We start from the raw sequence: 241,876 nt of genomic DNA on the forward strand, positions 1-241,876 counted from the left end.
GCTCAGAATCGCCGAAAAGTGCTTCTGAAGGCCAGAAAAGGCCAAAATAGAAAATGATCCCAAATTGAGCTCAGAATCGCCTAAAAGTGCTTCTAAAGGCCAGAAAAGGCTAAAATAGAAAATGTTCCCAAATCAAAAAATTACTGTCAGTTGTGCAAACCACTGAGCTTTCAGGGTTTGAAAGGCAGATGTCGCTATTGTGAAATATCAAGCCGAACAGCAGCATAGTGAATAGCAACGGAACAGCTGTCGCGCGTCACCGAACGACAAGAGGAATGTAAAAACATTTTTTTACGGCTTGAACAACTTTAGGTTTGTTTTAGGCAGCTACACTTCAGCTCTGCTATCTTTAAAATAGTTTTATTTAAAACAGTTCTTTAAAATAATTATCTCTGCCCTCTGCTCTTACTCTGTCTGCGACTGTTTGTCAAGCAGAAACACCCGTCTTCTCTTCCCCGCCAGAGGAGTGGGAAGCGGGATCAAATCTGCTTGCGCGTATGTTCTCGGTATATTTATATGTTTCTACTCACCACACCCGGTGTGAAAACACTTTTTCCTTTTCATTTCCACCGACTTAAATTTTGTTTTCTTATTAGTTTACACAGCAGCAAGCAAGGTTCTAACAAACGAACGCAAATCTGTTGCAATTTTTTCAAAGCTTTCGCTTCGCACTTTTCCACCTAGTTTACTACGCTTGCTACGTTTTTTTTCGCTCGCGTGTGGGTGTGCGTGCTGATTGCTTTTAGTTAAATTAGGAAATCACTTTCAGTTACGATTGTTTTCTCTTTCGTTTTTTTGGCCTCAGAACTGAGCACAAACGTGTAAAATAATACTTCTTTTAGCAGTCAACTGTCAACAAGTGAGTAATACTTTTTTTTTTCTCCATCGGTTCTGGTGTTTTGTGTCAATACTAGTTTTAGTTCCGTCTTTTTTTTTGTTTAAAAGAATTTACCACATATACTGGAATGTTTACTTCATTTTGGACGGATTTACCTTCACTACTTCAGACTGGTATTGGGTAGGTATGCAAAGTGTGTGTATAGTTCTGGTTTTGTGAGCAGATTGCTGTTAATAGTAGGATAGTTTTTTTTTATATTCATATGAAAATATCACCTTTCTGATAAATATACGTTCTCTCCTATTAGAAGTGTTTCACATTTGTTCGTTCGAACTCCCTCTTCCGCTTGTTTTTTCTCTCTATTAGGAGTGGAGCTCGCAATTAGGTAAATAACAGTTCAAACAATATCATCATTTTCGCTCGCTCTCTCTCGATTGCACAATCAGTCATCAAATATTACCCTTTTTTTTGTATAAAAGCAATTATGTACTGCATAACAAGTATTAAAATTTCGATATCTTGGACCATGAAGTTTGTGTTAACATTTTTTTTTTTAAATAGTTCGATTAAAAGTAGGTTTCATTTCTTCTCTAGGTGTGCGTGTGTCTTGCTTGAAATTGTTTTTTTTTCTTCCGAATATAAATAGTATTCTTTAAAAAAATTAACGATACTACATTTAGAGTCTATGTACAAACGCTTTTCAAAACTGTTTTTTTTTTTTTCATTTACAAACTTACCCCATTACTAATGTGTTGCTTATCAGTTTATTTCTTCATCGTACCACACTTTTTCGTGTACATAAATATATGAAAGAAAACTCTCAACCCAGGAATGTTTCAGTGGATTAACTTGGGTGCTGGTAGATGTCGCACCCGTCACATAAATCGCTTCGCTTGAGCTTGGCTCCAATAAAAAATATTACTCTTCTTGTTTGTGTTGTTTGTGTCGTGTACGGTTTGTTCAGCTTCTGCTTGTGTGTTGGTATGTACGTCTCGTATGTGTATGTTTGGGCTTACGTCCTCTCTAGCACTCTGACTTGTCCTCTTCCTCTTCCACCAGCAGCTGTGTGTCCTTGCCAGTATCGTGGGACGACGGACTGAGTTCCTTCGGCCGCAGATGCAGCTGCGGGGACGTACGATGCGTTATGCTGCTGGGCGCCAGGATGGCCGAAACCGGTTCCGTGAAGGGACCACTGTTCGGGGCAAGCTTGGTGCCCTTTGCTGTCACATCTGAAGGAACCTCGTAGATTCCTGTGAATCGCTGAAAAGTGCTTCAAAAGGCCAGAATGAGCCACAATAGAAAATGATCCCAAATTGAGCTCAGAATCGCTGAAAAGTGCTTCAAAAGGCCAGAATAAGCCAAGATAGAAAATGATCCCAAATTGAGCTTAGAAAATGATATCAAATTGAGCTCAGAATCGCCGAAAAGTGCTTCTAAAGGCCAGATAAGTCCAAAATAGAAAATGATCTCAAATTGAGCTCAGAAATGCCGAAAAGTGCTTCTAAAGGCCAGAAACGGCCAAAATAGAAAATGATCCCAAATTGAGCTCAGAATCGCTGAAAAGTGCTTCTAAAGGCCAGAAAAGTCCAAAATAGAAAATGATCCCAAATTGAGCTTAGAAAATGATATCAAAAGAAAAGCTTAGAAAATGATCCCAAATTGAGCTCAGAATCGCCGAAAAGTGCTTCTAGAGGCCAGAAAAGGTCAAAATAGAAAATGATCCCAAATTGAGCTTAGAATCGCCGAAAAGTGCATCTAAAGGCCAGAAAAGGTCAAAACAGAAAATGATCCCAAATTGAGCTCAGAATTGCTGAAAAGTGCATCTAAAGAAAATGATCCCAAATTGAGCTCAGAATCGCCGAAAAGCGCTTCTAAAGGCCAGAAAAGGTCAAAATAGAAAATGATCCCAAATTGAGCTTAGAATCGCCGAAAAGCGCTTCTAAAGGCCAGAAAAGGTCAAAACAGAAAATGATCCCAAATTGAGCTCAGAATTGCCGAAAAGTGCTTCTAAAGGCCAGAAAAGGTCAAAATAGAAAATGATCCCAAATTGAGCTCAGAATCGCCGAAAAGTGCTTCTAAAGGCCAGAAACGGTCAAAATAGAAAATGATCCCAAATTGAGCTCAGAATCGCCGAAAAGCGCTTCTAAAGGCCAGAAAAGGTCAAAATAGAAAATGATCCCAAATTGAGCTCAGAATCGCCGAAAAGTGCTTTTAAAGGCCAGAAAAGGTCAAAATAGAAAATGATCCCAAATTGAGCTTAGAATCGCCGAAAAGTGCATCTAAAGGCCAGAAAAGGTCAAAACAGAAAATGATCCCAAAATGAGCTCAGAATTGCCGAAAAGTGCTTCTAAAGGCCAGAAAAGGTCAAAACAGAAAATGATCCGAAATTGAGCTTAGAATCGCCGAAAAGTGCATCTTAAGGCCAGAAAAGGTCAAAACAGAAAATGATCCCAAATTGAGCTCAGAATTGCCGAAAAGTGCATCTAAAGGCCAGAAAAGGTCAAAACAGAAAATGATCCCAAATTGAGCTCAGAAAAGCCGAAAAGTGCTTCTAAAGGCCAGATAAGTCCAAAATAGAAAATGATCCCAAATTGAGCTCAGAATCGCTGAAAAGTGCTTCAAAAGGCCAGAATGAGCCAAAATAGAAAATGATCCCAAATTGAGCTCAGAATTGCCGAAAAGTGCTTCTAAAGGCCAGGAAAGGCCAAAATAGAAAATGATCCCAAATTGAGCTCAGAATCGCCGAAAAGCGCTTCTAAAGGCCAGAAAAGGTCAAAATAGAAAATGATCCCAAATTGAGCTCAGAATTGCCGAAAAGTGCTTCTAAAGGCCAGAAAAGGTCAAAATAGAAAATGATCCCAAATTGAGCTCAGAATCGCCGAAAAGTGCTTTTAAAGGCCAGAGAAGGTCAAAATGGAAAATGATCCCGAATTGAGCTCAGAATCGCCGAAAAGTGCTTTTAAAGGCCAAAATAGAAAATGATCCCAAATTGAGCTCAGAATCGCCGAAAACGCCTTCTAAAGGCCAGAAAAGGCTAAAAGATAAAATGATCCAAAATTGAGCTCAGAATCGCCAAAAATAGAAAATGATCCCAAATTGAGCTCAGAAACGCCGAAAGTGATTCTAAAGGCCAGAAAAGGCCAAAATAGAAAATGATCCCAAATTAAGGTCAGAATCGCCGAAAACGCCTTCTAAAGGCCAGAAAAGGCCAAAATAGAAATTGATCCCGAATTGAGCTCAGAATCGCCGAAAAATGCATCTAAAGGCCAAAATAGAAAATGATCCCAAATTTAGCTTAGAATCGCCGAAAACGCCTTCTAAAGGCCAGAAAAGGCCAAAATAGAAATTGATCCCGAATTGAGCTCAGAATCGCCGGAAAGTGCTTTTAAAGGCCAAAATAGAAAATGATCCCAAATTGAGCTCAGAATCGCCGAAAACGCCTTCTAAAGGCCAGAAAAGGCTAAAAGATAAAATGATCCAAAATTGAGCTCAGAATCGCCAAAAATAGAAAATGATCCCAAATTGAGCTCAGAAACGCCGAAAAGTGATTCTAAAGGCCAGAAAAGGCCAAATTAGAAAATGATCTCAAATTAAGCTCAGAATCGCCGAAAACGCCTTCTAAAGGCCAGAAAAGGCCAAAAAAGAAAATGATCCCAAATTAAGCTCAGATTCACCGAAAAGTGCATCTAAAGACCAGGAAAGGCCAAAATAGAAAATGATCCCAAATTGAACTTAGAATAGCCGAAAAGTGCTTCTAAAGGCCAAAATAGAAAATGTTCCCAAATTAAGCTCAGAATCGCCGAAAACGCCTTTTAACGGCCAGGAAAGGCCAAGAGATAAAATGATTCCGAATTGAGCTCAGAATTGCCGAAAACGCCTATTAAAGGCCAGAAAAGGCCAAAATAGAAAATGATCCCAAATTGAGCTCAGAATCGCCGAAAAGTGCTTCTGAAGGCCAGAAAAGGCCAAAATAGAAAATGATCCCAAATTGAGCTCAGAATCGCCTAAAAGTGCTTCTAAAGGCCAGAAAAGGCTAAAATAGAAAATGTTCCCAAATCAAAAAATTACTGTCAGTTGTGCAAACCACTGAGCTTTCAGGGTTTGAAAGGCAGATGTCGCTATTGTGAAATATCAAGCCGAACAGCAGCATAGTGAATAGCAACGGAACAGCTGTCGCGCGTCACCGAACGACAAGAGGAATGTAAAAACATTTTTTTACGGCTTGAACAACTTTAGGTTTGTTTTAGGCAGCTACACTTCAGCTCTGCTATCTTTAAAATAGTTTTATTTAAAACAGTTCTTTAAAATAATTATCTCTGCCCTCTGCTCTTACTCTGTCTGCGACTGTTTGTCAAGCAGAAACACCCGTCTTCTCTTCCCCGCCAGAGGAGTGGGAAGCGGGATCAAATCTGCTTGCGCGTATGTTCTCGGTATATTTATATGTTTCTACTCACCACACCCGGTGTGAAAACACTTTTTCCTTTTCATTTCCACCGACTTAAATTTTGTTTTCTTATTAGTTTACACAGCAGCAAGCAAGGTTCTAACAAACGAACGCAAATCTGTTGCAATTTTTTCAAAGCTTTCGCTTCGCACTTTTCCACCTAGTTTACTACGCTTGCTACGTTTTTTTTCGCTCGCGTGTGGGTGTGCGTGCTGATTGCTTTTAGTTAAATTAGGAAATCACTTTCAGTTACGATTGTTTTCTCTTTCGTTTTTTTGGCCTCAGAACTGAGCACAAACGTGTAAAATAATACTCCTTTTAGCAGTCAACTGTCAACAAGTGAGTAATACTTTTTTTTTCTCCATCGGTTCTGGTGTTTTGTGTCAATACTAGTTTTAGTTCCGTCTTTTTTTTTGTTTAAAAGAATTTACCACATATACTGGAATGTTTACTTCATTTTGGACGGATTTACCTTCACTACTTCAGACTGGTATTGGGTAGGTATGCAAAGTGTGTGTATAGTTCTGGTTTTGTGAGCAGATCGCTGTTAATAGTAGGATAGTTTTTTTTTATATTCATATGAAAATATCACCTTTCTGATAAATATACGTTCTCTCCTATTAGAAGTGTTTCACATTTGTTCGTTCGAACTCCCTCTTCCGCTTGTTTTTTCTCTCTATTAGGAGTGGAGCTCGCAATTAGGTAAATAACAGTTCAAACAATATCATCATTTTCGCTCGCTCTCTCTCGATTGCACAATCAGTCATCAAATATTACCCTTTTTTTTGTATAAAAGCAATTATGTACTGCATAACAAGTATTAAAATTTCGATATCTTGGACCATGAAGTTTGTGTTAACATTTTTTTTTTTAAATAGTTCGATTAAAAGTAGGTTTCATTTCTTCTCTAGGTGTGCGTGTGTCTTGCTTGAAATTGTTTTTTTTTCTTCCGAATATAAATAGTATTCTTTAAAAAAATTAACGATACTACATTTAGAGTCTATGTACAAACGCTTTTCAAAACTGTTTTTTTTTTTTTCATTTACAAACTTACCCCATTACTAATGTGTTGCTTATCAGTTTATTTCTTCATCGTACCACACTTTTTCGTGTACATAAATATATGAAAGAAAACTCTCAACCCAGGAATGTTTCAGTGGATTAACTTGGGTGCTGGTAGATGTCGCACCCGTCACATAAATCGCTTCGCTTGAGCTTGGCTCCAATAAAAAATATTACTCTTCTTGTTTGTGTTGTTTGTGTCGTGTACGGTTTGTTCAGCTTCTGCTTGTGTGTTGGTATGTACGTCTCGTATGTGTATGTTTGGGCTTACGTCCTCTCTAGCACTCTGACTTGTCCTCTTCCTCTTCCACCAGCAGCTGTGTGTCCTTGCCAGTATCGTGGGACGACGGACTGAGTTCCTTCGGCCGCAGATGCAGCTGCGGGGACGTACGATGCGTTATGCTGCTGGGCGCCAGGATGGCCGAAACCGGTTCCGTGAAGGGACCACTGTTCGGGGCAAGCTTGGTGCCCTTTGCCGTCACATCTGAAGGAACCTCGTAGATTCCTGTGAAGTAAGAGTAAATTTTAGCTCGGTTGTTCCTTGCGCGAGTTGGTGTTGTTCCTACCTGAACCGTTGCCGATGCTCGGATCCGTCGTGCCCGACTGAACCGCATCGTACATTGGATTGCTAAAATCGGTAGTTTTGTTGCCCAGAGTGTCCAAGCTGTAGCCGTCCAGAGGAGCTACTCCTCCGCCCGCCGGTAGCACACCGGTAGGCGGTCGACCCGATGGGAACTCGGGCGAGTTAAACTCCACATTCGTGCCCGGCCGGAAGGAGACACTTTGCGATGATGTTAGGCTAGGTTTGCCGCTACAAAAACGAACGATTAATTTAATGACACTAGAAACTTCGGCAGAAGGCTTACAATGGCCTCTTCTTTATGATGAAGTACGCCCCGATGGTTCCTGCAATGAGGATTGCCACCAGTATCGGGATGTAGATGGCAGTGGCACTTCCTGGACTGGAGCCCAGCATCCACTCGCTGTACAGTTCACAGTGCGGTCCGCTGAATTCTGGCAGACAGGCGCAGATCAGATCGTTGCCGGTGTCATCCTCCTTGCAGAGGCCACCATTCTGGCAGGGGCACACCCGTGGGGCTGGACGTGGCCGTTCAGCGGCTGCAAAAGATTAGAGTAATGTCAAATTAGAAACACAATTTTGTGCAGGAACTACAACTCTACTCACGTGCATCACAAATGACCTCCGCTGTACTGCGGTGGGACACCTGTTGGACTGTATTGTCCGGACACGAGCACCGTCTGCCGCCGGGAACCAGCAGGCACAGGTGGGAGCAAGGATTTTTGAAGCAGGGGTTGTTTAGCGAGGTGTTGTAGCGAAGCTCGTGATAAACTGCAAGGAAAGGGAGAAAAAATTAGCATTTCTCACTTGTTGTCAAGTAAAATATACTCACTCTTTAAGCTGGACGGATTAGCGAGGCTCCTCTGTACGGCAAATTGCACTCCCCGGCCGAATTTGTCCTGCCTCAGCAGCTCGCCGGTGTCCCTCGTGATCCAGTACAGGTAGGATTCGAAAACATCCAGCGAAACCGGATGTTTCAGTATCTCTCCCTTCAGAATCGCCTTCCGCATCGAACCGTCCGGTTTCATGACCTCGATCGTGTTTAGTTTGGTGTCGACCCAGTAAACCATATGATCCTGGGAGTAGTCGATCGTCAGCCCAGCGGGATGACGAATAGCTTCCGTAATCAAGGGACGCCGTTTCGAGCCATCCATCCAGGATACCTCGATCTTCGGCGCGGAACCCGCGTCGGCCCAGAACATACGGCCCAGTTGGGGATCCACAGCGATCGAAGTAGGAACCTCCAGTCCAGCGTTAGCCAGCGCTCTTCTATACCGTCCATCGGTTTTGGCAACCATAATTCTACCTCGGGGCTTCGAACCTGTGCGATCCGTTTCCGCCCAGTACAAATTATCCGCCACCCAATCGACTGCCAACGCTGTTGGCTTGGAGTTACCCTTCATGTTCAAATCCTGTGCAAAGCCGATCTTGGCCTCCCCATTGACGGCATTTACCATGTAGCTTCGTTTGATCGTTTTGTCGTAACTATCAGCCCAGAAGATCATCTGCGTTTCTGGATTATAATCCAGAGCCTCAATTCGTTTCTCCCCACCAATAACATTGAACTGATCGTTGACCTTCAAATCATAAGCTCGAATCTCAGAACCACTACTGAAGACCACCAAAACGTCGTCCTTCAATGCTTTACAATCACCAGAAATCGCGTCCACCAGCCGGAATCCATCTCGGCACGAGCACGCGTACGTTCCATTCATATTCATACACATCTGCGAGCACTTGTGCGTTCCCGTGGCGCACTCATCTATGTCCAAACAGTGCTTCTTGTTCTCCGCATCGATAATAAACCCAGGATAGCACGCACAAATGTACCCACCATCGGTCAAATTCATGCAGTGATGTTCACAACCTCCTTTAGTCATCGCGGAGCAAGTGCTCGTGTGATGACATCCCAACTCATCCGAATTATCCCCGCAGTCATCAGCATAATCGCAAATCTGCGTCCGATCGATGCACTTCTTGTTCGCACACTGATACTGCGTGTAAAGATCACACGGCTTCACCCTCGCCGCACACAGCGTCATATTGTTCTCATCCGAACCATCACCGCAGTTGTCAACGCCGTCACAAGTCTGGTAACGCGCCACGCACCGGTGGTTCGCACACTGGAACCTCCGCAGCGTATCACAGGTAAAGTTCGTACACACCGAAGCCGCCTCGTCGGAATTATCACCGCAATCATCCGTTCCATCGCACAGATCCGACGGCGAAACGCAAAGATTGTTAGCACACTGGAAGCGCGACTCCGGACAGTACCGTCCACCCGGATACCGCGGTGGACAGCCAATCTCATCCGACATATCGCGACAATCGCGATCACCATCGCACCGGAAGTACGAAGCAATACAGTGCCCGGAGGTACACTGGAACGTTCCGTTCTTACACTGGAAGCCTTCGCAGTTGAACTCGTCACTATTGTCGCCACAGTCGTCCTCATGATCGCACCGCCAGCGAGAAGAAATGCACTTTCCATTGCCACAGCGGAACTCCGACTCCGAGCACTCGCGGAACTTGCCCTTACATTGCGCTTCCGTTTCGTCGCTGCCGTCACCGCAATCGTCGGCGAAATCGCACATCCACTGTCTGCAATTATAACAAAACAATTAGAAACTCATTACCTTTAATTTTAGTCAAACTTACTTTGGAATGCACCGGTTGTTGTTGCACTTGAAGTCCGTTTCCGTGTTACACTTCGGACAGTTCTCCGGCAGTTCATCGCTGTTGTCTCGGCAGTCGTCCTTACCGTCGCAGAACAACCACTTCGGAATGCACCGATAGTTGGACTGTCCCGGACAGCGCGACCAGCCGGTAGTGCAGTTCCTCTGCCGACACATGTAAGCCGGTTCGTCCGAATCATCACCACAGTCGTTGTCGAAGTCACACATCCACAGCTTCGGAATGCAACGTCCATTCTTGCAGCTGAATTCGGTTTCCGGATCGCAGGCGCGTTTGTCTAAAATTGAGGTTGAAATTACCATCAAACCGTTCCTCTAGAACCACAACTGAACTTACGACATATTTCCGGATCCTCATCACTGCCGTCCTTACAGTCCGCATCACCATCACACTTCCAGCTGTCCAGAATACAGCGTCCGCTCGAGCGACACTTAAAGTCCGAAACCGGACAAGGCAGATCGCAGTTCTGCTCGTCACTACCATCACCGCAGTCGTCCGTCCCATCGCAGATCGTCGTCGACGGTGTACAATTTCCATTTCCACACTGGAACGTTCCCGCCCGACAATGCCGTGCCGGACACGATTCCGGTTCGTCCGATTTGTCCTTACAATCCGGCTCGCCATCACATTTCCAGAACCACGGAATACACTTCTCGTCCATGCCACCGCAGCGGTGCTGCCCGGTAGTACAGTTTGCGATACACGTCTTCATATCCCGAGCAAGATAAAACTGATTCGGACAGGCGCACTTGTAGCTTGGAGCTCCCTCCTCAATGTAACCCTCAACGTTCAAATAAGTCGACTCCAGAGGAGGCGCCAGCAAGCAAAGATGCGTACATCCACCATTGGTAGTTCCACAGGGATTCGAGTACGGCAGCTGACGCAGTGGATGACTAATATGCACATCATACGGCCGATGGGTCGTATTTCGAATCACGGTAAAGTTTTGACCGGTGAACTTGTTCGCCCGAATGATCGCCTTCAAATTCCAATCCGTCCAGTAGAGCATGTCATCGAATATCGACAAAGCAAAAATGTGGGGAACCTTGTTCCCGGACAGCACCACATGCCGATGACGTCCCTCCAGATCCGCGAATGCTATATAGTCCAAATGAGCATCCGCCCAGTAGATGCGATCGGTGAAATAGTCGATCGTCAACGCGTTCGGCCATGCAATATCATCTTCCCATGTTAGAATTCGAGTAAAGTTGGAACCATCCATACCCATTTTAGCGATGTAGGACTGCAGATGCCACGATGTAAAGTACAGATACCCAATGCCAGGATGCACAACAATCGCTCGCGGATCGACAACGCCACTCTTCAGCGTTTTCCGCTTCGTTCCATCCAGCTCCGCCACATCCAAATTCTTCGAGTGCCTATCCAACCAATACAACTTCCTGCCAACCCAATCGATAGCGATACCCTCCAGCCCGTGCGAGTCGTGCTTGACCACCGGAATCTTCTCGATCTTCACATCCTTACGCACCGAACTGAACTGCGACTTGAAGATCGTCTTGGCCGTCACATCGCAGAAGTACATCTCCTGCTCCTGGTAGTCGAAATCGATCGCCACCACGTTCATCAGGTCCTGATGAATCAGATTGTACTGCCGCCCGTCGACCGACATGTTCCGCACGTAGTACTTATTGCTGAAGATCAACCACGGTTCGATCGCGTCCTTGCGCTTGCACGTGTGCTCATCATTCTGCCGCTCGTAGTACCGTTCGTCACACTTGCAGTAGAACCCGCCGGGAGTGTTGGAACAATGCTGCGAGCAGACGCCCGGCGTCTCGATGCACTCATCGATGTCGGCGCATGCTTTGCCGTCCTCCAGTAGTCTGGAAAGGAAGAGAATACGATAGTTAGGACAAAGTTTCACACAATGTTTAACTGTCTTGCCCCTCATTCGTTAATAATGCTATAGACCATTTAACGAACTAACAGTTGTCACGGATCCTGCTGATATTGATGCTGCTTTTACCATCGCAATTGAAAAACATTCTCTTGTGTATAGGCTTTGTCTCTGTGTATTTGGTTTGTCTAAAAATTGAATTCATCATCTTTTTCCTAGTTCCAACGTCCAAATGAAGGAGTCGCATAGTCTTCATTAGTTTTGCGTTGGATCATCCATAAGCAAGCCGTGGGTTCTTTCTGACATTTCATAATAATTAAAGTTAGAAGTAAAACTAATTTCTTTCATTTAACAATTTTGAATATGTTGGCGTTATAAAAACAAAGTATCTAAATGAGATAAGAACGATTTTGCTACGAAATCGGGAGAAATTTTGGTGCAATTAAAAACCAAACACAGCATGAATCAATCCGTCTCATTTTGCTCTGAGACGAAATGAAGACAACACACATACTGACGAAACCACCCATGCAGCATCAATCATAGTAACCCATAATTCAGCAGAAAAAAATTGACAACTCTATCAGTCGGACTCTAATCGTAATGGCGGAAACAGTTAAGTTACTCCGTTCAGAAATGGACGCGTTCAAAGAACGGTACATCGTGCGGAATCTGCATCATCTTGGTGACCATGGGGAAAATTGGCTGCATCGCTGCGTACACTTGGCCGGGAAGGTCGATGCAACCGTTCAAACAGTACACCAAATTTGTTCTAAACGAACCTAATTTGTTAAATTGCCCTAAATAACTGTCGAAAGCTGTGGTAAATGTTCGTGACAGTGGAAATCCGACCATTTGCAAGTTCCCGAGATCTTTGACCGCACGATTCGATCCAGTTCCTAAGCATGATCTAAAGCAAGCTCTAAAGGTAGAATCGAAAATTAGTCGTAGGAAGGGAAGGTCGAATCCTGGCGACAGTGTAACGTCCAGTGTACGAGCAGCAATGTTGACCGAACAGCTAAAACTCGTCGAGGAAGAGCAGAAGATGCAGGAGCTAGCCCTTCATGGAGAGCGGGATATTCGGAAGCGTCTGTTGGGCGAGGAAAGATGCCAATTTAAGGAAAAAAAGTGTCTATGAAAGAGAAGATTACACGAGGAATTAGAATAGCAGAGGTGGTTCTATCGTCAGCTCATACCAGATGGTAGAAGATTGGCAACACGGACAGGACGCTGGGAGATCAAACTGAAGTCAGCTACCCGTTCCCCCAATACGGTCACCAGGTCTGACAGACAAATCCACCGATTTCCTTGCTGCCGTCGCCGACTCCATCGTCTGAACCCGGTACACTAGCTGCACCGCAGCCGTCGAGTCCACTGGCTCCGTTGTCGCAACCTTTAAATCTTCCTGTTCCCGTACAAAATCGCAGAGTCCAATTCCATTTGAAATCCCCGGTGCGGCAGGAGATCCGCAGCCTTGAAATTCATTTTTTTTTGTCGCCACACCTGCCAAACCCGGTGCCGTCACCTTAACCTTCGCCGGCCAATTCGCTCCCATTCGTTCGCGGATTAACTCAGGCACACATCTCAACGATGCAGGTTTTAGGTAAAGATCTGCCTTTATTCAAGGGAAACACGGAGGACTTGCGGTTACTCAGATGCGAGAAATTTTGGTACGCCTTCAGCGGTGCTTGAAGGTGAACGCACTGCACGAAGTAGATTACTGTTGTCGGTAAGCGTACCCCACGTCATTCAGACCCACAACTACGACGACTGACAAAGTCAGCGCGAAATCGGACAAGCAGAGCCAAGCGTGCGGTCGAACTTGCCATCGACACGTCCTCCGACCGATCCGTTTCTGCTAGTCACGTAACCTCCCATGATTTTCAGTGGCCACTTTCCCGCATTCATCCCGTCGTTCTGTATTGCAACAATTCCTTTCAAGTTATCTACGCCTACATCAAAGAAGAATCGTCCTACTCTTCTGTCCGAATCCGTCGGAAATGTCTTGGGCACGGATCGAGCCGATATCGCAATGTGTTCAGCTAAATATTTCCGGAAAAAATACAAATTTCCGATACCCCCTTTTCAACTCCCGGACGATTAGTCGACTGGTTCTTCCTACGCAAAGCATGAAGTACCAGGATCTACCAAAGCGCTTTCGTCATCTGCGTGGTCTCCTCATCGACGACTATTAGTTGATCGAACTTAAGCTACTCATTGGGGTTCCGCCTTAACTGCGAGTAGGTGAGGTAGCCCGTCCGCTTGTTTACTGTTATGGCGACAGATCGTTGAGATGCTATGCCGAATCTCCTCTCAAGTCTCCCCTCACACCCGCTGCTCTGGCATCCTCGTCGACAGCACACATCCAGCGCGTGTGAGGTCTGTCTCGAAGTCGTCGGCCTCTATCCGGTTCTCTGCTAAACATTAACTTTGCCGGTCGCTCATCCACCATCCATGTGGCATGTTTGTATACTTCGTACAGGTAGTGATTCATGCGCCTGCGCCACACACCATTTTCCAGTTTGCCTTCGAGTATTGATCGCAGGATTCTACGCTCGATCGTCCACGATTCATGTCCGTAGAGCGTCACCGGGAGGATCAGGGTCCTATAGAGCGCAAATCTCGTACGAATCTGTAGGACCAAAGCTGGCCACACAATCCGTACTAAGTGTTATTCGCTGCCGTAATCCGTCTCTTCACCTCGCGCCACAAGAGTACAAGAGTACCAAGATGAGCAAATTCATCGACCACTTCGAAAGTATCCCCATCCATCTCCACCGCAGCACCAACACCCGCAGAACTACCACGCTCTCTGCCAGCCACCATGTACTTTGGTTTAGCAGTGTTTAGGGTGAGTCCCATTCTCGCACTTTCCCTTCTGAGAGCCGTAAAGGCCTTCCTGCTTTACGGTTAACACCAGTTATATCAATGTCGTCCGCGAAGCCCAGAAGCATGTGAGACTTTGTGATGATGGTGCCGCTTCTCTGCACACCGGCCTTTTGTATTGTACCTTCTATGTTGAACTGCAAGTTCGAGAGCCCGTCACCTTGATTCAGACCATCTAACGTCGCAAACGCGTCCGTTGATTCACCCGCTGTCCTGACGCATGATGTGAAACCGTCAAGCTTCGCACTTAACAGTTTAAATAGTTTTCTTGGAAAACCATGTTCTAGCATTATTTGCCACAGCTCGTTGCATTTCACTGTGTCGTACACCGCCTTAAAGTCAATAAACAGATGATGTGTCTGCAAGTTGTGTTCTCGAAACTTGTCGATGATCTGTCTCAAGGTAAACATCTGGTCCGTTGTAGATCGCACCACTCAAAAACCGCATTGGTATTCTCCAACAAAGGCTTCCTGCAACGGCCTCAGTCGGTGGAACAGGATACGGGAGAGAATTTTGTAAGCGGAATTGAGGAGGGTTATGCCTCGATAGTTACTACAGTCGAGTCTATGTCCTTTCTTGTAGATAGGGCATATAAGTCCTTCCATCCAGTCCGTAGGTAATTGTTCCTCAGACCATACTCTTAGGATAATCTGGTGAATTGCACTGCACAGCCGCTCGCTCCCGAATTCAAAAAGTTTAGCCGGTAAGCCGTCCTTCCCAGCGGTTTTGCGGTTCTTTAGTTCTTTGCAAGCATTCTTCACCTCGTCCAATGTTGGTGGGTCCACAGCTTGTCTGTCCTCCTGTTCCCCTCGACGACTCTCCTATCTTCCTCATCGTTCAACACCACTTCAAAATGTTGCTTCCAACGCCTGGTCACCTGCGATTTATCGGTAATCGAGTTCCCCTCTCTGTCATTACACATCGTAGGTACTAGCACGGTCCGGTTCCTGATTCCGTTGATCGTTCTATGGAAGCTCTTGTGTCGTGCCTGGTGAAGCAATCTCCGCCTCCGCGAGAATGCGATCGTAGTGCTCACATTCCTTACGGCGGTGATACGCGTGGTTCCTGTTGTCATGTCTATCACTTCTCGCGCTGTTTCACTGACCGCATAATGGTCCACTTCAGCTGGTCCACCGTTCCGTCCATCAATTTCCCGAGTATATTTTGCAGCAACTCCCTCCGCTGATAACCTTTGAATGTCCAGACGTATCTTCCTCGCCGATCTCGATTTTAACACGTTGAACAGCCGGGCGCGAATCTTGCCTACCACGAGAGGGTGCAAACTCAACGAACAGCTTCACGACTATTTCACCCTTGAAGATGGTGGCGCACACTTGAGGGAACGCACTTCGAAACCGGGACTGACGATCTAAAGATTTCTGATAGTTACTCGTAGACTTCATCGAGATCTAGCGCTGCAAGAACCTATACACCAGCAAGTGTTGGACAACAAATGAACAGGGTATGCACACCGCGCAACTCTTATAGAATTGACTTCCGTTAGGGCAAATCGTAATCCCCGTGGCTTTGTGGTTAGCGATGTCGATCGGCTAGGTCCCTCATACAGTTGTGATATCGGGTTCGATTCCCGATCAGGTCGAGGATCTTTTCGAGCTGAAAATGTTCTCGACTCAGCACGTAACGTAACGTCAAATGTCGTTACACTGAACGAAATCGTCGAGCCTTAATTAGATGATTTATTATTCAGAAGTATCAGATGATTGAAATTTAGCAAATCATTCGAAATACATATGCACTGATAATTTACGACAAATGATATGATTCGCTATGCACACTGGTAAAAAAATATTACTAACAATAAAAGATTTTACATTTGCATTTTAAGTGATATTTGGCCATAATTTACAAAATGAATTCGAGCGCATATGTTAAAAAAAATCATCCATGGAAGCCCCATTAAGGAAATCATACACAAACATGAACTATTTTACGATTCAGTTTCACACCGTTTCACCTTCGATGTGCTTATCTATAATCTTTCCCATAGTTAATAACAATCATGCTCTTTTTAACTGTTTAGTGTATCCAGCATTTCACGAACGGTAATGGCGGACAGTGCACGTAGCCCATTTTGACGTTTACTGTAGGTCGGGTATTTTCAATCGCAGTAACTGAGTGAAAAACATAAAAATTTGGCAACGTAGCATAGCAACTTTAATAAACAGTTTTGTTTATTTTGATCCGCGCATGCGCACGACTAAATTTAAATAACAGAACGCCCATTAAAGTTGCTATGCTACGTTACGACGTTGTTATACTTTCTACTCCGTTACTGCGAATAAAAATTCCCTGACCTACAGAAAAAGTCAAAATGGGCTGCGTGCACTGTCCGCCATTACCGCTCGTGAAAAGCTGTATAGAGAGCTTCCTTCTGAAAAGAACACTTTTCCTTATTTGTTTAAACTGCGCAAGCAAAAGATGATAGAATGAGTTACAATCGTTATGGGGCTAAAGCCGAGCAATGCTAGTTCTTTTATGTGCGAGCAATTTTGTTGAGTGTAGTTTACTCTTTCTTTTGGCAGTTTTTACCCATAACGAAGCTCAAAATAGGGATCTGCGCAACATAATTTACCTCGAACACAATGGGCACACTAGCGACATTACTTAGGGCCACATACCACGTGGACAGCTAAAGCTAAAGACAAAAACTGGCGGGACGAAATTGCATGTTTTCGTCTGCCATGGCGAATGTTTCGGTCAACTGCCAGAAAACCGCTGGCAAGACCATAGATTTTTTTGTAAGTTAGATAATATAATTGCCTTCCATGGGAAATTTATCAAATTTAATTATTTGTCTTAGTTTTTTTATCACCCTCCGAAAAAAATTAATATTTTTAATGCAAACGATGGATGTCACGCAGCGTACAATTCGTAAGTGCTACTATCAATAAGTTTGAAAATGTAAAAAAGTGAAAATATCAAAAGTAGTCAACAAGTCAAAACATAGAATAAAAAGTTACGAAGAAAAAAAAAGGAGGTCGAAAAATCAAGAAAGAATAAAAATAGGCAAAGAACCTCAAAAAGGAGTAGAATAATAGTCTAATTTAAACTTCCAGTGAAGTAAAAGAAATGATATAATGGTATCACAAACATAAATATAGATTAAAAAAAGGCACAAAATTGACATCAGCACTGAGATAAAATTAATTCAATTTCAGGGATCAAAATAATAAGTTGAAAAATGTAGGAAGAAAATCATGAATGTTGAAAAAAGGTTGAAAATACAAATGAGGGTGAAAATATTAAAAAAAGATAGCAAGTGTCGAAGAAAAACGATAAGTTATAAAAAGTTTTATTTGTAGACTGTTGACAAATGTTCAATTTCTTAATATTCTACACTAGTTTGTTCTCCGTTTCATCTTAGGGGCCATCCACATACCACGTGGACAGCTTTGGGGGGGGGGTTGGCTAATGTCCACGGTCCATACAATTTGTTTAGAATATATATGGGCAGTTGTCCACGGAAGGGGAGGGGGGAGTCAAAGTCGTTACAAATCTGTCCACGTGGTATGTGGATGGCCCCTTAACTATTTTCTTCTCAGTGTTTAAGGAATTAAGTTTTTATATGATTATGGTAATTTTTATCTCTTAGCAGTTTTCTACATCCAAAATTTCTCATTTTTTGAATTTTACTTCTGGATTGAGCCAAGAACATAAAATTACCAACTGGGACGTAAGACGATTGGTATACAAAATTGATACCAACTTGATCCGTTTTGAACTCAAGATCTATAACGTTTTTAAATACAAGCTGTACTCACTTGTATCCTTGATTACAATCGCAGTAATACCCGGTCAGCGTATCCACACACTTGTGGCCACACCGATGGATTTCCACCTTGGCGCACTCGTCCACATTACAGTGCAGCGGTTCGTCCGATTCGTCCGAACAGTCGGGAACTTTGTTACACACCAGCTGATAGTCGATGCACTGCCCGCTCTGGCAGGTAAATTTACCCTCCGGACAGGTGTTGTTCTCCTTCGTGCATCCAACCTCGTCCGAGTGATCGCCGCAGTCGTCTTCCCCATCGCAGCGGTACTGGTTGCGGATGCATTTGAAGTTCTGACAAGTGAACTCTTGCGTCGAGCAGGTCTTGTACTGGCTGTTGCAATTCTTACCCTCATCCGAACCATCACCGCAGTCGTTGTCGTGATCGCAAACCCATCCCTGAGAAGTTCAAGATTAAAATCAAAAATTAAGTTGTTATTCTAGTTTAGTTTAACTCACCTGATTGATACATCTTCCGTTAGCACACGTGAACTGATCCTCGCCGCACGGTTGCGGTGTGGGACAATTGTGCAGCGTAGTATTCTCATCAGCACCATCCACACAATCCGGATCACCATCGCAGATCCACTTCTTCGGAATGCACTGAGCCCTAGCCCAAGCCTTATTCTCCTGACAAGTGAACTCCGTTTCCTCATCGCACTTGCGATCATTACACTGATGCCGATTATCTTCGTCACTGTTGTCCAAACAATCATTATCCCCATCGCAGATGTAAATCCGTGGAATGCAGTTGCCATTATCGCACGTAAACAGATCACCGAAGCACGTCCGACCTTCGGACTTGCAATATTCCGGTGGTTCATCTGCTCCATCACCGCAATCATCATCCCCATCGCAATACCAAGTAGCCGGAATGCAGCGATGATTCGGACAGCGGAAGCTGTTCTGCGGACAAGTCCGCTGTGCACAGTGCAACGGATCCTCATCGGAGTTATCCCCGCAATCGTTATCCCCATCGCACAACCAGTAGGGTTCCACACAAATATTCGTCTTGTCACACTTCAAGTGGTTCGCCGGACAGGTGGTATTCTTCGGGCATCGTTCGTGCGTTTCGTCCGAAGTGGCGTTATCCTTACAGTCGTTAACCCCGTTGCACACCTGACTCTGCGGAATGCATCGTCCATTAAGGCAAGTAAACTCACCGTCAATACACGGTGGATACGAGCAGTTCTCTTCGTCCGATCCATCCTTGCAATCGTTTTCATGATCACACTTCCACGACTTGAAGATGCAGCGGCCGTTGTTACAGCGGAACTCGTTCGGTCCACACGAATGGAAAGCGCAATAGTTGACGTCCTCGTCGGAGTTATCACCGCAATCGTCATCACCATCGCAGGACCACATCCGCGAGATACACTTTCCGTTCTGGCAGTAGAATTTACTCGAATCGCAGGTGTGGTTCTTCGGGGCGCACATGCGCCCTTCGTTGACGGGTTTTGTTGAGTCGTCACATTTGCACTCTGCCTTTCCGTTCAAACCTGGATGACAGCTCTGGGCACAGCCACCGTTGTTCTGTAGACACGGATTCGCCTGGCACTGCTGTCGGCTGTGGCTGTACACGTGGATGTCGCGAGGCGAATCCTCCAGTCGTTTAACCATTTCGACCATGTTGGCTCCGGTGTGCTTCTCCGCTCGGTAGACACCTCGCAGCTGTAGATCCGTCCAGTAGATGTAGTTGCGGAAGACGGTGATCGCGAACGGATAGATTGTTGCGGACACCAGAACCTCGCGGTTCTTTCCGTCCAGTCGGGATCGTTCAATTTTCTCACGCACGGCATCCGTCCAGTAGAGCATTCGATCGTCGTAGTCGATCGCTAGGCCACTCGGTTGGGAAAGGTCTTTATCGATGATGGCACGCTTTAGTGAGCCTGCCATTGTGGTTCGGAAGATTTTGCCGGACGTTCCGAAGCGACCCCAGTCGGTGAAGTACAACGTACCATTGCAGGGGTCCAGTACGATCGCACGCGGTCGCTCCACTCGGGAGATCATTACTAGATCAGAGCCGTCCAAGTTCATTGCGTAGATCGAATTGTTTGAACTGTCCGTCCAGTAGATCTTCTTCTGAGTCCAATCGTAGGCAATCCCTTCGGGATTGATGCCTCGAGTGATTACTGGCGTTATACTGGCCGCATCCGGTTTGTCTCCCTGCATGTAGGCGATCTTCGCCCAAGGGCGAATTTGGGTGAAGAATAGTTTATTGTCTGCGTAGTCGAAGTCCAGTCCAACGACGTTGGTTAGGTTAACCACCGGGGCGAACGGAACGTTCGTGGAGGTGTGGTCTAACTCGATCGCTCGGATCTCCGTCCGGGTAGAGAACACTACGTATTCGTCCGTTAGGACGCAGGTACGGCCATCGCTGAACAGTCGTCCGACGGCGCAGTCACACTTGAAGCTAGGTTTTTGATTGTACTCTGGCGGGAAGCTGAAGCACAACTGATCGCAGCCTCCGTTTCCAAGTCGCAGGCAGGGGTTGTTGTCATCCATCGGTTGGTTGTTGATGTCGTAGATGGCGATATCGCGCAGTTTTTGCAGGTTTGTCCGGACTTTGTCCGGTAGGGTTGTATTACCGGGGAATTTAGATGCTTTGAATACCGTTAGCAGGTTACGATCGACCCAGTAGATTTCGGTTAGGAATACAGCGATCGCCATTGGGTTGGCTAAATTGCGCCGAATTACTTGGCGGTTTCCGCCCGTGTAGGACACCTTCTGGATCATGTCCAGCTTGGAGTCTACCCAGTAGACGTCGTGAGTTAGCATGTCGACGGTGAGATCGCGCGGATTTGAGATTCCCGATGTCACAACCGGGGTCCAGTTGGACCCGTCCAGGTAACATTTACCGATGCGAGGGTACTGCCCGTAATCGATCCAGTACAGGAGGCGTTTAATGGGATTGACTGCCAATTCACGTGGAGCGTCGTTGGTGGTCTTTACGATGATCTTTCGATGGGTTCCATCAAGCCAACTCACCTCGACGTAGTTTTCATGGGGGAACACATTGGTGAAGTACATGTTTCCTGCCACCCAATCGATTGCGACTCCCCGGATACCGTTGCTTCCGATGCCATCCTTTATTATGCTCTGTAGCTCGGTACCGTTCGGGCGAATGCGGAAGATTCCATTCCAGTGACCTCGATTGTACTCCACCCAGTAGATCCATGACTCCCGGTAGAGGATGTCAACGTGCAGGATGTGATGGCCAGGTCCAGTGATTGGTACCATAGCTTCTGAAGTGTCCTTCAAACTGTATCCTCGCGTCATATCGAGTTGGGAGACCACGGCGAACGTCTTGTACGGAGTACATGCCACCTCATTTTCCTTCTTATAGCCGATTCCGCAAGCACAAACCCGAGCGCTGTTCTTGTGAGGGATGCAGATGTGCTCGCAACCGCCGTTGCTCATCGTACACGGATGCTGCAGCATCGACCGCTTCTTGTAAATGATCATGTTCTTCAAGTCTGGTTCATTGTCCAAAATGGTTTTCGCGTTATCTCCATTCGGGAGATCAACCCGCACGACCTTCTCGTACGTTGGATCCATGAAGTACAGTCGCGATTCCAGCACACCCAAACCTCTCGGTTTGGAGATCGAGTGCTCCTCGCTGAGGATGGTTTTCTTGTTGTTCTTATCATAATCGATCGACATAATCGTCGGTGGGTACTGGGAGCTGTAGTAAACCATGCGCTTTTCTGTGTCAACGGTTATCGCTTCCGGATATTGAATCGTATCATCCAGGATGGACGGCTCCGATCCATCCATGTTCGCCATGGCGACCTTCGTCGGTACCCCGAAACCACCCTCATCGATCCAGAATAACTTTCCATTAGCGGGATCCAGTGCGATTTGCTTTGGCTTGGAAACCGAAGTCTTGTTGCCATCGTTAACCAGAACAATCGTTCGATACTTAACCTTACCATCCACGTTGATAGCTTCGATATTACTAGCCACCCGATTACCGATAAACAGATTCCTTCCAATCCAATCGAAAGCAATCGTGTACGCAGCTCCTACCAGACCATTATCCAGCCCCAAAAACTCCGTCTTATTTCCACCTCCGTAAGGACTCGTAAAAATAGTACAATTCTCATCGTCATCCTCCTTACCCTGCACCCAGAACAGCGTCTCACCCTTCCGATCATAGTCCAAACTAATTCCACTATCGATACCAACCACCGGAATCAAGCTGCCCGCTCGCACATCCCCCCCATTGAAGGGAACGTCCACAATTTGGTTGCCCTTCAGCACCATCAAATAGGCATTCTCTTCCTCAACGCAGCGATCGTTCGAAACCAGCTTGTAGCCCGGTTTACACTTGCACGAGAAGCCCGATTTCTCCGAGGGACTGAGCAGACACATGTGCTGACAGGTGGCCGTCTTGCACGGGCTCTCGTACATGGGCTGCAGCGACGGATGATGCACGTGGATCGACAGGGGTTGCGAAATCAGATGACTCACAACGGTTTGATTGGTGCCGCGGAATTTGTTCGCCGACAGAACTCGATTCAGCTGTCGATCCGTCCAGTAGAGGGTGTCCTCGAAGAGTGACAACGAGTGCGCGTGCAGTAGATAGTGACTAGCTGCCAGCACCTGTTGGCGACCTGTTCCGTTGTAGTAGCAGAAATCGATGAAATCTAGCTTCGAGTCGGCGAAGTAAACTCGCTGCGTTGCGATGTCCAGCGTGAGTCCATTGGGCCAGTAGATTTTGGTGTTGATGATGGTTTCGCGCATTGTTCCGTCCATGCCGATACGTTCGATGCGCGGATTCTCTCCCCAGTCGGTCCAGAAGAGCCACTTAGCGTTGGGGCTTGGATCGAGACACATTCCGCGAGGCTGAGTGATGTTTTCTCTTACCAACACCAACCGATTAGAACCATTCTCGTTGCACACCTCGATCGTGTTCAGTTTACTATCCAACCAATACAGATTTTGTCCAATCCAATCGTAGGCTAAACCTTCCACAAGATCCAACCCCGTAGAGATGATCTCCTGCGGCTCCTGACCCCGATCCAGCCGGGAGATCTTTTTCAGTTTCATATCACTCCAGAAGATCGTTCCAGTGTGCATGTTCGAAGCGGTTGCCACAACATTCTCCACGATAATCGGTACCCGCTCTAGACCCTGTTCGTTCAGATCCGCCACCAAGATCGAGTGACGGTTGGAGATGATCAGGAACGCCGACGAATGATTCACCGCCTTACAAGTGTGTTTGTTGGGTTCCAAAATGTAGCCATCCTTACACGAACAGAAGTACGATCCCTTGGTGTTGGTACAAATCTGGGAGCACAGTCCCGGAGGATCGCACTCGTTCAGATCTTTACAGGTGAAATTATCCGGAGCAAGTTCCTCCCCAGGAGGACAAATACACAAAGCACCGAGGGGAGTTTTTTGGCAACCATTCGAGCACAGCCCCGATTGATGCTGACATTGTGCCAAATCACATCCCAACCCTTCATCGGCTCCATTAGGGCAGTCTTCAACATCATCACAAACCGAGGTAAGATTAACACAACGTCCCGTAATACCCGGACAAGCCCACTGTCCGTGCGGACACCGCGCCGGCGGTGTAACACAAGCATGCTCGACTCCCTCGTCCGAATTATCCCCACAATCATCCTTACCATCACAAATGTACGACTTATAGACACACTTGGAGTTCTTACATTTGTAGAAATTATTCGGACACGTAATCTTGCCGCACTCTTCCTCATCCGAATGATCCTCACAATCATTAGACCCATCACAATGCCAAGCAACCGGAATGCACACCCCGGACGATTTACACCGGAAGTGCTTCTCCAAATTACACTGATTCGGTTCCATCGTCGGGCAGCCCAACTCATCGCTCCCGTCATTGCAATCCGGAATTCCATCGCACTTGTACGTCTCCTCCACGCATTGCCTCAAATCATTACACTTAAACTGATTCGCCAGACACGTAATCGGCGGACAATCCTTCTCGTCCTGCTTATCAAAGCAATCGTCATCCCCATCGCAAACCCAACTTTGCGGAATACAATGTCCCGTTCGTGGACACGTAAACTGGAAGTAGGCGCACGTTTTCTCCGCACAGAAATCACCCTCATCCGATCCGTCGCCGCAGTCGTTCTCACTATCGCACTTCCAGATGTTCGGAATGCAGCGTCCGTTCTCGCACGCAAATTGAGACGCCGCGCAGGTCACATTGCCGCACTCGAACTCGTCCGAATGGTCGCCGCAATCGTTCTCGTGGTCGCACCGGAAGTTCAGCGGAATGCACCGACCCGACTTGCACTGGAACTCGTTCGTGCCGCAGGTTGGCTCTGAGGATAAATGAATAAACAATATTAGAAATTTTTAATAACAAAATATCAAGAATATTCAACCCTAAACGAATCATTTCATTTTTTATTTTTGCCATTTCCGGCCCTTACAAGCATATTATGTCAAATCAGAAGTGTCAAGAATGTCTTAACTGTCTGAAGGACGTGGCACATAGCTTTGGCATATAAAATTTTAGTGTATGTGTTTCATTAATGATACTGTTGTGCAGGTAACGAAAAAACAAACAAACATAAACACACGTATATCAATAACTCACTAATTGAATGAGGAACACATAAAAAGACTGATAAAACGAACAATTTAGGAAACATCCATAAATGACGTAGTTTATTTTTTGAGTTTAAAGCCCCTCCTTCCCCATCGTTGCGTTTCGACTCAAAATCAGACCATTTAACCCCCCCCCCCCCACTTAAAATTTTTTTGGCAAATTTTATTATTAAAAACATACTTTGTATCAGAATGAACAGGCGATCCACCCTCCGTTATTTATGTACCATTTATCATTTATGAACCTCCATCTTCCGTCATTTATGGATGTTCCCTTACTGACAATTCAAAATGAAAACAACAGGCACAGATGTCCCGCATAACCTATAGCAATTTTGTGAAAAAAGTAGGATCGAGTTTATCCTGCGTCTGTAACAACTGTTACGAAAAGGAAAGTTATTTTGTCACCGTGGTATGTGACCGATTTTTATACGTTCACCCTTCATATATATAGACTTTACTGCTCGTTTTTACCGGACCTAGTTAGAGGCCGTTCCTAAACCATGTGGTCATATTTTGATCCCTTTTCATACCTCCGTACCCCCCCGTAGTTTTTCGTGGTCTTTTGGACAATCCCCCCCCCCCCCCCTTGCGACTATAACCACGTGGTCTTTTAATTTGTCAAGTGCCAAAAAATCGCTTAAATTTTTGATATTTTTATTATTAAACTTTCAGTACATTCTTTATTTCTAAAATGCAAAAGCTTCATTCTTGCACTTGTAATTATTGAGGTAGTGCTAACGTAAGAGCTTCACAATACAATACTGATAGAACGGAAACGTAGACGGGACCAGACAACAACACTTATTGCTCTTACTTAATATTAGATTAAATTGTAAAATTTACCTTTTAGCGTCGACCGGTTTCGAGCATTATAATGCTCATCTACTGGACGAGGCCCGATGTCCAACTGATAACAAGATGCGCTGCTGCAGCTTCAACGACTCAGAGAGATGCAAGTTCTCTTTCTAACTAGGCTAAAGAGAGGCGATACGATTGGTGACTCATCTTCGTTCATTAAAGGTTTCTCCGCATCAGCAATGAGCATTGATTCCCATGCATTCAACAGAGAAACTTTCCTGACCGTTTTGATTAGTTTTGCGCTCTCCCAGTCGTTTTTGACTTGGTGGCAACAATTAATTATAAGTCAGGAAAAAAGACCACGTGGTAATTTCGTTAACCCCCCCACCCCCGTTCGTGGTCTTCCGTGGTCTTTTGACGAACCTCCCCGTCCCCCTCTTTATGACCACGTGGTTTAGGAACGGCCCCTTAGTTACCGTGCCACGTATCGGCATTTTTAATTACCTGGGGATTCATTCAACTGTGTTACTATTAACGTGGAACTACGTCTCTTAGGAAGTTCGGCTATATAGGAATGTAAAATGAAAATCAAAAAACGAAAAAGTAAAAATACTAATAATTCGATTTGTTTTCAATGGATTTCCTTGTTATTGCAGCAATCGATTGGAAAATCTTTTGTGCATCCGTTGAAATGCAGAAAATTGTAATTTAATTAATCGAACTATTGTAATATTCAACAGTTTCATGGGCCGTAATCCTGTTCCGGTCGCCATGTAACGTTTTAATTTGTCCGGCTTCCCAGACCCAGGAGTGGCATCAAAATGATTGTTGCTCAACGAAATGTTGCTAACTGAATGAGTCGCGTTAGGCGACCAGTTTATTACTCAGGTCGGCGCGATCAGGAGAAGTGCTACCGCTTCCAAATGCGTGCAAACGGACGTGCTAGCCTCCACAGAGGTTTGTTCCGCAAAGAGGACAAGACAGTTTCCGGGGAACACGGCTGACGCGAGCACCAAAAGACGGTTGATGGAGCTAAGCCCAGAGGCTAGCTCGTCAACTGGACCAACTCGGCCCACGGAAGAGTAGGGTCCATAGACTAACTTAGTAAACACGAAGCGCCAAAAACGGCAAGGGTAAGGCGAAGTGTAAGGGCGACGCGTTCATTCTCAAGACTGATGGGTCTTAAAGGCTATGAGAGGCGATGCGCTCACCCAGGGGCTGACTCTCCAGCTTAAGAACCAGGACGAGATTACCGATAAACGCGACATTGTACAAGCCTTCGACAAGCAGTGTGGAGTGGTGGTTACCAGGGCCCAGCAGGGACCCAGGTTGCCACCATAAAGCTCCCACTAGAGGAGGGAAACAAAGCCTTGACTAAAGGTCGGCTGGACGGTATGCCACCTGGGTACCTTCCAGCAGCCTCATGTCTGCTTCAGGTGCTTTGAGAGCGGGCAAAGATTCTGGTCTAAGCTTTGCTGAAGATACGGTGGTGCGACCATTCAGCGAGAGGTTGAAAGGAACCTCCCAAAAGTTTTGTATATACCGGCAGATGGAAAAACACACCATGGGTGGCCCAAGCAAGCGAACCAATTACTCAACTTATGCGTGAGATTGATTCAACTCTCATCTGAACCACTGCTATGCGGCATAGCAGCTGATATACCAAGCAGCATGCGAGTCGCAGTCTGACATTGCCATTTTATCGGACCCGTAACGAATCCCATCCGGAAACGGTAACTGTTTATCGACCAAACCTGTGTAAGGCAGTCATTTGAACGATTGGCAGGCTCCCGGTGCAGAAAATTGTCTCTACCACGAACGAGGGACAAGTGTCAATAGAACGAGCCGAACGCCGTCGGAGATCACAGGCGACTTTAACGCTTGGGCTGTCGAGTGGGTAAGTCGCTGTACGAGCCCAAAGGGCCGGATCGTGTTGGAAGCTTTGGCGAAGCACAACTTTGAACATCGGCGATAAGTGCACCTACAGCAGAAACGGTAAGTGTGACCCGGGACTGATTACTAACTGGATGGTAGACGACGGTCACACAACGTGCTGGCTGGCATTGTGCTCATAATGGGGAGGTCAACTTCCATCTGACACAGATTCTGTCAGGTCACGGTTGCTTCAGGCAGTATTTACAGATATCTGCCTTTGCAGAGTCACCGTGGTGCTCCCAGTGCTCAGATGTGGAGGAATCTGCAGAACACGTGTTATTCCAATCCACGTGTTATTCCGATCCACGAGGGATCATCGAAGTGCCGGCGTTAGCAAACTACTTGTCTCTTGGTAGTTAAGCAAAGCAAAGCCTTGGTGCAACATTCCGTATCGGAATTCGACCTTCTGTTTTACTATACACAGACTTCGCAGCCGACTGTTAAGTGTACAGGACAATTGCGGGGCTAGCGCTACGATCCTACCGACACTAACAGTCTCTCCCGAGCCGGGAAACGCAGAGTTCGACCTCTGATTGGTCGCTTGATGCTCACTTTCTCAAGCACGGTCGACAGAATTATATACCTAGTAAACCGGGAAGATATTATTTGGCCTATATAAAAGCCTACTCAAATCAGTCATATTAGTTCAGGATAGCGACTAGTTCAGTCCTTATTTAGCAACAGCAGCAGTGCATAGTGGTCCAGGAATGCAATCTAGCGGAACAAAATTAATAACTCCGGATCGTGTTGGTTTTTTGAGATACTGATTTCGGCAATGTTTATTAGAATAATCAGGGAATATTTCTGTATTAAAATAATTGTACTAAATGTGTACTAAACTAGTGCTAAATCTTTTTCTTCTTAATTTTTGCAATAAAAAGGATGGTTTCTTCAACAAAGTTGTTCGTTAGCCAACAATATGAAAGTCTTCCAAAGTCACAACTATTCAAGAATCCATAGTGTATGAGATATTGATTTTTTAGACAAAATGGACAAAAAACTTTTATTTTCATTTTATTTATTTTTTTTCTAAGTGTACTAACAAACTTAATGAGTTTCTAACAGTGGTGGGCACCGCTAATCGAAAATTTAGCGACGCTAATCGCTAAGTCGCTAACCGGAAAATTTAGCTCGATAATCGCTAAACGCTAAACGCTAAACCCACATTAGCGGAACCTTCGCTAATCGCTAATAGCTAACTTTTTAATATGCAAAATGTCATATCGCTATATTTATTGCTCATGTTTTGTAAGATTTGGATCACTTTGATCTGTTTTGGTTAAACAAACGAAAACAATTACTTTTTAAAGCTATTTACAGTAAGAGGTTCACGAAACGGTATTCATATTTGATATTGTTTTTTTTAAGGGGGGGATTTGTTAGTAGCTTAAGTATTTATGATAAATATTAGTAAGTAATGAGTATGTGTGTCCAATCACAAATGGTGACTTCTCAACACTGTTAAAAATTTGTAATTTTATTTGTTGGGATTTGTTTGCTTTCGCAATTAGGACTTATCATTCGTAGGGATTTAAACCTACTTGTCAGAACTTATTGGCTATAAAGAGAGCTTATCGTAACAATTGAGGATTGCAACGATTTTTGTCGAAAATTGTTAATAATTTTATTTGACATAGCTTCTAATGGTTCAACACCAGTAAGTTTATGTAATTCGAGTGTACCGAACCAAGGAGGACGCTTCAAAATCATTTTCAGAATTATATTCTGAATCTTTTGGAGCGTTTTCTTCCTTGTTAAACAGCAACTTGACCAGATCGGTACAGCATAAAGCATTGCTGGTCTAAAATTTTGTTTGTAAATCAGAAGTTTGTTCTTTAAACAAAGTTTAGAATTCCTGTTAATGAGAGGATATAAACATCTCGTATATTTGATGCACTTGGCTTGTATACTTTCAATGTGCTCTTTGAAAATAAGTTTTCATATTTGATTTTGTTAAAACAAGAATAACAAAAGTTATTTAGCTTGCATTGAAAATAGATACTCTTAGGAATGTTTTCATGAAAATTCAATTATTATCTGAATCGAAAAAATAGAACTAAAGTTCTCATAATTTCAAGCGCATTGCAATTCATCAAAGTACGTGGTGTGCCATAAATTCAATCTAGACCTTGTGCTTGTTCTTTAAAATGCTCCTGTGGCTTGTACGATAACTGGAACTCCATTCTAGGGTAAAAAACTGACAAAAGTAACTTTCGCAGTAAAGTATGTTCATCTTTCGAAGCAATTTACGTACGCCATCAGCAATTCACAGTTTTTCTAAATATTTCTATTGTCGCTTCTCCACAAAATTTAGCGACTTAGCGAATAGCGTTTCGAAGGCTAAAATTTTAGGGACGCTAACAGTTTCGCTAACCAGCTCAAAAATTAGCGAAATCGCTAAATCGCTAACTGAATGTTAACGTCGCTAATTAGCGAATTAGCGGAATGGTGCCCACCACTGGTTTCTAATCATAACCCTTTAAACTTTGCCGCAGAATTAGGATGGCTATGGCATGTACATTTTGAGATATTTTAAAAAACGAGTATTTTTTATTTTTTTTTAAGTCATATCTCCATCAGCGCACAAAAGCGCAATTTAAATCGACTGAAAGCATATTAAACTAGGTGTCTGTAGACAAAATTTCAGCCCGGAACTTCTTGGAGCTCCTACTCTGTGAGTAATTTAGTATAATTCTTCAAAATTAAAAAAAAACACTATGCCAAATATCTTCGGAGATGTTAAAGAAAATTAAATATAAACTCTTTTGATCTAAAATTATTTAGGTCAACATTTAAAATGAACTATTTAAGTCTTATGAAATGATTATTCAATCAATTAGTATATTTTTGAAGATACTAATCAAAAACATAAAGAGATCATTGTTCAAAACTGATTTGTTCCTATTTTTCTTCATTTCTTCATGCATTTAAAATAACAACTTCAAAATCCAAGCATTAGTTTTAACACTCAAACTTTTTTTTTCAAACTTAATGTTGCATTAGTAACTTGTTCTGGGATTCAGAGAAATTATCGGATCATGGGTGAGTAAAAAGCATTGGAAATCATCTTTGATCTTCACTACGCGGTTGAATTTTCTTGAGTGAAATTCTCGATAATTTTTGACGGATTTATTCCGTGCCTCTTGAACTTCTTCTGACATCATACCCATTGGCATAATATAATGCCGGATGATAGATGGACCGTACATTAATAGTCTGTGAACTGTTGGTGAAAACTGGTAAAAAGAATACAACTCAATTATGCGTTATTGATTAGCATCTTAAAAAGTATCCTATTTGAAAAAAAGCATTTCATAAAACTTCAATAGTTCATTGTAAATATTGAACTAAATATTTTTAGACCAAAAGAGTTCATATTTAAATCTCTTTAACATCTCCGTAGACATTTGGCATAATATTGGATAAAAAATAGCACGTTTATTTCTAATTTCGTAGAATTTTACAAAATTATTCACAGAATAAAAGCTCCAGGGAGTTCCGGGCTGGAATTTTGTCTACATACACCTAGTTTAATATTCTTTTAGCCCTGAGAGTTTCTGGTTGCGCTTTTGTGCGCTAATGGAGATATGACATTTAAAAAAATCATCGAAATTTTCGTTTTTTTAAATATCTCAAAAGCTGCAGGCCATAGCCATCCTATTTCTGCGGTAAAGTTCATAGTTTGAAAGATTTATAATTAAAAACTCATAGAGTTCGTTAGTACACCTTAAAAATAAAAATAAATAAAAATAAAAGTTTTTTGTCCATTTTGTCCAAAAAATCAATGTTCATACACTATGGATTCTTGAATAATTGTGACTTTAAAAGAGTTTCATATTATTGGCTAGTGAACAACTTTTGTAGAAGAAACCATCCTTCTTAATTGAAAAAAAAAGAAGAAGAAAGATTTAGTACTAGTTTAGTACACGTTTAGTACGAATATTTTCATACAAAAATATTCCTTGATGATTCTCATGGACATTGCCGAAAACACTTTCTCGAAAAACCAACACGATCCGGAATTACCAATTTTGTTCCGCTAGATTGCATTCCTGGACCACTGTGCAGTAGACTGGGACACGGTTATATGGGAAAAAAGCGATGGTGTTTTTTTTCGCTACCATGCACTTTTCGTGTTCCTTATGGGTCCTATAACAACTGTGTAGGTTTTCAGATCGATCGGTGAAACGCCCGATTTGCGCCCGATTTTTAAAGCTTCCATACGATTTTATATGAGAAAAACCACTTTTTCAAAACTTTTTCTATAGAGATGTGTAGTTGGCTCCTATAAATATATCAATACATGATGTTTATAGGAAATTTCCTGGGAAAAACTCTTCTGAAGACCGCAAGGCGCTATCTTGCTGATATATGATATCTGACGAACGGCTCACCATTGAATTTTACTAGCAATACTGCTGCAGCATGCTGCTGTTGCAAATTCAACCATGTGTTAAGAAATGATATCGCTCAAATTTATCTTGGAGGCTTCCCCGAAGATACAATGAGCAGAAATCACACTTTGAAAATTAATTCCACGCGAAATTATTTCTCATACTTAAGCAAGTTTGCAATAGCAGCATGCTGTAGTAGTGTTGCTGGAAAATTTCAATGGTGAGCCGTCCGTCAGACATTAAATCAGTTTGGGGTGAATAGCTGTTTCAAAAAGCATCGTAGCGCCTTACGGTCTTCAGAAGAGTTTTTCCCAGGAAAATTTCCTACAAATATCATGTATTAAATTTTTTTAAAGCCAACTTGACAGCTCTAGAGAATAAGTATAGAAAAAGTGGATTTTCCCATATAAAATCGTATGGAAACTTTAAAAATCGGGCGCCTCATCGATCGATCTGAACAGTTACACATTTGTTATGTGTCTCATAAGGAACACGAAAAGTGCATGGGAGCTAACATTTATTTTTTGTCCCACCCTACTGTGCAGTGGTAGCTGCGGTAGGTGCAGAGGCAATTACTCTATCAAAAATTGGCCGACAGTAAAAAGCTACCTTTGTGTGGTAGTGGGCAACATCAGTAGTAGGTATATCAGCCGGCACTTATATACAAATATATGGGCCGTCTAATTTTAAGTGTGAAAACAGCTTCCCACTGTGTTATAAAAAGAGTGCCTCACTGACCTCCACTGTCAGCTTGATTTGATTTAATTTTTATTAGAGAGCCTTTAACCTGAGGGGTCATCCAGTTATTCCACTGCTCTTCCATAATCTGCCGGCCGAATCTAGTTTACAGTATGAGAACAGATTTCCACTGTGTTGTCCATGTGCCTTAATCTGGCGTAGCACCAAGATGCAATCAACATTATATCCGATATTTAATTGCACAGCAATTGTCCTTATAAGGACAACAATTAAATAATTGAAGATTTATTATTTTCTCGTTTTGCACCAAAACCAAAAGTTAGTTAACGTTTGCGGTAAAAAAATGGACAAAAATTGCCGTTTTTTTAATGGGTTTACCTTTTATCGCACTGACGAAACTACTCATGCATCATCAATCATAGTAACCCATGAGTTAGCAAAAAAAAAATTGATAGCTCTATCAGTCAAACTCTAACTGTGATGGCAAAAAAAAATGAAGCTACTTCGTTCAGAAGTGTGCGCGCTCAAAAACCGAGGGACAAGTGGCTAAATCGCTGCGTGCACTTGGCCGAGAGGTTGGTGCATGCGGTAAAACAGTGAAAAAGTATCGCATGGCAGGGAACTTCGTATTTCACTCCTCCCACGAAGGAAGTGAGCTCCGAGGTGAAATTTATTTCACACACCAAGTTACCCAAGAAGTTGCTGCTGTGGCTGACAATCAGCGAGAAGGGGATGTCCAAGCCACGGTGTTCTGGCCATATTTGGCGTCGGCCCACTACTCGAAACGATCGTTGGAGGAGATGGAGCGGTTGAATATCGATGTGGTACCGAAGACGGCGAATCTGCCCAACGTCCCCCAACTGCGTCCCATCGAAAATTTCTGGGCAAACTTGAAGCGCAAGATCTATTCCAACAATTTTGTCGCGAAAATGGAGGAGTAATCAAAAAAAAAAAGAAACGAAAAAAGAGCTTAAAAACATGCCAACATGCATGTTTTCGTCCACCATGGCGAATGTTCCGGTTAACTGCCGGAAGACCGCACGCAAAGACGTAATTTTTTTTGCGAAGAAGCTAACATGATAACCTTCCATGGGAAATTTAACCAACTTAATTATCTGTCTTAGTTTTTTTTCATCACCATCTGAAAACAGTCCATTTTTTACCGCAAACGTTATTACGCTTTAAGGTCATGATTGTCGAAATACTATCAAAAGAGATAAAATATAATGAAGAAGATGAACTATATCAAAGAGTTATTAAAAAGACGTCAAAAACCCTAAAAAAATGAAAAGTTATTTGAGAAATGTAATAAGTGTCAAAAACGTCAAAAGTTTCAGAAATGTCAGAAATCATATCAAGGGTTAAAAAACTCGAAAATGTTGATGGTACGAAAAAAAGCTAAATCGACATATAAAAAAATACAATTTTCAATATAACTCAATCTTAATTAACAAATGTCAAGGTTTGACTATCGAAATAGGTAGAAAAGAGTCAAAAAGACCAATACAAAAATATTACAAATGTCAAAAACAATTTAAATATTCAAAAGGATCGAAGAAGGTTAACCACACTACCCGCCATAATTTTGAAATCGCTGCACTAAGTATTGCAACACCCAGTTTGAACATTGCAGCACACCGAAAAGCTTAGCATCACCACTGTGCAGAACTACCAACGAAACTAATATATTTCCTAGATGACATTACCATTCCTTGCCAAAGATCCAGGAAGTAAGGATAAATTAAAATCTAAACTAGTGTCACGCAGCGGCAAAATTCTTTACCAAACTGCCAACCAAAAAGTAGCTCCTGACCTTCTAAACAACTTTGCTGATGACCGTCACTTCATAAGAAGTTGGAATCATACAGCTCTCACTAGTGTCATGCAGCGGCAAAATTCTTTACTAAACTTCCCACCAACTAGAAGCTCCAGACCTTCTTAACAACTTTGCTGATAACCGTCACTTCATAGGAAGTTGGAATCATGAGATAAGTTAGGGTCAAAATACAAAGAACTGCGTTTTGTAGTGGAAGAACTGTGTACTAAACTTTCCAGCCCTTTACCTTCTCAACAAATTTGCTAGAGACCGCAACTTTCTTGGTCGTCGTGAACACTAGAAATCTGTCAATTTCAGGAAATGTCGAATTTTTTAGAGGGAGGACAAATATGCATGGAAAAAGAGTGACCCATGACAATCGGCAATATTACTTTCATAAGAACACCATTGACTCGTAAATAGAATTAATTCGAGTGGTGTGATGCGGCTGCTTAGGATAAGTATAGCGCACAGGCTGGAGGCAGCTTACAAGTGATCTTTTTGTTACCTCTAAAATTGTATTTCATACATTGGAAAAGGCAATGAAAAGTAGCGCTTTTCAGAGATGCCAGATAATTTTGAAAAATATCTGCAACTGCTCGAAAAACCGGAAATATCTGTTAGAAATCTGAAAAAAATCTACCCGTTATTTGAAAAAAATTTGCTCACGCTGGCGAAAGTCTATAAAAATCTGCAAACATTTTGAGAAAATATGCGCAAATATAAAAAGACTCTGACAAAAATCTGCAGAAACTATGGAAAATCTACAAATATCTGCAAATCTGCACAAGGACTTTAAAAATCTGCGTTTTGCAGACAAATCTGCACATCTGGCATCTCTGGCGCCTTTTTACCTTTCCACATAAAGGCTTGCATGAAAGCTTGTATGCACGTCCGTAAATGATATAAAAAATGAAATACAATTTTTTACAATTTTTTTTTGTTTTGAAGTAGAATACTTCTCTCAGGAAGTTCGGCTACATAGGGATGTGAAATGAAAATCTAAAACCGAAAAAAGTGAAATATATGTCCAATTTCAAATGCTAATAAATTGGTTAGTATTCGATGGATTTCCTTCGTTCTTGCAGCAATAGATTGGAAAATCTTCTAAGATTCTTCCCAAAAGAAGATAATTGTAATTTTATTATTCGCATTATTGTACTATTGAAAATAGTCAAGCCTTGTCAAAACGAAAAATTTGACCTCTGATTGGTCATTATATGATTGCTTCCCAAGCACGGTCGACAGAATCATATACCTTGCAATTGAAAACATGCTATTTGGCCTATATAAGAGCCTGTTTCAGCCGGAGCCGCTCATAATAGTTCTAGACAGCGAAAACAGCAGTCGTCCTTCCTTAGCAACAGCACTAGCCCTGTGGTTGGTCACCACGTCTCAGGAGCAGCGCGGTTCTTCTCAGCGTGTGTCGCCAGACTGCCATTATTCCCCCCGTGTTGGGGCAGCATGAAGATTGCCATCAGGAATTCCAATTTTGAAAATCAAAATGCCTTTTTCAAGACAAATAAACAAGTCATTGAAAATTAATAATTTTTGACAACGCAAGCAAGCATCCTGTGTTGGATCCTAGCAATTTAAATCTGTCGTGCCCGTCTAATTCACTGAATGTGAAATAGCTTCCACAGTGCATGTTGTCTGTGTATCTTAACAGGGGAACCCCCTGTTAGGGCAGCTCAAAGGTTGCGATCAGCAACCGGTTTTGAACCGCAAAATGCCTTTTTCAAGGCAAATAAACAAATAATTGAAGGTTAATAATTTTCTGGCATCAGCAAAAGCAGACATTATGTGCGGGATGCAATCAAATTCTGTTGTAGTTGTCTAATTTTTACTTTATTTCGTAAACCCCCCCCCCCCGGTAGGGGCAGCGCAAAGGCTGCGATCAGCATAACCGACTTTGAATAATAAACTGCCCTGTTAGAACGCATTCACAAAAGCAGTTAGTTCGACTATGCAGAGCTAATATGAAGTCGATTTAATCAATCAGAATGAACAGAATTTCGTCGTCTCCCAGCTGCCAAGTTGCAACATGATGCAACACGCAACAGCGAGCAAACGAAATCGCTTGATGTTACAAACCGCAATAAGATACGGGTTAAAACCGTTGCGTGTGTGAGAGCACAATCGGTGTTTATTCGCTGGATACAAAAATCATATGCGAATTGTCGAATAATTTGTCTGAAGAACATTAGGTAATGGTAAAAGAGTGTTTCTGGAGAAACTAGCCACATTCATCAGTCGGAAGGTGAGCTGGATGTACCGTCCGGGTTGCGTCTGTGGCTGCCTTCAAATCAAACAAATCACTTGCCCTGTGGTTGGTCACCACGTCTCAGGCCTCTGCCTGAGAACGAACGCCAACGCGAGCGATCGGGCGAGATTTTTGCCGTACATCAGCCGGCATATCCTCTAATGGAAAAGTTGGATCATTTTGTTCAGAAGAATATTACTGTTGGTAATATTACAGAGATGCGATTGCATTATATCCGATATGGAATTGAACAATTGTTCTTTTGAGGACAAATAAAACACTTAATTTGAAGAGTTAATAGTTTTGGGTACCAGTAGCAGTATGGTAACAGCCTCAGCGGTAGGTGCAGCCGGTACTTCCACGAGGCGGATGTTATAAGGAAGTAAATGGAAGCGGCACGGCGAAACAGTTCGGGTGTGCTTAGACGCGCGTCATTTTTCGTAGTTGATATTATTCCCCACATGAAACGAAGCGCTTTCGTACGATAGCGGCGGTAATAGCGGTAGATGCATTTGCCAACATTTACTCCAGTAAAGCCGTGTCTAATTTTCAATGTAAAAACACCTTTCTATTGTGTTGGCCGTGCGCATTAGGCCTCTGCCAGGCTAAACGCGAAAACCGGCGTGAACCGATTCGCCCGGCCGTAGGTTAATGTATAGCCGTAAGTAGAGCTGTGTAAAAGTATTCTACTTCAACCTTGCGGTCGTGGCTTTGCACACAACCCTCCTGTGATTTTTGAAATAGATATATCAAATGAATTGAAAGTGTGAAAACAACAGAGGAATCTTTAAGATTCCAATACTATTTTGGGATGGAGAACACAGTTTGAGTGCCGATACTCGAAAAAAAATGAGTGTACATTTCAATTCAGGAGTCTTTTTATACTGTTCTCTAATCTTAAATAACATTTTATCGCAATTCTGAGCTCAAGAAGGGATTTTTATATATGTTTTCAGGACTTCGAAAGAGTTGTTTTCTGTGTCATGAGTTCAATTTGGAATTATTCTTGAATGTTTCATTGATCGCCACTAGTGTTTTTCGCTATCCGAGTTCATTTAGGAATATTTTATTTACTAGAAGCGTTTTTTAAAGTAATTCTCAGCCCAATATGAAATCATTTTAGCGTTTTCTAGCCTTAAAAACCTTCTTCTTTTTGAAATCCAGTATATTTTTTCACTATTCAGACCTCAATTCAAAATAAGTTTATTTCGACTGCAATCACGGATAATTTTTCGTTAGACTTTTCGATCACTTAAAAGTCTGTTATCTTCAGTAATTATTTTTCGACGTTTCGAAGCGTATTTTTATTTTTTATAAGTCTTTAGAAGTACTAGGGTATCGGACATCTACGTCAGAGTGGTTTTCCTCGACCCTCTTTTGCCTAAGATTGCTGCAGGAAACCTGCTGAAGAAAACCACTGACGAAGACGTTCGATACTCTACTTAATAATAGTTTTGGTCTAAACGATATTTAAAATTTTTGAAAAACAATGTTTAAAATATTGTATTTAAAGTTCATTTCAATTTTGGATTCGGATTTGGATTATAAACTTGGAACTATCCATCAGTTCACAAAATACTACGACAAATAAAAAACGTCTAGTATTAAGTGAGCACGTTAGTGTAAAGTTCGCAAAAAAACATTAAAAAGTTTTGCAATTGGCAAAAAACCGACATCGAAATGAATTCACTTGTCCTTAAATCATTAAAAATATTCAAAAACAATCAAAATTCAATTCTCAAAAAAAAAAAAAACAAAAACTCACTTGTACAGTTCTGCTCCTCGTCGCTGTTGTCCAGACAATCATCATCGCCATCACAAATCCAACTCTTCGGAATGCACCGCTGGTTGTTGCAAGTGAAATCCCACGTGTTCGGACACGACTGTACCGGTGGTTCCGCGTTCGGATCCGCAAAGCAGCTTCTTCCATCATCACCAAGTCGCTCACCGTACGGGCAGCCACACTTGACCGTCAACCCATCCGAATTGTTCCGTGGAACTGCGAAGCACAGCTTCTCGCAACCGCCATTATTGATTCCGCACGGTTGCGTTCCCTCGATCGTTTGAATCGCCCGGCTGTATACTTTCACGCCGTACAGCCGATTCGTTTGCGGTTCACGTACCATAATTTCCTCCTGCTCGCCGGTTAGTTTGTTCAGTCGCACGATCGCATCCAACCGCCAATCGGTGATGTACATCCACTCGTCGTGGATAACGATCGAAAATGGATGCCGGATGAGCCGCGAGTTAACGGTCCGTACGTCCGTTCCGTCTAGGTTCGAGTGTTGCACGTGGTCCAGTAGAGCGTCACACCAGTAGACACGATCTTCCTTGAAATCGATCGACAACCCGTTTGGCCATCCGAGGGTTACGTTCTTAAAAACCATCAATCCTGAACCATCGGAATTGGCACGGCTGATGTTGGCCGGCCGATCCCACTCGGAGAAGTAGATGAAGCCTTTGTTCGGATGAACAACGATCGCGCGTGGACGCTTCAGGTTCTTCAGCAGAGTCCTCCGATAGCTGACAGTTCGTGTGGACAGGACATTCAACGTTCCCTTGCGACTGTCGATATAGTACAGATTCTTGGACACCCAATCAACCGCCAGTCCTTCGACGCCTTCGTTCTGGGAAGCCAGGACGATTTCTCGACCAGTTCCGTTGCGATGAACCCTGTAGATCACGTCCTGCAGGACGTCAGAGTAGTAGATGTGTTCGTCAACAACGTCAAAGTCCAGCCCGACAAAGCGAGCTCGACGGGAAACGACCGGTAGGATTGCGTCGCTGAAACCTTCGATCACAGGATCCAATACTTTTCCCTTGATGAAGCGCTGCTGGGAGTACATCAGGAACTGTCGCACCAGGTGGCAATTCATCAGATCCTTCGACAGCTGCCAACCGGTGTGACAAGCGCATCGATAGCCGAGCCCGGAAGGCGCTCCTTGGACCGCAGTCACCACGCACATCTGCGAGCAGCCTCCGTTATTACTTCCACAAGGGTTGGAAACCTTCGGTTGGGTAAGAGAATGCACGGTGATGATCGCTTTGGGTTCTCGAATGTCCTTCGCTTTGAAAATCGACTGAATGCTGGAGGAGCCTTCAAACTTATCCACCGACATAATGCCCTGCTTGGTGGCATCCGTCCAGAATACGCGGTTCTCGAAAAGTGCCAACCGAGACGGGCTGGGAACCTGCTGACCCCGGAGGATCATCACCCGGTACTGACCATCGTAGTTAACCGATTCAATGTAGTCTAGCAAGGAATCACACCAAAAGACACGCTTCGCTATCACATCAACCGCCACTCCGGAAGCTTTGTAAGCGGCCTCCGATACGATCGACTTCGTATGGGTTCCGTCCATGTGAGCACGCAGTACGTGGCTACCGTCTGCGACGAACATCAAACCGGAGGTCGGATCCAGTGCCAAATCTGCCGGACTGGTTAGATTGGAACCCAACACGACGGCATGCCACCGTCCGTCCAGCTCGAAAACGTCCACCTTTTGGCCCACCAAATCCGCAACGTACAACTTATCACCAATCCAATCGATCGCGATCGCTACCGGAGCCCACGTTCCTGGCAGGGTAAAATCATGTCCCCCATAGCCACCATCCATCAGCACCTGGGATTGCACTTTGCGAGTTTTGATGTCCGACCAGAAGAGCAAATTCTTTCCGTAATGATAGGACAGACCGCTCGCTCCGGTAGCATTAGCGATCGTTCGGAAGTCCTGACCGTGTGAGCTCATTCGTACGATCGCCCGGTCGTAGGCGAACACAAGCTCCAGATGGGATGCCGTTGGGGCCACACAGCGTGACTTGTCCATCAGTGTGTACCCGTTGGCACAGGCACAAGCGAACGATCCGTCCGTGTTGGTGCACAACTGATCGCAGTGTCCCCACACGTTGCACTCGTCCAAATCGCTGCAGGTTCGGTTGTCTGGTGATAGAGTTCGCCCGGGTGGACAGTAGCATACCCCACCGGTAAGCGAGGGTCCACATTTGTGCTCACACACCAACGCCGGACAGGAAGCGGTCGCTGAAAGGATGATCTATCTTTTAGTATTTTTCTCAAGAATAAAATAAAACAAACTTACAGCAAGCCGTTTCTTCGTCGGTTCCATCCTCGCAGTCCCGCTTGTTGTCGCACAGTTTCGTTTTGTCGATACACTTCGGTTGCCCGTTGGGGCCACCCCGCGGACATAGGAACTTGTTGTCCGGACAGGCAATCGCCGTACAGTTGGCCTCATCACTTTCATCCGAGCAGTCGTGATAACCGTCGCAGTGGAAGGTCGCCGGAATGCAGAGCGAATTCGTGCAGCGGAACTGGCCACCGTGGCACGGGGGGAAATCTGCGGAGCGGGGGAGGGAAGGTGATTAATCGTGTAATCGATTAGGTGAGCGCCTGATTAATTGTCTTGTTTTATAGAACCACTTTAGAGGCGGTTGTGTAACTCATCTGTGTGTGTTTTACTTTCCTGGGAAATGTTGAAAGGTCAAACGGTGTGTTTCTGCTAGGGTACTTACTGCAGTTCTGCTCGTCCGAGTTGTCGCCGCAGTCATTCTTGTGGTTACACTTGAGCGCCGTGTCGATACAGCGCAGCCCGTTGGCGCACCGGAACTGGTCCAGCCGGCAGGCCATTCCCGGGCAGCCGGCCTCGTCCACCCCGGTCCGACAGTCCAGATAGCCGTCGCACTTTTTCTCCTTTGGCACACAAATGTCCGCAACGCGGCCATTTATCGAGACGGCCTGCACGGGCGCCCCACAGTGAATGTCATCCGACTGACACTTGCGGTATGCTGCGAAGGAGGAAAGGGGAAAGAAGAAATAAGTAGACAAGAAATAGAAGGTAATTGGGAGTGCGTGTAGCCTCATAGAGCATTAATTCTACAATTTAAAGTCATTAGGCCTCGTTACGGAGCTCTCTGTGCTGGAGGCACTGATTTTACATGGCATAATAGATGTGCTCGTTTCAATTATTGCCAGAGCTATCCTATCAGCACCAGAACCGGTACGGACGACGGAGAGATGTTCAAAAATTACACCCAGCATCAAGCGCTAGGTTAGCACAAAAACGGGTAAAAACACCGCAAAACACAAAAAAGCACAGATAAGCAAAAAACATCGCCGCCTCTATGAGTGCAAGTAGAAAAGCACAACCCAGTTGGCGCAGAGTGGTTCACCTTGGAGCGCAGACCTAGAATTTAGCGAAGCTCAGCAGTGGAGCCGACGGCGAAGATGGGTGACAGCAACGCTGTCTGCCGCAAGAGACCCCTTTGCAACCCAGTTAGGGTGGTTTACCGGTAAAACAAAAAACCGGTGAAACCGATATTTTTTTCAATACCGAAATACCGGTATTGGAGAAGCGAAAAACCGGTATTTTCGGTATTTTTCTTTAAATAAAAAAAAACTTGTCACAATATTCATAAATCATTGTAAAGCTAATGAATGATACCCACTTAGGTAGGCGTTAAAAATCACATGACGATGTATATAATAAATACATTTAGACAAAAGCAACATTGAACATTGATTTACCCTTACCCATTTATCAATTTTTGTTATCTTTATGCTTGTTCTGCATGGATTCAGACGATGTGTTTATGTGTATCGATAATATGTCAAAAGCTTCACATCAATAAAGCAAAACATTTATTTTTTAAGCAGAACAGCTAATATCTTCACACACTCATACTCACAGAGGCAACTCGTGGGTTTTGAACCTACCAGTTTAACTACAAATTATGAAAATCAAACTAGTCAGTAATCGCAATCATGTCAGCGAAAAAACGCAAGTTTATTCATTTTGTGCTATTTAACAGTAAAACTAAACAAATAATAAATAAATATAAATTTGGATTAAGAATTTATTTTTTGTAGATACAAAGTGTTTACAGGATGAAACAATCAGCCAATATTTCATCCTAAAAATTACTGTTTCTTTTAAGCTTCGTCACCCATACCGCAGCGGGCTTTTATTAGTAACTAGCTCAATGTTCCCGGGTTTGCTCGTGTTAAAATTTCTGCTTTTTCTATAATTTTCTATATTTTTATATATTTTTGACCAACCTCTCATTTAAAATTTTTATTTCTATTTCAGTTACAAACTTGTTCATATGCCACATTTTTCGTTTCTCCATCAGGAGCTAAAATTAATAACATAATTATGATAATAAATAATTTGGACGAACTGTTTAAAGAGCATCGAACAGAATAAATAAGTATCAACCTTCGATTCCTTCGGATTCGTAAAAAGTAAATTCTGGTCTGATCGTCATTTTTTTTTTTATTTCTTTTTTATTCTTCATTCATATACTCTTCTCAACAGTTTCAAATATTGTTTCTCTTAGAATTTTAAAATTATTCACTAATTTGAAACTAAGTTTTGCGATGTAAAAGAAAATTTGAATAAAATCTGCATGTTTTTATTATGTTAACATGAGTTTCGGAATTATGTTCTTCGTAATCATACCACTAGATTCATTCATTAAAGTTTTTCAAACACTGTTATATTTATCCAGTGTTTTATGCGGAACATATACCACAAGAGATCAAAACAATGGTCGCAGAGGTTCAAATCTTACAAAAAAACCAAACCGTTATAAAGCATAGGTACTCATAAATGCAAAAACACGATTATGCAGCGACACGTCCATACATAGATGCAACCTGAGACGCTAAGCAAAAAATAAATTTCAAATCCAAATTTGAGTAGGTAACGTCTTCGGCAGGTTTTTGCTTATAACTGCGGCAGAAAACCGGCCGAAGAAAACCACTACCGGAGACGTTCGACGCCCTATATCTTTAATTATTTTTCAGTTTTATTTTTAAATAATACAGAGAGAATGACTTGCGTTTTTTCGCGGACAATCATCATTACTTCCCCAAACTATGATTTTAAGAATTTTGTAGTGGGAAAAGTAGGTTCAAAGTCCACGAGTCTGGTTTGTATACCGAAATACCGGTTTTTCAAAAAGTCGGTAATACCGAGCACCCTAAACCCAGTACAAGTTTTACAAGAGAAGTTTTATTGTCATCGGTGTGTGAAGTCTCGTTCCATGGCACGCTTCGACGTAAACCCTATCGGCCATTCACTGCAGTAAACAAGCACAAACTAGAGACTGTGTTATAAAGAGATACGCAAAGAGAAAAGCAGTAAATATGGCAACCCCCTGCTAATATTCTATTCCAAACAATTCTGGCAACCACATTTAATTTCGCATGACTTTTCATACGCACTAGAAAGTGTTATGAAATTCCGAAACTTTCTAAGGATGTATAACTGAGTTTCAAAGCTTGTTTATACACTTTTTTACTTTTCAATTCATCACTCATAATACACGAACACATTTTCCGTTCAAACCATAATTGCACGTGGTTCACAACAATTATACTGATTACAATACACATTCTGTACGAAAAGTAACACTCCTGAGTTTGTTTACTTTGCACACTTGGAGCCTCAATTTGACGGTTCACTTGGAGTTTTCGACCTCACTCTTTGCGTATCTGTTCATAACACCATCTGTAGCACAAACCAGTACAACAGCGACGCTGCAGTTGTCAGAACTGGTCACGAACTCCGCGCCCTTTCCACCCATCCGTCCACTCCAAACGGCAAGCCGTCGATAATTCCGTACAGCGATAATAACAGTGATCACTGTTTTCCCATCCCGTTACAAGGTGGTGCTGCGCACCCAACACAGAATTGAGGATGTGCGTTACAGCAATTATGGATTACTTACTGCAGTCGGATTCGTCCGTTCCGTCCACACAGTCCACCGTCATGTCGCACTTGTAGTGCGGCGGTATGCAGTACGTCTTGTTGAACACGTACTGGCCACAGCTTATCTGGCCCTGCTCGCATTCCGGGGGAGCTGTTGTCACAAAAGGGAGAAAAAAAAAAACAAAATCAACATTAATATCGGTTAGCTGCGAATTCCTCCACCGCTTCAGCATTGTCGTGGCCAGTTTATTACTTGTTGTGGCTAGAGTTCTCGTAGAACAGCACACCACACGCAGCCGTTTATGGAACAACTTTTTCAAGGATCGTAAATTGTAAGGCAGCAATGAATGGTTGACCGTTCGATTGGACGTGTGTTTCACTGTCCAGCAGCCCCCAGGCACGATGTGGACAGAATTCAATTCCTTTCAAACAAAAAAGGTTTTAGAGTATCCCTAGAACAGTTTTAATGTGGTATTAAAAAGCCTTGTTGGTTCTGAAGTAAAGTGATCTATAAAAGGCTATTCTTTAATGATATTTCGAATGGTTGGTTTTCTGATCCCGAAAATAATTGTTATTGAATTCTGAAAAGAAAACGTCAGCTCAGATATAGATACCCTTATTTTTTAAATTTTGTCCATACGGAGCTATCACGATATGGATTAGGTACCTTCGTATGGACAAAATTATAAAAAATAAGGATATTTATCTCTGAGCTGACATTTTCGTTTTCTGAATTCAACCATTGGAAAAACGTCAAAGTTGCTAATTTTGTTGAAAAAAAAACCCTTGGCATTTGCATACACTAGTGACATAACTATTATTTTCGGGAAAAATCAATTTTTTTCTATCTTTATGTTTTCCAATTAATGTGCGGTGCCGTAAAAATAAATGCTTTTCATACTTTTTAATTAAAAAAAAATTGTTTAGATTCTGTACATATTTAAAAAAAACATGAAAAAACGCCGAAAAATCATCCACGCCCAACACTTTAAGAGACTGCAAGAAACTAGTGAAACCACCTGGGGAAGCTAGTACTAATCCCCATTTTTCGAGTAAAGACTGTTGTTTATGCAGCTTTTCGAAGAATTTTCTTTTAAAAAAGTGCATTTTTTTTATTTAAAATGTCCTAAACCATAAAAAAATGAAAATTTGCCCAAGGTATGTTCGGCTGATTGATGTATATATTAAATATGAAAAAATGTCTAGAACATAGTAGGCCTCTAAAGTTACATCAGAAAAAGTTATGTGGTATTTTTCGATTTTAAGAAGCTTTAAGAATGTCTGTGTATAAAGCTACCTGTATGTGATTGATTTTCAAGAGATAGGACCAAAATGACTTCAGCAAAGTTTGTCTACATAAGATTGTCTACAACTTTGCTGAAGACTTCGTTTTGATTTGATAAGTAAATGAAAAAATAAATTTCCCAATTCACTTTTAGGTGCATTTATCAGAAATGTATTTACATCAAAAGATGCTCCCTAAGATCTACAAAAACTTTGTCGAATACACTCTAGCATTTAAATGACATCTTTATACTCAAAAGGCTGACGACCGCGTTCTTACGTTTGAAATCACTAGTTAGATAATTTTTTTTTAATTTCGAAATACCAGATCACTTTCTTCAGCAAAGTTGTAGAAAACCTATAAGAAGAAGAATTGCTAAACACTACAATCTTGTATCTGTACTTTGAACATGACGCAATAGAGTTTTTCGAGGAACACCCCTCAAAATTATTTTTTATTCATAACTTTTTCTGTAATTGTCGAAACAAATCAATATTTCCTAAGATTTTATTTATTTTGCAAAACCTCGCAACTTTTTAGATTATCTTGCTTTGATATTTTCATTTGTTGACAAGATATTTGCAGTTTTTTGTAAAAAAGGAACTTATTTTGAGTCCAAATTTCTCTGAAGGTTGCCATTAGTAGCAAACAAGACTATATCCATTTCAAAGAGTTCAACAGTTTCTAGTTGTATGCAACTGAACATTGTCTCTTTTTCTTCCTTTCTCTCTCTTTTTTCTCTTTCTCTCTCTCTATCTCTCTCTCTTTCTCTCTCTCTCTTCCTCTCTTTCTTACTATCTCATTCTATATCTTTCTCTTTATTTCTCATTCTCTCTCTTTCGCTCTCCCTTTTATTCTTTACTCTTTCTGTCTCTCTTTCTCTCTCTTTCTCTTTCTCTCTATTTTCCTTTTTTTTCTTTTCTCTCTTTCTCTTTTTTTTTCTTTCTTTCTCTCTCTCTTTCTATTTCTCTCTCTCTATCACGATATGGATTAGGTACCTTCGTATGGACAAAATTATAAAAAATAAGGATATTTATCTCTGAGCTGACATTTTCGTTTTCTGAATTCAACCATTGGAAAAACGTCAAAGTTGCTAATTTTGTTGAAAAAAAAACCCTTGGCATTTGCATACACTAGTGACATAACTATTATTTTCGGGAAAAATCAATTTTTTTCTATCTTTATGTTTTCCAATTAATGTGCGGTGCCGTAAAAATAAATGCTTTTCATACTTTTTAATTAAAAAAAAATTGTTTAGATTCTGTACATATTTAAAAAAAACATGAAAAAACGCCGAAAAATCATCCACGCCCAACACTTTAAGAGACTGCAAGAAACTAGTGAAACCACCTGGGGAAGCTAGTACTAATCCCCATTTTTCAAGTAAAGACTGTTGTTTATGCAGCTTTTCGAAGAATTTTCTTTTAAAAAAGTGCATTTTTTTTTATTTAAAATGTCCTAAACCATAAAAAAATGAAAATTTGCCCAAGGTATGTTCGGCTGATTGATGTATATATTAAATATGAAAAAATGTCTAGAACATAGTAGGCCTCTAAAGTTACATCAGAAAAAGTTATGTGGTATTTTTCGATTTTAAGAAGCTTTAAGAATGTCTGTGTATAAAGCTACCTGTATGTGATTGATTTTCAAGAGATAGGACCAAAATGACTTCAGCAAAGTTTGTCTACATAAGATTGTCTACAACTTTGCTGAAGACTTCGTTTTGATTTGATAAGTAAATGAAAAAATAAATTTCCCAATTCACTTTTAGGTGCATTTATCAGAAATGTATTTACATCAAAAGATGCTCCCTAAGATCTACAAAAACTTTGTCGAATACACTCTAGCATTTAAATGACATCTTTATACTCAAAAGGCTGACGACCGCGTTCTTACGTTTGAAATCACTAGTTAGATAATTTTTTTTTAATTTCGAAATACCAGATCACTTTCTTCAGCAAAGTTGTAGAAAACCTATAAGAAGAAGAATTGCTAAACACTACAATCTTGTATCTGTACTTTGAACATGACGCAATAGAGTTTTTCGAGGAACACCCCTCAAAATTATTTTTTATTCATAACTTTTTCTGTAATTGTCGAAACAAATCAATATTTCCTAAGATTTTATTTATTTTGCAAAACCTCGCAACTTTTTAGATTATCTTGCTTTGATATTTTCATTTGTTGACAAGATATTTGCAGTTTTTTGTAAAAAAGGAACTTATTTTGAGTCCAAATTTCTCTGAAGGTTGCCATTAGTAGCAAACAAGACTATATCCATTTCAAAGAGTTCAACAGTTTCTAGTTGTATGCAACTGAACATTGTCTCTTTTTCTTCCTTTCTCTCTCTTTTTTCTCTTTCTCTCTCTCTATCTCTCTCTCTTTCTCTCTCTCTCTTCCTCTCTTTCTTACTATCTCATTCTATATCTTTCTCTTTATTTCTCATTCTCTCTCTTTCGCTCTCCCTTTTATTCTTTACTCTTTCTGTCTCTCTTTCTCTCTCTTTCTCTTTCTCTCTATTTTCCTTTTTTTTTCTTTTCTCTCTTTCTCTTTTTTTTTCTTTCTTTCTCTCTCTCTTTCTATTTCTCTCTCTCTATCACTCTATATCGTTCTCCCTTTCTCTATCTCTTTTTCTCTATCTCTTTTTCTCTATCTCTTTTTCTCTATCTCTCTCTATCTCTATCTCTTTCTCTCTCTCTTTCTCTCTCTATCTTTCTCTCTCACTTTCTTTTACTCTCTCTCTCTCTATCTCTTTGTCTATTTCTATCTCTCTCTATCTTTCTCTATCTCTCCATATTTCTCTCTATCTCTCTCTATCTGTCTCTATGTCTGTCTATGTCTCTCTATCTCTCTCTCTATCTCTCTATTTCGCTCTCTTTCTCTTTATATTTCTCTCTCTATCACTCTCTAACTTTCTCCCTATCTTTCTCTATCTATCTCTATCTCTCTCTAACTCTCTCTCTAACTTTCTCTCTATCTCTCTCTCTATCTCTCTATGGCTCTTTATCTCTCTCTATCTCTCTCTGTGGCTCCCTATCTCTTTAACTCTCTCTTTCTATCTCTTTAACTATCTCTTTAACTCTCTCTCTCTTTCTATCTCTTTCTATCTCTTTCTATCTCTCTCTATCTTTCTCCTTTTCTCTCTATCTCTCTCTATTTTTCTCTATTTCTCTCTCTCTATTTCTCTCTCTCTATTTCTCTCTCTATCTCTATCTAACTCTCTCCCTATCTCTCTCTATCTTTATCTAACTCTCTCCCTATCTCTCTCTATCTCTATCTAACTCTCTCCCTATCTCTCTCTATCTCTCTATCTCTCTCTCTGTGGCTCTCTATCTCTATAAATCTCTCTCTTTCTATCTCTCTCTATCTCTCTCTATTCTTCTCTCTATTTCTCTCTCTTTACTTTCTCTATTTCTCTTTCTGTTTCGCTTTCTGTTTCCCTCTCTATTTCTCACTCTATTTCTTTCTCTATTCTCTTCATCTCTCTCTATCTCTCTCTCTAACTCTCTCCCTATCTCTCTCCATCTCTCTCTATCTCCCTACCTCTCTTTATCTCTCTATCTCTCTCTATCTCTCTCTATATCTCTCTCTTTAACTCTCTCTCTGTCTCTCTTCAACTCTCTCTTTATTCCTCTCTCTTTTTCTCTCTTTATTTTTTTCTCTATTTCTCTCTCTATTTCTCTCTCTATTTCTCTCTCCATTTTTCTCTCTTTTTCTTTCTCTATTTATTTCTCTATTTGTCTCTCTATTTGTCTCTCTATTTCTCTCTCACTTGCTCTCTCTATTTCTCTCTCTATTACTCTTTCTATATCTCTCTATCTCTCTCTATCTTTCTTTATCTCTCTCTCTAGCTCTATCTTTCTCTATCTCTATCTCTCTCTATCTTTCTCTATCTCTTTCTATATCTCTCTCTTTAACTCTCTCTCTCTCTCTCTGTCTTCCTTTAACTCTCTCTCTATTTCTCTCTCTATTTCTCTCTCTATTTCTCTCTCTATTACTCTCTCTATTACTCTCTCTATTTCTCTCTCTATTTCCCTCTCTATCTGTCTCTATCTCTTTTCTTTTCTCTCCCTCTCTCTCTTACCCTTCCTATTTCTTTCTCTTTTTCTATCTCTTCCTCTCTCTTTTTCTCTTCCTCTCCCGATCTCTCTCTCTCTCTCTTTTTCTGCCTTTATCTCTCTATATTTCTCTCAGTATTACACTTTTTTTTTCTCTCTGCATTTCTTTTTTTCTTTGACATTCAAACTTTTTTTAACCTGTCAATCCGCTGCGCTGTTTTCTCTTGCTTCTTTTATGTTTCCTTACATTTTTTAAAACGGTTTAACTCTTATCGTGCTTGTTCTCGGTAATATTCCCGGTTCCTGCATTTATTTAGTTTTTCTTTTAAATTTGTAAGCCTTGTATGTAATAAGATAGCTATTTAAAAACCGTATTTTCACAGAAGATTTTGTACAACTAAATTTAACGAGTTCACTTTTCGGCTTCGATTCATTTCAAATTTTCTATTTTTAATATAATAATTTATGAAATATTACATAATATTTTGACGCCTTTATTCACAAGAATGGAAAAGTTATTAAGGATTGGAGAAAAGTAAAGATGGAAACTCAATGGTTCGAAAATGGAACACTTAAGTGTCGGAAGTGGAATGAAAACATCAATAGAAAATTTCTTGACACACAACAGTGTCAAAGTAACAAGAAAACTTGGTGCCTATAATGAGAATGAAGTTTGCAACATAAAGAGAAAAAAAACCTGAACTGCACAGGGAGAAAATAGCCTTTAGCCAATAGAGAGTAAAAATGCAAAGAGTTCAAATATGGTTAGAAAATATTACACCATATTTATTAGCAAACAGAAATAGAATAGAAAATTTAAATTAAGAATCTTAGGGGTTAATAATAACAACAACAAATAAAAAAGACAAATAAAGATATGAGTAGAAAATGGTAACAACTGAATAAACAAAAAACAACAGAGAGACGCTGAAAAAAAAAACAGGAAAAAACTGCCGAAATAAATAAAACAAAGGTCACCTCGCGAAAACTGATGGGAGACAAAAAAAACTGAATTAAAAAATAAGATGATGGAAATGGGAATAACGCGTTAGAGAAGGTCAGTGGAATTTCAGAAGAAAAAAACATATAAACAAAAAATAATTAGAAAACTTCAAAACCAATAAAAGAAAATCAAATAAATTTCTTTTTGAGCGTCTTAGTAGACTGGAATTGAATATTGAGAATAGGTTATGTTTCCATTTAATTCTACTACTGTAGTAGAATTAAATGGAAACATAACCTATTCTCAATATTAAAAAAAAAGCAACACTAAAAGGTAGAAACATGAACTAAAATTCTATTTAGCTATTCGTTTCCTTTCTTTCTGATTTGCAGGCTCTGCGTTTCTTTCCTGTCAATAAGTAAAAAAGCACAAAAAGAGAGAAATAAGTGGAAACAGTGTAGTTTCACGTGTCTTTTCTATCTATTTTCACACTGCTTCCTTTTGTTTTATAATATTTTTTTGGTATACTAGAGCTATTTCACAAACCTGTGTTGACAACTAGTTGACGAAAGTAACAAAAATGTCTTAGAGCTCAAGCTGACAATAGCTGAAAGCTTTTTACCCGTTCCTGTGAATTTCGGTGCTTCTAGCCAAGCCGAAAGTGCGTAAAGTCTTCGGAGACTTAAATGAAGTTTCCTCGTACCGTAAGGAAACGTACAAGTGACGAACTCGGCAAGCAATTACTCTGTGGTCTTTTGACGCACTTCCGAATTTGCTAGAGGCACCAAAATTCACACGAACGACTGAAAAGCTGAAATCTTTCAGTTGTAAGGGAACTGCTCCATTATTCATCTCATTCCATATATTCATCTCACACAACATGAAAGTACAATTGGAAACAAGAAAAAACGCATATTTTCGCACTAAACCAATCTTCTTATTCATGGAATGCATTCTTCTGAGTTCACTTGAGATTTCTCATAAAGTATAATCCTCAAAAACTCATTTAAAAACTCTAAATGTGATATTATAGTCGGGCATCTGCACACGAAAACTCATTTAATTCAATCACCTACCTCGAAAAACAAAACCCGCGCATTGTTCTCTACGGCTACAACGGGACTCGTTCAACAGCCAACTAAAGTTTTTTTCTTCACTAGCGGACCACTTTTTATTTTAATCACTAAACAAAATCACTCACTACACTAAGAATACTTGAATCTTTGAAATGTTCACCTCAAATTTGCGGAAATATATGAGATGAATTTCTACAATTCCTAAATTTTCAACTGTATATAATTTCATCTGTTTTCACTGCGTTGAAGAAAATCAAAAGTTGCCAAATCAGTTTCTGTTAAAACGAAAAAATCATACTGAAAATGTTAAATTATTCCGACATAATTGACATAAATCGGAAGCACTGCAGTGGTTACCTAGGTTACGAGTTTTGCACGTAAACAACTACAGCGGATATCTAGGTAACCTACTACGACGGGCTGCGGCTACGTTCATTCATGATAATGTGATTCATTCATGATTAACAGTGTGATGAATATGGAGGCGTCGTGAGATGCAAAATTGAGCATTGATTTAAGTTTTGAGATGAATATGGAAGCGTTGTGAAAAATGGTTTGTTTTACAAAATTCAGGATAAATCTAGCTAATTTTACTGAATATACAATGCTGAACGATTCCATAATAGCAGGTAAGCGTATTTTCTTTATTTGTTCAATGATTTCGTGAAAATTTGGTGTTTAATCCGTGAACTCTTCGTTAATATCGGCTTAATGAGATGAATAGTGGAGCAGTTCCCCTATCAAAACTTTTTTTCTGCTTTTTTCGAGTGTAATCCCAGTTCGGAAATTCGCAATGGCTAGGGGTACCAAAATACATATGAATGGTTGAATAGCTATAATCTTCCAATTTTTCCGGTTTGAGCTTTTGTAATGCACTTTTTTCTCATTTTCTCGACCAGTGTAATTTCATATAATTTTGAACTTCTAAACTCACAACTTTCAAATACATATTTGTAAATTTTGAACCGTTCTACCGATTTCGAAACTTTTGCGATCAAATTGAGGGTAGAAAATGGGCCTTTCAAAAAAAAATATAAAACTTTACCTAAAATAACAATAATCAGGCGAAAATTTTGATACAAACTGTTTTTTGCCGTTTTGGAGGATTTGAGGCCCAGGAAACTATATCGTTAGATTTTTTTCAGCGAATTTTACAAAAGCTGTCATATTTTTTGGGAGATAAATTCTTGTTGATCCCTAACCACCGTGCGTCTCCATTGAGAAAAGCTACTGCATTGCTTTTTTATGGAGACGCACGGTGGTTAACGGTGGTTAAACTAAAAGTTTAAAAAATTCTTAAACCGTACCTGACAGCTCGTGTAAAATTTTCTGGAAAATAAAAAAAAAGTAGACAATAAGGTCTACTGGCTCCCAAACCCACAGACACGGCTCCGTTCTTAGCGCGTCTTTGCAGTATACTTCTTAGTTTACAACGATATTTTCATTGGACCACCTCATCACCGAGTTATTTATTTTCCAAAACCTTCGTAATCCTATGCTTATGTCAGAGATTCTGTGACGTTGGGTTGAAAATTATACCTTCATAAAGCAGGTTCATAAATCGACAATAAATTACCCTGAATCAGGGAATGAATTACACGAGGAATGTGTTTTATCATCACAAAAGCCTCAATCATATCAAACGGTTTCGGTCAAGTGTAATAAACAATTCAATGGGCCACTATAACGCACTTCAACAGTTTCAGGAGTTTGTCTACGTGAAAATTGCGTCAATGATATATAAAACATCATTTAATTGATTTTTCAATTGGAATCTCTTCGACAAAAATGTAAGCAAGCCATGACTAACGGTAATTTTCTACAGACAAATTTAAGTGCATCTTCATTGGTAGGCTATTTATGTTGTCAGTTTTATTTTTTGTCGTTGAAACGGTTTCTAAATTTTACTACACTCGATATATTTAGTGCTTCGTGTGCAGTAAATCTATTCCATCAAAATAACAGTTGTTACATAAAAGGTCTGGCAGACGTACCCTTTAATACCAAGCGCCCCGCAAAAGGTCGGAATCGTAAAGTTTTCACATGCCCGTTCAAAACAAGGAAATTGTTTTTTAACTAATAACAAAAAAAAAAACGCGAGCAGATTACGGTCTGCAAAACAATTCCCTTCCGTTGGCGCCAAGCCGCTGTCGAACATCACGCGGAACGTGAGTGCGGGTTCTGCGGGCGGACATGCCATACACGATCACCCGTGTTCCGACATGATGTATCGGTACGAACGGCGCAAGTGGTTTCATTTTTATTTTACACTTTCCTGTTGTATTGTTTTTTTTTTCATTCCATTCCCGTCGATCGCATCATACAATGCAGTTGCTTCTTCTGACATACGTGTGTGTGTCTGCGGATCAATCGCTTACGGGGTGCCCGTGTTATGGAACACCCAACGCCGCACCACCCGGGGCCTACCCTCGTTACCTACATTTCTCATATAACAAACCGCGTGCACCCAATGACCAATTACGGAGAGGCTCATTATCGCGCAGAAAGTCGTTATGCAATAATAGCTAACGATTTCTGGCAGTTGCGGAACTTGGCCAAGTCTGGACCGCAAGCCAGCAGGCAACACAACAACGCGTTGCCCAATGATTGCGCCAATTGACGTCGATCGTGGGGCGGGGTAACGCGAAAAAAGCTGTTCCATGAACGACAAAAACGCGCACCGCCACGGCAATATGTACGTACGTACGGTCATGATTGATACTTACGACAGTGATTGAATTCGTCCTCGCCCTTCTCGCAGTCCTTCTGATAGTTACACACCGATGTCTGGGGGATACACTTCCCCTCCGAACATCGAAACGTCCCCGAAGGACATGGCACGTCGGTTTCATTCCTAAATATACTTCCACCTGCAAGAAGGACAGAAAGAGAGAAAGATAGCTCATTAGTTGACAGTAAAAGTATCGAAACTATCGTAGCAGGCATTGGCAGTCTGTGTAATACATGTGCGTCATACCCCTAAACAGGTCTCTCATTCCTCTCATTATTCACATTTCAATCTCATTTTGATAATCGTAACCAGATGATGACGAATCTACCAAATCGGGCACGAATGGAATCATTTATAATAACAAGATCAGTTTATTTGTTTCATTTGTCTTCGAAACAAGCGCATTTACGAAAAAAATCTTGTAGGATCTTGCGCGAAGCTATGACTCTAAACTAACCAGCCAACGTTTCGTCCCTGTTCAAAGACATCCTCGAGAAACGGCGTTTCTTTTATTCACAAACGTATCAATTGCTTTCATACTAACTAAGTTTTGCTGGAGACTGCAGTCTCGTAAAAGATGACTGTAAAAGCTGGGGAACGAAAACAACCTAGAAAACTGATAAAATTCCAACGCCTTCGTAGCTGGCAGCCACCCAATCGAACTAATTGCTTAATTAAATCACTTGGTAAACAAAGCGCTCTCTTGTGCACCGTTGCTAATCGCGAATCGCGATCCGGTCCGCGCGCCTTGGCTCGACGTTGAAATGCAAAACGCGTAAACATCGCCGAGCGCACCCGAGCAGTGAGCAAATTTTTCTTTCCAAAATCTGACACTTTTCTCCGTTGGAAATTCTCACGCATAAGTCATGTAACCATTTTCTACTAAGTAGGCGACAAGGGGCTTTCCGGTTTGTGTTTTCGGTTTTTCAATCCCAGGCAGAAAAAAAACCAAAGAACTGATCATCGGACCGAGAAAGTTTTCCCACGTAGATGATGATCGCGATTGGGCAATGCGTGGAAGAGTAAATCTGCGGACAACACCAATACCGAACAACCGAACAACAGCGCAGTATGAGAGATAGAGGGCAATTTATGTCCGTCACTCATCGTCGATGTTTGTTGCCATTGTTATGACGTTGTTTTCATGCTCCAGCGTCGGAACTATGCTGAACTGCTTGCTCCTACACCGCCGTTTGCTTTACCTATCATAAAACGCGTCTCGACTGTCGACTACTACGATGGCGCACGGTGCACAATACATAGAATCTATAATGATCGATCTGCACGCTAGTTATCTATGTATGTATTCAGCAACATGGGCGCCACTCTAGCGACGCAAAAGAGTGCATTGACCGTTGTTAGCCGATGATTGCCGTTGGCTGCTACCAAAAGGGAAAAACACAACAGCGAGCGGCTCTCACGAATGGCCTAATCTGCGAGCCCTTTTCTGGCATGTTGTGCTACTGTAGGCTACTTGGATGTTATGCTGTTGTTGGTGAGTTGACGTACAAATTGGACGCAGTTTCGAAAGTCATCGAAGCAAACATACTGATATTAGGCGTCTTTATATCAGGGACATGACAGCTTGATCAAGAATCAAAGAGGTTAAAAATGGGAAAATGGGTGGCATAGTTCTACCAATAACATTGGTCGTTAGAAGAGAAAAAAAGTAGCCCAAATGCCTAAATAAGTTACTCTAAAATGTTTTTTAACCATTTCTGTAAATTTTGGAGACCCTAGTGCAGAAGTGTGTCAAAATACCGTACAGAAAATGCTCACTGGGTTCGTCACTTCTACGTTGGCTTACGAAAAAACTCATTTAAGTCTCTGAAAAAGTTATCTTTGCAAGGGGCACCAACATTCACATGAATGGTAATGATCATTTTTCTCCAGTTTGAGCTCTAGGGTAAAGCCTGTGTTTACCAATGTTATTCAGAGGCTACTAAATTATGCATAGTCGCCATGCAACTATGGCCCACAGAAACCATGATGAGTAAAACATGGGTATGAGTAGAACACCAGAAAAGCAAATGTTTCAATTTTCAGTGTTTTACTTGTGATCTTGTATTTTAGAAGCACAATTATTGATAGCATGATATGGAGCACTGTCGTATTTACAATTTAAATATATCTAAATGATATATTTAACATTGCAAAAATATGTGTGGCAGTGGTTGTTTATAAACGAACTTTTTCTATTGGCGATGACACAAGTAAACAGATTTTTAAAGCTGTTGGCATCTACGCGAATGAGGATATGAGAATATATAGTTGTCAAGTTAAGTGTGATGGCAAAAGCAAAAATATTTCCTTACTTTTTTCAAGCAAAAACTAGGCAAATATCATCAGAGTCATCAACGTCAATACATCAAGACAAAAGAAGGCTAGTTATTCTAGAACTGTCATTTTGAGGTGACGTCCTGTAAATCGTTGAAATAAACAAATCATGGCTACTGTGATGAAAATGACTAATTCACAATGTAATTGTCACTAAAATGGAATGTTGATCACATTGATTGCAATACATTATCTGTGCTGTTAAGCGATATTCGACGCAGAAGCTGGAAGTAAGCGTAGGGAACTGGAAAAAAAATGAAGTGAAGTGAGATTAACAGTGAAATGAAATTGAGAGTAAGACAAATGAAATGAGATTGCTTCCCAGCTCAAAATTTTCTAAGTCCCAGAGCGTTGTTTTTTTTCTGTTTTTTAGATAACACCAGATCTTGACGTTTTCTACATTTCTATGACATTTACACAACAACAATATCACACGCTTAGCCTTGGGGCTAATGCGGTCTCGATCAACTAGATTAGTTGAGAGAATTCGTTATCGATATTGTTTTCGGCACATTTTGCATGTGTAGGATAAGAACAACGATACACCGGGCCCCAGTGCTGAGTCGAGAAAATTACCAGCTCGAAAAGATCCTCGACTCGATCGGGAATCGAACCCGATATCACATCGTGTGGGAGAGCTAGCCGACCGACATCGCTAACCACAGAGCCACGGGGACCACATGACATTTGGCATCAAGAAAAATAAATGTTTTTTTTTTTCGGTATCGAAAATTTCATGAACTACTGTGCATTTTTTTCACCAGGCAAAAAGCTGAAACTTTGATCGCTTTGAGGCACGGATCAAATTCTGATTTGTTTTCTCACCGAAGAATAAATGCAATATTTACCATCAGTTCACAAATCAATCGATTTATAGAGTGGCGACACTGTCAAAATTAGAATAAAAATGATCTGTCAGTGTCATTCCAATTGAGCAAACAACCTATTAAACACGTGTGGGGAAAAGAGAAAGGATGTTCAGTGTTACCAGCGTTACTTTGAATGACATGGCGCCACTTTAGTTATATATATATATAGGCACTCTAGTTCGTTCCATTGCATACAGTCGATTAGCATCCTCAACCGCATAAACATAGCTAAAGTAACACCGCGTATGCGATATCACAGTAACGCTACCTGTCAACATTTTCACTATCAACTGAGTGGAGCTGAACTTGATTCTCTTGTTCGTGCTGAAACCCATATTCGCAGTTTTCAGTTTCAACTGAGAACCGATCACTGACAGTTAAGTATTTCACCCCTGGTCGCGTTAGAAAGGTTTAATATTGTTTTTGACATGTTCGTGAACGAATGTTTACGGGTATATAGGCGGAATTTTCCTCTAGCTGTAAAAAAGTGATGCAAAATTCGGTTTCGGCGAGTTTGTTTTGGTCGGCAGCGGATGCAGCCATAGCGGATTTAATCAGTTGAGTCTCGATCACGATACAAGTACGCATCGTTTGCATTCGTCTAAAAAAACAAGCCTTTTTAACTGTTTTGATAATTTGTTTTCCACAGGAGCGAAGATTACTCCACTTCTGTAACACCAACGAAGGTCGTCGCTGTGGCTCGCGATTTAAGTGCTGTGTTTTCTCGCCGGTGAGGGTAAGCAAATATATTAGCCACCTCCGGCTAAGTGCCACGGGGCAGTAAGAAAACACCGCCCCGTCGAGGACCAATGCAGCGAAGTCTGTAGCAGGAGCAGCCTGGAAGCAGCCCCAAATGCCGCTAAGAAGATACCGCCGCCGACAGCAAGAAGAAAAAATAAACGGATCAATTTTTGTTTATTTATTTTGCAAGCCACGCCTCAAATTAATACTAGAATTCAATATTTTCCGATTTACAATTCATTTGGAATCAAATGATCGGTATTTAATAATCATATTACGTTTTATTTAATGAAAAGATGAGTGGCAGAATAAGGGAAAAGCCAGAAAAGAATAATCAAAAGAATAAATTTTGCAAATGCAACACTAAGAGAATTTAACGAAAAATAATAATATATTAAAAACAACAGAAAAAATAAACGATATTCAGCACTAATTTAACATTAGCAGAAAAAAAAAACATATTTATTTCCATAGCATTCGCACTTTTCACGGTGGAAACAACAGCACTGTTTGTCCACTCAGCAATGCACACAAGCTTTCATGCAAGCCTTCAAGTGGGAATTTGTGAGGCTTTGCATGAACTTTGTTGTTTACCACTTGACGTTTGTTTTGATTGTCACATCACTAAATTTAGTTTTATTTGCGAGCTATAGAAGGATTGATTGTGCACTTTGCAAAGTACTTCTTAAGCATCAAAAACAGAATTTATTCTATTTCCTTAAAAAATTCAAGAGTTTCATGTGTTTGAGACACTTGAGCCACTAACACGTTATCAGTCGCATTTAATTCTGATCAAGCCAAACTTATATGAATCTTTTTTTTCCTTCGTAGGAGACTGAACCAATGCTACCATTGTTTGATCTACTGTGGTATATTCAAAGTGCGTACGAGCCAGCTCATCACTAATTGGCGAGTTGAAGTTCTTGCTAGATTGCACATTTCTCCCAGTGAAGCAACGCACTCCGTATAAAGTTTATTACCTCACCAGAACTTTCGTTACAAATACCACCAGGTTCTACTTGTCCATTGCCGAAGATACGCATTTTTTCCTGTATTTTTATTATAAAGGCTACATATGTCTTCGCCTCCAGTTGAACCAGCTTATAAAGTGGAAAACGTGAAGTATTGCATCAAAGGCTTACGAGTGAGTACTTTTTATAAATCCACAAATCAATGCACTGGCCAATCTGGATTTTACCCACCTTAGAGTGGATGATTCAGTCGTATTGGGCCACCAAATATCGTGCCTTCCAATTGCTATTTCCATTAAGCAGTGAAATGCCTTATCAGATGCTCCCTCAATTCCTTGACCTGAAAATTTCCTTGACCTGAATGGATTTTTTGATTTTATCCATGTGAGCAATTCAAAAAAAAAAAAAAAGAGCAACCAACCAACCATCGACCATTTCAGAAGACTTTGTACAGATATTTCTATGGGTTAAAGATATCATTCTGTGTTTTTTGACGTGGGACTACGTCTTACCGCACTATATCGGGATACGTTCTGCGGAAACTAAAACCAAAGTGTGACGTCGGAAACCAAAGTGTAACGTCGGAGATTTCAAACGGTAATACTGATGTAACCATGATGAGTAGAACATGGTGTAACGGTTTGATCAAACAGTAGGCGCGGGTAGAGGTAGTGTTTTTTGCTTAAGGAGGTTGGAGACGAAGTATCACTATGCAACAGGGAGAAAATTTTCCTTGTTTATTTATGTGTCCTTGCTCAATTGAAAAAGAAACTTCCGAGTTTTCAGTGTTTAAGTTACGAGTAGGTTTCAAGAAGCACTAATATTGATAGCAAAGTATGTAGCATTGTTATATTTACAATATAAATGCATCTTAATGATATATTCAACGATGCGATTTTTTTTCCAGAGGCTGTTTATAAACAAACTTCTTGGCAATCAAACTTGTTTCCAATATGGCCGATTCGCTGCATTTGACATACCGTTACACCATGTCTCTATACATCATGGATGTAACCACATGATGGATCACACAAGTCAATATGTCTTTGGATTGATAAAATGATGGACAATGTTTTGATATTTTAGTTATCATTATCACTTCATTGCCTAACCATGAAAATTGAATAAAAGTTTCAAGGTCGAATTTTTAACGAACAATATACAATATCAATATATATATAATATAATATAAATATATGTGAGCACGCCTAGCACAGACTTCATGAGTAGACACCAATTGTCTGCTGCTGGATATCCTCTACATCAGCAGCAAAAAAAATTGACAGAATCTCCCCGTCCCAATAGGTTAACTAATGTTTGCTTCCCTGAGCCTAGACTATTTTGATGTCTTGAAAGCGAAGGGTTTTCGGGGAGTTCGTAACCACTTTCATCCCTTCATTAGATAGTTTAACGATCTGCTGTGAGAATGTTATTGAAACTGATGTTTCGGAAGAAAAAATACTGGCACAGGCAACAGTACTGTATCGAGCCATGTATGAATAGAGCGCTTTTCACTCGTCGTCTATCAGTGCAGTAGAACTCCATATTCATTTGTGTGCAGCCAAGCCAAGTGAAGACTACATTGTCACTGTCGACGCATAGTGGGGCGTTTTGGGCTAACGCGTAGGTATCGTGTTGTGATCTGGAAGACAATCGAATTGCGTTTGAATTGTCTTCTTCTTTTTTTTTTTCGTACAGAAACAAATATGTGGTGGATGTGGTGCATTGTACAGAGAAAATTCGTTGTTTATTTCCGAGCTCTAAACTCTGGTTTTCTCAGATTTATTTAAATAACTAAATATAGGGTATTAAAAAGACAATAGAAAACCAAAATTCTCCTTGCAAAATGCTTTGGAATCGATGAGTGAGCCATTCTTCACCAGACAATTAAATACAGAAGATAGTTTACTCTCTACTAAATTGAACCTAATTAAAATCTGTGTAAAAGGTTACTTGTTCGTGTATTGAATAAATTCGACTGTATTAGGATAAAAGGTAAAATGAAAATGAAATAGAGTGCCGCAAAAAATCAAAATACAAATCCCCGTTCGATTTTGCCAACACGATAAAAAAATTTCTGCTGCCTAAATCGAATCATGCCAAAAATGAACGGATCTCTATTCATGACTGTTTTTACTTTTTAAGTCCGCATATGGCCTATGACGACCTAGATACTTGATTTGACCACCCGAGTGATTAGAGACATAGTACGGTTTTAAGTACTGAAAATCAAAATACCTTTCTGTTGGAGGATTAAAAAAAAAACAAATAATTAATGATTAAACATAATCGCTCGATTTTGGCACCGAGTCAAAAGTGAAACGTGCTCAAATCAAGTATAGTCTGTAGTCAGTCTGAGGGTGAAGTATAAAACTATTGTAGTCCTACGTTAACTTTGCGGACGTGTCTTGGATACCATCCTCCTACTTTTTTTTGCAGTTTTAGAGGCACTTGCTGCAGAATATAATTCCAAAACTTAATGTCCCGGGTTTTTGCTGACGTAAATCAAACTTTTATCATAACTTAATGATAAAAAATATTTCTAGCATCATTCCGACTCTAAAAATATTTGTAATCATCAATGCCCTTTTTTCCCAAACTAGTCGTAATTAAAAAAAAAATACCAATAACACAAAATGACATCTTTAGCCCATAGGAACATCTGTGCAAAGTTTCAGCCAAATCAGAAATGTCAATTTAAAAAAATCAAAATTGGGGCATTCTTCGTGAAATTATTCATGTGAAACGCGTCCGTGGTTGATTTGTTATTTTTATGAGAAAATTGGAATTTACTAAATAGATTGGCTCTCATATAAACTATTTTTATATTCCGTCTTCCGAATCAAGGTAAGGTTTGTTCCACTCAGTATTTGGCCGCTCCTTTTATTTACAGCAGCGGCTCTAGTTGTCGTACCGAGCAACTAACGACAGCGTTCTGATCTGGAAGGTTTGTTTACTTAGTGGTGAAAATTTCGTTAGGATTGGTACACGCGTTGAAAAGTTATCCAAGATGGAACGCGAGGGATAAAAATGTGCACACCTACGTTGAAAACCCAACACGGTCAGGAGAAATGATCACCAAGGCTCTCAACAGGGTGGTGAAAAATTTTTTTGAATCGAATTCCCTGACTTTCCCTAATGTTCTCTGAAATAAAATATTAATTTTCCTGACATTTTTCAGCATTCGGCACAAAAAAGTGCAATGTAGATTAACGCAACTCTGAAATCTCAGTGGAAAAAGTATTCGATCAGATATGAAGCCGAACGAATGCGGTCCCGAACTAGCCTTTCATGTTGAGAAAATCAGTTTTTGCACTAAAGAGCCGTTCAAAAACGAATCGCGAGTCGGTTGATAAATTTCTCCTGATTATTTTTCAGTTTTCCCTGATCAACCTACCGAAATCCACTGTGAATACCGTGCTCAAACGTTACCGGGACACTTTGACGGTGGATCACGCTAAACAAACCAAACGTAGAAGTGAACCATTGGACCGAAAACTACGAGCGAAGGTCTCCCTCCGTGATTTAGCGAAAAGGTTCAATGTAGCGCATAGTACAGTTCGTCGAATCTGCATGCGTGAAGGATTACAGCCGTATCATACAGCTTTCTACACCAGATCTCACTAAAACAGGCTTGGTCGTGTAACCGTATTAAATAGATTTGTCACTAATGTATCCTAGTTTATTAGTGTTATCTGTATTAACAAACTTTGTTTCAGTGAAAAAACAGATGCGATAAACCTAAAAATTTGTTTTCAACTTGAATAAAAGTTCGGGTCAGGAAGAAAACTTTTGCTATCCGCCAGCGTGTTGTTTGTTTGCAACCAACAAAATATGTATTAGTGAATTCGACCACTAATACTAGCGCAGATAGAAAGGTCTATGCCAGCAAACAACCCAACACGACGCTGAAATAGAACCTGGTTGCCAAAACTCGAGTAAGAAAGCTATACGAGCAAGTCCTGATAGATTTTACCGCCTGTATTTTGGTGGACAATGAAAAAATCGTTCAAACGTTCAACATCAAAATGGACTTTGTACAAATCCCGGGTCGGAAATTTTGCCTTGCTACCCGTGAAGGGAATGCTCTAGGTAGGTTCAAGTTTGTTTTCGCAGATAAATTCGCCCGTAAGTTGGTGATTTGGAAAGGCATCTGTAGCTGTGGCAAGAAGACAAAAGTTTTCATCACTGGAGCGAAGTTCATCATTAATGGACAAGTTTACAAGAGTTTTGCCGTTCATCCAGTCACACGAAAGCCCCGTAAAGTTCTGGCCCGATCCAGCTAGCTGCACTACGCCTGGGATGTATTGGCATGGTACAAGCAGAATAATATTCATGTTATACAGCTTTCCACGAGCGGTAATGGCGGATAGTGCACGCAGCCCATTTTGACGTTTTCTGTAGGTCGGGTAGTTTTCAATCGCAGTAACTGAGTGAAAAACATGAAAATTTTGCAACGTAGCATAGCATCTTTGATAAACAGTTTTGTTCATTTTGATCCACGCATGCGTACGACGAAATTGCAATAACAAAACGCCAATTGTTTGTTGAAGTTGCTATGCTACGTTACAACGTTGAATTCTCGATTTTTTCGTCGAATACCTCCCATCAATTTCTGCACAGTGGCAACTTCAACCGTATCGGCTATTTTTTCCACCACTTCGCCATATCAGATGATGCCACTTTTTCAATTTACGCTTGACTATTGCCCAATATCTTTCGAAGGGAAAAAATTGTGGGCAGTTTGGTGGATTAATCTTTTTTTCAATCCAGCTTTCCACAAGCGGTAAAGGCGGACAGTGCACAAAATTTTCAATCGCAGTAACGGAGTAGAAAATATAATTACGTCGTAACGTAGCCTGGCAACTTCAACAAACAATGGGCGTTTTGTTATTTAAATTTCGCCGTGCACATGCGCGGATCTAAATAAACAAGGTGTTTTTTGAAGATGGTATGCTACGTTGCAAAATTTTCATGTTTTCACTCCGTTACTGCGATTGAAAACTACCCGACCTATAGGAAACGTCAAAATGGGCTGCGTGCACTGTCCGCCATTACCGCTCGTGGAAAGCTGGATAGAACTTTTTACTTTTACTCTATGGCTCGTGAGGGTCACATGGTATTTTGAGCAATTTTTAGGGAAAGAAAAGGATTTGTGAATACTCGCAATGCTCTTTCTTAACTTTCAAAACCTTGTTGGCTCATTTGGCTTGGATACCACCATCAAGTCTTGAAAATATCGTTTCCGCGCATTATTCAATACGGCAACAACGGGCCTCGTTCAGCAGCCAAGCAAAGTTTTTTTCATCACTAGCGGACCACTTTTTATTTTAATCACTAAATAAAACACTCACTACACCAAGAATACTCTAATCTTTTAAATGTTCACCTCAAATTTCCAAAAACAAGCTTGAATTAGCAGAAATATATGAGATGAATTTCTACAAATCCTAAATTTCAACTATATGTATTTTCACTGCCTTGAAGAAAATCAAAAGTTGCCCAATCAGTTTCTGCTAATACGAAAAAATCATACTGTAAATGTTGAATTATTCCGACATAATTGACATAAATGGACAGCACTGCAGTAGTTACCTAGGTTACCAATTTTGCACGTAAACAAATACACCGGATATCTAGGTAACCTACTACGACAGGCTGCGCCTCGGTTCATTCGTGATAATGTGATTCATTCATGTTTAACAGTGTGATAAATATGGGGGCGTCGTGAGATGAATAATTGAGCAGTGATTTAGGTTTTGAGATGGATATGGAAGCTTTGTGAAAAATGGTTTGTGTTACAAAATTCACAATAATTCTAGCTAAGTTTACTAAATAAACAATGCTGAACGATTCCATAAAAGCACGTAAGCGTATTTTGTTTATATGTTCAATGATTTCGTGAAAATTTGGTGTTTAATCCGTGCATTCTTCGTGAATATCGGCTTAATGAGATTAATAATGGGGCAGTTCCCCTATTTGCAGATGAATAAATTGATTATTTACTTTTGAAGCAGATGGTAGAATTTAATGAAATTTTTTTATTCTTTTGATATTTGAAAACTAACTTTGTTTCTTGTTTCTTGAAAAAAAAAACTTTTTTTGGTGTCGTAAAAAAATTAATTTGTTCACATGATACTCAATTCACCTAATTGTTGAACAATCGCTTTTGCCCCACCGCACTGGACTGCCGAAGGGCGAGGGCAAACTTTCCTTGTACTACATCGCGTTTGGTCGCACTGCGCATCTACCGCCGATGTTGGCTTGTCTTAATTAGTCGCACTCCGTTCCGTACATACGTACGGCGGTGGCTTCGAAATGCGGATGTTATAGGCTGTAAGCTACTTCTGCTAATGGATGTGTGTATCAACTTAAGTAGTAACCGTAGCAAGAAGTTGAAAGGAAGGAACAAAAAACTACTTACAAGCACCGCAACGGATTCGTGAAAAGCGCACTCCGACTGTGTTTACTGTGATGTATTGCTTGCTACGCTGCAGCTATTGTTGTTAATAGAGCGAAATGTCAAATCGGCCTGCTGTTATCGATATCGAAACCAGGGGGCTGCCGGTACGATAATTCGTTCGTGTCCATCCGAACGCTTGTGGGAAGTTTTTCGCCACTAATTCGCGACTGTTCGATTGCAATGGTTGAAAACACTTGCAAAGCTCCCGCGGAAGTGTGATAGCTAATTACTTCGCGAACGGGAAAGTGCCTATCGATGATTGTTCGTGCCATCCTCTCTGAATTCGTTTCATATGTTGTCTATCACGGGAGGGACCAAATAAACCATTCGAATACAGTTCGACCGAGGCTATTTAAACTTTCATTACAGTAATCTCAACTTCCGTGGAATTACCACGATTAAATTGAAATTAACCCGCATCGTACTCGCACCACGTTTGCCGGCAAACCGGTCGAAAACGCTACTTCCCATCGTCATGCGAGTGTCCAATTCAGGCAATTTGTGGTTAATGATTTTAACCTATGACTGGTTCTACCGACTGCGTCGGGGCTTTTCTCTTGTTGTTTCGTATTCTCCTATTCACGCAGTATAGGCTAAATTGAAGAAAGCAACGGTGACGCCGCGGTCATGGGACGGTGGCCACTGTGAGTCCGCAGACCAATTAGAGCCTGCTACTTTTCACTGTGCGTTCAGTTGCGTACGTACAACATACGTAGCTTTTAAGGTTATTACGTCAGCGAAAACGTTTCTCGAAACAGTGTTAACAAGTTCGAAATGCTGTGTACTACTTTTTCTAATGACGGCGGTGCCATTAAATATTCACACAGCTCAAGTACAGTTGGAGAGCTGTTAGATAACGTCCGACAATGGTCTCAGATTGTTTGTCTGCCGTAGGCAAATAATGAAAACGATTTGAAATTAAAGAAGCAGAAAAAAATATCTCGGTCCGGGAGGTTCTGACTAATGCCTGCTGGCTGCCCGCGCTCCAGACGTTCGGATTGACATTGACATACGCGACCGAGGTAAATTCAATTAGGCTCAATTATGCATCGACCGAACGATTCGTAGCGGAGCACAGCACCACGATGATATGTGCCAGCAATCCCGCAGTTCCTAGGTATGCGTAGCGGTTCGGGAATCGATAATCGAAGGTCTCCACAAGCTACAGACTTTTACTGTTTCCGGGGTCTGTTGTTTTTTTTTTGTCTGATGCATCACACTGCACTGTCGAGGACGTGAGTGCAATTTTGAGCCGGGTGAGCTCACGATTCTCTACCCAGCAGAAGATTTACACGTCAAATGGATCGGTAAATTGACAACGTGCTCGTCAGCGGAATACGGTCGAAGGTCTTCCTCGAGTGATTGTTCGCCGAAGACTTGCTCATTTGTAAACAGAATTGATTCGCATGAAACACCATTTGTAGGTTCTGATTTGTTTGCAATTACCTGCAAACGAACTAGTGTTATTGAGTTTTTGATTTGATTTACACTTGATGAAATATGCAGATTTTTATAGTGATGAGAATTAAGTCCATTAAGCGCCTGCCGAAGTGCATTCAATATATTTTCAAACATTTGGATGCTCGCGGGAATAAAAGGTAATCATCGTACGTTGTCGTAATGAGCTAACTTTGCGCGCAATACTGTCGGATTCAGTCACTTACCACGGTGACTTTATCCTTTATTTCCGTCGCAGTCGCGGAGACGCAGAGGTAAACTCGGTCTCTGACAGCAAAGACTGTTACACTCTCGCCCTTATAACTTCCTTTTTTCCAAACGATCGATCACGGAGAAGCAACTACGAAATGTGCGGTTGTCAAGCTCAAAACTATGTCAATCGTAGAAAGAGATATTAAACTCTATTAACATGTTTTGTTCATAATTGAGAATAGCAATAAACGGTATGATTTACCGGATACTTTTTCCTGGATTAGTGTCATTATTGGTACTAAAACTTAGACGAAATATGAGTAAAATTTATAAATCCAAAAATTACTGCGATACGAAGGAGACACTAAACTTTTTTCTTCAAAAAAAATGTTGGTTTTTGTAGATTTCATTGCTTTTTCAGTTTTCTAACCTCGTAATAGCGATCAGTTAGTCTGTCCTGAATTTTTATTGAATCCTTAAATCAATTTTGCATTAAAATTCTGTTTCAACATCGGACAGATTCAAGGTTTCTAGATAAAAGTATTATAATAAAATTTTCGTACCTAATTTGTCGGTAGTTTTTCCGTTTTTGGTCCAACAGACTTCGAAACAAGACTTTTGAAATAAAATGTCCTGCTCAGATCGAGCCGCTGACACCCGAGGCGAACAAAAAAAAATCGATCTAAAATTCTGTCTATTTCTAGCTAAGATCAACCGCTACTACTCCGACTAGTACTCTTAACCCATCGCCCCCATGTGTGCAGTCTCGGTGCAACGGAGACACTTTTTCGCTGTCACGGTAATCTTGCGAGTTGTAGGGCAATTTAGAGATAACTTTCGTCGCTGTTTAGTTTCTTTTTTTTTGCGTCCCTGCATCCCCAGCCTGCTTGGATGCTTAGAAACTCGATGACGGTGATGCTGATAGCCGCTGGGTAAACATACCCAGATAACAACACACAGCTTTGGACCTTGGTAGCAGTGTGAAACGCTTGCATCATCGTCATCATCAGTTTTTTTTTTGTTTCAACAATTTATTTTCATTTAAATTGTCAACGCTCGACGGTTTCTTAGAAGTAACGACAGACCTGTTCTGAGCGCTTCTTAATTAGATGATTAATTCAGTTCATTATATCCTATCGCTGGCACGATCTGCGAAGCGTGGTTGGATCTCGGGGAAAATATTCTAGTATGCCCTAAGAATCCAATTCGGACCGTGAATCATGATTGCGAGCCCACCAAAACCACCATTAACATGGAAACTAGATAGCAAAACACAACAGCGGCAAAGTACCGAACGCCGGCACCCACCACCAACAAAAGAGAGAGAGAAAGGGAAATCATCGTTACGGGATGGAAAAACGAGCAGAAAAGCGCGAAAAACTGCGATTGAACGAAAAGCTAATCTCGCCCCCTAGCGACTCGTCGGTACAGAAGAAAGAAGTGTTAAGTCTGCATCGCCAGTCCACACAAAGTACCCAAAAGAAGAGAAGCGGAAAGGCAGTGGAAAAAGGCGAATTATGCACACAGCCGACCGACCGACAGAGACAGGCAAAACGAAGAAGAAATAAGGTTATATTGATTGTGCAGTTTACAAACTTTCACTCGCTCTTGTCATTAGCGCATTCACGCAAATGAGGTGGAGTGCGGATCGAAAGAAAGAAAGAAAGAAATAAAGCACAAAAGGAAAAGGAGAATGGAGTGGCTCGGCTTTCCAGCCGAAGTAGAAGCGAGGTAGAGGCGATTGAACGACGGTTGAAATCTGTACCGGCCGGGCCGGGCCGCACGATCGATGTTCCGCGGTAAGATTCTTCATTTATTAATTGCGGACTCTTTACATCTCATAATCGCGATTAATTTTTTTCAATGAAGTGAGAAAAAACTAAGTACAGTGAATGCTTTGCTATGCATTCACCGTACTTATTTTTTTGCTTTGTTTTATGCACTCTGGCTGGGAGTTATGGACTCGAGGACTTTTCACGAATTTTTAATATAGCACCGAACAACTGATGACACTTGTAGCCAATCACTTTCAAACCAGTAAAAAATTAAACCATCCACAAAATTCATCGAAATTTGATATCGGAAGATAGAAAACTACCTATTTTTAAAGGGAAATTGACAAGTTACTCACAGCTTATTGTTGTTTTGACGTTGTCAACGCAACGCAACAGTTTGTCCATAAATAGGAATGGGGAGTTGTTTATATTTCCATTGATGAGAATATGTTGAGAATACAGCTGTTTCAACAAAGTGTGATTATTCCGCTTAAAGAAAAAAAATAATAAGTAGTATTTCATTTGATTTTCGTTATAGGATTCGTGTTTGTTTCAGAGATGACTGAGGACTGAGTTGGATGCTTGAAATGACTCCAGATTTTGCTACACAAAAGAGCGCGAAGGACCATCTACAAGCGGATAACTTTGTGCTTCAAAACACAAACAAACGAAGATTTATTGAAATAATGGTTGCCCATTGGCATTGAAAACTGTCGGAAAACAATAAAAACAATTGGAATATCAGTTATTCAGTAATTCTTAAGGCCCAAAACAATTCGAAATGCAGCCTAAAATAATGCAAGAAAGTATATGATTCCGAATTGAGCTTAGCATGACTAAGAACGCTTCTAACGGACAAAGAATGAAGATCATAAAATTAGTTAAGGACAACGGATTAATGTTCCCGAAAGCTCAAAAAGAAATGATCCTCAGTCAAGCACAGAATGGCAAAAAACTGCTTCTACAGACCAGAAAAGTCTAAAGGAGAAAATGATCTCAAATTGGTCTCAGAGTTGTGGACACACTTCTAAGGACCATAAAGAAAATGTTCCCACATTGAAACTCAGAATAGCGAAAAACGCTTTTCAAAGTTAGAAAATAATAAACAAAAAGTAAATTATCACAAAATGATCTCACAATAGGGAAATAACGTTAAATAAGTCTTGAAAAAGTGCAAAAATTGCATGATCCAAAATTGGGCTCAGAATGCCTAAAACGCTGCCAAAGGCTGGAAAAGATATGCATCTCGAATTGAGCTCAGAGTGAATCAAAGAATCAATGGAAATTATCACAAAAAAATCTCAGAATAGAGAATTAACGCTTATATAGTCCTGAACAGTCTTGTAAACGGTCAACACTTTTATTTCATTTCGATTCGTTAGTGTGCGTCGCAGCAGGCTTTCGCTCGTTTATGTAGAACGACCATCGGCTCTCGTACAAAACACATACGGTCAATTGACATTCGCGCATCGAAGAGATGCACACTGTCATTAGTTTGGCGATGCTATTTTGTTATATTTTTGTCAACTCAATCCTATTTGTAATGAAAAATATTATTACAAGATCAATGACATAAGTAGTTTCTAAAACCTCAGCACACTACGTGCGAAATTTTTGTTTCCAGAAAAACTGTCAAAAAACATCTAGCGAGTCGTACCAACGTAAGGAGAAAAAGAAGACTATTACAGCAATGAATAATTGTTCTACCGTGACCATTTATGAGCCTGGTCCTGAAAACTCTAACAATGGAATGATCCTTAATTGGGCTCAGAATGAATAAAAACAGGGAAAGGACCTTGAATTGCATTCAGATTTTATATTTACCCCAATAACCTCACTAATAATAACAGCTAAAGTTAACACAAAACACACTTTGTTTGCATCGTGAGACACATTAAAATTAAAAACATGGTAACAGCTATTAAGGTGAAACGGTGTTGCTGTGGAGAAGTAAACATAAAATAGCCTTTTCACAAGGAACGCAATAACTATTTTCAAGTTTTGGGCTTTTGGAAATTCGACGTGTTGGCTCGAAATCGACCATTTGTGACTTTAACACCGTTTCACCTGAAACACACGAGACATGTTACGCATTGGTTCATTGCAGCCACAATCAGTCCTTGCGATTGTCAGGAACAGGTGCGATCGGCTGTCAATATTGCCCAGAAGAAGGTCACCTATGAAGCACGCTTTAGCCAAGTTACGTCTATCCTCCAAAAGTTCTAACCTTAAGAGCAAACAACGACTTTCGTAGTAGGATAGGTAGCGTGGACTTGCCCATCTGAGTTGGCGTAGACACAAATTTGCAATGAACAGACTCAAATAGATTCTTCCCATCTAGTTTACAGGGTGTCCATACCATCACAGACACATGTTCCAATAATGGCCGAACAATGGCACAGTATAAAGCATTCAGGCAGTAGACGATTTTAAATTTCTGGGCAAAACGAAACAGGAACCCCAGCTGCGACGAGGCTAGGACATTCAACGACATTCGGTGGAGTTGACAACAGTCAGCGAAGGCTCCCAATTGCTGTTGCAATACGTCCTTTAGTTATTTTATCGTGTAAAACAACTTCAAGTTATCGGTATAGAGTAGTAGAATAAGGTTGATACTTTCATGTACAGCAAAAATAGAAATGGTCCACGATGACTTCCCTGAGGAACGCTGCAACAAACGGGAATGGGTGAGGAAATGTGGTCACCGATTTTGATGGATGTTGTCAAATTTGCCTATAGCAATCTGATCTGATGATGCATTTTATTAAACACCGCAGATAATTCGGCCTAAATAGCATCAACTTGCCATTTTCTAGTTGACGAATTACAAACGATGTGAAGCAGGTTAAGTTCGTATTGTTCATATCTCTGAGCCAGCAAGCGAAGCACTGTCTGCTTAGAGGTAACACACAACGCCGTGATAACTCGAGACGATTCGCTCACAGCCTTTTTTGAAGACTGGGAACAGAAAGAAGAAAAACCCCTGTATTTTACTAAGGTCACGTTCTTAAAACACTTATGGAGGCTAGAAAGAGCAAAAAAAAAAAACAAATGGAGCTCCCAATGGCGAAACAACGTTTATTTGAGCCTAAAAGAGTAATAACACATTTCTAATGTTCAAAAACGTGAAAAGAAAAAAATGATACAAATATGACATTTTTTAACCGTAGAATAATATGTATTTTCCATATTTCATCAATTTCTCCATGGTTTATTATCCAGCTTTCCACGAACGGTAATGGCGGACAGTGCACGCAGCCCATTTTGACGTTTTCTGTAGGTCAGGGAGTTTTCAATCGCAGTAATGGAGTAGAAAATTCAACAACTTCGTGACGTAGCATAGCAACTTCAACAAACAATGGGCGTTTTGTTATTTAAATTTCGTCGTGCACATGCGCGGATCAAAATTAACAAAACTGGTTATTAAGTGCAGGCCCGGATTTAAGGAGGGGCGAAGCGGGCAAATGCCCCGAGCCTTACGACACAAGGGGCCCTGTCTGAGCCAGACGTGAAGACAGAGTATTGACCTTTTTTTTGCTCGTTACCTTCCAGCGAAGCGTTAAGTCATTTCAAAATTTAAAATTTTCATACCAATAATATTTTTTAGAAAAGAGGGTCCCACGAAAATATCTGCCCCGAGCCCCCCGCCACTTGAATCCGGCCCTAGCTGCGTGCACTGTCCGTCATTACTTCTCGTGCAAAGCTGGAGAAGAGTCGAAAACCCTGCCCGCCAACGTAAGATTAGTCGGTTTTTTTTAATGTAGGTCTACGGTTGAAGATTAGAAAAGGCCAAGCAAAAATGACCACGAATGAAGCTCAGGATACTGAAATAACTTTTGACGTAGAACTACGTCTCCCAGGAAGTTCGGCTACATGGAGATGTAAAATGAAAATCTAAAACCGGAAAAAGTGGAAAATATGTCCAATTTCAGATGCTAATCAATCGGTTAGTTTTCGATGGATTTCCTTAGTTCTTGCAACAATAGATTGGAAAATCTTCTAAGGTTCCTCCCAAATGGAAAAAAAATGTAATTTTATTATTCGAACTATTGTACTATTAAACATTGTCAAGCATTTTCAAAAATCAAAATTCGACCTCTGATTGGTCGTTCAATGATTTCTTCCCAAGCACGATCGACAGAATTACAGACCTAGTAATTTGAAATGTGCTATTTGGCCTATATAAAAGCCTGTTTCAGCTGAAAGTGCTTTTATTAGTTCTAGACAGCGACAACAGCAGTTCTCTCTTAGCAGCAGCAGTGCAGCGGAAACCAATGGCAGCAGATAGCGGACACAGCTGTGGCATGGCAACGAATAGCGCAGCAGTTGCAGCGGATCTAAGCATCGATAGTAAAAGGGCCAGCTGATGCAGCGGCACTTCCTTTAGTGAAATGTTGTCTCTGTGCGATAGCGGGCACTAATAAATGCATCGAATGAAAGGTTGTCTCATTTTGACAACACATCAATGTTTTGGGAAGCTGGCGTCCAAGCCGTCTAGTTTTGAGTGTCGAAACAGCTCTTCACTGCGTTTTCAATCACAAGAAATATCTTATTCGCACTGTCAGTGATAACGCAAAGCAGTGATCGGCATTTTATCCGATGTTGAGATGAACAGCAAATTGTTCTTTTCAGGATAAAACAAATGCCTAATTGAAGAGTTGATATTATCTCTTCAATTAAATACATCTTCAGATGATGGAACAGTTATGAATTTGACTTCGTCTCCATGCCTCAGAACGTTCTTAATTACCTTTTCCTTCAGTAATAAGCAATACCCGAACAGCTTTTTTTACGAATCATTTATTTGACACGAGACAGCTTTTATTATCTGCATGAAAATTAAGTTATCGCATAATCAAACCTTAAAAATTGTCAAGCCTAATATGACAAGCAACTATGTTATTGAAAATGGTCAATCCTTGTTGAAACGCAAACTCAGATTAATCTGATTGGTCGTCATATGATTGCTTTCCCAAGCACGGTCGACAGAATTGGCAGCGACTACAACAACCCTTACTTAACGTATCAGCAGCGATATTCGGGCCAGCTGTTGCAGCACCACTTCCTCTAGTAAAAGCTGCCTTTGTGCAGTAGCGAGAAGCATCAGTAGTAGGTACATTAGTCGGCACTTACTCTAATGAAAAGTTGCCATATTGTGACACAAACGTTTTGGAATGCTGGCTCTGAAAGTGTATGAGCCATCAAATTTTCAATGTGAAAACAGCTTTCAACTGTGTTTTATTAGCAAAATGCCTTAATCTCCTCTGTCAGGGTAGCACACAGATGCGATCAACATTATATCCGATATGAAATTAAACAACAATAGTCCTTATAAGGACAACAAACAAATTATTAAGGATTTAATATTTTCTCGTTTTGCGCTGGTATCAAAACTTAACTTGCTTGCGTTGTATAGTGTTTGTTACATTCCTGTTCAGTGATGTATGTGCAAACTAAAATTCGGTAGCACTTAAACTCCTCTTTTACACAAAATTTTAAACATAGTCGTGGCTTTGCATACAACCCTCGTGTTTTTTTAAGGCTAGAAAAATCTAACAAAAATGTTTTTAAATTGATCTCAGAATGACAAAAACACGTTTTCAAAGGTTAGAAAAAAAAAACGTTGGGCACAGAAACGCCAGAAAGAAAAAAAAAGGAGTCAGTATGGCAACAAACCGTCGCTAGAGGCTAAATAAGGTAAGAAAAACCCCTGATTAAAATCAGAATGTTGAAATCTTAAAACACAGCAATCGAAATTCAGGATGGCGAAAAAACGTCTCTGAAGACCAAACAAAAGGCCAAAACCGAATATGATCCCAAATAAAGCTCAGAATGGCGATAAAGTTTTTCAAAGTCAAGAAAAGGCCGAAAGAAAATGAGCCAAAATTGGGTGGAAACAAGATGATGATCTTCAATTGAACACATAATAGCGAAACAATGCTCGTAGAGACCAGAAATTAGAACGAGAATAAACTAGAGTAAACAAGATAAATATCAGAGTAACGAAAATACGTTTTTAAAGGCCGAAGAAGAAAATAACTCAAATTGAGCTGAAATTAATGGAACTTCTAGAGACTCAACAATTTCGGCATAAAAAGATTCTCCGATTGATCGCGAAAAACGCTTCTCAAAGCCAGAGTAATCGGCAATAGAAAAGGATTTCAAATTAAACTCAGTTACATCAGTGGTAGAATTACATCTTTTCAACGTTGAATGTATTGAAATGCTTCGCCCATGATACGTTCCAATCAACGCCGTGTGCAATAGGTTGAAGCTACAGAGTGTAATCTGTGCGGTTTCAATTTCAACATTGAGTGAAAAGTTACCATGATTTCGGGAACTGCTGGACTAGCGTTAGTTTCTCTGTTTGCAAATGATACAGTCGCGTTAGACAGGTGTGAATTTTTTTTCTCATGTTTGTGGATAAATTTTTAGAGTTCGATAGGCCGCAATTTTCCTCTAGCTTTCAAAAAGTGATGTTGAATTCAACGTCTTGGTGGGTTTGTTTCGGTTGGCAGCGGAGCAAAGGTTTTAGCTCCCCTCGGCTAAGTGTAATAGGGAGGGTAACACCACCACGTCGAGATCAGCTTGGGAACAGCTCCGAACGTTACCAGTGGAAAGACAGTAAGATCAGGAATTTTCAGTCGGTTTGTTTTGCTTTTTATTTAGTTTTCTAGCAGAATCCGTAAATCCGATAGAGGTACTTTGCCGCCCTGTATATAAGGGTTGACCGAGAAAATTAGGTTTATACTCCCTAACAAGAGTCATTCGAATTCAGATGATCTAATCAACCGTCCCCAAGGAGAATATTCAAACATTTTCCCCTATCAACTTGATCTCTGCCCTAAAAAGCAAGTTTAACCCAGTACAAAACCAGTCTTGGCAACCAAAATTGAAGCAGAACTGGACAGACTTCAAGGACTGAAAATCGCCACTCCGGCATCGTATTCGGAATGGGCCGCTTCAATAGTAGAAGTACCGAAATCAAATGGACGAGTCAGGATCCGCGCAGATTATTTTACAAGATTCAATTGGGCTCTAGAACCACATTGGAATCCACAATCTGTTACCACTTCCACAAGACATCTTCGATAAACTGGCCAACAAGAAAGTTTTCAGTCAAATTGACCTTCTAGACCTTTCAGGATGTTATGTCTCTTAGAGTTCAACCACTCTTTCGATGTAAAACCTGCTCCGGATGAGTTTCAAGAAATCATCATGATTACCGGAATAGAGGATACTACTGGTTATTTGGAGGACATCATCGAGGCAAGTTGCACAATCGAGAAGCACATCCAGCACCTTGATCAACTGTCCGACCAATTTATCCTGAAGTTCGAGAAGAGTATCCAATATCTGGGGTTGATCGTCGATCCCACCAGATCCGAGCAAAATTTAAGCTTGCACAGTCATCTATCAAGACAACCCTTTATGCGTGGCTCAACCCGCAAACGCCATGGTCTCGTGGGTTATACCGGATCTGTTTGAGGGAAAATCGTTCTAGTGATACATAAAAGACGCTTCAACTAAATGGCCGGAGATCTCTAGCATAAACTCCTCACCAACATCCATCACAGTCAATAAGCTTCGAGAATCAATTTTAGACTTCCTTTAACCATTGTAATTGACAACATGCGCCAATTCGATTTAAGTTTGTTTGCGTCATTCTGTAAACAAAAATCAGTCGACCATCACTGGGATCGGGCGCAATCTTGAACAATGTCCACTGCACCTTAATTGTGACAGAATATTTGACTAGCACCAAATAAAATATGGGTCATACAACAATAATCCTAATAAATGGCTGCAGTTGTGTTTTGAATCTACAGAAAGGGAAAAAAATCTTTGCTTGGGAGTTCCATCATATGATTTTCATTTAGTAAAGGTTTCTTGAATCGTCAAAAATTATTGAAACCTAACTTGCAAGTCATTTTTCGTTTAACTTTTGTTGGAAGGATTTATTTTTTCATTTCTATTTTATAGATGCAACTCAATAATGCACAATTACGAAGTTATTCACTTAGTACGACAAATTTTTCTGATCAATCAAGCATCCCATCGTCATTTGAAATTTGATTCCCTTTCCCGTGCGACAATTCATTTTCTTGCACTCCACCGAAAACCTCTTGGATTTCGATTGCTTTTGATTAGCACATCTGCTGCTGCATGAGCTCATTGTTTTTCATCACATTTTTACTCATCCAAAGCTGAATAATCAATTTGGTGCTGTTTGTTTGTCGCCTGCGTAAAACCTGTTGTACACTCTTTGACCGAGCGTCAAATATTTGTCACTTTTTGACAGATAAAAATTTGGTCAAAGATAATAATTTGTCACTCTCCAAACACAAACACGGGCAAACAACAACAATGATGTCAAATAAATTTGACCATTATGTCAGAAGGTCAAATATTTGACCATTAGACAAAGAGTGTACTACAGGCTTAACAACCACCGTCGATGATGGGGTGGCTATTGGAAAGCATTTCCTCCACACTCTGAGTGAGACGCGCTTGTGAAGTTTTTTTTTTTTGTTGGAGAGAAAGTGCGCAAAAACTGTAAGCACAATCGGAAATGATTCCGTAACAGTGAACAGTGTGAAAAGTTAAAGCAGAGAAAAAAAAAACAAAGAAACACACGCACATCCGTTACTCGAAATGCATACCGCGATTTTAGGGGAGTAACACGATAATAACCGGTCAGGTGACTGCGGAGTTGAATGGAAATTAGCAATGACCGTTAAATTAACTGATTCCGAAACCCCTGGGCATGCACTAAAACGTATCACATTCCATCGTAATACACACTAATTTCGAGTTACCATGTTTGACGCCGATGTTTTCGATGTTATCTATTGTTTACCCTTACAATTAGGGTGATCATCGGGCATCATTACGGTGGAAAATTTATTTCTGTATGCTGGCTGATTAACTTGTGATCACACGTGAGCGATACTTTGTTGTGCACCACCACCGTTCCGACTTGAATGTATAACATCATTATTTGCACAGATTGAATAAAATTATATGTTCGTCATGACTCTTTCGCTGGTCAGTCCGCTAACGGGAACGTGACAGATGCGCACGAATGGAATTTACCATGCCTGCACTAGTTGATGATGGTGTCATCATGTGAGGGAAAAAAACTCACTTCCAAAGGTCACGTTTGTCCGTTCGATATGCGAAGAATTTCCTACAAACCACAAAACAAAGAAATGCTTCCGCGATAAAACTCTCGGAAAAGAGCTGTCAAGAACCGCGCCCTTGGCGCTGACAAGATATCAATCGTTGTCTCGTCTAGCGGAATGGCCAAACCAGACAGTAGTACATATAAACAAGTACGAATGGAATGCTAATAAAACTAATCTCAGGTCTGCCGTTGTTTGCCAGACCGACTGACCGCGCGCAAACGGTTGTAAACATGCGCCCTGCGACGTGACAGGGCGGGAAGGCACGCAGCAACTGTCAAAGTAGTTCACAATTTATTGCCCCATTGTGAGGCAGTTAAACGCGTTGCATCTTCCCAATATAATGACGATGATGGTCACAGAGCGTCACCCGCTTCGTCCATCCATCCAGTTCTTTTGTTGTCCAGTGCGCCGCCACGATCGGAATCGGAATCAGAGCGGTTTGAAAAGGTTAGTTTATCCAATTAGATAAACAAAATATCCGGTCAGACGGCACACTGCAATGAGTGCCAGTTGTGTGTGCTCTGTATTGACACATTTTACGTCCCGTCGGTTTGACGGCTGGCTTTCCTCATCTGTCCGTTGGTGATTTCTCATTGCTAGTGATCTGAAAATCCATTTTCCTCACACAAAGAGAATCCTGAGTGAAAATTTCCAGAATACCTTTAATTCGGTGACGGAATCGTGAGAGGAATCCTTCTCATTGATTCCACCATGTAGGAAGCATTACATTTCATTTGAAAAAATCTCTATCTTAAATAGGATGTGATGTCTTATGAAAATAGTAGGAGGGTGGTATCCGTGATACGACCGCATAGTTGACGTAGGACTACAATAGTTTTATATTTCCCTTTGAGGCTCTGTTTGATTTGAGCTCGTTTTACTTCTAGCACGGTTCGATTTTGGCACAGATGTGCCAGAACGAGCGATTATGTCTAAACACATTTCTTAGTCTTCTTGATTATTTCAACAAATTTAAGCTCAACATCCTCCAAAAGAAAGGTATTTTGGTTCTTTATGTTGCCGAAGCGAATGACCGGAATTGGTAAAACGGTTCCTGGAACAAGACCGGAACATGTGCCGGTTATATGTATAATGATCATGATCTAAGCAGTACCAAGCCTCTAATTACTCGGGTAGTAATATCAAGTATCTAGGTCATCAGCCTCAATTCATCAAGCGACACCTCAAACGACTTGGAACTAAAACTAGTTCATTGGTGGAAATATCTATGAAAAAACGTTATGAAAAAAGAACCGTTCATTTTTGGCAAATTTTGCCATGTCGTGTTTGGCAAAATCAAACGGCGTCTCTATTTTGATTATTTATTTGCAGCACTCTATTTCAGAAGAAAAAATATTCTCTTTAACATTGACGAATATCTTTCATTCTAATACATTCTAATACATTTTCTTCAATATGCGAAAAGGCAAGCTTCTATACAGACCTAAATTGAGTACGATTTAGTAGAAATTGAACAATATTTATTTGTTATGGCTCACTCTCCAATCACCAAGCGGCAAAGATGTCACATAAAAAAAATTTCCTGCAATTACAAGTTCGTGGAAAAAATAACGATAAAAAATTACAGTTTTTGCACAAAAATGTTATCCACAGAAAATTTAAAATAAACATGAGAAAAACAGAGTGTAGAGTTTAAAAATAAACAACGCATTTTATCTGTACAATGAACCTAATTTATATACCCAGCTATCTGCCTCTACCGACACGTACAGAATTTTGCTGTCCCCGGCGGTGCCCCCCCCCCCCCCGGATATCTGCGCAGTACTGTTGCCTGTGCCAGCATGTTTTCCATCAAGACATCAGTTTTAATAACATTCTGACAGCAGAATGTAAAACTGTCTGATAGTTGAGGTGGTTACGAACTATCCGAAAAAGCTTCACCTTCAAGACATCAATATAGTCTAGGCTCATAGAAGCAAATGTTAGTTGACCTATTGGGACGGGGAGATTCTGTCAAATTTTTTTTGCCACTGCTACTGCTATATGATATCACAGTAACCAGTTGGTGTCTATTCATGAAGTCTGTGCCAGGGGTGCTCGCATTTGATTGGTACATTCGTTCGTGAAAATTCGACCTTGAAGCTTTTATTCAATTTTCACTGCTAAACAATGAAATGATAATGATAACTGAGGAATCACAAAATTGTCCATCATTTTATCAATCCAACGACATATTGATTATTGTAATCCATCATGTGGTTACATCAGCATTACCGTTTGAAATCTTTCATTTCAATGTTACACCTTGGTTTTAGTTTCCGCAGAATGTATCTCGATATAGTGCGGTTAGACGTAGTTCTACGTCAAAAATGTTAACTATTGTAGTTCTACACATTCAGATTCTATCGGTTCCAATCCTAAAGAATCTATGCGAATCTTATGATAGTTGGACGAGCAGAGAAAATGATTTAAAAATGCGTTTGAAAAATTGATAAATAATCAAGCAAAAATTACCTCAAAGGCTAAAAACTAGGGAAAAGTTCGTACTTCATTGAATACTATTTTTTCCGGTACAACTCGTAGCACACCGTAACACATTAGGACGTAATCCGTCATACTTTTTGCCTTTCTCCTAGAAAGGTATAGCAATCACTGGAAAAACCAAAGGTATAAAAGTGGTCCCAATGGCCGAATGTCATATACCACTCGACTTCTTTCGACGAACTGAGCATTTTCTGTATGTATGTATGTATGTGTGTATGTGTTTTTTTTTTTTTTTTTTAAAGGTGGCGGGGAAATCTGCAAACAGACACCTGAGAAGAGAACTCAGGGTGTGGGGATGAGACTAGGGGAGAGAGGGGACCATTCCCGCTGCCAGCGGAGCATCGAGAATGACCTTCTGGTACCTCGTCACTCTCTGTCCTCCTTGATGGCGATGCTGATAGGCATCATGCCGGACAAGACACAGATTGCGTCGTATGACACTGTACGATACGCACTCGCAACTCTCAGGCACATGAGCCTGTAGGTACTTTCCAGTTTACCACGGTAACTGTTAGTACCTAGCGCTCTGGACCACACTGGCCCACCATACCTAAGTATGGACGAAACCACGCTGGCAAGAAGTCTTCGCTTGCTGTAATAAACCGCTGAGCTATTGGACATCATACGAGATAGTGCTGCAATAGCCGATGAGGCCCTCTTACAGGCATAGTCGACGTGACTCCCGAACGTGAGCTTGTCGTCCACCATAACCCCCAAGAGCTTCAGGGATCGCTTCGAGGTGATGGTGCAGTCTCCGACTCTGACCACCGCCTGTTGCTCCGATATACGGTTGTTCACAACCGTGACCTCCGTCTTATGATGCGCGAGCTCCAGTTTCCTGGAGCGCATCCAGTCCTCGACCTTGCGTATACAGTGCGCGGCCGTCAACTCGACCTCCTCGATAGACTCGCCGTAAACCTCCAGCGTTATGTCGTCTGCAAAGCCGACGATCACAACCCCTACAGGGAACTTGAGTTTCAACACTCCGTCATACATGACATTCCACAACACCGGGCCCAGGATAGAACCTTGCGGAACTCCTGCGGTAATTGGGACGCACTTCTGACCCTCCTCCGTGTCGTAAACAAGTACTCGATTCTGGAAATAATTTTCCAGAATCTTGTACAGCGACAGCGGTACATGGATGCTCCTGAGCGCGAGCGCTATGGAGTCCCAACTGGCACTATTGAACGCATTCTTCACGTCGAGCGTGACGATTGCGCAGAAGCGTATTCCCCTTCTCTTGCGCTGGATTGCTACCTCCGCCGTCTTGATGACGGAAGAGATTGCGTCCAGCGTGGACCTGCCCTTCCAGAAGCCGAACTGGTTACTTGCCAGACCGTGAACACCCTCTGTGTACCTCACCAGTCTGTTGAGGATGATCCTCTCAAGCACCTTGCCCGCGGTGTCCAGCAGGCAGATAGGCCTATATGCCGATGGGTCCCCTGGCGGTTTCCCAGCCTTCGGCAATAAGACCAGTCTCTGCCGCTTCCACCTGTCCGGAAAGAGACAGTCATCCAGGCACCTCTGCATGACTGCCCTGAACAGCCCGGGGGCCGTTTTTATCGCCAGCCTGATCGCCAGGTTAGGGATACCATCCGGTCCCGGTGCCTTGCTCACCTTTAGGGATTTGGCGATCACGATGAGTTCCTCATTCGTAACCCTTGCCTCCTCCCCTGCCTCGACACGGCTGTCGTCGCTCACGGATTGGATGCTCGGCAGGTTGGCCGACCATCTCTGGTCTATGTCTGAGATACTGGAACGTCGGACGTGAGACTCGACTGCCGGAGGCCAAGGACTTGGTACGTGGCGTGGAAAGAGTCCCTCGATGATACGCTCCAGCATCGCTGGTGATCGCTCTGCAGGCGCCAGCGCGCCTTTAGTCTTGGCCATTACGATCCTGTAGGCGTCACCCCACGGATTTGTATTGGCACTCGCACATAGCCTATCGAAGCAGGACCTCTTGCTGGCCTTTATCGCACTCTTTAGCATCGATCTTGCCGAACTGAATGCTGAATGCGCACTGCGAAGGTCGGCTATCGCGTCCGTCCACCAGTAAACCGGTGGCTTTCCATTCCTAGGTTGGCGAGTCCTAGGCATGGTGGCGTCGCACGCCCGCGATAGCATAGCAACTAGTTGGTCAGCAGTCGGGCGGAGCCAACTGCCCCCCTCGCGCTCCCTTCTCATTGCCTCTTCGAATACCTCGGCATCAAAGTGCGAAGTCTTCCACCCGCGAACGGTCGGAGTGTTGGCTCTACCCGTCGCTTGCCGCCTCTCGTTGTTGTCTACACTATAACAGACCGCCTGGTGGTCACTATTAGTGTAGCCATCGTCTACCCTCCAGTTCTTGATCAGTCCTGGGCTGAAGAACGTAACGTCGATGATCGACTCCGCACCATTTCTGCTAAATGTACTTTTGTTCCCAACGTTGGCCAGATCTAGGTTGAGCTTTGCAAAAGCCCCCAACAGGATCTGGCCCCTCTGGTTCGTGAAGCGACTTCCCCACTCAACAGCCCAAGCGTTGAAGTCGCCCGCCACCACCAACGGCGCTAGGTCCGTTAGCTCCATGAATAGGAGGTCGACCATCTGGGTGAACCTTTCGGTAGACCAACGTGGCGGAGCATAGCAACTGCAGTAGAACACTCCGTTTACCTTAGCAACTACGTACCCTTCTTCTGAGGTTGAGACAACCTCCTGAACCGGGAACTTGCTCGTCGTACATATGGCCGCCAAACTGGACTTATCCGCAACCCAGTTACCGTTTCCGGGAGGGATGCGGTAGGGATCCGATATGACGGCGATGTCCGACAACGACTCAGTGGCTGCTTGGTGTAGCAGCGAAGCAATGGTTCAGGTTCAGTTGCGTCACCCTTACGCCCGTGGTTTCGCAGCCGGCTTACCGGCTGGGCACCTGGGGCCTCCCATAAAGTGTTTGGCGTCCCGTTTCCCGGAACATACCATGCACTTGGGAGACTCCACACAGTCCTTTGCTTTATGGCCTGCATCTCCACAACGCCTGCACAGCTGGCTCCTATCGGGCCCCTTGCAGGTCCAGGACTTATGTCCGCCCTCAAAGCACCGGAAGCAAATGTCTGGTTGCTGTAGTATGCCCAGAGGACATACAGACCAGCCGACCTTCAACTTGCCCTCTTTCAGGGCCAGGTTAGCGTCCGCCGACGGTAGTCGGAAGGTAGCTATCTGGGTCCCCGCCGGACCTTTGCGGAGGCGGATTGACTCCTTAGCCACCTCCACCCCGCACTTCGCTTTTAGGGCTTGTGCAATGTCGCACCCCTCAGTGATTTCGTCCAGGTTTTTAAGCTGGAGAGTCACTTCTGAGGTGAGTGCCCGCACTTGCACCTCCTTCCCTAGGACCTTTTCAGCTACCGTTTTGTAGGTAGCCCCCTTGTTCTTGGCGTCCTTCCGGAGCTCAAGTATCATCTCGCCAGTGCGAGATCGGCGGGTACTCCGCACATCCGCCCCCAGATCCTTGAGCTGGGTTTCCCCCCTCATCTTCTTCAAGACTTCTGAGTACTTCGACCCATCCGTCTTGAGTATGAGGGCATCACCCCTACTCCGCGCCTTTTTGACCTTTTTTGGTCCTCTGGCCGCTCCGCCATCATGTCGCGTCGCACCTTCCCGACGCTTCCTACCCTCTACGGTAGTCCAAGGGTTGCCCGTAGCCTCCACCTGTGCCTTTTCCGCGGTGGACCTTGAACCGGTTGGCGTGTGTTCCCGTGGGAGTAGCACGACCAATCGTTTCTTGGTGTTCCCGGGGGCCGTTTCCCCCGGGGACTGCCTCGTTCGCTTAGCGACCTGCCCCGTGGAGCAGACCGACGCGAACGAGGGGGCGTCTGTCTGCACCTCTTTAGATGCAGTCGCCCTCCCGGTCTTGGCCGCTTTCTCGGCCGCCTTCACCCAAGGTAGTCTATGCCGGAGCAGTGAGGCCATGGCTAGGGGCGGCTGCCATAGCGCCTTATGGGCAACTATGACACCCCCGACCGGCGCAAGTCAGGAAAAGACATCTGATCCTACTCCTGCCGGGTTCCCACCAGGCAATGGACTCGGAACGTACTGGAAGGCCTGCCAGGTTTAACGGGACGGAGACCCCTGCACCGGTTGTAATCTCGCCGTTTCAAGCCGTTATCACACGACATTACTAAGGGAGCTCGGCGCAGGTGCCAGCCCAAAATCATGGTACGAAAACGAAATCCGACTCTTATCCTATAGTGATGCGACCAGTTGCCGTAATTGGGAACATTACTGGCATCAGTCCCAATGGGCGGTATAGTGCATTTGGGTGGTGAGAGCGGCACTACTCGCTCCGTCGGAGCTGCTTCCGGCCAGTGTGGCTTTTGCGAGAATTCAGCGGCCCAGTGCCTGAATCTCGCCACGACCTAGGCTAGCTCCCGCTGATGGTCCGGGACTGCTTGCTAGCAGTGAGCACTTCCGTGGCCTTCGGTAATCGCCAATTACCGACCCGTGTTGGCATTCAGCTCTGCCGCATGTGTGTATGTGTGTGTATGTGTGTGTGTGTATGTGCAACTTTTTTTTCTCACTCACTTTTCTCAGAGATGGCTGGACCGATTTTCATAAAATTAATTGCAAATGATAGGTCTAGTTGCGCCATAGGTTGCTATTGAGTTTCATTGTAATTGGATTTTTGGTTTAGAGGTTATGTGTCAAAATATAAAAATCACGAATCATCAATATCTCAGAAACCACACAACTGATTTCAATAAAACTGGTTTCAAATGATTGGGCTGTCCTCAGAACCCTTAACTTTTGAATTTTGTTATGGTTGAACATATGGTTCAAAAGTTATAAAAAGAAAAGTTATCCTGAGGTTGTTTAAACTCACGCATTTTTCTCAGTGATGGCTGAACCGATTATCAGCGTTACTGTATGTGTCAAATGGGTAACTACAAAATATGTATGAGATTGAAAATTTGAAATGAACGTTTTTTTGTGGCGATGGAGCTGGGTTCCAGTGTTACGTCTGTTAGTCTGTGCTTTTAGTTTTGGCGCTGCGTCAGAATGTTAAAATCGCTCTTATATCTCGGAAGCTATGAACATAGTTGAATTAAAATTAATGGGCTTTTAAACCCATAAACAATGAATTTTCTCCTAGAAAGGTATAGCAATCACTGCAAAAACTGAAGGTATAAAAGTGCTCAACAGGGTCGAATGTCGTATATCACTCGACTCAGTTCGACGAACTGAGCATTTTCTGTATATGTGTGTGTAACGCTCTCCCAATCTCACTCGATTTTCTCAGAGATGGCTGAGCCGATTTCAATGAAAATAATTGCAAATGAAAGGTCTAGTTGCCATATAAGACCCTATTGAATTTCATTGTAATCTGATTTCTAGTTTAGAGGTTATGTATCAAAATGTAAAAATCACGAAACATCAATATCTCAGAAACTACACAACCGATTTGAACAAAATTGGTTTCAAATGAACAGGCTACCTAAAAAACCCTTAACTTTTGATTTTATGAAGATTGAACATGTGGTTCAGAAGTTATGGAAAGAAACGTGTTCTGGAGACTATTCAATCTCACTCATGTTTCGCAGAGATGGCTGGACCGATTTTCATAAAATCAGTGTCATATGGAAGGTCTTGTTGCCCCATAAAACCTTATCGATTTTTTTTTTACAAACGGATTATTACTTTGCCTGTTATGTTTAAAAATGTGAAATCCAGCTATGAAAAGAAACATTTTCCGAAAACTACTTGGACTCACTCACTTTTCTCAGAGATGGTTGAACCGAATTCCACAAAATTAGTGTCAAATGAAAGGTCTAGCTACCTTATAACACTTTATTGAATTTTGCTGTAATCGGACTTTAACTTCGTCTGTAATGTATCGAAATGTGAAATTCACGAAACTTCATTATCTTAGAAACTACACAACTGATTTGAACAATATTGATATCAGATGAACGGGCTAGTTAAGGGTTAACAGATGAATTATGATTGAACATGTGGTTTCAAAGTTTGGCCTCAACATGATTTGAATGTGGTATCGTACTATTTAAACGTTCCCGGTATCGCTCGTGATTAAATTGTTCGAAATTAAGAGTAATTTATTTTATTTCACTATTTCTTAAGCACTAACTTTACGTCAAATTTCATGTTTTATACTTCAATTACAACATCAATATTTTAGAACCCAAAGAGTGAATATTAATACCTTTATTGGATTTAAACCTTAATGTAAATCTATTTTTACAAATAATAAGCTTGAATGAGAAAGGCTTAGTCTGACCGCTAGGTGGATTAATTTAGGTTTTTATACTACTTTTTTATTACAATCCATTATATCGCTATCCATGATTTCATTATACCACATTCCAATGCATTTTTCGTCTTGTTTTTTTATGCTATACCATCGTTCTACGAGTGTTTTCCAAATATTGCATACTGGGAAAAAATGAACTCAAGCTCCCACTGATTAAAAGCCGCTGGACTGACAACCTGAAAAGCATTGCTTATGTAAAATTGGTCAATAAATCGATTGGCGATATTTTCATCCTGTGCAAGACACGGGAAAGGGTCTATATTTTCGATAATAAGAAAATATATGGTGAAAGGGGGCTCTGCACAAAATGAAACTATCACCAATCGATTTGTTGACCAATTTAACATAAGAGATATATTTACTCATATTTCAGGTTGCCAATCTAGCGGCGAATAATAAGGGGAAAACCGTAACCAACATTTCCACTAAATAATCACCGCATCGCAAGCATCGAAAACTAATTCCTCTTTAACAGAAGGTCATAAGGTACACAAACCACTGCGACAGTATTGTGCTACTCATACTTGAAACTATTTTGCGCAAGTTTTAAAACAGTTTTTGGCAGTTTGTGGTTTATGAGTGAAAGTATGAAAATCCGTCACTGACCACGGTTAGAAAAGTAACTTTCCTTTCCGTCACAGTCGTGGAGATGCAGAGGAAAACAAGGTCTCCGGCAACAACGATTGTTACATTTTCTTTCTGACAACCTTTTTCCTCATCTAATGATCTCGTAAGGACGCAGCTGGCGCGGTTATCGATCTATACCGTACGGAAACTACTGAATTGTTGTATGTACATTGAAAATGGTAAACTAATCCCAAGTAGCCATGTACGTGGTTTTTTGTGCAACTTCACTAGCTCAGATCTATCGAGGAGGAGCAACTACGAAATGTGCAATCGGCAAGCTCAAGCTAAAATTGCATTCATTATTAACGGAAAACGTAGGAAGTTGTATCCAAGACACGACCGCCTCACCGACGTAGAACTACTAAACTATGATTGCTTAATAGAATCAAGAAACTCTTCATTTAATTAACGCTGGGAGTCTCAGTCTACAGTATGACAATAGTACAACACTGCACGTTTTGTGCCGTGCTGGAGTATGAAATATATGGCTGTGATCGGGAGTCTTCGCGTGGTTAAGAAAAATTCTATATCTATCAATCTATTTTAAGTAGGCAATATCCCAAACCGTTACGATGGCAATATTCCCCTTACTTCTCACGTGCTATTGGGGTGCTATCGGACTTTAATTTGTACATAAAAAAACAATATCATTTATCTTTCGAAAAAATGATGATTCTTCAATTAGTTATTTAGTTGCCTTCAAAAGGGCAGTCTGTTGTTCAAAATCGATTATGGTGACCGCAACCTTCCCAAGTAACCAAAAGTTCGGATAGCAGTAGAATTCATAGACTAATCATCCAATCTAACGATCATGAATAGAATTCTATTCAGCTCAGTTTTTAAGTAACTAACCGTACTTTCAAGTTCGCATTTGTTGAATAAACTTCGAGTAGCATGCAAAGCAGCTTCTAAACCGAACTAAAAAGTTCACATTAAGTTCGGTTAGGTCGCTGAACAGAGCGCTATTCAGCTTGAAAAGAAAACTTCAAAATACTTAAAATAAAAATCAATTTGCAATTTTTCAATTCTCTCACTCATCATTCGTGTTGCTTCATCAATCCCATGATAATCATTTACTAAAGAAATTTAGATCAGAAGAATAATGTTTGGCTCCATTTATTATTAGATTTCATATTTTTTTTTGCAACTTACTACACCGAGCTTCGAACTCGAGTCCTCCCTCTTTGAAGCCTAGATTCATACCACTGCTCCGTTCCCGCTATATGAGACCAGCATCGATTTTACTCGATGTGCTGATTTCTCTTCGTTACCTACACGTTCATGGCTAGAAACATACCGGGTCTCTCTTTCAGCTTGAAAGTTCAGATAAAGTACAGGCGGAACCTCATGCGAACTAGGAAGTTCAGAAAAGGCTGACGCGGAACTTTTTCTGAACTTTCAAGTTCAAAAGAAGTACGCGCGGAACGCAGTGTGAACTTAAGTCTGACAGTTCTCTAGTTTGTTTTGATTTTGCTGCAGTTCGTTTGTAATGTAATTGAGAAAGGTTGTGTACGCATTATTTTCCTTCCAAACGTTAACTGAAATTTTATTCTGGTAAGCAGTATATACAAAATATGATAAATGTTCAAAATAAATAAAAAACTTTTTCGGTCAATAGATATGCTGTGTGCCACAGTCGAAACAACGAACGCCTTGGAACACGCAACTCTCGGTGGTGTCCGAGCAATGGATTCGGACCTCCAAAACCGGAAACGTCATGCTGTGGCCTGTGGCCTAAATAAAAAAACACCCAAGATTTGGGCAAATTGCTCATGGATGAAAGCATCATGCACAGCAAATATCTAACAGTAATTCACAGCTTACATCCGGTTTATTTTTTCTTTTGACCTGCACATTCATGAGTATCTAAACTCATAATTGATTTCCTGTAAGGTAACAAAAGGAAGTGTTTAGATAGAGAATCCTTTAAGCATCCTAATGTTACCTATTGGAATCATAGATTTGTTGTCTTTTTGCCATTAATTTATATAATAAAATTCCGATGATAATAAAATAGACCACTTTTTTATTGCTTTTGAAAAACTCATTTTTTATCACTAATCTTGAAGCAAACTTCACTTTCGCCAAAGTAGAGTAAAGCACGAGTCAGAACTTAACATGAACTTTGAAGTGGAAATGAAGTACGACATAGACTTCTCCTGAACTTTCGTGCTGATTAAAGGCACGGATAAAATGCTAACCGAACTTTAATTTCCGGCGGCTTAAGGTTCACGTGTGAACTTCAAGGTTCCAATGAAGAGGAGCAAGCAGCTTCTCCTGAACCTTCGTGCTGATTAGAAGTACGGATAAAATGCTAACCGAACTTGAATTCTAAGGGTTTTGAAGTTCACGTGTGAACTTTATGTGAACTTTAAGGTTCCAATGAAGAGTATTTAGCAGCTTCTACTGAACTTTCATGCTGATTAGAAGTACGGATAAAATGTTAACCGAACCTTAATTTCCGGGGGTTTTGAAGTTCACGTGTGAACTTTATGTGAACTTTAAGGTTCCAATAAAGGGGAACAAGCAGCTTCTCATGAACTTTTAAGTTGCTTTCAGGTATTGACGGTACTTTATTTAGAATGAAGTTCGGTTTGTGAGTAATGAGTCTTGTTGTTCAGCCAGAAAGTCCCGCGGAACCAAATCCGAACCCTATGTGAACTTCTAAGTTCGTTTGTTAAGTGAAATTCGAACTTCTGGTTGCTTGGGTTTGTGCTGCTCCGACAGTGAGGAAATAAAGGCACTCTGACAACACACACAGAAAAATTCCGCGCTGCTGGCAAATGATCTGTTCAAGCCGAAAGCAAATTTGTGAAGCCAGCTAAAGCAGGTATTAGACGAAGCGAATATTTGCTATTTTTGGTACGATTTTTATTTGCATAAAATAAAATCCGTACCAAAAATAGCAAATATTTGCTTCGTGTAATACCTGCTTAATACTGGCATAGGAAAATCAAAATATTGCATTCAAATAGATGTAACGTATAAAAAGAAAGTTACGTCTAGAAAGAGTTAGCGTGATTTGTTCGTAGTATATACAGAATAGCAATTCATCACGTCACATAATGACGTTAAGAGAATGGTATATCAAATCAATCATATTTATTATTATTATTTATTTATATGTCAACAGATAAAATAACTACCCCAATGACAGATTAAAATTAACCTATTAGTGCCCAGTGCTGCCTCTAGGCGGTCCTCAGTCGAACCTCTAAAAAGCTTCATAAAGAACCTTAAAAATGTTTATGAGGCTTAATAGTGTTTTTTTCGAAGTCCGTCCAAAAATTAATTTGGGTACTAGAGGGTTAAGATTACTAAAGATTAATTAACAGAAAATCCTCTTAAAGCTATTCTTATTCTTAACACGAGAGACATTAAAATCAAACACAAAATAGCAACGATTGAACACACGAGACATACTACGCATCGGTTCATTTAACCCGTAATTGGTTCTCGAAGGCTGGATGTGAAGAAAGGTATGAGAGTGAGTATTGCGACGTCGTGTGTTTATGTCAAGAAGACCCAGTAGAGCATAGCAGTCAATGTTTCCTTGCAACAGATCGCCTACAAAGCCACTTGGGAAGAAGCCTTCGAAACGATGAATGAAACGTGTTCCTTAAAGTTCAGCTTCGAATCAAGTAGCAATCCTAGATCTTTTACTGTCGTTTCACGCTTCAACTCAGTACCAAAAAGCGAGTAGTTGTGATGGTATAGAGCACGCTTGCAGCTAAATGAGATTGCTGAGCATTTAGACACGTTCAGGGACATCCGGTTGATGCAGCACCAAGTTCCAAACAGCTCCAGTTCCTGATGGAGGAAGGAAGCGTCAGCGTGGTCCTTTATGACGAAGTATAGCTTAAGGTCGTCAGAGTAGGATAGCTTGAAGCATTTGATGGAGCTGTGAACATCGTTCATATATAGCAGGAAAAGGAAAGGACCGAGATGGCTGCCTTGAGGGACTCGAGACGAGACAGCATTTGGCGATGAGGCAAAATCACCGATCTTCACCGACATATTCCGGCCGATGAGGTAAGATCGTAGCCAGGCCAGCAAGTTATTGTCGGTGCCCATACGGTCAAACTTCGCCAGTGCAATTTCGTGGTTCATCTTATCAAATGCAGCGGAGAGATCAGTATAGATAGCGTCTACCTGATGTCCATTTTCTATCTCTCGTATGATAAACGACGTTAAAGTGGCTAAATTTGTCGTAGTTGACCTCTTAAGTATAAAGCCATGCTGTTTTGGCGAAATGCAATGCGAGTACCTTTGGAATAACGTTTCAAGAACAATAACTTAAAAAAGCTTAGAGGTAGCATATTCCGTTACAGATGCGAAATAGTAATGTTTATCGCAACTCTATAATACTAAGCAAAATACTCCAACAAATTGGTGTTCAAAAACCGCTCAAGGGCAATAAGATAAAAACCATTTTGAAATAATAATAACAAAACATCTGTTACAGCTGCAGTATGTGATGCGGTTTAACCATCCAGAAGTACATATCGCAACGCTGTACCTGCACGGCACAGCTACCTCAACGAAATGAGTGATTAATCACTACTTTGTTGTAAATAATAGTTGATTTTTCAATCGTGAACTATACTGCCGGTACCCGGATAACTGTCCCATAATGAAAAACAACATGTTGAGAAAACGGCGATTTAATATCATCCGTAAATTTTCGGATTTCCAGCAATTACATCCAGAACCAATGACCATAACAGTTTCATGGCAGCACAAGTTTATCGTTGAGAACAAAAAACCATGGATGGAATTGGTTTTACGTTATAAAACTTGAAAAAAAGGAAAAATGGGACAAAATATGCGGGTACATTTCAAAAGTACTCGCATATTTTTTCCCATCACATATTAATTCAACCAGCAACCGGCAGTATCATCGGCAACGTAGATTGTACTACAGAAAAACAACATTAGTCTAGTAAGTTAATTGACATACTTCTATAGGCCTAAAATAATCCGATATACACTAATCTGGAGCAAAATTATATGTTTGAAGTTTGTACCACTATGCAGTGGGACTGTAATGCGGGTACTTTCAATATGGAACAAAAACAACTTGGTATTTTTTCCATGTTTTTCCATACAAAAGTATCAATTTTAATATTTTTCCAGAAAATCTGATAACAATTAGGTCGATTCCCGATGATAACTCAAAAGTGACCAAAATCAGTATGGGACTGTTATGCGGGTACCGGCAGTATACTTGATGTTTGGAAATCTAGTTTTTCAATTCAATTATTAAAAATAAACTACTATCTTAGAAATATGGCTCGCGAATAATCGCGTGCTCAGAAGTGGAGCACCTCTCTCCATATTTAATGCAGTAGGGTAAAAGCACCGGTTTTGGCCATAGTATGTTATTAATGAAAGATATTTGACCTTCTTCCTTCGAAAAATATGTAATTGAATCAGTTCAGCGTTGAAATCGGATGAACTCGACTGTATTTTTCACTAACATTGAGTTTGAATAATAAAATTATGTTATTTTGTTTACATATTTTCCAACCAAAAAACTTCTCTAGGCTCTTATTTTGGCCATAGCGTTTCTAATTTGGCCACTTGAGGCTCCTGTTTTGGACAATTCGTGAAAAAGTTGAATTCACACGAATTTATTTCATAGTTTGACTTTACCTTGTAGATGTATTTCATCAGCAGAAAATCCTTGTTATTTAACTAACTAAACTAATATACATTGTATAACAACACTCTATTGCTCGCTTGTTTGGTTCTCTTTGGAATTCTGTTTCACTGTCTGGATTCCTCACTACAAAAATGCAATCCACCGCATTGAAAGCATTCAGCGCGGATTCGTACGTTACGCTCTTAGAATGCTTCCCTGGCGGCAACCCATGCGTAACACCCGATACGAGGATCGCTGCCAGCTTCCCCAGCTCGATACTCTCCAGCTTCGCCCAAAAACAGCGCGCGCCATGGTAGGCTCGGATGTTTTGACTTAACGGATTGATTACCGGCCATTCTTCGCCTAATCAACCTAACTGCCTTTTCGTCGTACCAACTACAGTGCAAACAGTGCCATCATTGGTATTCAACGTGCCTTCAACCGTGTGTCATGTGCTTTGGACTTTCATTTATCGCATTATACCAAATAGCGGTGCTGTAGTAATACAATCTTTCTTATCCAAAAGCAGTTTTGTGTTTTCACGAATCTTATGCGATATCGTATGATAGCCCGAAAAACTCCGTATTTTTCATGTTTTGCATCAATGTTTATACGTTACCATGGTTTTGTTTACATATGGCCAATATCAGGATTATGAATTATGGATTTGCTTTGATATGTGGCCAAGAATGGATCATCGATCGTTTTTGGAAGCTTTCGTTATTTTTGTTATTGCAGAGAAAAATCATACCATAATGCATATTTTTTTTATTCATGTGCTGTAGTAAGTTGTGCCTGATGCTGGTAACAAAATTTGTCATAGAAATAGACAAACTTAAACAAGGTTATACTCTATCAAAAATAGCTTGAGAATTACTTGAACGTAAGACTGTACAGTAAACCTGGGAGAGTATAATTAGTTCCTTTATTAAAAGTAAAATACGCATATTTGTTAGCTACAGTGAATAATATATTTGTCGAGAAATATTAGTAGTTTCAATAGGAGACTTCGAAATAGCATTAATTTAAGATACTTCTTCACAATTGTCAATTTAATCCTATCATGGCCAAAACTGGTGCTATGGCCAAAACCGGTGCTTCTACCCTAGTGGTCGAATCCAGTATCCAGATTTGCAAGATCTAGTACCTTGTTTGTTCTTGTTCAGGGGGGTAGGTTTATTATTATTTTCAATATTTTGTTTTGCACGCGCTGGAGCCTCAGCCTGTGCGTCCGAACACAGCCCTTCCACACTGGATCACTCTATGAAGAAACCACCGAGCCGTATTCTGCAATCGTCAGGAGGAGTAAGTCAAGGAACAAAATGACCTGGGTCTTCTGATCAGCTGGTATAGTGCTCTTTCAAAGCATCCAGGTCTCCCCGCAGTCTGCGTGTCAGAGCGCGATGATGCGACTCTTGTACATGATTTCGGTATCATCCACAACACTCCACTCCCCAGGAGAGGTGGGCTGTCCGAGGTGTAGATGTTGTATAGGAGTGGTCCCAGTATGCTACCTTGGGGCACTCCTGCATCGATGTTGAGTTGCTCTGAGCACAAATTGTGCAAGCGAATCCGAAAAGCTCTGTCCGAGAGATAGTTTTTAATGATCTTAATCAAATATATCGGAAAATTGTGTCGATGCAGCTTGTGCAACAGGCCATCATTTCACATACTGTCGAAAGTATTTTCAATGTCCAAGAGCGCCATTGCTGTCGTCTTGGACACCGACTTGCTCCGCTGAATGATGTTAGTAACTTTATTGAGTTGTTGGATTGTGGACCTACTCTTTCGGAACCCAAACTGCTCCTCAAGGAGGACACCATTCTCATCGGTGAATAAAAGCAGATGGCAGCCGGTGTTCGATGTTATTTCCGATATATTTTTTACACTTGAATCGCTAAAATAAGTTTGCACTTCCAGTGAGCATCTGCTCTTTTAAGGAAGTGCGATACGATGTTGTTAACTACAAGTTGAAGCTGGTGATTATTCTTGTCGACAATTGTGGGGTGGTGCTGGTGGTTCGCGCGTTGATGGCGTTGCTCTGGTTGTAGTATTCGGGTGTAATCCAGAATTAGGCTAGATACTGTGGTATTTTCGTTTTGATGATAGCTCGCAAACGACGCTTGAAGATATATGTTGTGGGGGCATTTTTACATGATGGGGGGAGGTCGTTAAACAGTTTGCTACCAATGTACGACATTTTTTGCGACCGTATTCCGTGTTGAATCGTGTCAAATATAGGTGACCAGTTTGTCTGCTTGAGCGGTTTTCGTGCATTCTTCTTGTGACAAGGACTGTTGAAGTGATGTTATTTCGCAAGTGGATCAACATTTGATACTCCCGGAGTGCGCTGATTGGTAGGGTTGAGTCCCTGGGATCTTCGTAGATGAGTGGGATACAGATGAGGTTTCGGGAACACGGCTTTTAAGCTTCTCTTTTGTATCACCTGTAGCTCTCTTAAAGAAGATTTGCAAGCCAGTCCCCACGTTGCAACTAGGTACTGGAGCCGAGAATGGATTAGTGAGAAGTATAGTGTTTTCATAGTCGCCAAAGGCAAAAATGATGAAACCTTCCTTAATATACCACATAGTGATGTTAGCTTTCGCTTGAGAGACTCAAGATGGGCCTTCCAGTTCATTCTCTTGTCTAGCGTGAGGCCGAGAAATGGGTATTCAAATACTCCTTCGATGACACGATTGGTGATTTTAATTGGCTCGCGAGCCGGGAGTTCTCGGCGGAACGAGTGAATGAGCATATACTTGGTTTTCGATAGATTCATTGACATCAAATTAGTTTGAAAGTAGTCATGTAGAAGAAGGAGGTCCCGTTCGATTTGAAGCTGGATAGCGGTGCATTCAGTTCCTTGATAAAAGACTGACGTGTCGTCAGCAAAGAGACGTAATTTTCCATGCAGCTCTAACTTGGCCAGATCATTAATAAACAGCAGAAAAAGAATTGGCCCCAAGTTACTACCTTGGGGCACACCAGTCGACACGGCCCCGAAAGAGCTTTTGAAGTTTCCACTCGATACGAACTGGAATCTGTTAGAGAGGTGTTGGTGTTCTCGTCGACGAACCGGACCCAGTCGGTGCTATGGTAGTTTTGCCGAGAATGGCTGGCCACTGTTTCAGCACCGTCAGCACCACCGGATGGTGGTCCGGCGATAGCTCCTCGAACACAACTGGAATTTCGGAGATGGCGACGTTGGACAAGAAGATGTCCAGGACATAGTGAACCCCAGACCGGGAGATTCTTGAAGGGCATTTCGATGCCAAGATGTTGTAGTGCCCGGTCAGAAGGTCTTCCGCCAGGATGATCTTCTGCGCCAGTTGCAGCTTGGGAGGAGGTCATTCTGGACAAGTTTCCTTGGAAGCCCGTTGGTGGAGAATACCTACCGGGTTTCGTTGCTTCAGCATACGTACAGGCACCTGAGACGGGTCTGATGGTTGGGTACAGCGGCAGCGAAGCGAGGTTCATGATAGGGTGACGAGAACCGCGTCGCGGTCTAAGCATTGAGAAGTGATTTGTTTAAGCCGAAAGCAAATTCGGAGAACCAGCTGATACTGGCAGTAACCAGCAAAGAACCAATCAGAGGACGTAAAACTTTCTTTTCAACAAGGCAATTTTCAATAGTATAATAGTTCTCATAATCAAACAACACATTTCTGCAATTGGGCGGATGCGTGTATAATTTCCCAATCGATTGCTGCAAAAAATGAAGTAAGCGGGGTGAAAACAAACCAACTTATAGCAGAACAATTTCAATTTACACCCCTAGGCTTAAGAAAAACGTAGTTCTATTGAGTCACTTTCCAAAAGGTTTGAAGATCGTTCGATCCTTAAAGCACTCTTTTCGGCTTTTAATTGTACGAATTGATGCAGTGGGAGTATAGAGTGAAGCTAGCTATCCATTTGATATGTACCAAAATGCCAACTTCAACTCTGCGAACCATGGATGTGTTGTTCCTTCAGCCCATCACTGAATTTTCTGCATACCCTCGAATGTGTTTTTATCCAAAACAGTAATTCTTTCCTATATATGCAGTACTGCTGCAACAAATACACGGTACTTCCCGTTTTTTTTTATTGATAGGAAAAACTCTTCTGATGATCGCAAATCTCTAAGCTTCTGTATCCAAATGATACTTTTCAACGTTATGTTTTCGATTAGAACTTTAAATGGAGGAAATCTGCCTAAAATGTGACTGCTGTTTATTGCCGATCTGCCAAAAGCTGCAGTGCAGCCAAATATCGCAAATGGAACAAAGATGCAAAGATGGATTTATTAAAATGTATCATTTTTGAAGTTTTATTATAACTGAAAGGACAAAGTCGACAGAACGAAAAAAAACTAATCAAAACGTACACCGTTTCTATGGAAAAAAGCAGTGTTCTGTTAGCCTAAAACAAGCTAGCAGAACTGATTTCGGAAACAAAACTTTCAACCAATAAAAGCTGGATAATAATCAAAATAATTAAATGCTCATAAATTGCTTCCTAAAAACTACTAACTATTAAACTTTTTTTGTGTCCCTTGAGCTGGAAAATAAGTTGAGCAGAACAAATAATTTATAGTTCAATAAATTTACACTGATTCGATGCTAATTAAATGCCTTTTCTTCAGTTTATGGTTCCAAAATCAGTTTTAGCAGGGGTTTTACCATGTGCTATCATTTTCGCTCGAGAGAGGTTTTATTGTCTACTGAGATTGAATTTTCAGATTTATCAGGTTCATCTTGACATTTATTGAAGAGAAAAATTACAAATAAATTCATCAACTTTCAACATCAACAATTATAATTCACTTCAACAACAACAATTATAACAATTATAATGAAAGTAGTATAAATCATCGAATATCGGTTCGTTTTTGTGAGTTGGATTAGGTGGTTAACCTGACTGAACAAGCCTTTCTCACGAATTGGCTTGAAACGATTGAAGAACTTTTGGTTATCTAAGTTTCCAAAAATACTCACGGCAGGTTTACATTATCGTTATCTAATAAGAAAGATGATTTGTCGGTCAAAATCTAAAGTTGTTACAAAGTTTCACGGAACGATGAAGATAAACAATTAAAATGCGCTTAACACTTCAGTAATTGAACTAGTAAACAAATTATAATCGACGCTTCAAACTGACACGAGTGTTAACACGGAAAACTCTGAAAACAAAAATAAGCTAGACTAGCTCTCCACGCTTACTGCGATAACAGTTTGCAGCTCTGACCTAAAGTGCTGTCAAATAGGAGCGGATGAGCCCAATTCATTCCAGTATGTATCGTGAGTAATCGAATGTAACCCATTTTAAATTGGGCCGACTTTCATTATAGACAGATTTAATACGACACTCCCCAAGCTCACAAGTGTACAGCAAAGTTCAAAGCCTACCTTCGAGCACAGATTGTGTTTGTTCATTTTCAGTTTATTTAAACTTTATTACCGTGTTTCCCTAGGATGAAGGTGCAAATTTAATTTGTTGGACACCTTTTCAACCCCCACCGCAGTCGTTTTTATGGTCCAGATGCGTGTTAATAGACTATTTTTCTACCCAATCCCACCACCAAAAAGGTGACAAGACAAAGTGGTTTATAAAGCAAAAACAGAACGCAAAACAAACAACCAGCGGCCACCTCACAGCGCTCCGATGACGTTTATCGTTGAGATCATCTCTCCGGTAATGGTTGAACTTTAGTATTTGCAATTCCGACTGCGTCTGTTTGGGGTCTGTTTGTGTGGTGAATTATTTTGACTTTTTGACTGTGGGGTGGGCGCCTACTGCGCATACGCTAAGACAATGCTGCAATTATTACGCCAAGTTATTAGTTTCGCGTGAAAAAGACACCATTTTGCGATGCCGGCTCGGAGTGCGAATGTTGCTACATGGTTCAAAGACCGCTTTAATGTTGCACGCCCCACCGCCACCGACTTTCCCCCCGTTCACTGCTCACTGTTAGCGATTATAATCGGTACAAGAATTAGACAAAGGGATCATAACTCATGTCAAGACAATTAAGATGTCGGTTTGGCGGCGTTCACGCACGCTCAGCCCTCTCGATTGTACTCACCTAACTCTATTTTGGACTCTGCGCGAACCGTAGAGGTCGTAACCGTAGCCACCACCAGCAGGTAGAACCAGCCGGTCAGCAGCACCGGCGGGACAACCCGAGCGAGACCGGAGGAGGACACTGCTGCTGCTTTCCATCGATCGTGATCCTTTAGTCTCCCGCTTTGCGTCCCCATAATGAACACTAGCTAGCCAGCCAGAGTCAGCGTCGACACCGAGGGGCGTCCACTGTGGTACCCCTCTCCGTTCCAAGGAACAAGTTCCGTACAGCGCTGTCCGTTGGTTGTTTTTTTTTCTGTTTCGCACAAGGTCACAAAAAAACACAGATCACGCACTTTGATCGCTCGATCGATGGTTTGATTACTTGGAATTATAACTCCACTATGCACGCGGCGGCGACCTGACCGCAGAAGATCACAAAATTGGTGCCGGCTTGCCTTGCAGCATTCCTTCCTTATTGTGCGCTTCTGTGTGCACTTTACAACAACACTACACAACCGGCACTGAGAGCAGCGGGGAGTGACTTTCAATTTTCATCAACTGCTTCTTCTTCTTCTTTTTCTTCCCGGAAGATCTTCACCACCACTACAAAACAAAAAAAAAACAACCCTAAGACAAAGGCACACCGTGCAGCGATCGTGATCAATCGATCGATCGATACAACTTTTTTTTTCTCTCACTCTCTGTTGGTGAACTCCTCCAACTATCCAGCAGGGGTTCACCTTGGTCAACTTTTATACTCTTTTTTCCCCTCTTCTCCTACCACTACAAACACGAGATTGTTGCCGTTTTTTTCCAGCACGATTCTAACGCATAGTCTAACAACAACGGCTTATTCCCGGGAATTCCGTGATCATCGTCGTCTTCGTCGTCTCAGAGACGTCCAAATCGCGCAGAAGAACAAGAAGGGTCGCGCCGGGTGGTTTCCAGCGAATTCATCTGTGGTTGAGGTCAAATAACAATACTACAATAACATTAATAATAATAACAACAATAGCGCAGAAATCTTGACGAGTTGTCCGGGTTTTCCCGCGGGATTGGCATGTGGCCGTGAAAAGTTTCGCCGTCGATTTCGGTGCTTTTTTTTGCTGTGTTCGATTCGCTGTGAGCTGGAGAAACGAGAGAGAGAAAATAATAAAGAATATTATTTATTGGGTGGTTCTACGCTTCATTCGAACGAGATAAACTCCAAGTCATGCTAGGTTATGGTTCGACTTTGCACTGAAAACTAGATCCATTACCTAATAAAATATAGCAAACAATAAACTACGCGTGGAATAGGTTCAAGCATTCACGACGACATGATCATGATCGGTCCCAAACATTATTACGATCGCGATATTTCAGATTTTTTATTGGATGTTGTTTTACCAGTTTCCTCCAGCTTCGCTGGGAACCAGTTTCTGCTTCATGATCGAAATCAGATCTGTTTTGCCTGTTGTTGTTGTGATGGTATTTTTTACAGCCCTTCAAATTGCTTCAGATTTTTCGTTCCAATCGGGGCGAGAAACGTCACTAAAACAGGTCGTGAGCCCGGTAGCAAGTCACAAGTTTTATGACCTTCATCGCGGTGTTGACCAAATCAAAACGGGGTTCTGTGGAAAGTTTACGTTTAGTCAGGCAGAACCAGGACGAAAGGAAGCACCTGTTCTTCGCTCGAGCTGACCTCGAACCCTCGGCAGGTGATTCTTCCTCCTGCTGAGGGTCAACCAGGTGCTAGTTTATTGCAGTAGTGCCTCTGTCATTAAACTTCGGCTCTGTTTTGTTTCCCCTCTTCTTGCCTTCCACTTATTCCACACCAGTTCGTGTGACGATGAACTTTCCGAGAGCTGGGCTTGGAATGAAGGTAACTTTCTCCTTTGACCTTCACTCCACTTCAATCTAGTCAGCCTCTACACACTCAAACTCAGGGAACAGGAAAAAATATGGATGAATATTGAAGCCCATTTTTGTTTCGGTGCCTCTGCCCATCGCAGTAGGCAGACAAACGATGACACGGGCGAGTCACGGTGAAATTACGGCAAAGGTGTGTATAAAGCATAATTTATGCTACCCTACTATAGTGCGTTTTTTCCCTTTTCTTCCAAACGAAAGTGAGATTCCCCGAATGGCGACCGTAAATTAAAAATCGACGCAAGTCCCACGCAGAGATTCGAAGCGTTTTCAGTTCGCCCGGTGATTGCGATGAATGGGATTAAGGGAACCCGAACAAAAAAGGCAGGCGCTGATGATAACCTTTCTCAAGCCGTTTGAATTAATCAATTCGGTCGTATTTTGGAGTTTTATGAGTGAAAGTTGCTAAACATCGAATCGAGCGATCGTCGTCACTAATTTGCACCGTCGATGACCGGTTATCTGTGGCGGTTTCTGCTAAAGGGGGAGCTAAATTTTGGGCAAAATTTTATAGCAAAGCGAAAATCAAGCCACGATCGCACGCCGAAATATTTTTATTTAAACAGGATGCGGCTTTTGATTAAAGGTTTCGTCATTTTTTTTTTTTTTTGTAGAACATTCGTAAAGCCTCTTGTCAAGACTCTCAATAATCCATTTCGAATTTGATTAAACTAGACAAAACTGAAACCAATTTGTGAAAGTGAAAAACTAAAAAGTATCAAAGTTAATCAGCTGAATAATAAATTGAAAGACTTCGTTTTTTTTTGTAAAGCCGTACCGGCAAACACCGTGTAGGACCAGGCAAGCCATGACCGTCACGATGAATAAACGATAGATAATTCACATTCGGGATTTTCAGTCGAAATCTTGGTTGCTAAGCTACAGGTTGTTGATTATTTGGTTAGGGATTCGAAATGTGACCGATAAACAGAAGAAATTTTTACAACCTTAGTATCGGTAATTAGTAAAGTGAGTGAGTTTTTGTATGAAAAAGTCTATAAAAACCACGGACACAGGTAAAGTCAGTTTTCAATCATCGTAGAGAGTTGTTCTAAATCACTGCAAGTTTCAATTCACAGAGCTCACTGTGAGTCAACTCCACTCAAAACCGCGTACGCTGCCATTTTTATGTGTACGCAACCGCGGCCACTGTTTGAAAACATTATCGACCTTAAGACGACGACCAGCGACATTGACGGAACGTCCAAAAGGGATGCACCCGGTAGCAAAACGCACAGCGCTGTAATAAAAGTTAAAAACATCCCGAAGAGTTGCGGTTCGGTCACCGTTAAAACACAGCTAACGAAACCAAGGGTCGGAGTAAGGTTCTGCAGCGCAGACTGCTGTTGAATGCTTGCGATTGTGACTGGCTCGAGCGCAGAGGTAATATTAATTAAGCTAACGGTAAAACTCCCGCCCGCATGCAAAGTGTGTTGAGGTTTATCCTCACCCCTCGCGCTCATTCCTGTCATCTAACAAGTCGCCCAGAAGAACGGCGGAGTGTCAGCGTGAAAGAGCACCAGCTGAGCTTGCACTGGTGATTGTGCTGTCATAATACTTTTTTTTACAACTACATCACAGCCCGCAACCGTGTTCGTGCCAACGGCGCAACAGGCACACGCAGCTAGAAAGAAATGCGAAGAACGAAGGGCCCTTTCTTTCTACGAGAGATTGATGAAGCAACAAACGGCCGGCCCGGGTGGCATTGGGGCAACCCAAGGCAAAGAAAACACTTCATCGTGGCAAATAAATGGCCAACTCAAGCTTGTCTATATACACAAACAGGTCGAGACAGAGAGAGCGAGAGAGAAAAAGAAGTTACGTTGTGTGGCACTACGCGTAAAAAGCTGAGGTAATCATTTCTTGATTCTTCTTTGCCATTCGAGTGATGTCGAGCTGAAAACTGTGTTGTGTTGTGTATAGCCAGCCATTAGGTGGAAGGTGCCTAACAACCAACCCCAGCCAGCAACCCTCACGCCCAGCTTTCATTCGCTGGGCGGAGAACGTCAAATCGCAGATCTCTCGACGAAGCAGATCTTTCGATTAGATCATTATCCTTCACGCACAGCGGGCCTAACTAACCGGGAGGTTTTTGAACTTTCGCGTAATGACCTGACAGTAACAGCGGCAGCCGAAAATGATGACGGGTCAAACAAAACGGTCGGGATGGGATTGCCCTGGCCTGGCCAGCACGAAATTGCACGTCATCTTGTTCGGGGGGAATGCGCTCGGTCGATTCTGGCGTCGACGTGGAGAAACTTTCAACTTTTGATTTACTGATGGTGGAAAGTAGAATGAACACTAGAAGCAAAATTTCGAGAACAGAAATTAAAACTAAAATAACATAAAATTATTTCATGTGTTGTCATGGAGATGTATGAAATTGAGGTTAATTTGAAGAAAACTAAACAAATTCGGTATGGGAATTTGTTGAAAAATACTTCTAAAAGATGTGCAAAGTTGGGTAAAAAATCGGTAAATATTGAATTAAAGGTGGATTGAGTAAAAGTTCAAGGCAAAAATAAATAAAAAATCATGAAAAGTGGACAAAACTGAAACAAACATCAAACAAAATTAGGTCGTAGGCTGGAAACAAAAAGAATGAGCAAAGCAACCTTCTAAGTGAAAGTATTAAAAAATCAAAGTATGAAATTGAAACACTAAAACTGGAAAAAAAACGAAACTTACGAACAACTCTCTCAACTCTCTTTGGGTAAAATAAAATCAAAGTTAAAACAATAATAAATTTTGTGGAAAAATATAACAGAATTGAAGCAGATTTGGGTCAAAGGTTTTGGATTCGAAGATATTGCCGTGGCAATGACCCACAACATTCTTTCACATTCTCGTTCATGTCACGACATAAATTTGCTAACAATATTTCGCAGAGTGAAAAAGTGGTCACCACTAAAAGTCTTGAACAATACTAAGGCTTGCTTTATTCAGAATTGGAGCAAACTTTTACTCGTACTGTGGCGCTCCTGGTGAACGTATTTTGATGTTCTTAACGCCCACGAATCGGGAATTTCGTTAGCTTCACCTATGTATTTTTAACATTCCGCAAAACGACTGTATTTTGTAAACAATCAACATAAAAGCCGAAAGAAGGGAGAATACTCTGCAGTCATTTCGAAAATCCTTTGTGGTCTGCATTTAGGATAGCTAAACAGCTGAAATTGTTCAGAAATACCGTATGGCGCGTTACCAAACGGTATAAGGAAACATTAACGACGATTCGGATGCCTCAAGCCAATCTTGTATTATGGGGAGAATTCGACTCTGGAAAAAAATCAAATCAAACAGAATAGTGTGGCCAAAATCCGTGCTCGAAAGCTATACGACCAAGTTCCAAGGGTGTCTTCTGATGGACGATGAAACCTACAGCCAAATCCCAGGTAAAAAATTTTACTCGGCAACGGCTCGGGGGATGTTCCAGCCAAACTTAGATTCATGTTTGACAACAAATTTGTACAAATTTGCAGCTGTGGCAAAAAAGCGAAAGTTTTCGCTACAAATAAGACAATGACGTCGGAACATAACCGAAAAGATTGTGAGCATGAGCATGAGCATGATTGACCGCCCGCGGTTGCTACTCTGTTATTGCCAGATCAGCTGTAGTTACACAGAGAACCAATAAATGATACTTGAGACTAAAATGCATCCTCAATGTGTAAAAACTGGTGACTTTAATCTTTATATTAGGCAATACCAGCGCCGCCGCATCCGAATGCAGGTCAATGAAGGAGTGTGTATAGGAATATGATGACCTGATGCTCGCTTTATTGGAAGCAATGACGTCGGAACTGTACCGAAAAGATTGTCTCCAAAAACGAATATTGCCGTTCATTCGATCCCACGACCATTTCGTGTTGTTTTACATGATATTACAGTGAAGTCGTTCAAGAATGGTATGCATAGAAAGGGATCCAGTTTGTTTTGAAAGACCTTAACCTACCCAATTGCCCCTAGTTCCGCCCTATTGAATAATTCTGGGCAGAGGCTCAAGGTAAAGGAAATTGTTGTTCAAGACATCAATCAGACCTGGTGGAAACAAATAGCCAAAACGATGGACGAAGAAGGTGTGCGCCGCCTAATGAGCTGTATCACTGGAAAAGCTCGAGAATTCCTTCGAAACCGTGACGAACAATTTTTTCCGTATTTTTTCAAAAGTATGAAGAAAATGCTACATTCGCGAAGGAAAAGATCTGGAAGTCAATAAATAACTGAAATACACGCAACTGTGTTTGTTCCAATATGATCTGAAGCACGGTTTAATACAAAAAAAAATCTGCGTCAGACTAAAGGTGGAGGCTAATGGAGTTGGACTTGAAATCAATGCGTTTATAACCAAGTACATGAGAGAAAGAGGCACGACGACAACCAACATTCGCGCTGCCACAGAAGGTGCTCATAGACCGAAGTGGTAGACTAATTCGTATACTTGGGATCCCTGGTACCGACAATGACAATGACTCACGCATCGTAGTGGAGCCGACGTACACTACCGAATCAACCAAGCCTTTAACTCTTCCGACCTTGTCGCGCAATCTTCATCGTATGTATCTTCTTCCATCGAATGTTGGCCAAGCCGTCCAAGTTGTCGCCCTGAAGTCGCGGTAGAGGCGGAGGTCTTTCAGAATCCTCATCATTTCAGTCTAACAAAAATGCCTTCAAGATGCCATGAAAAAAACCTCCAATGGTTCATTACCAGAAAGTGCGTGGTTTACGTGCCAAAACAAGGAAATTGAGGCTACTGCTTTCCAGTTGTGACTGCGGCATTTTGGTTTTCGAATCAATACTTTACAGAGCTGCATGCCCGTTGATATCGGAGCACCAATATGGGTTTATACAACACAGGTCAACCACGACAAATTTAGTGTGTTACACGAATCGCTTGTTTAAGAAAGTCAGGAGTAAAAAAACAGGTTGACTCGATCTATGTCGACTTTTTTAAACCATTTGATGTTATGTTACATGTTTATTCCATTGAAAAATTTGTTTCAGGATTTGTTCCAAAGAATTCGTCATCAAGTCTGGTGTACCACAGGGCAGCGTTTTAGGCCCGCTCAGCTGCGTTCTGTTTGTGAATGATGTGTACTCCCGACTAAACTCCGCAAAGAGAATGTTGGCCGATGATCTCAAATTCTACAGAGTAATCTCTATCACTGTGGGCTGTATTGAACTGCAAAATGATATCAACGAGCTTTTGTCGTAGTGCTGTGAGAATGGAATGATAATTAATGTAACAAAATGCAGAGTAATTCCATTCACCCATGCATCGGTGATAGTGTGCTCGAACGTGTCGATACTATTCGGGATCTAGGAGTAACTATCTACTCTAAACTGAGATTCAACGAGCATATTTCAGTAGCCAAGGTGCTCGCGGTGCGTGGTTTTATTCGAAGACTAAATCTAGGTACACACTGTAAACGCTATTCTGCTCCTTAGTTGGTAGTATCCTTGAATATGCAGAAACAGAGATACAGAGGCTTTTTCTTCGGTATGCCCTACGATAACTTCCATGGAATAACCCCGTCCAACGTTGTCTCTAAATCCAACGACGCATTCGAACTGTAAATCGGACCCTTCGCAGGACGCATCGATCCAGGAGCATACACTGCCGCACAAAGCTGATGATGTACATAATTAGAATTTGACCAGTAGTTTACTATGGACTTGAAACCGTGACGGAGGATATACACGCACTGGCCGTGTTTGAATGGAAAGCGTTGTGGAGTACAAACCGAGAGCGGAGAATGGCGCAGGCTTATCAACTACGAGCTACTTGGAGAGATCCCCATTGTGCACCTGCCAAAGGTTGGGAGGCTACGAGGAGCGGATATGTCGTGAGTAGTTCAGACTCCACCGGTACCAGAAACAAGACCAACCAAGTGGACCTGCAAGTATTGAGACGCTTAGGAAATTGGCGTTAAGTAACCTAGGACCGAGAATAGTAGAGCAAAATTCTAAATACGGTACGAGGTCAACAGCTCTAGGTTGCTGAAGTAAGTAAGTAATTGCCCTCCCCCCTGTGTAAAAAAACATAACGCTATCCCCCCCCCCCATAAAAATTAGGTAACGCAGAAGAATCTGCTCCCCCCTCTGTGCGTCACGTAATTCATGGATGCCGCCTCATTGCTTGAAATCATTCATGCCGACATTACACCTCGGTTTTCACTCACTCGTAATACGGGTTGCGTTGTAGCAGAGATATGAGTGCGAGAGAATATTTAGGTGAGAGAATAGGAGAAACCAATGTAAGAGATGAAATGTTTTCTTGCTATCTTTAGTGATACCGCTTACCGCGCAATGCGCATGCTGCTTGATAAACCGTTACGTAGTTTAGTCGAAAAGCTTTGTTGCGTGGTCTGAAAAAGGTATTTTCTCGGTATTCCTCCGCCATTATAAACTGTTGGTACTAGACACCTTGTTTCCCGTGGCAAAAACAACGACGACCGCATGGTAGCGAAATAAGTAGACGACAAAAATGAAGTACCGATAAGGTTTCTTTTCTTGTTAACTATAAATGACAGAAACAAAGTCAAAAAAAGACAGGAGGAAAAATCGGAGAATAGAATTGTTCCTATATCTCTTGGTCTCATTTTGAAGGGCATAATTGACTCTATAAGTGGAATTTTTTTTTTTAAATATGTTATTTTCTAAATTATAGTAAATTCAATTTAAAAACAAGACGAAAATTTCAATAATTTTATACATTATGCATATAAAAGCACCCAGATTTATTTTTTGGTATTTTTTCTCATAACTAGAACTACTTTTAATTTGACCCAAAAAGAACGCAATTCGATCAACTGGTTCAAAAGTTATGAATTTTTTTAAAATTAAATACATCGAACACAGTCGTTTTTTATGGTCACTCTTTGCAGAACATTGTAGAACAAATTTTTCTTCTATCTACAAAGATAAAAAAGTTAGATACTTGATTGCATCGAAAATGTTGGTCACCCTAATTTTAAATAATTTTTCAATAAACGGTTTATCATATGTAAAAACTTTGTAGAAGAAAGTTTTTCTCTAAAATGTTGCTATAGAGCTCTAGACCCAAATTTCCCCCTAAATTTGGTTTCTGGACCATTGTGCATTGGCTCCAAGCTCGAAAGTTTTACAAGATCCTTTGATTTTAAAGAAATTTTTTTTTCGAGTTAACACGTTTCATGCATTTCCAAGGCATATAGCATCTGAAAAAAATTTCATTTGGGCAATTTCATGTATCACTACTTGTGCTGTTTTTCATCGACATTTTTCGTGAAACTTTGACCGCCTTGAGGCACGTGTTCCCGATGTCCGATCGACCTGAAATTTTACATGGGGACTTATCTCGAGAAGACGAAACTTGTGAGTCCTACCGCTAAACGATGTTCGAAAAATCGATTTGTATTGGCACGCTACTGCTTAACCACTCTAAACATTGGAATCATATACATCACCGCCATAGGTTTGGAATCGTTTCCGACTCCCTAGAAAGTTGCGGACTTCAGCAGGCTTATTCAGAAGGTCAAGGGTTTTCGGTTGATGGACAGGTTAGATCAGAATATGGTGCTAGTGAGCATGAAATTCGTCATATTTTGACCTCAACTTATCTTTCGATTTCTACTTTCTAAAAAGTTGTGATCTTCACCAAAATTTTTCAAAAGGTCAAGGAGTTCTGGATGATGGATAATTTAGTGCGTATGATATTCCCCGTATTTTCACCGAAAATTGCGGGTTCAGCAAAGTTGTTCAACAGCTTTTGGTTGGCGGCCAGTTTCAAACGCGATTATTTTTTACAACAACGCGGATTATTTCTACGCGATTTGGAAGACTATGTACACGCGGTATCAAATAAATTTAGTATAAATCAATCTATTCTGATCTTTCAAACGCGGCACAATCAACCGCGTAAAAAAAGACCCCAGTATACCATCATTCATTTACCAGAGCTCGAATTTTCAAAGCGGACTCAAATTTATGTAAAACTGTATCTTGAAGGAATACATGCTTTGAAAAACTTCGCATTTTGACGTAGGACTACGTCTTTGTTTTCTATATTAGATTACACTTTGTGAAATCGAAAATGAAACTGGCAAATGTTGCGTCAGATTTCAAACGATTATAGCGAGCGAACGACTTAATGCATCTCAGTCATTTATATGTTGGTGGATAGATAAAATGTGTAAGAATTTTTTGATATAATGTTCAACATTGTTGCTTTACTGCTTAATGGTGGAAAAAGGTGAAAAGTTCTAAAGTCAAGCTTTCCCATACATTTACCTCGTTATTGGCTTGCTTCCCGGGCACAGATAACAATAACATGGACGAAATAAATTCCACTGCCTACATATTTTGACTCAACATAGTGTTTTGGTTTGTTCCTTTTTCTCCAAGCTGTGTGGCCACGCCCTAATGGCAAAAATTTACGCTGAACTCGATACAAAAGACTGCGTGTAGAAAATTCTGCTTCAGTCTAGTTTGTCACACAACAGCGAGTGGAGTATAGCTGTTAGAAGTACGCGACATTGAGAAACGAGAGCTGCATACGAGTCAACTTCCAGGCACCGCGGAACATATTGTTACCTTTATTTTGCCTACGGCAGCAACAGGTACCATCGTACGCTGCAGGATATTTTGCTGGCACAGCTACTGGAGGGCATAGCGGAAAGCAAATTTTATGCGCGGCCAACAAAATATTCAATGCTACCGGTGGTGGTGCGATCATCAGCGTTCCGTAGCACACATTTCGAGCTGAAGATTATGAAATCAGTTCTTTTTAGAACTATAAATGTTTGAAGATAAGAGTTATGAGAATTTTCACAACTACTACTAGTGTGAAATGTTCATCAATTTTTCAATAATAATTTTCACAATAACGACCAGGGCGCACCAAAGATAAGCGGTAGTGTTGCCTATGAATAGTTTATCACAGCAAAATATAACCCTCATTTCAAAAATTTTCACTGCTGAATTCAGTGATTTTCCTGTTGAATTGTTTCTTTGTGCCCACTCGAACACCGTTATCAGTAGAATATTAGTTACGAAAATTAGTTAACCTAAGAACCAGAGTTTTTTTTGCATCGGGAAAGCAAAAACTTTCTTTTGATACTTATGAAAATCACTCAGTAGTGACGAAAGTGTTTTGGTTTGTTCCTCTTTCTCTAAGCTGTGTGGCCACGCCCTAATGGCAAAAACTACGCTGAACTTGATACAAAAGACTGCGTGTAGAAAATTCAGCTTCAGTCTAGTTTGTCACACAATAGCGAGTGGAGTATAGCTGTTAGAGGTACGCGACATTGAGAAACGGGAGCTGCATAGCATGTTACCTTTATTTTGCATACGGCAGCAACAGTTACCATCGTACGCTGCAGAATATTTAGCTGGCACAGCTACTGGCGGGCACAACGGAGAGCAAATTTAATGCGCGGCCAACAAAATATTCAATGCTTTCGGTGGTAGTGCGATCATCAGCCCTCTGTAGCACGAATTTTATACTGAAGATTATGGAATCGGTTCTTTTCAGAACTATAGATGCTTAAAGATAAGAGTTATGAGAATTCTCGCAACTACTACTAGTGTGAAATTTTCATGTATTCATGCATCGTTAGTTTTACAATAACGACCACCAAATATAAACGGTAGTGTTGCCTATGAACAGTTTATCGCAGCATATATTATATACATTTAGTCCTACGTCACCATTTCATACAACCCCTAGGGCTGTATACCTTGTAGTATTTTCTTGAAAGGACCACTCACTGAACCAGAAATACTTATCTTTTCAGAAATTTTTTGGAAAGGAAGGTTTAGTGGGAAGCCCGTGAATAAACCCATGCTTAAGCACGTTGACATCAAATGGTCTTGATTCTTGCGACTACGTTGCCTTCCATGCATCATTGTGTTGCTGGACGTTGTGAAAACAGTTCAGAATTCAATTCCAAATGTTCATTCATGCAACTAAACTTGAAAAGACCGCATAGTAATTGCTTGCCGGGTTCCTCGCCTTTACGTTTTCTTATTGAAAAACTTCTCTTGAGTCTCTGAAGTCTTCTCGCACTTATGACTTAGCTAGGATCCCCAGCCGACAGCGTACTATCCGAAGCGAAGTAATCAGTTTTTGGTTAAGACAAATGTTGTACTCATCATGGCAGTAACCCGGAACATATATTTCTCCTTTGTTCTGACTAGGATGTAAGAGCAAAGCAAAGCCTTGGTGCTACATTCCGATTCGGAACTCGACCTTCTGTTTATTATACACAGACAATTGCAGGGCTAGCGCTACGATCCTACTGACACTAACAGTCTCTCCCGAGCCGAGACTCGAACCTACGACGACTGGCTTGTTAGGCTTGTCAGCATCATACCTGGAGACCAGCTGGGAGGGTTCTGACTAGGATGAAAATTTACTAATAAGGTTTCATAGAGTGCAGAAGTGTTCACAACTTAAAGTTTTGAAGAACTGGCCGTAAAGGCAGGAACTACCACTGTAATCGCAACGCAAGGAACAAAACTACAAACCGGAGTGATTACGAACTGTATCATAATCTACACATTTATCAGAGCGAAACCTGATTTGGAAACAATCGATAATTTCTACGCAAACAGTTTTCGACTGTCAGCGCATTGCACAAGTCATAGAGTACGGCTCCGTCGTTGTCTGTACCTGGCTGATAAATTTCGTTCCCAATCGGCTTCGATAACATCATCATGACTGATGAAACCATTACTCCACACTGCTCAGGATCGGGGCGATCCTCGTCGAAGCAAATACATTAACCATTAGTTTTGGCAGCTGCCTGTGTTTCTGCCAGGTAATTGTAATTAATAATTTCAGCCATGCGTCAGTCACGGATTCTGCTTGATTTTCCTTCCTTTTTTTGTTTTTCAAAAGCAACCCAGCCAACGACTCTGAAGTGCAATGAATCCACAAATCACGTGAATTAATTTTTAACTCGATCTTCACCATGATGATCATCACTCGCCACAACAACGACGACGACGACGACGACGACGACGGGCGGTCGCTCGGAACGGAAAAAAAGTTCACGATCATTGAATTCCCAAATAGACGATGTATCTACAAACGAGCACAGCACGGCTACTTTATGCTCGCCAATCTTTTCCATTTGCGCATAAAATTAAAGCTACTTTTATATCTTGACAGCTTCGAAGAGGTATGGAGAAGGCTTCTTTTTATTCGCTGCTGCTGCTGCTGCTGTTGCTGCACACAAAGACACGCTCGGTTGACTTGGCCATATTTGGAACGGTTCTTGCCACTGCTGCTGCTGCAGCAGCAAGCAGTGAACGAGAAACCTGGAGATCTGGAGAGGCCTCTCCGGTTTTATTTTGCCTATTATAATGTGATGTTTATAATGCAAAAGTTTTATAAAAGCCGCGGATCGATTGTCGAGAGCCCCCTCGTTGTTCCGTCTCGTTCGAGTAACGAAATCCAATCACGAGAAAGAGTGCTGCCAGCCTGCCTGCCTGCCTAACTCTACCCTTGCCCAGGCAAAAGCCGTTTTCATTAGTATGCCAGGCGGATGGCCGTGCCCGTGTCGAGTCTGGTTAGAAAAGCCACACCGGGGATTGGATGCAAAAGAGACATAAGTGCAGCGTTAGCCGATCCCGAACACATTGAGATGATTCTCCAAGGTTTTTCCAGCGGCACGAAAAGTTACTTTCGACTGTTGCGAAACTAGCCGCGATCACGATGCAGACGTTCGAGCCGGAGTCTCGATATTTGTATCGGTTAATAGAATAAACAATCCGTCAGAGCCGTCGCGCCTTGTTTCTACCCCACAATGTGATTTCTGCCCCCGCCGGTCATCCGGCCGGGGTTGAGCCCACTTGTCTCATTCCGATCGAGCCAGTGCACGGGCGGTTGCTTCGAACAGACTTCGGAGAACGTCAGCGCAAAGAAGGACACACACACAGAGAGAGAAAGAGTGAGGAACAAACAGGCAAGGAAACACCTTTCGATCGGAAACGAGAACAGGTATAAGCTATCCGTTGACTTTTCAAAACTGGATTGCCACCGCACGACACTTACATCTCGCAATTTCACCGAACCACTCCACAGGTTTCGTCGATCATTAGAATTTGCACACTGAAACCTCACGAAGCACTTTACGCGCAGGTTTTTCAAGTTTCACCTTCGCGATAAACCGAACCTTTCACCCGCAAATGAAACGCGGCGAGAGGGTTCATCAGTTTCACCTCAAGCACCCTTTCCAACTCGCTTGCACACACCTCCGCACCACGTAGTCCGCACCCGGACTCTTGAAAGTTATCCGTTCCGACACTAACTCACAGTACGACGATCTTCACTCCTCCACGACACTCAGCATACTGACGAAATCGCGCAACAGATCAGGTCGTGATTTGGCTAGCAGCCCTCCGCCGCACCTGTGGTGAGCAACGGCTGGGACACTCACCACCACCAACACACCATAAGCGCCTATGCTTTGCTCGGTCGATATGGTGGTGACACTCGCGCGATCGTCCGGTTGCGCACACCAAAACAATCATTATGCTGCGCTTCGATCGCTCGCCTCGCAGTAACCCACGAACGAAAGCTCACACTAACAGTGAGTGGGTGGGTCGCACTCACCGTTGTGGCTCACCGTGAGCAGTGAATGAACGGATGAACACGGTGTGCGTTTGTCACCACCACTATTAGCATGGCTCACGGTAAAAGAAATAAGCGCAGTTGGGCAACAACACGCAACAATTTTCTCTCCAAATTGCGATTCACCTTTCGTAATATGTGTAGGTAACTGGTTGGTTGCCAGCCTGCCAGCCGAGATACTAGCGGAGCCCAGAAAGGTAAGCCAAACTCAGCAGGCCGTGATTGGTCTCTTTCACTGAGCAATGCATGCAGCAGCGCATTGACAGCACAGCTGATTTTACATGTATGTTAATCCGCAGACCGGGCAGACAGTTTTTCCCGGAGCCATCGGTGCGTGTCATTACTTTCCTGCCGAGGTAAAATGCATATGGCGGAGATAAACAGTCGAGTAAGTACCCATGTTGAATCATGTCATGGGCTTAAAAAAGATTTTTTTCTGTAAGGGGTTTTCGTTGATTGGTTGTTGATGGCAAAACAAAACAAAAAAAATTAAATAGTTAAACATACAACTAACAACTAGTTAATTGGATTTGGATTGAGCGTCAGAGCAAAGAGTGTAAAATAAAAAATAATATTGAAAAAGTGGTTTATAAGACACGATCGCAAGTTAACGTAGAATTACGACAGCCTGTTTTTCGAAGCGGAAAATTACTATAGTAATCCCCCTTCAACTTTCTTTTTTAATAAATTCTCGGTAAATTTATTTGACTTGAAGTCATTCGCAAATAACGTTGAAAGTTGCCTGAACACAGTTTTCGGTAGAGTACCCACTTCACTGTCAAAACAAAAAAAAAATCACGCTTGATGAAAATGTTATGTCGAATTATAAATTTTGATCAGAGGCAAAAACTCATTTTTACTATTTCAAATGAAAATATGTGGTCATTCTTGAAAGGACGGTTGGTTTTAGCCTTCTTGCCAGTTTTCTCCGGGAAAAGAATTACTTTTATATTCAGCAGGACACCTGTCTTTTCCTTGACTCTACCTCCTTTGCCACGACCAGATATTGTAGCTTGCAGCTTCGATTGAACCGAACAGCAATGTGACGATAAACAAACGAAATAGCGATGTGATGATGGAAAACCCGGTGTAATTGTCTTCAATATCTACAGAGAGAACTTACGCAGCTACTAGACAGCGCGGCGTAAATGGTAGAATGAAGAAATTCGAAAAAGAGGATGGATTGCGCTGCACACTATTTGTAGATAAATAGACGAACGTTGTGTACATTAGTTTTACGTCAACTGTTTAACGGTCAAAGCTAATCAAAGCTGTTATGGAATATACTAGCTCGATGTAAACTGTTTCATTTTCCTGCCAACTACAAATTGAAATGCCACAAAAACGTTCTTGAAGCAATGTTCAATTTTCTAACCTTGCAGGTTATAAAAAGTGTGGTTAGAAAAAAATGGCGCTGAAAATCCTAGAAATAGGATTGATACTCACTAAATGCAATTTTTTTAATATGCAGCTAGTTTGAATTATGTAAAATAGAAATCTTTAATTATGCCATATAGCAATATGTAACACAGATCAAATCGGCAGTTTCGTGAAACAACTCGGAAAAATCGATTAATACATTAAGTTAAAAGAAATGCTACCAGAAATAAAAAGAAAACGAGAATCATCCTACGTCATATGCAAATGGTAATTCGGTGCCACTATTGTGAGCGCTTCTAAGCGCCCTAAAATTATTTGATTTTGAAGCCGTTAATTTTTTGCGGCCACTCGCTCGTATTCTTATATTCTGGTTTGTACCTGTAAGCTGTCATGGATACCTCAGTAGCTGATAACGATCTGAAAATGGCAGAAAAACCTGCCGAGATAACAACAGAACGCGAATTTTTCCACACAACACGCAAATGGTAATCTGCAATGAAGAAAAATTAGCTCCTTAGCGCTCCAAAATCTTTTGTTTATGCAGTAGTTGAAGTTTTTTTACCACTCGAGCATTGAAAACAACAAACAAATGTTTCGTTTTCTCTTTCTATCGTCTACGAAACTTCTCCTTATCTAAAGTTTATCTCCCTGAAATGTAAGGTAGCAAACGGAAATTTTAACTTTATTTCTATTCCCAAGACAGTACCATAAGGACGGTAAGGTCTGGCAAAGAAGAAAATTATAACAAAATCCCGCTCACCTCGTACCGGGCCATCCAATTTCCGGTAGACCGAATTCATCGTCTGCAATGCGAGAAAATTTCTCTGATGCTGAAACTCCCATCTATCTGTTAGCTGCTATGGAATACTTGGGGTGCTGTCACACGGACGCTAATACACCACTGCAAAAGTTTCTAAGTCATAGTTGTCCGTATAAAGCATTTTTTCATCGTGGAATAGTAGGTTATGAACTATTCCGTCATGACGGATTAGTTCAGAGTCTCTATGTTATAGCTTTTGACACTACAGTCCCGAACGAAATAGTTCATAGCCTACTATCCCGTCATGAAAAAATGCTTTATACGATCAACTAAGACACAGAAACTATTGCAGTGGTGTATTAGCGTCCGCGTGGCGGCACCTTTAGTAGCTACAATGGAGAGGAATTGAACAAAAATTGCCGGGTTTCGCTTATGCGACTCACCAATGGCGCTTCTAAGCGCCCCAAAAACATTCGATTGCGAAGTACTTAAAATCTTTCTGCCACTCGCCAAAAGATTGCGGATAGCGGTAGAATTCAATTTCAACAAAAGGTATTATCTCTTCGCAGTATAAAAATTTGATTTCAATCTGCCAACTGCATGATTCATAGCGCTTTCCACATAAACATACCCAATACTATAATGTGGATAGAGTACAAAAAGACCACAAACTAGATTTTCATTTGAAGTCATGGCAACTTGATGTCTTTGGCAACTTTAATAAAATTTTGACTATTACAACATTATAAAACACATTTACTCTTTATATGTTCAATAAAAAAAATTAACTATTTATTACACAGATTTACCCTAAAAAACAAAATGGTGAATACTACAAAAGTCATACAAAAGGGCTGAAATGTACACAAACATCAGAAAATAATTAAATTCACGAATTTTAACTATTAAACAACGGTGGGTCGGGCATATCCAACGAGCAAGATAACAATAGACTAAGGAATAGCAAAAAAAATAAAATATTTTTGATACCTGTACCGGCCGCGGTTCAAAAAGGAACACTGAGAAGAAATGCGAGAACTCAATCAAACGTCTATTGCAGCGGTTCCCAACCATTTTTCATCCGCGTACCCCTTGGCTATATTTTCCAAATAAATTGTACCCGCTTGATTGGAATTTTCTCGCAGAGTTTGAGAGAGTAGTGGTAGATCATGTTGTGGTCGTTTAGTGCATGTTTCAAATTGAACTATGGACGTTTGATTGCTACAGCCACGTTTTAAGAGGAAGTTTGAACGACAAATGAAGTATTATAAAGAAAATTTGCTTTGTCTGCCATTACTGATTTTTCTTTCGCGTACCCCCTGAAGGCTTTGGCGTACCCCCAGGGGTACGCGTACCCCAGGTTGAGAACCGCTGGTCTATTGCGTAGTTTTTATCACTGCCAGCAACATTTTGGCGAGCGGCGGAGAAAAATATCAATTTATTCAATTATATGTTCTTGGGGTGCTTAAAAGTGCCATTGATGTTCCACTAATTGCCATTTGCCGGTGACAAAAAATGATTTTACATGGTCTTCAGGTTCGAATACACTTTAAAAATATGCTAAAAAAATCATTCCTTCCCGAATCAGTTTTTACTGAAGCGGTGTTTATTGAGAACCTTTACGACATATTACCTGGGAGCTTGAGACGTTCTCCAAAAGAAAATAAACACACGCGGAAATAAGCTCTTTAAATTGATCCTTAGCTCACTTTATGCTCGCTTTGCTTGGCCAGCATATGGACTAAATATAAAAGTCCTGGGTATTAAGGTCTGGGGAGCTAGCAGGGCACAAAGTCTTACCGAGAAAATCAGTCAAATTCTTCCAACACTACGCTTGGACGATATTCGCCATGTGGACAGTTGCATCGTCCTATTGAAGGCTGTAACTATCCATTCCGAAGAGGTCCCGAAGGTCCAGGGCCACAACCTTTTCCAGAACATCTGCCTTATAGAACGCAGCGTTGATTTTTACCTTTTTTTTCGATAAACACCAGAGGGAGAATCCCACGCCTGGATACGGCATCAACCCATCACCGACGCGGCGCTTTGGAACCGTGGGATGTTTATGTGGGACGGGGTAATGCTGACCAACATCAGCGCCTACAGCTGCCTATTTTGGACATTGTGCTTCTGTTGCGTGACAAAAGGTTTCTCATCGGAAAGCACGAACTCCTGACTTGCGTACTACAAACAACCTGACTTAGACGTGGCGGTACTATTTCATCGTTTGCGTAAACAAACAACAAATGTCAGCAAAGCAAGGCTAAATCTGACACCAATACCAATACACAGAATACAAAAGGTGCGTACCTACACAACGATGGAAGGTTGTATTCGAACTAATTGTATATCCCATAGTTCTCTTGTTATTTCTTCACATTGCAAGCGAATGCGCCAGATCCGGACAGAATCTCTATCATGTCCGGACATGTTTAGCAATGCTGTGCAGTGCGGTCCGCTGGTTTCCTTTGTAAAACTGTCTGCTCAAAACCATACAAACATGTTTTTGCAATCCGTCACCTGCTCAGCACTGCTGCTCTGAGATCAGCCGCTGTTCTGCTTGCTCCGGGTCTAGCAAGTTTTCAGTAAACAATTCTCTTGCTGCAGTGATCGGTTATACAATGAAGGATTTAAATTTCTGAATGATAGCTTATTTACGTAATTACTGAGAGTTCTACTTCCTGTGAGCGTGTCGTTGTGTTCTCGAGCGTGCGAAACAACAAAAGCTACAACAAATCGTTTACAAAGTCAAATCGTTTGTATGCTTAGATGTCGGCTGTGCTGGGGAAGAAAGGTGAAGGATCAGCTGGTGGGAATAAGTCTTAGAATCAGATTCCTGACTTGCGCTGGTCGGGGGCGTCATGGTTGTTCACAAGGCGATATGGGCGACCTACCCTAGCCATAACCCCACTGCTTCAGCATAGACCACCATGGGACTCCTTGTCCGGCTGAAAGGGGGACCCAAATAACAAAAATGAATCCGAATAAAGAGGTACTACCAAATCCCTTCGTGTGAGTTAGCATCCAGCGTTTCCGCAGAAAAAGGTAAAGACGGATGCAGTAAAACCCGTTGGTGGAAAGGCTAACACGCCAGTTTCCACGCTGGACATAACGGTCGACGGTCCCTTGCTAGTCAAGGCCATCGAAAAAAGTAGTGACAAGCGACTAAGGGTGGTAGCGCTGTCCCAACAACTCAATGCGATCATCGAGTTCGCGGCAAATAGGAGCAGTCCCCAGGGGAAGGAGCTCAAAATTACCGGAACGTCAACCGAAGCGGCGACTGCGGGAAACCTCTTGGGATACCGTGGTAGGAAAAGCGCGCCAGGAAGGTAAAAAGCGCCAAAACGGATCAGCAACAAAACGTCCGCCAAAGTTCAAGAAGGAGAAGGGCAGGTGGGATGCCCTTTTACTCAAGACTGACGGGTCTGAGTACTCTAAAGTCTTGAAGAATATGAGGAGCGAAACCCAGCTCAAGAATTTAGAGCCGAATGTGCGTACCATCCGTCGATCTCGCACTGGCGAGATGATTCTCGAGCTCCGGAAGGATGCGAAAAATAGAGGCGCTTCCTACAAGGCGGGAGTCGAGCAAGTCCTAGGTAAGAGGTGCATGTTCGGGCACTTACCTCGGAGGTGACACTCCAGCTTAAAAACGTGTACAAAATCACAGAGGGGTGCGATGTTACGCAAGTTCTCGAAGTAGGTTATCGCTTGTGGCCGTGGCACCCTAGTGTCGGCGAATGTAAACCTAGCACTGAAGGAAGGCAAACTCAAGGTCGGTATGCCCTCTGGGTATACTCCAGCAACCGGACGTTTTTTTCAGGTGCTTTGAGGGAGGACATAAGTCCTGGACCTGCAAGGGATCCATTAGGAACCAGTTATGCAGGCGTTGCGATGGTGCAGGCCTTGAAGCTAAGGATTGCGGAGAGTCTCCCAAGTGCACCTACAGGATGATAATGGCCAAGATCAAAGGCGCGCTGGTGCCTGCAGAACGATCACCAGCAATGCTGGAGCGTCACGTTCGACGTTACAGTATCTCAGACACAGACCAGGGATGCTCGGCCAACCTACCGAACATCCATCCGTGAGCGATGACAGCCGCGTCGGAGTCGAGGAGCTCATCGTGGTCACCAACTCCCTAAAGTTGAGCAAGGCGCTGGGATCGGATGGGATCCCTTACCTGGCAATCAGGCTGGACATTGCGGGCAAGGTGCTTTAGAGGATTATCCTCAATAGATTGGTGAGGTACACGGAGAGCGTAAATGGTCGAGCAAGTAATTAGTTCGGTTTTCGGAAGGGTAAGTCCACGCTAAACGTTCCGGTCTGCGTCACTAAGACGGCGGAGGTAACTCTCCAGCGCAAGAGAAGAAGCATACGCAATTGCGCGATAGTTACGCTTGACGTGAAGAATGCGTTTAATAGTGCCAGTTGGGACTCCATTGCGCTTGCGCTCAGGAGCATCCATGTACCGGTGTCGCTATTCAAGATTCTGGAAAGTTACTTCCAGAATCGAGTACTTGTTTACAGCACGGAGAAGGGTCAGAAGTGCGTCCCAATCATTGCAACAGTTTCGCTAGGTTCTATCCTGATATTACGGTGTTAGGAAACTCAAGTTTCCTGTCGGAGTTGTAATCTTCGGCTATGGAGACGTCATAACGCTAGAGGTCTACAGCGATCGGAAAATGGATACGCTCCAGGAAACTGGAGTCAACGCAATATAAGACGAGGGTCATGGTTATGAACAACCGTAAATCGCAGCAACAGGCGGTGGTCATAGCCGGAGACTGCACCATCACCTCAAAGCGATTTCGGAAGCTTTCGGGGATTGTGGTCGACCACAAGCTCACGTTTGGGAGCCATATCGACTATGTCTGTTGGACATCATACAAGATGTCCAATAGCTCAGCGGTGTATTACAGCAAGCGAAAACTTCTTGCCAGTATGGTTTCGTCCATACTTAGGTGTGGTGGACCAGTGTGGTCCAGAGCTCTAGGTACTAACAGTTACCTTGACAAACTGGAAAGTACCTGTAGGCTCATGTACGTGAGGGTGGCGAGTGCGTACCGTGCAGTGTTATACGACGCAATTTGAGTCTTGTCCGGCATGATGCCTATCAGCATCCCTATTAGGTAGGACAGAGAATGCTTCGACCAACGTCACACAAGGGGCAAACGAGGAACCAGAAGGTTATTCTCAATCTCCCGATGGCAGCGTGAATGGTCCAATTTCACGAAGGGTAATTGACGAACTGACATATTTCGGAGGTATCCGAGGGGAAGTGAACTTTCACCAGACACAGATCCTGTCAGGCCATGGTTGCGTCATGTGTCCCGAGTGCGTGAATGCGGGAGAGACTCCTTAGCACGTCTTCTTCGCATGCTTACGTTTTGTACGTGCCAAAAGCGTTATGATGGCAGTTAGTGGGCCAAGCACTACCCCGGACAACCTAGTACGGAGGATGTGCGACGACCCGGGCATTTGCACGGTTCACGAAGCCACCAGATCAGAAAGGTCACTCCCCGACTGTCGTCTACTACTTGACCGTCGTCCCGGGAAGATTAGGCTTGGAGACTGGAGGGATTTCAGTGGGTCCGGAACCGGCCCACGCCCTAGTTTCATCCCCACACCTTGAGTTTTCTTCTCAGGTGTCTGTTTGCAGGTTTCCCTACCACCTTTCAAAAAAAAAAAGACTGATACTTATCACATATGCGTTCAACAAGGCTCTAAATTTTACAATAGTATAAAAGTTAGCATCAAAAAATCACAATTTTTCGCATTTCCATGGACGCACAGATAATTTTTCAACCGATTGCTGTAAGAATGAAGGAAATCCGTTGGAAACTGACTGAGTTTTAAGCATTTGAAAGTGGATAATTTCGGGACGCTCTCGATATTTCGGTTTTTCAATTTACACCCCTATGTCGTCGTGAGACGTGATTCTACGTCAAAACTTGTTTTCCTCGAGATTGCCCGAATTGATTTGTTCAAAAGAGTTTTAGACAACTAACTTGTCTAAAAAACTTATTTTAAAAAAACATCTGAGATAACCGATTTCACTTTCGAAAACTCACTGCTTTGGATTTTTTTTTAAACAAAGCTCAACGAATTAAAAAAAAACATAGAAAAAAATACAAGTTCATTGCCATTATCCACAGTAAAAACAGTTCTTTTTAGGACATAAATATGACGATAAAGTTGGATGAATAAATATTCTTAAAATTTTGACATTTTTAAGCTCCAAAGTAAAAATAAAAATGAAGAATAGCTATGAAAAAATTTGCATTTAATAATTTTGGCCCCTCAACCATTTTTTCGATTTTGAATCGAAGGACAACGATATAAAATTTAAAAAAATCACGTTCCGTCAGAAAATTACACTCTTTTGGCTGATGTATAAAAATCAGAAATCCGTAAATAGCTAAACCACCCAATTATAAAAAGAAACCAGGTAAAAAGTTATACCACGCTCATAAAACTATGCGTATAACTGAGAGGATTAAAAAGGGGCTGGAACAGCCTTAACTATCATCATGGTAAGCTAAGCCATGATCTGTAACAACCAGAAACTTCCCAAACCAGCATTTACCCTGTGATTTCGACCCTAATCGATTGCGACATGTGACATAAATCTGTATGTGCCTGGAGGGTTTTCCTCCACCGGGTGCAAAAGGCGAAATGGCTTAACGCATCCGACAGCGTGTTACATTTCAGCCGCGAAACCGTGACTCATCATCGCAGTTGTCGATCATATTTGCTCGCTCGCGCCATGAAGACACGACGCGATGACGACGGTTCTACCAGGGGGCTGCTAGGTTAGGCTTTCTTCACACACAAGGCGCATTGTTTTTGTTTGGTTATTTGTTCACACCCAGACCGGTTCTGGTTGTGTGTTGCCTGTTACTTTGCGTTTACGGAGTAGAATTATTTTTCGACCTGAGTTATGTTATGTAACGCTCGCGTGGTAAATTGTGAAATAACTGTGCCTAATATCAAAATGAGTTTCGACGCCTTTCAATCGTTTAGTTGGTTGCCAGCAAAAAAGAGCGGTCTCTTATTTCGGTACCGAACTTACGTGTTGAAACGCTTGTTGAGGAGAATCGTAGTTTTTTTTCCAATCAAGAAGATTGATATGGTTTGAAAAAATAATAGAGAAGCGTGGTTCAAGGTAAGCAGCTCTATTCTAATGCCGCAAATCATCGCTGTATTCGCTCTCGATTACAGCAAAAAATATGAATAACTAAATAAACTGGTAATCATCAGTCAGATGAAATGGCGAAATGTTCAAGCACAACTTAGGACTGGTTCCGTGTTAAAGATGACGAGCAGTTAAGGGCGCGGTTGAAAGATCACGCCCTTTATAATATTCTGATTCAGATTCTAGACTAGTGTGAATTGAAAAACTGACAGAGGCGATAGAAAAAAGTCCAATACAATGTAACAAAACGCATTTCCGTGCCTACTTTCTAATGATATTTTTTTTGACTTCGTTTATTGTAGCTTCCTACAAAAGGCCACTCAAATGCAGTGCACTTGAAAGTATCAAACAAGCGATTGCAACAACAACAAAAAAAACGAATAAAACCATTAACTTTCTTCATCCGAAAAATTGTCGGACATCGGACTCCACACACAGGTGCACCAAGCAGGCGGAACAGTTTCGAGTGGGCGTTCGAGAGCTCGACTGCACGCGAATTTGCGAGGGGGCGACAACGAATGCCGCAACCGTTTTTTTTTTTGCCTCGTTACGCGAACAATCACAAATCATGACACGTTTTGTTCAGTCTGGCTTCGAAACTGACTTCCATACTAACGAGTCTAGACAGAGTGCAACGATCAGCTTGATCAGACTTAGCTGCTGCTAAGTGGGAAGGAAGAGAACAATAAGCAGGAGGCTGACCGTTCTAACAAGATTGAATGGGAACTTCGAGTCACAGTTTCTCACGTTTTCCAGAAGCCACAATTGTCTGGCTAATTATACATAAAGTAGCTGCTTTGTTTCTAAGACCGAACAAATTCCTGTTATGGGCTGATGATGTGTATGAAAATTTTTTCATTAGCTGAGTTTGAAGGTGTTTACAGAGATAATATTCGCCATTTTACAGAACACCTTCTAACTGTCAAAAATTACGGAACCGATTGACATTGTGGCGCCGTCATAAAAAGGGCGGCTGAAGCGAAAATCAAGTCACCAGTGCGCACCAGGTCCAACTTCACAGAGCTACCCTAAATAGCGGCTTGTGTTTGGCGTGTGCGACAACCCCTCTCCCTTCTTCTACTCTACCACAGCTTCGAACTGGGAACCCGTTTAGAAAATTTTTTGCTAACCGCCATTATTCATTGTTCTCGCGGGTGGAAAGTATTTAATCGCTGTGCTCTGGTGATGTCGGATTTTGCTACGCTCGTAACCCCGCCTGAACCGCCCCCGCAGCTGCGCGGTGATCTGCGGTAATCACGTCCGGACCCCGATGGTGTCTGGTTCTACAATGAGAGGTAGACTTCAGCAACAGCAGGCGCTGGAATGTCGCTATGGTTGCGTGCATTCCGCTTGACACGCACGGTTTTTGTTTTTTTTTTCTCTTATTTTTGTAATAATACCTGGCCATTAGCCACAGCAAAGCCGGGTGTAATTTCGCCAGCTGTAGATGAAGTCCCGTTTTCGAGCTGTGTTAGGTGCTAAAAGCATATTGTGCTAATCAATTGTACTCAATTTGAAGGTTGTGCGAATCGAAGAAAAAGGTGTTAGACAGTTAGATTCTGGGCTTCTCACAAGCTTTCGATAGTTCTATGATCTTTTGATTACTTTTGATGACTAGTGCGCTATCCCTGAAAACTATGACACACTTTGAACTCACTCTCATTAGCATGTTTTTTTTTCAGTGCATTGTTGGCTGCATCCTGATATTTACTGCCTACTTCGAGATTTTCGTTCACAATTGCAGAAAAAAAATCATTTAACGAATTGTTACTCTCCATCACTCCTAAATGAGCACAAAAAGATAAGTTCCTCCGGCCGTGATGACCTTTCCGTTTGTCGTGCTCTTTGCATTCGCAAAACACTTTCAAAAGACGCAATTCAAAAGTTGAATTCGCCTGTGTTCTCTCTGGTCGAAAGGCCTCAACATTGCACATCCCCAGCGCTCGCGCAAAGGTTCAACTAGTAATTCAATAATAACAATAATCACCTATTCTCCCCATTATTTCCAAACCTCCCCGTCCTAAGTCATGTGCTTTGCACGAGTGTGCATGAGCTTGGAGATCTTACCGTTTGTACTCCAATGATGATGATGCTCGCGCGTGAATACCAGCTCCACACGGTGCACCTTCACCCCCCCCCCCCCCCCCCGCGAGGGGCCATCATGAGTTCCGTGCGACAAGCGAAACGGATTAACTCTACCGTCCATTTTATTACAGCCTGTGATAATCCATCGTTTGTCGAATCGAAACTAAACTGTGCTTGCGGACACCAGTCCACTCTTTCGAGAGGGCAAAAAGAAAACAAAACTTGTCCACGTTGCAGAAGAGTCGTCGAAACCTTCGTCCAGCAGCAACAGCAAACGAAAACACGCAACACGTCTGTCCATTGCGGAACGCGATCGGGTTGCACCGATTAGATCATGCAGTCACTGATTGACGTTGTTTCCCAGCCCTCGATAATGCGATAGCGATTCCGTGAGTTCAGTCGGTCGGAAAAACAACTTCCTGATATCGGACTGACGAGAGCGATCGATCTGCTTGCTCTCGTTGTTTTACATCAATAGTGTGTGTGATCGCCAATAAGAAGTCGATCCGATTAGCAATCCGGCAGAAATTGTCACGAAAAGTGTGGCCTGGTTTTTTTTTATTTGCACATTTCCACTCCAATCCGACTTTGATCTTGTATGCAATTCTGCGGCGGAAAAAGTGCTCCATAAATGAGAGAGAGAGAAAGATAGAGAGCGACAGAAAAAAAAACTGCAACAGAGAACCGGCTCCGGGATTTGTACCGGTCTGCGACCGGAAATATGAGTCCGATGCGATCGTTGACAGAGCGAGGCAAATGGCGGCAGCTTGCTAATAACTGTGCGACAGAGTTGCACCGGTTTTGCAGAATGTGGTTTCACTGACGTCTCTCTAGGCCTACTGCCTACTGCCATCACACTAGTAGACTAGGATGACAGGCAGTTCCTCTGAACGCAGTGATCGGGGAAGCATACGAAGCTCGATTTCCTGTTTAAATTGGCAATGAAGCATTCTTTCATTACCACTAATTTTAACTCCGCTAAAATAAAATTTCTCATCATTTCTAAGCTTGGCAGTATGTACTTTTGTTATCGCTAAGTAGCGTAAATAAAGTTCTCTAGTTAGCGATGAGAGTAACCATAAACAATTCCCTGCCGATCAAATGTCAGCTTGTTTATTTCTCACACTCCAGAGTACATATTCATTTTTGCTGTGTAATGAACTATTTGCTATTTGAGTGAGGCAGACATTATTGAACGAAATGACAAACATCGACATAAAATCTGTAATCAAAAAGTATCCATCAAAGGTCACTTATTGAGCCAGAAGGTCATTTACCACCAGTTACTACGAGTTCGGTAAGTTACTGAACATATATCATTTAAATGTCATTGGCATTTTATTCTGGCTCATCGAACTTCGTGTGAATATTTGAGGCTTGTAAACTAATAATTAATAAAATTAAGAAAGTTTAACGAAAATTACCAAATAGTGATCATATACACAAATCATGTTACATAAAAAGTAATCCATCTAAAAGTCATCATTTCGCTCTTCATAACTGAACAGATCCCAAAAAAATATTCGAAAAGGATCAACTGTTATAAACAGATCATCTACGGCTTTGAACAAAAAACATGAAATCTTGAGGGCCCGAGTAACCATTATTATTTTAATGTCATTTGTAGTCAATGGATGGCTTTCAGAGAATTTTCTTAACTTCTATTTATAAATATAAAATTGAACTTGAAATCCTAAGCTGATGAAGTTCATTTTAAAAACAAAAATTGTTTTTGAAAAAAATAGTTATCTCAGATTTTTCCACCATTTTTTTTTACGCAGAATTACGTCTTACGGCAACATACATAGAGGTACAAGTTGAAAAACCGAAAACATTGAGAGCGTTACGAAAATTGTTCGTTTTCAAATTTTCAAAACTCAGTCAGTTTTCAATCGATTTCTTTTATTCTTACAGCAGTCGATTGGAGATAATCCATTATTCGATCTATTGTATTATTGAAAAGTTTAGTAGTGAATGGCCACTAGCGCGGCTTTAACCAATAGGATAATGGCTAGACACTGCACACTGAGTCAAAAAAATAAGTCTAGCAAAACGAAATTGTTAGTGCTCGGTTTCCGATCTACTACGACGTTTCTTGGTATAGTTGGGGCTTCAATTCCGATGCTTAGATTATTTTACGATTTGACCACAAAGATGATACAGCGATGCCAACTTCTTTCTCTTACATGCTAGAGCTTTACGATTTTCAGCAAAGCTGTAGATTATGAAATTTTATGAAACTTTGTATTATGCACAAAATTTCGTTTTTGAGATCTACGAGATTTTGTAAAGTTTGTCTGTTTCCTCGTGGTAATCTTAGGAGGTCACTCAAAACAATTACATATGAAACCCCCGATAGAAATCGAATAATTCAGTCCTTTTCTGCTGAGTACGAAAGCTTTTCGAGTACTTAAGTAAAACTATAACACAAAATTTTAAGAAATATACACAACTTTGTGAAATAATTTCCTAGATATTTTTTTAAAAAAGTATGCAAAGTTGCTTGGTTTAGTAAAGCTTACACACCTACAAAGATTCATTAAATTTTGAGAGGATGCTACCAACATCTGGTCGAGTCGAGATTATTTTTCCTGTATGAACTTCCTCACTGCGACCAGAATCGTTGGTCTATTGTGAGATATGCCCGGGTGTTTGCTGTATCCCGCGCTTCTATTACACAGTGCAACAAAAATTGACTTGTTTTTCTGCCTTGGCTTCTATGTATAGTTTTTTTTGTGTATTTTTATGCAAAACTAAATTTCCCCGAGTTTGAACAAATTTCAACTCAAGGGGCAACAATGGCGCCATTTTGAATTTTTGAGAAACCGGTAATTATGGGTTTTTAGACGCCTTTTTGTTTTGAGGCCAAATATCAAAATTCTAAGAGTTTGTCCACATATTAGCTTCTTTTTACCCATCTTTTGAAAAACAGATCTTAAATCGGACAAAAACTGAGCTCAAAACGGTGATTCTACGAAACCGGGTTTGGCATAGTTTTAGTATATTTTGCACAAAGCAAAATAATATCGTTTATTTTTGAGCATTAATGGTAATTCGCTAATATCTTAAAGTGGTAGTCAAATTATATCTTATTTTGAGTAAAAACGTCTCAGAAATCGAATGGTGGGTGTCTGATCTACGTAAAATGTCAGCAGATAAACCTATTTTAGTATTTTAGGGTAATTGGGGCAAAATCGACATTTTGCTGATATTTTACGTTGATCAGACACCTACCATTCGATTTCTGAGACTTTTTTACTCAAAATAAGATATAATTTGACTACCACTTTAAGATATTAGCGAATTACCATTAATACTCAGAAATAATCGATATTATTTTGCTTTGTGAAATATATTAAACTATGCCAAAACCGGTTTCGTAGAATCACCGTTTTGAGCTCAGTTTTTGTCCGATTTAAGCTCTTTTTTTCAAAATATGGGTAAAAGGATGCTAATATGTGGACAAACTCTTAGAATTTTGATATTTGGCCTCAAAACAAAATGGCGTCGAAAAAAACACAAAAATTACCGGTTTCTCAAAAATTCAAAATGGCGCCATTGTTGCCCCTTAAGTTGAAATATGTTCAAATTCAGGGAAATTTATTTTCGCATCAAACTTCATCAAAAAATCATACATAGGAGCAAAGGCAGAAAAATTGTTGCACTGTGTTATTAGCAACACCGCTATTGAGAAATGGCATGCTTATTTTTTATCAGTGCTTGTGTGTAATGTGATACTCTTCCTTACACGCTTACTGTTCTACTATACCGACACTCGTTCCTCTTGCCAAATATCACCAATTATAATTCGCTGGAGAAGTTTCGTCGTGCGTCCTTCTGGCCAGTTTTATTGATAAGAGGGACTTATTTTTTGTTAAGAGGAAGTCACGCGAAGGTATTGTAGATTTCAGCGTAAAGGAAGGGTAACTGGTGGGGAGCCTGAGAATAAACCCATGCTTAAGTCCTTTTTGACATCGAATGGCCTGGTTCTACTAAGATTCGAACCCTCGACCATCCGCATGACAAAGCGGACTCTGTAACCTTGCGGCTACGCAGCTCCGCTTCTAAGATCTAAGATAGATTAGAAAATATCTGATTTTCAAAATTCTACAGAACTTCTAGAAATATATCCTCAAAAGTTTGTGTTTAGAATTGACGTAAAATGCTCGGAATAAGAAGTTTAAAAATAACAAATAAAACTATCAGGATTACGGAACTTTGTGGCGGTGCAAACAGAAGTGCCAAGTTCGAGAATTTGTCTTTTCCGTTTCTTTCATATGTTATATGAAAGTATAAGTGAGAGTCTTTACTCTATGTATGCACTCACAAATACGACTGGTGTTGGTTGTTAGTCAGTTGTGTTTTTGATGCGCAATGAAGCAATTTTAAAAAGTCGTAGTCAAGCAATTTTCAGTATTCAAACGTCTGAAATCGTGTGAAACTATTTGTTCTAGACAGTGAAAGCGAGATAAGCTTCATCGACAAAGACGTCAAAGTCAATGCTGTTAATTATAAAACGGAAGTTTTGAAAAATATTGTTTCGGAAACTCTTCGAAGATGACCACAATTTGTTTCAATAGGACGGTGCACCAGCGCAGCGCACGGAGAACTTCAAGGCTGGTATAGGGAAAATTTAACGGCTAAAAATGAATGGGTACCATGCTCCTCATATCTGAACCCAATGGACTTTTTTGTCTGGTCCTACATGATTGCGAGATCTTAAACGCGATATTCAGAAAAACTGGAATAACATACCCATGGAGTCTGTGCACGCCGTCTGCGACATCTTAGAAAAGCGTTTGAACTTAAGCAAGCTATTTAAGGGAAGGGAAGGGTTCCAAGAAGGCACCGGAACCTGACAAAAAAGTGGCCCGGGCTGCTCTTGGCAGTTACGCCAAGGTGCCTGGATGACTGTTTTTTCCCGGAGGGGTCCTTAACAGACTGGTGAAGTACACGGAGGTTGTAAACGGTCTGGCAAATAACCAATTCGGCTTCCAGAAGGGCAGGTCCACTCTTGATTCTTTCAGTCATCAAGACGGCTGAGGTAGCACTCCAGCATAAGAGAAGAGGCCTCCGCTGGTGCGCAATCGACAAGCTCGTCGTAAAGAATGCGTTCAATAGCGCCAGCTGAGACTTTATAGCACTTGCGCTTAGGAGCATCCATGTGCCGGTGTCGCTTTACTATTTCCAGAATCGGGCACTAGTCACAACACGGAGGAGGGTCAGAAGTGTGTCCCAATCACAGCAGGAGTACCGCAAGGTTCAATCCTGGGTCAGGTGTTGTGGAATGTTATGTACGACGGAATGCTGAAGCTGATTGTCGGCTTTGCGGACGATATAACGCTAGAAGTCTACGACGAGTCGACGATACGCAAGGTCTCAGGATGCATCCCAGGATACTAGAAGTACACTGTTGTGGAAAACCGTACGTCAGAGTCGGAGACTGCGTCATTACCTCGAAGCGGTCTTTGCAACTTGGCGGGCTTATGGTTGACGGCAAGCTTATGTTCTAGAGTCACGTCAACTATGTCTGTAAGAAGGCTTCAACGGCTATTGCAGCACTATCTCGAATGATGTCGAATAGCATGGTACATGGTCAACATGGTTTTGTCCATACTTAGATATGGTGGGCAAGTGTCGTCCAAAGCTATAGTTATAGTTATCGTTGTAAACTGGAAAGTACCTACAGGCTCATGTACCTGAGGGTTGCGGGTGCGTATCGTACAGTGTCGTACGACGCAATCTGCATCTTGTCCGGCATGATGCCTATCAGCATCGCCTTTAAGAAGGCTGTAGACAACGTGACACATGCGGCATACTCGATGATCAGATAGCAGCGAAAATGGTCCAGTTCCGCCAAGGGAGGATGGACGCCCCGACTTATTCAGGAGGTATCCGGATGTCCTGATATAGCTCTTAACAGGCCATGGCTGCTTCAGGCAGTATCTACACAGGTTCAGGCACGCGGGATCCCCCATGTGTCCCGAGTGCGTGGATGTTAAGGAGACCGATGAGCATGTCGTTTTTCGTATGTCTATGATAGTATTGAGCGGACAACTAATTCGGGAAATGTGCGAAGACGTGGACATCTGGATTTCCGCCTCTCAGATAGTCCTGGAGCTACAACGTTTGGACTTTTGAAGTAGAATACTTCTCTCAGGAAGTTCGGCTATATAGGGATGTGAAATGAAAATCTAAAACTGAAAAAAGTGAAAAATATGTCCAATTTCAAATGCTAATAAATCGGTTAGTATTCGATGGATTTCCTTCGTTCTTGCAGCAATAGATTGGAAAATCTTCTAAGATTCTTCTCAAAAGAAGATAATTGTAATTTTTTTTCATTCACACTATTGTACTATTGAAAATAGTCAAAACGAAAAATTCGACCTCTGATTGGTCGTTATATGCTTGCTTCCCAAGCACGATCGACAGGTTCAAACATGCTATTTGGCCTATATAAGAGCCTGTTTGAGCCGGAGCCGCTCATAATAGTTCTAGACAGCGACAACAGCAGTCGTCCTTCCTTAGCAACAGCACTAGCCCTGTGGTTGGTCACCACGTCTCAGGAGCAGCGCGGTTTTTCTCTGCGTGTGTCGCCAGACAGCCATTATTCTTCCCGTGATGGGGCAGCATGAAGATTTCCATCAGGAAATCCAATTTTGGAAATCAAAATGCCTTTTTCAAGGCAAATAAACAAGTCATTGAAAGTTAATAATTTTTGTCAACGCAAGCAAGCATTCTATGTTGCATCCTAGCAATTTAAATCTGTCGCACCCGTCGAATTTACTAAATGTAAAATAGCTTCCACAGTGCATGTTGTCCGTGTATCTTAATTCCCCCAATGTTACTGTTAATTCCCCCAATGTTGTAATCAGCAACCGATTTTGAACCGCAAAATGCTTTTTCCTAGGCAAATAAACAAATAATTGAAGGTTAGTAATTTTCTGGCATCAACACAAGCAGACATTCTGTGCGGAATGCAATCAAATTCTGTTGTAGTTGTCTAATTTTTACTTTTACTTTATTTAGTAAACCCTCCACTGTAGGGGCAGCGCAAAAGCTGCGATCATGACCAACTTTGAATAACAAACGGTTCACGTTTATTCACTAAAAATTCATCCAATTCAAAACAGGATTTTTGTCTAAGTACAATAATTTGCACAAAAAGACATTAAAAATTTTACCGCATTATCAGACGCGTTTCTCCAGTCATGCCTCGTGAACGTGAAGGTTCCCTATCACAGGCATAGATTTCGTGCTCCAGCACGTTACAACACGTGGAAATTGTCTTTTGAAGTAGAATACTTCTCTCAGGAAGTTCGGCTACATAGGGATGTGAAATGAAAATCTAAAACTGAAAAAAGTGAGAAATATGTCCAATTTCAAATGCTAATAAATCGGTTAGTATTCGATGGATTTCCATCGTTTTTGCAGCAATCGATTAGAAAATCTTCTAAGATTCCTTCCAGATGCATTTAATTGCAATTTTATCATTCGAATTATTGTACTATTGAAAATCCTTAAGCCTTGTCGAAACACAAAATTCGACCTCTGATTGGTCGTTATACGATTGCTTTCCCAAGCACGGTCGGCAGAGTTATGGACCTAGTAAATTGGGAATGCATTATTTGGCCTATATAAGAACTTCGTCAGATAATAAACAGACATTTCATCGGATATTAAATTGAACAACAGAAATTTGAATGAATATTTGAAGAGTTAATATTTTCTCGTTTTGCGCTATAATCCAAAGGTAATTATCTTCATCTATATGCATGCTCTGACTATTATTACGTGTTACGTGCGTCGCTTAGTGTTTGGCTACGGTTATGCAGAACGCAAACAACGGCGCGATGCGATTCGGCAAGACGAAATGTGTTGAAATGTATAGGTCTACTTCGCCTTAAAAAGAGCTGTACATTTCACCACGGTAAAGCGAATCGCATCGCGCCGTCATTCGCGTTCTGCATAACCGTAGCCTTTGTTCCGTTCCCGTTTGATGATGTCGTATTAAATGTGCATATTACAATTCGGCAGCACTTCAACTTCTCATTTGCACAAAATTTAAAAATATTCAATGAACTTCATTCAAAATATCAAACAAAAAGAAATTACAATACTGCCAATGAACGGTCAACGTTTATTTACTGGAAAAAAAAATGACTGACACGCAAGCAGCCGGGTTATCTTTCTTGTAAAAGTATTCTACTTCAACCTTGCGGTCGTGGCTTTGCATACAACCTTCCTGTGATTTTTTTGATAAACATATGACACTTTGACATATTTTGAACATTTTTTGAGAAGTTGAACGCCTTTCGCCATCTTACCACTTAATATTTTCGTCTTTTTAGCCGTTTCTGTAATTTTTTATAAATTTTTGATCTCGAAATTTTGTCATGTTAGTTTCAATACAGTTTAGTTTTGTCTCGTTATTTCAATTCAATTTTTGCGTATAATTAATCTTTTTTTTTTTTGTTTCATATAATTATGTTTAATATGTATGGCATTTTGACGTTAGTTTTGTCTCATTCCATTCCGTTTCTGAGTTATTTTTTGTCTAATTTCGGTCTCATGTTTTATAGTCGTTTATTTGTAATTTTAAACTTCTGACTAATTTTTCCCTTACTTTTGTTTCATTGAACTTTCAAATTTTTGTCTCAATTTCGTTTAATTTTTACAAGGTGGTTTTGTCTAATTTTTGACATCTAATTTTCGTTTCATTTTTGCTTTATTAATGTCTCACTTTATTTATGGTCATTTTGTGATAATTTCCATTTTATTTATTACATATTTTATTTTTATTCTGTTTTATCACATCATTACATGTTACATCATCACATTTATACCATTTTTTTTCTTATTTTGGCATTGCTTTTGTTCTGTTTTTCTTTTATTTTTGTCCCTTTTGTTCTAGATATCGTCGCTCTTGAGTCACTTTTTGTCTCTTTTCAATTTACATTCATCTGAATAGTCGTCTTTATTTGTCCATTTAAATTGAATTTTTGTTCTAATTTCATTATTGTTGTCATTATTTTTATTAATATTTTGTAAAAATTTCGACCTTATTGCCGTGTTATTATCATTTTATTTTTGTTTCATTTCGAACTTGCTTTGTTACTTTTGTTTTATTTTATCCACGCATTTGTTACTATTTCGTCTCACTAGTATTTCATTTTTGCATTATCGTCCTTCAATTCTATGTGGGTCATTTCTTTAGGTTTTTTAAGTATTTTTCGCTTAATCTTGGTTTTACGTTTATCTTACTTTTGTTAAATAGTCACCTTCAATTGTTTCAATTGACGCCTTCGATATTTGTCATATTCTTTCGAATTTGATTTCATTCTTATCTTATTTCAAGTTTTGTTTTTTATTATTTTGTTCATTTGTTCATTTTATTTTTGCATTATTTCCCTCTCATTTTGTTAAGATTTTGTGTCATCATTATCCCCTTTTTATCTCAATATTGTTTCCCTTTCCATCTAATGTTTGTAACATTTTTGTTTCATTTATGACTCATTTTGGGGCCTTTTTTATTTTTATAAATTTTTCTTGTTTTTGGATTTGGATTTTGAAATTTTGGATTTTTTTCTACCGCTGTACAAAAAAAGATGTACTCAAAAAAAAAGCTGATTTATTTCTCATGAAGATACATTTGTCATGAACGAAAAAAAACATGGTAAAAATTTAAGAAACCGGCTTTCCGACGAAGCTTTTTTATGATGCCAGAATAAGAGTGTTGTACGGCATTCACGTCGACTTTTCGAATGCATCTATTAATCTCCCAGATGGTCAGTCGTCGCAGGTTCGAATCTCGACTCGGGAGAGACTGTTTGTGTCAGTAGGATCGTAGCGCTAGCCCCGCAATTGTCCTTTATACTAAACAGTTGGCTGCGAAGAATGTACATAAATAAAATAGAAGGTCGAGTTCCGAATCGGAATGAAGCACCAAGGCTTTGCTTTGCTATTGATTCAACAAATCAAATGTTTGCAGCTCGTTGCTCCCCAGTGATGTTTGTACATCAAGGAACTAAGAATCTCAAAGAAATCTTCGACTGATGTTGATCAGGAACTGTTGTTTTTTTTTTGTGTGTGTTTTATCTTACCAAAACAAATACCTTTCATCGGTACGGTGTTTTGGAGGAAATGCAATAAAACGACAGCCAAACAACAAGGCTTAAACCATGACTTAGGCAAAAAGGAAAAAGTCCTTTTCTGTTCACGACTTTAGCCGGTCTTCTACTTCGGCCGGTCTACTACTTTCCTGGCGGATTATTGTTGAGGTTTGCAGGAAATTATCCTCAGTCGAAACCAGAAGATTTTCGCTTTCAAAATGGTTCACCGTTAACTTTTTGAAAAATAATGACATAAAGAGAGGAGAGAGACCTTACATATGCATACTCATATTTCTCTCTGAGCGCGTTTATTGTGGAGTAAGAGACCCCTCAAAAAAATTCCAAATTTTTAGTTGTCACCCGTTATTACGTACAGTTGTACGGAAGTATGAACATGTAATCATATCATAAAATGATGTGAAGGGTGCATATTTTCATTCTTCTCAAATGTTCCTTGCAACAATATCGCATATCTTACGCTAGAATTTTTGGTGACACAGAGCAGCAGAGTGGCTTTCGACTTCCATCCGTTGCTAGGATACGTTGATATTTTGCATTGTTTTGCAGATTCTATGGTAATCCGGTGTAGCAACAATTGATCAGTGCCAACAGAATAATAATTTTGCAAATCACACTTTTATAAAGACTTATTTAGAAATATTCCATCCCAAAATTATACAGAAGGTGTATATTTTGATTATTCTAGTGAAAAAAAAAGTATCTTCGAAAGAGGTCAGGTTATTTCTTTTTTTTTTTGGCCCGACTTGTTAAATTGTAATTATTTTAATTGAATCGAAAAACAGTACAACGATAATGGTGTCGTTGTGGTTCCCGAGGAGGCCGATTAAAGAATAATGAGCTATTGTGAAGAAATCAAACTGAAGAAAATGAAAGATGGACTGCAAGCGACAAGTGTCATCTGCCAATGGCAGTGTTAGGTAACAGCCTTGGAATGCTCTCTAAAGACGACGTTCTTTGAAGATTTAGATCTTCTTTATCGACAAATTTGGCATTCTGCTTCCATCGAAAATGTGATGATATATTTCTCGAGAGAATCCGAAGATCATTCCCAGACGAAAGTATTGGCATTTCCAGCACTAAAAAACTGTTCACCAACCGAAAAATGCTCGACGACGAAAGTCGGTGAACCTTTGCTTAGTAGACCGGAAGAAGTGGCCACATCTCAAGCGCTCGAAAAGAGGTTCATTAACACCATGGACCACACCACGTACATATACGTAGGTATGTAGCTATGGCCACCATATCAATACGGAATGAGTCGATGGAAAAAAAAAACAAAAATTGTTGACGAAGAGTGGCCAGCCGCCCCAGAAGAAAATCGGCAAAGAAATGTTTCGACACTTGAACCACACTCTCGAGCGAGCTGTGGCCGGTTTAAGCGAAGCGAAGATACGTAAGAGACGGAACGAAAGTCGATGACACCGCGTACCCGCAGACTCGCTGGACACCGTTTGCCTATTGGTCACCTAGAAGGTGATCGTGGTAGCGGCCAACCGGTAGACCGTAGGTGTGATAGTTTGATCGGTTCCGACGATAAAAATAACTCCGTTCGATTATTTGACCTCGAAATATCGCTTTCCTTCCCTGCTGGTATAGCGAATTTATGGTCCCATTAGTGATCGCTTTCACTCTTTCGTAAGCGACCGATGATCGCGCGAGTTTGCACTATTTTTTGGGGGATTTTTTATCGTTGGAATGCTGATGGTAATCTACCTTTTTTTTAATTGGAAATGTCAACCTGCTGTTCATTATCAGATCCGATCTGTTTCGTAGCTGATTTTTCAACAATCGGTAAAAGCCGCCAGTTAGTTCCATTTTGGGGTGTGCATTGCGATCGTTTCCCTCTGTCTGTTTTTTTTTTTTTTTTTTTTGCAGTGTGGCGGTGCCGCAGTTGGCAGAAACTGGTTGTCTGGTTTACTACTGCTAGCAGCTTACACGTATGGAACGACTTTGGCCTGGCACGGCCATTGACCACTTTCTCGGTGGCACCGCTGACGGAAAGCAGTTTCTGGTTGCTTTCGACCCGTACAACACGCACCCATACACACTAACACACACCGGAAAGTTCATGCACGGCTTCCGCATATAATCGCGGTTGTGTCTACCGCTTTGTCGCAATTTTGAATTCCGAACAGGAAAGCGATCATATAGTTTGCCATCATCATGACTTAAGTGACAGGAGCACCACCGCGGGTTTTGCGTTATATGAATGAATTCGGCAATTATAACGCTAAACAGTTTGGCCGCAGCGCGCGAGCGGTTAATAGCTGTGACAGCATGCATGACGGTTGTGTCACGCACTCTTGGCTTGCTGTTTTTTTTTTGGGAATAGCTTACGAAGAAAACAAAAACGAAGTAAGCAGTTTCTAGGAACCATGTTTTTTGGGCCGCCTTTCTTTTGGAACTTTCACGATTGTATAGGTCAGATAGTACGAGCTATTAACATTAAGAGTTATTAATATTGAAATGCTCAACCAATTGCGAAGCTTAAAGCATACCTAAAAAATCGAGATAAAAGTCAATGTTGAATAAATATTCACCAATGAACATTGTTTGATTATATTTAGCCTAAGATTATCATTATGCTAAGTAACCCTCCCTCTCTTCAGTGACCATTCAGTACAAATGGGGTTTCATAGCATTAATTGACTTTTGTGATGTATGACTACGTCTTGCTTTAGTAATTTAGTATACAACTCTGAAAAAAGCAACGAAAAAGTGCGTCAGGCGAAAAATCAAATTGAAACTCATCCAATCATGTGAACGCTCCCTCTAACTCACTTTCCACAACCTGCTGGATCACTATGCAGCAAGAATGCCCCATTTCGCTGAGGCAGTTAAGGGATACGAACCAACAGAGCGGAAAGCTCGCAATTATGCAGTTTTTGAGTCTACAGGGTGTCACCGTGAAAGTGATACACTTTAAGTATAGTAAAGTAGTAGTAAAACTTAAGTTGAATCACACCGCACAACTTTGATCGGCATTTCATCGCGGATTTTCACCAATTTCCACACCCCTGTCGATGAATTGTAGTGGCAACTTTCCTATGTTGTATATTGCTCCCCAAACCAAGCTTACGGAAAAGACTGGAGAGCGACACTATACTGACGACTTTTCTCTCTTTTCATTCTAACAGCCTCATGAATAAGCTATTCATGAGAGCTCACATACAGCTACAGCTTACACAAGGCAACGAAACTGTGTTGTGTTGCGCACGACAGCTCATTCTTGCGCATGTATTCTGTTCGTTCGGACATGACAGCCTAGTTTACTCATTTTGAGGATGTCCTGTTTTTTCGTTTCTCCTTTTTCACAGGCCGATGGCATACTGAATACAACGCAAACCGTTTCCATTGTTGATATTGTTCCCCACGTAAGAAAAAACGTGCTTCGCACCATCTCTCTTTCATTCTTTCATCGGCCTTACTGTCGTGAATCACAATCACCTGAATTCCCGCCCGGATTCGGGCTGAATAAGATTATAGGCTGTCATTTGCTACAGCTTGAAAGAACCAACATTCATAAGGAAATAAAAAATAACAGCCCGTTTGGAGTTGCATGTGTGCTGTCGTCAGTTGCTGTCGGACTGTTTACCGAACGTGTGCGGAGCAGAGAGAGCTGTGCAATACAATGAAAGCCGGATTAGTTGAAAATTTGCTGTTATTGTCTTGCAGTCACTTTCATAACCCTGCCCCAAACCAATACAGTTGAAGTATTCTGTTTTAGACCTCTTTTATCGGCTTAGATATCACGAAGACACATGCAATTCGCACGCTCCGTTTTTTCTTAGGTTTCTGCTTGGGGATAACCGTTTCAGTTTTCTTAAATCGTTTGAGGATCCTGAATAATACACGAAGAATCTGTTCAAATTCAGATGTTACAGCTCTGTATGTTGCTCATTGCAGCAAGATACAAAATCCTGATTGGTTTGCTATTTGAATCAATTGCAATTTTCCTCTTGAAAAATTGGAACACTGCCTTTATCACTTACAAGTGAACCATAACAGGGTATGTCTCTCGATGTAAAAAGAGGCACTCACCCTGTACAAATAAACCGTCGTTCTCAAGAATATAAGCAACCTCTATCGAAATCGAATTTAAAGTTTGTATATAATGCCTTTTACCCTTCACATAAACACTAAAAACGGTCTTTTTGAGGGCTGAAGAGTCCGACCAATAACAATATGTGTAGTCCTACATCAACAAAGCGGTCGTGTCTCAGATTTTTTCTCGACCGTTTTCTAGACAACTAAGACAAACGAAACATAAAATAAGATAAAAATGAAATTAAATCCAAAAGAATATGACGAATTTCGAAGTCATCAATTCGAACAAATAAAGACGACTATAGAACAGAAGTAAGACAAACATGAAACCGAAATTAAACAAAAAAAACTCAAAAAACAGGATGAAAGGATACGCAACATAGTACAAAAAAGCACCAACATGAAACAAAATAGGATAAGATCAAAATGAGTTTATTATTGGACAATTTTCATCCAAATCAAAAAAGACACTAAAAATAATATTACTGGGAGACCTTCTATGGAACTGTTCAACCGCAGAGAGACGTCCAAACTAAGTTCCAAACTTGTGTAAAATATTTTGTAGCAATTCGTAACAAGATAGCGCTAGCAGAGACGCCAGCCTCGTACAACAACAAACAATTTTTTGTAGTAATGAGGTCATCAGCCGGTGCTAGTAAACAAGTGATTTATAACGCAATTCTCTTTGAAAATTTACACGGAATTTTCGATCAATTTCGCTCTTGCTTGGACGTCTGTCTGTGGTTCAACTTTAATATCAAAATTGAACATTAGAAGATGACAAAACCAGAAATCAAGACGGAAATTAGTCAAAATTCAAATGAAAAATGAGGCGAAAATCAGCAAACATTTGATGAAAACCTCAAGGAAACCAAAATTAGATATTGCTACAAAAAAATAGAAAATAAAAACTGGTACAAAGTGTAACAAAAATGAGACAGAAAAAAAAAACAAAAATAAGGCTGGAATGAGATAACATTAAGATTGAAATTAAATCTAATTGAGATAAAAGTTTAATAACGGCACGAATGAAACAAAAATGTAGCTATAATGAGACACAAAGGAAAAAATAATGAGACAAAAAGTTAGAGAACAGAATCAGAGAAAAATTATGCAAAAATGAAATACTAATGAGACGAAATAGTAACAAATTCATGGGTTGAATGAAACAAAAATAACATATGCAGGCTCAGAATAAAACAAAGATGAAATAATGATGAGACGGAAATTAGGTAGAAAATACTACAAAATAATAAAAAATAAAACTAGAACTATAACAAAAATTAAATTAAAATCGACAAAATGTGAAAAAAATCGAAAAGAGAAGACTATGAAAAAAAAATCTAACAAAAAGTAAACAGAAACAAGACAAAGGAGACGTTATCTAGAATAAAATGGGGCAAAAATAGAACAAAAATAATACCAAAACAAGACAAAAATTTACAATTATGCGATTAAAAATAGAACAAAACCGAAATGAAACTACCGCAAAAAATGTAATACAATGCTTTTTCGATTTCATCACGGTCAAAAAAAAATTTCACCGTGAATTTGTCGAAACCGTGAATTTTGCGAAACGATACAAATGCATTTTTTTTTTGTTGGATTCAATTGCAATTTATGATATTTTAAGCAAAATGATGTACTTTCATAATTCAATGGAACATAAGTTCAAGATACAAATGAATAAACAAAAAAAAAGTTAGTTCATGATATTTTTCTCCGTAGCATTTTCGTGAATTTTCTCACGGCAATTATACATTCAATATCAATATGATTTATTCTGCCTATTATTCCTTACAATAGTTAGGAGAGTCTAATATTTTTTATGTGAAATTGTGGAACCGCTAGATTTTATAATTTTTAAATCCACATTCTATGAGCACCAAACTGTAGGGCTATTTGAGTAGTTAACAAATCTTCTTTCTCAACTGGTTGAATAATACGTAATTCCTGCTCCAAAGTCAATAAAATACGTATTTCACGGTTTATTTTTTTTTTCAAAATTATGATATATATATATATATATATATATATATATATATATATATATATATATATATATATATATATATATATATATATATATATATATATATATATATATATATATATATATATATATATATATATATATATATATATATATATATATGTATATATATATATATATATATATATATATATATATATATATATATATATATATATATATATATATATATATACATATATATATATATATATATATATATATATATATATATATATATATATATATATATATATATATATATATATATATATATATATATATTGTAACAGACGTGACACTTGGTTTCCACAGAAAATTGATCAAATAAATTGAGTTCCTCTAACTATACACATGCAAGGACACATGACACGAGTGAAAATGATGTTTTGAACTTTCTACAACCAGAAGTGTGAGAAAATCGAGCGTGAATTTGGCGAGTAGTGATAAAAACGACTGTTGATGAAATCGAAAAAGCACTATAAATGAAAACCATCTCTCGGCGAGCGGTAATGACGGACAGTGCACGCAGCCCATTTTGATGTTTTTTGTAGGTTGGGTAATTTTCAATCGCAGTAACTGAGTTTAAAATTTTGCAACGTAGCATAGCAACTTTAATAAACAGTTTTGTTTATTTTGATCCGCGCATGCGCACAACGAAATTTAAATAACAAAACACCCATAGACTATCTCACCGAATCTCTTCAACCTTACTTTTTTGACAGTTAGCGGTAACTTTGTTTACGTTTCAAACTCTGTGCTTTTTTCTGATGTAGTAAACGTGTGTGTGTGTGTGTGTGTGTGTGCGCGTGTGCGTGTGTGTGCGCGTGTGTGTGTGTGTGTGTGTGTGTGTGTGTGTGTGGAAATGCTACTCAATTTATTTTTGTTTTTAGTGTACTGGCACCTCTCGCACAACATTTAAAGGGTATTATAGTCACAATTGAAATGATTTGCTATAATTGAGAACGAAACTGCATCACCCGAAGGTAAACAAAGTTACCAGTAACAGTAAAAAATTTAGACGAAATTGAAATCAGGCAAAAATGAGTCTGATTTAAAAACTGTGTCAAAAATAAGACATCAAACTACTACAGACAAAAGTATGTAAGACCAAAATAAGATAAAAAAATAACTCAGAACATCGTAGGTGGTCCTAATCAGAGGCAAAAATTTACCAGTTTTTCGATGACATTCGAGAGCGTTCCCGTACGACAATTGTGGTTTTGGCAAAATAAAGACATTCGACAGAAAAAATGTTTTGTGACTATAACGTTGCCACTTAGTTCTCCAAACACGAATGTTTTTGTATGGGTGTATGGTTGTATATAACATTCGACGATATACAAATGCTTCTGTACACAGCCGCTCTAGGGCCGAGTTTGCTTTTCTTTGCACGAAGGCTGTCGGTAAGGGCGATATTTCACTCCTTAAGCTTATTTTTCCCACAGCCTCTTCAACAGCCGTCACACGACATTCGTCATAGGCAAATAAAGAAGAGGGAAAACGTCTCCGGTGGATTTGGGCTGTTATCGAGACGCACTGTTTGTGTAGTGCTGACACAAACGTCTGCTTCTTCTCTCTTCTACAGGCGGGTGGATATCACGAACAAACAGCAACAGAAAAAGTATTCTGAGAAGACAGTAAAAGAAAGCTGTGCTCTTTGGATGCCTAGCCCTTATGGTATTTCTTGATGAACGACGCAACTTCTGGCAGGCACTTCGTACTATAAATTTCCTTGTTCCGACCAGCCCGGAGCGAAAGAAGAGCGGCTTCGACATCCCCTTCTGAAATAAATTTCACCTCGGAGCTTACTTTCTTCGTGGGAGAAGTGAAATACGAAGTACCCTGCCAGTCGTTGCCATCCAGGGTGAGATAGGTCTCGTCGTCCATCACTACTGCCACGTCGCGATTTGCCGGGAAAATCGACTTGATCATCTTATTCAACCGCTGTCGCTTCCTGACATGTATGTCCATGTTCTCCAGATACTTTTTCACTGTTTTACCGCATGCACCAACCTCCCGGCCAAGTGCACGCAGCGATATAGCCACCTTTCCTTCGGTCTTCCTCTTCAGCATCCTTTGAAGCTTCTTGTCGCTCAGGGTCGTTGGCCGTCCAGATGTTGTAGATGCCGGAACGACCATACCCGGCCTCCACAAAAGGCCGCACGATGTCCCTTTTTGACACGGCGGGGTACCGTTCTTTGAACGCGCACACTTCTGAACGGCGTAACTTCACTTTTTTCGCCATCACAGTTAGAGTTTGACTGATAGTGCTGTCAAATTTTTTTTGCTAACTCATGGGTTACTATGATTGATGATGCATGAGTAGTTTCGTCAGTGCGATTAAAGGTAAACCCATGAAAAATCGGAAATTTTTGTTCATTTTTTTACCGCAAACGTTATGCTACGAAGAAGGCCTCCCTTTATCCGTTGCTGACAAATATTTATTTCTTAGACCGAAGAACTACCAACCTCCATAAGACCTGAGTTGACCCGGCCACGTTCTTGTAATTGGAGATGTGAAAGGATTGTTAGTTCGAACCTTATTCAAGCGTTAAGTAGAGAACTCTGCCTTCACTCATAAATCATAATCAGAAATCACTCATAAAAAAATTGTAATATAATTGTTATTTGTAATATAGAAAAAACTTGTTTTGAAAGTCTTTTCTCGGAAAGGAAATCTTATTAGAGGGAGACACGGAGGTTTTAATAAATCTTAGGATGCTTTATTATGAGAGGAGGGGGTGCGTTCGAAAATTTCGATGATATTTTTGACATTATTACCTTCAAATAAATATACATTTAACCTTTTTGCCTCCTTTTTTTGTTTTATCTTTGAAGAATGTAGTCAGATTTCTGTTTGTGTTGACTTTCAAAAAGGTCATCACGTCAAATTTTGCACCAAATTTCATATCGAAAAATATCCCTTTTGTCACACGAAATGATTCTCGGATTATAATCTGACTTTATTGAATTGAAGCAACTTTGTGTTGGGCAAATTTGGCAGTTGGTGTCTTTCTACTGACCCACACGGTTGTGTACGGCCTTCGTAGCAAGTTCAATTAGCGACCGTATGCACTGCAGTGTTATTTTACGACACTTTTATAGCGTTAAAGTCAAAATTACACCAGCAGTGCAACCGTCCCGTACAGTTGCGTACGCCATAGAATGCGAATATTAGAAAGAGTTGAAATGATGAGTTCCATATGAGACTTATACGAGACTTGATTTGTTGAATCACTTTCACAGGTCCTAGGGATAATATATTTTTTTCCTGAGAATCATTTGTAGATACAACTTTTAAAATCGAATCTGAAGGCCGATATCAAGACACCAAGGTAATTCAACGGTTTTTAAACGAAGTGGCCATTCTGGAAGCGGTATAGCATGACCATGGACACTAGGTTCGCATCTTTTAGTTACAACAGGCCGATTACTTAAATATTAATGACAACTTATCATTTCTGCTGACGCTTATGGTTTCCGGTCTAGCCCAAAATAACTTATTATCGTACTTAATGAAGTATGCGCTTAAAAATGAGTCAAAATGATGTCGCCGCTGCTGACTGCAAACTTTGTACGAACTAAACCTTTGAACCGAGCACACGTCTAATTGGCCAATAAAATTCCGCTCGCTAGTGTCTGGTCTGTCTGCGAAGTGCAACACACGCAAAACCGGCCACAGACGCTTATCATTTAAGTCATCTACAAGCTCGAGTTTTTCTTAATCTACGAAAGTACGAATTACCGTCAACTCGTTGTCGGAGTTCCAGTTCTAACTCCCCTGCTCAGTTGTAGTTTCTACTCCAATTGATAATCCGCGAAAGTCGAAAAATTTGTTTGTTAGAGACACTGATCGCCACAGCAGAACATATCCATTTGGGTACGATTCTTCGTCAATTTAGCACCGAAACCGGTCACACATACACCACAGTGCCACGGGCACCTGAGAAAGTGCCTTCGGTCGGTCTTCCCTTCACTTCACTTCACTTCAGAGTTGGGGTCCAGTCCCGTCCCGAAAAAGAGTGTTCATCAACTTCGTGATTGCCTTTCTTCGTGTTTTTTTTTCTTCTACCCTTCCACTATTTGCGCGTCGTCTTCTTTGGGGGCCCAACAATTGCACGAATCACTTCTCTTTTTTTCACGCGTCACGTCGATCTGTGACTGTGTTAAAGCAGAAAGAAATAAGCAGGCGTTGAATTACGGAGAAAGAAAAACGAAACGCAACAGCATCAAACTACGCGAACGTCAACGCAGCCAAAGAAGAGATTAATATCTGAATTTGTCCCGCGAATGTGTGTCCCGCCGTGAAAGATAGTAATCGAATCTACCGTGTTAGTCGTCGTTTGATACTAACACCACCAGTAGCACGGCACAACAGTAGCAGCCGTAATAACGATACTCTAATGTACGTACTTGAGGTTGTACCTCACTTTCTCACTCCGCGCAAGCCACTTTTTGCGCACTAACACTCACCACAGAGGTTGAGAAGCGAACGAAACAGAAAAAAAAAACGACTCACTGAGGGCACAAACGACAGCAGCAACAGGATTGAACCACCCGCGTGGGGTGGGGGAGCACACGATGGAAATCCGTCTACTTCGACACACAGGTAAACCCGTCGGTCATACACAGGAGAGGAACAGAGTAAAAAAACAAATAACTAAATAAATAAACCAAGGAACACTGCCTACAAAATTCCGGGGGGGCTTCAGCAGGAAAAAAAGCACAACCGTCTCCGTTACGCTCTCGTGAGCGACTGAAGTCGAACTCAAACTCAGCCCCAGTCCCAGCAACGATCGCGCCGTGTCGAATCCACACTAGTACTCCCCCTCCCACCAGGCACTGCCAGGCAGGCAGCCTTCCCGTGTATATTTCTATTCCAAACCAGAACCGTGGCCGAGGCGACTCGCGGCGGCGGATGAATGGATGTCGTTTTTCCATAAATGCACTGAACAGGAGATAGCTCTAACTATGATGATGATGGTGGTTACTTACTTACTTATTCACTCATTCATGCTCATCACGCTTTTGGCTTTACGAGTGGAGCTCGTAATAGGTGGCGAACGGAAAGAAAGAAACAAAAAAGCCAAGATTCAGCGCGCAATAATCTTCAACTTTTGTGGTTTGTGGATTGTATTGAGAGAGTTGGAATTTATGACACTGCGGTGCGGTGACGCGATGGCGGTAGCGACGTTGAGGTTCGTCGTTTGGTTGAGAAAGTCTATTTCAAGTTCTGCCCTGTGAGTGAGAAGCCGCCCGGATTGCGACACGGCAACTGATGCCGGTGTCGGTACTCCACTCTCCGTGGAACCGTCGAGTGGTACGAAAACTGATGAAATCACGTCGGGCCCGTAAAGTTTACAACACATTTTACAAGTGAGAAAAACGGAAAGAAATGTTTTCTCGTGATGATACGAGAACCACATCGAGCACGAAAAGACAATCGACCACATGCTGCTCCAGAGAACTGGTTTTGATAAAATTCTTCAAGGTACGAAAGCATAATTTTTTCGCTAACTGCTTGCTAAACGAGGAACGTTTCCGGGGAACATCGACCTGTATATCATTTAGCAGACTTCCGGAGCGATCGAACGGAGTTTGCCCGAAAACGGCCTTGCAATCATATTTCATCATGACATTTTTATAACCGTAGAAGCTTGAGGTTTGAGGAATTCTGAATTTCGTTGAGAATTAGGATTAGGTTCGATCCTCAAAAGTCTACTCGCAACGTAGTCACGCAGGAAGTGGTGCTCAATGTTGATGTTTCGACCGCTTTGATAAAAAAAATTCGCACCATCCCAATTATAACCTTGGTTGTCTTTCAACAATATGGATTTCTTCTTTCTTCTTTACGTCTAAAACCTCCAGTACGCCAGCTACCGCAGAACTAAAAGTCGCGTATTCTGCTTCACTAGAAGATTTGAAAACTGTTGATCTACACGGTGACAAAAAAGTCCGGTCACACTTTTTTGGGGTCGCCTGTAGCTTACACGTTGCATCTCTCTGGTGCCATCTATATGTCAAATGAAAGGGTTAACTTTGCTGCCCAAAGTGGCAGAGTTTCGTTTCTGTGCAGCTTGTTTACATTGAGTTTCGAGCCATGGCAGAGTTAAGAGCAGCTGTTATCGCTGAATATGTGAAAGGGTACTAACCCGGACACATATTCAAACACCTAAAACCGCTCGGAATCAACCGGAAATTCGGGTACCGGACCATAAATCGGTACCTAGAGACCGGAGGTAACGAGGACAAGGCACGATCTGGACGACCAAGGTCTGTGCGAACTCCAAGGCTGAAAAAGATTATACGAGACCGGATTCGCCGGAATCCCGCCCAATCTGCAAGGAAGCTGGCAGGAACCTTAAATTGAACCGAGAATCAATCCACCTGCTTCTGCGCAACGATTTAAAACTTACACCGTACAAAAAACAGGTGGTTCATGGGGTTACCAAAGCTACAAAGGACAAGAGGTACCAACGGTCGCGGGAGTTGCTCGGTTGGCGCGCAGATGACGAGATTATTTTTTCGGACGAGAAGCTGTTCGTTTTGGAGCAAACAGTCAATCGTCAAAATGATCGAGTTTGGAGTGTGAGCCTCCAGCAAGCTCCTGCGGACAAGCTGAACGTTTCCCGGTTCCAAAATAAGACGTCAGTGATGGTTTGGGGAGCCATTTGCAAGAGAGGTAAACTGCCTCTTATTTTTATCGATAAAGGGATCAAAATCAACGCAGCGTACTACCTGGACACGGTTTTGAATAAAAATGTTCTGCCTCGAACTGAACTATTGTTTGAAGACGATTACTACTGCTTCCAGCAAGATGACGCCCCATCCCACACCGCAAAGGTTGTTCAGGCGTGGTGTGAGGAAAACTTGAACGATTTCATTTCGAAGAATGAATGGCCTCCGTCGTCTCCGGATCTGAATCCACTGGATTATTTCGTGTGGGGATACATGATGTCGAAGCTGAACGACTGTAATATAACAAATTTGAAGCAATTCAAGTGAGTTATCACGAAAATCTGGGACGAGATGCCGATGGAGCACCTGCGCGCCGCTAGCGACGACTCTCCGAGACGTCTGAAGCTGGTTCGATCAGAGAAAGGTGGTGTAATTCCGAGATATCGTTACTGAATAAAGCTTTGAAAGCCAGATTCAGATTTTCTTCTTATTCTTTGAAATATTGAGATTTTCCTGTGTGACCGGACTTTTTTGTCACCTGTGCAAATAATGAGCAGATCATCTACATAGAGTTTCAACAACGGCAGCAGCGATTTGAATCCGTAGAGAGACTTGAACAATCTGTACACGGTTTTTGGTGGCGATTTGACCACTCTAGTCACGACTAGTAGGAACTGGGACATCCCCGACATCGTTGTCAGGTTCAATATGACTTTCATTATCAGTCTTGTGTTCACCTTTATCTACCAGTACTGCAGTTTCCTGGATCGACTCGCTGTAGACCTCTAGCGTTATGTCGTCTGCAAAGCCAACCCCGTCATACATGACTTGACACTTGCGGAGCTCCTGCGGTAATTGGGACGCACTTCTGACCCTTATCCGTGTTGCAAACAAGTACTCGACTCCGAAGGTAATTTTCCAAAATCTGGTACAGCGATACCGGTACATGGATGCTCCTGAGCGCAAAGGCTATGTAGTCCCAACTGGGGCATTTTTTTCGTTAAGCGTGACGATTGCGCAATAGCGTATGCCCCTCCTCTTGCGCTGGAGTGCTAGTTCCGTCGTCCTGGTGACTGAGAGAATAGCATCCAGCGTGGACCTGCCCTTCCGGAAACCGAACTGGTTACTTGCCAGACCGTTTACACCCTCCGTCTACCTCAACAGTCTGTTGAGGATAATCCTCTCAAGCACCTTGCCTGCAGTGTCCAGCAGACAGATAGGCCTGAAGGCCGATGGGTTTCCTGGCGGTTTCCCGGCCTTCGGCAGGTACATCTGCATGACTGCTCGAAAAAGTCCGGGGGGCGTTTTTATCGTCAGCCTGATCGCCAGGTTAGGGATCCCGTTCTGTCCCGGTGCCTTGTTCACCTTCAGAGACCTTTAGGGCGATCACGATGAGTTCCTCATTCGTAACCCTTACCTTTCCCTCGCTCTCGACACGACTGTCGCTTTATGTGAAATGAAGCTTGATGGTTATTGCTTGAAGAGATTTATTTCATGTCTTGTAAAGTTGACAGTTTGATTACGAATGCTGAGAAAAAGTAAAGTGCTACAAACATTAGTTGCTGTGATGGAGCTTATCGGGGATCACCGATTGATAGCTCTACAACACCCCCTCTCAATTGCTGATTCCGATCTTACTCCTCAGGAACTGAAATCGTGTAACGTCCACTGCCTCTGTGATCAGATCCGCTTGCTGCTCGGTAGTAGAGATTGGTTTCAACTTGATAGTCCCGGCAGCAACATGGTCCTTGATAAAATGGTGCTTGATGTCGATGTGTTTAACCCGCTTCGACTCTGCATTTTAAGCAAGTCCTGCAAGTGCAGCCTTGATTGTCTTCATATATCTGTACGGGATCCGCTGCTGATTTGCAATTTAAGTCCTTCAGAACTCCGGCCAACCAGACTGCTTCAGATACAGCTGCGCTTAGTGCAATATATTCCGCTTCGCTCGAAGACATTGACACCGTTGGTTGTTTCCGACTTGCCCAGGAAACCGTTGAACCGTGGACTTTAAACAGGAAACCGGTCACCGACTGGCGGTCTTCTGTGTCCGAGGCCGTCTGAGTCAACGAACCCTACAAGTGGCTTGCTGCTTTCCTCTCGCTTGTAACGTAGACCCATGGTGGACGTTCTTTTGAGGTACCTGATGATCTGCTTCAATGTCTGCCAATGATCTTCCGTTGGTGTTTGCTGGAACCTCCCATGTAACTCACTGGATAACACAGATCAGGACGAACGCACAACATTAAACACATAATGCTGCCCAGCAGCTTTCGATATGGTTAGACAGTACCACTTCCTTCGCGGCTCAGCTGAAGTCCTTTCTCCATTGGGCTCTTGGCAGGGTTGCAATTGGACATACCAAACTTCTCCAGAATTTTGGTAATGGCAGAATCTTGGGACTGCTTCAGGTCACCACTGTCACGGTTGTAATCGAGTCGTATGCCCAGAAAAAAATCTTGCTTCTCCGCAATCAGTATTCTAAAATCTCCCCGAAAACGAACTAACATACGAGGTGGTGAAAACCCGGTTGCTGAGCGACGAGTCGAAGCGTTTGGACAGGATACATACCAACGATGAAAAACCCACGGCATTCGCTGGAGATCAACGTAAAAAGACAACAAGCTTCAAGTTTAACGGGAAGTGCCACGCCTGTGGCAAACGTGGCCATATGATGAAAGATTGTCGAAAGAAGACCAATGCCAACGTTGCCGACGGACGAGTTAACGAATCTTAGCGAACGAAACATAGCTTACTGAATTGTTTGTCATCGTTGCAGCGTATCTAAACCCACGAGTAAACAACGGTCAGGATACGAAGGAAGTTCTAATAGATTGCGCCATGGTAAATCGTCTAAGGACACTCTAAGGAAAAGTTTATGGATGAGCTCAACTCTTATCCTGCACGAGGTTTGATGTGGGCATTTAGCTTCCTTGCCCTAAGATACATACCCTACAAACGAAAAAAAAACTGTTTTGTTCTCAAACTTTTGAGAATTATTGGTTGAACGTTTTGACGTAACTACTCATTAGTTGCAAAACTGATGTCATTCCATGCGATTTTCTAAGACAGGGGGTAGGTAAATTTAATCGTTTCGTCAGAACAAAGCTTTTTTTGGTTCCATTTGGGTCCCAAAACAACGCACCGGAAGTCGATTGATCAATAGCTCTCTACACGCTCATTTAATTTAACTCTAAACTGAGTTAAATATCACTCTGTTTCGTTAAAAGTGGACGTACTCTAAATAGAGTATTTGTGCAATTACTCACTTTTGGGTAATATATCTATCTGTCAGAAACTGAGCAAATTTTACTCTGTTGCTTTTATTCACAAATCAACGAAAGTGAGTGAAAGTTACCCACCTTCGTAATTCAAATATTTTTAAAGAAATTATTTCAGATATCAATTGAAATGAAAAACCACCAAATAAACGCAAATCATCGATTGTTTATTCATAAATGATAAAAAGTAGTCCAATGAACATAGTTCAAACTACTTCAACGTCTTCTGCCTTGGCGGCTTCTTTTAAAACAGCAGCGATACGGCTAACAGTTGCTCGGGAACTGTTGTTTAATCTTTTATATAAGGTGCTTGATATGAAGCCCGTAATCATGCGCAAATCTGTTGGAATTTTGATTCCAAACATTGATTTCAATCTGGTACATTTAAGGAAATCTACCTGGTAACGACAACGAACATTCGACCTGTTTCGAAAGGCCTTCTAATACAAGCAATGTGAGGTTGCTCTTTCTCGAGAGATGCCAGGTACATTTTAAAATCTTCGACGCCGTTAGTGGGGCTCGAACCAATTTACAACTTTAAGTACAACTTTAGAAATAACTGATAAAACGTCGAATGTTAGCATCAGAATATATACTGCTTTTGCTACTTGAAAAGTTTTGACATTCGCACATATTACGCAAAAATGAGTAAATACGGCTATGGAGAGAATCTGAGTAAATATTACTCAGTTCAAACAATCAGTGTTACCGTAAACTGGGGTAACTTTGATCACCGGGGTGACTTTGATCGGTTTACCTACAAACGGCCGAAACACGAACGGCCGAATTTCAAACGATCGAAATAACAAACGGCCGAATGTATCAAACGGCCGAACCACAAAAGGCCGAATCATTCGAAAGGCCGAAAAATCATTGATAATTAATGATGATTCAAATGAAACCCGATATTATCCACCTAGCGGTGAAACCCAGCCTCTTTCATTCGAACTTATTATTTGTTGAAATAGATTTACACGATTTCTATAATTTCTGGTGTATTTTGTTTTTCACTCTAAGTAATAAATTTTAGGTAGCCAACAGCACATCTATACCAAACATTGAAAACTTTACATTTACACACATATGAACCTATATTAACACATACACACGAAAATAACATGAAATAAATAAGAAATTGATCTTGGTATAATCGAAACGTCACTGTACTTATTTATAGGTCAGAATCGATTATATATTAGGGTGGGGAAAAGTGATCGAATTTCCAGAACCAAGTTTTTTAGGTTCTTTTTGGGGCCCCAAAACCCCTAAACTTACCTGAAGTCGATTGGTTTTGACTCCGCTTGGCGCATTGCCTTTCAAATTTGTATGAAAATTTATATGGGAAACACAATTTTTTTGCATTTACCTTTCTAGAGAGCTCAATAATGCTCTAATAATGCACTACATTATGTTAAAATATAATATTTTAGATGCCTAACAACTTGCAGAGGAAACTGAAAAGCTAGTATGTACCTAAGAAGAGCTATAACTGTTCAAAGTGGAGTATGTCAATTTTAATGCAAAAAATCTTGTTTTCTGCCAACATTATCAATGTATCAGCGTCAGTAGGATTTCCATCAGATGTAACCTGTCGTTACAGGTTTTTACACTCAGCTGGATCAAGCAAACAAATTTAGGTAAATATTCTAGGCGTAAAAAGAATCTACAACGAATTTCAGAGATTACTTCTGATGGAAATTTGACTGACGCCGGTACACTGGCAGTGTTGGCAGAAAAATAATTTGCAACATAAATTTCGCCATACTCAACTTTGAACAGCTCTAGTATTTTTTGGAACACCCTAGCTCTTTAGTGTCTTCGGCCAAGTTGTTAGGCACCAAAAAACCTACCATTTGAAGTTATGAAACCTATGGTTTGAGTCATTTCGAGCTCTTTAGAATGGAAAATGCATGAAAGTTGGTTTTTCCATACAAATTTCCATATTAATTTGAAATGCAATGCGCCAAGCGGAGACATAACCAATCGACTTCCGATAAATTTACGATTGTTTGGAACCCCAAATAATACAAAAAACAAACTTGGTTCTGGCTATCTGCTATCTAGTTTCGTTTTTTCCATATAACGATTCTCCAGCCTATTATATATAGACTTGATGATATATGGACTCGATTATACATCATTTTCGGTTCGATTATTTATAGCAGGAAATTTTTTCTTTATTTTGAATATGAGCTGAAATTTTGTAAGAAAACGTCCATCAAATACGTAATGCTTGAGGAGAATTTTAGCTATTTGATTCGATAAAGTGTTACCACCCATGCAAAAAATTCTGAGAATTTATACAAAGTGGGTTTCGAAAATATTTATTTTGTTTCCTTGTTATTTGTTTCCGTTTCCTAGTTGAAAATTGATTTTGTTAAAAATTCAATGCAACACACTCGTGCCCTTCGGCCAACTCGATTGTCCGGGGCGCATGCTGTCCTTACTCGCTACCGCTCGTTCGGACGTAAGCTAGGGGATTGCCCCTATGCTTCAGTAATCCGGGCAATCCAGTAGATCAGTTGTTTGCATGCGAGAGGCCGCCGCTTCCGACGACGGGTCGGCGGCCGACTCGGCCATCGGACACCGCAGCGGCTTAGGGCCGCCTTGGTCCCTTGCCCTCGATTATGCGGCAGAGCCGCATAGATATCGTTTCCAAACAGAATGTTCAACGAAAAAACTAGTTATTTTACACATTTAAGGCAAGTTTTCAATTTTTTATCCATTTTTTGATGTTGCTTAAAAAGTATACAACATAAAATAGCTGTAACAAAAAAAGTGAAATAATAATAAAATTCGGCCTTTCGTAATTCGGCCGATCGAAATTTCGGCTTTTCGTTAGTATTGATTTAATTCGGCCGTTTGAAATTCGGCCGTTTGTGTTTCGGCCGTTTGGAGCTATCCCCTTTGATCACTATACCTCTTTTCTGAAAATGTGGTAAAAAAGCGCTCGTAGTGCTTGGGATTTGTTGAATCTTCACTGATTGTGTGGATATATGTTCGCATTGCTACTATTCATGCATTTCCTGCTATTTAAAGAGTGTTTTTCATGCTAAAATATTATTTGAAAATAAAGTGTAATTTTGGCGATTTTTGTTGCATACAAACAATCGGTTCAAGCAGATTCATAACAACAAGTTGCAATACGTAAAGTGTTTTTATTTTGTTCCCAGATGTGTTCTTAAGATGAACAAATATTATAACTATACATTTTATTGTTATTTTTGCAAATTTTTCCTCGAAGGCAATGTTGAGTCCCAATTTTCTCCACAGCGTATTACATATTTCTTCTAAACAAAAACCCAAGACGTGAAGTAACATGCAAGTTTGGACAATTTCATAAGTCATATTCCTCGTGGACTAGTTTTTGAAGATTTTAGACCACCTTCTCTCAGTGAATAATCATTCATATATATTCATATATTCATATATAGTGGTCCCCGTGGTTCTGTGGTTAGCGATGTCGGTCGGCTAGCTCTCCCACACGGTTGTGATATCGGGTTCGATTCCCGATCGAGTCGAGGATCTTTTCGAGCTGGAAATTTCCTCGACTCAGCACTGGGGCACGGTGTATCGTTGTACTTATCCTACACATGCAAAATGTGCCAAAAACAACATCGATAACGAATTCTCTCAACTAATCTAGTTGATCGAGACCGCATGAGCCCCCCAGGCTTGCGTGCAATATTGTTTTTTTATATATTCTAAAAAAATTTTATGAATCTTGGACATTCGCCATTATAAACTGTTCACGTAGAATGTGAATGGCCCCCAAATTTCTTTCCATATTTATAAACTCGTTTAAGGCTGTTCAATTTAGTGAAAGTAGCAAAGTGTTACTCCAAATTCATCAAAACAATGGAGTGATCAAAGTCACCCCTTAATGATTATTGGTGTGAAATTTTTAGAGCATATTTAAAAACAGCAAAATTGTTGCTAAACTTTTGAAGTAGTGACTGAATCTTTTTCAATGCATGCCAGTATTTATTTTAAAAATATTAAAGAATATTGTTTTCAGTATATTCTGAAAATATTTGAGATACAATCAAAAAAGTGATCAAAGTCACCCCAGTTTACGGTACTCAGTTTTTGACGTTCAGCACAGAAATATAAAACAGAGTAGATGTTACCCAGGTTAGGGTAAACATGAAGGAGCGTGTAGGATGAAACAAGTGAAAAAGGAGGTTTTCCCATTTGTATCAAGCAGGCTGCAAACAACTGGTAATGGATACTCTCGAAAGAGATGAAACCGGCAAAATGTTCTTGTTTTTAGGTGAAATTTATGTGCCGTGGACTTCAAGAAAACAATTGACTCTATCCTGAAATTTTTACTCAAACTTTTGATATGGCTTCAAGTTTTGAATCAAACATAACATAGATGAAGAGAAAATTTAACAGTTTTTAACTTGTTTTTAACTAGTTCTCTTATACAATCAAAGGTTTCTGAGCTATAATTTTTGCATAGAGTGTATGTAAAATTGCATACACCATTTTCAAAAAATATTCTTAGTATGAAAAATGTTTCCACCTGAGAAAAAGACTGAGTTTTCTTAAATCAAGAGAGGTCAATCAAATTCTGTGTATTTCCAGGTCATTTTGGCTTGTGAAGGCGGAACAATCTGAATCAAATCTGAAAATTGAGCTTCAAAGCGCTGTAAAACGTTTAGAAGATTTGAATACGTTTAATACGAAAATGAACACGTTTAATGCGAAATGAATGAAAAAGTAAGGCTTAAGCTCGCTGAAAACGGATTTTGTGAAGAAACGTTTGTCGAGATTTTGCTCGAGAAACAGATCCACAATTTGTATTCAAAATATTTCCCTGTAGCATCAACGCGGTAAGCGCTAAGTTAAAGTGCCATAATATTACAGTTCGGTAAAAGCAGAGACGAAGATTTGCTTGCTTGCTTTGATCGGTGATGTACTTTTGACATTTTCCTCCCCCCATGATGATGTCGATGATGACGACGTTTAACGTCGGTCCCCGCTTTGTTTGTTTGTTTCCGATTGAAGACCTGGCTCTTTCGTAGTTTTACTTGTTCAATCAATATCGGCTCGGTTCGGTTTTTCAAGGGAACCGAACTGCGCCTTTTCTTTGTATTTAAAGAAACGACACCTTTTGCCTATAGTCCAATGATTATGAACGACGTTTTGTTGATGCGTCTAGTTTAGGCTGGCTGCTATTTATCATGCGGACAGACGACGGCAGATGAGCAACCAATATTGCGAAAGAGATCGAGATCGCATCACACGATAACCTTTCTCGTTTATTGGGGATCGGTCGAGGCTGTCGAGTGCGCACAGGGTTCGTGGCGGAGGGTAGAAATTTGATCACCCAGCTTGGACAACATCCGGAATTATGGAATATGTTTACGATGGCAAAATTTGCATACCGTGCCAGCGATCGCGTAACATCCTGTCGATCGTTGCACGATGTGTTGAAAATTTTTTTTATCTCTGGGGTCTGGGTGATAATTGTCACACATCTTCTAACTTGTTTTTTTTTTTTTCGATGATTCGCCACTAAAAATGAATGAAAGAAACTCTCCCAGTACGGATTGAATTAAAACCACACAACAAGCTTCATGATAAGATTGAATCCCACCAAGACTGGCTGCAACATATTTACATATCAATTCCCTCGACGTGAGAAAAACGCACATGTAGTTTCCTGTGCTCAATCTGCGACCGCGGCAATGCTCAACGAAAAGTAGTCCAAGAAACGTCCGCTGTCAACTCCCTCTACCTCGCGCGCCTGCTGGGATAGGTTACAGCTACTGAGTAGTATTAGATTACCCATTTGTCCCCTCTCCACCACCCTGCTTCGACTTATCATCTCATCAATCTGCGCTCCCAGCCTCCAAAGCGCCCAGCTGTATACATATCTGCGGCAGAAACACTCACAACACACTTGACTTCAATTAACACTGATTTCGGCCCGGCTCTCGGCTTCATGATCCGCACATCAGCCCATAGAGTAATCCATACCGAGGAGCAAAACAGCAGGACAGAGGTCTATCCAGTCCAGTTCAGTCCAGTCAGTCGTAAAAAGTCTTTCTCGCCTGCCTTGATCACCGTCATCATCATCATCATCATCACCATCAGAGTTCAAATCTACAACGATGTCAACAAACACAAACAACCACAATTCCTTCGCCTCGGTGCCATTTCCCATCGCCGTCGTCGTCGTCTTGTTGGCACCCTTTGCCTCATAATTTGCCTCTGATTGAATAATACGTTTCCTGAAAAAAAGAGAGTACCTATGATTGAATTATAAGCGTATTATTCTTATTGGTTTGTCTCCTCCACCACTAGCTCTGTCATCCGGCCCATCATGTTGTCATGGCAAACTTTTCTGCTGACCGAGCGATCGCGAGATGGTTGTTGATCAAGCATGATCTGATATGTCACTTAGCACCACGGCACGGCACGAGTGGCGAAGTGACACGCCGAGAAGACGGGGGATCTCTATGCAGCGCCATTAGATTGAATTGCTTGTTTGTTTCAGGTTCACCCGATCGTAGAAGTAACATTTTACATTTATTAACATTGTAAACTAAAAATGAGGATTCTCAAATTCGACAAACAGGGTGGCGAAAAAGTTTTCAAAATTAAATTCCCTGATTTTCCCTGATATTCCCTGTTATTCCCTGAAATTTACCATTAATTTCCCAATTAATTATTCTAAATTATTTTTTAACATTCGGCACAAAAAAAACGTAGATTAACACAACTCTGAAATCCCAGTGAAAAGAGTATTCAATTGGATATGAAACCGAGCCGTAGTGGTCTCGAATCAGCCTTTTATGCTGCAAAAATCAGTTTTTTCGCGTCGTTTGAAAAAATCGCCTCTCGGTTAAAAATTTTTCCCTGAATATTTTTCAGTTTTCCCTAATATTTTCTGATTTCCCTGATCGAAAAATTATTTCCCTGACATTCCCTGATTTTCCAGGTTTTCGACACCCAGGACAGATTCGTCCATTCATTAGACACGGGTTTTTTTGTCACTTCGTAGCCGCAAACTTTTCTCAAGACTGAAAAAGTCTCTTATCTAAACTTTCGAAAATTTCATCCTCCCATTGCATGTTATACGCTTGAGTAACATTTAATTAGGTCGATTTTTCAACAATCGAAGCTAATTGCAAAATATCTATCCAAACCGGTTTACCTACAAACGGCCGAAACACGAACGGCCGAAACACGAACGGCCGAATCACAAACGGCCGAATTTCAAACGGTCAAAATAACAAACGGCCGAATGTATCAAACAGCCGAAACACAAAAGGCCGAATCATTCGAAAGGCCGAAAAATCATTGGTAATTAATAAAGATTTAAATGTAACCCGATATTATCCACCTAGCGGTGAAACTCAGCCTTTTTCATTGAACTTATTATTTGTTAAAATAGATTTATACGATTTCTATAATTTCTGGTGCATTTTGTTTTTCACTCTAAGTAACAAATTTTAGGTAGCCAACAGCACAACTATAAAAAACATTGAAAACTTTACATTCACACACATATGAACATATATTAACACATACACACGAAAATAACATGAAATAAATAAGAAATTGATCTTGGTATCGAAACGTCACTGTACTTATTTATAGGTCAGAATCGATTATATATTAGGGTGGGAAAGAGTGATCGAATTTCCAGAACCAAGTTTTTTTGGTTCCTTTTGGGACCCCAAAAACCCTAAACTTACCGGGAGTCGATTGGTTTTGTCTCCGCTTGGCGCATTGCATTTCAAATTTGTATGAAAATTTATATGGGAAAACCTACTTTTTTGCATTGACCTTTCTAGAGAGCTGCAATGCCCAGCGGAGACAAAACCAATCGACTTCCGATTGATTTAGGATTGTTTGGAACCCCAAATAAGGCTGATACAAATTTCGAATTCTTTTCATGTCCAAGGTTATCAAAGTTAGAAAAGGGGGTGGCAAAAACTAAATAACACCGAGACGAAAATAAAAAGAAATATCTTTGATCAAAGTTTGTGTGCAAGTTATGACGTTTGTAACTTGCACTTAAGTAAATGTTGAACAATAACACTTAATTATTATTATTATTTATTTCGCTTGCCTTTTGACGACACTCTTGCTGCCACTGGACTTGTTTGTTGCTAATTAAAGCATTTATGCTGTCGGAAAACCAATAAAATGAACAAAACGGTTTGAGCTTTTTTTTTCTTCCCCTTTCAATATTCAAGATTTTTGAAGGGGGGGTGATATAAAATAAAAATAAAATTTGTAACGGCCTAAAACAAAAAAAAAAACTTGGTTCTGGCTTTCTGCTATCAAGTTTCGTTTTTTCCATATAACGATTCCCCACCCTATTATGTATAGACTCGATTATACATCATTTTCGGTTCGATTATTTATAGCAGGATTTTTTTTCTTCATTTTAAATATGAGCTGAAATTTTGTAAGAAAACGTTCATAAAGTACGTAATGCTTGAGGAGAATTTTGGCTATTTGATTCGATAAAGGGTTACCAGCCATGCGATAAATTCTGAGAATTTATACAAAGATGGTTTCGAAAAGATTTATTTTGTTTCCTTGTTATTTGTTTCCGTTTCCTAATTGTTTCATAGAATGAAAAAAAAAATTGAAAATTGATTTTGCTAAAAATTTAATGCAACACACTCGTGGCCTTCGGCCTACTCGATTGTCCGGGGCGCATGCTGTCCTTACTCGCTACCGCTAGGGACGTTGCGATACCACTGATACTAATACAGAATCGATCCTTCTACTTCCGATACTTGGATATTTGGTATCGATGTTCTACCAGCGATACTTAATCAATATCGATACACACCTCTCAGTATCGAAAAGACTCAAAACAACCCTGTAAAGAAGAACGAACGAAGCAGAAAAGCATCGGCAATGCCAATTTAACAGAAATTTCTATAGATTAACCTACGGGAACGATCCTTTCACTTTTTGGTCATGCAGATCCGAAGGTAAAATCTACCAAGCCATGCAAGCGGCTCTTTTCGAAAACAGGATCAATTATTAAGGAAAAGCGTAATCGACTTTCGAAGAAGTTTCTGCAGATGCTGGTGTTTCTAGATTCAGTAAATTTATAGACCATTTCACAAACTGACAGGTGTCACGTATTCTGCTGTTGATGATGTTGCTTTTACGTACGTTATGTCAGCGGTTTCGAGCTTTCTGTCAAAATTTCCTTCATAGATTGAGTTCAGAAACATCTCGTAAAGTGGTCTATATAACTGGTTTAATTGAATTAAACATTTTATCTTGAGGAATAAATAATAAAAAAGAATTATGACTTATATTTTGAATGAACTGGTATCGCACAACGATACATTTAGGTATCGATACGTTAGCCTCGATACTTCCGGAATATCAGTGCTTGCTCTCGATACAGGTATCGATCCTAACTATCGATGTTTGATGGTATCGCAACGTCCCTAGCTACCGCTCGTTCGGACGTAAACTAGGGGATTGCCCCTATGCTTCGGTAATCCGGGCAATCCAGTAGATCAGTTGTTTGCATGCGAGAGGCCGCCGCATCTCGGCCGTCGGACACCGCGGCGGCTTAGGGCCGCCTTGGTTCCTTGCCCTCGATTATGCGGCAGAGCCGCATTGATATCATTCCAAACAGAATGTTCAACGAAAAACCTAGTTATTTTACACATTTAAGGCTAGTTTTCAATTTTTTATCCATTTTTTGATGTTGCTTAAAAAGTATGCAACATAAAATAGCTGTTACAAAAAAAGTGAAATAAAAATAAAATTCGGCCTTTCGTGATTCGGCTGATCGAAATTTCGGCCTTTCGTTAGTATTGATATAATTCGGCCGTTTGAAATTCGGCCGTTTGTGTTTCGGCCGTTTGGAGCTATCCCATCCAAACCGAAGGACTAAACTTTGCTGGGTGTAAAGCAGAGATTGGGTCCTACATTTCACCTTTGTGTAGCCATGCTTAGGACTTCAGGATTTAATCAACATCATTATTTATTTATGACATTCATTATTTATTTATTTATGATGTAGTCCCCGTGGTGCTGTGGTTAGCGATGTCGGTCGGCTAGCTCTCCCACACGGTTGTGATATCGGGTTCGATTCCCGGTCGAGTCGAGAATCTTTTCGAGCTGGAAATTTTCTCTACTCAGCACTGGGGCACGGTGTATCGTTGTACTTATCCTACAACATGCAAAATGTGCCGAAAACAATATCGATAACGAATTCTCTCAACTAATCTAGTTGATCGAGACCGCATTAGCCCCCCAGGCTAGCGTGCGATATTGTTGTATTTATTTATGAATTATTCGAATCATTCATTAATTTAATGATGACTTCAACATCCACCACTGTGATCGAATCCTTTTTTCCGAAAAAAGTAGTAAAAGTTATTCTCTTTGTAGCGTTGTTAGTGCTAAAAATTCGCCTTCATTACATCAATTAAAAAAAGCGTAAGAGATGGAGGCTATACGCAAGTGTTTGTTTTTTTCTTTTGTAGAAGACTGAACCACTGCGACCATTATTTGATCTATTGTGGTATGCCCAACTTACTTTAAGTGCGTACGAGCCGATTTCGGTCCAAATATCGGCAAATATACTCTTCCTTACGTATTTCGAGTCCATTGTCTTGTTTGTGAAGAGACCTGGATTTCTGTCCACACTTGCAATTCTCTTGCCAAATCAAAAACTGCCTAGCGAATTAATCAGTTAAAACAAACTTAAATTTGCTGGAAACATTCCCTCTGGCGAATGCCTTTTCAGATTTCAGACCGGAAGCTGTTTAAAAATCATTTTCACGTACGTTTCGTCATCTATAAACAAGCATTATTCGTACTTCGTCATAACTTCGTTGTTGTGCGCAGATTTTGGTTAAACCTCACAGCTGGAACATTGACGGGCGCACTCTTGTTTCTTTGGTTTTTGCGAACTGCGTCGTTTGCAATCTGCTTGTTTCTTACATAAAGTTCGAGGTTTCGCGACCCAAAAGAATACTTTAGTATAGACCAGGGCTACTTCTCATCATTTACTGTATCCAAGATGGTAAACTTTTCCTCTAACTGTCTTCGTAAGGTTCTGCACAGACGCCTTTCCATCGAAAGTGGCCACTTTGATCAAATCTATTTTGAATTTTTCCACATGTATCTGCTGCTCTGACATGTTTCCTAAGGTTTGCCTTCACTAATGCTCAAAATATCTCATTTTGACGTATTTCCGGGAAATTTGGCGGATTCACAAAAATGACCTCGTTGTCTCCAAACCACTTCTGAGTGGCTTGCGCATAGTGGCAGGATGCCAAATCAGAACAGAACAGTACTGAGCCTCTATGTGCGAATGATGGGTAGCAATCTCTTTTGCAATAGTCATCTTCAATGTGGGTCATTCCATGTCAAGTGTCCGAGGAAATGCATCGACCATCTCCGATTTCAACCAAAATTTGTGAGTCGATGTACTTTGGCCCGGAACTCACAAATACAAATGTTGTACCGATTGGTGGACCCCTCGGCCAATAGGACTGCCTCTACTTTTTGCGAATTTGCCAAAACATCTTTTTTAATTTGCGGATATCTCGGGACCCTGAAGAGCTACAGGTGATATTGACATATCATTTTGAAGGGTCGCAGATGTAGATTCGAACTACGTAGTTTATTTCATTCTGCAATGTTGCCAATATTCCATTTTCTCAATTTAAAACTTAATTTGCAATTTTCTCGAAATACCTCTTCGATTTTTGTTTTCACCACGCCAATGTGTTAAGCAGACGATTTCACATAGGAGTCACTTATCAACAAAAAAAAAATCAAATGTAGTGTTCCACAGATACAGCATTTTCGAATTTTCAAACTTGCACTGAATTTGTACGTACACACGAAAATGTTTCTGCATAGAATGCTGCAATCATAATGGTATCCTAGCAGGCATTTTAGGCTGATACAAATTTTGAATAGTTTTTATGTCTACGGTTATCAAAGTTAGCTAAGGGGAGGGCAAAAAATAAATAACACCGAGAAGAAAAAAAAAGGAATAGCTTACATAAAAATTGTGTGCAAGTTACGACTTGCAAGCAAAAATGCAAATGTCCGCAAATTAAAAAAGGTGTTTTGCCAAATTCGCAAAAGGTAGAGGCAGTCCCGTTGGCCGAGGAGTCCACCAATCGGTACAACACTTTGTATTTATGAGTTCCGGGCCAAAGTACATCGATTCACAAATTTTAGTCGTAAACGAAAATGGTCGATGCATTTCCTCGGACACTTGACTTGGAATGGCCCATGAATTAGGGTGGGGAATCGTTATATGAAAAAAAAAACGAAACTTGATAGCAGAAAGCCAGAACCAAGTTTTTTTTTGTTCTATTTGGAGCCCTAAACGATCCTAAATTTATCGGAAGTCGATTGGTTTAGTCTCCGCTTGGCGCATTGCATTTCAAATTTATATGGAGATTTGTATGGAAAAACCAACGTTTTTGCATTTTCCATTCTAAAGAGCTCAGTGGCTTAAACCATAGGTTTCATGACTTCGAATGGTAGGTTTTTTGATGCCTAACAATTTGGCCAAAAACATCAAAGAGCTAGGGTGTCTCAAAAAAAATACTGGAGCTGTTTAAAGTTGAGTATGTCGAAATTTATGTTGCAAATTTTTCTCTGCCAACACTACCAGTGTACCGGCGTTAGTTAGATTTCCATCTGAAGTAACCTTTGAAACACGTTTTAGATTCTACCTACGCCTATAATATCGACCCAAATTTGTTTGTTTGATCCAGCTGAGTGTATAAACTCGTTACGACAGGTTATTTCTGATGGAAATCTTACTGGCGCCGGTACATTGGTAATGTTGGCAGAAAGCAAGATTTTCCGCATTTAAATCGACATACTCAACTTTGAACAGCTGTAGCTTTCCTTAGGGACATCCTAGCTCTTCAGTGTCTTCTGCAAAGTTGTTAGGCATCTAAAATACTATACTTTTACATAATGTAGTGCATTATTAGAGCATTATTGAGCTCTCTAGAAAGGTAAATGCAAAAAAGTAGGTTTTCTTATACAAATTTTCATACAAATTTGAAATGCAATGCGCCAAGCAGAGACAAAACCAATCGACTTCCGGTAAGTTTAGGGTTGTTTAGGGTCCCAAAAGGAACCAAAAAAACTTGGTTCTGGAAAATCGATCACTTTTCCCCACCCTACCATGTATGTTTCAGTGTTCATAGTATGTTATAATGAAGGACTGAGAAAATTTACCACACATGCATATTGCATGCCATACCATACCATAGCCTTTTTCCTAAATTTTTCGGTGTAAATAGACATCTTCTCTTTCGTTCCCGTACCATGTAGAACTGTGGTCCAGGCAAAGTTTTATAGTCCAGTTTTACGTAGGTCCCATCATTCATTATAATACAGGGACCATTTTGCAAAAAAAAACGTCGTCGTACAACTTTCTGGCTCTCGGTTTGGACTTCTTTTCGGCATACATTGCTTCTTGTATGCCTTCAGACCAAGACTCTTATTAGCACGTACAACGTTCAATACAGATGTCCCCACTCTTGTCACCACATCACACACAGACGCTGAGGTTTTACGATCAAACATTTCCTTGATTTTAATGTCACTTTCCGGACATACTGGAACACTCTTCGGCCACTTTACGGTAAATCCTGGAAAGTTCTCAGTATACTTGTGGATCGCAGTACGAACGGCTTTGACGATTACTCCTTCAACTTTCGCCAACTTTCTCAACGACAATCCTGGCATAGTAGACATTTTGTGCTCGACTCACGTTTGAAAAGTGCCATTTTTCAGTGTGCCCATACTTTTCTGGTGTAGTTTATATCAATGCACGCAAGTCATTGAACTTTATCTAGCTTTGTTCTAGCGTAAGCCTCTTTGTTTTTCGACCGCCACTCTGACGAAACGTAAGTCAGTTTTGGACGTACAATCGATGTGAATATCTACACTACCATTTTTGGTCTCAGACTCCACTTCCTTTTAACGATTTGGAAGCACAATCATAAACGCACTGACTGCCTTGTTGATTGCATCCAGTCCAGCTTGGCATCAAGGATAACTCCTAAGTATCTAACCTTTTCACGAAATGGAATTTCTACTCCTCTCAGCTTAAGCAAGTTTTTAAATTCGATTTCCTATTTCTAGTGAAAGGTCTCTTGGTTTTGGATATGTTTTTCTTTCATCTTATACCTAATTTGGTTATTTTAATATTTGTCCTTTTCTGATGTTCAAAAGATATGCCGAATTTAATAATCACCCTTTTTCATGCTTACGGCTGTAACCAGCTTTCGTACGAAAAGACCGGTTCAAACGGATTGAAAATTGCTACCCCAATTACGAATGAGCTAAGCAATGAAGCGCTCGATTGTTCGAATTGATTTGAACAAAAACGGGAAGGCAAATTGCCGATACTTTCATTTGAATGCAATACGGTGGTATAAAAGAATAAGGGTGAATGATTTGAAATTATTATCTGTTTTCCCATATGGTCTAGTGGTTAGGATATCTGGCTTTCACGACTCTTGCAATGTCAATAAATACATAGATGACTATACACACATAGGTGACCTACACAGTAACAAGATAACTAGCTTTTGATTAGTTTTCAAATGTGTAATTTGAGACTATTTTTATGTATGCTTTTTCTGCCATCAATTTAAATTATGGTTTCTAATTTTGGAACCGTTTTCCAACACAATTCTATCTACGAACTATTTTCTACCTTCTTTAGCCTCCAGAAACTTTTTAAAAATTCAGAATATTACTCTACTTTTACCTTTACTGATTTCAAGAATAGTGACTCAAAACCCAATGCCTCACCTTCATGAATAAATGCCAGAACCACCAAAGTTTAGTGGAAACTTTCTTTTCGTTCTAGGGCAAGGTCAAATACCGCAGCAATTACCGCTACCACACATTAATGTTATCATTTAATTTGCCGTGAAAACAGCTAAACTCAATGCTATAGGTAAATAGATAGCGCATGCTGGGGGAGGGTTTCCCTCCAACGAAGCTACGTGTCTAAAATATGCATATTATATTAAATGTTATAATTGTGAATGAAAATAATTGCAGTGACGATGATATCGCAACCAGCCCACATCGTCCCGCACGAGCAATGATGATAAGCATACTTACGCTCAATTCGGCCGCGAGTACAGCCGGCTACCGTACCGACTGAAGCCCCGACCAGAGCGCGAACGTACATGCGGCGCTCCGAAGTGATTCTGCGACTGCTCCCGATAGTGACTGTGGCTCCCACTCCCGAAGTGTTTTCCTCCGCTGTTCGAGCCCGACGGACCATCGTGACCCTGAGACCATCCGGAGCCACCGCCACCCCCGCTGTTGCCACCACCCTGGCCCCAGCCAGAACCTGGACCAGAGCGAATGCGATCCGAGAACGAACGACCACGGCTTCGACCGCTTCCACGGATGGTTATTATGTCACGAGATAGTTTATTGTATCCGGTGGGTCCCGTCGGTTGGGCACCACATGTTTCGAGCGCGAGGAAATCATCTACATGCAATGAAGGTGGGCGAGAAGTGTTTGGCGGACGCGAGCGGAATAGATCACCCCGTGTAACGGGTGCTCGAGTGAAACCACGTCCTCGCAATGGAGTTGCTAGAAACGGGAAAAAATTAAGCCAAAATTTTGCGAAATGGTTGAAGGTAGAATTTACCGAAAATTTTCTTCTCCGGTCTCCCGGTACTTGGTTCAACTTCCACTCGGCGAGTTCGGAAGCAGGGTGCCGTTGTCACCCGGTCTCGATTTGAGTGCGGCGAAGCCGACAGATGCAGAAGTCGCTTGCAGTCGGATGTTAGATTGATGTCGCCGGCTAGACAGGTTTTCGCTAGCTCCTGTAGATCACACGGAATCTGCTCGCGTTCGATATCTTCATCGCACGGCGAGAAGCTTAGCCAGTAGCTGGCTTTCAGCTGATCTTCGAATTCTTCGCTGATAATGAACACACTGCGGGAAGCGTACTGTGTGACGATACCCTCTGCCTGCGGCAGTGATTCAACGGTTCCAAAATCAAACTGAGACTCCCAGGCAGGGGAAACATCCTTCAGTTGTTCGATTAGATACGTTAAATTTTCCTCCAAGGTGTCCGGCGGGGTGATAATCATCGGCGGTACTGACTGCGAGCTCTCTTCAGCGTCCGCTGAAGGATCGACTACCGGTTCGACAACAGCAACTTTTGGCTCTACCCGGTAGATGTTCAGTAGCGTTTTCAACAGCTGGGTGCAATCTGTGTCCAGCGGGTATTCTTGGCCTTCTTTTTTGAGGCTCATTCGGCAGAGAAATGTTGCCAGCTGATCCCGGTTGAGTTTAACTGTACGCTTCGGTAGATTGAAGCCGATCAGCGCCGTGTCGTCGATTACGATTAGCGAACGCCAAAACTCGGCTAGCATTATGAAGATCTGCCGATAGGAGTCGGGAATATCGCGCGCTCGGTCGGCAAAGTGCTGAACCACCGAAAGGATTGCCTCTTTGCGTTTTTCCATTGCCACTAGCAAGGTGGATAGTGTGATGCTGTAAATAAAAGTGGGATTAATACATTATCACCAGTACATGTGAAAACATGATACTCACTCATGCTCCGTAAGGAGCAGCATAGTTCTAACGACGGCAGCCAGCAACCCGGCCCCAATCTCCACACTGGACAGATTATCGACGATGGTCGTACAGCAGCTCTCGATGATTTCCTTCGACGGTAGCGAGCAGGCAAGCTGCATCGCCGGTGCAATGTTGCTTCCAAACACTATCGCAAACTCGGTATCGAGCAAATTCTGGAACACGATGTAGATATTTTCCTGTGTTTGCTGGTGGGCCGGTGTTTGGCCGCTATTCAACAGGAAACCCGTCATCAAATCCATGATGCGTCCGGGAAGAATCGAGAGGACGGAGATTTTCACAGACGCGTGGCACACCAAGCTGCCAAGGAAGCTGAAAAGCCTCGCATGCGAGGTGCTGGCCAATCCACCCGATAGTAGCGGTTCCTGTAGGATCAGATCGGTGATGGCTTTCGAAATTAGTAGCGTCATGTTCGGTGCCAAATCCGACAGCTGCAAACAAACGCGGCTGAAAATGACCAACAGTGGGGTGTAACTCGAGGGACAAATAGTTTGAATCATTTCCGTGATGGCGGGACTTTGCGGGTGCAAATGGGCGGACCAAAGCTGCCGCTCGTTGACCAGTTTGCTGACCTCGATCGTCGTCAATTCCTGGCGGCATTGGATCGGTAGTGGCAGAGGCAGCAGTTCGGAGAAAACCAACAGCCCGGGGATGAAATAGTTAGGACCGTACAGGATAAACTTAATCAGTTCGCCGATCATCAGCGTCCAGAGGCTCTTGTGGATGTTGTTGGTATCGAGACCGTCCGTCGGAGTTGGCTGGGTGAAGATCAGCAAAATGCGGATGATGTCCTTCTGGATTTCACGTGCCTCGTTGATGGCGGGAGCACTGATGGGAACGCTCTGCATCAGGGCATACGTTCGGAGCAGCGGTTCGATTACGGTTAGATCCTTGAACTCGGTGTTGCGGCACTCGACCAAATAGGTCATCAGTTTGCGAAGGATTTGAACCAGTGGGGTGAGAATTTGCGTCAACAGAATGCCCTGCATGCTGGCCAAACTGGACGCGTGGATCGCAGGCTGATCGAAGTAAGTGTACAGCTTTTCGAGGATCGAAATCAGCAGAGTTTTGCCATCAGCCGAGTAGAACTGCAGGATGGTGTACTTGTATTTTAGCTCCCGGTGGCTCGGATCGCCCTGTCCTTCGTACTCCGGTATACCCAAGTAGCGAAGCAATCGCAGAGACATTATCAAATCCCCTGGGAAAGTCGTTATGAATTCGAAACTACGCTTCATTAATTCCACCAGCGGGTTGATGTCTTCGTAGGAGAACAGTTCGTGGATTTCCAGTGGCTTCAGGTAGACTGCCATCTCCTGAAACATCGCGCTAACCGAAGACTCGAACTGTTCGTGTTGCTTCACCAGGCTGAGCAAGCTCTCGCCGTGCTTCAAAAGATAACCAACATTGTCACAGTGCCTAACGGCACAATCGACCAAATCAACGCTGTAGCTCAGTACCGGAGACTTGTGCTTCAACCCAGGAGAACCTTCCTTAGAAAGTGCCCGCTTTTCAACCTCAATCAAGTCCAGCAAAAGTTGCAGATTATCCTCCATACTAATCACTTCCACCACGAATCTTTTCCCAATGCTGGTTGTTAGATGGAACAGCGATTGTAAATGTTCCACCAACTTGTCCAGATCGCCCTTTGTTTGACCGATCCCATCGAGATAGTAAACCGTTTGCAGCTTGTAGGCCATCTCCAGACCCAGCAGCTGACCGCGTGTCAGCTCATGCATCAAATCCTCCGGGTGGGATTCCTCTGCTGCTGCGCTAGCAGCTGGACAGTGTTGGAACAAGATGCGCAACAAAACATTAACCGTCTGGATGTTATCCGACAGATAGATCAGCTTCTGGTGGTTCTTCAGCAGTGCAGCCAGTAGATCGTACACTGCTCCTATCAGCGAAGAGGATGGGATTTTCATTTCCAACAAAAAGACGATCGTTTCCAGCAGCTTGTGTGTTTCGAAAAATGCGACAAAGCTTCTGTTTGCGGTCAGTGACGAGCGAATGTCCTTATGAATTTCAAATTTAGCCGAAACCGGTAGGAAGCGCTTCGGCTGGCTATAGGCTATAGCGTCCCAGGTAAGTGCCTTCGTCAGTTCGGCGAAACAGTTCTCCAGTACCGAAACCGTAGATGGATCCGCCTTAAAGCCCGGCTCCAGCCGGGTTGTGTACATATCGGAAACGGTGCTGCGCATCAAATCTAGATTCTCATACATGTTAATCTTTTTCAGCAGAGATTTCAACGCAAAACTGATGCGAGTCGAAGGGTTTTCCTGAATCAAATCCAACAAAATCTGGTATCCGTTATATTCCGGACTCAAGAAGTAGTCCAAACCCCGCTTGGTATCCAAGCAACCGTAAATCGCACGGATTATCATTAACTTGATCGAAAGCGCCATGTAACTTTGCGAGTACAGCCCAAGCAGTTTATCGAAGATATTAAAATCCTCCTGTTCGAGGATAACCTTCACGAAAGCCTCGGTCGAGCCAAGAAATTCCGTCAACCGAATGCCAGCCTTCATGTGGCGTAATTTATACGCAGGCTGCGGCTGGGTCAACCCGCGATCAACATCCAAACCCAACTTGATGCAATTCAACATAACATCAATGCCTTCCGCCTTTTGCTCAATCCAACCTACCGAATCCCGCTCGAATTTTGCCCGACACTCGGGCAGCTGAAAGATCTGACTCAGCAACTGCACAATCTGCTCGGTGTAAACCACGAAACCCTCCTTGAAGTCACCCGATTCAGTGCCAAAGCTTGCCGTCGCTTGTTTGGTGTACCGCAAATTCTTTAACAAATTTTCCAAATGCTTAACCGTGGAAAGTACAATCGGTGACTTATCTTCCTCCGGGACAAACTTTTTCAACACCGCAGTAAATGGATTGAAACTCTTATAGTACTCATCCGCAAAGTCGTACTCCATATCATAGTCGTAATCATCCGCAATGTCCTCATCGCTAAGAATCGGCTCGAACTGCTCGGTTGAAGACAAAGCATCCTCATCCGGAACCAAAGCCGGCGAAGGCACCGGTGTAGCCGAAATGGAAGCGGGACTGCCGGTGGCAGTGACTGCCGCACCGCCACTCGAACCTTTCAAACGTCCTTCAGCCGGACGCTTCTCATACTTATGGCCGTGACGAAAATCAGCATCATCATAATCGTTCGAGGAATCTAACGGGTCAGGCGATCTTGGACGCCTCGGTGAATCAATCGGAGACCTCGGTCTCCGCCGCTCGTCCTTCTCCACATCGTACGATGATCCCCTCCGCACCCGATCGTACGAACTGCTGCGAATTCGTCTCGATCTCTGCCCATAATCCGGACTTCTAGACCAATCTCGCTTTTGCGTTTGATAATCCTTACACAAGCTAGGCGAACGGGAATACTCGTGGCTACGCCCCCTGGATCTCACCGCCGGTTCATACTGCAGCTGCCTCTCGGTGGAACGAGACACTCGCTTGCCACGTTTATCCACATCAACCTCACTGCACACCATCATTTTCGGCGAAACCGGCTCCGCCGGAATAACCCCAACAGCTGCGGCCGCCGCAGCAACTCTCCGTGCATACGGCCGAGGGTCTTTTGGAATATCTTCCCCATCAGCTTCCGGATATTCTTTCTGCACGAACACCTCCGTCGGAACGACGGGCGCCGGTTCTTCCAACCACTCTTGAGCAACACCCAGCGGCTCGGCAATGCCATCCTGACCAACACCGGGTCCAACCTCAACCGGCAGCACCTGATCCGGTTGCGGTGTTGTCTCTCGAGGCGAAACAATCGGTTCCGCAATATTAGCCGTCAAAATACCATAAACAGCCAACGTAATCGTCGTGTAAAATCCTTTCAACACCAACCCGTCGGTTGGAATCGGCCGTGGCCCTCCATCGTCCGGTTTGCCACACTCCAAATGGATGCAGTTATTTTGATTGTACTCGAAATCACCTAAACACTCGAAGGTCGGTGCTCCCGGCTTGCCGAGATCGTTCACGAACAGTTCGATTTTGAACTGAGACGGATTGGTAGCTCCCAACCGAACGCCACCGGGAAAATCCGCCTGTACTCGCGCTCCCAGCGGAATAATGCGCACCTCGGTGATGTAAACCGGTTTCGGGAACTGGACCAGGTCTAAGTTGAGTTTCTGAAAAATATTTTTTTAGGCAAGAAAAAGAACAAGCAAACGAAAACCTACCTCGTAAGTGTCGTGCGAAAATGTGTCGAAAAACAGCAATTCCGGTGTTTCTTCGTCCATTTTTGTTTGTCCAAGTGTAGCGATCTACCAGGAGCAAGTTTTGAACTATTTTTTCGCACAAAATTTTATGATTTTTAGATGAAAAATTGATTTTTCTACTCGAACTAGTAAACACGCGCGATGCTTAACAAAGCCGACGTGTGAAAAAAGAAGCAAGAGAAGGAAAGGATAATGACGGATGAGAGAATGACAGCATGAGTTGTGTGTTCGCAGAGGCACAGCGGTACCGAATTATGAATTATTTCACTTTGATGCTTTGACGAATCGGTACTAGTATAAAGCAACAAAACGGCTTAACTAACTATAATACGAGCCTAATAGAGAAAAGTGACTTTTCACCTACGCACACTAGTAAACATGTAAACCCGTGTAAAGTTGCCTCCAAACTGTAAATAATCGCATCTCGTTCCTTCGACTTTAATCACTTTTTCCATTTTTTTTCAGCAGCTTCTTCCGATTTCTGATCACGAATAAAACAATTTATTCAGAAACAAGTTTAAAACATCTTATGAGTGTTCAACTGAATATTTGTCCAGCTGCTAAAAACATAGCATTGCAAACAAAACAGCTTTTTGTAAATATTTTCCTCAACTAGTGGCACCAATACATTCGTACGTAAAAGGTCTATACGCTCGATTGAATGTTAAATTTGTATAGTTAGGTATAAGGTTCAGGATAGGTGAAATCAAATTCCTGATAGATATAAATGGAAATTTAAATGTACATGAAATTGGGCAAATCGAAACTTTTTTTTTTCGATACCAGAAGTAGGAAATGCATAAAACGTCAAACGATTTAGTGTTAACCCGAAAAAAAAAATTGGCTGACCATCGACTTGCTAGGACTTTGCCAAATTAGGTACTTGGCAGTAAATTTGGACATCTTCGTCTTCCTGAAACGATTATCCACTTCAAGTTTATCCTTTCCCGTGAAAAACTGTTATCCTGGTTGTTGTTCGAAGTCAGTTTTGACACACGTTTCACCGTCCATGGCAATCAACGATTATCGAAAGACATAAGCCCGAAGAACGTTTATGCTTCCTGCCCTCTTTTCCGATTAATTATAAATTATTACATACAGAATGTTGCGAAATAATCGCAACTAATAAAAAAACAGATAATAAAAGTTAAGAAACTGCCGAAAACGATGAACATCGTTTTTGAAAAGATCGTCAAAATTATGCCTAAAAATAAAATACTAGAAAATCGAACAAAGTTCATGGAAAGAAAGTTATGAGGAAATAATTATTTTCCACATTTCGAAATTTTAGACACTTACGACATTTTTCAGAAATTTCGAAATACCACGAGAATATCTGTAAAATATTGACCCGTTACCGAAAGCCTCTTTATTCTAAATTTTTGTGAGAGAGCAAGCAGGCTACTTCCGTTCTCTAGATTTTTGCTCAAATTTTCTCCTCTACCCCCAAACGCCTTCGAGAACTAGACTTTGAATTGAAGCCGCATTTTTACCGTTTATGAATACAATATTATAGGAAGATTTACAACTCACCATGGGTGCGTATTCTGCAGAACGTTCGATTAAATACTGTTTTTGCCGCACCCCAGAGCGTTGAGAACGGTAACGCAATTCTTAGTTGTTCGCCGAGCAATTTATTTCACTTATCTTGCGTGCGCAGATGAGCTTTTCACAAGAGTTTCACTGGATTTCTGCTCTGTTGAATTAGGAGCGTTTTTTCGCCAGAGAAACAATTACTCAGCGCTCTCTCTACAGCAGATGGTGTGATGCCCATTGAATGTAAGCTCACAGTTGTTAAGAGGGGAAAAAACTGTTTTCATTATTCATAAACATTATTCATAAACATCTGAATTTAAGGTGATAGTGTGTAGAAGCCACCACGTAGTCACCACGTGGTTTAGGATCATTTTCTATTTTGACCTTTTCTGGCCTTTAGAAGCGCTTTTCGGCGATTCTGAGCTCAATTTGGGATCATTTTCTATTTTGGCCTTCTCTGGCCTTTAGAAGCGCTTTTAGGCTACTCTGAGCTCAATTTGGGATCATTTTCTATTTTGGCCTTTTCTGGCCTTTAGACGCGCTTTTCGGCGATTCTGAGCTCAATTTGGAATCATTTTCTATTTTGGCCTTTTCTGGCCTTTAGAAGCACTTTTCGGCGATTCTGAGCTTACTTTGGGATCATTTCCTATTTTGGCCTTTTCTGGCCTTTAAAAGCATTTTTCGGCGATTCTGAGCTCAATTTGGGATCATTTTCTATTTTGGCCTTTAAAAGCGCTTTTCGGCGATTCTGAGCTCAATTTGGGATCATTTCCTATTTCGGCCTTTTCTGGCCTTTAGAAGCACTTTTCGGCGATTCTGGGCTCAATTTGGGATCATTTTCTATTTTGACCTTTTCTGGCCTTTAAAACCTTTTTTCGGCGATTCTAAGCTCAATTTGGGATTATTCCCTATTTTGGCCTTTTCTGGCCTTTAAAAGCACTTTTCGGCAATTCTGGGCTAAATTTTCTATTTTGGCCTTTTCTGGCCTTTAGAAGCGCTTTTCGGCGATTCTGAGCTCAATTTGGAATCATTTTCTATTTTGGCCTTTAGAAGCACTTTTCGGCGATTCTGAGCTCAATTTGGGATCATTTCCTATTTTGGCCTTTAAAAGCATTTTTCGGCGATTCTGAGCTCAATTTATTTATTTCGTCAAGCAAATGTAGACTACAGTTATAATAAAACAATGTTTTCTTATATTCTATACATTATTTCCAGTAGTTAGTCGTTTTTTTATTTGATTTCTGCCATTGGGGATGTCGATATTTTCGCAGTGCTGATTATAGTTACGCATCATGCGATTTACTGGGCCATTTTTTGAGTAGTTAGTTCTGAGAGTTTTCCGAAAATATTTTACGAATCCTTAATCGACGACTGGGTGCATAAAAATTTAGTTGTGATAATAATTTAGTAGATTGCACGCGTTGAGAAATAATGTCATTGATAAAATAAAGCATTGAAAGTTCGCGGCGTTCTTTAAGTGCTTGTATGTCTATAAACATGCAGCGTGCTTCATATGATGGTAAGGGAAATGCTGTCCAATTTAGCTTACGAAGCGCGTACAAAAGGAATTGTTTTTGGACAGATTCAATGCGTTCTTCATGTGTGACAATATATGGATTCCATACAATGCTACAATATTCCAGAATTGGTCGGACGTATGTAATATACAATAGTTTGATTGTATCTGGGTCTTGAAAATTGTGGCCGAAGCGTTTTGTAAAGCCCAGCATACTATTTGCTTTGTTCATTATTGTGTTATAATGTTCTATGAATGTAAGTTTGGAGTCTAAGATTACGCCTAGGTCCCTTACGATTTTGCATTTTTCTACTTGTTGGTTTCCTAAGAAAATGTTTGTAGGTGGTGTTACTGTTTTTCTGCTGAAGGCTATTGAATTACATTTTTTAATGTTGAGTTGTAATAGACTTTTGTTGCACCAAGTGTAGTATACATTAATTTCATTCTGGAATGTTTCGAAGTCTTCTGATTTGGGATCATTTTCTATTTTGGCCTTTTCTGGGCTTTAAAAGCGCTTTTCGGCGATTCTGAGCTCAATTAGGGATCATTTTCTATTTTGGCCTTTTCTGACCTTTAAAAGCACTTTTCGGCGATTCTGAGCTCAATTTGGGATCATTTCCTATTTTGGCCTTTAGAAGCGCTTTTAGGCGATTCTGAGCTCAATTTGGGATCATTTCCTATTTCGGCCTTTTCTGGCCTTTAGGAGCACTTTTAGGCGATTCTGGGCTCAATTTGGGATCATTTTCTACTTTGGCCTTTTCTGGCCTTTAGAAGCGCTTTTCGGCGATTCTGAGCTCAATCTGGGATCATTTGGGATCCAAGCCACAAAAGATCAACACAATGGTCGCAGTGGTCCAAATCTTACAAAAAAAAACCTAAATTAATCCACCTAGCGGTCAGACCCAGCCTTTCTCATTCAATTTTTTATTTGTAAAAATAGATTTACATGAACGCTTCAATCCAATAAATGTATATCCACTCTTTAGGTTCTAAAATATTGATGTTGTAATCTTTACATATAAAAATGCAGTCAAGTCTGTCTATCTGTCTGATCCATATAGGCCAGAAAACTACCGAACCGATCGACGTGAAAATTTGTATGTAGGGGTTTTGGTGCCGATGAAGGTTCCTATGATAGTTTGAGACCCCTCCCTCTTCTGGAAGGGAGGGGTCCCATACAAATGAAACATAAATTTCTGCACAACTCAAGAACAAACCAAGCAAATGAAACCGAATTTGGCACGTGGATGTTTTAAGGGGTAACTAATATGTCCATAATAGTTGGATGAAACACAAATTTGTGCACATCTCGAGAACTAATCAACCAAATGGAACAAAATTTGGCAGGTAAATGTTTTTAGTGGTAACAAATATGTACATAATGGTTTGAAACCCAACTCCCTCTTCTATAAGGGAGGGATCCCATGAAATTGAAACACAAATTTCGCACAGCTCAAGAACCAATCAAGAAAATACAACCAAATTTGGTATGTGAATGTTTTTAGAGGCAACAAATATGTCCATAATGGTTTGACGCCCCTCCCTCTTCTGGAAGTACATGTTTCTTCACAAATTTTTGCACATCTCGCGAACTAATCAACTAAATGGAACCATATTGGCAGGTGAATGTTTTTAGTGGTAACAAATATGTTCCATAATCGACCTCAGACAACATTTTGGATTGTAAGATGGCAACTTCCGGTTTCTGGAAAATGGCCGATTTCCACCCAATATAATAATATCCGGATCTAGAATAATACACAGGAGCTAAAATCGACCACAGATAGCATTTTAAATTCTAAGATGGCGACTTCCGGTTTCTGAAAACAGCAGAAAATGACCACTGGAGCCACAAATCGACTTCAGACATTTTGAATTATAAGATGGCAACTTCCGGTTTCTGGAAAACAGCCTGAAATGGACGATTCCCATCAAATATTAGTATTTCTGGAACCAGAAAGATGCACAGAAGCTAAAAATTGATTACAGACACAATCTTGAATTTTAAGATGGTGACTTCCGGTGTCCGGCAAACAGCCGGAAATGATCAAATACCATTCAATATGAATGTTTTCGGAACCAGAATTACGCCCATATGACAGAAATTGATTTCACAGGCAATTTTAAAGTCCAAAATGACGACGGCTTCTGAAAAACAGTCCAAAGTGACCATAATAATCACCCAATATGAGTTTTTCTTTAACCAGTATCCTAAATAGCATTTTGAAATCCAAGATGGCGACTACCGGTTTGTGAAAAACATCCTAAAATAAACAAATACTATCCAATATGAGTATCTCTGGAACCAGAATGATGCAAGGAGCTAACAATTGACCTCAGGCACCATTTTGAATTGCTAAATGGCAACTTATAGGCAACAGTCGGAAATGACCGAATAATACTCAATATGGATATTTCCGTAAACGTGATGATGCATAGAAACCAAACATTGACCCTGGACACTATTTTGAATTTGAAGACGACCACTTTTAGTTTCTGGAAAACAACCAAAAATACCTCCCAATATGGGTATTTCCGGTGTCAGATTGATGCCAGAAAGACTGCTGATAATGACAGAATACCACCCAATATGAATATATTCAGAATTAAGGCGATGTGCAGAAGCCAAAAGACGTGGATGTTGTCATTTCGATAAAACCAATCATTTCAAACGATTTGTTATTTGACTTTGATCATATCCTATGGCCGATTCGTCGTGCATTTGAAGACTTTTAACACATCGCAAGGAATCAATAAATTTGGAACGTTCAAATAGTACGATACCACATTTAAATTATGTTGAGGTCACATATATCGATCAAAGCAGGTATAGTTTTAAATAGTCTTTGAATTTCTTTTCTTTCCATGACTTTTGAGCCACATATCAAATTGTTATGAAGTTTGTTATTTGTGAGTTTGAGAGATGACTCATTCGTATGACACTATATATGTTCAAATAAGTCGTGTAATCTTTGAGATAATAGACTTTCGTTGTTTTATTAACAATTTAATACATAACGGTTGCTTAAGTTCGATTATAATCAAATGAAATGGGAACGTGTAGGGCAGCCAAACTTTGAAACCACGTGTTCAATCATAATTCATCAGTTAACCCTTAACTAGCCCGCTCATCTGATAGTAATAATCAAATCGGTTGTGTAGTTTCTGAGATAATGAAGATTCGTGATTTTCACAAGTCGGCACATTACAAATGAAGTTACAGTTCGATTACAGTAAAATTCAATAGGGTCTTCTGAGGCAGCTAGACCTTTCATTTGACACTAATTTTGTGGAAATCGGGTCGGCCATCTCTGAGAAAAGTGAGTGAGTCCAAGTAGTCTTCGAAATATGTTCCTTTGCATAGCTGGATTTCACATTTTTAAACATAACAGGCAAAGTAATAGTCCGACTGCAAAACAAATCAATAGGGTCTTATGGGGCAACAAGACCTTTCATTTGCAATTAATTTCATGAAAATCGGTCCAGCCATCTCTGAGAAAAGTGAATGAGAATAAAAATCTGCACATACACACACACATACAGAAAATGCTCAGCTCGTCGAGCTGAGTCGAGTGATATATGCCATTCGGCCCTTTGGAGCACTTTTATACTTTCGGTTTTGCAAGTGATTGCTATACCTTTCTAGGAGAAAGGCAAAAAGCCACCAGGAGTCAGCCATTTATGGCTTCGACGCACTTCCACCTTAAATAGAGAGAGCCTCGCGATAACGCGGGCAATTGTTAGGCCTTTCTTTCCACAATGAACAATCACAAACTCACCAGACCTCGAACGTTTTCAATTTTTGTTTGTATTTCAATTATTATGAGTAAAACCTTTATATGCTTACATACATATACATAGATGGTTAATTGAATATTATTTCCATGCGTGTTCTTTATATTACTTTTTTTCCATTTAGCATGTTCATTGTTTCATTCCAATTGCTAAAATTAACACCTCCGTGCGCGCCTTTTTTCGTCGCATTTTGTATGTGCATCACACTATTTATATCATTATTCGTCGGAGATTTCTGGCTGCTTTTTACTTTTTTTTGTTTTGTTTTTGTTTGTCTGCAGACTGTTTCCGTTTCACTACTTTTAGTTGCTCGTTTGTTTAATCTTTTTTCTCTCATTCATTGCCTGTCTGTATCGGTTGTTGTTTTGTTGTCCTAGTAGGTTCCGGATCCTACAGGTATCGCCTAAAGGCGATCTATACGGCGAGAAGGAGCAACCAAAGCTTACTCTCCACCACCCCTCCTTCCCGGAGTCGGGGGCAACTAAATGAGCAATTTTTTCTCTCTTTCTAGTTAACATTCCTTAATGTTCGGTTGCAGAAATGATAGATAGGAAACAGAACTGGATGTTGATTGATCAAACAGTTTTTAACTTTTTTTTTTTTCAAGGGAAAAAATAACTTCAAAATAAATCCTTATCATTTTTTTTTGTTCTTTAATTGTAATAGTAATCACAGATTAAGACTTATTCATCTCTCATTTAATGGCTATTATTTATTTCACTTAACTTTTAAGGGGTTTTAAAATACACCAAAAAACATTTTCATTATGCCGTATGTGATTTCCTTTTTTCTCCCTCCCTGCAGCAGCAGTGTCTCAATTCTGTACTTTTGCTCGCATGCTCGTTCTTCCGTTCTCTCTCGCTCTCTTGTTCTCCTTTTCGCTTACAGCACAGCTCTGCTCGCTTTAAATTCTTAGTGGTTAAACGTAAACAATAAGATATTTTTTGCTTCATATTTCACTTGTTTAGCGCTATTTACAATCAGTTTTGTTTAGAGTGATACTGTTTAATTTGTCCTAGTTTCCCCTTTTTGTTGTGTTGCTTTCTAGACTGTTTTTTTCTTTGGATTCGCTAGTTTATTCTTGCATTTGCTTACTTGTTGTTGGTACAAAAAACCTTCAAACATTCGTTGAGAATAGAAAGCCCCGAAAGTACGCAGTGGAGGGGAAGCGAAAACTAGAGATTTTTTAGTGCCGTGTCAAATGAATGATAGGTGAAGACAAATAAAAAGGAACGTTTTCTGTGTTCGGATGGGGGCACTGTTTAAGCATTGAAATTTTACACTGAACCTCTCAAGCCTCCTGGAGATGTATTCAAAAAGGTACGAAACGTCGGACATTTCACAAGCAGAAATATTTTTAACAGAGGAAAATAAAAGTATTTAGAGAGAGAATTTGGACACCTTTCAAAATCGCATCAAGGTTCAAGCTCTACAAATTTGAGGTGAACTCGAATGAAATTTTGAACAATGGATGTGCCAGTTCATTAATTTGTTTGAAATAATGAGGAAAACCAAATTCTGAATTTATCTAGGTTCTGTTTTAAATTTTGACAATTTTCAATAGATTATAGCATATTATTTTTTGGTTTGTATTTGTTTTCGTAAAAAAAATGTTAAAAAAATGGCAAAAAGTTTTAAAATCTTAAAAACTAGTAAAAAATTTGAAATTTAAAAGAAATATCGATTAATTCACGAAAGAGATAAAGTAAAAAAAAGTTGGATAAAAACATATAAAAGGCGACAAAAGTTGAAAAGAAAAGGCGAAAAATAATTGAACATTTATGAAGAGAATGTCTATTTAAAAATAAAGATAAGAGAATCAACTTACAAATTTTTCTCGAAAATGTCGAAACAATAAACCACCTTGCTCGCTGCACTCCTCTTTGCCGTGTACTGACCAGATTTCCAGCGAACATCCGTTAGCAGGGTAGTTGTCCAGTCTTCGTGCAACATATCCTGCCCAGCGTATCCGTCCGGCTTTGACCATCTTTGAGATACTGAGTTCGTCAGTGAGTTGCTCTAGCTCGTGACACCGTCAAACATGATTCTTAGCACCCGTCGCTCGAAAGCTTCGAGTGCTTGCTAGTCCTCATCGAGTAGTGTCTACGTCTCGCGTCCGTAGAGAACGGTCTCATAAGCGTTTTGTCTTCGGCAACATTTTAGGTGATCTTGAGTCAAGAAACTTTGTAGAAGACATCATGTTTCTATGTCTTACATATTACGAGCAACATAAAGTTTTCTATGAAGAGACACTGAAAATAACAATTTTCGTTATAACTTTTTTCTCAGATTATTCCGAGTTTTCAAATCTTCTACAAAATTATCAGGCATCCAAAAATGCATGTTTATGCTGAACATCGTTATTTTTTATCTCCTTAAATAAAAAAGTTATTGGGCATATTTCGATATTTTTGGGAATACTTTCTCCTCAACCAGCTCCAAAGTACGCAATTTTACGCAAGTGGCAGCTTCATAGGATGAAATAACTATCTTTAGACTTTCAATTAAAGGTACAAACTTTTGAATGTAAGAGTATGTAAGCAGCCTTTTCGTCTGTTTTTCGAAGCTGATGCTTCATGCTGATTTTTACATGCAAAAATTGATTTGTTCTCATATTCAGTTATATTCAACAATGAAAGCGTCGATAGAAATAGTAGCTTCTTTTCGATTTCCATTTATCCTCCTTCCCCGATTTTAAAAGAGGCGCGCAGAGATTTCATCTTCAGATATCGAGAATATCATAAGATATTCCGTAAAAGCGCTCACGAGGATCTACTGCATTAGTTGCTCATATCGCAGGTTCCTCTTATCACAGAAGCACGTGGATAGCCAAAAGTGGACATTAAAGACGCGAAATCTTGCTCGCCCCTTTTGAAATCGGGGAAGAACAATAAATGGAATTTGGAAAGAAGCTACTATTTTCATCCACGCTTACATTACTGAACATAACTAAATATACCGAAAAAACTCAATTTTTAGTTAATCTATTTCTAAAATATTTTCCATTTTTTCGAACCTTATCGAAGCATGCATGCATGCTTAACTCAAGATCGCTAAGTGCCTCCTTCGAAACTCAAAACTTGTTTTTTTTTATATTTTTGTATACAAAAATCGTCATCGCTTTGAAAAACAGACGAAAAGGCTACTTACATACTCTTACATACAAAAGTTTGTACCTTTAATTAAAAGTCTAAAGATAATTATTTCATCGTATGGAACTACCAATTGCGTAAAAGTGCGTATTTTGAAGATGGTTGAGGTGGAAGTATTCCCAAAATATCGAAATATGTCCAATAACTTTTTTATTTTAGGAGAAAAAAAATAACAATGTTTAGCATAAACAGGCATTTTCGGATGCCTGATAATTTTGTAGAAGATTCGAAAACTCGGAAAAATCTGAGAAAAAAGTTATAACGAAAATTGAAAATTTCAGTGCCTTTTCATAGAAAACTTTACACGCGTCTATCTCAATCTGATGAAAAAGTAAATTTTCTATCTCACTTTTAGGTGGATTGATCACTCATCTTCCTACCTCGTAAGATGCATTTTTGAATATCTTGAAACTTCTCCGAACATACATTATGGCTATAATAAACATTTTCGTCGCTATTCAATTAATCGCACGAAAACGGCAAAATAAAACACTGTGCACTCGTCGCATAACTATGTACTTCTGGGGCAACGTTGAACAGTAGGTAAGAGAGACCATCACCTTGCCGAAGTCCACTGCGAGATTGCACCGGATAATCCACCCATCGTTTCCATCCATCGTAGCCTTAATCAGTCGGATCTCTTTCCGGTCAATTTTATCATATGCGGCTTCAAAATCGATGAATGATGGTGGGTAGGGACTCTGTGCTCGCGACACTTTTGAAGGATCTCCCGCAAAGTGAAGATCTGGTCCGTTGTTGGCCGGCCTTCTACGAAGCCAGCTTGGTAAATTCCCACGAATCTATTTACTAGTGGCAACAGACGTTGGAAGATTTCTTGGGAAAATACTTTGTAGGCGGCATTCAAGATGGTGATCGCACGATAGTCCAATTTGCCGCCCTTTTTGTAGATAGGGCATATAAACCCATCCTTTCACTCCTCCGGCAGCTGTTCGATATGCCAGATATTAACAATCAATCGATGCATGCACTCGGCCAACTTATCCGAGCCCATCTTGGTAAGTTCCGCTCCGGCACCATTTTGCCGGCCGATTTGCAGTTTTGCGCTGTTCCATCGATGATGACATTTCCATCGCCGTCTCGGCACTTTTACTGTACGCCATTCGAGTGTTCATCGAAGAGCTGCTTTCACCTTCCGGTCACCTCACGATCGACCACCAGAATTTTCCCTTCATTATCACAGCACAAAACCTGTGCGGGTTGCGTTGAGTTCCTGGTAAAACTTTCGCGTCTCATGAGAGTAATTTAGCTGTTCTAGTACCACGAGCTCCTTCTCTTCATGGCGGCGCTTTTCCTCTAGGAAAAGTTGGTTTTGCTGTCTCCTGTTGTAGCTATGTCGTTCCACGTTCTGATGGATAGCTCGACGCAACATTAGTACCCGCGCAGCGTTCTTCTCGTCCAAAACCATCGTCAAACCACTCATTCAGTCGATTTCGTTCACATGTTGATGGCTTAGCTAACTCGCCCTCTTCCGGCAGCGATGCTTCCAATGCGCGTATTTTTCAGCGACGTCGATTTGTCTCAGTCGCACGAGATTGTAACGTGGCGGGCGCAGGTATCGAGTCTTCGATCGATTATTAGGTAGTGGTCCGAATTGATGTTGGCGCCTCGGTAAGTTTTGACGCCGGTGATATCCGAGAAGTGCCGATAATTTATCAATACGTGATCGATTTGCGATTCTGTTTGATTTGGTGACCTCCAGGTATATCGATGTGGGAAGTTGTGCTGGAAGAAGGGTGCGCCATAATTATTGAAACAAGAAACAGAGCACCGTTTACCATGTTTTTGGCAAGCAAGAAAAAATTTTTTAAATGAAAATAAGGCTGATACAAATTTCGAATTCTTTTTATGTCCAAGGTTATCAAACTTAGCAAAGGGGGTGGCAAAAAATAAATAACACCGAGACGATAAAAAAGAAATATTGTTGATAAAAGTTTGTGTGCAAGTTATGACGTTTGTAACTTGCACTCAAATAAATGTTGAAAAATAACGCTTTATTATTATTACAGTCATATCTCGATATAAGGCAACCTCGATATAAGGGAGCCTCGATATAACGTAACTTTTACCTCGATATAACGTAACTTTGAAAATGTATTGAAATTGAAAATAAATGATACAGCAACTGTTTTCGGGGTGTAAATTGCTTCAAAAAAGTGTTGTAGTAAGTTTTAAAATTTATGGAACTAATGTGAAAATTGTCCTAAATGGGCATGAAAAAGGTTTAAAAATACTAATAGGTGATGGAAAATAGGTTTTCACGCATCCTTCAGTAACAATACACAGTCTTGCATCAATTAGAAAAAAATTTTTTTTTGCTTGTTGAAATTTTCTCTAAATGGGCATAAGAAAGGTTAAAAAATACTGATAGGTGATAGGAAATAGGTTTTCGCGCATCTTTGAGTAACCGTCAACAGTCTTGCATCAATTAAAAAAATTTTTTTTTGCTTGTTGAAAATTGTCCTAAATGGGCATAAGAATGGTTTAAAATTACTGATAGGTGATGGGTAATAGGTTTTCACGCATCTTTGAGTAACCTGTGTATCAATTGAAAAAAAAAAATTTTTTTTGCCTCTGAAAATATTTCTAAATGGGCATAAGAAAGGTTAAAAAATACTGATAGGTGATGGAAAATGGGTTTTCGCGCATATTTGAGCAACCATTAACATTCTTGCATAAATTAAAAAAAAAAATTTTGCATCGATATAACGTTACTCGATATAACGTAACGAAAATAAAAATAAAGTTGCCTTATATCGAGGTATGACTGTATTATCTATTTCGCTTGCCTTTTGACGACACTCTCTGTCACTGGACTTGTTCATTCCTAAATTAAGCATTAATGCTGTCGGAAAACCAATAAAATGAATAAAACGGTATGAGCTTTTTTTTCTTTCCCTTCCAATATTTAAGATTTTTTAAGGGGGGGGGGGGGGGTGACATAAAATGAAAATAAAATTTATAACGGCCTCACTTATTGAATAAAAACAATAAAAAAACAACCCACGCAATGTGTCCTCCTTTAGCTCTGATGGCAGCTCGGAGACGCTTATGGTAAGACTCGACGGAGGACCGTAGTCATTTTGTGGAATTTCCTTCCAGTAAATTGAGCAGAGACTTCTTCAATTCTTCCAAATTTGTTCCCCCAAATCGAGAAGTCTATCACGTTGAGATCTGGCGAGTTTGTAGGCAACTCATCCTTGGTGATGACAGAGGGAAAGTTGGATTTGCACCAGTCTTGAACGGTCTTCTTTGAGTGAGCCGGGGCACCGTCTTGCATGAAGGTCCAGCTCTGATTGTTATTCGTTTTCTGGGCCTAATAAATATCGACCCGCAAACCAACTTTGCATTTTTGTTGCAGTAATTATGGCGCACCCTGTACGGCCATATTCTTAGAGGTGACAAGGTTGTTGGTCAGCTGTTGCACGCTGAACTTTCCAATTACCGGTTTAAACTCCTCCTCCTGGCCGATTCGAGCGATGAATCCCCCAATGATGATCTTGATATCATGTGTTGGGCAGCGGTCGTATTCGCCCTCCAGCTGCCCTCGGTGCTTCTGAGGTGAGGGTTGTGCATATTGCTGATGCTATCATTGAAAAACCGGCCTTTGGTCCTCAACTGGCACTTTCGGGCTTCTGCATCTCGTCCATTACGATAAAAGCCGATACCCAGCTCATGTGTATTGCCGCAACTCTGGTAGATGGTAAGACCATCCCGGAACGTACGTACCGTAGAATCTTTCCAGCACACCTTATGCAGTGCTAAGATATCTAACTTGCGACTCTTCAATTCATCGGCAAGTACTCAAGTGCTTCCAATAGATATCGAATAATCGGCAGTTCCATGTTCCGAGTTTCCGATCGTTAGTCTGTTTAGTTCTTCGTTCGTTGCTAGATTGTTTTCCCGGTGCTAACTTGAACTAACTGAAAACTGAACCTTCATAATTAATAATGACCCAATTATGGACACAGAGCAATAGCCTAATGAAGTAAAACGAATTAAAATATTTTCCTGCTAGTCAATCCGCCACAAAACCCAAAATTGCCAAAAATAAAAAAAAATAAAAAGTTCCAAATAGTCGAAAAAATATTATTATTGAAGAAACAAACGATAAAATGAAACGTTCGAAGTCGACCAGAAAAGACAATATCTTTAAAATGATTAAAATAGTTATGGCTGTTGAAACGTTTTCGGGTAAAATTCGTAAAGTGCTCCGGAAGCCAACAAAATTCAAAAAAAAAAAACGGTAACATTTCTAGTAAAAGATTTTCATTTTGTCAAGCAATCTGTAGCTGCGAACTGATTTTTGTCCTGAAAATTATTAAAAATAGTATTTTTTGATAAAACGCTCAAAAAACTAAACAGTCGGAAAGAAACGATGCAAAACAAAGTGAAAACAAAACGGAACGAAAAAATCACAGGAGGGTTGTGTGCAAAGCCACGACCGCAAGGTTGAAGTAGAATACTTTTACAAGAAAGATAACCCGGCTGCTTGCGTGTCAGTCATTTCTAAATCGGATTTGTTTCGTATATACCGCTTGTTAAGCACAGTATCAACAAATCGTAATAAACATCATACTGCTGTGCATTTGCAGCAGCATCAAACCTTAGTTGCAGTTTATTAATAACCATTCATTCAGCTCTTCCAAATACATTTAGTAGCCTTGAAAAAGGGCGATTGCTGCAATTGCAACTTTCATTCAACTATTACATAAATGCTTCATGGTCAGATATACCCTCTGCAACTATTACGCTATCAATAGCCATGCCACAGTTGTGGCCGCTATACGCTACCATTGGTATCCGCTGCCCCTGCATCAGTTGGCCTAGCTGCTATCGATGCTGAGATCCGCTGCAACTGGTGCGCTATCCATTGCTATGCACAGTGGGGAATCGCTGGCCATCAGCCAAAAAAAAATTTTATTTTCGTTAGCTGTTTCATAATATTTTTCCTTTATTGCTATAACATTCAAGTGTCTAAATCCAAAATTTGGGTGCAAAATCATGAAATCTGAATTTTTTGGTTTTTTTTTTGAAAAAAGTACATTACTTTGAAACGCTCTGTAGCTTCAAGGATAGCTTGGATTTTTTTGACGTCAAAGGAAAAGTTGTTGTAAATATTGTGCAAAACAAACCCTTTTCATTAGATATTGTAAAATTTGGTTATAGTAGGCCTGACACTAAGAAAATTTTAAAAAAACCTGATTTTTGGTAGAAAAGTAGCTTAAAAGTTTAGTTGCCGCAGTTTGCCACGGTTGTGACTACAGTCAAAATTTAGGTAAAACAAAGAACAGTCGTCGCACTCCGCATCTTTTCGTATTCATTTAGAACGTTGTGTCATTCCAGTGTCTTGGTTTTCGAATTCATAAATTTGTTGAATTTTATTATGAAGCCTTCAATTTCAGCGGCACCACCTAATTCACTGTCTAGTAAGTTGTCGAGTCATGGTGTTATGGTGATTAGGAAGATAACATATATATGAAACAATGAAACATCGAAAATCACTAGAAGAAATGAAAATTGCAGCGAAAGACATTTTTCTTGCTGATAAGTATAATGAATTTCAAATTTTCTGGAAACAATTCAACACAAGATTCAAGCGATCACAGCGGAAGATGATGATGATGATGACTTTTTCAATTTGTAATTAGTTTGTGTTACTTATGTTGTTTTAGTTTATTTAAATATATATATATATATATATATATATATATATATATATATATATATATATATATATATATATATATATATATATATATATATATATATATATATATATATATATATATATATATATATATATATATATATATATATATATATATATATATGTATATATATTTAAAATTTGTTTATTTCGATGGGTCGTCCATAAATGACGTTTTTTTCAATGGGGAAGACGCCCGGTGGCACTACTTGTGGTCAAAGATCATATAATTCTATAAAAAGGAAGAAAGTGCCAAAAAATATTAAAAATTGAGTTTCGTGTTTTATGGACGGCCCCGGTCTTATATAGGCCAAATAGCATATTTTAAACTGCAAGGTATATGATTATGTCGACCGTGCTTGGAAAGCAGTTTTATAACGACCAATCAGAGGTCTAATTTTCCGTTTTGACAAGGCTTAACTATTTTCAATAGTACAATAGTTTGAATAATAAAATTACAATTATCTTTATTTTGGAAGAATCTTAGAAGATTTTCCAATCTATTGCTGTAAGAACGAAGGAAATCCATCGAAAACTAACCGATTTATTAGCATTTGAAATTGGACATATTTTTCACTTTTTTCGGTTTTAGATTTTCATTTCACATCCCTATGTAGCCGAACTTCCTGAGAGAAGTATTCTACTTCAAAATAAACAGAATCAAAACTAGAAAATCATAGGCAGAAAATTACCAAAAATTGGAAAATTAACGAATATAAAATAAAATTAAGTGCGGTCTAGAGTTGAAAAAAGAAAAGCCAGAGAAACTGACGCTGAAACTCCTTCAAGTAACGGATTTTTTCAAACAGAATTAAAAGCTGAAAAATTGCAGATGAAATTTGATGCGTTTGATCACTTGTTCGATTGGCAGAGACCCCCGGAAGACTGCAAAACGCAACGGAAGGTCTAAGCTCACCGAGAAAGTTCTTCGTTCGGTAAGTGATCTGCTAACTTCCGTAGCGAACTGAGAAAAATAAGGCTTCCGTAATTTCACTAACCAAACAAAATATGACAAATTGCAAAAAAATCGGTATAAGCCACAAAAAAAAATGAAAATGATAACCTCTGCAAAATATTTTAAAAAGAATAAAATAGTTATGACTGTTGAAACGTTTTAAGACAAAATTCTGGATAGGAATTTTATGCCGCATTCGATTGGCAGAGAGTCCCGGAACACTACAAAAAGAAAAAAAAAGAATATGACTCTTTTCCAGAGAAAGTATGACGAATTGCGAACAAAAACAGTTAAAAACAACACAAAAGTCGAATACAATGTTGAAAAAAATACCAACAAGTGCTAAACTCCGGGGAAAAATATGTAAAAATTGCCAAATAGAAAACAATCGACGAAACGTTTTTTTTTTTTAAAAAACGTGATGTTGAAGTGTTAACATTGAAAAAAACTAATAAAAAATCAATGAAAATGTATTTTTATAGTATGATAGAACACACAAAAAATCCAAATAGTCGGAAGGAATTTTTCGAACTAAATTTCTATTTTTAACAACGGCTTTTACCCGTTAACATTCAAGTTCATTAACCAGACAATGTGTGCAGTAGGGAAAGCGAAAAATAAGCGAACTACGATACTACGATACAGATTTGGAAAAATATACTACATCCCGACGGGACATGAACCCGCCATCTCCCTGTCTACGGCATCACATTCCACTGCCGACTTATTCTTTTGCTCATCCCTAACTACAGTAATTATTCGCTAACTGGGCACGCTTTAACTGGGCTTCTGTTTAACTGGGCGCTCGCTAACTGGGAGGATTCCCAGTTAAAAAGACAACAAACCTCAAATATCAGAACTAACGAGGGGCATGTGGATTGGGAATAAAAACTGAAAAATTTAAGTTTCTCTAATCGAGAATATTTGGTCGGCGTGCGACGGCGATCAAAGTTTAATCACCCCTTATATTTCCTGCAGGCTGCTGCAGAGAAATTTTGTAATAATACCATTATAAACTGTTCAAATGATTTCGTTTTTTCATGAAAGATAGATTATCAATTTAAACATCCACTGGTGAACTCGATTTTTTAAAATATGGCGCTTGGTTCGGTCTGGTCGCACGCCGACCATTTAAAATACAGAAATAATAATAAAGCTGATAAATGTACTCGCTATATAAAACTAAAGTTTAAAAGCTTTATTTGAGAGATAAGTTTGTAGTTGTGGCTTCCCTGTTTGGTGATCAACTTGAGAACGAAAGCCTTTTATGAAATTGTCGCGAAGCAGCGTTAACCATCGAATTCCCCCTTGGCGTTGGGATGATATCCCAGTTAGCGAGCTGATTTCATTAACTGGGAAGTGCTCGTCGCCCAGTTAGCGAACAGTATCTGTCGCACACTGCTGTGCAAGCGTTATTAATACGACTGAAAGTCGAAAAGAACTTATGTACAAAAGCGAAAATTATAAGGCCAAAACGAAAAAATAAACATATCTTAATAGAAATAGCTAGAAAACTTAAAAAAAAAAATAACTGGCAAAATATTCGAAACCCAACAAATGACAAAGGAGATAAAACTATTGTAAAAATTGTCTCCAATTTAGGTATAAAATTGAAAAAAAAATTACAATGTAGGTAAGAGTAACTGACTTTAAAACTTCATTGAAAATAGTGGATCTTTTCAAACAGAACCCGAAGTCATCCTAGAAGTAGGACGAAATTATGCAGACGAAATTTCATATATATTTTATACCTTGTTCGATTGGCAGAGTGCTTCGGAAGACTGCTAAACATAAAACGAGGTCGAATCTGGTAATTTCTGCAGCGACCTGAGAAGCGACGCTCTTTCTAGTTCAGTGACTAGAAACCAGGGGAAGTGAATTAGAAATCAAAGAAAGAAGAAATTTAAAGTAATTTTTTTAGTAGTTTTCGCTGCGTTCTAAAGTATTATTTTTGAGTTCGAGTTTTATTGTTTTTGTAATGAAAATAGAAAATCTTTTGTTAAGAAAAGATGCTTGAAAAATAATGAAAATTTTAAATTGTACAAAAAACAATTGTTTAACTTTATTTCAAAATGTCAAACAGTTTGAATCCAAAGCATTGACGAAAGAAGTAAGCAGATAAAAATTGAGAAAAGCATTTTAAAAGTTTATACAAATGAAAGAATATATATGCCTATTGAAACTGATGGGAGAATCATCTAGTGCTAAGTGATGGCAAGAATTTTAAATAAAAACATCGTAACATTTGAAAAATAGGCAAAAAAAACATAAAAAATAGACCATCACAAATTGAATAAAAGTTGAAATAAAAAAAAATGATAAACGCTGCAGAAACCAATAAAATTTATAGAGGCCACATTTGACAAAAAATTATTTTAAAAAAAACAGTAAAATGTCAAACGTTAAATTATAGAAAAATGATAGATGTCAAAAATAGAAACATTGACGGAACCTGAAGTTGACATCGAGATCTGGAGACGAAAAAACGATCATCGACGTAAAGTTACAGACGAAATGGTATACATTTTATGCCTCGTTCGATTGTTAGAATGCCCCGGAAGACTACAAACCAAAGAGGGTCAAAGTTCGTCGAGAACTGAAAAAAATGAAGGCGACGCAGAAAACAAAAATGTCACATTATAATCTGCCATGAAAAAAAAAACCTTCTTACCGGAAGAGCCAACGCTAGTAAACGGCACAAAACTCCGGCACAAATGTTGATTCGTTGGCAAATTGGAAAGTTCAGCGAAACATAATCGCATCAACAATACCTACACACCCTCCTACACACAGACTAGATCTTGGGGATCTCGTCGTTAATTTATTCTATCTATCTAGAATGATGATAATTTGCGTGCCCACCACCATCGCGAAGGTCTCAAATTGCATTGCGGTCTCATTATCATCCCCGGTGGTCACGGTGACGAAGGACGCTATCTGCTTCGCGCATCGCTTATTCAGTGCGAAAGCTCGGGGAGTAGCCATTCCAAGTTGTTTTGTTTAAATTTACTATTTACTAGTTAATCCTGCAACAGAACGAAAGGCTCTCGTTCGATTTTCGGGTTTTGGTATTTAATTTTACTAATATGCTTCCTTTTATTCGCTGTTGGCATTGCGTTTCTCAAAAGAGAAACCTACTTTCTTCGGAAATAAGTTGAAAAGTACACGCCAAGGACAGGGAAACAGAAAAAAAATATGAAAGTGTCCTTAAAGGTTGTTGATCGTAGCTTGAACTTTTCTCTAGCAATTCAAGAGAGTAGCGAACAAAAATTCACCGCGAAATACCGTTGTTCGGTTTTCTTAAAGGATTACATATCACTACATAGTATCTCTACAGATATTTGCTTCGACTTTAATCCGTAATTCTTGCTAAAGTTTATCAGTTGAAGATTTTACGTTTAGATCTAGTTGTTTATTTTTTCTCTTACTGTTAGCTGGTTTGTTTTTATTTTCTCTCTTTTCTTCTCCTTTTTCCTTGTTATTTTTAACATGTCTGATTATTTACAAAGCGACTATCCACGACTAATTTCTATGTACTAGATTTTTTCGTCAACTAGCAATCGACATGCGAAAGATGGGAAACCAATAGGATCATCCTAAAACCAGTTCTAAACACGTTTTTCTTTGTCCAAATGAAATGCACAATTTAGAAGGAAACTTCTCAGAGCCCTACTATCCAACTTAATTAAAAAATGACTTCCAAACGAAAGCCCACCCTTACCCGCGGTGCTGCCGCTCGATAGACGGACGTAGTTAAGAGCCTGTCACAGGTTTTATTGATTGCAAAATTGGTTAAAAAAATAAATTACTTACAGAAAAGGGGGAAAAACCACCAATTCTCGAACCGGTGAGTGTGCAGAGACCAAGAGAAGTCACCTTTCCTGCATTGTTCTGTTTTTTTTTTTGTTTTTTTTTCTCTCTCTCTCGCTCTAGCTTTGCTTTGCACTAATTCTATATATTTTGTTTAGTTACTACTGGATTTATCCCCCTTGCTTAGTACAAAAACAGTTTCCCAGTCCCGGTGTGGACTAACACCATTAGCATTACTAGTCACCCGGATGTTCCGGACAGCTGCGATTCACCTCGAACCATTTGTCGATACATCTACCGAGAAAAAAAAAAATAGATTAATCATATGCACCAAAATCAATACCGGCTCTCTGCTGGTACTCACCCTTTATGATAGATGCATAGGCAGGGCAATCTAGCAATGATATCACCGGGACATAAATCTTCTAAACATATAACACATTCACCCTTGGCATCCGTTAAGCAATCCTCTGAACGTGGCGACACCACCAGGTTGCACAGCACATGAAAGCAGAGAAAAAGAGAGAGGGAGAGAGAGTAAAAAACACAGGAAGTAGAGAGAACAGTGAGACCGGTAAAGTTTTAGGCTCTGTGGCGTCCCCGTCGTCAGTCTGACCGACCGACCGGTAGTAAATCGTTGAAGAAAGGTTTATTGTTGGGGTGGAGGGCAACCCGGTGCGAGCATTGCGCTTACCATTGTAAGACAAACGAGGCTTCGTTAGGCACATTACTAAATGACACTCTATATCGTCCGGCATGACAAACTTGCTGCACACTGGACATTTGATGCCTGAAAGAACAGAGAGAGAATGTAGAATGTAGTTGATTATCAAGTATGAATATAGGCTTAGGAATACGTTGGGAGCGTAAAATGCTATCCGTTTGACTTGGCACCAGATTGGGAGCTTTTGCGTGCCGTTTTGTTTGCTTTTTTGATTTATTATGCAGTCAATGAAAACAAATCTTAACTTGTAAATATGGACGTTCTAATTATTACCGTACATATTTCGGCTGAAGGATGGACCTAAAAACGAAAGTAACAAATCAGGGTCGATAATTTAACCTGAATGAATCGGATTGAAATGCTTCAAAAATCTATAACTGATGAACCTCGGCAACTCAAAAAATAAATTAGGTGCGAAACTAAGTTCTCGCTATCGTCAATGGATGGCGTCAGCACAAAGTGCTGGTCGAGTTGGCCGTATCAAAACGTGATTCACCAAGCTGAAAAATGTGTTCAGCAATCCGCTTTGAAACGTTAGTGATTGAAAGTACGCAATGCCACAATACTTTTAGTTGTGCGGAAATGTTTGATTTTGTGTCAAATAATGGTCATTCACGGGAGGTGTTATTTTTTTTATTACATTAAAAAGAACTGCGACTGAAGCGCATCGAGGGTAAAAAAAATTAACGGAAGTGCCGTTCTAAGTAAAACGACGTGCCGTCGAAGACGCTGAATTTTAAGGATTTGCAAGATGAGGATCCATGCCAAACGCAGGAACAGCTTGCTTCGGTAACTTACCCTCCAATGGCGATTGTATACTTTAGGGATAATTGAAAATCAAGGAACTTGAGTTCGTTAGAATTACCAGTCTATGGGCTGGCAGTTCTGCTCAAATGAAAACATCGAAAATAGCTTGATTCGTGGATAGCTTCAAAAGACGAACTTTTTTCTTCGTAGCGATATTCGAGCTCTGCCAGAAAGATGAGATAAAGTTGTAGCTAGCGACGGGAATGCTTTAAATGATTTATATTCTATAAATATTTTTTAAATTTCATCATTTTTGTCTTCTCGAAACTTTTTCATCAGCTTGACAGATCTGAGCGCGATACAACGTTGCATGGGCTGTGTTGAACGAACGCTGGAAGATACACGCATAAAAAATGGGAGGTACTTGCAGTGAAAATGATGAATCCGAATTCTCGTTGCGATTGCGGTGGACCAGTTCTCCGGAAGCCAACGTTTTCTACCTTTCTCTATGTCTACTCCGTTGGAGAAGCCATCAGCGAAGTGGTTCATGCAGCGTCGGAGAGTTATTAACCAAAAAGTGTCTCTTCATTCTGAGCCATCACTTTCCGATCAGGTCTATGATCAATCGTAAGCATTCAGATCTTCTTTCTCTACGACTACAGCAGCTGGAATAGAAACTTCTCGGCAGACTCTTCAAAGTTCGGTAGCCACAATTTACACGGTAAATATTCCAGCAGAACCGAGTGAGATGCACAGATTTCTGTCAACGGTTCTGAAGGTTTGCAAAGGGCGGTTACACACAGCGAAAGCGCTTCTGGACAGCGGATCACAAGCAAATCTCCCAGAGCGGATCACACGCAAAATCCCAGAGATCCTGTTTGGTTTCGATTGACTTCCTGTTGATTAGGCAGGTTACTGAGGACCAACCGTCAACAGCAGTTTCAATCAGTAAAAGGAATCTGGCCGCTGACATGTTGTCTATCGATTTTTTTTTTTTTTTGGGTTTAGAATACTGCCGTTCTACCAATAGTTGTCCTATGTTTTAGAAAACTGCATGCAAACTTGTTTAGTCCTTCCGACTTAGATACCACATCGATATTCAGCTGCTTTATCTCCTCAAACGATTGCTTCAGGTAGTGGGTCGACGCCAGATCCGGCCAGAACACCGCGTCTTTGCTTCAATGGAATTTCTTGATGAACGACGTAACTTCCAGCAGGCACTTAGTGCTATAAATTTTCTCGTTTACGGCAAGTCCGGAACGAAAGAAGAGCGATTTTTACATTCCCTTCTCGCTGATTGTCAGCCGCAGCAGCATCTTCTTGGGGAACTTGGTGTGTGAAACGAACTTCACCTCGAAGCTCACGTCCTTTGTGGGGGAAGTCTCGTCGTACATCATCATTCCCACATCGGGAAAATCGGCTTGACCATCTTATTCAGCCGCTGCAGCTCGAAGATCAGTGGACGATACTGTCACTTTCTGACATGTATGTTTATGTTCGCCAGGTACTTTCGCACTGTTTCCCGACCAAGCGCACGCTTCGAAGAGCTTCGTAGCCGCAAGGTTACAGAGTCCGCTTTGACAAGCGAGTGGTGATAGGTTCGAATCTTAGTAGAACCAAGCCATTCGTTGGCAAAAGGACTTTAAGTATGAGTTCATTCTCAGGCTCTTCAACATAAAACTTTCCTCCAGACTTAATAACCACTGGTCTAACGCTTCGATAATATCTTAGACGCTGTTAGAGTGATAGCTTGCAGGTGGATATGATAAGGTCGATAAGGAAGGAAAGTAGGTACTAAGTCTGAAGGAGAAGACAATAAGCACTATAACACGAAGCAGATTACTCTTCTCAATAAGTAGCACTGCAAAAGGGTAATAAAACAAAACGTGCGAACAGCAAAAACGTCCGGACAATGCCACAACAGATCAAAAAACTACTGGCCGCAGTGGGGTCCATACAAAAAAAAGTGCACGCAGCGAGGTTACCACTTTTCCGTCGGTCTTCCTTCTCAGCATCTTCTGGAGCTTCTTGTTGCTAAGGGTCGTCGGCCGCGATGCTCTGATTGTTGTACAATAGTGCCAAGCTGTTGCAGATGTCGGAACGGGCGTATCAGGCGTCCACAAAGTGCCGCACGATGTTCGTTTCCGACGCGGCAGGGTACCGTTCTTTGAACGCGCACACTTAAGAGTTCAATTGATAGAGCTGTCAATTTTTTTTCTGCTGACTCATGGGTTACTATGTCGGTCAATTCGGCATAATCGGCAATTTTTGTCCCTTTTTTCTTTGCAAACATCACTCTTGAAAAGTGATCGGGTGCATATTCAACGCGTTGACAAATTGTTTTTGTTAGGGAAATAGAATCACGTTGTCCATTGATGTGAACTTTTGTAAAAAAAATACTTCTACTCTTTGTCTATACCGTCTTTGGGTAAATTTGAACCACTTCTTCTCGTGATTCTACGGGGCGATACGTGGTGTGTCTGTTGAAGTGAATGGATTTCGAGCAGATGAACAGCGGAGCGGAGTCCAGAACAGAGGCTATCTTGCTGTGGCGAAAATAGGCACAGCTGTTGTTACAAGCTAGCTTTAGACTGCATAACGGGTGTCGAACTCGGAAACAGTTTTGGCATAATTAGCTGAGAACATCGTCCACTTTGAGTTTCGACCAGGAGCGCGTAAAAACGCTTGGAATTCTTGCAGAGTATCCAGCCCAGTCCTCTCGATCGACAAAATCTAAGGTGAGTGACTTTAAAATCATCCCTCTAAATCAGAAAAAGTATGCATTTTATGTAACTTAAAAAAAAGCAGGAAGCTGGTATCCAAGACACGACATTATTCATCAAATTCTACAGTTATATAATTATTTCGCTGCGTTATTGTAAGCGACTAAGCATGATGCATTTAAGAAATTGTTATGCAATTAATGCAATTGCATCAATCGGCCTTTTGTAAGGCTGTTACATGTATTTGGAAGAACTTAGTTAATAAATTTTATCAATGTGTAACTGTGATTAGGAGCCAGTAGTTTGATGTTCACCACAATCCAATGATACTGTGCATAACCAGCAGTATATACGAAACTAATCCGAACCCTAACAGAAAAGCTCGGCACGTTATGCCAATGACGCTAAATGAGTTTTAGAAAATTCATAACACTTCATTCAAAAGGATGTAATGTTCTCAGAAACACAGTTATAGTTGACATAACAGTAGAATTTTGAACCTCATACTCATGACTGCTACCAGTTAATGTTTGTACCAAAACGGTTTTACGGTTCCCCGCTAAAAAACCGAACAGGTTAGTGGTTGAATGCTACGAAACTAAGCAAAAATGATTGATTTTCAACTCAACTTTCCATCAATTTACTATTTTTTTTTTGTTCATCTATAATTTATTTGACACGGCACAAATACAATTTAATGTTTAACGGCGCCAATTATATCTGGTAGCTTACTTGCTAAAGTATCTTAATAACTAAAAGCAAATTTTTTATCCTCGCTGCCGACTATGAGCTGAAACTAAATGTAACTTAAAGCTATAATATGTTGCAATGAAAGCACTGGTTTACTGTATGATGGTTTTCATTGCCATAGGTAAGCACATGTTCCGCTGCTGGGCCAAGATATTACGGACTGGCATATTGGGTTGTTTCCATCGGGCCTTGAGAGTATCGTGCGGGTCTGATTGCTGTTTCCGGATCCGGGGTCTTAACGTGTTCTTGTCGTTAGGCTGGATGCAGGCGGAAGGGGGTAGGACTAAACTGGGGCGTGGATGGATTTCAGGAAAACGTATATAAGGGACATGTAGGATAGGTCCCGGCTCGCCAAGACATCACGAACAGGAACAGTCGACTGCCTACCTTCGGCCTGCAAGAAAGCTATTAATTTAGACCTGGCGTCACGGTGTACAGGGCATGACCAAACAACGTAGTTATGTCGTGATAACCTTCACCACAGGCACAGATACCACTTTCCCCGAGCCCAACACGACGGAGATGCGCGTCAAATCTATAGTGATTGGACATAAGCCGGGACATCACGCAAATGAAATCCCGACCTACATCCAACCCCTTGAACCACGGGTTCGTCGACACCTTGGGGATTATGGAATGTAACCACCTTCCCAGTTCCCCTCTGGTCCAAGCATTTTGCCAACTGATGATCGTATTCTGACGTACAAATGAGAAAAATTCATTAAAGGCAATTGGTCTTTCATAAATTCCACCGTTTGTTGCGCCCACCTTAGCCAAAGAGTCCGCTTTCTCATTGCCCGGTATCGAGCAGTGAGAAGGGACCCACGCTAAGGTAATCTGATACGAATTTTCGGATAAAGCACTCAGATGTTCCCGTATTTTCCCCAAGAAATACGGAGAGTGCTTAACATCTTTCATCGATCGGAGAGCCTTAATGGAACTGAGACTGTCCGTAAAGATGAAATAATGGTCCGTGGGCATTTTTTCGATAATCCCTAGGGTGTACTGAATTGCAGCCAATTCTGCGACGTAAACAGAAGCAGGATTATCAAGCTTATGGGAGACGGTTAAATTGTTATTGAAAATACCGAAGCCAGTGGACCCCTCAAGAAGTGATCCGTCAGTGTAGAACATATTGTCGCAGTTGATGTTTCGATATTTATTGGAAAAAAATTTGGGGATCTGCTGCACGCGTAAATGATCCGGGATTCCACGAGTTTCTTCTATCATGGATGTATCGAAAAACACAGTAGAATCAGAAGTATTTGATAAGTCGACACGATTTGGAATATTCGAAGAAGGGTTCATATTATGGGACATGTGATTGAAATACAATGTCATAAAACGAGTTTGAGAATTAAGTTCGATTAACCTTTCAAAATTTTCAATCACAGGACGGTTCAAGACCTCACATTTGATAAGAATGCGAGAAGACAGGCTCCAGAAGCGGTTTTTCAATGGTAGTACTCCAGCTAAGACCTCCAAACTCATCGTATGGGTCGACTGCATGCAACCCAAGGCGATACGCAAACAACGATATTGTATTCGCTCCAGTTTGATCAAATGTGTGTTTGCTGCGGAGCGGAAGCAGAAACACCCGTGCTCAATGATAGACAATATCGTTGTTTGGTAAAGCCTTATAAGGTCTCCTGGGTGGGCTCCCCACCATTGTCCGGTTATTGTACGAATTGTCTCGAAAAAAATCTTTGTTGACATTTTTTCATCAGATACCTCACGTGACAACCCCAGGTGCCTTTAGAGTCGAACCAGACACCAAGATATTTGTGTACCAAAACCTGAGAAATCGTTTTACCCATTAATTGTGTTTGAAGCTGAGCAGGTTCATGCTTCCTAGAAAAAACTACTATCTCAGTCTTCTCCGGAGAGAATTCGATACCTAGCTGTAAAGCCCAAGCAGACAAATTGTTCAAGGTATCTTGCAATGGTCCTTGCAAATCGGCAGCTTTGGCTCCTGTAACAGAGATTACACTGTCGTCTGCAAGTTGTCTTATCGTGCATGAATTTGCCAGACATTCGTCGATGTCATTTACATAAAAGTTGTAAAGAAGGGGGCTTAAACATGAGCCCTGGGGAAGACCCATGTAGCTAATGCGAAAAGTTGCCAAATCGCCGTGCGTAAAATGCATGTGCTTTTCGGACAACAAATTGTGCAAAAAATTGTTCAAAATTGGAGAAAATCCTTGTCGGTGAAGTTTACCCGAAAGAATGTCAATAGAAACGAAATCAAAAGCCCCCTTAATGTCCAAGAACGCAGACGCCATTTGTTCTTTGCGAGCATACGCCAGCTGAATATCTGTTGAAAGCAACGCAAGACAATCATTCGTCCCTTTGGCACGGCGGAAGCCAAATTGAGTATCTGATAGTAGACCATTTGATTCGACCCAGTGGTCTAAACGACGGAGTATCATTTTTTCCATCAATTTCCGGATACAGGATAGCATTGCAATCGGCCTATAAGAGTTGTGATCAGAAGCTGGTTTCCCTGGTTTTTGGATGGCGATCACCTTCACTTGCCTCCAATCCTGCGGTACAATGTTTTGCTCCATGAACTTATTGAACAAGTTCAACAAGCGCCTCTTGGCATTGCCGGGTAGATTCTTCAACAAGTTGAATTTGATTCTATCTAACCCAGGCGCGTTATTGTTACAGGACAGGAGGGCAACTGAAAATTCTGCCATCGTAAAAGGTGATTCTATCGCGTCGTGACCCGGAGACGTATCGCGAACAAAGTTTTGCGCAGGAACAGAGTCCGGACATACTTTCCTGGCAAAATCAAATATCCACCGATTTGAAGACTCCTCGCTTTCGTTGGCCGTTACGCGATTCCGCATTCTTCGGGCTGTGTTCAAAAGAGTGCTCATCGATGTCTCCCTCGACGTCTCGTTCACGAACCGACGCCAATATCCGCGTTTCTTTGCTTTAGCCAGGCTTTTGAGCTTGGTATTAAGCTCCGAATACCGTTTATAGTCGTCGGGTATACCTCCCTTCTGGAAGGCCAAAAACGCGTCGGATCTTTGCGTGTAGACATCGGAGCACTCTTTGTCCCACCACGGAGTTGGAGGCCGCTCTTTGATCGTTACGCCGGGATATTTCTTCGTTTGGGCTTGCAACGCGGCGTCGAGGATTAAGCCCGCGAGGAGGTTGTATTCTTCAAGTGGTGGGTGATGTTGAATCGACTCGACCGCTTTTGAAATCATTTCCTCGTATAACTTCCAATCGACATTCCGTGTGAGGTCATACAGAATGTCAATTGGTCGCATGCGAGTTGACCCGTTAGTAATTGAAATAAGAATAGGCAGATGGTCGCTACCGTGAGGATCGAGGATTACCTTCCATGTGCAATCCAACCGTAGCGACGTCGAACATAAGGATAGATCCAAAGCGCTTGGGCGCGCTGGAGGTTTCGGGATACGTGTCATTTCACCGTTGTTTAAAATAGTCATGTCGAAATCATCGCAAAGGTTATAGATTAAAGAGGAGCGGTTATCATTGTAAGAGGAACCCCAAGCCACGCCATGAGAGTTGAAGTCTCCCAAAATCAAACGTGGTGAGGGAAGAAGTTCTATTAAATCAAAGAGCAGCCGTTGCCCAACCTGTGCTCTGGGAGGAATATATATTGAGGCAATACAAAGCTCTTTACCTTGTTTTGTCATTTGACATGCGACAACTTCGATGCCTGGAATCGAGGAGAGGTTAATACGATAGAAAGAATAGCACTTTTTAATCCCTAAAAGTACTCCTCCATATGGGGTGTCTCGATCAAGGCGAATAATATTAAAATCATGGAAGTTGAGATCAATATTTGAAGTAAGCCAAGTTTCACAAAGGGAAAATGCATCGCATTTGTTTCTATTTATTAAAACTTTAAACGAATCCATTTTTGGTAGAATACTTCTACAATTCCACTGTAAGACAGAGATAGAATCCTTCGTATACGCAGATGAATTAGGCATCGAAGGATACAATCGCTGCAAGGAGGGGCCATTGGGCAGTCAACTGCTTCAAAAATGATCTAACTGTTGGGAGGAATGCTGTAAGAAAAATTTTAATTGGATCGGGTACATTGCAAGTTTAAAAAATCCAGTCCACAATGTAAGAAAATTTCACTAATCCAGAGTTTGTTTCATCAACTGGAAGTGCAAAAGGAACAACTGGGGTTTTAGATGTTCCTGGCAGTGCTGGGAACTCCTTCTGGGACTTTAAATTTGCAAGCCCAGGAGGAGTTTGCTTCGGTTTTTCCGCAGCACTGTTTGGTTTGTTTGTTTGTGTTTCATTTCACTTTGGGAAATCTTAGGACCTTTTCGGGGAAGTTTAGGAGAGGAAATATTTTTCCTCTTTCTAGACGCCCCAGGATTGGCATAAGTTGTTCCCGCCGGTGAATCGTCAGAATCGGTTTCATCGGAGTACAACAGATCAAAGGGGTTCGATGTTATGGGAGAAATGGTCACGGTCTTCTTCAGCATCTCAGCGTAAGATCGTTTTGAACGCTCCTTAAGTGACCGCTTGATTTTATCTCTGCGCTGCATGTACACCGGGCATGTGGAGAGCTCATGCTGATTTTCCCCGCAGTGAATACATTTTTCAGCATTTACACTGCAAGAATCGTCCGCATGAGTTTCTCCACACTTGCTACATCGTGCCTTATTGCAGCAGTAGGCGGCTGTGTGGCCTAGCTGCTTGCAATTGGTGCAATTCATAACACGGGGTACATACAATCGCACAGGCAGACGAACCCGATCGATCGAGACGTGGCTAGGGAGAGCAGATCCGGCAAACGTAACACGAAACGAGTCTGACGGAGTGTACACTTTTGTGCCGTTGACAAGAGACACAGACCGCAATTGCTTGCAATCTATGATCTTTACTTTTACGTCGTGACACAAAGCATTTTTGAAGCAGCCAAAACCGCTTGCCAAGATACACTCGACCGACAGACTCGAATCGGTTATGACACCGTCGATCTCCACGTCTCGTGCGGGTATATAAACACGATACTCGCGTGTCAAAAGCTCGGAGCGAGCAATAGCGTTGGCCTGTTCCAGGTCGCTGACCACGACACGGAGCTTGTTGGGTCTGACCTTGGAGATTTCGGTCACGGCCTTGTACCCCTCCGTCAGGTCTTTCGAAATCTGCAGGATGTTCAACGGTTTCGATTTCGGTCCTGCTTTTGGCCGAAATAAAACAGTAAAGCTGCCCTGAGATCCGTCCGGGTAAAGCCTGGGGCGAGGGGGGACTGGAGAATTAACAGAGGAAGGGTTGGCAGGAGGGACAGGGTCGGAGGGGTTCGGGGATGGTGGCACGGGAGGCGAGGGATCTACATCCATCGCGCTAAATCTAGCGCACTAGCGCCGACAGAAAACGTACCTCTTTACTTCTCCTTTCAGCAGGGTTGGTTGTCCGAACGGTCGAAGCTGCAGCCGTTACAGCCAGCAGCACCAATACAGCAGCTCCAAACAGCCACCAGCAGCGAGCCGGGTGTGTGATCACTCAGCACAGCGACACAACTCGCTGTCAACTGTTGGCTTCTTCTTTTTCCTCCTTTGTGTTGAGATTCTCGTCCACTGCTGTAGCACAAATCACTTAGCAGCCAAATCGACTTACGCACCAGCAAACAGCCACGATGCGAAACAGTTGCACAAAGGCGGGCGACCTTGAACCTTCACTCGACCAGGCAAACAATGCCAACACTTGCTCGCGCGTCTTTTGTTTTATATTCTATCGGTGCGATCACCAAACACGTCCGATACTGATGCGTGTTCGGCACAGAATGATCAATTTACTATTGAAATATGCCAATAATTATATCATGAGTTTGGGGCAACTTTCACCATTCGATTAAGATTTCGGTGTTCCAAATCTATTCAGGGGTATTAACATAATACGCATTTTAAGAGGGTACATTTTCGTTACAAAGCATGCCACCTTTCTAAAGTAAGACGTGTCTCACATCAAAACAAGCAAAATTAATACCGGTTCTCTAAAGTTCTTATATTTTTTCACCTTTGCCAGAATACCCATTTGTTATATTTTTCTGCTATGTTAAACATTTGCTGGTTCTTGTTATTTTTGTAATTGTAATATAATAAAAATCTAATGGCTTTCATCAGGGAATTATAATTATTGCAAGAGGAGGTTTCAGTCCAGACGAAGATTTGTAAAATGGCTATAGGGAATAGTAAATGGCGATATTGGCAGGAAAGAAGCAGGCTCGGTATAGTAGAGAAGGAAGCTTCAAACCGAAGGCCGAATCGCCATGCTTTTGATAATTTCTTAATTGATGCAGAAGTTTTTTCACTTGCAACTTTAATGTACCTGGAAATACAAAACCTTTGCCGTATCGTAGTGCTACCTTGAAAGGTGCCGCACAAAAAATAAATCAACCCAGGAACAAAGTTGTCGTTCTCATTAGGGTCAATGTTCTTCCCAACCAGAAGAAACACATATTCCTCGATAGCAGACCGTCAGTCCAGCCAGTCAGTCAGTCAGTTAGTCATCCAGGCGAGCAATCCAGTTTCCTGTGACCGAGTCTAGCGTGTTTCTCCTGTGCGCATTTAGAGCAGCACTACAGAGCCCCTCTGGTCATGTTATCATCTGCAACGAAACGCCACATTTTTACTTCGGCCAACAACATCAATCCATCTACTAGGTCGCGTTTGACCGAGCGCGCGGCCCTTCGGAACAGTAAACAATCCACACATTTTAATTCCAAATTGCCCCAACGTTTGCCTTCCGACGCGGCTGGCAATGTGATACTACCGAAGGAGGCCAATCGATATATCCATATGTAATTCAAGGCCATTTATTGACATTGCTTTCGGCCTGTACTGCTTGACTGCTTCGCGTAAACATTGCTGCCGGCTTCTAGTGAGCGTTTTCGGTCGCGGGTTCGGTTCGGTCAGCGCGCGGGCTAGGTTTTTCAGCCCCAAAAAATTTCCCGATTAATAATGGCCACTGCGGTGTTAATCAGAACCCTCCATGGCCTTCACAACCGACTCGACAGTTTGAGATCATTACTGTTCCTTTCCCAAGGATAATTGCCGATGGTATGGGCCACCACAAGCGGGAAGGCAATCAAATTGTTTTATGCCACTCCAAACTGTGCCCCGATGTAGAAGGAAAAAGAAAGGGAGGGGGACTATTCGCTCGCCACGTAGAAAGCACAGGTGGTTCTCCAAACGGTGTGTGTGTGTAAAAGTGGAAGCACGTAAGTAGTTTAAAATACTCGTTGCAACCCCTTCCGGTCGGACGGTTGGCCGTAGATTTACGTACTACTTGTTACACCGCGTGTCCGAGCTTGTGGTGGGCTCGTCCGTCATCCTGCTAATCCGAAACGTGCTCGGTACCTGTGTATTCACAGCCCCACCAGGAGTAAGGCGCCGCACCACATCTGAGTGCGGCATGCGTTCGAGGAATGCAACCCTTCCGTATGTGTGCTGCAAAGTGTGTGTGTGTATGTGTGTATGCATCGTTTCCACGTGTGGAAATGATTCATGGTGAGCTCCTGGCTGCATTATTATTCACTGAAACAATGCACTCTTAGCGTTGGAAGTTTGCTACCAAGTTAACCTACTTACGTTGAAGCCGGATAGGAAAACACTTTAAATGGACTGCAGCAAAAAGATCCTTAATTTTTTTTCGTATAGTTAATACACACAGGATCCAGCTCGCGACTTTCAGTCGGCTTAGTATCCTGTCAGCTATTTTTCAAATCGGTCTTAAGTTCAGTTTTCTAAAAGTTTTGCAGTTTGCTAAAAATTATGTTTGAGTATCCTCATACATATTTTCAACACGATTGGACTTTTTCTCTAACGCGGATATTAGGACAGACGAAACAATTTCAAGCTTAGTTTGTTGTTTAGACTTGATTAGGTAGCAATTAGTGCGCTTGGGTAGCGCCTCAATAATTGGTCGACATTCTTTTCCTTACATTTGATGTTATAGAATTTGCTTTATTCTTCCGCCTTTCGCGCAGACAAACTTTTGTGTAACGTACCCCTCACATTACTGTCGATATGTATTTAGTGGTTCATTAATTTTGAATTGAGTTCCCGATCGGAAGGACAAAACAAAAATGTAACAGAAGCTGTTAGTTTGTTATGAGAAAAACCTATCAGGTAGTTTTTTCAATACGATCCCGTTAGGTGTTGAAATAATAAAAATTATTCTACTAGTATCGAACCCATATCAGACTTGATTACTAACAAAAGCGTTCAGCATATAGAACAGTGTAAAAACAACCATTGTTAGAAACAGTAGGTTTTGATAGGAACGAAAAATTTGTAAGAAATGTTTCATGACAGCTTCATTTCAGGATGTTATTATAACTCATTCAGAATTAACTTTGTTATCAGAAGCTTATGGGAAAATTCAAAATCGTATCGAAATATGTTATTTGTATCTCGTGTTGATAGAATTTAGTAATCTTTTAGTCATGCTGTTCTGATCGGGTTTCGAAAGATAAGGCCTCAAAATTCATTACTCGGGAAAGCTTGTGGTCCGCCATTGACCGAAAGGGACGTAGTGTGTCTCGGAATGTTACAAAAAAAAACACAGGGTAGGACATAAATTTTGCTACGAAAATCGTACACAACAGTATGAGTCAGCAGCAGGGATGGAAATGAAACGACTCAATCGTCGTTTCATCTTGAACTGTACAACTCATGATCTGTACAAGTTACGCCTAAACTGGAATCCTCTCATTCCGCAATGAAATGCTGACTTGGTTCATTGATTTTTCAGGTAATTAGACAACATCAGCTAATCGCTAGAAGTGATTTTTTTTCCAATCGCTGGTCAGCAAAAAAAAACGCCAACTGGAAAAATTGCAGTGCTTAGCTCGTTTCCTTTTTTTGACGTAGAGCTACGTCAGCTGCGTTAGAGGGGTGTAAAAAAAGTTTTAAAATCGAAAACGCCATGAAAATTGTCCGATTTCATTTGCTTATAACTCAGTCAGTTTTCAACTGATTTCTTTAATGCTTACACCAAACGGTTGGAAAATTCGTTACGCGTTTGCCTGGAAGCAGATAAATGCAGATTTAATGATGATTGAGGCTCGAAATCGACCACAGACGTCATTTTAGACTCTAAGATTTTCGGTAAGCGGAGAACAGCCTAGAACGACCAAATATAATCGAATATGAATATTTCTGAAATCGGGATAATGCGCAGAAGCCTGGGTTGGCTCAATACTATCACATAAGGGTATTTTCAAATAATACCAAAAAGCCGGAAACTAAAAACGTCATTAAATTTTAAATTAACGTCTGGAATCGTATTTGACTGTTTTCTAGAAACCAGAAGTTGAAACCTTGGATTTCAATATTATGTCTTTTTTGGCATCTGTACATAATCTCGATTATGGAAATACAGTAGTTATTTTTGTCATTTTTGACTGTTCTTCGAAAACGTAAGTTATTACCACAAATTTAAAAATGGCGTCTAAAGTCGATTTTTGGCCTCTGTGCAACATCCCGATTTCCGTAATACTCATATTGGATGGTATTTGGTCATTTAGGCTGTTTCCCGGAAATCGATAGTAACCATGTTGGATTTCGAAATGAGCCATGTTTAGCTGTTTATCACCAATTCCGAAAATACCCATATTGGATGATGTTTGACCGTATTTTCAGACTCTGATTGGTCGTCCAGTCATTCAGGCTCTGATTGGACGTCCAGTACAAGATTCGGTATATATCAATACAGGCCGGGTTCGATTATATAAGTATGGTGGCAACGGGGGTCATGTGATTTTTCTAAAATCGACCATGTAAATTTTGTTTATTGGCCCGAAAAGTGACCTGTGCAAAATTTCAAATCAATCGGACATGATTCAGAAGTGCCTCAAATTTACCTATAAGATGACCCTCAACTCGCTCCAAACTACTGCTGTTTTTAGGCATCATTTTCCACTAGGATTGTTCCAAAACAAATCAAATTAAATTTGTATTGGTGTAGTAAAAATGCTCATATTTATTTGCCTATTTGACATTTCATACTTGATGAACCACAAAGATGGATCAACTAGTTTTCGAAAAAGCGATAATAACGAAATTTGATATTAAAGAAAAACATTGTTTCGCACAATATTGATGTGTGGTTTAGCACCATCCAATTTTTGCGTGTAGGATTTTGACCTTTATGATTTGGTAGAAATCACTTTTTATTGTACTTCTTAGGAGACAGTAAAATATTTTGACTGGTGTGTATGTGTATATCGATTATATGAACGACACACTTAACTACACTATTTTCACGAAATCCTGTGTTCAACCGCCTGATAACTTATCTACCTACATGAAAAACCCGCACTTTAACCCTCCGTTTCACACGTTGTTGTATTTTGTACAAAATTATATGTAATTTTCCATTTAAAAACCGTTGCTAATCATGGCACGGGTAGCGAAATGTTAAAGAGATAAGTTTCCTACTGAGATTTTCTTTTCCTTTTCGATAAAGTTCGTTTTATCTGTTTCTGGGATCACCCTAGGTAAAAATCGATGCCATATGGCATCACCTGACATATAAACTTTGAGTTTACAGTTTAACAACTATATTTGAAATTTCTAACGATGAAAATATTCTAATTGATATAGTTTGTGCCAATTATGCATGCGGTTGCTGAGTAATAAGAGTTTGAATGTCATTTTTTAATGTAAAAACTGAATTCTCCCCGCAGGGATAGAGTTAAAAAAATTTACATGTGCTTTGGAGCAAGATGTGAGTCATTTTATAAATCAAGTCTTAAATGTTCCTGATCTCGACGTTTTATGCATTTTTAGGTCTTTGGCATCGAGGTTTTTCTTTTAATTTCACAATTTCATTCAAATTTTATGAGGATCAAAAAGTCACAGCTTTGAAATTTAACAACAGGTGAGTCATTCCATGCTATTTCGCACATCGATCCTGATCGACCATTTCCGATTTCGCTGAAACTTTTCACAGTTGTTCCTTTTTGATAAAGAAGTAATTTTATGATATCAGTTCTACATGAAGACTCGCGACTGCTGCTTCAAAAGGGCCTATTCAAGATGATGTTTGATAGACAAAAATTCCTATATCAGAAAAACGACTCGTTTGATTGAAAGGGTGACTTCAGTAAAGTTATAGGTAATAAAATCGCGGTTCTAGAAAAAATATATACACTGTAAAAAAAATTCTGTGCCTGAATTTTTTTTTTCTGTGACTGATAGGGTAACGACCCCATAGTTCGCCCACTTTATCCGAGTACCCAAAATTCGCCCACCTATTTTTTTTATTGTTCGCAATATAATGTCAACACTTAGAACCATGTTTAAACATAAAAAATAAATAGCTGAGATTGAAAATAAACTTTAATTTGGCATAATTCAATAACAAACCCCGTAAACAATTTGTTGATTAGTGGGTGAGCGAATTATGGGGTCAGGGCGAATTATGGGTCCCTTACCCTAAACACCCACTGTGTGGTGGTTTATCAGTCACCATTTTTAATAGGCCCTTTTAAAGCAGTAGACGCGAGTCTACTTGAAGAACTGATATCATAAAATGACCTTTTTGTCAAAAAGGAACACCTGTGAAAAGTTTCAGTAAAATCGGAAATGACATGCCGGATAAATTTTTTTTCACTTATTTTCCATGGAATGCCTCAGGTCATTTTTTGGTCAATAAACAAAATCTAAATGGTCGGTTCTGTAAATTCGATGATGAAATTTTCCACCCTAACATACAGTTTCCATTTTTTTCACTGTATATAATTCAATTAGGATTTTTTTTAAATTTTTTTGACGTAGAATACGTCATATTTCAATAAGTTGCCATAACGAAATATCGAAAATAGAGTGAAACGGCAGAATGGAAGACTTCAAATGCTTACAACTTTTTTAAAATAAGAACAAATTTCTCTAGTTTATGAAAACAATTTCTGAAACATTTCTTCATAGTAAACAGATTAAAATCCATTGGCAATTTGAATATAGTTTGTTCATCAGATCACTGTAGCAGTGTAGTAAAAGGATGATTTACTGAAAAGCGAATCAACCAGTAGCAAGCAGACTTGCCGCAGCGCAGCAGGCAACGATTTTACGTTAGTATGGTTTTTGCCGCCACATACGCTCAATTGATTGCAGCTTTCTGTAGTAGGCGGCGTCTTATTTTTAAATGCTTCGAAATTATTAAATTAAAGTAGTTAATATTTTTCTGTCCTGGCGCTTGTCAGTTACCCGCTTGTGTTCTCGATGCAATCCTAATGACGAGTTTGTTGACGGAAAGCGAATAAACGTCGCGCGCAACGTTAGTCTTTATACCAAAAAATGAAAACAACGCGCACTTATCGCGTTAGTTCCCTCCGAAGATATCTAATACAATCGCACGGGTTTGTTTCATCACATCATAATTCATTTATCCAGTGACTTTCGCGCGATTTGGATGTATATTTTAAAAACGGTTCCAGGTCACATTTGTTCTGTGTTTCTCCTAATTACGTTCTTACCACGTGGGTGATAAACGTAGAAGAATACGCACAGCTAGCCCTAAGGTTATTAACGCTACGGGCTTACTTTTCTTTTATTTTACTTCTGTGGAAACCTGTCGTTGAAATCCTATGCCGAATCCAGAATACGCCTGCACAAAACTCGGTTTTGGGCTGCTCCTCTACAGTCCCCCCTTACAACCGCTGCTCTGGCATCTTCATCGACAGCACACATCCAGCGCGTGCGAGATCTGCCTCGAAGTCTTCGACCTCTATCCGGTTCTCTGCTAAATTTTAGCTTTGCCGGTCGATCATCCGCTGTCCATGCTACGCGGCCAGCCCAGTGTATTTGTATACTTCGTACAGCACGTGATCCATGCACCATTTTCGAGTTTGCCTTCGAGTATTGATCGCAGAGTTCTACGCTCAAAAACTCCAAGCGCTCGTCGATCGGCCTACTTCCACGTCCATGATTCATGCCCGTAGAGCGCCATCGGGAGGATCAGAGTCCTATATAGCACAAATTTCGTACGGATCTGTAGGCTACGGGACCTAAGCTGGTTACGCAATCCGTAATAAACCCTATTCGCTCCCGCAATCCGTCTCTTCACCTCGCGGTTCCCCTATTTGTCACAGATCACGAAAGTACCCAGATAAACAAATTCGTCGACCACTTCGAAAGTATCCTCATCATTTCCACCGCAGCACTAACACCCGCAAAACTACCACGCTCTCTGCCAGCCACCATGTACTTAGTTTTGGCAGTGTTGATGGTGGGTCCAATTCTCGCAGTTTCCTTTCTGAGAGCCGTAAAGGCCTCCTCAACTGCTCTACGATTAACACCAATCATATCAATGTCATCCGCGAAGCCCAGAAGCATGTGAGACTTCGTGATAACAGTGCCGCTTCTCTGGACACCTGCCCTTCGTAATGCACCTTCTGAAGCTATGTTTAACAGTAAGTTCGAGAGCCCGTCACCTTGCTTCAGACCATCTAACGTCACAAACGCGTCTGAAAACACGCCCGCTGTCCTTACGCTTGATGTGAAACCGTCATGCGTCGCACGTAACAGTTTAATTAGTTTTGTTGGAAAACCATGTACAAGCATTATTTGCCACAGCTCGTTGCGTTGTACTGTATCATACGTCGCCTTAAAGTCTATTGATAGATGGTGTGTCTGCCTTTTGTGTTCTCGAAACTTGTCGCTACGGCCAGTACCGGTAGATTATGCGAATTGGTACAGGAGTACCTATCGATCTATCGGCTGCAACATACCTTACTGCAGAAGTGTTTGAATTAGCGATGAATGGAATTAGAGATAATATAATGAGAATCATCCTGCAAGTAACAACTCCCAATGACGAGAAACTGAACGAGCTTCTATCCGGCGTCACTAATTACCCAGGGCAATGTTCTTACGAATATCCGAGCTGTTCTGCCTTCGTAATAAACAGAAAAAAAAGCATTATTCGATTGCTTTGTAGAAAATTAACCCAACCGTCCTTTTAGGAACGATCACTTGCTGAAGAGTTACTCTTTTTTTTTTAAAAAAAAGGGGGGATTTGTTAGTAGCTTAAGTATTTATGATATATATTAGTAAATAATGAGTATGTGTGTCCAATCACAAATGGTGACTTCTCAACACTGTTAGAAATTTGTAATTTTAATTGTTAGGATTTGTTTGCTTTCCCAATTAGGACTTATCATTCGTAGGGATTTAAACCTACTTGTCAGAAAAGGGGAAGTAAACTTACAACTAACTTAATTGCTAACTTATTGGCTATAAAGAGAGCTTATCGTAGCAATTGAGGATTGCAACGATATTTGTCGAAAATTGTTAATAATTTTATTTGACATAGCTTCTAAAAGTTCAACACCAGTAAGTCTATGTAATTCGAGTGTACCAAACCAAGGAGGACGTTTCAAAATCATTTTCAGAATTTTATTCTGAATCCTTTGGAGCGTTTTCTTCCTTGTTGAACAGCAACTTGACCAGATCGGTACAGCATAAAGCATTGCTGGTCTAAAAATTTGTTTGTAAATCAAAAGTTTGTTCTTTAAACAAAGTTTAGAATTCCTGTTAATGAGAGGATATAAACATCTCGTATATTTGATGCACTTGGCTTGTATACTCTCAATGTGCTCTTTGAAAATAAGTTTTTTATCATAAATTAGTCCCAAGTACTTAACCTTGTCGGACCAACTTAAAATAACCCCATTCATCTTGACAATGTGATTATTGTTTGGTTTGAGGAAAGAAGCCCTAGGCTTATGCGGAAAAATTATCATTTGAGTTTTAGAAGCATTGGGAGAGATTTTCCACTTTTGCAAGTAGGAAGAAAAAATATCTAAACTTTTCTGCAATCGACTGCATATGACACAAAGACTTTTTCCTTTTACGGAAATGCTTGTGTCATCGCAGAACAATGACTTTGTGCATCCTGGAGGCAAATCAGGAAGATCTGAAGTGAATATGTTGTACAGGACTGGACCCAAGACTGAACCTTGAGGTACACCTGCTCTGACAGGAAATCTATCAGATTTTGAATTCTGATAGACAACCTGCAGAGTTCGATCAGTAAGATAATTTTTCAAAATTTTGACTAGAAAAATTGGAAAATTAAAAGTTTGCAATTTCGCAATCAAACCTTTATGCCAAACACTGTCGAATGCTTTTTCTATATCTAAAAGAGCAGCTCCAGTGGAATAACCTTCAGATTTGTTAACTCGTATCATATTAGTAACTCTGAGCAATTGATGAGTTGTGGAATGCCCATGGCGAAATCCAAACTGTTCATTTGCAAAAATTGAATTTTCGTTGATGTGTGACATCATTCTGTTACGAATAATTCTCTCAAACAGTTTACTTATTGAAGAAAGCAAACTGATTGGTCGATAACTTGAAACTTCTGCTGGGTTCTTATCCGGTTTCAAAATTGGAGTAATTTTTGCATTTTTCCATAATTTGGGAAAATATGCAATTTTGAAGCAGCAATTGAAAATTTTCACTAAAAATTCCATTGTGCTCTCAGGGAGATGTTTGATTAATATATTAAAGATTCCATCGTCACCAGGTGCTTTCATATTTTTGAAATTTTTAATAATTGATTTAATCTCATTCAAGTTAGTTTCAATTATTTCTGCAGGTAAAAAATTCTGGGAAGAAATTAAATGAAATTGACGTGTGACTTCATTTTCAATGGGACTCATAAAATTCAAATTTGAGTTATGAACACTCTCAAACTGCTGAGCAAGTCTTTGAGCCTTTTGTTACAAGAAAACGTTCACCATCTTTTAAAACTGATTCATGTGATAAAGAAAAAGTTATTGGAAGATGGTCAGAATCAAAGTCAGCATGTGTGATCAAATCACTACATACATGACTTTGATCTGTAAGCACCAAATCAATTGTTGAAGGGTTTCTTACAGAAGAAAAGCATGTAGGACTATTCGGAGACAAAATAGAATAGTATCCTGAAGAACAATCATTGAATAAAATTTTGCCATTGGAATTACTTTGAGAATTATTCCATGAACGATGTTTAGCGTTAAAATCGCCGATTATAAAAAATTTCGAACGATTTCTGGTGAGTTTTTGTAAATCACCTTTAAAATAATTTTTGTGCTCGCGTGTGCATTGAAATGGTAAATATGCTGCGGCAATAAATAAAATCCCAAGGTCAGTTTGAACTTCAATTCCCAAAGTTTCAATAACTTTCGTCTCAAGATGGGGAAGAGCACGATGTTTGATTCGGCGATGAATAACAATTGCAACTCCACCGCCGGAACCCTGAATCCTATCATATCTATGAACCACGTAATTGGGATCATATTTTAATTTTATGTTAGGTTTCAAAAATGTTTCAGTAATAATTGCAATATGCACATTATTTACTGTTAAAAAATTAAAAAGCTCATTCTCATTGGCCTTCGATGAGCGAGCATTCCAATTTAATATTTTAATTGTTTTATTTAAAATCATTGCTAAATTTTAAATTAGAAACAATTTTAATAGTAAAATTTGTGCCTATTTGAATGGCTTCAAACATTGATTTTGCCTGCAACATGGCGTTCATAAGATCGAACATTGCCTGTTGCAAAAAAGAAAGTTTACCTGCCGTAATAGGCCCCAGGCAGTTGACATTAGAAAAAATATTTTCGGCAGCAATATTAGCTGGAGTAATAGGTGTACAATTATTTTCTAGCGTGTTTTGCTTACCCATATTAACGGTCATTTTCGAACTACCAACACTAGGCGGTATAATGTTCGAACTACCTGTAACCTGTGCATAAGTTAAACGGGTATGCAGAGGAGTAGGTAAAGTATGCGTCACTGGTACGCTTGGAGAATTTTGTTTTGAATTTTGTTTACCTTGGCTTGCCTTAACAATTGCTAAACGGGCTGGGCATTGATTAAAATTCGACAAATGGTTGCCGTTACAATTCGCACAGCGAAAACTCATACTCTCTTTCACAGGACATGTGTCCTTTTTGTGAGAAGAGTCTCCACAAATGAGGCATTTTTGGTCCATGTTACAAAACTTTGAACCATGACCATAACGTTGGCAAACACGGCATTGGGTGATATGCTTTTCACCTCCGCCAAACTTTCGATATAATTCCCATTTTACACGCACGTTATATAAAGCATGTGCTTTTTCAAAAAAAAATAAGTTATTATCCTCACTGCGGTTAAAATGAATTAAATAATTTACAAGGGAAATTCCAGTTCGCTGACTGTTTTCGCCTCGTGATTTTTGTTTCATCAGAATTACTTGGGTAGGGGCTATACCTAGTAATTCTGTCAAAGTAATTTTGATCTCATCAACGGTTTGATCGTTGGTGAGACCTTTCAATACGACCTTGAACGGCTTGGCGCTCTTCGTATCATATGTAAAAAATTTATTCATCTTTTCAGTTAAATAGTGAATAAAACGATTCCAATCTTTCAATGTTTGGGCCAGTAAACGGCATTCGCCTCTTCGGCCAATTTGATAAGTAACTTTGACTTCGGAGAGAAACGTAGAAAGTTCTCTTTTAAAAATATTAAATTCAGAAGCAATAGTTACCACAATAGGTGGAACTTTCTCCTTTTTTACGGAAATTTCACTTTGAATAGTTTTACCTTCGAACATTTCAATTTTGCCGGCTTCTTGCTCAGGCAGAATATCATATAAATTGTCACTGCATAAGCTAATTTCAGAAAGAGATGCCTCTCTTTTCCTCCCCGTAGCGATGCGTGGTTTCTTTTTTCGTCCTGCCATTTCAGGTGATACGAAAAAAGTTCAAAAATAATATCAAATTGCAAGTATTGAGAAAGAAAGAAATAGGTAGTCTTGAGAAAGACTGATGAAAGTTAACTTCCAGGTAATCTTTAAAAGACACACTGACAAAACACAAACTTTGAAGCTATAGGCAGTCAAAGACCAGTCCACAAGCAACCGAAATTACGTCTGATCTGTCGGGCAGCTCAAGACGCACTCACTGAAAAGTTACTCGTTTTGAACAAATAATAAAGGACTTTATGTCTCATTAATGAAACACTCTAAACAAAGCTTTTGCTTATACCAACCCAACAAATGTCATATGTGTTATATAACAGCTTATTAAGCTGTAGTTCAGCCGAAATCTTTTCAATAGCAGCTTTACAAGCTATAAATCAGCAAAATTGTTTGTCAGGAAGTGTGCGTATTCTACGTCAATACAAATGTTTTATTGTTTTGATTTATCTGTTATTTTCTCGACAACATTGATTTTATTATTAGAAAAAAATAGAAAACTCGAAAAAAAAACATTTAATCAATGTCTGTTTAACCCTAACGTTGAAATATTCATTAGGATCCATTTAATTATTAAGTAACATAAACATTTGATTTCTGAATAACTCCCACCACCCCGTTGTCTAGCATACTTCCGTTACTCAATACTCGGAAAATAATACATTTCCGCACTACCACCTCCACTTGCGTTACGTAATATTTGAACGTACGTTCATGAATCAACTAGGGAACGTCCTTTGATTACGTAGCGCGAAAATAACTATTTTCGACCTCCTCTCTTCTCTATGTCACGCTTTTTGTATAGATTTTCAAAATTTTCAGTATGGGAGGCTGTTCTGAACATGCAGAATGATCGAGGATATGGAAAATGTTTTCGTGATATTCCAGCCGATAAAAGAGGAGTGGAACGATTCCATTGCTATTCATCGACAGGGGTGTGAAATTTAATAAAGCGTACTATCTAACTACAATACGTCATTAAAGACCATTTGCTGCCTTGTGACATAGAATTATTTGGAGAAGAAAGTTTCTGCTTTCAACAAGATTCAACGCATGAGGCATTAATTGCTCAGAAGTTATGTGACGACAATCTACCGCGTTTCCGATTTGAATCGATTGAACTTCAGCATTTGGGGGAACATGCTAGGAAAGCTAGGTGAAGTTAAGTACATGACCCTGAACACTTTTAAAACCCGTTTGATGAAAATCTGGGGTGATATGCCGATCGAAGTCGAGCGTGCGGTTTGTGATAATTATGAGAAGCGTTTGAGGACCGTCGCCAAATGCAATGGCGAAACTGATTCAACCTTTACTACTCTACTATGATAATAAAAAAGAACCAGAGAAGAAATATTTATCTGATTTAATTTTATGTCATAAATAAAGTGTGTCACTTTTACAGTGACACCCTGTATATAATCGAGTTTAAAATTGTATATAATCGGGTCAACATCATGAAATTACAATTTTCCGCATTTTGGTGAACGCGTGGCTAATTTTCCAGTCGTCGCTGCACAAACGGAAGAAATTTGTTGATAATTAACCGAGTTATAAGCGTTTTATTTTCATTTTACACCCTCTCAGAAACCTCCCGAAAGACGTATTTCTACGTATAAAATGTATAAATTATTATTATTATTAATTATCTAAGTTTAGACTTGATCCAACAGTACGAGTCAACAGAAAACCAATGTTAAAATTTATAAATACGAATGTATTTTTTTAGCACAATTTGGCTCTTTTCTTCATTTATTTCCAATTCTTCGTTAGGGAAATGAGTACACTGGGGTCTTTTTTCACGCAGTTGGTTGTATCAGGTTGAATAAATCCGCGTATAAAAAAACCGCGTGATTTGAAAAAAAAACGCGTAAAAAAACTCCATTCAATAAAAAGATCCGATTAAAAATAATAGCACGTAATAAGTACATATGAACTTGAAAAATGATATAAAAATGTTAACAAAATAAACAAACTGAGTTTATAGTGCTTCCAAGATGAAAATTCATTGATGAACAAAACATTAACTTTTACCTTTGTTATACTAATTTTATAATGATTTTACCATATTTCGTTCTTAAATCGGAAGTTAATCGCAACGACCCTGACTCGTATCGTTAAACAATTATTAATGTATTTTTGATCCTTTTTCCCGAATCAACGGAAATTGCCTATTATTTGATAATAACAGCAAATATATTGAAAATATGCATTATTTAGATTGATGAAACAGAAAATCTTATTGTCATGAACCATACGATTGATTTTTCACTTTATTAGATTTACTTCTACTAAACTTATTTCATACCGCGTTAAAGTAATCTTCCAAATCACGTAAAAATAATTCGCGTTATTTAAAAAAAATCGTGTAAAAATAACCCGCGTTATTGTCGCGAAAAAAAGCCAAGCATATGAAAAACCGCATAAAAATAACCCGCGTAAAAAAAGTCCCCAGTGTAATAAATATTCAAATGTATATAACTTTGAACGAAATTGAAATTAACTTTACGCTTGTTAATAATTGAAAAGATACACCAAATATCATGCCAAAAGATTGGAAGTATTTTAAATATCAATCCAGACACTGGTGTTCGAAATCCGTTCAGTGGTAGAAAGGTTATAAGCATTCGAAAAACTTTCACTTCGTTACACTTTTCACAGCATGCCACCGTACTAAAATAAGACGTAGCCACGTTTATTAAATACCCTTTAATGGCACTGAACAGGCAAAAGACGCATTATTTTTATTTTTTGTTTGTTCGACAATATGTCCTAGAACGATTTACGATCGCTTAACACAGTAGGATCATTAGATTATTCAAAAAATTTCCGTATGTGTTTAAATAAGTTCTTCTTTACCAAACAAAAATCACATTCTTTTTGCGACATCATTATCTATCTTTCCCAATAAAGCACCTCGGCTTTTTGAAGTCTCTAACCATTTAACGAACGCATAAAAAAAACAACCCAAGCTTTCATCCGGGGTTTTTCCCCCCATCCCTCTTTGTGTGACGATGGGGATAGTTCCAAACATAGTAGTCAAGCTCGTGCCAACAACCGAGAGGAGCTTTGTTGTATACTTTTATTGGGCCGTGCTGCTCTGCTCACTCGCTACGTGAGGAGCCGGATCCGTATTGATTAAAGTTGTCGCTAAGAAAGCAGAAGCGCGTGTTTACAGTCCGGAAAACCTTCAACTTGAAATCGGTCTGGTGGTGAACTGACAGCTGGCTGTGCGGAGCAAAAACCCGTGCGCTCGGAAAGGAGAAAAAAAAACGCTTTGCTTTCGATTATTCATGCATACACACATGTATAGCCTAGTACACTGGATGTGATTTTTACGCGGGGGATGTCTGCGAGGGGTGAAAACCGCACAAAAAGCAACTTCAGTGTTCACGCACAAGGAGTATCAGCTACTATATGAGTGATAAGTTCGTGCGGACGAAGGCTTGTTGTTTTTTAATTTATTAGTTTTTGGGATTTTCGAGGTCAGCCGAACTGTTTTACTTGGAAGAGCACGTGAAAGAAAAGTTTCTCGCCAGTATTCATGCTTGGCGTTTCGCAACGCTAACCGCCACAACATAGCCTCCGACGGAAGTATGTGCGAAATCTACGCCGCTTCGTTGGTCGCCGTCGTCGTCGTAATCCAAGCGAATCGGCATACGAGGTATGCTGGTGAAATAGCATTCGAGTTTTCTCGCCAATATCTTCACTGGAATTGGGCACGATTTGCCTAAATTCTCTGTCTCTCAACACGGTTTGAGCGAAAACGAAAAAAATGCTTTAAATCATTGCACATTTCAAGCATGGGAGAACAACAGTTTAGCGAAAGCTTTCACGGAATGTCATAACTTTCCTGGTGCAATTTTCACGCTATTCTATCAACACTATTTTAACAAAACTTATCCTGGCTTTTTAAAGTTCCGTTGGTTATCACCAACCAACAAAGAACAGCAAGCGCTACGCAAGTGACTCCAATGTGATTACATATTTGCTTCCGAGACGTCAACAGTGAGTTCCCGCACGTCGTCCGCCCCACCTGAACCAGCAGCAAGAAACCGAACGGAACGGATCGACAGCCAGCCAGCACAGACTTGCACAACAAAGTGCAAAAACGAAGTGCACTCTCGTTTGTGTCCTTCTTCGCACCTCCGATGTTTGCCCTGTGGATCATAAATACGGGGGTGAACTACTAACTACTCCAACTCACAGATCATCTTCAGCCCCTCGCCGCCGTTGTCCTCCTCGCAACAGTAGTTCTCTAGCAGCGAAACCTATGTAGTGGAAGCAACTGCAGACACTTGAACTTAAACATACTTTGTGCGTTCTTCTTTCCATTTTCGTGTGTGTACAACACTCTAGCGCTTCTGATGGCCATCGCTTCTTTCTTGCCGGTCTCACGAACAGGCGTTCCTTTCAATGATTGGCACCACCCCGGGCGGACCGACGGCAATGATGACGGTTATTGCAGGCTTTCCTATCCGATCCGCCTCGCGAATACAATGAAAAGACACTTGCAGTGTGGCGCACTTGTGCGCTCTCTTTGTTACCGGCAATTGTGTGCTGGACGAAACCAGCAACCAACCGGAAGAGAGGAAGGTAAGGGGAGAGGCGCATGACGGCTACCAGCACCGTGCAAGTGTTCCCTAGATAAGAAGAAATGATGTTGTTGTTCTTCACTCTTCTGGTGGGTCGCGAGATCAACGCTGCGAGTTATGATTTCAATTGATTTCTGAGCCGAAGTGATAAGTGATGCGGTAAGAATTTTTGTCTCTTAAAAACTAAAGGAAACAGATTTCACCGAAAATTTTCAATTCGTGGATAAGCAGGTGCTTCGATCGACATATAACGGAACAAGGATTCTGATATTAGACTTATGGGAGTCAACTTAAGTGCTTGGAACCCATATCTGTCAAATTCAGCTGCATAACGGGATTTTTTTGGACTGCAATGTTTTATAGGAATCAATTCAAGCGGATATCAAAAACTATTTAGTCCCCAATTGTGCGACCGCCGAATGTGTTTCAGAGGACTTTTCCTCGAGCTTTCCGTGAAATTTTCGAGGATATTATTGAGACTGTTTTGATTGAAGTTTGCTAGTTGAACTACGATCATCGGTTGCTCGAAGCAGGATTGAAAAAATATAGTCACATTTTTCTTTAAAAATCTATTTTAGTTAATTTTCCAATTGAAAAAATCTTTTATCCATGCCTGAACTTTTTAAAAACTGGTTTTGCTTGTATATCGGTAGTTTAAATACTTTAAAATAATACAGAAAAACCAGGTCGTATTCAGCATTCTAATCCATAATAACTAAATCTAGTAATATGACTATTAAATTTTTTTTTTTAATATAGTTCAAACCAAGATCAATTTTATTATGGTTTGAACCAGGATAAAAAACGACAGACCGATTATCAATTTAGTGCCGAATCTAGAATATGTCGCTATATCACTCACACGGACTGGGACTGCAATCATCCAGTCGTGTAACACCTGTTACGCAAGCATCCTCATCGACAGATTACCTCTAGTCGAAGGCCGTTGGGAACCTCTGACGGAACCATCAAGAGTGACACGAACCAGTGTAATTAGTTTTGTTGGAAAACCATGATTTACATTATCAGCCACTCATTCCTCTTAACTGAGTCATACGCTGCCTAGAAGCCTATGAACAGATGGTGAGGCTGCAAGTGGAATTCTCGAAATTTGTCGCAAGGTAAACATTTGGTCCGTGGTGGATTGTCCCCCTCGAAAACCACATTGGTATACACCAACAAGGATTTTCTACAACGACCTCAGTCGATGGAGCAGGATGCGGGAGAGAATTTTGTACAACGGTATTGGGGAGAGTTATACCCCGATAGTTACTAAAGTCCAAGCGGTGGCCTTTTCTGTAGATCGGACATATGAGACCCTCCAACCATTTCGAGGGCAATTCTTCATTAGCCCACACTTTCAGCATGATCCAGGGAATGGTACGATACAACTGTTCCCTTCCAACTTTGAAAAGCTCGGCGGGAACGGCGTCCTTCCCAGCTGCCTTACAGTTCTCCAGCTCTTTAATTGCTTTTTCGCCTTGGCCATGATCGGTGGATCCAGTCAGATCCAGTTCAACAGCACACTAAAATGTTTCATCTGACGCCTAACCACCTCTGATTTATCGGTAATTAGATTCGCTTCCTGATTTCGTTAATCTTTTTGTACGAGCTCCTCGCGTCGTGCCTGGAGCAGCACAACTCCGCCTCCGCAGGAACACACTCCCATTGCTGACGTTTCATCCGGCGATAGAGTCTCTTTTTGACAGCTCTAGCTCTAGCTGCTCTGAGATGTCACAGCCGTAGCCAACATGTTACTTCTGGCGCGGTCGCTGAATGCGTTAAACCACTCTCTGGGCATGATTGTCGCTGCTGTACCTAACACTTCTCGCGCTGAAGTGCTGATCGTACTGTGAATATGTCTCTACTGTTCGTTCAGGTCCCCTCAAATTTACTTAACGATCCGCTTATCAACTTTCTGCGAATACTCTGCAGCCACTCCTCCAATTGATAACCGTGGATCCCGGATACTCAACCGTATCGTCCTCGTTGTCCTTGATTCCAATACGTTGAACAACCGGGCGTGGATCTTGGATACCACGAAATAGTGTAATAACGTCTGAAAAGTGCCAACCATCGATCAAAATATGGTCGATCTAAGAGCAGACCACCCCATTTGAGTGCATCCAGGTGTGCCTACAAATATTCCGGCGTGCAAAATAAGTGCGACAGACAGCCAAAGGATAAGCTTCAGGTCATTTTCGTTCGTTATTTAAGTCTTGCACTTTTGTTTTCCATTTTTGTTTGTTTTGTCTTTTTCCACACATTTTACTAACTTTTGAAATTGGTATTCTCCTGTTTATTTTCTACTTTTCTTCTTACGTTTTTTCGTCGCTTTTATGATGATTGACATCGTCTTTCGGATTTTTTTTGACCAATTTTAAACAAATCCTTGGATTGTTTTTGTTTTACCTCTTTGCTTTTTTATAAATATTTTTCTCATGAAATCGATAAAATTTCAGTTTGTTGCTGAGTTATATCAGCTTTCTCTTTCCATACCCATTTTATGATTTTGTTTAGATTGAAAGATTAAAGCCCTAAATGTTCAGTATTTCTTGATAATTTTGCGATTTTTAAAAGTGCCACCAAATTTGTGCTGTTCTAAATTTCGTTAAATGCTAACTTTTTAAAAAAAAATCTTGATTTGATATAAGGTTTCTATTCGAAAGCATATTTCTAGCCTTTCTATTTATTTACAGGCTATATTCTCGGTAATTTTGTTTTTCTCTGTAACCGTACAAACTGATGTGTCGAGCGAATTTTGTTTTGTTGTTAACTAAGTGTGATTTATGTATCCTTTCCAATGCTGTTAAGTAATGAAATACAATGTTAAACAGATCCTGATGATGATTCCAACCAACAGGATCGAAACGTTGGTTAGACTGCGGAATCAGACAAAATAAAATTTATATTTAAAATTTTTTGCAATTCTGTTATGTTTTGCACGTCTTCATTTACGTATTTTTTTTTTAATTTTCTTGTGAATCTTTTCATATATTTTCCTTATTGAATTGTTTGTGTAGCCTGTTTCATTCGGCAAGATTTTTTTCTCTTTCGTTTTTTGTATTTTCTGTGATAAATTAACGCGTTTTTTATGCACATTTCCCAGAAAAGTCGTTATGCGGCATGGTTTTAAACCGATGAGTTTACTTTAGCTGATTACTGAATGTTCACTGATTTGGCCTAATCTTTTTATATTTTTTCTTGATTTTTAGCTCGATCTGCAGGTGGGAATTACCATTCTATTAATTTTTTCCGAAAGTATTTTGCGGAAATGATTAAAAACCTTCAGCAAGTAAAGTTTTTCTTGCGGATGTCCGAATTTACTTAGATTTCAGAATTTAGGTGTTTTTTACACACTACGTATCTTTCGCGAAAATAAGACTTTAGTGCATTTTGTTTGTTTTTTTTTTGCTTATTTTCATGTCACACTTTTTTTTAAATTTCACAGTGATTTTTTTCGAAATGATTCTGAGATTTACAAAAGTTTTATTGTTTTGAATTTTAATATAATTTTACTATACATTTTGTCCTTTGTACCGTTTTTAATTCCCATTTTTCTACACTTTGTTAATTAATTTCTGTTCAAACGCATTTTGCATTTCTTACGCCATCCTATTTATAATACTGCACAAACCACTGCACTGTAATAATAATTCTTAAAATTTTTATATGTTTTGTTCCTATTTCCTCTCTTATTACAAAGTTGTGAAAGTTTTTCCGAATTGTGTGAGCGTTTTTTTTTTCTCAATATACATGTTTTTTAATGTTGATGGTTTTTCCAGTAATTTTCACAAAATTTCTTATTTAGTTTGCAGTTCAGATTATTTACACAGGTGAACACAGGTATGGGCCTGGGGCTTAAATTAAAACGATATGAAGGATTACAGCTTTGTAACCGTTCCTGCGATTTTTTCTAGAAGCACAGCAAAGATTTTTTTTTTAAGACTTCAATGAGTTTTCTCATAAGCAAACGTAGGAGCAACGAACCCGGTGAGCAACTAGGCACGTCTGCATTAACTAGAAGCACTAAAATTCACAGGAATGGGTAAAAAGCTATAATCTTGTTAGAGCAACTATTTTGAGCTTCAGGGCAATTTTTTTCGCTTTTGTTGATCAGTGTTATCGTGGTTATTGATTTTTTTTTCAATCAAATAATTCCTTTTAAAAAAGTACACGCAAAACTTTTCCTTATTACTTTAGAAGCAATAGCGCAAAATTGCCTTTTGGGTAACAAACCTATTACTATAAAGGCAATAAAATTCTTCCCCAGTCAAGTAACAACACATACTGACATAAATTTAGCACGTGTTACGGGAGTACGACTATCTAATAATGGTCGTTTCAACCACATGCAAGATTTTTTCTGTCGAAAACTGCTTACTTTCCATCTCAAGCAAAAAAAAATCACACACCGTCGCATATGTTGCACATGTTACAAGTTTCTTCAATCTCCAATTCATCCGGTGTGCGTGTATTAGTTCGCATACGGAGTAGAGAAAAAATATGACAAGAGCTGCCAAGCAGCATTTTCCCCGTCATAGAGTAGGCAAACGTTGATGATTTCAAAGACTTGAAATGCGTCTTTAAATGACATCACGATCTGTAAACTGCGTTAGAGAAAAACAAAAACATTCGCTTTCCTGCAAGATATCTAAAACACATACTCATTGGTTCATGGAAACTCATTTGCACCTGTTTGAAAATACAATACTCGTGCCTATCCAGACAATATTCGCAACTTCGGCAACTCTGGTCAGACAGTATTACATATTTCCATTTCATGTAAACACTGGGGGACGAAACGAAAGTGTTTCTAATTAGACATTTGAGGTTGACGGGTGAGATTCCCATTATGTGTGGATGAAGGGAAGCAAAAATGAATCTGATCGTTGCATCAATACAAATGCAGCGAGTGAAGTCTTGCTAACACATGCATTGCGGTGGGTGCTTGGCTGTATGTTCTCCTCCAGAAACACATACAAGCGTGTGGCCGTCATAATTTTTATTACTTTTTGTTTGTTACTATTTGTGTATAATGCGCAGTCATAAGACACAATAAGTAATAAAAAATTGCCCTAAAGTAATAAAATGTTCCCCGTTTGCGTTGGGTGTAGTCATTTTTGCTCAGATAAGATTCTCCGTGGTTCTGAAAACTTCAAATTTTAGTTTCCAAAGTTTTGTTACCGCGTTTTGTAAACTTGTCTTAAAGTCAATTATTTATCCCCTTTTAATTTTTTTTACGATCTATTCAATCTTTCGACTCTTCTACTTTCCAAAATATCGATTTAGTTGCAATTAGTGATTTCATTAAACCAAAGCTCACCTCATTTTTTCACCTTTTTCTTCGATATTTTCTTTTATTACATTATTACTCAAACTTTTTTGTTTTCAATGTACGTTTATCAAATTTTCAAAATTCTCCACTTATTTGTAGCCAATTTTTTTTTTTCACGTGGTGTAAGCGAATTTTCATTTTCCCTGCGATTAGGCTTAAAATCGGTATTGGATAAGTAATATATATTTTTATTTTGGAGATAGAATTTATTAATTTAAATTACCGTTAAATATAACTAAAAATATGGTTTAAAAAACCATAAACCACCATGCGTCTCCATCAAGCATTGCAGTAACTTTTGTCAATTGAGACAATTGTGGTGATTATTAGGTATTTAAAATACAGTTTGAAGTTTTTCCTTAAAAACTCATTAAAAATCAAATCAAAAATTGTAAGTCTCGGAAAGTTTATTTAACAACGTATTTTGTCAAGACAACACCAGATCTCAATGTTGCTCATTTCAAGATGGCTTGACAAAGTTTTTTTTTTAATTCTTTTAGCACCAATATTTAGTGGTTAGTTTGTGGTTTCGAAATCCAATTTGTGGTAATTTGTGGTTGAGTAAATTCTGAGAAATTTTCAGAAAACTGAGTCAAGCCATCTCTGAAAATGATTTCGCTTCAAATGGATCGGACAACGATGATATATACATCAATCGAAAGCTCTTAATTTGTGGTTCACGAAAATGTAGTTTTTGTAGGAATACTTCATAATAAAATAATTAAAAAACTATTATTTAAATTTTTGAACATTGTTTACCTCTTGTTGTCAACACCGACCGTACGCGGCGCTGGTAGACCATCAAGATGATTTTTTCTCAGAAAGCTTTCGTGTAGCGATGAGTATGGTGAAACTAGAGATACTCAGAGGGAGAGATATGCGGTGAGCCAAACGAACCGTCAAAATTGGAACCAAACGAACAAGAAAGGTAACACCACATTGAGAGGTATTGCAATCAGGTACAAAAAAGAACGTGTTTATTTCTATACGATTTTTTGTTCTATTGCCAATGAATGAATTAAGAATACTGTGAGTGATCTTTACCCGTAGTTCAACAAACCTTGTGTATGAGTAACAAAATAAGTGAAGGTGTATAAAATTTAACATAAACATAAAATATATCACCTTAACAGTTTTTGCGAAGCACTTCACTATTCTTAGGGACTTTCACCGTCACCACCGATTATACAAATCGAATTTTAGTCAACATTGCGCTTTGAGAAGAGATCTGGCACCTCTGACATATGAAACCCAGTTGCCGAGTTGGCGATTTTTCTCACCGCGAATCTCTTCCTCCGAGAATTTCTAGGTGAAACAGTATGTAAACAGCAGGGATACTATATGTGCAGATTTGCTGCGAAATGCAAATGTTGATCAATTAGCAGATATTTGTAGTTGACAAGCCTCCGTGTGTTTTACGTAAATTTCCTCAAAATAAGTGAAGTTTTACGTAGACATGCGACCGTAATTTTCTCGATCTTCGGTCGAATCATTTCCGGAAATGTAGTTTTGCCGTTTACCGATTGTTTGAAAAAAAAAACCTAAATTAATACACCTAGGGGTGTGATCTGGTCTTTCTCATACAAAATTTATTATATGTTAAAATCTATTAGCACATACGTTTTAACTCTTGGAATAAATTACAGCCTGATAATAATAAAGAACAAATTTTTGTTTCGATAAATATAATAATATTTTGGTAACCAACTACCCTCTGTATTCGACTGTTGGCTATTTTAGAAACCGGAATGATGCCTGAAGGTTGGGAATGGGCTGACTAGAATTAAAATTCGATATTTTCTCGTCTCAGGAATATGCTACTACAACTACCCCCTGCATAATAAAACAAAAAAGCTTTCAACGGCAGCGACAACTGTATGTCGTATTTACGCGGGTTGCTTTTCTCCATTACTCAAAAACGGTACAAGATATCGACCTCATTTCAATCACGTTTTCCGTTTTAGGTCACGAGTGATCATATATCAGTTTTTAAAAAAAATCACAACTTTTGGTGTAAATATTCAAAATTTAAAATATTGAATTTTGGTCTCTAGATTGGCCACTATCATATGCAAACGAGGTTTTAACGTTTAGGACGGTTTTCTTTGTTATATTTGCAACTCAAAAAAGTCGTTTTTTTACGCGGGCCCATACAAATTTGGAACGCATCCCCCGCGTAAAAAACGACCTGTCGATATGTTCTAGATAATCCACTAGTATTACTTTCGGCAGGTGCCAGTACTATGCTCATTCAACGCCGCGTACGGTCGGTGTTGACAACAAGAGGTAAACAATGTTCAAAAATTTTAATAATAGTTTTTAATTATTTTAATATGAACTATGCCTACAAAAACTACATTTTCGTGAATCACAAATTAAGAGCTTTCGATTGATGTATATATCATCGTTGTCCGATTCATTTGAAGCGAAATCATTTTCAGAGATGACTTGACTCAGTTTTCTGAAAATTTCTCAGAAATTACTCAACCACAAATTACCACAAATTGGATTTCGAAACCACAAATTAACCACTAAATATTGGTGCTTAAAGAATTAAAAAAAAACTTTGTCAAGCCATCTTGAAATGAGCCAATGTTTTATGTATTGCTAAGACATTTTACATCATAAAAATTCAATTTCGACAACTTCATTAACGGAGGCACCACTTCCCGAAGCCCGATTAAGCTAAAATTTTGAATGTTGCTTGGAGACTTTTTTCGAAAAGACGAACCTTTCGCGGAACTAAATACGAAGTTCAAAATTTTCCCATAAATTGGCACCCTAACATAGCAGTGTAAGCTAGCTTTATGCTGTGCTACACACGAAAAGTGCTTCAAATGGAAGTAAGGCATTGGCTGTCTGGCTAACGTTTTTTTGGGAACAATTTCATTCTGTAATGAATTTAAATGAGTTTCTAAATAACATTGGAATAATCCAACTCTAGAATGAGCCCGAGCTCATCAAATGCATTGCGTCACAGCAAAGATTAGGAACATGAGCATCTGAGTGCGTCATTCTATCGCTGTCCTAATCAGAATAATTAGGTTCTTCTTTGTGCTGAAAGCACTGCGCATTATTTCCCAAGCTGATTGCCGGTGTGAAGCCCCTCCTGAATTGCACCGCTTCATAAGTTTGACTGATAATGCACAGCAAGTAATTTGAAATTATTCCGATTCTGCGGAGCAGAATTTTCGAGCGACTAGTCTTAAGTCAAGCATCGTACGTTTCATTCGAACGGGATCTTTTTCACGACTATCGTGATCCGTACTTGACCCCATCATCCAAACCGGTGCTGAGTGGTTGTGCGCAGTTTCCGGTGGCTTAATCCCAACGAATTCGACGCTATTCAAAATAGGGTTTTAAACCCTTGGCCGAGTTGGGAACTGTCAGGAACAACAACTTTGTATGTGTGTGTGTGTGTGTTCGCGTGTTTCGGATCCGTGTGGATTGCTAGCTTTTCCGCCTGGTGCTGCTGCCTCTTTGCATAACTTCAATTTCTCTAGTAATGTTGTGTATAACCAGTCAGCCAATCAGCCAGTGCGCGTGTTTAACCGCTAAACCGTTTTCTTTTCTTTCTTTTTGGCTCTGCTGCGACCGCGATGACGTATGTTTCCTTAAATATAATGTTGTTATTATCACATTTTGCCAAACAAGCAACAAACTGATGACTGCGGCGGACCACCACCGCCACACAGACCGTTGGATGAGCGGTTTAAGCAAAGTAGAAAAAAAAAATAAAACAAAATGCAACCACGAGGACGCGACGACGACGACGGCGACAACGATAACGCTAGGGAAGCTTTATTTTTGTTTGTCACTAGAGGCAGGCTTACAATTGGTGTAATTTAATTATAAACCTCAAGTCTTGAGTTCAGATGTGACATTGAGCATGTTTCGGGTTTGATTTTGTTTGGCGACTCGGGGTCTGAATTCTAGGGCAAGCTGCCTTCGCCTTTAAACGAGGTCATCGTAAGTGTTTGTACTGTGGACGATAAGATGTGATCGCATGAATGGCAGCAAACGACGCACATCGTTGTGAAGAGCAAAACCCACCGGGGGATAGGCAGACGGTTGATACTGATAACAGTGATAACGACGAGAGTGAATGAGCCGTTGTGCTAAATTGATTGTAATGTATAATCTGTCATCACTTCATCTCGTACGCGAAACACAACACGCTAGTTAACTTCCGAACTGTAAACAGGCAACTTGTTTGTGAACAGCGGTACCGAGTGGTCGCTTGATGTCCAGCTGTTGATGTCCGCCTGGATGGCGTGATTAACCGACCGGGATGGCAAGCCTAACGACCGAGTGACTACTTACTATTCATGTTGGCTAGACAAATGGGTGATTACACAGAAATGGATGGAACATGTCACCCGTACTGTCACTAGGCTGATGGAATACGGGAAAAGCTCATCTTTTGCCAGCCAAAGCGAGGAAGGATCTCGTTTCTTTGGGCCAATAGGCAACCAAGCAGGACACCCAAGCAGAATCTAGTAGCCAAAAAACGAGCCCTGAAGTTGTACAAATGAGGAAGATTTATTCTCATGGACGATGACTTTTATTTCTACGTGAAGTTAGCTTTCCGGATAAAAGATTTATAAAAACACTGGTCAAGGTTATGTCCCTAGTAGGTTCAAATTGGCTTTTGCTGATAAATTCGGGCCATTTTCAGTCGCTGAAACCTTAATCTAAGAATCTAGCTGAGTATGAGTATGTATTATCGAATGAACCTTCAATATCAAGATTTTTGTTTGCTGTAATTCTACAAATGAATCTTTCAGTTTCTTAACAAGGGACCACATAAACAATTGTAAAATCAGCAATGAAACAATTATTGAATTTGTAAAACCAACTTCACGAAACGACCACTTTCTTACGACTGGTCAATTTTATTTCCATTCTTCGGACCAGACTTCAAAGGACCGGAATAGAGATCGGACTGGAAAAATTTATTATTTAGATGTATTCAGTTTCGACAATTCTGCATCAATATTCATACATCCAAGAAGCACTTCACAGCACAGCACGCACTACAAACTGAGATATTCATTTTCCTATTGAGGAGGGGTACGTAAACAAACACGAAAACATTTCTAGCAGCTACCTAGTGATTTTAATCCATCCCGCCGGAGCAAAAACCAACCTAATCCTGTGGTTGGGATGGAGCGTCTTGTTATCGATGGAATTTAAAATCTACGCCTAGATGCACGTGCATAATACACACTTGTTTGGTATAAATTGCAACAGGAGTCTGTTAGCGCCAAGATTAACTATTCCCACTCTAGAAAACCCTGAAATACCGTGACTAATGAAGGAAATAATACGTAACGGAACAACCGCCAAGAAGACCAGGTAAAGGAATTAAAGCTGATTGGACCTTAAGAAGGACAAAATCCGCTTCTTGAGGTCTTTTGTAGACATCCGAAGTCACTGTCTTCTCCGTCACAAAAAAATTGCCTTCGTTAATACGAACATATTTTTGTCAGATCGTAAATTTTTTCGTGAATTTGTCCGCGAAAATCAAACCTAAACCTGCTTGAAACCATGCCACGAGTTGGTGCCTTGTAAAATTTGACCCCCGAGAGTTGTTTGAAATCGGTTTTCACATAGGTTTGGTTGTCGACCAAAACACAACCTTCGCGTTTCGTCAGCACAGCGTACGTACTCAGATTCTGGCCGATGTTTGTTGCTTCAAAACTTGTATCCTTTTCGGAGACAGATTCGTAGTACAGTACACCAGTTTTTTCGTTCAATCGCATCCAAAATTTAGGAATCAATCTTGAATTTCTGTATGATCTTCGACGGCAGTTCACGATCAAGTGTTTCAGTCCGATGTTCCCTTGTACTTTTTGAGTACTCGCGCCATACTATTTCTGGCAATACGATTTTATCACGGTCAAAAAACACCCTCACGTGAACCTAACAAAACAATGGATTTGGTAAAATGATAAAAATCAGTATTTTGGTTAGATTTCAATGCTTTTCAACAGAAAATACTAAGCTCCATAATTTCCTCGCATCTACAGTCTCGCTGAATTCGACGGAAAGTGTTTTTTTTTTGACCGTGATAAAATCGAAACGGCACTGTACTCAGCAGTTGAGGCTGATGGGGTTGCCTCCTCGTTGTGCAACTTGAGTAACGCCAAAAGAACTCAACAATCGCTTGCTTGATGCGAATCCTATCCAACCCCTCCAAATCCCTGGTACTTATACTTACGGGAGTGTCGTTGAGTCGGTGGCCTTTTATGAGGTAAGTACCGCATCATCAATATCCTCTATGACTCTTATGCCTACTTCAGCGTAGATTGGTTAGTATGTAACTCCCAAACATTGCTTCTCAAGCAATCTGAATGGAAGTGATAGTCATCAGCCTGCAATTTACGAAATATACCGTGATCACGCTACGCTACGCTACTCAGCCATTGACGCTGATGGATTCTATAGGAACAATTTTTTCTATCCTCTTCCATGCCAATTTTCAGGAGAAGGATTCAGGAGAGCAGGATTCATCCACGGCGACACTGAGAATACAACAACGCCCTGATTAACACATAGAAAATCCTGAATGAGAATTGTCAAAATACCTCCACATCCATCAATCCATCCACATACCACGTGGACAGCTTTGGGGGGGGGGGGGGGTTGGCTAATGTCCACGGTCCATACAATTTTTTTAGAATTTATCTGGGCAGTTGTCCACAGAGGGGGAGGGAGGGGATCAAAATCGTTAAAAATCTGTCCACGTGGTATGTGGATGGCCCCTAACTCGTTGAATCCCATTATGAAAGGAATCGTTTCTGTGATACGAATAGAATCTGTTCGAATCGCATATGGAAAACCTTCTGACTAGTTCCCAAAAATCCAAATGCATACACGTACATAAACGCTCCGATTTGCAGGGGTAATGGGAGTGAGCCCGTACCTCTAAGGTAGAAGATTTTCTTGTAGGATTTTTGAGACATGTAAAGGCTTCAACCAGAAGCGACGCGTGACCAAGTGGACTACCTGCTCAATCAACATTTGCAACATTGAAACCATAGTATTGTGGTAACAGATTTTAAAAATTTCTCTGCATTTATCTATATGAAGAAGGAATCCTACGGTCTATTATGAGCATGAACTTTTCGATAATTTCCTCGTAAAATAATGATATCTGCATCATTTCTTAGATAGGGTGGCGAAAAAGTTTTCAAAATGAAATTCCCTGATATTCCCTGAAATATAACATTAATTTCCCTGATATTTTTCAGCATCCGGCACAAAAAAGTGCAACGTAAATAAACGCAACTCGGAAGTTGCAGAGAAAAAGTATTTCATCGAATATGAAAACCGAACCGTAGAGGTCTCGAACTAGCCTTTTATGCTGAAAAAAAAAACAGTTTTTGCGCTCAAGAGTCGTTTAAAAAAGAATCACGCCACAAATAACTCTTGATGCGTCGCATAACTTATATAGTTTATTCGACGGATGCCGCTGTGTTAGGCAATGCCAGTGGTGCTTATCACGGGAGTCACTTCACGGTGAAATATTTTTCGTTCTCACGCTCACTTAACTTTCTGAGACCTATTCCCGATTTCACCTATAGTGAAGTGACAAAAATTAGCTCCGTGAAGTGAAGTTTCCCAGCTTAAAAATTTAAAATTTTTTTGGGTATCGAAAATTTCATGAACTAGTGTGCTGTCGAAAAGTTCAAATTTTGACCAGGCACGGATTGAATTCTGATTCATTTCGTTGCTGAAAAATAAATTCAATATCTATCATTATCATATCTCATCTTCGTGGAATCATTTCACCGTTCAAAATAGTCGTGAAATAATTCCACGCGAAATGTCGCTTTTTCCGTTTTCACTTCACTGAGATGACACTCATAATAACCCATATTTCACGGCAGATGTCACTTTGCGACGTTTTTCTCACTTAGGTGAGTCCCATTATAGTGCTTTATTCACTCCACTCTGATTTCACTGTGAAGTGACTCCCGTAACAAGGGGAGCTGCGTAGCCGCAAGGTTACAGAGTCCGCTTTGTCAAGCGGATGGTCGTGGGTTCGAATCTTAGTAGAATCAGGTCATTCGATGACAAAAAAAGACTTCAAGCATGGGTTTGTTCTCAGGCTTCCCACCAGTTAACCTTCCTTTACGTTGAAATCTACAATACTTTTGCGTGACTTTCTCTTAACAAAAATAAGTTCCTCTTATCAATAAAACTGGCCAGAAGGACGCACAACGAAAGTTCTTAAGGAATTATAATTGGCGATATTTGGCAGGATGAACGAGGCTCGGTATAGAAGAACAGTAAACGTTTAAAAAAGAAGGGTAGCACATTACACACAAGCACTGATAAAAAATAATAAGCAATGTCACTTCAATAGCGGTATTGCTAATAATAGAAGTGCAGGATACAGCAGACACCCGGGCATATCTCACAATAGATCAACGATTCTGTTCGCAGTGAGGAAGTCCATACAGAAAAGAAGACTCCCGTAATAAGTACCTACCTGTTTTATGAATAGTTTGAACAGCTTCTTGAAATACGAACGGAATTTCTTTGATCATAATGGTGATAAAAATCAGTGACATTTTAGAACACATTGAAGGGAAATTCTGATAACATTAGTTTTTATGTAGTAACTAGCTGACCCAGCAAACTGCGTCCCGCCTATTTTTGTGTTTAATTTAATAATTTTCAACATTCCAAATTCATTGATTTCTTGGGATTTGTTTAAATCGTTTGAATTTATAGGTTTTATCGGAATGACAACATCCTCTTTTTTTGCCTTTAGTTTTACATCACCTCTATTGGATGGTATTCAATTATTTTCGTTGTTTTTCAGAAACTGAAAGTGGTCATATTCGAATTCCAGATGATGTCCAGGGTCAATGCTTGGCTTTTATACATTATTTCGATTATGGAAATATTCATATGTAGTAGTATTCGGCTGTTTCCCAGAAGATACCATCTTACTAAGGGTGTCTGATACCACAAAAGACCAAAACAATGGTCGCAGTGGTCCAAATCTTACAAAAAAAGGGTGTCTGAGGTCAATTTTTAGCTTCATGCATCATTCTGGTTAAAGAGACACTCATATTGGGTGGTGTTTGGTCTCTTTAGGCTATTTTTCAGAAACCGGAAGTCACCATCCTGGATTTTAAAATGGCATTTGGAGACAATTTCTGGCCCCTGAGCGCCATTTTGGTTTAAGAAACACCCATAATAGGTGTTATTTAGTAATTTTCGGCTGTTTTCCAGAAACCGGAAGTCACCTCATCTTAGAATTCAAAATGGTGTCTGTGGTCGATTCTAGCTCCTGTGTATCATTCTGGTATCGAAGCATCTCATATTGGATGGAAATCGGCCATTTTTGGCTGTTTTTCAGGAAGCGGAAGTCGCCATCTTGGATTTCAAAATGGTAATTGGAGACAATTTCTGGCCTCTTAGCGTCATTCTGGTTGAAGAAACACTGATATTGGGTAGTATTTGGTCATTTTCGGCTGTTTTTCAGAAACCGGAAGTCGCCATCTTGTATTTCAAAATGACATTTTGTGACAATTTCTGGCCTCTGAGCATCATTCTGGTTGAAGAAACACCCATATTTGGTTGTTTTGGGTCATTTTCGGCAGTTTCCCAGTCCAAAAGTTGCCATTTTACAACTCATAATGTTGTCTGAGGTTGATTTGTAATTTTTATGCATCATCACGATTTCGGAAATACCCATATTGGGTGGTATTTGGTCGTATCTCGCTGTTTCTTATCGCGGACGGCCACGTTTCCAGTGTGAGGAATCCTAGGGAATCTCTGCGAAACTTATGTGTTCGTCCGGGCATGACCACGATCCGACAAAAGAAAAGCTAGCATGAAGTTTGTGTTGGAAGAACTCTCCCGTGACAATGCTACGCGGAAGTTCTACGAGAAGTTTAGACACTTTCGCTAAGGCCATGTGCCGCAACCAAGGATGTGACCTTTGGTGCCGCAATCAACTAACTTTTACGGCACCAGAAACAGAAAAGCACAACGTGGACAATGACTTGACCAGATTGAGAGTGACTTGCGGTTAATAGGATGTCTGGGATCCTGACGACAAAAAGCCCATAACCGAGCTGAATGAAGTCTAACTGAAGCAGAATGAGCCACTGTCGACCTATGAGAACTGGAATCATCAAAACTATTCCTTCAATAATCCCAAGCCTTGTACACAAGTCATGGTCAACCTGACAACATGATTGTGGTAGGGCGTATATGGTTCATTCTTCCCTGTTAAAATGCGACGTTTGAAAAATTTCACGATCAGCTTTCACATCTTCAAGTTCATGAATTCAGAAGTAATCGACTAGACTTCTTGAGTCGATTCTTCATTTTGATCCTCTGACAAATACAGTCTTCTTGACAATAGTTTAAAAACTTATAGATAGAAACGGCACAATAATCAATACGCAATCTAGTATCATGTGGTTGCCGAAGGCCACGTCATCATTTATATCAGTGAACTGTTCGAGAGTTCAACGTTCGTTGTACGGAAGTTGGATTGATTTGTCAGAAAAACCCACATGCCAACGAGTAGTTGATACCACAGTACGCTACAATCATTACTGGTTCTTCTGAAACGTGCCAATGAGGACAACAAACGTCATCTAAAAAACGAGATCCAGACAACGACGATTAGTGGATCTAAACACTGACTCAGGGCCGGTTGAAATCATGTTTAAAGGTTACAACTAGACTGATCAAAACTATTCTTTATTTCCAAATAGTATCAAGAAACAAGTCTAATACAAGACAGAGTTCGAATCTATGATGTCTGAACTTAGTGAAACGAGTTTTTCATTTTGATCTGCAAGCTTCACTGCTTAAAGATGAAAATATACTGGAGTAGAAGTAACTAGATGTTCAAAAGTCTTATCACATGGAGTGCTAGGAAACTGGAAGAAACGTCTGTAGGTGCTAGAATGTTACTGCTTTTTCCCCCTCGAAAAAATCCTTCAGTCCTCTTCTTAGATTATCGATGAAACGATTGATTGTGGATGGGCAGCCCAATTGGACTGGCAAGACAATGTCATTTTCTTGAAGGCTCTTGCACCTCAGTATCAGCTTTCAAGAGAGGAATATAGGTATACGACTAATAGGGACACTTTTTGTCTCCCCAGAACCAGAAGGGTGTTAGAGGTCATTTCTCCTATTTTTCTTTGTGCTACTGCTGTAAATTTTAACAGCAAACCATTGAATCGAGTAAGAGAAAATATTTTCACAAACTTTCAAAACAATGGCGTAACGAACATTAGTTGATCTGTTGAGACGAAAAGGTTCGGTCAACAAACATTTTGGCACAGTTCTCGAAGTCCAAACCCCTAAACAAAAAACGTTCCACGAGAAGCGAGAGAAATTTTTTAAAATTGCATCCTTTAAAGTTAGACGTAGTTCGACGTCCGCAAACAAAAATTGAATACAAAGCACCGGATTAAAACAAAACCCGCGTTCGAATTGACATGTAAGCAGCGCATAACACACACCAAAAAAAAAACTTCTTTCAACGCCACATTTCTGCTCCAGCGAAGACCGGTGTCGCGATGGCAACAATTCTGCCGCTCCAGTAAGTCTCGCAGACGGGCTGCGGCAGTTGTTGTTCTTCTGGGGGGACCAACCATCATTTGGTTGATCGATTTCTCTCGGTTGGTCCGTCCAACGTACCGGAATGAAAACAAAACAGCTGTTGCTGACAAATCTACAGCGCAATATAATAGGAAAGGAAAAAAGGAGCAACCGTAGGCAGCATAGAGAGAAGGAGCACAGCTACACTGCAGCTGCTCCTGGCTTTTTGTCTATTATTCCTTACGGACCAGCTGCTCTGGCGTCGTACTTTTTTAAAGGGCTACTAAATCCCTTGTCTTCATAGTGTTCGGTTCAGCACCTGATCCCGACCCTGTAGCGGTGCCGACAGTCAAACGGATGTTTCTGCTAGAGCTAGAGGAGCGATTTACACTAGTTTATAAAACTTACCATTCAATGACCAGATGTGCGTGGGCAAGGATGTGGCCGCATAGACCCTACCTAGCGCTAGTGAGGCGGCACTCGCCGCGGCATTTTCCTCGGCGGAGCTACTGTCGGTTTCCGGACTGGCGGAGGATATTTCGTACGGCGCTCCTGGAACAACAGAGGGAGAAGGGGACAACAGGCGGATGCCGTCTGGATTAGTATAGTAGTAGTACCGTTGATGTTGCTGTTGGTGGTGGTTAAGATGGTTTGGCATATTTTGGTGCTGATGATGATTGTTATTACTGATGATTGCACTTTGCTGGCTGTTATTTGCCGAAGAGGAGCAAGGCATAAAAGATAAGCTTCGAGCCCGTTGCCTATTATTGCTAGTAGTAGTAGTGGTGGTGATGGAAGAAGAGGTAGTAGTACCTGCACCGCCGGACACCATGTCCGAGCTGCTGCTGGTGGAGAACGTTCTAGCTCTAGGACTCGATTGTCCACCATTTGCTGTGCTGGCCTTTATTCCCATCTCTTCTCATGAAACTACCGAATCTTGCGTGTTTGGAGCCACTGTGTTTCGGCTCTACTTCCGGATCGCCAATACTGTTTTTTTTTTCTCTATCTCCTCCTTCACGCTCTTACGTTACGGATCCTCAGCTATCCGCAACTTCCGGCAGGACACACACACACGACAGAGTGCGCTGCGTCGCTACCAACCAACACCAACCAACGTTCGTCTATGGTTTTCTACTGTCGCGCACTGAATATTGAGACTGGTTTTCGCTTGTTCTTGCAGCGATTGAACAAGAAGAAATCCCACTTCACACGAATTCGCGCGAGTCAAATCACTTCTTAACCCGAGTGGCACACATACACTTGACACTAATCAAGAAAACACGATAAGATTTCGCGACTGACGACGACCGAAAAAAAAAAAACACCAATGACGACGAAACCTGTATAACCCAACTTTCAAAATCCGATTTCACATATTTGTCACGATCAGGTTTCCGCTGGATGTTACTCTCTCGGGAACCTGCGTGCTGCCAGCCTCCCACCGGGGACCCAAGCACTAGCTTCGCCAAGGTGTTCCGACCTTTTCAATCCACTAATTATTTGCTTTTATTGTTGAATTTATTGAAAAAGGGCTCCACTTTTTGACACACAAAGCAGCGCACACACCGCACACAAACACTACTCTGCTAGAGGGGGGTTTGAGCACTTTTACTTCTTTCTGCTCTTGTCAGCAGTCTTTGCTCACACCAGGCAGGGCCCGTTCGTCTTTTTCTCGCTCCCGCAGCTGATGTTTGGGTTTAGTTCGAACGGGGAGCAATCCGACTGCTGCTGACTGACGGACTGATTGCGATTGTTATTGTTGTTCTTGCTCGCTCGCTCGCTCGTACTGACACTTCTTTCCGACACAACAGGGGTCCACTTACACGCACACACACATTTTTACCAGCAGGCAGATTTTTCCTACACAGAACAGAGAAATAATAAAAAAAAAACTGCTCCGTCAGATTGCACAGTAGGCGAACAAAGATTCAGAAAATTTTACTCCTGCTTGTCCGAATTGGTATTCGAAAAGACAAATAAACATGATAGATACGTAACATAAATAACATCTAATTACGACTTCAATTTCCATTCAAATCAATCGAATAAAATTCAAACTTGCTACTCACTCAAATCGCGACTATTGTGGCCCACTGTGCCCTCAGAGGACGGAGCAGTCCTGGTAGGCTTTGTTCGAAAATTGTAAATTACAAAATCGAACCCCAATTGAACGCAGTGAAATCGCAATTTCCCCACCGCTACTCAGATGACCAGCATCCTGTTTTTTTTTTGTTTTTTTTTTTTTTTAGCACGCAGCAGCGCTCCTAGAACTTCTACTCAGCAAACTCGATTTTGGGGGTTTATTTTTTTTCTTCCTTCAAGATTTCACCATTATGTCGGATCGACCCGATGGGGCTGGGTAACCACCCGGATTTACACTTCCGTTTTCACTGGCTTCGAGCTGCACATTGAACGGCAATGGTGCCTTTTCTTGAACTACGAATAACGATGGCTTAACGCACAGACAGACTAGTGTCGTCCATTAGTTCGAGCAGAAAAAAAAACTCTCATTCGCAGTTACACTGACTGTCGCCGCCACTACACACTTCCGTCCATACCGCACCGAGAAATTGAGCTTAGCGCTCCTTCACCACTGATGATCATTGCACTGCTGACTGACTGACTGACTGACTGGTGGAACTGCGAAATTTGCTACCCAAGTGCCCACGAAACCCACAGCGCGAGAGTGTAGTTGTGCGATTCACTTTTGTGTTACGCACTCCGTCGTCGGACAAGTGAAACGTCAAGTTTGACAGGTTTTAAAAGAAGCGATAATCAATTTTCGAAAACCGGTTCGGAGCGCCCGGATCTGGTGCCGATTGAAGTATGAATCAATGGAATGAGCGAACTTCAAATTAATGTCATTTTTGGAACTTCGGAAATGTTTAAATTTGGTTCTTCTGGCAAGGTTGACATACCACAAAATATTATAATTAGAATGAAATTTGTGAATATCAAAAATAAGGATGATAATAGGTTTCAATTTTTTGAAGTAGAATACTTCTCTCAGGAAGTTCGGCTACATAGGGATGTAAAATGAAAATCTAAAACCGAAAAAAATAAAAAATATGTCCAATTTTAAATGCTTAGAAATTGGTTAGTATTTGATGGATTTGCTCCGTTCTTGCAGCAATAGATTGGAAAATCTTCTAAGATTTTTCCTAAATGAAGATAATTGTAATTTTATTATTCAATCTATTGTACTATTGAAAATAGTCAAGCCTTGTCAAAACGAAAAATTCGACCTCTGATTGGTCGAAAATATGATATTTGGCCTAAATAAGAGCCTGTTGCAGCCGAAGCTGCTCATAATAGTTCTAGACAGCGAAAACAGCAGTCATCCCTTAGCAGCAGCAGTAGCAGTGCAGTGGATACCAGCGATAGCGGATAGCGGCCACAGCTGTGGCGTAGCAATGGATAGCGCACTAGTTGTAGCGGAACTCAGCATCAATAGCAGCTGGGCCAGCTGATGCAGGGACAGCGGATACCAATGGCAGCGCATAGCGGCCACAACCAGCGTTGTTAAACTCGCTCGCAAAAAGCATGCGATACTCCAAGTGGCGTTCTCGCCGCTACCGAAATCTCACACTAGAGATACTCCTGTCGTACTGTTTCTCATTCTCTTTTCCTTTTTTCATTTCACACTACCGAGCGTTGATGCTTGCGAGTTTTCTCATAGGCCGACACGCACTCTCGCTCGCGTACTTTCCCACTCGCGTGTACCTCCCTTTCTCGCGAGCACAACCGTCAAGACGCATTATGGCGATACGGAGTGACAAGGTACGACAAAGCGGAGTGGCGAAAAAAATATTTCGATGGGTAGGCAGGGATGCCACATATACAGATTTTTCAGTACTTATACAGATTTTTGCGTATTTTTTATACAGATATCTGTATATACAGATTACAGATTTTATGGAAATAGTACAGAACTATACAGATTTTTTTTTGATTTTCGTGGATCGCGAAACAAACTTTTCGATATAGTTGAAAATCGAAGAAGAACTCAAATGCTATTGAGCGTATTGGAGGTTTCATTATATTTATATGTTACGCATAAACGTGTGCATAATTGTGTTTTTTATTTTAAGGGATATGTCCAGTACATATGCAGATATTTATACAGATTGAAATACCACCAAGGTGATTTTCTGAGGTTCGAAATACAGTTGAAATTGTGGCATCACTGCGAGTAGGTGGTCGAATATCATACACGTTCAAGCATGCGATTCTATATAGATTTATCACCCTACTTTCGCTCGTCGGTGCACGATGCAAAACTGCTTGGCATCAGTTTAGCGATGGACAAGCCGCATGCGTGAGTCGGTGAACGAAGCATTTTCGTTTTCGGGCACATTTTTTCAAGCACTCCTAGTCAAGTACTCTTATTCGAGTACTCGCGTATTTGGCGTGAGTAAAAAAGCAAAAGAGAATTCGCGAGCGGCTGTATGCTGGCTGCTGCTCTTGCAAATGCATGGATAATAAAGAGTTTCTCGAAAGTGTGTGTGCGAACGACTGGAGAAGCGTTGCACACATCTCAGTCTCGAGCAGAAAGGAGTGGATATGTTTTGCTTCTCGCTCGTTTAGCAACGCT

General features: G+C 40.6%; 3 protein-coding genes and 1 long non-coding RNA gene across 8 annotated transcripts; all 4 read right to left on the reverse strand.

The window, feature by feature from the left end:
* Nucleotides 1-344: 344 nt before the first annotated feature.
* On the reverse strand, nucleotides 345-146,514 carry LOC129726669 (low-density lipoprotein receptor-related protein 2). Of its 4 annotated transcripts, none has more exons than XM_055683649.1 (16): nucleotides 145,510-146,508; nucleotides 99,622-100,729; nucleotides 54,479-54,622; nucleotides 44,410-44,541; nucleotides 41,191-41,463; nucleotides 40,761-41,015; nucleotides 38,429-40,702; nucleotides 18,609-24,466; nucleotides 18,142-18,548; nucleotides 9,955-11,459; nucleotides 9,583-9,895; nucleotides 7,757-9,525; nucleotides 7,531-7,695; nucleotides 7,211-7,463; nucleotides 6,911-7,155; nucleotides 345-2,088 (listed from the first exon to the last, which is right to left on the reverse strand). In XM_055683649.1, the coding sequence occupies exons 2-16, from the start codon at nucleotides 99,794-99,796 to the stop codon at nucleotides 1,862-1,864; spliced, it is 13,995 nt and encodes a 4,664-aa protein (XP_055539624.1). In that variant the 5' UTR covers nucleotides 99,797-100,729; nucleotides 145,510-146,508; the 3' UTR covers nucleotides 345-1,861. The 4 variants fall into 4 exon arrangements, with proteins under 4 accessions (XP_055539624.1, XP_055539609.1, XP_055539634.1 ...); XM_055683634.1 differs by lacking the exon at nucleotides 345-2,088 and adding an exon at nucleotides 5,107-6,849 and having other exon boundaries at nucleotides 145,510-146,514; XM_055683659.1 differs by lacking the exon at nucleotides 345-2,088 and adding an exon at nucleotides 5,107-6,849 and having other exon boundaries at nucleotides 99,622-100,205; nucleotides 146,284-146,508.
* A 20,101-nt stretch (nucleotides 146,515-166,615) lies between these two features.
* LOC129726688 (protein virilizer) lies at nucleotides 166,616-172,762 on the reverse strand. Of its 2 annotated transcripts, XM_055683682.1 has the most exons (5): nucleotides 172,547-172,762; nucleotides 168,309-172,495; nucleotides 167,395-168,248; nucleotides 166,853-167,336; nucleotides 166,616-166,735 (listed from the first exon to the last, which is right to left on the reverse strand). In XM_055683682.1, the coding sequence occupies exons 1-4, from the start codon at nucleotides 172,604-172,606 to the stop codon at nucleotides 166,855-166,857; spliced, it is 5,583 nt and encodes a 1,860-aa protein (XP_055539657.1). In that variant the 5' UTR covers nucleotides 172,607-172,762; the 3' UTR covers nucleotides 166,616-166,735; nucleotides 166,853-166,854. The 2 variants fall into 2 exon arrangements, with proteins under 2 accessions (XP_055539657.1, XP_055539648.1); XM_055683673.1 differs by having other exon boundaries at nucleotides 166,616-167,336.
* Nucleotides 172,763-179,425: 6,663 nt separating this feature from the next.
* Nucleotides 179,426-188,323, reverse strand: LOC129726717 (uncharacterized). Its single transcript, XR_008728389.1, has 2 exons — nucleotides 185,610-188,323; nucleotides 179,426-184,327 (listed from the first exon to the last, which is right to left on the reverse strand). It is a non-coding gene; the product is annotated as an uncharacterized LOC129726717 (long non-coding RNA).
* Nucleotides 188,324-188,435: 112 nt separating this feature from the next.
* Nucleotides 188,436-239,929, reverse strand: LOC129726710 (E3 ubiquitin-protein ligase ZNRF2-like). The gene is made up of 6 exons (XM_055683716.1): nucleotides 239,352-239,929; nucleotides 238,096-239,142; nucleotides 237,691-237,834; nucleotides 193,772-193,867; nucleotides 193,442-193,547; nucleotides 188,436-193,371 (listed from the first exon to the last, which is right to left on the reverse strand). Exons 2-6 carry the CDS (start codon nucleotides 238,193-238,195, stop codon nucleotides 193,314-193,316), a joined length of 504 nt encoding a protein of 167 aa, XP_055539691.1. The 5' UTR covers nucleotides 238,196-239,142; nucleotides 239,352-239,929; the 3' UTR covers nucleotides 188,436-193,313.
* Nucleotides 239,930-241,876: the final 1,947 nt, after the last annotated feature.

The sequence above is a fragment of the Wyeomyia smithii genome, chromosome 1 (genome assembly GCF_029784165.1).
Source record: "Wyeomyia smithii strain HCP4-BCI-WySm-NY-G18 chromosome 1, ASM2978416v1, whole genome shotgun sequence".
In the NCBI taxonomy this organism is placed as follows: domain Eukaryota; kingdom Metazoa; phylum Arthropoda; class Insecta; order Diptera; family Culicidae; genus Wyeomyia; species Wyeomyia smithii.

Bases quoted from the DNA above. Each gene is read 5' to 3' on its own strand.
- LOC129726669 (XM_055683649.1), bottom strand. From the start codon at position 99,796: ATGGGGACGCAAAGCGGGAGACTAAAGGATCACGATCGATGGAAAGCA. The intron at 40,703-40,760 runs GTAAGTTTGTTT...TCATCCTTTCAG, and splicing joins CGACGAAGAAACGGCTTGCT to CGACCGCTTCCTGTCCGGCG. The intron at 7,696-7,756 runs GTGAGTATATTT...CTTTCCTTGCAG, and splicing joins TAATCCGTCCAGCTTAAAGA to TTTATCACGAGCTTCGCTAC.
- LOC129726688 (XM_055683682.1), bottom strand. From the start codon at position 172,606: ATGGACGAAGAAACACCGGAATTGCTGTTTTTCGACACATTTTCGCAC. The intron at 172,496-172,546 runs GTAGGTTTTCGT...AATATTTTTCAG, and splicing joins TTTCGCACGACACTTACGAG to AAACTCAACTTAGACCTGGT. The intron at 168,249-168,308 runs GTGAGTATCATG...TTTTATTTACAG, and splicing joins CTGCTCCTTACGGAGCATGA to CATCACACTATCCACCTTGC.
- LOC129726710 (XM_055683716.1), bottom strand. From the start codon at position 238,195: ATGGGAATAAAGGCCAGCACAGCAAATGGTGGACAATCGAGTCCTAGA. The intron at 193,868-237,690 runs GTAAGTTTTATA...CTGTTCTTTCAG, and splicing joins GCACATCTGGTCATTGAATG to GCATCAAATGTCCAGTGTGC. The intron at 193,372-193,441 runs GTGAGTACCAGC...TTTTCTCGGTAG, and splicing joins CTATGCATCTATCATAAAGG to ATGTATCGACAAATGGTTCG.